General features: G+C 33.9%; 6 protein-coding genes across 6 annotated transcripts; 4 read left to right on the top strand and 2 right to left on the bottom strand.

Moving 5' to 3' along the window:
* The first annotated feature begins 5,460 nt into the window (after positions 1-5,460).
* LOC124358134 (jerky protein homolog-like) lies at positions 5,461-6,063 on the top strand. Its single transcript, XM_046810427.1, has one exon. The coding sequence runs from the start codon at positions 5,461-5,463 to the stop codon at positions 6,061-6,063; it is 603 nt and encodes a 200-aa protein (XP_046666383.1).
* Positions 6,064-7,351: 1,288 nt separating this feature from the next.
* Positions 7,352-43,594, bottom strand: LOC124358133. Its single transcript, XM_046810426.1, has 8 exons — positions 43,374-43,594; positions 16,384-16,591; positions 13,047-13,150; positions 11,747-11,790; positions 11,583-11,589; positions 9,644-9,799; positions 8,842-9,098; positions 7,352-8,619 (listed from the first exon to the last, which is right to left on the bottom strand). Exons 1-8 carry the CDS (start codon positions 43,398-43,400, stop codon positions 7,419-7,421), a joined length of 2,004 nt encoding a protein of 667 aa, XP_046666382.1. The 5' UTR covers positions 43,401-43,594; the 3' UTR covers positions 7,352-7,418.
* A 16,103-nt stretch (positions 43,595-59,697) lies between these two features.
* LOC124358627 (otoferlin) lies at positions 59,698-61,925 on the top strand. Its single transcript, XM_046810928.1, has one exon. The coding sequence runs from the start codon at positions 59,768-59,770 to the stop codon at positions 61,730-61,732; it is 1,965 nt and encodes a 654-aa protein (XP_046666884.1). The 5' UTR covers positions 59,698-59,767; the 3' UTR covers positions 61,733-61,925.
* Positions 61,926-64,674: 2,749 nt separating this feature from the next.
* On the top strand, positions 64,675-90,113 carry LOC124356765 (protein transport protein Sec61 subunit alpha). The gene is made up of 9 exons (XM_046807954.1): positions 64,675-64,871; positions 71,510-71,577; positions 74,343-74,408; positions 75,874-76,084; positions 76,924-77,181; positions 78,650-78,816; positions 79,059-79,199; positions 82,980-83,228; positions 89,084-90,113. Exons 1-9 carry the CDS (start codon positions 64,865-64,867, stop codon positions 89,345-89,347), a joined length of 1,431 nt encoding a protein of 476 aa, XP_046663910.1. The 5' UTR covers positions 64,675-64,864; the 3' UTR covers positions 89,348-90,113.
* Positions 90,114-97,334: 7,221 nt separating this feature from the next.
* Positions 97,335-113,022, top strand: LOC124356764 (N-alpha-acetyltransferase 38-B, NatC auxiliary subunit). Its single transcript, XM_046807952.1, has 3 exons — positions 97,335-97,693; positions 105,603-105,789; positions 112,840-113,022. The coding sequence occupies exons 1-3, from the start codon at positions 97,625-97,627 to the stop codon at positions 112,947-112,949; spliced, it is 366 nt and encodes a 121-aa protein (XP_046663908.1). The 5' UTR covers positions 97,335-97,624; the 3' UTR covers positions 112,950-113,022.
* Positions 113,023-115,393: 2,371 nt separating this feature from the next.
* Positions 115,394-210,650, bottom strand: LOC124358132 (homeobox protein unc-42-like). Its single transcript, XM_046810425.1, has 7 exons — positions 210,533-210,650; positions 209,294-209,668; positions 185,931-186,070; positions 184,694-184,801; positions 127,628-127,804; positions 124,566-124,656; positions 115,394-116,759 (listed from the first exon to the last, which is right to left on the bottom strand). The coding sequence occupies exons 1-7, from the start codon at positions 210,648-210,650 to the stop codon at positions 116,653-116,655; spliced, it is 1,116 nt and encodes a 371-aa protein (XP_046666381.1). The 3' UTR covers positions 115,394-116,652.
* Between the last annotated feature and the right edge of the window lie 54,729 nt (positions 210,651-265,379).

Genomic DNA, 265,379 nt, shown 5'->3' with positions numbered 1-265,379 from the left:
AAATGATTTCTATACTATATTTTGTTTATGATGTAAAACATTACATTGTAATTTGCTATTTTTCAAATTTTTTAAATAGAGTACTGCACATTACATACAAATGTGTATTACAGAGCTATAAAGTAGAAGTTTTCCGGAATAAAGTCTATTAGTATTATTCTTCTGTAATAATCCAACCTTTTTCTATGTTCTCACTACACCCTTATCCTCTAGTTTTGGATTACCAAGAGTCTGCTTTAATTACATGTATTTCTTTCCTCATTATTTATTACAATTACCCTTGGTGAAACAACAATGCCAGAAGCGTACAATATAAAGGACAGAGTAAACAAATGAAGCAACATCTTTAATTTTAATTATTTTATTAAATACATGATTGTACTTTAAATTACACTAAGAAAAATGCCACTTGTATATTTATATATACAAATAGCAACTATTAAAAATTTTTCAAAAATATTCTTTAAAATAGAAAATTATATTTTTGATTATGATTTGTTTTACGTATTCCGTTGTTTATGTAAGGAAAAATATTTGAGATAGTACATAAAATTTATTCTCATTATACAATTCTCTGCTAGACAATGAATACTAGATCATGACGATTCAGTCATTCCATAAATTTTCTGAAATTTTCATCAGTAATAGTTGCATGAGCAATTTGTGTGACAAACAGTTTATGAAAGCGTTGAATATTATTACAATGTTTGCTGAATAAATATAACAGCGTTGTATATTTATTTAATCATTAAAATAATCAACATATAATAACATTTAATATTGAATTCAATGTTATAACACAGTCAGATTGCACACTTAGATATTTTACTTATGGCTAGTTTTGGTTGACTCCAGCACTTCTGTTGGCCACTGGTTTTTTTTTTTATTATCTATATAAATTAATTTGCTATCGAAAGGCATTACCAAGGCCAGACTGTAATACAGGCCGCAGTAGTACTCCCCACCACTTGTTACATTACACTATTCTGCTGGCCGGCCGTCTACTCATGTATTTATCACAGCTGACTGATTATAAGCGTACAAATCATCTATTGTTAGTTGCCAGCTACAAAATTTTTGTCGTATAAAGGTTTACAAAGTGTGTATAAATCCTTGATATCTAATGTTGAAAGAAAAATTAGCTTATTGTAGTAAACAAACTACTCTTGAAAAGCCAAAATGTCCTCTAGAAAAGTATGGCATTTCATTATTTTTGTTTTTCAAAACAAAAAATATAAAGTATTTGTAAATAATAGGCCAAGAGCGCGCTTGTTCCCTTTGAATGAAATGGAGCGGACAGGCGGGTTTTGTGACATCACAGAATCAGAACTCTGGTCTGTAAGTTTTTAGTGTAACATTGACTCTAAGGTTCAAGGGTAGTAATGACTGTTGGAGTTGGTGGGGTTTGTTCCCTAAGTATCAAAGGATCTTGCTAGCTTCAACATAAGGGTGTGTCACCCCCTGCCTGGTTTGACTGGAGAGGCTGGTTCAGAGCTGGCTTTCGAGAGGACATGACTTGAGATTAGTGCCCTAAATTCTTCCTCATGGATCTCGATAGGAAGTGGCCCCCTACCCCCAACCTTATCCATCCAGAATATCCTGTCACTTCTGAAGCAGCGCAACGGTCCTTACAGGTCTAAGTGCAATTACTTATAAGCTTCTTGTCGTAAGAGATCAAACAAAAATTAATTCCATAACCAATCTTGATGAATGTGTAATAAACGATATTATTGATTGACTGTATTTCAGTCTGGTCTTGGCATTTCACAGTAAAACAGTTTAAAATATTGATGGTTGTGTATTTTCAACATAGTAATTAATTTAGTTTATACTATTAAACAAACAATACCACCAACCTTAAAATAATGTATAGTATAAAGATGTTTTCAATTGTTCTTTTCTTATTTTTATTTTATATTCCATAGCATGATATACTTTATATTCTTCTTAACTATATTCAATTTATCGCAATATGAGGAATTGTACCAACAAGAATTTTTAACATAACAAACTGACTATGGCAACATATTTTTTCAGCCAACATTTCCAGAAAGTCATCTCATCTTCTGATTACAAAGAATGCAAACTTAAAACTCATGCTAAAGTTATAAACTGAGACCATTGGACAAATATGCTAATGTTGCACTATGATCAGTCAATGGAAGTACAACAATTGTTCATTAGTTAGTTTTATAAAAAGTACATACAGTACTTCCAATTCCAGACTTTAATACTTTTATCTTCTCAGTAAATCTGACTGACTGAGTAACTTTTAGACTGGCATTTTTTAAACAGTACAATTTTTAAAATTTGTTAAATTCCATGAAATGTTAAAGCTCTTTGGTACTTAATGTTTCAAAACTAAACCTTATAATTTAGTAATCTTTTTTTCCAATAAAAATAATAATTATATTGTTTCAAATAATGTTTATGTATTTTTTTAATCATAATATTGACTATTGACTGAAAATTATTTATTTCTTTGTATAAAACAATAGAATAAGTTATGAATGAAATATAAATTTAAATATAAATATAAAAAATGGGATGAAATGTATTAATTTGTGTGTATTTGTTAACCTAAAAGAACAAATTATAACTTTGTAACATAATTTTATAATTTATTAAACCATAACATTTAAAACTTAACATGTGGCTATCAACTAAACTGACTAACAAGGAAAGTAACAAAGATAAATGTTGTGAAATTAACAAAACATTAATCCTATGATAATATTTGAACATTCTATTTTAATTTGGTTCTCAATATAAAGTACTTTTGCATAGTACTTTTAGAGTTTACCCAACATTTTAAGGAGCAACATACATGTCAGTAAATTGAATGAAAAATATCACTATTTCTGCTACATTCACCTACTAGTCTGCTATGTATGAGTACTCAAAATTATTAAAGGTTTTGATCTTTGTTGGTTTTTGCATGTGTTGGATTTTCATAGGTCGTTATTTAAGTGGGCCTGTTCTGATAAAGTTTCTTTGTAAAGTATTTTTCTTTTCTTTTCTTACAAAAAAATGTATCGGCTATAAGAAGATATGCATTATGCATGCTAAGCATTATTAACTTTGTATGATTGGAAATGTGTAAATATTTTTTTTCTCTTTAGTAAAGGAAGTATCCAATCCTGAAAGAAAGATGTACTTATGTAAAGGTTAAAAATTTTAATTTTAAGTTTTAACCCTACGACCAAGTAGATTATACATTTTAACACTTTCATACCTTTAATTAGCATTTATAGTTAAAATATGCCGTTACATTAATGTCCCAAAATAGATCTATAACGGTTTGCAATGATGTGAGCCACCCTATTTTGGAACCCCTGTATGGATATCACTGCCCTATTTTGGGGATGAAGTAACTACTCATTGGTCACACAACTGTTATTTTCTAGTAGCTTCTAAATGTATCCAGCTACAGCTTAAACTTAGAACATGTGTTTATGGCCATTAATAATCACATCATTAAAATGCAGGCAATAACAATCATAGAAAGCAAATATGCTTATGTCTAAAAAGAAAATACAAATTTAACTTTTTTTCTGCTTCCTTTATTCCAAATTCCTCTCTGCTAATATGACATGATAAACACCTCTTTGTTAATCTTCTTATTATATCATCATATTTTTATTGGTTATCCAAGAAAAAATCTCAAACTTTTTGTACTTCATTGTTGAAATACTCAAAAAGTATCTTTAAAACAAGACATGTCCCATAATACTACAAGCTACAAATACTGCCGTAAAAGTATGAGGTTAACATTGTTCTTTTGGGAAAAATTCAAGGTTGTTTCACTACAGCCAGCTCTTAAGAGCTTCGAGATTTAACATTGTTATTATGGAGGTAAAATCAAGCTGGTCGGCAGTACAATCAGCTCTTAAAATTAAAACATATTTAACGACAAACTGTATTGAGGACAGTGTATTTATAATATTATTAGAAGCCTGTTTGTAACAAAATATTTGTATGTATTTGACCTTTATTGCAGAAATTACATTGTCATTTTGAAAATGATAAATTTAATTCTAGATAGGATTTTTCTCATTGGATATTTTTGGTTACTTAAATTCAGGTCAGTATTCATCTTTAATGACTTGATCCCAGTACCAGAAATGTTCATTTTAACTAGCGTATGTATGACGTATGTAAGTACAGTAGAGTCCCGCCAATCCGAACTAATTGGGACCGAACCTTGTTCGGATTGACGGGAAATTCGGACTAGGCGGATTTTTGTTAAAATAGTACCATTTATCAACTTTCAAGTGCAATTTACGTGGTTTTAAAACAAATTAAATGCATACAATAATCAAATGCAATAAACATTAGTAAGTACGTATTAAACGTAATAATAATATTACAGCTTCCTGTCTTTGTACGGTAACATCGCGTGGTCGAAACTGAGTGCCATTGTTTGTGCGTAATGAATCTAGTAGAAGCCAACCTGTCTGTGGTGGGCGGGGCGAGTTGGTCGGTGACCTTGAAACAGTGTGGCGCGCAAAACTATTAGACTGCCACTACCTCACCCCTATCCCCTCCACCACCCACCCCGGTGACGAGTGGCGAGACGACAGTTTAGTGCAATCTTCCATACGCGCAGCACGTGCTCTTACTGTGTATTCTGTAGTTTGTGGTTTGCAGTTTTGTTTGTTTCTTTGCTCTGCTCTGTGCGTATATCGATATCATTATGGCTAGTAAACACAACTCGTGTACGTTAAAAGAAAAACTCGAAGTTTTCAAAAGACTAGACAATGGTGAAAGTGCTACTCAACTTTCAATTGAATTTGGTGTCGGTTAAAGCGACGATCAGTGACTGGAAAAAAGAAGCGGGCAAAAATCGAACAATTTTGCTCTGTTACAAGTGAAAAACACTCTAGAAAAACGTCAAACTACTACTGTGTCATCGTATGACAAACTCGATGAAGCACTTTACTTGTGGTTTTCTCAAGAGAGACAAAAAAGGCATTCCCATTACCGGCCTCTTCTTATTAAAGAAAAGGCGCTTCTACTAAACATCCTTATGGGAGGCGATCCGTCATTTTCGGCTAGTTGCGGTTTTTTAGATCGGTGGAAAAAAAGGCACACGGTATCAGGCAACTGACTGTAACTGGCGAAAAGATGTCTGCAGACAGCAACGCAGCCGCAGAGTATCTTTCAGGAGTTCAAAGAAATTACATCCTCCTACTCACCCCAGCAAGTGTACAACGCTGATGAAACGGGGCTAAAATTTCAAAGCGTTGCCAACAAAGAGCCTAGCTTCAAGAGAAGAAAAGTCCGCTCCAGGATTTAAAATGGATAAGCAACGACTAACCGTATTAGCATGCAGCAACGCTTCCGCCACCAATAAGATACCTTTGATGGTTATCGGTAAATCCAAAAAACCTCGATGTTTTAAAAAACATGAATATGAACGCTCTGCCGGTTTACTATAAAAACCAAAAGAAAGCTTGGATGGATCGTGCTTTGTTTCAAGAATGGTTTGAGAAGAAACAATTTGTGCCCAACGTGAGAGCCTACAATGAAGAAAATGGACTGCCTGATAGAGCGTTGTTACTCATAGATAACGCTCCGTCCCATCCGGATGACTTAGAGCTGGTTATTGGTGATATAAAAGCCATTTTTCTACCACCGAAACGTTACTTCGATCATACAACCAATGGACCAAGGGAGTTCTACAAAGCGTTGAAGCAAAATTATCGGAAAAAAGCTGCTCCGAAGGCCTGCTTGAGGAAAAATGAAGACCTCACAATTCTCCAAAAGCTTAAGAAAATCACGATCAAAGATGTAATTTTCTGGGTGGCAGAGGCTTGGGAGAACACAAGCGTAGGAGCTCTGCAGAAATCTTGGAAAAATCTTTGGCCTGATCTGCAGTTTGTTGAAGAGGTTGTTCCACCGGTAAATGAATGCGAACTTCTTCCTCTTGTAAAAAAAATACCGGGATGCGAAAATGTAGAGAAGGAGTGTGTTGATGAGTGGACGGCTGTAGATGACAAAGGCTTCGAGGAGTACACAGACGAAAGACATCGTGGCACAGGTGCAAGGAGTCCCAGCTGATGACTCATGTAGCAGTGAGGATGAGGGAGACGCCCAAACTACCGATATTGTTCCACACAGCGCAGCTGCAAGTGCCTTTGACCTCGCTCTACGCTACGTCGAGCAACATGCCGCTGCTACTCCCAATGACGTAATGTTCTTTCGGCGTTGGCGAAACATTGCATCGTCCAGTCGTTTTAGTGTGTTGCGTCAAAAGAAGATCACTGACTTTAGGTCTTAAAGAAAGTGTTGGGTTTTGCAGTGTTTTGTTTTACGTTTTTATCCCTTATTGTGTCCAAGTTAAAGTACAAATTATTTGCTAAGCCTTTGCGTAGGGGTTTGTACATTATAAATACAGTACAGTACAGTACTATGTTTCATTTATTAACAGTATAAATTCCGTACAATGTATGTATCATCTAAAACGTTTCAAATGTAATTTCAGTTTCTATATGTCAGTAAGTAAATGCTTTGAGAAATAAAACTTACGTTTTACTATAATAACTGGTTTTAATTTATTTTCCTGCCTTTTTAGCAATTTTATATTTTCTCCTAGCCGTGTTCGGATTAGGCGGATTTTCGGATTGGCGGGGTTCGGATCGGCGGGACTCTACTGTAGATTAAAAAATCTGTTATTATTAATCAAATTTTTGAATACAACTAAACATTGCGGGGAAAACTTGTATTTTTTGAGTGTGTAATATTTCCTTTTTTTCTGTTACTTTTTATAGTCTGAAATTTAAAAATATGTTATTTTAAATGATTAAAAAGTGTTTTTGTTTTAAGATCAATATGTTACTTAGAATGTTAAGATTTCAAATAGAACCAAAGCTTAATTATTGAAGTAATCTTTTACTTACAGTACATTATAAGAGTTTGGAAGGAAAATATGGATGATACGAGTTCTTGATGCCTCATAGCTTAATTAATTTCTAGATAAATGCTTTTAAATGATGGATGAAACAGGACAGAATGCTGTGATTGAAGTTATATCTAATACTATATGTAAGGTACTGTTAATGATAAGTATCACATCTGGTGCTAATAAGAGTTTCTTTCAAATTCCTACAATCCAAAAAAGGCGAAATACATTTTTAAGAATATCCCCTTCAAAATGTTGTAGAAGGCACATAATATTTCAACCATTTTATTATAACTTTTTATGTGATTTTACCCAACTTTAAACAGATTTTTGTATTAACATTTTTGTATTAACATTTTTTTTGTTATACAAATATCTCATTCTGCATTGTACATATACTTCGCATATTTTATTAAAATTGATCTGTGATATTTCTTTTTCAGTTTCTTTGTAAAAGTTTATTTTCTCTTTTTATATAAAAAATTATTATTAAAAGAATGTTGTGTATATGGACTTATTGATAAACACTCTGTAGCAGTGGTTTTCTCCTCAATTCAACCGGTTTGAAAGAATGCTGGTATACAGAAGCTAGTCTCCAGTGCTCCGGATAGTCCTGTCCCGTTGTTCCAGGCCACAGAGAGAACGGAGGAGCTAATGTTCCGATTGAATAGCTCTTTTTGGCAAAAGGTGCTTTCATTTTTGGTATCTGAAGTTGTTTGGCAGTATGAGGTCTAGACGAAGTACTAGAAACATCTTGACTCCCGTTTAAATTATCGTTACCACTGCCATTTGGCTTTCCAGCCTTGAATGCCATTTTGTAATCCGATTTAGGTCTCTTTGCCTCTTGAAGAGACCCCGGAGGTGATGTTTTCAAATCACATGCCATACATGGCCGAGAGTTCAGTAACCTATTCTTTCCGTTTTTACCATTTGTATGAACACCAGCTGTTGTGAGATTTGGTGAGCTTTGATAGTGTTTTTCTTTTGATAATTTTTGTGAATCTAATTCAGACGACTTAATTGAGTGTTGGCCACTTAGACTTTTTCTTCGGGAATCATGTGAGGCTGCAGAACTTTTTCTGCTTTCTCCTGGAAGAATGTTGGGACTGCTGTTCTCCTTAGCGTTATTGTTTATAATATCCATTACCGCAGAAGGGTTAGACCTTTCTTGGAGTTTTTTCAAACGCTCCTGTAAATGCTTTGCTTTTGTGTCATCCGACCAAGCAGTTTTAGGTCTGGATCTTGCCCTATCAGCACTTTCTCTCGATATCGACTTTATAGTATCAGCGGAAAGCCTCTTCTCCATTTTCTTCTGTTCCAGAGAGGGACGAGGTGACGGTCTAGCATCTTCTGGAGGGATAGGAGAAGGTTGATGTACCATTGCAAATACAGCCGGGGCAGCACTTCCATTGCTTCCGTCAATGTGAGGGGATCGTTTCGGTTCATCTGATGGATTGACAGGCTTGAAGTCCCAGCAGAGTGCGAGCTCTATCTCTGACATGTGCTCTTTACGTTTAGGTTGTGATGTCTTGGGCCGAACTTCATCGTGGGACTCTCGTCGTTGCAGGGCTCCAGCAGTTTTTGGTCGATAGACCTTCAGTTTGCTGCACTGAGTTGGAGCGGGGGCTCCGTAACCTTTGACCCCAACAGCTAGGGCTCTGGGCTCCACATTTAGTCCCATTCCTGGGTGTTTGGCTTGCTTCAGCTGCATTGACCTGAAATCACATAATTATTATTTTCTTCCACTTAAAAAAAAAAATGTTTGCTCAAACCAATAAATTGTTTACACTTAGTTTTAACAAAATATTAATTACTTTTTCAATTTGAAGCTTATTATCGTCTCCTATTCATTGTGGTGAAATAATGATTTCTTCAAAAGTCTTTAAACTATATTCTAATGTGTAAAAACTTCAAACAGGTATCACACTTTACAGTACCTGTACAAAGCATCCTCAATGGTGTCAGGCAACGGTTGATGTTTCTGGTTGTCTAATGCCAAGTTCTTGGCGACCTGAGCGCTACAATACACGCTGGCCAGCGGGGGGCCCTGAGGAGGGTAGTCTAAGTCCACACCAGAGTCTGGTGGAGACGGATCCCGTTTGAACCCATTGCGCTTCTCTTCTAACAATGGAGACTGGACAGTCTTTGTGTACTCGTTAATATCGTCCTGCACATTCTGTGATGTATTGACAACCTGTGAATTCACATCAATATTTTAGTTTGAGCTGTATTAGTAGTGATGTTTGTGTACATATCAACACATACTTTGAAATTTTTACTGTAAAATTTGAGTTGATAGATGTATTTGAAATTTGTAAAATGGGACTCTCTCATACATAACAAAATATTGAAGTGCTGTTTTTCTTCAAACAAAAATGTTACATTTCTGGATTACCACTTGTAGAGTTCAGTGGCATTTTAAACATTAATATGGGCTCAGTGTTAAATATGTGATGAGTCAGTTTGATGGTATCTTTTATTTATTAAAATGGTACAACTCTGCCCCTATTTGAAAAAAATAAAACTGGTAAAAAATACATGAGTTTTATTACAGTTATATTTCAATGAAGATCGATTTACAAAAGTGCTTGTTCCACTTGGGCTTGAAGCTGAGTCTGTCACTTGCCAAGCTAGCATGTCACCTTACTACACTACAGAGCCTACAGTGTCAGCTATAAAGCTAGAAATACATACTATAATTAGTTTATTACCTAGTCCACCATTAATGTTTTGACTCACCTGTGGAGCCCGATCGTAAGCCAGTGTACGAGAGTAATCATTTTCATCGTGTTTGTCGTACAGTTGCCGGTCGTTGATGGGTAGAGGACTCAATTTACGTGGACTCTCTCTGTACTCAATCTGTTTCAAGTTGTGTTCAACTGGCTCCTTGTGAACCTGTTCATCACAATTAAGTGATAAATTCAAATTCAAGTGAGGGATAACAAGTTATGCATTGAACGTTAGGAAGAGTTTTTAAGATACATGCATTGCTATTGCATTTTGGTTTTTCAATGTATTTTTTAACTTCAATGTGAATTTTTGAGTATATATATATCTAAATATATATACAGTAAATACATAAATATTCTGTTGACACCAATTTCAAAGTTGTATCTCAACAGGAAGTCATGGGCAAACAGTTTTTTTTGCCAATGGTGTCAAGACGGAGTAAGCACTAATGATGAGAGTTGAAGCACAAACCGTTCACACACACAAATTTCAAAGTTTATCTCAACAGGAAATAGTGAACGGGCTAACTTCTGTGAATCGGACTTTATTGATGAGCTAGCTCAGATTGCCGATGGTGTTGATTAAAATTTTTATAATGATAATAAAGAGACTTTTTATAAAAACATTTTGATGAAATTTGCTATCAAAACTATTTTACTATCTTAAAATGGCAGATCAAAACATTGGGATTTTTAAACTGCACTTTTTAAAATTTAAAAATAAAATAGTGTAACCAGAAAAGTTTTAATCTCCAATCAACATCCCACATGTATGAACTTAGCATAATGTACCTACTTCCAAATAAATAAATACAGTCTAATTTGGATAATTTTAACAATTAAAATTCTAAATTTTGGATACTTAAAACCTTTCTTCCGGTTCATTGACATTCTTAAATACATAATACAGTCTTGCATAATTTGATTTCTTGGACAATTAAAAATTTAATTGATCTCTTGACTGAATAAATGTCCAAAGTTCCACTGTATTTAAAAAAGAAGTTGGTATCACTAAAAATAGTAAATATTATTAAATAGAAGGGTACATCATGTGGATGCCTCATATGAAACATATTTGAAAAATAAATTATTTAAATGTAAACTATGTAATCATTTTTGAGTTAGAACTAAAATGTAGTTTTAAATACTAAAAATTAAAATTTATTATTATTGCTGTAGATTATAATAAATACATTTTTAAACATAAATCTATGCTACAACATACAACGTATGTGGCCTCAAAAATTTTGGAAGAAGAAACATCTTAGTATAATTATTTTCAATTAATGTTTGATAAATAATTTGGGACTTGGGATTGGCTGTAGAGAACAATTTTCAGTTTTCTCCCAAAAGGACAATGTAAACCCCATTACAGTAAAACTTTTACACTTTTAATTTTGGTTATACAATTATGGTAGGAGATTAATTTTAAAGATTTCATTAAAGTGTGTTGAAACACTTGAGTATTTCTTGTAACAAAATTTATGCTTATTGAGTATTGATTATGAAGTAAAAATCATGTAATATTATTTCTGAATAGGAAATAGCATTTAGAAAACCCAAGATAGCGTTTACACACGCAATGACCATATTTTTTAAAATTATTCATTTCTCATAATCTTATGACCAAAAATAAGGATGGAATAGATTTTAAGTTCTAATGCAGCTAAAATTATGATTGCCACAATAGTATAAACGGCTCAAGTAAAACTCAATTTAGGCGTTCTTTTCATTTCAGTAGATAGTAAAATGCTTTTTTGGTTATGCTCATAAAGAATAAATTTGTTATTTGTTCATAAAGAAGCAAAATGAAAAATTACTACTGTTTTGTTGCTCTCTTCTAATAATAGATAGAGAAAAAGAGACAGCGCAAAAACAATAAAATTTCTGTAATCTTGCTTATTAAAAATTTTAATAAATACAATCTAACATATTAAACTTTCATTTACTTTACAACTGTATTCAATATAAAGAATTTTGTTTATTTAGAAACATATTGGTTCATTTAAAATTGCAGATATAACAGTTGTAACAATGTGATAATTTGTTATAATTCAAAATGACCCAAAGTAAGGATGAAAATCTTCAAATTCCAAGGTATATTGGAGGATGCAAGTCATCAAGTTCTTTATTTGAATTTCCAAAACTTGGTGCACTCTGAAAAATAATAAAATAAATTAAAATTGCATTATATACAAATTTTCATAAATTAAAAAAGATATTCATAGTATTGATAACATATCATCCACATACAACAAAAGCGGAGTGGTTCAGAGTCTAAAAAAAATCAAGAGTTCAAAAAATATACTAAAATGCTTTGCAATAAGAATACAAAAAGCAAACAAATAATTACCAATAGTGATACAGAACACTATCTAGAATGTAATTATGATTAAAAAAAGTATATATCCATATAATATAACGGACATAAATGATTACGGAGAACAATTTTCAAACCTGTGTATTGAGCATTAAATTTTCAATATCATCAACCATAAACAACCATCTTACTGGTTTTATATGGTGGTAAAAAAGTGGTGATATTAAAATAAAATCATATAAAAATTACTGGTTTTATATTCAAAGATTTCAATTATTGCAGCTAAAGCGAAGGAAAAGGTAAGATGACAGAGTTTGTGGGTAAGAAATGAACATGTCATTGACACACATCTTTAATATAAAATATAACATGATTTGTTTAAGGGTGTTCATTCTACGCCAACAGCATTTCGATTGACCATACCAAACGTTTTTGCACGAAAACGGTCCAAACCCACTTACAAATATTTATGTTACCGTTAAGTTATTTATGTTATGCAGCAATAGCAATTAGTCTATATGACAGCTTGTATTAACGCAGTATCTTTCAAAAACAATTATTCTATTGCAGCTATGCAATGACAAATAGTGTTCTACAGTCAAGTATTTGAAACAATATTGTGCCTTATTTACATATTGCGTGCTCACAGTGGTACTGGTTGAAGATTTCATTTGCATATAGCATTTACGGATGTAGATCTAGAAGCAGTAAACTTTGAAAGGAAACATCATGTTCCACTTTTAAGAAATTATTTGTCACTATGCCAGATTATACGAGACACCACTCATGTAGTTGTACAATCACTGTTTTGTTTGATATATAATGTTAAAGAATATGTGCTATCCTTCAATTCTAGATCTGATGTAAATTTTGTAACAAAGTCTTTTTTATATAAATGTTACTTGGGTTTTATTTAGTAGTTAGTGAAATTCTTGAAGTAAAATTGGAGCTTTCAGTAAAAATGATAAAGTTTGTTATAAGCAAATGGAGTTTGCTTCTGATGAGTATTAGAAAATCCATAGTATATATACAGTAGTAAGAGTATAAGATTACAGAAGTAAACGAAAAGGGATGAAAATAAGACTCTACATACTTTAGGCCTTGCCGGAGGAAGTTTAGTTGGTTCTATGATCGGCACATGAGCAGATCGCTTCTCCCATGACGTCAAAGCTCCAGTCGGCCTGGTCAGCTCCGAGGCTGCAACAGTACACATTCACTATTTGTCACTACCATTCTCTTCAGCCATATCTTACCTTTTCAGGGAACAAAGCCTAATGATGATCATGTCCAAGCTTACTAGTAATATGACCTCTTTCATATATTTGTATGGTATTGCATTTTTATCAAACTTGCTGTACAAAAACGATAAGAAATTGTTAAAAACAGTTTTTATCATTACACATTAAAAAATATTGAAACTTTTGTGAACTGTTTCCTTCTTCTTGTAAAAATTTAGCACACAGTTACATACAAAATAGTCTAAGAGCCAGTGAAAAGCTACCTGTATGTATTTCACCAGACATGAGAATTTGTACAGTGAGGCCCCTATACACATGCAAAACATGAAGGCTCCCATACATGAGGTGGGAAGTCACTAAGCACTAAGCTCAAAGTGGTGGACAGGGGGAAGGGGGGCTCGCTCAGGTAAGTCAGGTGTTGATTTTTGGCGAATTTTAAATGCATTTGACCACATCTGCTGTTTTGATATTTGAAAATATATTACTGTATTATTATTAACTGAAAACAACAATGGCAGACCATTATAGGGCATTTAGTATAGTGGCAGAAGTTTTGAAAGTGCTGAAAAAATTAAATTTTGAAATTAACTGACCAGATCTGCCATTGATATATTTGATTTATTAGGGCCTTAAAAACTTATATTCACACAGCAGACGGCTTCATTGCATACACACGTCTGCAGACAACAAAATCTTAATTACTATCTGGTGAGATGTATGCATAGACTGTCTATGGCTATCTTTCTTTTTTCCTCCATGGATTACTATTGTACTCATTCTAGCCTGTAGTATTTATGAGATGATGAAGTAGGCCTATAGTGACAGAAGTGAGAAATAAGATTAAATTAAAAGCTATTTCCACATCTTTAAAAAATAAATTATCACATTTCATAGATAAAATTTGGGTAATACTTGGGGATAATAGGATTCCATATTTGCAATGATGTTTTTCTCACCAAGATAAAATCTGTGTGATGAAAGACAGATATTTTTATATCTAATAAAAGTCAACTTGACATATGGTGTTCCACATAGTTAAATTTTCAGTCCACTGCTGTTTCTAATTTAGTCAATGGTGTTGGATTTTATTACTCTGTTTTAAAATGTACTTCTCTGCATTACAATGAAAGATAGACATTCAGTGAGTAAAAAAGTTGTAACTACCTAATATCTCAACCAAATGATTTTGCAAGAAAACACATATCTTCCTCCAAATATTTTTATTAGGTGCTGCTTACATTGTAAAGCAATCAATGCCTTATTCAACCTAAAAACCAAAGCCAAAGGGGTTAGCTAATATACTCAGTTCTTATCAGAATGATAATCTCTCATTTAATATATTTTGAGGTTATACCTATTTTTTTAAGGTCTTATGGCCTTTGCCACTTTATTTGGATTATTATCTTAGTAATATATTGTTTTATTTGCTATAAAAACAACAGTTTGGTAAAGAAATCTTGAATTGTATTAATCTTCATATGTTCCCAAACTTCAAGATTAAAGGTTGTTGGAACAATTGAAAAAAATAGTAATTGTAATTACTTTTGAACACTTGGGGAACATTAAAATGCATATAAAGAGCTAAGGTTGGTAATAGTATCAATTTAAGAACCAGGTGTAGTGAAACTATTTTGAGTTTTATCCTGTAAGAACAATTTAAATATATTATACACCCTTATTTTTAGTTGCAGAATGTTGGGATATTTCATTTTAAAGAAATGATTAATACACATTAGTAAGCTTTTGAGTTTTACTTGTGAGTTGAATACTTCTTGCATAGTAAAGCAATGAACTAGAAACAGTTTTAAATAATAAAAAGCTAACTTTAAAACAACTTTTCTGAATAACTATTAAAGTATTGAAAATCTAAAATTTATATTAATCATACCTTTAAAATGAGACTATACTTCCATACTTCTATGATTGAAAATATGGCCACAAAAATGTTTGAGGTTTTAACATTGTTCTTATGGACTGAATTTTAGATAACCATTGTACAGCCAACTCATAAAACTTTGACTTTTGACTGATTTTACTGTCATTTTGTTTTCATTGTGTCTGTTAGTGATAGCAATTCTATTTTGAGGTTGTTTCAAATCTTGCCCTTAATTTTTATCTTATACATGTTTAAGGCTAAGAATTAGTGTAACAATACTCACGGTATACCATAATTAAATTTTAATTGTGTAACATGGAAATAAAGTTTTTGAGACAACTTTTAATGTTTTGAAAATCCCATAAATTTGCCCCTATCTCCAAATTTTATTTTTTAATTTGCAATTGTTAAAAACTAGTAACAAAGAAACGTATTATAATGGTACTGTTTATGTTCTTTTATGTTTTATACGGTTCTGAACTCAAATGAAAAATCTTTAAGATTTATTTGAGTAATAAAAGGTTTTTTATTACTCAAAAAAAGTAATATAAAAACTTTACAAAAAACTCATTCCTTTCTAGGAAGTAGCAAAAATGATCTGTGTGCTCTCTAAATAAATAGTTTTGTAAAATTCAGCAATGATACTTGAACAAATGTATAATAATCGGGATTACTATTTTTTAGAACAGAGTCCACTATTACCAAATTTAACTAACCCAAGGAAGTACTCTTTTAAGAGAACTGATATTTCATAAATTTGATCATACTATTGAATTTAATATTACAAGTTAATGAATTTAATGTGGAATATTATTTACCAATGTGCGATGCGGTATTTTCCAGCTGTACATGATGGGCTTCGATTGATATAACATTTGCTAAAAAAAATTGAACTCGTGGATTTCTTACACCCTTTATAGTTTTAATGCATTAAATTAAATCCCATTTAATTAGTCCATTATTTGTTTGTGAAAGTTTTAATCGAGTGTTTTCTTATGCCTGCAATTTTGGGCTTTTGCGCTATGAACTCATTTTTTCACGATTTATTTTGACTTTTAGATGATCCGCTCTCATTATTGGTCATTGGTATTATTTCAATGTAAATTCCCATTCAAACGTCATCATTTAAGTAATTTGTTTTAGTACTCTTTGACATACATATAGCTTGAGAGTTAAGGTCAAATTTAGGCCTCAAGGTAGCATAGCCCCAATCTCAAGGATCGAGGTAGAAATAATTCAACCAAGGCTTATTCAAACGACGTAACTCGTTTGGTGTACCTTCCAACGAGACCAGGGATGTTTGTTCTGTTACGTACCATACTTCCTGGAAATCTTGTTGGGCAGTTGCCAGGTGCCTCTGAAGGATCCCCAAGGGTTCTGCGGAGGACGCTGCACGCCGGGCAGGAGGTGACCGCGATCGTTGGCGATGATCTTGGTAGTTGTCTTGCGGGCCCTGGGGCGCTGCGGCAACCACTTGGGCACCTCCCAGTTGCCCAGACGTGTCGGCCGGAACTCTCTCTCTAGCTTCAACACAAAATAGGGATCCGTTAGAGAGTGGGGAAAGTAAAAAAAGGTTACGATAAATACAAACTGTTTCTGTGTCATCTTAGCATTGTGTGTGACTGATAATGAGGTATTGTAGTAAATGTCAAAAAAGACTCAATATACAGGGTAAATACAAATACTGAAGACCCAATTTTTTTTGTAACGGCTCACACAAGATATACTGAGTTCTGCGCACCTTTATAATGAGAATTCACTGAGTGAACAATTTTAGCTGCTCCAAAATTTTATTGATGCCTAGGTGTAATTAGTTAAATTCTGACACCTCAAACGTAACTTAGGTTACCTGACCCTAAATAAGCGGCAGTTCATCTGATTACTGTTGTACCCCATCTGCTAAGTTCATATGCTGCCTTAGAGGACCTTGGTTTTGATTCGCCTAACAGCCGAGATAGTTTGTCCCACCCTTTGTGACGACCAGGCCACGTTCCCTGACCCACTTTCAAAACGAGCAAACCACTCAACTTGCCACCTGAGTGTGAAATCTCCGCCGTAACCTATTGCATAGACTATGTTGGGCTTACAGCTTCTTTATTCAGTGTCAAACACATCTGCTGTGTCACAATCCATCTAACGACAGATAAAGGCACAACTACGATGTCGAATAAAACTTCATATCGTTTATTGCGGTCACTATGGGAACGGTGGCAATCTATACCACGTGATTAGGAGTTTGTCACATTGCTACCGGCATGGCATAAGGCACCAAACACTTTTCATACTGTTCAACTTGTTGTGTTGGGAGACAGTCGATTCGAACGTGAATGCACCGATCATAATCCGACCGTGTAGTCCACTCATGCATTTAAGTAAAAACGGACTTTCGGGGTGTGAAGTGCTGGCTCTGGCCATCCATTTTACCCTTAGATATTTCACAAACGTTACTTAAGACCTAAACTATAAAAATCTAAGGAAGAACATTACCACAAAATGTTCTAGCGCTGCTAGGATTTGAAGGAAGTGTTCATTATCCGATCAGTCTCTTTTACATCTATATTTGCCAAAAGAGAATACCAAACTTTGTAAAGTTTTAATCCACAGTCAAGTCAAAAATCATCGATCATAAATAAAAATATCAATAATTTATCAGTTTTAACAGTTTTATGTCAGACTACTAACTAAAAACATTTAATATTCATAATGCGTCGTTTCAAAGTTTCAAAATTAACTACTGCCTTATGTGATTGCTCTGGCCGAAAACAATGAAATATTATTGGCTAACTAACTAATTTGAACTCATGGTATATACATTTATATATTTCTGACAGTTCCATTTAGGTTTTTCTTGCATAATTTAAGTTTGAATTCGAGTCATAGAAATCTTAATAATCAGACAGGTAATACAAGTTTTTAAACGCCATTTGATAATAACAACGGTTTTGTTAAAAATTGACTAACTAGAATACTATTTTTTTCTGCACCCAGAAAGATTAGAAAGGATTATGGTCAGAGAGTAAAAACATGAATACAACCAACAACCAATAGCACCAGCTTACAGTAAGAAATTGTTTTAAAGTGAAAGGATTTTTACTTCTAATATTGATTCTTTATTACAGAGATGACTCTTTACTTCTCGGGCCTATGTTCAGTGGGTTGCTTTCTCCGGGTAGAAGGAGCTAGAAGACTAAAAGAGACTTTGAAAGGTTCCAGAATAATTCTGGTTAGTAATTACATATTGGCATAAAATATTTTTCTAGCTTCAACCTATAAAATCTAAAAAGCAATGAAGATGATTTAGCTAGAAGAGGCTATTCTTGTTTTTAACCTCATTCTACCCACACTCACCTATCCCACGAAGCAGAATAAGAGTGGAAGTCAGTCTTTACATAAACAGTGAGATTTGAACCAATGCCAGACATAAACCAGACCAGTCCTTTAGATCTCCACCGTGTTCTTCTGACTCTATTCAACCTTGTAAAATTGCATATTGTTCATTTTGTAACATAAAACAATGGCAATAATGCCCGAAATCCTATTATCCTTTCAAACCGTCCACCGCCAAAAAAAAAAACTAACGAAGAATTGTTGAATTAATTACGTTACTAGTACGTAGCTGTAAGACTTTTTGAAAACTATGACTCGTAACATTTTAACTGCTACAGTCATAACTAGTGATAACGCTAGTGAGTTTGAAATGTTTGAAGTTTTTCATACGTCACCCCCAAAATTATGCAACAAAGCTTATTATTAAACAAAACAAATCCGATGCAAGTCGCCCGCCCCTTGTGCTGTACATACCCTACATGTCCTCTGATCCCGTAATCCCCGGACGGTCCTATGATTTATGCCCGGGTAGCTAGCTAGTGTCGCTCGACAGGTGTCCGGTCCTATTTTTCAAGTGGGATCAGCCGGGGACACTTTCAATCGCTGTTTGCCAACAATTAGCTCTCGCATTTCCATGTATCGGTCGTTACATGAGCCCGCCTCCCCTCGCGCCATCTGCCCGTGCCTCCCCTACCTCCCCTGCCTCCCCTGCCTCCCCAATAACAACTTTACCACCGTAATTGTCGTGTAGAATCGATTTCATCCTGTTTTAGCGAATTGCTTTTTTCCGCGGCTCTCTTCTATTGGGTTAGTTTAAGTGGAATAAGCGGACGCGGCCCCGCTTGTGTGTGAGTGGTTTATCTGGTAATCTCGTCAGTTAGCGTTTTCTATCGCATTGCAATTACGAGTCTATTACACACTATTGACATACTCGTTTTGTGTAGAATAATCCATTGATTCCTCTATTGATCTAGTGCACAGGTACTATTGTTGTTCACCTAAGAATAGAACCATCATATTTTATTCTATCTGTGCATGTTTCAACATGTTTACAAATCAAGCCTATGGTGTAGTGTAGCTGGTACAATGGTAATCGCAAGAGAACCAGATCAAGCAACGTCGAGCGTGGCTGCTGCTTGGATGGGTGACCGCTGAGCGATCCTATCCTTGCAAACAGCCCGCCTGCCCGGCCGTTGGTGGTGGTTCGAAGGTCACCTTTAAGCCGTTGGCCCCCAGGTTAAGTGTAACAGAGGGCTTCTCAGTCCTAACTTCGCTTGGCAAAATAAGACATCTTTACTTACTTGCTTACTTACGCCTGATAGCAAACGTAACTGTAATACGTAGGTGTTAATTTATACTTGTGAACCGTTTATTTGTAACGTATGTTTACGTAACACATTTTATAATGCTTTCTATCATCAAGATCAACTTCTCCAAGTCAAAAATAAAACTCTAAAAACGATGAAAATGTTGTTTATTTTTTTACCATTACTTAACAGTTTGATCTATTATTAGTTTCATTAGACATTTATGAATTACATGCATCTTTGGTAAAAACCTGTTGTTACCCATGCACTTTTACATAATTACATAATATTTTTTCAGTTTGTTGGGACAACCATATAGTACTGGAACTAAGGAATAACAGAATATTTCCGAAATACAAACAACCTGAATTTTTACAAACTACAGGTTAACTAGACATAGCTATGTCCGTTATATTTTCTCAGAACGTGCATTAGTTAAATAATTCTACTCCTACTGTATGCAATACTTTTCTGGTGTCAATTTTGAAAGAGACTTCGGACTAGAAAAGAAAACCAAGGTAATCCAAACTGCGTAATTTTATAACGTTTCAATCAATTCTTTCCTCCAAAAACGTTTCCGAAACTATATGGAACATTATAAACAGTAAAAATGAAGAATTCAAACAGATTCCAGTCAAAATTGGGGACAGACTTCTGCGTGATGCTCCTGAGGTTGATGACGAGTTTAATGTATTTTTTGCGTCAGTTGCTTGTGGGCAAAATCCTCGTCCATCACAGCCGCATGGGGATTTCCATTAGGTTCTGCGCGTAAACAGAGTCTTGTTGTCTCAATGGCTCCTGTAGTTGACGAAGAGCTCGATCAAGTCATTCAACGACTTCAAGTAAAAAAAAAGCTCTGGAATCGAGAGCCACGTGGTTTATAAAAAATTTTCAAGGCATATTATGAAAACTCCTACGCAATAAACTAATTTGCCTTTTAACTCAGGAGTTTTTCCCTCTCTCCTAAAAACCGCAAAAGTGCATCTAATTTTTAAGAAAGAAGATCCTTGTTCAATTAATAACTATCATATTAAAAACTAATCTAACGATTAAACATCACGACACAAAAACGTAATGGTTTAGATTGTTTAGACATTTTATAGCTCCTATTAAATGTGCATGTATACTATTGACACGGAACTGAACAATATTATTTTATCCAGTGTTACAAAATTATAATTATTTTCAAACAGAAGCTTAACTGTACAGCAAATTACATGTATTCACGGATGATAGTCTGTTAAGAAACAATTCTCGTATGAATGGCACCAGAATTGAATCAGCTTAACTTTGGATATCAATATAGCCTAAGTGTACGCTTAGCGGAAGAGTACGAGACAGATGACCAGGCTAGCCTACAACTGGTTGGGCCGGCACGGAATGTTTCATGCAGCCCGGCAGTTCATGTGCTTGCCATTTATTCAATTACTGGCGATACGCTGCGCCGCTGACATCTACTGACAGTCCTGGCAAATCGTTATGTTCCTTTACAACTGCTTGTTTGGCCGTTTGCCGTCCAGAGATTCCAATCACTTGTTCCTCAGTTCGTTATACTACTCCAAATACCTAATAGCCTAATAGCGTTTTTCGACAGCCATAACCGCAACTCCAAATTTTAGTTGTTGAGCTTTATATATTATAGTAATACCTAACTTTCGTCTGGGAATTTTACCAGTGTAAATTATAGCAACTAAACCTATGACTGTCCAAAAATAATACTATACTCATTGTTGTATAACAGTTAAATAACTGTGTAAATTATACAGTGTTCAGTAAAAGTCTTCCAATACATTGGGATTCTGTTCTACACATAAAATAATTTGCAAAAAGGTTCAAATGAAGGTGTGTCATAAAACCTTTAGTTTTCCATCTATTAGTCTGTATGTGTTTTTTTTTTTTTATAAAAACTATATATTTTAAACCAGTTAATATAAAGTTATAAAACTTTACAATTATATTAACCTTTGGTAGAACTTTATGAAAATAAAATATTAATAAAATCATTTTAACCGTTTGAAAACGGCATCTGTTCCAATTGTTTAAGTCAAATAACAAAAAAGCCCGGTATAGTTATAAAAAATGCACAGAATACCAACTATTTATTCATTTTTATACTAACTAATTCCAACGGTAATTTTTCAAAGAAATCCGTCAACGCATAAACGAGTACGGTCACTTTATAGGTATGCTTGCAAAAGTTGGGAGCAACTAAGATTCTGTCTTTTGTTAGGCACCTGATGTTTTAAATAGGTTTTACAAATTTTAAAAGATACTAGTTATTTAGAAATTTGTATGACAATTCCAACGGTACTTTTTTCAACGAAATCTGTCAACGCATAAACGAGTACGGTCACTTTAAAGATACGCTTGCTGATACCTCTCAACTGTGACATGTTTGGTTTTACTAAAGGTTTTAGGAAATACCTTCTTATGAACTGTTTTGCTAATTTTTATGTGTAAAACAAAATCCCAAAGCATTGGAACTCTTTTACTGAACACCTTGTATATTAACTGACGTGTAGTGTGAAGGAAAAGGATTTTCCGGATATTTGCTATCGTTCGGTGAAACAAGAAAGCAGTAACACTACGTTTCGAGATCTGCAATCTGATCTCTTCTTCAGGTAAAGAACTAACCTAATACATAATTACAAACTTGTCGTGTAGTGGTAATAATATTCTCTAAAATATGTGTTATATTACATAATAATTAACAGCGCTTCTTATAATGATAACAATGAGTCAAATCTGGATACGTCTATCTCTCCTCTTTAAGTACCAAACCGTGTAGTTTAGTTTATTCACGCGAGAAATGCCACACTATCCAGGAGCCGAGAGTAAATTTTCACTGCATAAGCACACAACCGGGGGTTTCTTTCATCGATAGAAAAACTTATTGCCAAAAAGGAAATTGATAACCAGCCACGCTAAGTTTGGTGGAGGTCGAAATGAGACCATTCAAAAAGATTAAAAATATAAAACAACAATTTTCCCCTCAGATTTTATTCGTGCTGGCTTCATGCACTAAAACTAATCGTCTGACACATAATAATATGTATATCACCATCGAGCTCTGTATATCCCATAAACAGAGTTGACACCGATCTGACACTTATTCACGTATATGACAGTTGGTTTTAAACGTGTCAAACTAAGAAAAATATCGTCTGAGGAAAAAACTATAATTTCATAGGCTATTTAACCCTTTTAAAACCGTACCATCTTGACCTCCACTAAAACGTGCGGCTGACGATCGATTTATTTCCTAAGAATAACTCATTCATTAAGAGGATTCCTTCGACTTCAAGAAAAACTAGGTTGTGTGCTTATACAATGAAAAATGGCTCTCAGTTCCTGGACGATTATATCGTATTTGGTAAACAAAATATTCAATCTAAGAACAATATTTTAGAAAGTATGCAATTAGTTAACACTATAAGATATTTTAAAGGTACAAACAAGCCCAATTTGTAGATACTTGATACACTTATGGGTTTCAATGCTTAAAAAAGGAAAATTGTGTACTGTCTTGGCTAAGATTTACTCCCGATCCTCATTGATGTCTCGTACTTCTAAACACAATTAGGAGTATTATTTATCGTTGGGCTATAATCGTAGCATAGAAATGTAAATTTTATTATTAAAATACCAAATATTTATCGAAATAGAGAAGTAACATGTAATTTGCTAATAAGAAGACGAATTTAATAACATACGATATTGCCAAGTGAACTGTCATATTCATTTTTATTTTATTTTTTCCTTTTCCCGCGTGAAAAAACCTATTAAGTGGTAATCTATAGTTAGTCGTGTTTAAGAAAATAAAATTCACATTTAAAACATAATCGACACAAAGGCCTAACAAAACTTATATTTCAATATAAGTAGAAGATAATCCGTATACAAAGTGGTAACCAAGGGAACTTGGAGTGCATGCAGTGCATGTTGTGAGTTAAATGAATGTGAATGACTGAATGAGTTTATATAATTAATGCAAAATAAACCAAAACACATTGAAATATCTCGGTTGAAACTTGAAGATTGTTTTTAAGTATTCTTTAATTTCATACTTTTCCAAAACAAGTAGTTAAAAAGTAACTAACAAATTCGAAACAGTTACAATCATCTTGTAACAACTTCAGGTGAAAGATAATAGAGAACTGAATAAAGCCTCTTACAAGGGGATGTCGTCCCGATAGAAAATGGCTGCTAATTCAATTGTACATTTCGTATAAATGGAGATAAATATAAATAACACACATTTCTGTAAGAGGATACATCATTATTATGTTAACATAAAATGTATTAACGTAGATATCGTTCTAGAAGTACGATTAATTCGTTGAATGTATTTCGATAATTCTGAACTGCCATAAAATCTAATGAACAAACCAACACAAATATAGCCTAATAAGGTACCTTTGAAGTTTGCATTAACTTGAGGTGTAAGAAAATATAACTTAGGTACTACTACCTGCTACAGTGCTTTTAATTATTTAACAAGTTATGAGACTTCGTAGTAGTTGCATTCGAAATTTCAAGTCAATAGGTCAACTTCTTACTTAAGACATCATGCGGAAAACAGAAAGGTGGAGAAGGAAGTAGACAAAAGAGGGATTTTGCCAGCCTCTTCAGAGATTGCAAAATATGCAAAATACAAATTCTGTAGCTCGCTTCGTTCTCTAGATATCCTACGGAAAGTTAATCTTCGCCACCGCTCAGCCATATCCCGTGGAGGAACAAGCCCCATAATCACGTGTTGTCTTCTGATATAGAAACGAAGCTTGTGCAAAATGTAAAGTCCATACCTCAATTAGTTTTTGAGATATCTGGACGACTGACAGAGGAGAAATTTACCAGTCTCCTTTGTGATAGGCTTCGCTAACGCTCAGCCAACAACTAAATGTAAAAGATAAGTGGTCAAAGACGATCGTGATATTTCGTTATCACGTGTTGTACCTAATTATGTATAACAGGTATGCATATTTTAAACTTTTGCTACGAAATAGCATGTTGTACATCTCCCATTTCAGTATTCAGAAAAAAAATTGTCAAACTCCTTTGAGATAGGCTTCGCTAACGCTCAGCCAACAACTTAATGAAAAAGTAAATGTTCAAAGAGGATTGTGATATTTCGTTATCACGTGTTGTACCTAATTATGTACATGAGATATGCATATTTTAAACTTTTGCTACGAAATAGCATGTTGTACATCTCCCATTTCAGTATTCAGAAAAAAAATTGTCAAACTCCTTTGAGATAGGCTTCGCTAACGCTCAGCCAACAACTTAATGAAAAAGTAAATGTTCAAAGAGGATTGTGATATTTCGTTATCACGTGTTGTACCTAATTATGTATAAGAGATATGCATATTTTAAACTTTTGCTACGAAATAGCATGTTGTACATCTCTCATTTCAGTATTCAGAAAAAACATTGTCAAACTCCTTTGAGATAGGCTTCGCTAACGCTCAGCCAACAACTTAATGAAAAAGTAAATGATCAAAGAGGATTGTGATATTTCGTTATCACGTGTCGTACCTAATTATGTATGAGAGATATGCATATTTTACATTTTTGCTACGGAATAGCGTGTTGTACATCTCCCCTCTTTCAGTATTTAATTTATGTAAAAACCAAAAGTTCGTGCGATAGGCATTTGTTTTGAAAATATTTCATTTCATTTTCAGATCAGTAGAATTAATCCGGTGTATGGGTACTGATGTATTATATAAATGTCGATACATAGATTTTTTATCGATACATAAACGATTATGTGCCATTGTAAAATCGTCTGAGGGCATATCGATAGATATGATGATTATTATTATAACTTTCGGCGCTGCTCATCATGAATGAGTATGATGAGCCACCGGTGTGGCCGGGGCGGAGTACGCAGTCAGGGGAAGATTTGATTGTGTGCCGAGTCTATGATAGCGGGGCGCGGGCGACAGCGTGTAAAATGTAATCCCTTGTTGATTAATGGCAGCCTCACTCCGCCTCTAATTGTTAATCCTTTGCCGCTAAACTGCCCCCAATTATCCACCCTCCCGTCCGCCCATAACGCACGCGCAGCTTACAACACCCTTGCGTGTTATTATTTGGCTTCAGGGCAGCTGGTGCACCTTCTCACATTTTTGAAGGGTTCTTTACTTTGGAAGAACATTGTAAACACGCCTATTTATCCACATTTCCTTCATGAACGAAACGTGCTTGTAGGCTGAGTTTAAGCGAAATCACTAACTTAAGTTTGGGCCAAAAAGAATTTTGTTATATTTTAAAGTAAGGGTGAATTTTGAATCGGTCCAAAATCATTGTTCAATATTTTATCTTTAGGTTTTGTTATGTATAATGTTTCATAAGCGTCAAGTCCTTCTTGTTTATGGACTTGTTTTAATAATGTTAAATTTTTAAAAGTTTGATTTGTTTCAAATGCATGTTTGGCAATAGCTGATTTTTGAGTTTGTCCGTATTTATAATATCTTTCGTGTTCTTTAAATCTTTTTTAATGGTTCGCTTTGTCTGGCCAATGTAAATCTTATCACAGTCTTCACAGTTAATTTTGTACACCCCACTTTTATTTTCATTTAAAATTTTATCTTTTGGATTTCCAGTTAGATAGTTTATCTTATTCGTTGTGCAAAGTGTTATGTTTATGTCAATATTTTTTTCTGAATACTTTATAATTTTTTTATAAATGTATTTTGCTATTTATATTTATATTTGACGCTTTTATGCTGAAAGTCCTCGTGTATAAAAATAAAATTATTGGAGAATTGTGACTTTTCGTTCATAAATTATTACAAAGTAGTGTATTCCAATAAGAAGAGCTCCTCCTTCAATAACCTCCTTTGTTTCGTGTTCCAAGTTGGCCCGTGAGAAGTCCATGAGAAACACCTTTAAAACACTGTCTAATCATTGATTTTCACTGTAAGGAATGTTTAAAAAAACTTTTATACACGAGAAATTACATTTTGGCTGCTAAAAAACATGGTGGATATTTCCAAATATGCGTTTAAGTTAATCAGTTCTTGGCAATTTATTTTCGTATTCTCCGTTTGCATTGCCAATTTGCGTTGGGAAAACAAAGCCTGATTTTTCTTGAAATCTGTAAAGAAATTACTTCAAAGAAATCAATAATCATAGTAAAATAATTATCTTTTTGCGTGTGATGATTTGGCAGGCGTAATCGATCCTTGTCCTTAATTCATTTAGTTGGGCCATTCTTTATTGACGGCAACTTAACTGGTGTAAATACAGGCATGTTACGAAATGACATTGTTCCAGCGATAAACTTGCAATAAGCTTTTATTTCAAAAGTTCGGTGTTCCATCACATTACAATTTGTTTGTCCAAACGTTCTTAGATCAGACATTTCCGGACAGATAGATAAGTCGACGTTGTGCTGGTACGTTCACCTGACCTTTCAACAATCGATTTTTTTTTCTTTTGGTGGGTTTTTCAAGAGTAAAGTGTATTACACAAATCCCGTAAACCTCACTTCCAGGGTTCCTATTTAAAATCTTTGACTTACCTCAAACTACTCCAAAAGTTTCGTATACAAAAAACTCCTCAGTTGATCGTATATGTAAACATGCAAGTAAAGCACTTCATCTCTATCCATAAGGAATTTAATGGAGGGGGGAGAGAATCATGTATGACGCCCGGTGAATAGATGTTGATGTCCATTTAAAAATTCTGGCCAAATTTGTTTTCAACGTTTGTTCATCTGTACTAAAGAAATACTGTTTTTAATTTTCACCACGTTTAAACCCATGCCCTACATGTTATGTCGATCTATCATATTTTACTACAGAATTCCATTCAAGTAACAAAGAACCAAAAAGAACGTCCAATCTTATAAGGGAGAGCTGAGAGTACTTGCAGTATACGATGAATAACAAACTAAGGTATACGGACACTAAGAACGTAGCAATGAAAGAAGCCGACTTAATATTATCAACGATCATATTGGAGGTCCTAAAAGTTTAAAAGATACGCTTGTCAGGATCTTACTTCCGAACTTTACAGTTGTCATTGTTTAAAGTAAGCAAAAATCGGTGTATGCCAAGTACAAGAACCACGAGAGTCGACACGGGCCTATATTACATTCCGGAGACAATTACACCCATTCGCATACATAGTTTATTGCTGTGTTGAAAATAACTTGTATTCCAGATACAGGAGGGGATATTTGCTTACAAATATGTCCCTGCACATGCAACAAAGGTATTGGCGTGTTCTCAAGCTGTGAACCGAGTACATTCTCACACTATATCCACTTTCTTATCTGTTCTATCATCAGTTATAGTTCGTTCCAGGAGAATATTATAGAACATAAAATAAGTTCTTATCTATAAATGTTTACTTATTCATTTTATTATCAATGCAATCGCAAAAAATACGTTATTGGCTGAGCATTAGCGAAGTCTACCACTCGTGGTGCTTGAAAAAGTTCATTTGTCTGCCTGTCCACGTGATATCTCGAAAGCGAACTGACCTAAAATTTTGCATCATCACAAGATTTATTTATATATTAGCTACAATGAGTTCTATGAAGGAGCCTCTCACCCTATGGCTGAGCGTTAGCGAATACTTTAATATTGGTTTCATGGGTAACCATGATGGTAACAAGGAAATAGTAAAATAAATAAATGGTAAATTTAGTGTTTAAAATCACATGAGATTTTAACAAGTGACATTTTTAATTGTAGAGTATAAAGAAAACATAATAGACTGGAGTCAGTGTTAAATGTCGGTTTCAATATTGGACTTAAGCGTAGGCCTACTCTTGCGTTGTAGTACCCTCGTTAGTTTACCCGAACTTGGATTATTCGAACACAGCTATAGAACCTAACTTACTGAACATACATTTGAATGTACGTATCATCTAGCAAGATATCTCGAGGAAGATTTAAGTTGAACACTTTGAATTTTGTATGAACTTTCTTTTCTACATAGACAAGAATGAGTTCTAGAGTGCTAGAGGATGTAAACATTTATTCTATGTATGATTGTATTGCTGTCTATCTGTCCGCAGGACATCTAGAGAATTAAATGAGCGATACAGATATGAAATTTTGCGTGCAACCCTAGCGAAATCTGATACGCTACACATGGTGTGGCGTACTTTTACCTTGTTGTACTTAAACCTCATTGTTACTGATTAGCACAAAGCAAATAAGAAAACACAGTTCATTTTATTCTAGCTTAACGATGGAATGGTTATGATGAATAACTACATAAATATTACAAATTTACTAGTCCATTTTATTGAATTTATTAATCAATCTAACGTACCTTACTGTTTACTTTACGTTGACTTTAAATACTTTCTTTTACAGTATTAAGAAGTGTTTTAAATGGGATTTATGTATGATAACTAATTAAATTAACTAAACTTTTAGACCAGTTGATGTCAAATTATAGTAGGCTCACAAAATAAAGGCACATACAGTTGTTCCATTTGTACGATTAATTAATCATTGTCATTCATACGATTCACAATTTGTCATTCATATAAGTTTTTAGTCGTATTACTTCTCTTCTTTACTTGATTGAGTCTGTGTTATATTTGCTCAAATCTCGAAGCTTGACTCATATCCGTTATTATAGCTCGGAAGACTCGAAAAATTCCATTTCTGAATGTTTGTCTGTCTGTCTGTCTGTCCGCACGATATTTCGAAAACGAACGGACCTATAGGCTTTGAAGTTTGCATGGAGCTTCATTAGAACATAGACAAGAATGAGTTCTATGATGGTGCATATCCATCCATGAGATTTGGATGAGCGTCATTGCAGCCTATTATTAAGTAGGCTGTCACAAATCTATTGGGGGTATAAAAAATTTATTTTCTGTATGATCCTATTTTTGTCTGTTTTTATGTTCGCAGGACATATCTAGAATTAAATAAGCTTTACATGAAATTGTGTATGCAATCTCAACGAAGACTTTTACGCGACACGAGTTTTTCGTACTCATGCCGTGTTTGTATATGTATTGGAGAACTGTCACTTGTAACTTTAACCGCTCGCACAATTATTGTTCACATGAAAATGAAAAACCGTTCTTCACTCATTTTCTATCCGTTTTTACAATTCAAACCTCTGGATTTGGAATGTTGATTTATAAACTGAAACATATCTGAATCTTTAGTAGAGCCAGTAAGTATCCCTTCAAAGTGCAGACATGCTTTCCAAACAAACTTGATTATGTGACTATACAAATTATAACGTCAGAACCATCAACCCGGCTGTGGCTAGGACGACACGCGCCTACAGTGGTGAGGGGAGGGGGGACACGTGCAAGGCAAGGGTTGACTGTCTCGACAACAATACAAAACTGAAGTACTAAATAATTTGTTCAACGCCCCAAGTCATCTACCAATCTGAATTTGTATGTTAACCTCTGTTAAAAAAAATATTATTGACAATGAATAATTTGAAAGAGTGGAAGATCGAAATCTTACCATTTTTATGTCACAAGCATATTTGACACCTGAATATTAGATAGATTAATTTAGTCCTGAAAGCACAGTGTTCTGGTTTGTAACATTTAGCAATGATATACTCTGTTATCCTTTCAGCCTCAGTAGATGGTTCTTATCACATTGTGTTCGTACTATACTCAAAATTGTAGTGCAATAAACATTTTAAGTAATTTAATTTAATTTATTCTTGATATATTTGCAGTGCTTATCTAATATACGAGTACAGTGTGAGTTAAAAGTATGAATACACTTTGTTTATTTTTTAAGGATAAAGATGGAGGGATGGAACTTGGTTCAACAGAATTAGAAGTGCACTTTTTAGTCACTATTACAGCTTTGCCCATTTCCCCAAAATGATTGGGGGGGGGCTCAAAATTGGTAAGTGTAAAGACCCATTAAATGACATCTAATTTGAAAGGTCTTGATAAAAGAAGAAGAAGAGCGTGAAACTATAAGTGTTAAACAATTCAAAATAGTGGTTAAATTAATGTTTACATTTGATTGTGCTTTATCTATAGATAAATAAAGACCGAATGACATCTTTATGACATGTTGTGTGCTTCATGACATACTGTGATTAAGAAAAATAGACCTAATAATTTATTATGGTTTTATTTTAAAGTTTCAATTTAAATTTCATTTTATGACGCATACAATGCAATTGAAACTATTGTTAATGCAATAAAGAGTATTATTATTATTATTATTATTATAAAACAATGTTTATACCGAACACTTGCTTAAATTGAACAGGCTCTTCTAACCAACATTAGTTTTTGCTTTAATGCAACTTTAGAGACCAAGATATGATTTTTCGCAAATTTAGAGACCATTAGGACGTAGCCCGGAGGGATTTTCGAAATAAGAATAGACTTGTGTGTTACCAGTGACTCTTAGAATGTCCATCTAAAATTTCAATACAACCGCTTCAATAGTTTACGCGTGAAAGCGTAACACTCATAGTTGCATTTATAATATTAGTTAGGATGTAAGTTCTAATCAAAAATGCACGTGGCAATGTTAGTCTATAAAATAAAATCTCCTACACATATATTTTGCGATCAAAATATCAATCAATATGTGTTGTACACATAACTCTAGAGTCGGAGTTTTACCAATTTCAGGGAGTATGATGTGAACTAAAAACCGTCAAAAACAATATATGAATATTTATATTGTCAATATCTTCTTTATTTATTCTAAAGTCAGATGAGTGAATTACATTTTAACATACCCTTTCAGACGGGGGGGGGGGGGGGGGGGTAAACAACTTAGAAATTGGAACTGTCTTTGCTTTGCCGTATAACTTTACTAGGATTGCCATTAGCCTAATTGTAATGTTAGAGGTAAACATTATTTTTTGGTTCACTTGTAATGCATGTTATTGAAAGGAAATTTCAACGTCACTTTTGAAAGAATTGGTTAGAAGATAAATATAAAACACTCTAATTTTCGTTACTCTCTTAATAAAAGTATTCCATCCCACTAGCAACAAGTTTGCAGCTAAGAAATTGTTTCCCTAGCAACAAGTTTGCAGCTAAGAAATTGTTTCCCAATCGATACGATGAGGTCGAGAATCGACCAACCATCGATGCCGTGAGGTGATAATCGACTGGCACATAGTCAATGCCGTGAGATCCAACTGACAAGTAATCGATACCGTGAGGTCGGTCGTCGATACGTTCGGTGCCATGGGCATAAAGCTATTTATTTGATCTGCCATTTGTTTACCTTGTTATTAATTCTACAACCCTGCCGTAGCGTGCACAATCGCTTCATGCCATGACCAGGTTTAACAATGAACATACAAATCGATGGGAGCGGCCATCTCGAATTAAAACAGCCCTTAACGTTTTGTGTTTGCTGTACTATTCCAGCAAGTTCATGTCGGTTGATGAAGCGAAAGTTTTAATCATGCGTGTTTTTGTAACATTTCAACTCAATAGTTTATCTCTTCCGATTTGATGTTCTTTTATTCGACGAATTTACATTCAAAGTTTAGAGTTTCACTCTGCATTGTACAACGTAACTTTCATTTTAGGCCTGACGAAAACTAAACTTAAATGTTATAGTATTTGCATCGAAAGCGTCTGCTCAAAGGCTGCTTCTGGGATTTATGTCCTGAGCAAGCTCTTAAATTTTGTTCTATGAATGAATTGAAAACGGCCTATTATGGCTTGATACACTCATACCTATCTTACGGTTTGTCATTGGTGCAGCTTTTCCAAATACAAATTTGAAAGAGTATTAATTTAGTTACGCAAATCGGCTTAAAACTAATTAACCAGCTCCCTGACAGTATTAAACATCTAAATAATCCCAATCACTTCTAATCTCAATTTGCTAATGCATCGTATAGGATTTTCAAAAAAACTTTGTTTATAGAGTGAAAATTCAAATAATGATATTTATAAATTTTATATACAGAAATTCACATAAAAGTTCGTGCTGCCAACCACTTAGGGCATATTCGGGATGATAGAGAAAGTATAAAATAATTCCAATGCTGAGTTTTTGCAGTTTTGTTGTGCCAATCGTACATTAGTTAGAACTTAGGGACAACTGAATATTGCCGGAATGCATGCAATACCGGAATATTGCCGGTATTTTTCGATGCCGCAGGTTATGTAGGAATGGTGGGAAGGTTTAAATCAATGTGAATGTTGAGTTTAGCTCCATATCACCTTCCACTTAGTGCTGCGTCTGAAACCTGACGTTATCACAGACTTTACTCCTGGAATCTGGAGGTTCCTTCATTGAAACATACTTGTGTGTTTGAAGGTTATTTTTGACGATGGAAGGATTGTGAAGGAAACAGGATTTTTCCGGACATTTGCCATCGTTCAGTGAAACAAGAAAACAGTAACACTACGTTTCGAGATCTGCAATCTGATCTCTTCTTCAGGTAAAGAACTAACCTAATACATAATTACAAACTAGGTTAAAATAAACAAATCTTACTAAAGCGTTGTGGCACGCCTAAGTCAGGAATCACAACCTACATGTTGTTTGTCAACTTCACTAACTCTAAAGACATGCACTTAATACAAAACTATACCAAACACTAATCATTAAAACTAAACTACGGAATACAGGTCACAATACGTCTTCACTCGTCTACTAACCACCTACGACCGACCAGAGGGACTAGCCAATGGTAATCGTGATGGCTGGCTAAAACAAGATGGCGGAAAATACAAGGGAAGGGTGAAGCTCGATTTGTTTTTACTCGAATTAAACTATACTTTTCAGTAATTTAATGAAAAAAAAATGCTTATAACATTATTATAGTACTACACTATTATAGTAATGTATGAATTTAAATTATTTAATCTGGAAGGGATTCTTCACCCAAATCGTAATGTAAAACCATCGCACTTTTGCTTATATTAGGCAGTTTTTGCTATAAAATGTGCACTTCCATTGGAAGTGCAGTCACTAATACATGGGTTTTGCGTCTTGGGAAGTATACCATATGTGCACTGCAAAATGTTAAAGATCCACTCACATCCACTCAGCCAATATCGTTTGTACAGCGAATAAACACCGAAACAGCTTTTTTCGACCACCCTGCGACCCTTTGATAGTCAGTATTTATTTTACTGTTTTTAAAGTACGACCAGTACTGTTTTTAGGAGATCTGAAAAGCAGGAAGCGTACGGATTATTGGTATAGTGATCCTGATTTTTCTATTATTGGATACAGTTCAGTGAAATTAGCCTTTAACAGGTATTGACGAACTAAGTAAGTCATATTGATATTAAACCATTGTAAACCATCAGTCAAAGATCCAAATGGTGCATGTATTCCTACACCCACTACTCGATAACTTCGACAACCCCTACCTTGTAGGTGCGTGTGAGTCAGACAGGAGTTGGACGTGCCTGCCAACAGAGCAATAGGGAGTGCAGACCTCACGCATGACCGTAATGACGAAAGAAACATTTTAAAAGCTTATTTTAACATTTTAAAGTATTTGGATTTTATGATATACGACAATTCCTACCGTCAAATAATGGTAACAATACATTTTTCATCACTCTATGGTAAAGAATTGCTTTACAATACAGATGAGATTTGCGTAAGTCAGCTGATTTTCCCTCCCCCAAACATTATTTTCTCTATGTAAACCATTCTTTCCCTGTATAAACAATTGACCATCACTGTGATTTTGTTATTTGTTTTGCCAGTCCTAGGTTCAAACAGCTGATTTTAACCCCAAATTAATTATATAGTGTTACGTTTTTTTATGGAAGAATAATTACTACTATGAAATGTCAGATAATTTTTTTAAAAATGTTTCGTCTCCTTTTTTGCATCGTGATGAAAAGTAACGTTTATTGCTCGTCTCTAAAGTTGTATTGCAAAGATCAGTAATAAAATTCACTATTTCACTGCTGCATTATTCGTTATTATGTTGAGAAACAAATTAATAATATTATTTGAAGAAAATGTGTACCTTATATTTAATTCAATGGAAATATATATATAATGTAATAATTAAACCACTTGCGCAACTGATTTGAAATATGTTATAGGTGACAACCATTAGCTGTCTTACTGATATAATTAGTGATTTACGTCTTATAAAACAAGTTAATTACTAGTATTATAGTATACTAGCGGGCCCGGCGCGCTTTGCTGCGCATTTCAATAATTTTTTGCAAAAGTTGCCCGCGGCTTCGCACGCAAATCTTAAGAACCGAAGTCCTTATATTACTTAGTAAATTTTTTTTTACTATAATAAATTTTAGATTAAATTAGTTATATCTCCGATGCCACGATTGAGCTTGCTTTGTTGTCTCGATCGAGAGAATATGTACACACGGAGTTTTGAGAACCATACTTCTGTCAAAAAAAACAACTAAGGTTGATTTTATAACATTCTTTATATGTGTAGCCAACGTAAGATAGTAATTATGATATCTGCATTACTCTTCTGATCAAGCATGAGCATGGTTTATATTAAATAAATATTGCAGTTAAAGGTGAATTTTTACGTCAAATTTGAATTGTATTATCTGGATAGTAAAGTCTATGTTTAACAGTGATTGCAAAAACAGTTTAAACAAAATTTGTCGTTTCTCTTAAGCTTACTCTATGCTTTAAAACTATAAGTGTAATATATGTTTACAAAGAACAGCTGATTAAAAATTTGAAAAGACGTTAACATATGTTTGCTGCAATGCATTTCTTATGGGTATTTCTGTAACCAGTGGGGCGGAATCCTGAATCGGGAAAGGGATGGGCATAGCTTATAAACCTTCTCCGTGGAAAAATACATATACGTACAAATCTTCATCATGATCGGTCCAATAGTTCACGATTCCATAAAGGACAAACATACAAACATTCATTTATATATATATATAGATAGATAATCTTATGTTATAAACAATTAAAAAGGGACAACATTTTTATTGTAACAAGACGACCATACATGTATGAGGAGAGTGGTGTGGGTTAGCGACAACCGAGATATGTAAATCTGGTTCAAGAATTTAGATGATTTTTTTGCTTCATATGTTAAATTATAAAAGCGAAAATTTAAGATTATTATGTATGGATGTGTAAGTCATATGGCTATTCTTACAGAAATATAAATTAAAGAAACACTATACATGTTTGTGGTGTAGCTGGAAGTAAATTAAAAGCTACAGATGACAAAAACTACACGTATCAACCATATTCATCCTATTCTGTTATATAAAGAACTAACTAGTTGCCCGAGGAAAATATTGACAAATTAGTGGGCCGTTACACGTATAAGAACAAGAATTTTTTAAATTTAAAAATTTTCCTTATATTTTTTGAACACTTTTATGATGGTGCCAATTAACAGTTTTGAAAACGGATCCATTATATGTAAGTTATGAATCGTAGAACAAATCGAGAAATAATTTTAGAATGTTCAGGTAGCTTACAAAAATGTTTGAATTTTGCATAGTTTTTTGTTTTTTTTTTTTTTTTTACTTTTCGTCATTTTTCGAGAAGTGGCTATACAAAATGTTTAAAAATATAAAATAAAATCGAATGTTAATAGATAAATGATCATATTTACAAATCAATTTTCCGACCAATTACAACTAATAAATTAGTTCTATAAATTTTTTTCATAATTGGTATTTATAAGTCTCGGTGTATAAGCGCAAAACTTTTAATAATTGGGCAATGAGATAAATTTTTGTGATACGGTAAGTGTTATGGTGGGATTTATTTTACAGCAAAAGGTATTCATATGGTTTAATATTTCGTATATAATTCACGTTTGTTGGTACAATAATTTGTAACGTGTTAATACTTGTTTACTTTCATAAACAACGGACAGTATCAAAACGATCGGAACGATATAAATGTCTTTGCATTTACATAATTAATATATTGCAGTTCGACAACTAAAATGTCAAGTACCTTTTTTGAATATCCAAAAATATAAATAATAAATAACTAATTTTGAAATAATAAATTACAAAGTTTGGAAATGTATTATTACTATAGTAGTTCGATTTGTACAAATATAATGTTAAAGTAAAAGTACTCATAGCTTTCAAAAAAAGTATATATAATAACGAAATGTGACACTTCCCCTTTCCGGTGAGGCAGTGATAATTACTGAAATATGACTGTATTGGTGAATTTTTATCACAATAATTATCTAGAAAAGACGAAAAGAGTATTAACAAAACTAAATTATGGACAGCCTTCTCAAAAATAGCAGTCATATTTTACTACCATATTAAGTAAAATACGGTCTAACCTGTACCGTATCCGACAAAATGGGGTTCAAAAATAAACTGTAAGTTTAAAGTTATGAGTTGAATGTTAAGAATTTATAATGTTGTGTTCATATTGATTTCCCATTAAAATTATATTGTTCACTTTGTAAGAGAGTAACTGGATATTGAAATTTTAATGTATTTCAATTAGGTATAACAATGTTATGTATGTTATAAATAGTGTATAGAGCTGAGTTTAGTTTTCTAGATTGGTTTATTATGTTCTTTAGTGTGTAAGTAGTTGTTATTCATCTTGTTTATACAAGGGTGTATAATATCTCGAGGTTGAGTGGAAGAGAGTTAAATTTGAGGCCCTAACGCCGCCTCAAAATTAAGTCTTTTTCCATTTTATTTCAAATATACGACAATTATATAGGTCACCAAATTCAGCTACTTAAGAAAATTTATAGCGAGAATGGAAAGAAAAATCCCGGATTTAAAGAGGCTCATGAGTTTAAAGACAAAGTCTTGAGAAGTTATTAAAAGTTTGGCTATCGGACGTGGTCTAGAGATTTGAGAATGCTCTAAAATGATGATGCAGAGGGAAAGCAGAGTGAGGCTGTAATTTAGGCATTAAAGAAAAATAGAATACACTGGACTATGTAGAGCTAATACCACATAAATCCATCACATCAGAGAAATTTTAACTCGGTTAGATACTGACTCCTAGCATATGGAGTCCTGAAGTATCTATACCAAGTGATTCCAACAAGAAGATTTGATCCAGAATTAATATACTGGGAAGAAGGATTAAGAATGTGCTTGGAACCAATTGAAGGGAGATTCTTAGGTTCTACAAATCCTGCAACTAGGGTATTCTTCATGATAGAGAACAAGCGCTACCGCCGCCATCCCTAGCGTTCTTGAATAGAGCAGTTTGCAGGCACGTTTCAATATTGTATTCTTATATATGCATACAAATATATAGCTACTGAGTACATATGAAGGGTCGAATTTTCCGTAGTAATAATTTGCATTTTTCTACAGTACAGCAACATTTTTGTACAGTACTACACAGTACAGTGAAGCTTATATGGTTTTATGAAAGAAGCGTGATTGATAATCATTTCGTGATGTTTTGTTTGATGATGTTCACGCCAGTGGGCGCTGATGCGTGAATCACGCACTTGCAGAAACTGCGATGTCAGTGTTAACTCAAGGTTGATCTTCTCGATAGACACAGCTGATAGGGAAGAACCTGACTGTGTGAGATTGAGTCAAACTTACTTGGCATCATAAAAACGCCATAAAGAATTATTTTGTACCAGTTCAACACAAATTACAAAGCAGTCTAAATGTATTTAACATAGTTTTGGAATTTACAAGCACCTCGTAATATAACGTATAAGCTACTAAAAACTTTTTTGTTGTGAGAAATGAAAAAATTAAATGAAAAATGTCTTTATTAGAGGCGAAGTTAGGACTATAAAGTCCTCTCTACCACTTAACCCCAATAAGCTGAATTACATGTAGAATAAAACTGGTGTTTTATTTCCATTATTTATATGGCTAAATGTACATGTTCAGGTAATTAGTAAACTCAAAGTAAATTTGAGTTAAAAGTTTTAAATAGGCCAGTGAACAAGAATATCAAAGAAGGTATTGGACCTTCTACAATGACAGACTAATATATTGCTTAATCAATATGAAATAATCAACACAACTGAATTACATCTTTCAACCCTAATGCGGTCCATCAGTCATTTAAGAACACGTACAATATCATAATACTCGTAATACCATTAACAGCGATGCAGCAAAAGCACAAGACAACTTCCTAGAATTGAAGAATGTAAATAAGAAATCTATACAATCAGTAAGGAACTGATTGTTTCGGAATAGACGACTGGATCATCGGGCGATCGTTACGTCTCCTTGGTTTGAAACTCCCCTTTTTACCCTCCTCAATCCGTGTTGAAGTACAGAAGAACTCGTACAGAAGCAATATCTGTACTGCAGTCCAAGAGGGCAATTGGACAGACTGAGTTACAAGAATAGACCCTACTTCTCGAAAGCTATGACAACTTTGAAGTGATTCTCCATTAGATCTTTCATAGGATGCAATGAAACTTGAAGTGATTCCACCTCACCCACTTACAGGACCTTGTGAGATTTAATGTTCCAAAGACCACATTTTGCAGGTGACTGTAAACAGGGTCAAACTACTAGTCTGCCGTTATAGAGTAGTGTTTGATACAATTTAATAAAATTTTAAACAGTGGACGATATGAAGTTTATTTCCATTTTGACTCTTCCTTAAGGGATTTTTTATCTTGGTAAACAAGACCAGGCAAACCGAATATATCTGTCAATTTCAATCCTCCGGAAATGCTTTCCTTGTCTCCATTTGCGAAATTTGAGCACTCCACCAATTCTCCGACGTTCTTTGAAATCATGGCCAGCTCTTTTCACGAACACAATATGGCAACAGATGAGTGTGAACTATTTGAAGTTGAAGAAGTTCAAACTGTTTGTCTCTAGCCTATTCATAATCCACGAAGAGCAATTGCCAAGTTTAAAATTATCGAATGCAAAATTAAGACGTAATTAGTCGAGTTAGTATTCAGTAAAGTCAATAACAAAAGTAGGCCTTAATTCGTTTTGTTTTGTAACACTAATCTTTGTCACGAAGACAGCATCAAATTAAGCGTTCAAGCAAGTCTTTAAAATGTCTCAGGATACTTAGCTATTAATCAATCTTTCGAAGAACTTTGACCACTACTTCCTCTTTTGGTTTCTAGCCAATTTATATATTTCGAATGTTCACTCGAATCCATTTATACAATCTTAGCTAAAAGCTATTCGAATTCACTACTATAGGAATATAGGGGAAAGTGAGGCCTTCTCAAGTACTTGACACTTCATTGCTTATGCATTTCTCTATGCATACATTATGAATTCGCACATACCACTTGTGACGGCTACAATTACTCTATGTGAGGTCTAGAAGCTCATTATGAGACTTCTTGAAGACTTTGGGGTTCAGAATGGATACAGAATGGTTTGAACTGGTTCACCAAAAGAAGGTGAACTGGAGCTAAATTCAACATTCAGATTGAATAACTTCTACCATAACTACGTTATGTGTGAAATAGTTATCTAACAGAAAACATTTATTACAATCAAACATTTTCACTATAGCTAAAAATAATTATTTCCCAACTTTTTTGGCCAAAGTCTAAGGAAACTAGTTCACATCCATTCCTTATGTGATTCTGTACATGATGGATATAATGTAATGGACATAATTATATAACGAGAGTGAAAAATAAAAATACAAATTCAACAAGTTTGAGACTGACTATTCAATTGCTGCCATACGCAGAATTTGGTCTATTCATTGAAATAAAATAGCAAATCCTTATTTTAAATAATAACCGCTATATATCTTGTAAAAAAAACTCATAATACCTACACTAATTTCCAAAAATAGTATTCCCCTTCCCCATTAAAACCTTTCCCTATTACCTACAAGTATTAAAACACAAAAGAGTTTAAAAACCTCTCTAACTTTAGGCATCAACAGAATTTTTTATACATTGAAAATATAGCTAAGAAATATTTTGTAAATTGACGTTAAGAAGAATAACATAGTTGACCAATGAGAGATAATATGCTCAGCTTTAATTCCTTGACCTGTCGTATGTTTTTGACTGTGTGGAATTGTGGTAGTCACAATCACTCCGCCTAAAGAATACCTCTCTCTATTCTTTACTTAATCTAAAGATTAAGACAAAAGGTGTGGAAATTTCGAAATCGTATATTAAAACTTAAAACCATTCTTCAAGCTGTTTTGTAACTCATTCATGTCCTAAGGTTGAATTTAGAGTTTTCCATGACAATCTCGTTCGAAATAAATCTAATGAGGACGTGACTATGATCTGGAAATTACATAATTCATCCATAAATATATCGTTGAAATAAACTGTGTGGCATATGAAGAAATTAGTCAAAAGATTGTAAAACTCGCTATCGAATACATAACCCAAGAAGGGGTTTTCGTAGATCGTGTTCTGTTAAAAGGATTTTCACATCTGAGGTAGATGTGTCTCTTTATTACATCTCAGAATGATTCTTTATGAGTTGTACGAACTATTTTTATTGCATTAACTAAAAATCTATTCTTATTTCATCTCATCACATGCATGGCATTCAGACAATAACAAGTCAATTAGGTGCCTTGATTTTAAACAGCCAATCAATGGAATGTGCAACAAAATGTCGTAAAGTTTTTGCCCTGCCTTCCTCTTTGTTTGTCTGATCTAGAACACCTACAGGACAATTTTTATTTGCAACGGAACCTATCCAAATAAATATAAAACCCGACTGGAACAACTTCCAAATTCAACATCGCAGACTAAATTATCTCAGCACTTGTCGCAACTGCTTGTTTCGAACTAATCAATATGTTGCTTGAAAGTATTAAAAATTCCAATAAGCAAAATCAATCCAAAATGGATGGATTTGGATCTGAAGTCAGCGATATTGTTTTTTGTGTAAATATATAAAATGTTCAGTCTGCCTTTGTGAATATATCAACCTAGGGTTACCGATTTATCAGAATAATTATGATAACGACACAATGTTATTTTAGTTAAACCTAGTTAAAAAAATATATAGTTACTATCATTACTGAAATTTGTATCAACATTCCACTTTTGAAATGCCTAAAATAGAATGTATTGAAATCTCAATAAGTAGTTAACTTTAAGAAGATTACCGTAAATTCGACCTAATTGCACTCAAAATATTTTAGCCATCAATATACAGCCCAAAGATGATCTAGTAACACTTGTTATTTTCATTCGTAACTTTCATTTATCGAAAAGTTTTTGACGATCTCAAGTTTTTATTGGATGCTATCTCTGCTTGAGTAACTATTTTGTAGGTTAAAGTTTGAACTTAATTGATGAAGAACACAAACAACCTAGTTACCTGATTACCTATATACACACCATATATATATATATATATATATATATCAAAATAGGGCTTCGTATTTATCAAAATAATGAGGATAACGATACAATATTACTTTGGTTCAACCTCGTTTTAAAAGTAATAATTACTAGCATTACTGAAATTTTTATCAAGATTTCACTTTTATACTTTGAATGCTGAAAGGTACTTTAAATATCACGTGTTAAAATCTCAACAAGGAATGTACTTTAAGGAATTTACCGTAAATTCAAACTAACTGTACTAAAGATATGTTAATCAGCCCAGGGATGATCTAGTAACACTTGTTACATCTATAATGTTGATTTGTCGCAAAGTTTTGACGATCTCAAGTTTTTATTGAATGCTACCTCCACTTGAGTAACTATTTTGTAGGTTAAAGTTTGAACTTAACTGATGCAGAACACAAACAACCTAGTTACCTGGTGTATATATATATATCAAAATATGTTAGCCATCAATTATCCCAAGGATGATGTAATAACACTTGTTACATGTTTAACTTTCATTCATCGAAAAGTTAAAGTTTTGACGATCCCAAGTATTTATTGAATGCTACCTCCACTTGAGTAACTATTTTGTAGGTTAAAGTTTGAACTTAACTGATGAGGAACACAAACAACAGTTACCTGGTGTATATATATCAAAATATGTTAGCCATCAATTAGCCTAAGGATGATCTAATAACACTTGTTACATGTTTAACTTTCATTCATCGAAAAGTTAAAGTTTTGACGATCCCAAGTATTTATTGAATACTACCTCCACTTGAGTAACTATTTTGTAGGTTAAAGTTTGAACTTAATTGATGAGGAACACAAACAACAGTTACCTGGTGTATATATATCAAAATATGCTAGCCATCAATTAGCCTAAGGATGATCTAATAACACTTGTTACATGTTTAACTTTCATTCATCGAAAAGTTAAAGTTTTGACGATCCCAAGTATTTATTGAATACTACCTCCACTTGAGTAACTATTTTGTAGGTTAAAGTTTGAACTTAACTGATGCAGAACACAAACAACAGTTACCTGGTGTATATATATCAAAATATGTTAGCCATCAATTAGCCTAAGGATGATCTAATAACACTTGTTACATGTTTAACTTTCATTCATCGAAAAGTTAAAGTTTTGACGATCCCAAGTATTTATTGAATACTACCTCCACTTGAGTAACTATTTTGTAGGTTAAAGTTTGAACTTAACTGATGCAGAACACAAACAACAGTTACCTGGTATATATATGTATTTCAAAATATGCTAGCCATCAATTAGCCTAAGGATGATTTAATAACACTTGTTACATGTTTAACTTTCATTCATCGAAAAGTTAAAGTTTTGACGATCCCAAGTATTTGATTGATTACTACCTCCAACTTGAGTAACTATTTTGTAGGTTAAAGTTTGAACTTAACTGATGCAGAACACAAACAAGCTAAGTTACCTGGTTCGCGCTGAAGTTGCGAGACATGCTGTTCCGGGGCGGTCCCAAGCTAGAAGCTCGCCTGAAGCTCGTGACACGCTAATCTTAACACTTTCAGCGGTATGTTTGGCAACGGTCCGATTCATCACTTTCTGCCCGCCACGGCCGTATAGTGATCGCGCCGTTTTTGATCGATACAGCTGTGGATCGCCTTGTGTTCTTTAAGATTCTCCTAACAATGCAGTCACCCCGGCAACGGCGCGGTGATGTTTTTGTCAATGCCTCCTAGACCCCATCGCATGCCGCGGAGGATTCCACATTTTAAATCCACCATTCTCCGATAACTTCTTGAATAAATTTAGTAAAACGGGAACGTACCGTCGTTGGATAGTTTAACAATATCATCGATAAACTGGAGACGTTACGGGTTTACTCTTCGTTTTGTTTATATCGGCCACAAACATTGTTGCTTGTTTGTATACAACGTTCTGCTCATTCAGCTGGGATTCTTGACGTTTAAAAATAGCGCTCATCGCTGTACACTTCTATTTTTATGTTGGTGTCTTACAATTTTGCAAATGGGTGTTTCACTTTCATTGCTGTTTATAGCATTTAAGGCGTAGTTTAACACTAAACAAATTTCACTTTTTGTTTAATATAGAAGTTTCGTCATAGAATATTTTAAGAAAAATTTAGCTGATGCAATAAATCAAAAAGGTGCTTTTCACCGTCTTTTACCATATATATTAGTAAAAAATTCACGATTTTCAAACCATAAGATGTAGATTTTACATGACATGAACTTAAATGTGAACAAAAAGTTTAAATTGTTTAAGACTTCGTAAAAACGTTTGAAGATAATAAAAGATACAGACTCCTTAAACAAAACCAGTAAATATATGAAAAACCCCGTTTTTTCCAGATAATGGTGGGCTTTATATTTTGTTGTCCTTAGTGATTAAAATGTTCCATAAGATTTCTTGAACCTGGTGACTAAACACCATCTTTAAAGAGCGGAGTTAAACTGGATTACACAAAGCTTTGTTATGTACACAAAAATGTTTTCCTCACTGAAAAACAAAACCTAAAAATAATAAATCTTTTTTTAATTGATATTTTAGCTGTCCAATAATCGAATCCCTACCTGACAGACGTATTAATGTAAATTATTCTAAATTAGTTCCATATTAGGCTGGGTTCATGATTTCAAGACGTAAAAACTTTGCCAGATTTGCGTGGTAGATCACGTTTAAGGGGACAGGGTAAGCAAAAAATTTTTTTTCCGAAAATCATTTTAATGTTTTTTCTTGTTCTCTGAAGTATTCTGAACATTTTGATATATAATACAATATATATATATATATATGTAAGTCATGTTTATTTACGATATTTGTGGACATTGCACGCACCGATTTCGCCAGCAATCGTGGTGCAAGTACCAAAAGGCAGTTGCGAACCAACAACATTTTTCCCATAAAAAGGCACTACCTGCAGTAGTTATGAAGGAGATTAAACCTATTTTTAATGACCTAGCCAAAGCAGATCTACTAAAAAATGTGTTCATGGGAAAACCCAAAATCCAAATGAGAGCGTGAACAATGTTATTTGGAACCGCATTCCCAAAACTGTCTTTGTAGCTAATAAAACATTGCATTTTGGCATTTATGATGCAATTTCATGTTTTAATGATGGTTACATTGCCAAATGTGAAATTATGAAAAAAATGTAACATGAAAATAGGCCTAAACACAATTGAAGCTATGAAAAGGTTGGATAAAGACCGAGTATACTTTGCGCAAAAACAAATGTTAGAGATCACAAAGAAGAATAGACAAATGAGAAGACATAAAAAATGAAGATGTGGAAGAGGATCCTGATGACCCCAGCTATGGTTATGGGATGCATTAAAAGTAAGTTTTACGTTAAATTCATGTATTTACCATTAAAAATACCGTCTTTCTTGGCGTTTTTGCGATTTCCGAAACTTACATTTTTTAAATACATTTGCACACTTTTCTCAGCATTGGAGAGGTTTAAAGCTCTGAAATTTTTATCACATATAAAACTAAGTTAGTTGTATGGTTTAACGAGAGATTTTATCAATATTCATTCTAGAAAAAAAGATAACAAATAAAATATTACGCTAAAAAACAAAGTTTTTGTTGTAGTTTATAAAAAAATTAAAAAAAAATAATTTAAAAAAATATTTTTTCAATTCCTCCTGTTAAACATTGTACAATAGTATAATTATTATTGTGAAAAATTTCATTGGAATATCTGTTATGGTTATTGAGAAATGTGTGCAAATGTTTGGTCAATTGAACATTGTTTAGATAGGCCCTACCCTGTCCCCTTAAAGCATACTTTAATTGAATCAGTATATCGATCCACACGTCCAGTTTTGTCATAATAACAATCTGCTGGTAGAATGGCGGTTTATTATGATATTATAATTGAGTGGCAGCCAAACCACGCCCCCGGGGTGTATCGATCCTGGAGGATTGTGATTGGAGGAGAAGAGGTGTGGGATGTGGCTGGACCCCTCAGCATCCCTTCCTAGTCTCTGTCTCTGCACATCCCCTGCACGGCCAGAACATCCCTGGCAGTGTTGCTGCAATCTATACAAGGTATGTACAGTATATTGTCCTAACACAATCTATCATATCGCATTACTTCTATATATACATCAGTGTTAAGTAAAATTTGATTTTAATTTCACTTTCTGAAAATTAAGGAACACTAATTTATTTATTTATTTCACGGTAAACCCATTACATACAAAGATTACACAAATTGGTAGAAAAAGCTGTATATGTGATAATATCATTAGAATTATGCTGTCAGATTCTGAGTAAATTATTCAGATTTACAGTAAGTGTAAGTGAGTTTATTTATTTATTTAAACTGACATTTATTTTCATAAGTCATGGATCCTAATCAATCCTAATCCACACATTTTTACATCCATACAGTTGTGTAGTAGTGAATCTTTGCTGTAAAGGAGATTTGTAGTTAGCGCCACCGTACAAGCCGTGCAAGCGTGGGTTGTGTTGTAATCTATGCGAATCTTCTAATAATCATCTTATTTTAATTATTAATTAAATAAAACTTTTCTGTTCTTTTATTATTGTTAAAATTTACTCAAAATAACATGTTTAATAATTATGTAATATATTCTTAATGTTTCTCTCATTTGCTGCTATATAACGCACAACCACTGATGTTAACATTGGAAACAGATTTCAGTATTAGATCAAATATATTCGGTTGTTACACAATCAAAGGTAACATTTTTTTCTGTTTTGCGAAATAGCCGGCTCTTGACTATATCCATGCAGCCTCAATCTATTCTGTTTATTTACAATTTATTAGACGATGTTACAATATGTTTTTTCTTTCTTTGTCGCATTACAACTACACATAGAGTATAAAAGAAAGAGTAAGGTACAGTATAAAGTAGAGCCGGGCAATATTTTCACTGACCGATTCACTGGCTGACTCATTAATTGGCCCGGAAATGTTAAATTACTTCCCGACAATGTAGAAACTAAAAGATTATAATAAAAGAATCTAGGAATAGAATTACTAACAAAATATAAAATTATATATTAACATCAATTGCAGTTTTTATTCTAAAACCTTCAGAGTGGAGGAGTAAAATCACAAAATCGCCTTATAAAACACATTAAATTACGTTACATAAAACTCAAGGGAACTAACTGTAGTAACTTTGAGTTACCTCATGAGAACAATATTAAAATTATGTTTCCTTCAAAGGTACAGTTAACACACAACCAGACTTTTTCGTTCTTCTTAAAAGGGATAAACTTTTGGAATATAAAAGTATTGAAAAAACTCAAAATGTTTAGGATACGTATAAATTATAAACTTAAATTAAGGCATCTGCCATAATCCAAAGACTAAAATTTAGAGCATAGCAGTATTTGGAAGTCACACACTGTTCTTATGGGGTTGAAACAAGATGGCCGCCAGAACAAGCGGCTCTTAAGCTGTGGAGTTTTGGGGGGGAGGGGTAGGAGGGATTGTACCTTTTAAAAATAAAGTTGACAAAATTGTGATATACTGTGGCGAGCTCCAATCTTCTCAGAACTAGAAATGAAGTGCCAGCAATTCGTAGATAGCGCTACTATTCTAACTCCTTTTAGAAGAGCTGTAATCTATTTGAATGTCTAGTAAGTATTTTTTTTTACGCAGTAAATTTCAAATGTTGAATATTTTTTATTATTTTAGTAATGTAATAAATACAACATGACTAATATTTTCCTTTGCAGTATTTCTCCTATATACAGTATTTCGAATTATTATTTTTTTCATTTGCTGCTAAACAGTGCACAACCGCAACTTTTCAACTGTAACAGATTTTATACGGAACATTAGATGTGGTAGAATCTCTTAGGCATGTGAATCACATGTGCGCTTTTACTTTTCACTTGTAACGGGCTTGTTATCTCATCCCACCTGCCCCTAATATCCGGTCTGAAGATGACCAAAACCTACGCTGTCGGTGAGCAGACTTGGCTTTAAACCCAAACGTCGCAGAGAAACTGTTTACTGGACAAAATACAGTAGATCTGTGGTTTGTTGTAGTTGAAACTTTATTATGGGAAACCATTATGAGAAGAACAAACAAATACTACAGCTGACTTTAAATGTAAACATGTTATTCACAGCAGTTTCTGCAGCTGATCTTTGGAAGATTAGTGTCTTCTGTATAGACGATCCCGTTGTTATGAAATTACTTCAACAATTGACTTTAGAAGCTGAAAAACAATTAACAAGAAACAATCAATATTCTGACAACAGACGTTATGAAGTACAGCTACCACGCCTGGACGATCATCTTCCTTTATCCCGTAATTGTGACATAAAAGAAACAATCAACATTCTGACAACAGACGTTATGAAGTACAGCTACCACGCCTGGACGATCATCTTCCTTTATCCCGTAATTGTGACATAGGCTAACATAAAGAAGACTGGAGGTGACATATGAAAGTGGAAATGTACTAGTTAAGTGACTGCATACAATAGACGTATTTCAGGACGGTTAGATGAAGATGATTGAAAATGTGATAAGAGAAAATTGTGATATATCTATATTACGTATACTTCATACACCAGTCATTAAAGAAAATAGCAACAGTAAGATAGACGTGTTAGATTTTGGTGTTATCAAATGATTACCTTCTCTCAATCAGCGTAATGGTAATGCACAAATTTCAATGAGATAATTCCTGATGGTTTACTAAGATTTCACTTTGACTGTATCGGGTTTTTTTATCAGACATTAAACAATTCTATGTAAATCTCATAGTGTGGGGAAAACAGTAATTTTCGACATTTCCTATGGAACGATGAAAATGCTAAGATGATAATTGTTCGACATGCACGTATAGTGTTTGCAGTTTCCAATAGTCAATTTCTGAAGAGAAAAACATCTAAGAATTCCAGTATCAACATCATTTTGATACAGTGATGTAATTATATAAATCGGGTTCAAAATACTACTTCTGCAATTCAGAAACTGACCAGTGTCTTTAGTGAAAATTTGCAACACTTTATGTTGATGTTATGTGGCAAAATCTGTCCTGCCAGATGTACTTCAAACCTTCGGGAGTGGAAAAAATCAAATCTAAATTTGAGTAGCTCTACGTGTACCGCTGTATTAGAACTCAGGTGGGGTAAGAAACATGATGTGCCCAAAGTTCCAGATCGGAGTTTTGATTCAATCTTAACTAAAAGAAATCCATCTGCTATTTAGAACGTGTAATGCAGCACTACTCAAGATTCTCACGCAACCGAAATTAAAATCAAATGTATATTATGTATTTTTTAAACAGATTGCTCACCAAACTTTAGTCTTTCTTTTGCTTAATAATTTTAATATTTAAAATTCAAGCTCCAAGCTTTAACATTTCATACTTACGTGAAATATCATTTAAAAAATTAAATTATATTGGCATTTCTTTGAGTTTTATTAGATATTTAAATTATATTTGAAATTCTATCCAAACATAATGCAACGATATGTTGGTATACATTCTTCTCATGTAGCTATTTATGAGACATGAAATGTTGAGCTCTTGCTCTATATCTCTTTAATTTTCCTAATGATTTCAGGAATGTAAGGACAATTCTTCAAAGTCGTCATATAACGTCCAAGAAAAAATTAAAAAAACTCCAACTTAGAAAAGACATATTAATTTACAAAATGAATTCCTGATTTCTGTCAAGTTTAGTACCTAAATGTATATTATTTACATAATGTATCTGCAAGAGCTGTCCTCACTGTTGCGTTTCAACCCCCCCCCCCTCAATCTACATCACGCGCCCAACACTGTTGCCAGTTTTACGGCATTACTGATCCGTCTCAACATCAGGGAACAGCAGGTGGTCAGCAGCGATTTGGCAACATCGCCTCAAATATCATCAGTCTATTTTTGAGCGGGCTGTTCTAGCCACCAATATTAATATATATTAATATTTTAAGATTCTGAAAGTTCTAATCAAGTTCAGTTACAGGCACGAAAATAATTGTTAGTGCTTGCTCTTTTTCATATCAAGCCCTTTGTACAATGCCACTTACAATCTCTTTTGCAAAATTAGGCTTAAGTATCTAGAAAAAAACTGTATAGACTGAAATTGTGTTCTTAACTGTCCTGTATACTATCATTGTAGCGGCGCCTCTTTCAAAACACAAAAAACCTATTTGCAATGCGAACTTCTGGGTTCTGACGATATTAGATGCATGAGTTTGTTGAACAGCCGTCAATTAGCACACTTCATGATGTTGGTGTCGTGTAGGTGACAGTGGCATGTTGTTTAGCTGTTGGTACCTTCCGGAAATAAGGTGAATGGTTGGGACGGTTTTAGTATATGGAAAACGCTAAAAAATATCTTTACGAAGATTTTGAAAATTATTATGATTATTTTATCCTGTACTCGACTTCGTGGATTTCATGACTTCGCATCAGGATACCTTTTGATAATGTGTTGGCTTCCCGGTTACTCAACTTGTTAACTCGTATGCAAAAGTGGATTTGACAGTCACCCCTCTTACTTGTTTGTTTCTTTTAAAGAAAATGTCACAACTAGCTGTCTTTCGGTCCCCGTCTCTTTGTCGCTGTCCCAATAGTTACCCTTTCAAATATATCGAGTCGAAGCGATGGACGAAGGAAATTCAAATATTACATTAATTAATCTGTATATACTGTCAGAGGTGACAAGCAAGGTTCAACCGGAATAACGAGTTCTTAAGTTCTTTGTTTGAAGTTTGTTTTTGGCGATGGAAGTATTGTGAAAGAAACAAGGATTTTCCAGATATAGCCATCAGTACAAAACAAATCAGTAACACTACCTTTCGATATCTGCAATCTGATCTCTTCTTCAGGTGAATAACTAACCTAACACATAATTACAAACTCGGTTAAAATAAACAAATCAAATCAGAGCATTGTGATCCCTGACACGCGTAGGTCAGGGATCACAACCACCAAGTTGAGTGTTAACTTCACTAACTTTAAAACACGCATTTAATAAAAACAATAACACACAACATTAATTATTAAAACTGAACTACAGAATACAGGTCACAATTTATTAAGGTTGCTCTTGTAGTGACAGACAAGCTGTTGGTTTTCATATTCTAAAATTATCTTCAGAAAATAAATATATCTTCCAGACACCTAGAGTGATGGCTCTTTTAAAATACCAAAAAAATCTAAAAAAATATGTTAATCCTTCTCAATTTGTTAAAAAATAAAAAATCGTGGAAAAATAATTTAACGATTGTCAATTCCGCCAAAAGCCCTGTTGCGGTACGTGAAACGTCATCTCGTCTAGTCAAAATTTAGCAGTGACATAACTAAAAAAAATGAGACTTTTAAGCAACGTAATACTTATTTTTTTTTAAAAAGTTATACACAGGCCAAACCTCTAATCATGGGTATTATAGAATGACAGGTCACAGTAATGTTTATGGAGATTATAATACACTCGCTGTACACTTCAAAGAATACAATCTAAAGAAAATTAAAAATTTGTATAAATTAAAAGTTATTAATAATGTAACATTCCACATCAATGAAAATGTCAGCTTCAATTTGAAAAAGAGTGAACATGCCCGCCAACTTGTATTAAAATCAAAATTTTCTTTCTGTTTGAAACTTTGATAATTTATTAAAATCGTGTTTAACAGTTTTTATTTTTTACTGCTTGGAAAATCGAAAAAAAAAACATCAGGTGTTAATTACTTGCTACCGCAATGAGAGTTTTGTTTCGCTGTTCAATTAATATTTATATAATATTGTAAATATTTATTCACATTTTTGTTTTGTCTGAAAATGTATACTAAGATGTACGAAAATTTCTAAACGTTTGACCATATTTGGAGTTTAAGTTAAAGGGACCAGGTTTCTTCTTTAGTAATAACAACGTAGGCAATGCAAAGTGTTATAGAACATACTCAGTTACTATGTGTGAGCAATTTCAACTTTAATGAGTCTACCCAAGGTGAGATTTAAATTTTCTATATATTTTTAAAATTATAATAGACCTACTTAAAACTGGTTTGTTTATTTAAAACTGCAGAAGATTAGTTCATTGTGTACATCGGCTGATTACGGTATGATATCTCTTTTTGTTTTTATACTCATGTTTTTAGGCTGTATCATTGATTCTTAACCTCTCACGATGCTGTGTCAGCTGTGTCACCACTGTTGAATGTGAAAACGAAATTATTTATTATCTCTCTTGAAGGCAATTTTCACTGAGAAAAAGCTTCACTAGTACCTTATCTCACTTCCTGTGACACCTTCATTGTGATACCTATCACTTCAATATGTGTTAACTGAAGCCACTTTCTAGACAAGAATGACACATTCGATGTTGGTGGAGCAAACCGTGAATGATAGATAGCTGAGTGGTTAGTGTCTTTTACCTGATTACCTGAGGGCCGCGAGTTCGAATTCTGTTTGGTCAAAGGATTTCGCACGTTGACGAACTGTAATCATTTGAGCCTAATGCGTGTTATATATGGTTCTAGTCTAGAGTTCCACATCAACCCCTTTTAATAGCTGTACTCCAAAGATAGATGTCGATAGTCAAAGAATCTTGCATAGATTCAAATGAGAGAACTTCGAATTTAGTGGCTTGCCTCTTTTTATGACGACCTGTTACCTATCTGTTTGCTTTGCGGTATGGAGATATTTAACAATTCAACGTCTAACGTCCTTTTGAAGCTCTGAAGGAAGAATAAAACGTGAACTGATAAAATTAAACTTTCATCTAATATTGTAATACCCATCTCTACTCCCATCTTTGTATTTCTGTATGGCCTTGTACTGTATTATTCATAAAAATGGCATTTCAAAATGTCATAAATGTCTACAAGTAGTTAAATTGACGTAGTTAAGTTCATGTATGGATAAGGGTACTTTTGGTATTATCCGGAGCTCACTATTTTCGTACCGGGGACCTAAAAAATTACATTATTAGAAAGAAGAGTTTTGAATTACTGTGAAAATAAGATGTCATTATGACGATCGGTTCTTGTTTCCTGCCTCCAGAAAGGAAGCGATGTCGGCGAGAAGTAGGCCACTCTGTCACTATCTGTTACTTGTTATTACGCGATATAAGTGGGTTTAGATTAGGTCATCATAAATACGTAACTAGTAATACCAAAATTAAAGGTAACCTTTACGAGCGCTTACGTGATCTCGAGGAATGTTTTTTTTCTTTTTTTTTTGTCGATCTGGCACGTACTGAGGTACTCGCATTTCTGGCGAAAAAAAGAAAAGCATCCCTCGAGACCGTACCTAAATTCAAGCTCAGATCACGTAAGCGTTCGTTAAATAGCCTTATTTAGCGTAATAACAAGTAGCAGATAGGAACAGAGTGGCCTTCTCGCCGACATCAAATCAAATCAAATCAGCTTTATTGCAGCGACAATATTACAATGTATAGCAAACGTCACAAATTTTAATCTAAAATTTCTTACATTCATGCCACAAAATTCTCATTCACACATACAATTTTACACTTATGCACCGTTCATCCTTCGCCAATATATCCCACTTTAAACAGCAGAATCAGTCGTGTAATTGGGCGGTCTCCCAGTTAAATGCTAAAAACTCCCCTGCATTATAAAATGCTCGTGACACCAAGAGGTGTTTAAGGCGCCTTTTGAACGCCTTGGGTGTTAGGAATGTTTTTATTGAATTTGGCAGTCTGTTAATAAAATTAACACCTGCCTGTGAGGGCAGGTGTTCTGTTCTGGGCTTGCAGTTCGTAGTAATTCTCTACCTCGTGTCTAATGCGTATGTATGTCCCGGCCTCTGGTTAAGGCACACTTATACATACAAAACAAAGTGGTTTCTAAAATGTACAGACATGGGAGAGTTAACAACTGCAATTCCTTAAAAGCTTGCCTGCACGACTCTCTGAATTTTATTTTTGCAATTATTCGAATAGCTTTTTTTTGGAGTTTGAATGCTCTCTGAAACTGAGAGCTTGCGCACGCTCCCCACAGGACCACTCCGTAAGACAAATGGGGGTAAATTAAGCCATAATACGCCGTTATCAGTACCTGACTTGGGCAGTATTTTGCTAAGGATCTCAAGACATAAATGCCTGAGGAAATTTTTGCGCAAACATGATTGATGTGTTCATTCCAAGTCAACCCTCGATCAAGATGTATTCCTAGGAATTTTGAAGAGAGGACTTCTTCCAGTGTGGAATCAGCTAACAACATCATCGCTTTACTTTTGGGAGGCAAAAAACAAGAACCTATCGTCATAATAACATTAGTTTTCATAGTAAGTTAAATAGTCTCTTAGTTTAAATAATTCAGTCTTTTAGCTCCCCAGTAAGAAAAACTCTTCTGAAAATAGTGGCATCTAAATAATAACAAAGTAACGAATTAAGTTTTAAAGAAACGTTTTAGCAACTTTTGGTGCAGTCCAGAAATACATTTCTTATAATTGTGGCCTCCAAAGTACCGGATTAAGTTTTAAGGAAACATTCTTAGCAAACTTTAGTGCAGTCCAGAAAAACACTTCTACAAATAGTGGTGTCCGGATAGTATCAAAGTACCGGATTAAGATCTAAAGAAAATGTTTAGCACATTTTAATGCAGTCCAGAAAACTCATCTAAAACAGTGGCCTCCGGATAAAACCAAAGTACCTGATTAGGTTTTAGAGAAACATTTTTAGCAAATTTTGGTACATTCCAGAAAACGCCACGATCATCGGAATTGGACAGTTTTTATTTTGTTTACGACAAAGAAATCTTAACAACCGCAGTCAAGTCCCAAGGGTCGTCTAAACGCCACCGGGCAAACCGCACAAACCACCCCCACATAAAACATTGCTGAGCGGTATTTATCAAATATGTACCCAAACTGTCGCTATCTCCATATTTCGATTGCTTGCAGGGGACACACCACTCCCATATTTATCGCTTCGGTATAACATATCGATTTAAATTCTGCCCTGACATGACCCAGCGGTTCTTAAAAATTTTATGGGAGCAGTATGATGCTGTGCATGGTTATTCTTATTAGGTTTATTTTAATTAGATTTATGATTGATACTATAACGTATTTCCTGTGTTGTTTGATGTTTTAGAAATGTATTCATTTTAACTTCAATTTTTATTTTAAATTTGGACGAGTTTTCATCGGAAACACTTCAAGAGAAATCAACGAATTTCGATCACTAAAAACTGTACCTATAGATCGAACAATACTCTTTGCTTGCAAAAGTTGGTATATTTTTGCTCCAAAAAGAATAGGCTATTAGTCTTAAATGAACAATTTTGAAATCTCACTTTTGTATGATGACGTTACCATCTTAGAATGCCTGTCTTTTCTTGAAAATGATTCTATAATTTTACCTCCACAACCAAAAGTAAATTAAATCTAATTTGCACCCCTTTATGGTGACCTACCGTTTTTTTTTTTTTTTTCAGGGCAATCGTAATTCCTTAATTCATTTGAAAAAAAAAAACTATTTAATGATGTTTCATTCGTTTTTAAAATAGGAGAGTAACATAGACAAATGTGTTGGTCATACTACAACTACAACTTTTTATTGAAAGAAATGTTAGTGTCCCTAAGTTCTATCGAAGAAAACAGCTACTTTTATTATTACAGCTGTTACAATGTTAATTAGCTCTTTATCAACGTTAGCATGGTGGTGTAATTGATTTAGATTCAGGTTTTGTAATATTTATTGCATTTAACTATTTTCTACTTCTACGAGCTATAATAATTCCACACACTGAATACGCCTGTAGATGGATAGTGACGCCAGGATTTACGATTAAATAAGCTTCTACTCGTTTATTCATCTTCCCATAGGCTCTGGCATCCTAGTACGCAGATATTTTAGTCTTTTCAGATTGTGAAGTTAATTACACGACATAGATGGGGGGGGGGTAATTCGAGGAATAATCCGTGTCATACACAATGCAATGATCAAGACCAAACTATGGAGCACTTGATTTTTGACTGACTTCCTTGTACTAGTTGTGCAAGGACGTAGCCAGCGAGGGAGTCCAAGGGGTCCGGACTCCCTCCCCCCAATGTCCAATTTTTCAATTACTTTTTTAGTAAACGATTATTATTATTTAAGGAATTCAGTATTACTGACATGTACTGCTGAAGGATCGTTCTCAACAAAGAAACGGGTCAAGAACTTTTTAAGGAACGAAATGGGCCCTTACGGGAAAATATCAGTTTTCTGGACCGACCCCCCAATTTTTTCCTCACTACGCTCTTGTACTTAGGGAACTTTTTATTGTATTTGGCACTTGGTACAAAGATGGTAGATTTCCTTAGGACGGCACGGTAAGTACTCGTCACCGGTTTGCAGTGCTGTTGAACTTTCTAACTGCTAGATTTCGATGTCACACTGTCAGGGTACGCAATATCCTCGAGTCCTGAGTTGACCGCCCGTAAACATTCATTGATTGATTAACATATATAAAGTTATTTTCATTTACTTTATAATTAACGACCCAGCATATAAAATAATGTATTTTCAGTTTGAATAGTGAAATAAGAAATAACATTTATTAAAGTGTGAAGCGCGAAATAAATACACAGGTCTTGTCCATTTTACAAATATCTACATTACTTTCAAGGACCAATCATAAGGTGCAATAATCCCATAATAAAATTTTAATTAATTTTGACTGGTTTTGGTATTTTCTTACGATTTCTTGTGATCGCTATTACTAAATTAAGACTTGTTATTTAATGAACAAATTGCAACTTTAATTTCACTAGTATAATGAGAAGTCAACTAAAACCCTTTTTTTAAATGTTTTTATTGCCATACACGTATTTCGGTATTTAACCATCATCAATGTACATTGGCCTCTAAATAATTTTTTTAATCTCATTTCAGCCTTAGCGTCAGCTATGCCTGCTTCGAAGTGCACTGGTGTTTATATCAAAGAGTACATGATTGGACCTCCCCGGGATTTGAACCCTTTATCTCTCGGTTAGAGAGCCGAGAAATAATAAACAACTAAATATATAAATGTGGGCCATTTAAACAGATATTAATTTTATATGACACAGTTGTAATTTTGATTAGTAATCTGTATTTAATATTTTAATTTTTTTTTAAATTGGGTTTGTTTTATTTTTCAAATTGCTTGCTATTTCAAATGTTATGAGGATCTTTATTATGATTTAGATATATATGTAATTCTCCTTTTGTGTGTAACTTTACTCATTTCCTTTCGATATCCAAAATGTCCCTGTTCTTTTCAACATGTGTGTAGTTATGGTCAGTTTCTAATAAGTACACAGCGAAATTTGATTTTATTATAGACATTTTATTTCTTTCCAAAGTTTGTATTTATGCCAGTTTGTCCAATATGTTTAATTTCATTATATTTCAATTGTTTGATCAGTTTGTTGATCAGTGTAGACTAGATATGTTGATGTTACTGCAGTTTGCAATAGTAGGCGGCGTGGGTACGCGTGGCGGCGTTGACGACGTCGGTAGCATGCACACGCCGCGACCACGACACGCGCCTCGCCCCCACAATCAGTCAAGCGCTGACGGCGACTTGGTGACAAATCTATAGCTTCTCGCCTCCCACACGTCCTTCCTGGTAGGCATATTCGATTAGCATTCCCCGGCAATGGTCATCATCACCAATCATCATCTAGTGATTTTGTGCTCACGGTGATCAATCATCAGAAATAATTTGTACATTCGTCCTGGCCTTATAAATGGTTTAATACATATTTATCAATTTTTTTCAGATTGAGACAATTATTTTTAAAATTCATGTTAACAAAGTGCAAATCGCACATTTTACATAACGGCTAATTTTAAGATCCTCAGTGAATAAAAAACTGTCAGTGATAAACGCAATTCCCTCAGACATTTCTTCTGGATTTTACGAGCACCAAGAAGTTGGCCCAAAATCCTTTTTTTTGGGGGGGGGGGATTCAAGACGACTGATATTTTTCCATAGTGGACAGAAAGTGAGACAAGTGCAGAAAACCGGTCATTCTCCATTTTTTTCCTTAAAGAATTCTTGACCCGTTTAATCTAGAGAACGACCTATCAGCATTACATGTCAGTAATACTGAATTATTTAATGATAATAAACGTTTGCTAAAAGAAATGTTATAAAATTAAAAATCTAGGGATTTTGGACCCTTGGACCTCCTCGCTGGCTACGACCTTGATGAGTACTATGTGTCGTACTGTCAAATATTAATTAGTTTTTGTAAATTTAAATTCTTCTAGCTGGAGTTAATAATTTGTTTAGCTCTTGTTTTCTTCTATTAGAGTGTGGTTTCATGAGCAAGCTTCCAAATGCTATCATGTTATCGTTTTCTGGTCATAACTGTAGATTTGTTACGAATAACAATTTTACGAAAGTATTACTAAAATAATTTATTGAATGAAATGAGTATTAAAATTGATAAATTTAAGATTTTGTAACATAACTTTTAATACAAATATGATTGCACCGTAACTGTAACAATTTGTGACAATTATCAATTTAACATGTGCGTGTTCCTCCCCATAATTCAGACCTAAGCACGCACGCTTTCTCACAACTTAATGGAAAAGTTTTCTTGCGGTCCTGTATTATTATTATGAGACACCACCTCGCCTTCTTCGACCGTAACTTTTCGGCAATCGCAAAAAAATATGATGCATAATTTAATTTTGTAATTGATTTAGTACTGGGCACAGAGTAGAAGAGAGAGGTCTACAAAACGTGAAAAATTATCGATGACTTCACAGGACACACGCAATATGGTTTTATATAACTCTGTATAATTTATTAAGAAGTTCAATAAAGAAGTATTACAATGCACAAATATTACTTATGTGAGGCAATGGATTTGCACATCGAGACCTTGGAATAGTGCCGTTTGGAGCAACCGCAACATTACTTAATCATACAACATATTAAATTTTAGAACATCTCTCTTATCTCCTAGTTCCGTACTAAAGTTTCCATAATTGTGTGTTAATATCTTAAATCAATATTAAAAACAATTGAGTGACTGAAAAGAGTTTAAAACATCTCAGTAATTGTTGTAATATATATAATATATATATATATATATATATATATATATATATATATATATATATATATATATACGGCGCTGCAAAATATAAAAGTAGTCAAAGCTCCTGCACATTGTGAACCGCAATTTCGAGACAATTACGTATATTAAATAGCCAAACAATATTTGAAGGCGCTAAGTTTTTATGTATATTTGTCTTAAAAATAAATTTCTTGTTGAACCTAAAGCTTGAATGTTATACCACTTTATAATCAAGTACATGTAAGTGTACAATGGCTATAAACATATACTTTTGACAGATTTTCTTGATCTTGACAACTAGGTAAACTGTACATCGGCGTTGGAAATATAATTCACTTCAACCAGAAATGCTCATCTGCTAGCAAAGCTTCCGAAAAGCGTGCCAAACCATGGAAAACAGCTAGTAATATTATATTTTTCTCTCTAAAATAACAATAACCTACATAACTGTCAATTTTGAAAAGTGCATGCAAAGTTTTCCTGATTAAAGTGATATGAACTCAGTAATTTAGGCAATTTTCTATCACATTTCACAGGCATTGTTAATCGAGCCTACAGCTTCACTGGTATATTTGAAAAACAACTCAAAATAATGCAAAAACCTCTTCACACTTTGGATATTTGGGGGGGGGGTGGGGGGGGGGGGGGGTGGGGGGGGGGGGGGGTGGGGGGGGGGGGGGGTGGGGGGGGGGGGGGGTGGGGGGGGGGGGGGGTGGGGGGGGGTGGGATGATCTGACAGCCCATCGTAAGTCTCTTGTAGATCGTGCAGAAGCTAGGCGATCACTATCTCGAGATTCAATGCCTGATCTGATCCCACTAATAGAGATTGATGAGTATAGTCGTGCCTCTAGTTTAATAAGCCAACAAAAAAGATTTATGAAATCACCTGTTGCATTTTTTAGATCGTTAAAATCATGGTTAATTTATCTAAAATCATTTTTATATACTGTTGAAAAGAAAGTCGAAAAAATACTAGATGACGATAAAAACGACGAAGATCATGATTGGTGGTATAAGTATTTTTCAGGAATCTTGGCAAAATATACAAATAAACTGGAGGATCAAAAAGAATATGGTGGGTTTAACGATGTACTTAGAACGTTTATTATCACGCGGAAAACTGCCGAATTTGAAAGAGAAGTAGCTAAATTAAAAGTGCTTATTAGTTTATACCGGTGGCCAGTTCAAGACAATGTGGTTACACCACGAGGGGAAGATCCAACAATGGGAGTGCTGAAACAAAATGAGTTAAGTGACAGAGTAAAGCTGTTGGTTCGTGTTTACTGTGTAAAAGCTTTTGATCTGCACCCCGCAGACCCTAATGGTAAAGCAGATCCATACATTGAAGTTGCAACTCCCTCAAATGTAGTCTCGGATAAACTTAACTACGTACCCAATCAACTAAATCCTGTATTTGGGAGATGCCTTGAAATTGCCGCAACGTTTCCTGTGGACACCATGCTGGCAATACGTGTAATGGATTGGGACAGACTCACCAAACATGATTTGATTGGTGAAACTATCATAGACTTGGAGAATCGTTTCTACAGCAAACACAGAGGCACGTGTGGTTTAGCATCAAAATATTCTACATCAGGCTGCAATAGTTGGAGAGATGTGGAAAAACCTACTGAAATACTTGAAAGGCTGTGCAACACCTATAATCTACCATTACCTCAGTACTATAGTAAAAGTGTACTCGTCGCCTGCAAGGAGTTCGTAATAACCGATGTATCTGAGAATGCAGAGGAAACGAAGGAAAGGTTGGCATTGAAGGCACTACACCATTGGCACGAACTGCCAGTGATAGGTAAACATTTAGTTACTGAACACGTTGAAACTCGATCTTTGTTCAAGAGAGAAAAACCAGGACTAGAGCAAGGGAAACTGGAGCTGTGGGTGGACTTGTTCGACTTATCAATGGGCCAAATACCTCTTCCAATAAACATCACTCCTCGTAAACCACAATCATACGAACTTAGAGTAGTCATTTTGAATACATCTCAAGTACCATTGGTTGACGATTCTTACTTCGTCGGCAGAAAAAGCACTGACATATTTGTTAAAGGGTGGCTGTGGGATTCCAACGATGTTCAAATGACGGATGTCCATTATAACTCAATAAATGGGGAAGGCAATTTCAACTGGAGATTTATATTTCAGTTTCAATATTATAGATCTGAAAAAGTGATGATGTTTTACAAGAAACGTGTTTGGGATCTGGCAACAACAGAGGTAAAGGTGCCTCCGCTGCTGCATCTACAGGTGTGGGACAGAGACAGGTTATCGTCAGACGATTTTATAGGGGACATGGTAATTGAACTGAATAAAATGCCACGTGGGGCAAGATCGGTAAAAACGTGTAAATTGCGCACGCCCCTTACTCCTTTTCAGGGTGTAGATTTGTTTAAAGTTAAACGCATGAGAGGATGGTGGCCCTTCATAAGAGAAAAAACAGATAAAACCCCAACATATGGCGGGTTTCTCGAAGCCGAATTTCATTTAATGACAGACGAAGAGGCTCTTGCAAGACCTGCAGGAATGGGAAGATCAGAGCCAATGGCATTACCGCCTCCTATGAGGCCGGAGTTCAGGACTAAATTTTGGCTTGCTCCTTTTCGTATACTTACTCATCTAATATGTAAAGTTCACAGAAAGAAATTTATATTTGGTCTTCTGATCTGTGCATCCACTCTTTTTGTATTGGTTGGTGTATATTCCATTCCGATGTTTGTAATGAAAAAACTCTTGGGTGCAAAATAGCAGATCTACTGGCACCAACGACAAATTCCAATCTTATGAATTTCTCTTAGTATATGGGCCATATCTATTAAATAAGTAATATACAGTATTATTATTACTTAATGTATCATTAGTAGATAGTTGAATTGTTTTGTATTATATTACCTGTTCTTATTTTGATGGTACAAAAATGTTAAATTATTTACTAATAAATATTTATACACTAATACAGTTCATCTCAATACGTTCCAGAATTTATTGCAATTCTATCTCTTCCACATGGACAGTTCGCAATAGAGTAAATATAAAAACCAGATAGGCAGCTATAATTTTCTTGAGAACTCTGCAGGGTGATTGGCAGGTGGTGATACAAATATACTACGTTATTATACATGTCATTTAGAATGTAGCAGAGTTTTTCTATTTTTTTCGAACTATTTTTAAAATGAGGAATTTTTAAAGAATTTGCATTATTAGTGACATGTCATTAATAAACGTAGATTTTTCCAAATTACTTTAACTGCAATATTCATAACTGCTGTAAAGCTTAAAGCGTTATGAATTTCGATCCGAATAAACTAATAATTACATTCACGTTTATTAAACTGGTAATTATCTAGAGTGTGATTTTACACAGACTAGATTCGTGAACAGGAACCATAGACAAAATAAAAGCATTATACAGATAGTCATGAAGCACCCTGAAGATGAAAACTTTCTGTCATGTGACTCTAGTGCACCTAAAGGCCAGAAAGCAGGTTGAATTTGGCGGGATATGAGATAACTACTACATAGAGTAAGAGAGTTTATCTAAGCTAGTTGTATTGTTAATTTAAAGTGAGCTGCAATTGGATAGTGTTGTCGAATAATGAATTTTTCAGGTACTTGGGTTCCTGACTGAATCATACATCACAATTAGATTTCTCCACCAATACGATGTTCTCAGGGATCTTCAGGAGCCAGTTACTTTCTCGGTGATACATTTCCTCTTCAACTCCTCCAGTGCACTTTTATATGTAGGAAGAATACATTTAGCAATGCCTTCCTATATCTGTTCACCACTTCCTCTGGCTGTACTCGCCCATTAACGCTGTTAGCTGCACCTCATACATTTATACTGTATGATTTCCAGGTTTAAATATGCGTTGAGTCCTATTACTGCCTTCTCAACTAGTATATCGATTATCTAAAACCTATAGTTCCATTTCTCTTTCACATCAGTGTAAACACAACAACTTGACCACAAACATATGGTACTTGACTATTGTCCAAAGTAAGCAGACGCACCGAAGTTTCATCTTGTATCGACTGTCTACCTAGACCACGATAAAGGATTCGGAACGCAATTGCGTTGTACTGAGCTTCAGAAACCAAAAGTAGTATGTGGACACCATTCACGAGACCCTAATCAGTCCACTTATAGATGCATTCATAACCCTCATTCTTTACTTCATCCATGATAAACTCATTCACTTCTTCTTCATCTTGCCGCAATCATACTGCTCTGCCTCATCTCCTCATATTTCTTTTTGTTAAAATAAACTTGTTCAAAATAATGCTTTTTGTTTCAGTAGCCACAGGTATGGGCAAATGTCTTGCTCTCCCGTTTCCATAACCTGTTCCATAAAATAAAAAAAATATAGAATATTTAATGTTATTTGCTTAACGAGGCCACGGCATTACCTTGTTTCTTATTTGTATGTGCCCAAGCTTCTTTGGGACTAAAAAACTTTTCAAGTGTAAGTCCGCTTTTCGAAAGTAACTGCGACTTATTTTTTATTCAAAACAACAAACACAAACGTGTGTCTAAGAATATTGCTAGAGCAAATTTATTGAATGATATTCTTTAACAAATAGTTGGTTACTCCATGCACGTTTGTCTCAAATATTCAAGATAAGTTCCTTGTTCACCAGTTAGTTTGCTGATAATTTCATGAACTCATGCTTGAATTTTTGATTGAGTGTCTTTTCAGTCACGTTTCACTTTTTCGGAGAGCCCCTTCATATTTATCCCACATCTGACACCTAAAAATATTTTTAACTCTAAAACGTATACGGAAAATATCAAAGAACATTTTATTCAAGAAACCTTCAATTTCTGCTATCTAGTCAAGAAATACAATACAATTACCAATAATTACTCGTATAATAACTCTGTTCACACAGTCACAAATTATCAAATTAATAATTGTTTAAGTTATTAAACAATATTTAAAAATAACTTAGGAGCACCCATTTTAACACAAGCACTTCTTTTCTGAACATGAAAAAGCTAACCCCGTTATTTTGAACAATATTGCTTCATAGGAAAGCTTGCGGTTATCGCAACTATAAAACCATTATCTATTTGTTTGTAACTTTATTGGTGGTACTTGTAGGGGAAGGAGTAATTGGCTTTTTAGATTTACTTTAATTTGTAGGCAGCTAAAAATGTGTAATCGTTATATATTAAATTATTACGAAGGACAATAATATAATTTTTCGAAATCATACAGAAGTATTTATATAGATAGCAGATTATGCTTGACATGATGTCCAAATTCAGTACGTAGTGTACATATATAAAACACAATTATTCTTCTTTGTAAAAATCCGTTAGTTACTCATCTTCCCTGTAATATTAATCAATAAATACATCAATCCCTAAATGTATACACTTTTTTAGCTCAAGATGTTAAGCTAATTTTTTAAAGAGATTTAACGAAATTACTTCAGAATCATACACTTTTAAACAAACTTGCCACGTAAAGTAATACAGGGATGCATAAGTTATGCCTATAAAATAGTTATGTTATAAAATAGATAACACGATTAAGACGAATTTTTGTAGAGATGAATAATTTTTTATATATGTGTATTGTAGAGTGTAGGTTGGCCACTATAAATCCACAGTGTTTCAAAGCGGATGTAGTGTACTGCATTGGCTCTGTGATGGCAGATACGTCATCAACGTTTGTCTGCGGGTTTACTGTTGTTGCTACGTGTAAGGAAATAGAGATAGTAAGCTTTCAAAAGAAGTCTCCTTTACGTTGTAGTGTTCGTCGTGTCATGTAACGTCGGTAGGCCGAGGACTGTTTGACAGGAGACATTTCAAGAAATATCGTTATTGAGAGGATCTAGTTCATCAAACTTGGAAGATTAAAACCTGCAAAAATGGGAAGTAAGTTGCCTACACCAATTAATTAATGCCTACAAATAGAAAAATCTTAATACTTTGGACTTTCAGGCTCAACTGAATGTTCAGAGTGATAGTTTGTATGACTTCAATATGTTTTAAATTACTTAGGGAAACATATTTTTACTATTGGTAATGGTTATCAAATAGGACATAGTTTCAATAAAACTAATTTTTAATTTTTGACAAAAAAATTAACACTATTATTTGACACTAGACTTAGGGTCATATGGGCCAGGCAAGTTACTCAGGAATGCAAGTACTGAAGTAGTATGTGTTCCATAAAATAAGTGTAGGCTTAGGTTTAGCTGACTGTTGAGTAATTCTATGATTTTTACCCTACTTTAAACCACTTTGAATAATGTGGCTGCAGTATAATAAGTGGCCACAACTGCAATTGAATCATGATTATTTATTTTAAATATTGATACTATCGAATACAACATTGACCTATAGATATTCATAATTAATTATTGCAAGCTTTTTTTATTTGATTAGCCTATATACTGAGTAGGCTAGTGACGTCATTGCCAGCTGTTATTTCGTTTATATAGAGAGAAGGTTAGTAATAACGAGAAGAACAATAGCGATGAATATGCAGATGTTGGCTCAAAATGTATTTTTAAACATTGAACAATGTTTTACATACAAATATCGTATATACACTGACTTCTGCAAAATTCCAAACTATAGAATCTAATTGGAGAACTACAAAGAAATCCTTAAAAACTGGTCTCAGAAATGACTGCATTGATGATCATCTTGCAGAATATAACCTATGTATCGGCAAGTAATGATTAGCCAATTGATGGTAATCCATTCGAGCCTTTTTAAAATGCTATCACACATATGTCTACTCTGTGAAGTAATTGAAAGTACTACAAGACTCAAGAGTATTTTATATACAGTTTAGTTATTTTATACAATTTTAAATAAATACATTTCTATTAAATATAAAAGTATATATATTCTATAGTACATTTAAAAACCTAAAACAATTCAGTTTGTCATAATCGTTCAAATTTAATCCAAAGTAAAATCATGTTTGGAAATACATTTAAAGTGAAATTATGTGTTTGGTTATTGACTAATGGCGGTAAGAACAATGACATATGTGTGTTTCTTGTTTCACAAGGAATTACGTTTGGGTCATTCCATGTCAAATCAACCAATGGTCTGGACCTTGACCTCTCAGATTTTATAACTTTGTGTATATAACTTGTACCTACCAAGACTAGTTAAAATGTAAAATTTTACTTTTTTCTGCCTTTTGGTTTTCAAGTGACAAGCTTCTAAAAATCTACAAAAACAGTTTTTGGCTATGTCTAATATTTTATAAGTAGCCTAATGTAGCTAAGTAAAGTGCTCAAATTTTTGCATTCTTTTCTATTTGAAAATAACCTTTTAATTTGATATATCACGTGACTATGTTTCATACATTTTGAAATTTGTTGAAAGTGGTTTTTGAAAAACCCAAAAAACGTTGTAGTTGATTTTTTTGAAAAAATATGTTATTTACACCATTAGTAACTGAAAATATTTCAGAATGAGATGAAAATGGGTTGTTATTAAAAAAATATTATGTTACCGGAGTACATTGTGGTTTGGTGTGAGCTGCCATTGCCATGTACATTAGGTAAGGTACTGTGTTCCATAATGAGTGAGGTATGAAATAATTATCTCCCTTAACCAGATAATTTTTTTTATATAATTTGGTTGATACCTTTAAATTTGCAAATTTAGTTACATTCTTAACAATTTTTAGATTAACTTTTAGGGGAAATGGGTCAATCCATTTCAAATCACCCAATAAAAAATAAATTTGTTGCTCAACATTTTTTAATTTGCCTAATTTTTTTATTATGAGTTCCCTATGGGTAGACAATCACAAAACACTATTTGAAAAAATTTTACAAGCCATAGTTTTTTCCTGGCGGGCCATTTTTTTAAATGGCGGATTTTGCAGATTTTAGTAAAATACGCGGTTTGCAAAAAGTTTAATTGCCAAGCTATTTTTTTTAAAGATATCAGAATAATCCAAAAAACCAGTGTATTCAGCATAAAATGAACTTCAATTTGACATTTATAATAATGTTTCTTTTGTGCAAGAAAGTCAGTCAAACTTGTTCTGCAAAAATCTCGGAAGAAAATCATCAATTGTTACTTTTTTAAGACCATAAAAGTTTAAGGAGAAAAAAGAGGACTCACTACTAATATTTTATTTCTTTGTTGAAAACTAATATAAACTACCTACTGAAAAAGTTTTAGCCCTGAGAATGCTCTCCTTTATTTTCTAGAGCTTTTCAAAAATGGCCGAAAGCCTAATAATGTCAATTTTCTAGGGTTAATTAACTAAAAAGGGACTGAATGAAAATAAATTAAAATTTTACAAAATGTTCTTTATGCACATAGGAATATCTCATAAAAAAAATTATGACTGAGAGTTAAACTACATTTAGAGATATACAGCATTGAATTTCAGTTAAAAGCGCTACCCTTTTTCTCGCTTGTGCTGTTACCAAGTTAGCAAACAAGGGCTTGTTTTTAAATCATTATGTTAACAATAAACTTATATTTAATGCTCAAAACATTATATTCCTTATTTAAACCTACTTAGGATTTATAATAAAAATTATTTAAAACCAGAAAAATAATGGTATAAATAAACAATACTCATAACCACAAAATAGCACTTGCGCACTTTAGGAAAAAATAATTTGCTTAGATCTATTTATACTGTCAAAAATGTATATGCATTTAAATTTATGTTCTAAAATATAATATTGTCAAATACATTTTATAAAATACATGATGTAAAAAAATATGTGTTAGTACCTGAGGAATATTTTAAAATAGTAACTCATAATCTTAGACAGTGAGAACAATAGGTAAGGAATCATAATTCTTCAACTTAACTTACCGATACAATTTTTGTACTACACTTGCATACAGTATCCACATGATATTGTTCTTCTGTGCATTTAGATTTAAAACATTGGTTTCAATTACTTGTTGGCTGCAATATTTTCATCAGCGAATTAAATAAAGATGATATTCCATTACATAGTTTCTCATTTATGTTATAATGTGTCCTACCAGACACAGTCGTTAGTTCCGTGGAGTCACCTTTCGCACTATTTTCTTAGCAGGCACCCAGGCAGTGTCATTTTTGGAAAGCTGGAAGGCAGTTTTTGGTCCAGAAGGGAGAAAGAAATGTCATCATAGATACAAGCAACATAGTCATTACTCGTAAAAGATGATACATTTGTGAAAAGTATCGATGTTTGATGATCATCAAAGTTTGAGCCTGCAGAAGTAACAAAACATCTTATTTGGTTGCCACTTATGGGGATGTATCTGTGATAGCTTCTTGTTTCTTTCACTGGTAAACAGCATTCCAATCTTTGGTAAGTTTTGTTTCCATTTGCTTGATTTTCGGCTGAAGGAACAAAAATATACTGAACTCCAGTAATATTTTCTCAACAATATTTGAACATATCTTGTGGAGTCAGGATATGTTCAGTGTAAGGTCTTTTAAGTGAAGCTCGTGTAACTTCTCGTTTCGTGGTTCCCCCAATACCATCGCAAGAATTCTTCCCGTGTGATGAGGCAAAGAAATTCCATTTCTGCTTTTAAACTGAAATCATTTTTGTGTAGGCTGACATTAATGAAGTTTTTTCTTATTTTTGTACTGGCTGCTTTGCTCCATCGCTAAAGTAAATTACCATTTCAAAAATTAGGGTTTATCTTCTTTATTTCACTAATTAGGTGATGTTGAAATGTGTACACAGTCGTGGTATTGTGATCAAGATGGTCACTAATTTTTCTGGTTTTAAATAATTTTTTATTGTAAATCCTAAGTAGGTTTAAATAAGGAATATAATGTTTTGAGCATTAAATATAAGTTTATTGTTAACATAATGATTTAAACAAGCCCTTGTTTGCTAACTTGGTACCGCTCAAGCGAGAAAAAGGGTAGCGCTTTTAACTGAAATTCAATGCTGTATATCTCTAAATGTAGTTAACTCTCAGTCATAATTTTTTTTATGAGATATTCCTATGTGCATAAAGAACATTTTGTTAAAAATTTTAATTTATTTTCATTCAGTCCCTTTTTAGTTATTAACCCTAGAAAATTGACATTATTAGGCTTTCGGCCATTTTTGAAAAGCTCTAGAAAATAAAGGAGAGCATTCTCGGGGCTAAAACTTTTTCAGTAGGTAGTTATATTAGTTTTCAACAAAGAAATAAAAATATTAGTAGTGAGTCTCTCTTTCTTTTTTAAACTTTTATGGTCTTAAAAAAGTAACAATTGATGATTTTCTTCCGAGATTTTGCAGAAACAAGTTTGACTGACTTTCTTGCACAAAAGAAACATTATTATAATGTCAAATTGAAGTTCATTTTATGCTGAAACACACTGGTTTTTTGGATTATTCTGATATCTTTAAAAAAATAGCTTGGCAATTAAACTTTTCGCGAACCGCGTATTTTACTAAAATCTGCAAAACCGCCATTTACAAAATGGCCGCCAGGAAAAAACTATGGCTTGTAAAATTTTTTCAAATAGTGTTTTGTGATTGTCTACCCATAGGGAACTCATAATAAAAAAATTAGGCAGATTAAAATGTTGAGCAACATGACCTGGGTGATTTGAAATGGATTGACCCAAAATATAAAATTATTAATTTGGATTTGCAGTAAATATTCGAATAATTAATTAGTAAGAAATAAAACAAAAATTGTTTAAGTTTAAACAATGCACACATAACAACTTTACACAACTATTGGACACACATGAACATCGTCAAACTAAACAATTTATTTTGTGTATTAAACATAATTAATTTTGTCTGCTAAATATAAATGGTCACTCTACAACTCTGTTGTTCATTACAACCTCGTTGCTCAAATAACAGCTGAAGGATTTCGAGTCTGCTGCTTTGGATTGTTTCCCGGTTAAGCTTACTGTTGAACGAAATGGTACAGGCGGCAACGAAATTAATGAATTCGTTGTTCGTTGTCATCTCATTGCTAAAATAACAGGGAGCTTCTCGCAAGATGTTGCGGGTACAACTGTCTCTAGTCTGGTGCTAGTCAGCAACACCGTTGTTTATCCTGTTACGTTGAATAACACCCATCTCTAATAAGTTTTGGGAGTGCTCTCTACTATGTGATACTAGTTATTGTGTGTGGTTTGTAATTGATTATATTTATGAAATAAACATAATACAGTATATGGATGTGCTCTTTAGGTTTGTCAATATCCAGTGGTATAAAAATAAGTGATATATGTAAAAGAAGATTTCTGAAATAAACAAGATAGATGAAGATGTTTTATCGTGTAGTAGTAAAAGTCACACACACAACTAAAAAATTGACAAAATAAAAATAAGTTCAGAAAAGAATTTACTACAAATATAAAGCCAAGAGAACAAGCTGTTTATGATCAGGAGAATCAGAAATTATTCAATAGCTACAGAGAAAGATTTGCAAACACAACCAAAAGAATTTAAAAATTGACAATTTTGTCTGTTTTACCAATAAACTGGAGTATAAAAAAAAATAGAAGTCGAGTTTGGAGTAAGTAATTACATGGACCGTGCTGTAAAAATAGTTACAGAAAAGGGCATACTTTCAACCCCCAATTTTAGACCTTGAAGAACTTGGAAAGAAAATTTTGTAGAATTGGTGAAAGATTTTTATATTTCTTAGCAGATGACTTTAGCAGAATTATGCCAGATAAAAAAAGATTATGTTTCCTTTAGGAATAAATATGGAAAGGTCTAAATACAAAAAGCGATTAACTTTAGCAAATTTAATAGAAATATATAAATTATTTAAGGAAAAATTCTCCATAGGCCGAATTAGTTTTTCAAAAGTTTTGTGAGCTTAGGTAAAAGATCTGTATCCTAATTGAAAAAAAGTTGAACTCATACTGTGTGCATGTGATTATTGCACCAGAACATCAAGTTAATGATGACTGGAGCAAAAATGCAAACTTTAGTCCTGGAAAAAAACCTCTTTGAAATCTTACAACTTCTGTCTGGCCAAGATAATGTGTACAGTAATCCACCTCAGCACTGTTATATGAATGTGTGTAAAAAATGCTCTGGTGGTTCTGATTTGGAAGAGTTGCTGTATCAAAAATTTAACAGTGAAATAATAGATGAAGTTACTTTCAAAAAGTGAGTGACTCATCTCAATTGTAGATATGTGTTCAATGGAAACAGTAGTAAAAAGCACCGATGATTTTATTGATGAATTTTTAGAATCAATTTTAAAGCTTAAAACACATACATTTATAACTAATCAGCAAAAAGAATACTACAATTAAATAAAGGTCAGAAATGAAATAAATGCACCTGGTCCGATATGGAACTCTGCATTTATCATTATTTTTGATCAGATTTTTGAATAAGAATATTTAGATTCTCTCTCAGCCTTGTTTAGCCAGTCACTAGGGTAATTAATATTTGTATAAAAATGTGCACTATTGCTCAGTTTGTATCCTCAAATGTATATCATTCCATAGTTTTCACTAGTTTTTGTTTTTTCTACAAAATAGCCAGTTTTCTTATCCTACAGGTTATTAATGTAAACTTGTTCGTTTTCTGTTTCAGTTAAATTCTTAGAAGTTATAAAACCTTTCTGCAGTATACTGCCTGAGATAGCGAAACCTGAAAGAAAGGTATGTTTATTAGTATTCTATTTGTTATTTTTTAAGAATTTGAAACTTACACAACCATGAAATACATTAGCAAGCACATATTTTATATGCAATAGGTATGTGGATTTTTAGAAGGCCTAAATTAAATTTTGACCTAAGGAATCAATATATTTCCTTTTAATTCTTCTATAAGTATACACTCTCTAGCTATAGTATGATGTTAATGTACATTATGTATTTTTATAGTACAATTACAAAAAAAATCACAACTCTAAACTAGATAAATTTAGACGTCACAACTTTTGTAAAATATATAATCTTTAAATATTTTTCTATTTAGTTTGCAAACCATAATAGAAAGTATATATTCCTGAAGTGAGCATACAGTTTAGTGTACAATGTGTAGTTAGTTTGTATTGAATTTTTTTTGTTCATAAAAAGTTAGGTAAGTACATAATTATAAAATAGAATTTGAAGATATAATTGTTTTTATATGTTATGTAATTTTAGAAGCATGATAAAATTGTTTTACTTTGAAGGTAAATAATACTAGTTAATTTTGTATTCTTCTTTTGAGTAAAACTATGTATAACATGTTATATATTTAGCATTTCTTGTGGTTGAAATAAGCCTTAAGTATAAAAAATTGTATTGGTTGTTCTAAAGCATTGTACTATTGCAGGAAGTTTTGTATCCCACAGAGCTAAACTATTCAGGAATGACAATTTTAAAGTTTTTATTTACTGAGCTTAGAAAATGTTGAATGTAAGTGCTTCTTTGTTTGATGTTTGTTTTAGAGGATAGAAGGATTGTGAAGGAAACAGGATTTTTCCAGACATTTGCTATCGTTGAGAGGCACACTAAAAATTAGTGTTACTGATTTTTTGTATTTATTTTAGGTTTAATAATATGTTTACTGATTTGCCTTCAAATTCTATTGACAAAGTATTGTTACCTAATTTCATGTATCACTAAAAGACTGTGCCATTGTTTAATTTTCAATTTTTGAGTTTAACATTTAAGTTAACAAGTTTTGCATTTAAATTGTTTTTATTAAATCATTTGATAAAGACTAAATCATCTATCATATATCTACTGTTGCTTTCACAGTTATGTTAAATTTATTCATCGTAGCAAATTTGTAAGTGACATTTTTATTTATATTTCTTCAAAGTTTTAATGACAGTATATAAGAATGTATAAAATAAAAAGTCAAAAATAAATATAATTTATACTGCACCAAAATAAATTTGTACAATACAGTACAGCGTCCAGAATGCAAACTAATTGTGACCGGGAGAGGGGAATCTGATTTCCATTTTATTCTGATTTTGGAACATAACCTAAAATACGTAATTATACTCAAAATAGTAGGATGAATAAAAATAAACACTATGTATTAGTTATTGAATGTTACTGAAGAATATTACGGACTGTGGACTATAACTACAACTACACTAATGAACAAGTACAACTGAACTCACTAGTGATAGTGACACAACGTACACAGACAGGGTTAAAAATACAACCGCCAGTGAGAAGGGGAATCAATGGTTCAAAACAACACTCCCTAGGTCATTCATTGTCCTGTCACAGCACCGTGCTAAAATACAGTTCACAAGTAAAAAAAAACGGGTGTTCGGGTTTTTGGTGTTTCGAATATTTTACAGTTTATTTAAATGCAAAACTTTTTAGCTTATGTTAAATTTAAAAATTGAAAAGTATGGTACATAAAAACTTTTGTAGGTGGTACATAAAATTAGTTAATAATACTTTCTCAATAGAATTTGAAGGAAAATAGGTACTTTGGTATTGTATGGAGGCCATTCTGTCCCTTTCTATAACTTGTTATTACACAATGTAAGTATGTTTAGATTACATTCTCATGAATATGTTAGTAGTAGTTCCAAAGTTAAAGTTAACTTTAACAAGTGCTCACGTGATCTGATCTGAATTTGGGTACCATTTTGATTATTTTTTTATTTTTTCGCAAGAAGTACAGGCCACCTAAGTCCCACACTGACAGCCAGGGTCATTTCTGATCGGTATTTTCTAATCTGATGTGAGTAAAGTACTGATCGAAAATGCCCCCAGCCACCCCGCACTTTTGGCAAAAGAAGAAAATCATTCCTTGAGGTAGTACATAGAGTCAAGCTCAGATCATATGACTGCTTGTAATGGTAAATTCTAACTTTTTATATTTATAATACATACGTACATATTTACCTATATATATATATCACGTAATACCAAAGTACCAAAAAATTAGTAGACAAACAGTGTAACATTACAGTTTCTATTATTTTTTTGTAGAATCTGAGAAGAATCTGATAAATACAGGATCAGAGACGACAATAAATTTTCATATTTGCTAAATTTACAAATATAAAAGTACTGTGGTGATGTGTTTCATGGTAGTTTCATTTATCATTTTAAATTTTCTTTTATAAATAGGCTAAACTTTTGTATGAATTGCATCCTTATCCTGAAATCCCTCTCCCCCATTTTTGTCCCATAAATCAATGTTAATTCTTAACCATAAACTTTTCTCTCCTGTGTTTTATCATCAAGTTTTGATACGTTCTTTATTATAAAGATAAGATTTTGGTTTAACATTAAGATTTGTTATAGAACAAATACTAAGGGGGTCACCATTAACTGTCCTACTTAGTAGTGTGTTTGGGATATAGACCTATCTGATACTCTATAGCAGAGATCTTCTCTCACAATGAGGGAAAGGTATTGTGACATTATAATAAACTGATTGTTCTATGTTATTTTTACAGATCCAGTTCAGAGAAAAAGTACTATGGACTGCCATCACCCTTTTCATATTTTTGGTTTGTTGTCAAGTAAGTTTCAAGCAGTGCCTTGTCTAAGTTACGATTTTCTGTGATTCAAACAAACTTAATTGCAACTCCTTACAATGAGTAATTTAATATGATTTAGCCAATTGGAACTGCGTTAGTAAAGTCTTTTCTGAAGTTAAATGACAAGTGATCAGATACATATTGATACTCTAAAAAAATGACTGCTTATCATTATTCTATAAGGGTCATTCAGTAGATAACAATACAACTCACTATACCTCATAAACTGATTTGATTTTAAAATACTTTTAGTGTTTCAAGTTGATATCTTTGTATTTTGCTTCAAGTTGACATCCTTGTACTTCGATTCTAATCACTTGTTCAAAAATAGTTAACAATGGTGACTTCACTAGAGCATTGAAACAGATTAGATTTTAAAGTTCTAAATGTGAAAACCATGAAAGAATTTTGAAAGTGTTTGAATCATTTTAATGTTTACAGTATACCAGTTTAAACATAGCCATTAAAGTTTCAGTGATGAACAAGGAAGTTGATAACTGAAAGTTACATTTTTTTTTCTTCCCTCAATTGTGGTGTTAATTCAGGAGAAAAACATATTATTGTTAGAACTGGTAGCTGGTGAAGTACATGCGAGTGTTGGAACTGTACGTAATACTTATACAGAATAACCTAAAGTACATAAAAACTTGTTTGAGATGGATTCCAAGACAACTTACAGACACCACAAATATATCAGGATTCAAGTCAGTCAGCAGTTAAAAGAGTTGACACTGAATCTAAACTGGAATTAAACACAGAGCTGGAATCTCGGCAGAAAGAGTAGTGCTTATTAGTTAATCCATAAAAAAAAAAAAAAAAAAAAAAAAAAAAAAAAAAAAAAAAAAAAAAAAAAAAAAAAAAAAAAAAAAAACACTCCAAGGCCCAACCTTTTGCATGTAATGTCATACTCAATGTATTCTGGGGTTTGTAGATGCTTTTTTATTGTGACAATCTCGGAAATCAGTGAATTATCAAAAGCTAGACAGTTACAGTTGTTTGCTTACAATCAAAATCATGTCTGCCATTAGAATGAAACATTGTGGACTCAGATATGATTTGGTTTATAATGCATGCACACATTCACCATAAGTAACAAAGGGATTACTTCATAAACTGAGGTGGGAGATCCTTCTACATTTCCCTGCAGCATCTATCCGATTTGACTTCCATATGTTTGGAAAACATTTTCAATCTAATGAAGTAATACTTCATGTACAAAAGGGGCTTTTCAATATCAACCCGGAAACGTTTTTGTCATGTATAAAAGTTATAATAACAATAGGACAAGCGTGAAAAGCTGCTAGAACTAAGTTAAAAAGTACCCAAAGATTTGCATCCATTAAATAAACAATTTTAGCGATAGCGATTGATTACATTACTAATTAAGCGACCCTTTTGTATATGTAATACTAATCAGATTATAATCATTAATTGTTGGGATTTTTAGATTCCTCTATTTGGAATCATGAGCTCAGACTCGGCGGATCCCTTTTATTGGATTCGTGTGATCTTGGCGTCCAACAGAGGAACGTTAATGGAGCTAGGTATCTCTCCCATCGTCACGTCAGGTCTCATCATGCAGCTACTTGCTGGAGCCAAGATTATTGAGGTCGGAGACACGCCTAAAGACAGAGCTTTGTTCAACGGTGCTCAAAAATGTAAGTGAATCATGATGTAATGTGTCAATATTAGACAGATGTAGTTTGAAAATGTTTACATAGCATTTATCGTTTTTCTTGTTGCTCTCTCTTTCTCTCTATTACGAAGTATTATGCTGTAACTTTGTCTAATTATCTAAATAAATATGTCCTCCATAGCACCACAAATGGTAACTTTCCTTTTTTTTTTAAATAAAATGATAGCTTTGGCCTATTCACATAAAAACTTAAAATTTTGTCTATCTCTTTAAAGTTATTTACAAAACACTGGGAATTTTGAGTGCATATATTATGAGAACTTTTAAATATTATAGTTTTCAAATGTTATCGTATAGCTGTTCTTGGTTTAAAATTAATAGTTAAATATAATACTATTAAAACACATAAAAAACTACATTTATTGTTACCTTATCACTTAATGTTGTTCTCTAATATGTAGCAAAATAATTTTTTTTAATGTATAGAAACAAACTACTTCGTTCAACTTTTAATATTAATATATCTTTATAGATTGTATATCTGTAATTTATCGTAGTGGTTGCAAATTTCACTCCAACTAAAATCTACAACCTACAAAATACATTTTCTTTCATGTGTAAATTTAGTTATAAATAGAATAGTTATTAAACCTTCTTCTTCTTCTATGGAACGGCCTATTGCCATGCACTTAAGCCTCAAGGACCTTTTGCACACCCCGGAAGCATACCATGAGGCTTACCTTACACCTCCTTTAAATTAGACTGCACGAATGGATTCCATTAATGTTTTAGGAAAGTAGAGTAATAGTTAATGTTTCTTTTAAAATAATTAAATTTAATACTTAATGTATTGTTTTGCAGTGTTCGGCATGGTGATTACGGTAGGTCAGGCTATCGTTTACGTGATGACAGGCATGTACGGAGACCCGTCAGAGATAGGTGCTGGCGTCTGTTTGCTCATCATCATCCAGCTGTTCGTAGCGGGTCTCATTGTACTACTGTTGGATGAACTGCTACAGAAGGGTTACGGTCTCGGCTCTGGTATCTCACTCTTCATTGCTACTAATATCTGTGAGACCATCGTCTGGAAGGCTTTCAGTCCTGCCACTGTCAATACAGGTCTGTTCGACCGTAACTTGTTATTTTACTTGGTCAGATCATTCATAATTCTATGGGGCGAGTTAAAGTAGAATTTAGTGCCTAGACTTAGCAATAACTTTTTGTGAAATGAATTAACAGAACCTAATTCTAAGTAGCAGTAAGTTATTCACTCCTAAACAGTAAATAAAACTGAATTGTCTTTACACGTTCATTATATATTATTTATGCTAATTATTATAAAGTTGTTTTAATTTGGTCTTTCTGATTACATGTTTAATAGCAAAATTATTTTTAAACTAACAACTGTTGTTTTATTCCAAAAAAATAGTACAAATTATTTTTATTTTTAATTTATTGAAAATGTTATACAAACTTTTAAAATTGGTCAAGTGTAGTTGTTTTTACTATTGCGCACGAAACTCAGATTTTGTAGCTCTCGTACACAATTTTTATTGATACCGACACACACACAAATGTAATAATTCATCTTACCATTTCACCTTTGAAGTATTATAATGTAAAAACAAAATATTATACAAAGAATATACCCCATCATTTCAAAAATGTGTTTTGCTCATATTTTACAGGCTAGCCTTTAAACCTTACTACAGAATAAAATAGTTTCAAATAAAAAATGAAATAGTAAGCTATTTGTGAAATTGGAATTAGAAACATGTTGTAATACCAAAATGCAGCAGGCTGTAATTTTAGGCATATCACAGTGTAAGGAGCACTTGGCAATTAATTACAATTATTTTAAAAAATCAGTATTTTTCTCTTATAGTACATGCCTGTACATTGTCATGATTCATCAGTACTGGAGGAAGAAAATTGTTGGCAAATAATCTGCTGGTATACATTTAAAAACAACTGTTAATTAGTAACATGACAAGTTTGAATTCTTGCTGAGGTCTTGAGTGTACATCTGGTCCACTCTTTGACTGCACAAGTAACGGTCATTAGTCTAAACTAATGGATTAAAATTAATTTACTCTAAGATTTAATCGTCTATTTGAAGGGAGACTGCAGAAACTCTTGTGATCCATTTTCATTTGTGATCACAGTTTGTTCAGAGTCACACAGTATGGTTCACGCTTGAGATTGATAGTTGTTATGTAAAAGGTCAATGTGAACTTCAAAGTAAAATTTAAAATAAATGTTGCCCTGTTTCATTTTTTTTTCCTGTTTCCTGGTAAACCTGGGTTTAACTGAAATTTTTAGTAGTACCTAAACCGACTAGGATCAGGACACCAGTCAGTGTCAGGATATTTGTATCATGGTGATAATCAAATGCTATACACAGTTACTGATTACTATACTACAAGTACACTTACTGGTACTACAGTTCTTAAAATACTTGCCAGCTACTTTCTGCTTTCTGTGTCCATATTATTATATTAGTTAGCATACTTTTACCAAAATATTGGTACCATTCTTACAGCTTTACAACCATACATAATGTATATGTGCTGGTAAACTGTTACAGGTAGGGGAACAGAGTTTGAGGGAGCCGTTATTGCGCTGTTCCACCTTCTAGCCACCAGACAGGACAAGGTCAGAGCTCTCCGGGAAGCCTTTTATCGCCAGAACCTCCCCAATTTGATGAATCTCCTTGCCACCGTTCTTGTCTTTGCGATAGTCATTTACTTCCAGGTATATTGTGTGCATTAGTAACAAGGTTCTTGAAGTGTTTTCACATTTTAATTGTTTCCATTTAAATTTTCATTACACAGTGTAAAAATTATACATTTTAATCTTAAATTTACTTAAGTTTTTAAATGTGCTGATATTTTGGTATTATTTCTTTTTCACTCCAAAAATATAATCATGTAAAGTTTGTTTGGTTACAATTAGAATCTAGTAATAGAGAGGCTAATGTCTTGGTTTCATTGTAGGGATTCCGAGTAGACTTGCCCATCAAGTCAGCCCGTTACCGAGGGCAGTACAGCAGCTACCCCATCAAACTGTTCTACACCTCCAATATACCCATCATCCTGCAGTCTGCTCTGGTCTCCAACTTGTATGTTATCTCACAGGTAATCAACAGCAACTTTTGATGTTAAAGTGTATTGTTTGCTTGTAGATTTTCAATTTTAGTGTGCGTAAGAGACACATTAGATTGGGTTCTTAAGGAAAAGGTAAAATGTATTTTTATTCAGGCAAAAATATTACTGAGGGGATACACGAGGAGTACAACTGAGAAATAATCAACAATTACTATGAAATAATGTTATTTTTAGGAGTACTGCCTCCTTTTAGGGATTTTATTGTACAGTGCTGCTTGCAACTATGTAAAAATAAATTAATGACATGAAATTTCATTTAGTTATTTCTTTAATTTTTCTAAAAAAATTCTGTATTTTTCTAAACTTAATTTAAAATATTAAACAATGGGGTGTATTAAAAACGAAACTTTAAAACAGGTTCTATTAGCGAAAAAATATTCTAAACATATTTAAATAGAAGTATGAAAACATGTTTACGTGCTCAGAACTACTATCTAAATTTTTATCAAATAGTTTAATACGTTTTGTATCTTGTCATTGTGAGTTAAAGCAGGTGGAAAATTGAATAAAAATTAAATGGAAGTAATCAGCTTTTGCTTCGAAACAAGCCAAACCGTTAAAGTGTGTGGATTCTAGGAGTGGATTCTAGTACTGGATTGTGCTACTATGACCCTTATAAACTTGGTGTATGTAACAATTTTAACAATCTAAATTTAAATTTAAGATTGAATAATTGTAAAACATTTATTTTGTGAAATGACTTAATTGACGACATTCTCAGTAGACTTCAGACATTGAGTTGTGATTCCACTCTACATTACATTAAAGATAATGTCCAGTAGGGTAGGTGCTATGTACAATTTTGCAATGGTACAATTTTTATTAGTTTTACTTTTCTTAATACTATAAAAAAATCAAATTATATTGAGTTAATGTGGAAACACAAATCACTAAGTAAATAGAAGTGTTAATTAGAAAGTTTTAAAATATTTTCTTATACTCAACTGAGATTTTAACTTTTAAATGTAACACAAAATGTGATTTGCTTATTTGAAAATGTTTTTATTGAACTTCTTGTCTGAGATTTACTGTTTAGTATTTTTTGTTTTTGTTGAGTGTTATACAAACATATTTGTAGATTATTGGGATTAATAGATTTACTTGTGGTTAAAGTTGAATGAGAGTACCTAAGATTGACACTTGTGAAACGCCAAACTTCATAGACTGCACATGTGAAGTCAAGTCACCTTTTAATTTTGTTACTGATACTGTGAGTCACATGATTGTATCTACCAACTGATTGTTGTCGTTCAGTAGGTATGAAACCCAAGTCAGAGAAGCAGTTAATCATCCACCACTTTTTAATTTTTCAATTTGTACAGATGAAGTATACTATCAAAGCCTTTGTACTATAAATCCATAGATACTCCAATAGTACTTCCCATCGACCAACTTTATAATAGATTACTAAAAATGAGACCAGTAGTAATTTGCCTACCTTCCAGTTCTAAAGCCATATTGAATATTATGAAGTTAATGTATTTTACAAGTATGAAATTAATTGTACATATGCTCATGTATCTTAGACAAAAATAAGGCTATTGGTTGATAATTATTAACGATTACGAATATGGTGTTTGTGAATTAGTATTTTATTTGAAATTTTAATTGGTTTGGAATAATACAAATAAATTATGAATTGACTAAGATTTCTCAATTCTTTTTTGACCTTTTTTATTACTATGATTGGCACTTGGCTTCATATCCGATTGCATTTGTCTTTTTTTTAGGAATAGTTAATTTTCCACATTATTTTCAACTTGAACCATAATTTTATCATTATATTGATATCACTATTACTGGCTTACTAGTCTTAATTGACCAATACTCCTGGCTTGTGCACTAGGTGCGATATCTATCATAGTATTAAAGAATCTTTATTAGTCATCATAACATCATTAAAATGCATTGACATCGTCACCAAAGCTTCAATAGAATATTAGCTCACAATATATTAAATTAAATGCTAATTCAAGTGAAAACCTGACTGGCCGAGATGAAATAATAGTATTTTATGTTTAACTAAGCATGGACAATCAACAATAAATACAGATTCTACAGAAAATAAATTAATAAAATTGGAATAAATTGGTAAAAGATTCAATAATAAATAAGTAAATAGTACAATAACAGACAATTAAAACAGTTAAACATTTATGTAGGCACATTAATACAGATAGGTTTAAAATTAAAAAGAAACATCTATCACAGATAGTGCCAGGTATTCATCTATACTATAAAAAGGTCTAGTTAACAGCCATCTATACATCACTGATTTGGATTTACTAAGCCCATTTACTATGAGTGGTAAGAGGTAGTTTTTTAAACAAACGGATACTGATAAAAGAATACATAGATTGTGATTTGCTTAATCTGTAGTAGGGCTGATCTAAATATAAGCTGCCTCTAGTAGGATATTGATGATGTCATTTCTAAGAAAAAAGTCAAGAAAAAACAGAGAAAAAGCAAGATTCTATTTTACTTTAATCAGACATGAATAAATATAAAGGTTGATAACCGTAAGAATACCTTCCTCCGCAAAAATTTATTTACATGTAGTTAAGGAGGAGACACTATCCAAAATTCTAACAGCCTTTTTCTGTAATATTAATACTTTTGAATATCATGACTGTTACCCCATAGGGTGATTCCATACAATATGGTACTATGAAAAAATCCATAATTTATGCAGATCTAAGATAATCTTTGGGAACAAGTTTATTTAGTTGGCACAGGAATAAAATTACTCTTGACAGCGTACAACAGATACTTTGAACATGGGGTTGCCAATTCAACTTAGAATCTACATTTATACCCAATAGTCTTACACAGGCCTGTAAATTTAAATTATACTTTGTTTACGTAAGATTTTTACAAAGATAAAATAAAATATTTTGTAATTTATTATCATTTAGTAACAGACCATTATATGAAAACCAGTGGTTAGCTTGGTGGAGGATATGAGTCCCCTCTACAAACAAACGTGGAGTCATCTGCGAAAATTACTGAACCACAATCCACATTGGTAGGCAAATCATTTATAAGAACTAAGAATAAGAATGGGCCCAGGACCGATTCCTCTGGTACACTATCTTTAACTAAAGCTAACTCCGAGAGTGTGTTGTTGAAGTACACCTCTGAGTGCGATCAGTCAGGTAAGTTCGAAAGAAGTTTAGCTCAACACTTATTTAATGTCCTCTTATAATTTCTTTCATTAAATTTTCGTGTTGGTTTCATAATAGTATTGAGAGTAAACTGGTTCCATTGAGACTCATAAGACTAAGGAAGTTATTGAGTATAAACTGACATCATCAACAACCCTATCTCATATACTCCTTGGCTGTACCATCTACCAAGTCTGTTAAGATTTTGAAATTATTTGAAGTTCGACATTCAGACAGATTGAAGTAACAAATGTGATTATAATTTCTACAATGTGGAGAAACACATCTATACGGACTGACTAATTCATAAAATCCACTTTTTTATATTCTATTTTTGTAGCAAGATGTTTTTACCTCAGGTTACAGGTTATTTCCTTCATAATCTAACCAAATCATTCCGGCCTTTGAAACTCTGGCATAAAAAAGTAAACTTCATTTTAAATATATAATAGTCAAACTCAATTACTTAAAATAAGTCCTATCTATTTAAAAGGCAATGTTTTCTTTTGTCTCAAAGATTTTTACACATAATTATATACAATTGTGAATATCAGATGATATTTAATATTTTTCTTTCTATTTGCAGATGCTGGCGGTAAAGTTCCATGGGAACGTGTTTGTGAATTTGCTGGGCGTGTGGGCGGATGTCGGTGGTGGCGGTCCAGCCAGAGCCTACCCAGTGGGCGGACTGTGCTACTACCTCTCACCTCCTGAAAACTTGGGCCATATTCTGGAGGACCCAGTCCACGCAGTGCTGTACATTGTGTTCATGCTGGGATCCTGTGCTTTCTTCTCCAAGACATGGATTGATGTCTCCGGCTCCTCTGCTAAGGATGTAAGTTACATTTCATATTTTTACAAGATTTTACTGTGAAAACAAAGATATTAATTTTACCTATAGGTTATTGACAAATCATAAAATAAGTACAAGTAATAAAATATTCTAATACATCATATTCTCAAGGATTGATAAATTCTTTTCTATATGAATAATTAGCTCATTTATCATATCTCTTACCGCCCGGTTTTCTATTGAGGCCTCTCTGGTCCATCTGTCGAAATGTCCTGAGAAATTCTAGTAATTGTAATAGATCCTCTTCGTCCATCGATGTTCCTGCCATTACAACATATCACTATCACTCAACTATCTACGAATAAACATCGGAAAACGCGTTGTAAAATATTAATGTAACCATTCCCGAATACGTGTATGATACAAAGCATGTGGCTTCCAAGTTAGTTTGAGTAATGTCCACAAGAATGCACCATCAATTGGACAGCTATCTCTAGACATTTCTAACATAATAGAACACCAATACCAATACATTAGCTGATACAACAAAAATAAAACAGCTGGTAATATGAAAACGAGTATAATCGGGCGTGGCGGTTGTTCACAAAACTATAGTTGCACGATATATATTGGGCGTGGTGGTTAAAGTTCTGCCAGCCTTGAAACGAGCGTACCACTCAAAAATCTGTGTTCTGCTCAGTGAATGTTCTTCAAAAGCTTCTTGAAGCATTTCAAAAGTTTCTGTTGATGATTTCTTAAGTTTAAAGCAAAACTTGTAGCAAGTCCGTTGCTTAAATTTATCAGCCATTATTTTGTGATTGCTACATAATGATAACACACAACAGCAAAGCATAACTTGTAGATATAACCTAACCACTCACGACAACGAAACTCGGCACAATGACTCAGTGGCTATTGTGGCCGAGGCTACTCGCACACCAGCTTGTATCAGAATCAGAATCAGAATCATTTTTATTGCCATTTTTCTTTACAGAATTGACAAAGTCAGTCATAAAAACAATACATATTACAATAATGTACAGTTTAAAAAACAAAAAACAACACAGTAAAATATACTGGCCTACAAAAGTATGGACATTTCATATGATGGGATATAACGCTAAGCATTAATAGCTACCTCTGAATTCAGAAACTCGTTTACAGAGTAGAAGGCCTGAGTGATGAGCCATTTGGAAATTTTTGATTTAAAAGTTTGCAAATCCAACACCCTCAACATTTCGTGGAAGCTTGTTAAAGAGCTTGATTTGCAAATATTTATGACTCTTGCTGTATTTGGTTAATTCTCATTGTAGGCAAAACTAAGTCATTAGCATGTCGTGTGTGATAAATTATGTATATTGTTAAAACTTGTAAAATCTTCTAAGTTTTCTCGTACATAATTAAATTTTGAAAAATAAAAAATGCATGGAAGAGTCATTATATTATTGTTAATAAAATATGATTTACAGCTATCCCTATAACCTAGACAAAACATAATTCTTATAGCTCTTTTCTGCCACAGGAAAACTCTTTCTGCACCTACACTATTACCCCCATAAAATGTTTAGCATACAACAAATGAGAATGAAAAAAACTAAAGTAAGCAATTTTAAGTAACTTATTACTAACACAGCTCTTTAGTTTACGTAGTAAAAAAACAAACTCTTGACAACTTTGAAATTACATTTTTTTGTATGCTCATGCCAGATAAGCTTAGAATCTAAAGTTATCCCTAAGAGCTTCACCGGTTTCAATATAGAGTCTTGCATTTCAATACTTCTTAGAGAGAATAGTATGTTTTCAGTTTTATTTATCATTCATTTTTAAGAGATTAGACTCAAACCACATAGAAGCTGTATTGATTACTCTATTAGTGTTACTAAGAACATCATGTACACAGTTGCCCTTTACTATTATAGATGTATCATCCGCGTACAATATACGGTATTACAGTTCAAATTGATTGGTAAGTCATTGACATACAAAAATAAATAAGAGGGGCCAAGGACAGAGCCCTGAGGGACCCCAGCAAGGACTTCTTTTACAGACGAATCTTGACCACCAACACTGACCATATGTAGTCTACCACACAAATAAGTTCTGAAGAACTGTAAGGTATCATTACATATTCCATAATACTGCAATTTATTTAATAAAATATCATGAGAGAGATACTGTCGAAAGCCTTGCTGAGGTCCAACAGGGTCTGATTTTTAACACAAGTCTCTAATATTTAGAAAAAACCGAAACAATCGTTATTGTTCTATAATTATCTACACAGGATCTATCGCCCTTTTTTAAACAAGGGGATACTTTTTTGAAAGTTTTAAACAATTTGGAAAAACGTGAGGAAGACAAACTAAGATTAATTACATAAGTCAAGGGCTTGATTATAAGAGGAGCAAATGAATTTCACTATTTTATTGGATAAGCCATATATATCCTCACACTTAGATGGCTTTAAAGATTTAACTATGGCACATATTTGTTTTCTCGTCTATTTCTTTAAAAATAAAACTGACCTGTGAACTTTTAGCATTAGCAAGGTAAACACTGTGTCTTAAACTATTATTATTGTTGGTCTGATACTTACTAAGTATTTCCTTACCAATATTAATGTAGTGGTCGTTAAATTTATCTGGAGCTATCTGTGGCAGATATATCATCAGTACTAAAATGATTTCCTGCTTCCAATTTTATAACCTTCCAGGCAGCTAAGCACTTATTATTTGGCTTCATTGATAAATGTATCATTACACCTTATTTTGGCTTCTTTAATTCTTTCTCTGTACATTTTCTTTTGCAAGTTATAGCAGTTCCTTAAAGCTACATTGTCCCTATAAGCTGGTATTTTCAACATATCCCCCAAGGTATTAACAATATTTCTCATGTTATGGAGAGACTCATCAAACCATTTGGAGTTACCAGTTTTTCTTTTATTTTGTAAATTAACAGACTTTTGAATCATTGGACAAAAGTAATTGTATAAACACATAAGATTATTTTATAAAGTATTCAAAAGCAGCATTAGTGTCTGTAATTTCAAACAGACTATACCAATCAAACTGAGATAATTGTTCAGCAAATGAGTTTACATTATTTTCCTTTACTCTTCGAAAGGAGATCTGTTTCACCATAGGGGTTACAGATGGGACACAGAAATTAAACAGAATCATCTCATGGTCCGAAATCTGGTAATTCCACAGACAGCACCTAAAACAGTTTTTTATCTAGATTTGTAACAATATTATCAATAATATTATTATACCTAGTTGGAGTGTCATTGACATGATATAAATTAAAAGATTTAAGTAAGTTAATGAGCATAACTGTATTAAACATCATTAACTTTTGAAAAATCTATATTAAAATCTGCTCCCAGAACAATCTTACTCTTGGGTTTCCTATTACAAATAAAATGTAGTAAATATTCAAGATAAGTAAAAAAATATGTTACTATTACTATCTGGTGTTCTATACAAGGAGATAAATATTACATTAAAAGTATTTACATATATACAAGCAGCTTCCAGAAGTCTGGGGCAGGTTAGATGTGAGACGTCAATTATTTCAAATTTAATATAATCTTTAATTAAAATAGAGGCCCCTCCATAGGGCTCGCTTCTACAATACGCTGAAGCTAATTGGAAACCACTGGGCACATATAACTTTTACTTCATCCTCAAGGAGCCAATGTTCATTAATTTAGAACAAACATCACAAGTGGCTTCATCCAAGACCACTGCTAATTCGTTTACTTTATTTCTTATGGATTGAACATTAAGATGTAGCACATTCACCCACATATCCTTACCAGACCTCTGGAAACCAAGATCTAAATCACCTCTACAAAATTTTAACACTATTTGAATAGAGGCTCGTCTCTATGGTGGTGCAGCCAGATCTGATAGTGGACAGTTTTCCAAAGAGGCCCGCTCTTCCATTACCCCATCTATGAGAAGCTCAGAATCGAAGTGAAGGCTGTAGCACACGTATCACCATCAGCGTTGGAGTTAGTCATATCCTGTGGTGCTCTCTCACCAGTGTTGTTAGAACATGCTTCCTGTGATGAAGGCAACTGTGAAACAGTCCCCCGGATGCCGACTGTACCATAGATCTTAGACACTTCTATCTCCTTGTCTCCTCCAGTGCCTCACAAATTAGTTTAGCAAGCCAGTACTTGCCTCTTGCATTTAAGTGCATGCCGTGGCGAGTATGTAAATATCTATCTGCTCCACTAGCCCTAACCAGAGAAACATTAGGAAACTCTTGACTAATAGTTTCTAGGTTTTTATTGAATTTTCTAATCTCTTTATTAACACATGACCAATTTTTTAAGTCATGCCTAGTGGGCAAATCTACTAAAAACTATTCTAAAACCGCTGTAATTTGTCCAATGTTTCACTAATTGCATCGATTGCCCTTTGAGCTTCATTGCGGAAAACGTCATTAGATCCACATGCAATGGCAAGCACATCATTAGGACCCAGTTCTTCACCATCAATGTTATCAAAATTCAAAATCTGCTCAGCCAAACCACCAGGCCTAACAAAACCAACAGCATCCAACGATTTAGAGTGTTTATTTAGGTGAAATGTTAAATCACGGCATGGCTGTCAGCACATAATAGCAGTTTTTTGTTTTGTTTGGCTACTTCTTCTTGTATTAATGTGGCATCTTTCCCCTTTTTGAGCAGACGAGTCTTTTCTATGGGTTTTTCTCCAGGTGTGAGTCTGTGAACCTACGTTTGAAGTATTGACAGTGTTAGGTATGATGATACAATCACTTACATCAGACTTGTCACCTTCGAAATCACTTTGGAGCACTTCAAAGGAATTTTTGAAGTGAAATCTGGACTTGACAATGCCTGAATTGCTTTAAAATGCTCGCTGTTTGCCTCCGACCAGAGATTGTGTAAACTTCCTGCCATTCAGTATCAACAGAAGGTGGTTTTTTGATTGTTATTATAGGTAAGAGGGGGAAAGCAATTAAAGCAGGCAAATTTTTTCGGACTTGAAGATTCTGCTGTTTTTGTTGACTTGAACTTTTTTCTTGTAGGGTTTTAATTATACTCTCTAGGGTGCGTATTGTGTCAAGCATTTTTGTGTGTTTCTTCCTTATAGATCACACAACGTCTACAATTCCCAGACTGAAAACAGCCCTCCTTTAAATTGCCCCTGGCCTCCTCTTCAGCATATATAATAAAGTTTTTCATTTGCTTCTTTTTCGCTTTTTAGTTTCTGCTCCAAAGATTTTATTTCATTTAATAGTTGCTTTTCTCTCTCATGAAACAGATTTTTCATTGATTCAATGTTCTCTTCATAATCTTTTAACTTGTCTTCAAGTTCTAGTACATAAATAGAAGTCATGTCCAAAACAATGGCAAGTACAGTCCGGGAACTTCATGATACTCTCGTATTAGTTATTGTAGTTGTACTTGATAAAGAATTATGGTAATGTCACAACAGCAAGTTCAATGATAAATGAAAAAACTCACTCCACTTAAAATCAGTAAAAACATTCGGGATATTTCAAATAGTAAATTTTAAGAAAATAGATGGTCTATACTGGCATATACTGTAGAGAGAGAATATGTGAAAAATCTTGGTCTCAAGAAGGAAGTAATCTCCCCAAAGATACTATAGGCATAGTTAAGAGAAAATAGTCAATCTTCAAAGGCCAATTTTCAAATTTTTCAAATTCAAAATGTCTCATGTCTTTTATATACTTAGGATATAGTATTCAACTCCCAGAGTACATTTTAACATTATTCAGTATGAGAGGAATATTTGAAGTATTGATAGCTCTTCAGTCCTCAGTAGTTTTGAACTGATATACTTTGTTGCTATTTTCCTAACCTCAAAAGTGAAGCGTGTAACAAAGTTTAATTTTTCCAGGTTGCCAAGCAGTTGAAAGAACAACAAATGGTGATGCGGGGTCACAGAGATAACTCCATGATTCATGAATTGAACCGTTATATTCCTACGGCTGCTGCCTTTGGAGGTCTATGCATCGGTGCTTTGTCTGTTCTCGCCGACTTCATGGGAGCAATCGGTTCCGGCACTGGAATCTTGCTGGCAGTCACAATCATCTATCAATACTTTGAAATATTTGTTAAAGAACAGAGTGAAATGGGAGGCATGAGTACGCTTCTATTCTAAGTTGTTTTAAAAACTGTAGGTTTTTTTTATCGTTACTTTAATTTATTTATGTTGGTTAGTGATGGAAAAAGACATTACTTGTCACATTGACAAAGCGCTTAATGAAATCAATTATGTAATTTTGTACTCAAAATGACACTGGTTTAAGTAGTGTCCTGAAAAAATACCTCATATTTTCAATGGAATGGCCATTGCTTACAATAATGTGGACAAAGTCATAAACAAAGGGGTTTTATGTGAATTTACAATTCCGATAGAATCACAAAGTAACGAAAACAAAATCTTTCTATGACTGAATATTGTACTGAAAACTTTGTAAAATAAAAATGCTAAGGTTTTCTAATTAGTTTTTGTTGGGTGTTTGTTAAACATAATAAAATGTGTATATACAACTTGTAAAACTCATATACAATATTATTTCTGAGCTTTTAATTTATTGATGATTGTTGACTAATGTAAGGTTTCAATTTGTATGTAGTAAATGTTTTTTTCTAGTAAATACAATTGTACTACTAAGGTTTAACATGCCAATACTATGTATTGGTAACTATTATAAACAGAAAACATTAAAGAGTTCTAATATATTGCAGCAAAACAAGAGTACTATTGTTCACCAGGAGAGCCTGTGTACATGTGGAGTGAATGTTGTCATTGTGTTGAGGGTGCCTCATCGCGTTCACAATCATCCTTTTCATTCCTCATTGCAACAATTGTATATTAATTTTGTACTGTATAAAAGACACAATAAAATGTGTCCAGAAACAAATTGATATGTGTTTTGATTTTCGCTGGAAACCTTCTTGTATTAATCTTGTCTGAAAATGTTATAATAATGTAAATGTAACATTAGCAAAACAATACCTATTGATCTTTTCATACTTCAAATTATAATTAGTGGTGCAGTAGTTGCTTAAATTGGTTCTTAGAATCAGATTCCGGTTCATAAAATCATTCATTCAATTGGTTCCAAGTTTTTTAAATAGGTTTTAATAAAAAGAACCGGAAGGAATGAAATGAGTGTCAGTATTAGTCTGGGTTTAAATTGGTATTGAGAGCTAATCATTAAGTTATGTTCTGTTCTTGCAAAGTTTGGCAATACTCAATTGATCCGAAATTGCTACTTGATAATTTAGTAGCAATGATGTGAATATGAGAATTAAGCAAAGGATTTGGCATGTCAGCACAGTTGGAACGTACCAGGTGGCACATATGTCAGTTCCCCATAAATTGGGATATTTTGTTTCAAAAGGTTGGTAACAATATTAAGTTGGCAACAACAAAGAGTAAGTTTGTCGCCTGTTCCAGTGGCTAGTGTAAAGTGACGCTCTTTGCATCTGTTATTTATTCGTGTGTGTTTTTAAAATGTTTACAACCCAATAACGAGTTTACATTCCTCAGTTGTGGTGGAAATATTAAAAAATAAAACTAATAATATTGAAGAATTTAGTGGTAAATATGCAGGTGTCGTGATACCCACTCGACAGTACATGCGGAAGTTAAATAAGAAATTTGAAAACAAGAAGTGTTTTAAATGCCCAGAAGTGTGGTCGTCCATGATCAACGAAGAAAACCTGCAGACAGTTGCTCAAGCTTTTGTAGGCAGTCCCAGTAAATCGACTTAAGGCATCTGCTGAACTAGAAATATCAAGAAGTGTGCCAAGAATGTTAAAGCAATTACAATTTAAGGGCACCCCAAACGCCAAATAATTTTTTTATACATTTTCTGATTATTATTGATTATTATTCTCTAGAAATTCCTCTTACCAGTGATATATAACACTTCATATATATAAAGCTCTAAATTAGATAGAAAATTATTTGAATGTATGCTTGCAACGTAATTTTTAGCAGATATTTGCAACAACAATTTGTGTTTAGCATCATTTTACTTTTTATAGTGCTACTAGTTGTTTTTTTCAGTTGCTACGTTTTGTTAGGTTGGCAGTCATGAGTATAGGTTGACATCTGGAGTATTCAAGAAGTCTGTTGTTGTGATTGGTTATGTGATTGTGTTTATTGTATTACAAGGATAAATAATTCTTTTGAGAATATAATAACTAGTAGTGTTGTGTTTGGGTTGTGATTTACCTAATTATTATTTTGAAGTGTGTTCAAATGGGTAATAAAAAGAAAATAGGAAGTAAACGGAAGTTGTCTATAAAGAAGTTAAATGTTGTAAAGCAAAGTAAACAAACTGAATTGGATGATAGGCCTAATATTGACTGTAGACAACCATAAAGTTCGAAAGTGAGGGCAAAGAATATGACCACGACAAGCACTTTCACCTTCCTGAAATCATAATGTCAGAAGTAAAGCCAATATTTAAAGATCTCTCTAACCCTGAATTGTTTAAAAAAATGCTTAGCTGGTAAAACACAAAACCCAAACTTGAAGGGTATAAAGGCCTTGAATAATCTTATTTGGACCCGTGTGCCTAAAAGGACCTTCATAGGCCTACCAACATTAAAATTTGGTTCCCAAGATGCTGTATTGTCTTTCAATGATGGCTATTCAAGCAAATGTAAAGTAATTGAGCACCTAGGGCTACAATTATGCAAGTACTTCATTGAGGCTATGCATCGCCTAGACAAATACTGAATTCGTAAAAGTGAAAAAGCTGCAGAAGAATTGGGAAAAAAGATCAGACAGAGCAGGACCTTGCTTAAAAGGAGACTTGAGGACAAGTACCATGATGCAGAAGACCCAGACAACCCAGCATATGCTGCTGGAGGGCACTAAATGTGAGTAAATAGCAAAAATATGATTTTATTTTAGTTTTTGTTGATTTTCCGAAAGTTGCATTTTTAATATTTTGAAGACACATAAGTAAAAAAGTATTAAAGGTAGACCAATGAAACTTTCAGGACATCTTTATATGGGCTTAAGCTAGTTCCCTGTGAGAGCATATTTGAATTGAGTCACTAACTTTTGAGATATTGATTTTTTTATTAAATACAACTTGTAAAAATAAAGTATAATTAAAAAAAATTAAAATAATATTATTATTGGTTGTATTCAAAAATCCTCTCACCACGACCTAGCAAAAGGTGGCCTCTAAGTACTGTAAAAGTTTCATCTCGATATCTCTTTTAGTCTTTGAGTAATGTGTCCCACAGTTAACATTATGTTTAAATGGCGTTCGGGCTCCCCTTAAGCCATGCCGTCAATCTTTAATCCATGCCCTTCACGAGGATGATAGGCAATTGGAATTCTGTGAGACAATAATTCTGCGCTCAGAAGCTGATCCAAATTTCTTGCAATCAATTTTGTGGTGTGATGAGGCATGTTTCAAATTAAATGGACACGTTAATTGGCATAACTGTGTGTACTGGTCAGATGTATATTCTCATAACGCAATCCAAGCAGAACTTAATGTGCCTGGAGTTATGGTATGAGGAGGTATTTCAAGTACTGCACTGATTGGTCCTTACTTCCTTCAAGGAAATGTTAACTCAGAAAGTTACGGTGGTTGCTAGAAGTAATAGATGCCGAGCTCAGAAACAGTCCTGTTTTCAATATTCATTTGCTCATCTGATAAGATGGTGCCCCAACACATTTTGGTATCCAAGTTCCAAGATTTTTTAAATAACACATTTAATGATTGGATTGGTCACCGTGGTACAATTGATTGGCCTGCACGCTCACCAGACCTGACTCCATGTGATTTTACACTGTGGGGTATTATAAATGAGAGGGTGTACGCTTCAAAACCGCAAAATCTTGACAAACTCAAAAACCTAATTAGAAATTCATTTGAACTTGTTAATAACTATAAACTTTTATTACTAAAAATTTGTGATTCTGTTCTCAGTCATATGAAGTGTATACAGAATCAAGGTGGACATTTCAAACAACTGCTATAACACTATATGGTAATATGTCAGTAATTTCATATAATGAGTTTGTTTTCTTGTCTACAAGTGTTTTATTCAATTAACCTATAACGCCTTTAAATTTCTCTTCTGGGGAAACTTGACACATACGCCACCCTGTATGTTGTGAATAAAACCTAGAAGCAAAGCAGAGTTTTATTGTTCCAAGAGCTTATTATGTTATATAATTTCAGTTAACTGTAAAATGCCATATATTTTTCTTTTGACCTTCACAGCAATTTATTTATTTGATTGTACCATTCTTTACAAAATAGAACTATTTAAAATAAATCTAAAATATTGCATAGTAACATCAGGTTTCAGCAGGAATGTTAAATATTACTGAATTGTCATTTTCAAAAACTTGGTCAAAAGCAAAATTGACATGTTTTTGCAGTCACATTAATGATCAATTTTACACCCTCGCAAACATTCACTTTGGTTAACCTGTTGAGGAGTACCTAAAAGTGGCTCTTAAAGAGGGGACTGACGGTTATAGCCGTTGATCCCAAAATAGTTATGATGGTTTTAAAAAAATCAACAAAAATTGATTTCCCAACGATGTCTTCAATTAAAAATACCCAACTCAACAGTCCACAATGTTACTTGTAAAGCATTGAGACAGAGAAATCGAATACCGCTTTTATATCTGCAAAGCAATAAATAGGGCTCATATCAAAATGTATCAAGCTAGAAAAAAATGCTCATTTTTGTCTTCAATTTTAAATCTTTAGTTACCTTAAATCGTTTTTAAGTAACGGCTGTTCAACATCCCGGCACTTTTTTTGGAGATTCTGTACTGTTGCACGCTTTTAGGAATGAGGAAGTCATGTTTGCATTGTTAAAACAAAAAACGAATATTTTTTATTTATTTAGTCAAAATGCATTATGTGTTTCTAGAGGAAACGCGCAACTGACGAGAGACATATCTCGAAACGCTAAACGTATTATGAGCTGTTGTCCCATTTGGGACTTTCACCGCCATCGCTACGGGATCGCCGTCTCATGGAGAACTTGCTCCCTACACGAAGTGAGGTTAAATGCAGTTCGCGCTTACACTCTACTTACCGAGTGAAATGACATTTCGGACTCGTAACACAATGTGTCCGGCGGAGCAAGCAGCTCGAGCACCAATGCGTATGCCACATGGGGAGGATTAACTCATGTCTGTTCGTGCTCAATATTACTTGTTTCACTACAACAGGTTCTTACACTGAATCCAAAATTGAGAATTTCGCGCTATCTTTTGGCTTTGTGCAGTGTGACTTTCATTTGACCTCAACAGGGTCTAAAAACTCAGCCTCAACAACCAAGTGGTCATTAAGGCAGAGGGTAACCAATCTTTGCTATGCATCATGGCTTGCTGGTGAAAACTAGTTTAAGCAAAACAGTAGACACTTCTAACGTAGTGAAGCTGCTTCGGCGTTGTTTCGTCTCTTCAGTCACAGATAGGCAACAGATTTCAGTTGTCACTGTGTTACAGCGTACTAAGATGAAGATCGAGAGTTCACTCTTCGAGTACCCATACTAGCCAGTGTAGGAGATTAAACTCAACTACTAAAACTTTCCAGGTTAAGAAGAACTTGATAGACTACAACATGTCTATCTCTTTATGATTACCAAAGCCACTACACTCGTCAAGAAAATGCGAATAAAAGGTACTTAAATCCTGACCTAAATATTAGAATGTAATAAAGAATGTACGATTTGTACGCAAAACAATGTAGTACTAATGAAAATAAGTAACCAGTCATATAAAAATGCCACTACAATGTGTTTCAAAGAAGTTCAGCCTTCACTTCAAGCGTCCCTTAAAGGATACATGTAAAGATAATGACAAATATCAATCATTGTGCAATGCAGAAAATGGAGGTGAAAGAAAGGAAAACCTGACAAAAATAAAGAAAACCATCTCACTCAAGCTGAAAATGTTCGGAAAGAGCTTCATGTCGACAAAAGAAGTGTGTCTGACGATACTTATACATGGTCTTCAAAAAGCATTTCCATTTCTTAAGTTGTCAACATCAATAACCTATTGTCTATGTGTACAATTTTGGAGTCCACTGATGCATTAAATTACTCATTAGATCACGTGTTCACCTATGACGAAACCAAAGGAGGAAGAGGAGCAGAAGACGTTTCTAGCTGCCTCAAAGAGCAAGCGGAAACCTATAAGCATGTTCTGGTACTTTCAGACAGTTATGGTGGTCAAAACCGACATAAAGATATCATTAGCCGTGTTAAGGCTTGCGCAGGAGCCAAAATCTTTTTTTATACTGTTAATTTAAGATATATGATAACTGACCATTCCTTTCTTCTTAATGGTACCGATTTCAGCATGATCAAAAAAGCTAGCAAGAAAAGCACAACTTCCAGCAGACTGTATAGAAACAATAAAAGTTGCAAAACGCAGCAGTCACGGTTAAGATACATCTTATGAAGAGAAACGAATTTTTATTACGAAGACATTAGGGGAGGTTTTAAATAACAAGAAGAAAGCTAACGATGGGGAAGCCGTCACATGGCTAAATTCGATTCTGAATATCAAACATGAAAAAAGAAGGGAATACAAGAAAAATGGCAGGCCCAATAAAGGCTTTAACCTTTTGGAATGAGTCCTACTCTTCTTCGTCCTACATAGAGACCTGTCACACTTGCTAAGAAAAACGACATGCCGTCAGCTCTAATACATACCTACCCAACAGGATCTAACCGTTCTGATACCAATAAAGAAAGTGATAGCAATGATGAAATTGACTTCGAAGACTGAAAAAGTGGACTGAAACATTGAAAGTTCCATACTGGAATTTAAGTCTTAATAATTGAATGTACTCACATTAATGTAAAATCGTGTTTTAAAACTAGTTATAATTTTTTTTATAACAACAAAACACGAAATAAAAAATGTTACAAATATTTTCTTATCATAATTTCTATTAAGCATTAGGCAAACACAGGTCACAACACTTAGTGCAACATTATATGAAATCTGAATTTCGGAGCAATAATGAACCAAAAAAGTGACTTGCAACATGCCCATATAAAAAAAATAACAGTTGAATGTTTGTTCAAAAATATGAATTTTAACTATGAAGTAGTTTTTCTCAAACCTTCAGAAGTGAACTTGATTAATTGTTGCAATCAATCCTCCATTTGTATAAACGCATCGGTAACTATTATGTGAGTTAACCGATCGAGTCATGTGATCTAATGTATTCGGACTCTCAGGTCTCATGTTCTGTTGGTACTGGTTATGCCTTGAAGTTATGAAACAACTGGACAATACCGCACGATGCTTTTTGGTCAGTTGAAGACACGTCACCGACAGACTATTTCTTCAATTGACTATTGCTGGCGTTTTCAATCGCATTATTGATTTTATTTCCTGTTGGATAAAACCTTAATCTTATGCAGAGTAATGAGAAAAAAACTAAAAAGAAAAAAAGAAAATAATATATAATCAAATTAAAGAAAAATCCAAGAAATATAATTATCATGGATATTTGTGAGTGATACTAAATATAATTAACGCTATATTTTCTCAAGTAAAATTATGATGAGAATATATTTGTGGGATGAAACATGTTTTCTTGATGTTAGGACAAATAGGAGAGTAAGGTTCCAACTTTAAACCATAACAAAACAAAACGTATAGATATAACTCATCTCAATATGAAAATTACAACAGCGTAAATAATGCAATTTATTAGTACTAATCTGTATACTTTGGGACAATAATAATTTATCGCTTGTATATAAACCTATTCGTTGGGTAATAAAATTGATACTATTTTAACTCTATAATATGCAAGTCACAGATATCTTCATGTTTAAATACAAAGTCATCCCTAAAAAAAACTCCAATATAAAACATTTTAAATACATTGCTACAATTTTGGAAGGAAATCGCTATGTATTCAACTTGCTGATGAGTCAAGTTGTATTAGGTTACTGATATTAATAATTCACTAATGCCCACATTATAACAATATTGAACTACACACTTTTGACAATTCTTTTTATTTTTACAAGAGTAGAGGAAGGGAAATTTTCCAATCTGAGAAGAGAAATGTAATGGAAGTAACCCGCAAGGTTGTAGTCCTGCGTAGCAGACTTATTTTGACATCAACATCAATAGGTAACAGTCTATATCAAATCAGCCATAAAAGCAGTGTTTTTAATGTTTCTTTTGTTAGGTTATTGTATTGTTCTACATTCAATTTTATTCTTTGTTTTGTTTTTCATCGGGCTATCTATATTAATTGAGTGATTGATCGTTTTTGCAAGGACAAAGACTTAATTTTAATTTATGTGATTAATTAAAAAATACTAATATATATTGACCCTCAATAAATTTTACAATCTTGTTTATGGCTAACAAAAATTCAGACATTTAGCCTACAGAATGCACACAAAATCAACGGAAAGTGCAAAAGAAAATGGACATTTAAGTTCATACAAATCTAAAAATGAGGTAAGTCTATAATATTATAGCCTATGAACATAATATCCATCTACATTCAAACTTGCAAGCCAGGTTTGATTTAAATATTATTTAGTTGGTCTCTGCTCTAGGTTTATTATCATACTATGAACAAATTTGATGAGATGACAATATTTTACCACTCTGATTAAAAAATCCTTGTTGGATTTTAAGAGATAGGCTATTTTTTATTTTGTTAGAAAATTGGGTATAATATTTACTTAGTCACATTACCTAAAATGATCTGAGGTATCAGTCGGGTTAATGGCTGATCTGGCAAAATACGAGTTTCATGTTATTAACCTATTGCTATTGTCTATAAGGTTATAGGGTATTAAAATGAAGTAATGAATTTTAGAACATTAAAAGTGGAACTAGGCTAATTTTCTTGCAACAATAGGAAGTTATGGCTAGGTGAATTCACAATAATTCTGCTTTTTTTTTAAGTTGACTTTCCCATAAAGCAGTAATGGCCAGAGGCATTCGTGATTAGACCATTTAGAATTTTGGTAATTGTGAAAGTATCGGCCTTAGCGGCAAAATACGAGTTTTGTGTCATTGACTTGTTAGAATCGTCCTACAGAACAAAACAATATAAGGTTTTATGGGGTGCAAATGTAAAATAACAAAGTTGTAGAACATAAAAAATGGAACCACTGTGGACGCGCGGAGCAATATTTCCATGTTGTACAGCTACGGCGGGGGTCATGTGACCTTTTGTGACCGTGATTCAACCTTGTGATGACGTCATCGGATGCGGCCCCATCTTTGTAAACGTAAATGAAAAATAATACTGAAATGAGCAGAATTTTGACCCAAATGAACAATGTTTTTCTTAATTTCGAGCTACAAATTAATTAGTTGTTATCGGTTTGAGACGAGTGCCTCCGGCCATCAGTGTGGGGCCGCAGTCAAAAGAAAAACATCCCTCGAGATAGTACCTATCAGTAAAATATCTGATCAGAAATATAAATTGAATTGTGATACAAAGGTAATTATGTACGGTGTAAAAAACTTAACTTAATAAATCATGAAAACCCCTAATATAAATATATAAATGGACATTAATAGAAAACACTTACCATTAGTGTGTTCCTCAGAATGTGCAGAACGCCAAACTCCAACGAAATATAGCGTTGTCTCACTGGTTTCAAATGCAACAACTTGGTCACGAAACCAAAATATGTCTCTATGTCTGAGCACGTTCTTTCAAAAAAGGAACCTGCCCGGGCCGATTAAAAAAATTACAATATTCAAAACCTTTTACGAATTTTTCTGTCACAACGATTTGCTAGGTCGGCCTTTAACGTTATAATTGCCAGAATTTTATTTTTCCTGATAGTTACTACCTCGAGGGATGTTTTTTGTTTGTCGCTGATGGTGCTGCCCCATGCTGATGGCCAGAGCACTTGTGTCAGGTTGATATGACATTTTATTCTCAGAAGGTCTAATTTAACAAAAACATCGGTACTTTGGGATTATACCGACCACACCCAGACATGAATCGTTATTTCACATTTCGTTTCTACTGATTACTAGATTAGCGTAGAACAATATTTCGTCAATATAAAACAGGAATTGTCTTATCGCAAACACCTCCCCATCCTCAGACAGAGGTCAAAGTCGAGCGTCTAGTAGATAACGTGATTGCAGAGTCTCGCCGCCCGTTCAGCTGGTGCATCGCTTTGTTGTACTTCCGTGTTTTACCTCTACATTTCTCCAAACACAAAAATTCAACAAAAACAAACATTTACCAAACTAAACTTTTTATTAAAAAAACACTCAAAACTTGTTTTTATTCTTGATCACATTCCGCCACCCAAAATGCGAGTGCCTCCGGCCATCAGCGCGGGCTTCGGCAGCACCTTTGGTGCTGCCCCGCGCTGATGTCGACGAAAGAAAAACATCCCTCGAGATAGTACCTATCAGTAAAATATCAAATTCTAGAGGGGCTAATCAGAAATATAAATTGAATTGTAATGGAAAGGCAATGATGTACCGTGCAAATCACGTGATGCCGCGCGGCCTGCCGTAATCAGGATTCTCGAGAAAGATAAGATAACAGCGACAACAATACCGATCACAATACCTGGAAATGCTTGTAAGTTTGTAATTTTGTAATTGAAGAGTTGTTTTTTCGTTCTATCATGTTTGTTTCTATAAATTTCTATTTTTGTGTTCTTCATACTGGTGTGGTCGGTATAATCCCAAAGTACCAAAACATCTTGATATGGGTTAAATTCCCCTGATTTAAAAATTGTTATTTTATGTATCGAAAGATGGCGTAATGGCTGATGTCAGCAGCAATCAATAGGAGGTTGACATCTTAGCAAGACCACGTGATGCCTGTTTGACAATGAAATATTACTCCTTGCGAGAAAAGTAGTTTTCACTTTTAATGTTCTATAACTTCGTTATTTCTCACTTTCATCCATTGAAATCTTATATTGTTTTTCAGGAGGATGATAGCAATAGGTTAAAAATGCAAAATTCGTAGTTTGCTGGATCAGTCATTAACATCACAAATACCGTGTTTTATTTTAGGTTAGGTCCTATATCTCAAATTAGTCCATCAATCTTAAGGGACCCAGAGGAATTATGGTTCATGGTAAGATAGGATAACAACTAAGGAGAGGTAAGTGTAAGAAGAGGGGATAACAGGATTCTCAACATTTGTGTGAGAATTTGAGAAGAAAAATTATGTTTACTAACTATTGGAATACAGTTTATGAGCTTTAGGCCCTTTTTTCTGTTTTTTGTCATTTTGGCTACAGTTATGGCTGCAGTATGATAAGCGCCCAACACTTAAATGATTGATTATACAAGGCACGTCCATAAAGTAAGTGTACTCAATTTATGTAGGGTTAAAAAATGTATTAAAACAAAAAATACTTGGTTACACTTGTACATATGTCAGTTATTTTTCGACATAGTTACCATCCCTCTCGATGCAAGTAGTGAGCTGCGAGAACAATTGTTTGATGACTGCCTCAAAGAAATCTCCCACCAGCTCTTTTGCCCACTTCTCCACCTCCCCCTTCACCTCCTCGTCCGTTGAAAACTTGTTTCCACTCGTGTGCACTTTCAGGGAAGTGAAGAGATGGAAATTTGAAGGGGCCAGGTCAGGGAAATATGGGGAGTGGTTCAAAACGTCCCATCCAAAAGAGTCCAGAAGTTGCTTCATGGCGTTGGCCGTGTGAGGTCTGGCATTGTCGTGCAACAGGCAGACTTACCTTTGTCAGCATGCCCCTTCTTTTATTCTGAATCGCCCTTTTCAATTTTGTTAGCGTCTCACAGTACCTTGCCGCATTGATGGTCTCCCCGTGAGGCAGATATTCAATCAAAATTATGCCTTTATGGTTTCAAAACACTAGGTAATTACGCAGTATTGAGTTGCTCTGTTGATATGTAGCTGGATAAAAGAACTGTACTGTCAGCGTAAATAACAGGATAGCTGTAGTGATCAATGTGGTGAAACAGGTCTGATATAAATAAAATAAATAGTACTGCGCCCATTATAGAGCCTTGGGGCACTCCTCATTTTATAGGTAAATGGAGCCGATGTTCCAGTTTTTATTTAACCATTGCATAGTTACTGCTATTTGTTTTCGTTCATTTGTACTAAGATAGTAAGATAAAACCAGATTAGGAAAAGAGGACAAGACACAATAATTGGAGTAGAGCCTGAGGATTAAGACTATCTAAATTGTTTATCTCTCCTTACGTTAAAGGGTGGACAGCTCTCATAGACCAGAATAAGGAGGATATAAGACTGATATTAGGAATGTTGACAGGACATGGCCCTCTAAGGAAGCACCTTATGAAGGTAAGCCTTAGCCAGAGTAACGAATGTAGACTCTATGGAGAGGAGGAGGAATCAGCGGAGCACATTTGGTTAGAATTATCCTGCCATCGTAGAAACTCGGAAAAGATACCTGGGAGCATATCTACTCAGCCCCAAGGACATAAGAGAACAGGAGTCCTTAAATCTGATTGGTTTTTGCAAAAGCCTCGGACTTTAAGGGCACAAAATTAAAGTAAGGGAGGCGCAAAGGTCCTTTTAGGACTAAGCGCGGGGACAAACTGTCCTTTTCCCTCAGGAAGGAAAAAAAAAACCAGAGCTTGTCTAGCGAAAAAATATCCACAAAATTCATTTGATGTAGGATTCATACATTCCTTGTAGTGTTATACCAATTTGCAACTCCCAGTTGAGCTTGTTACAAACAATAGATATTGATATACAGGGTGATTCAAAACTAAACGGCAATCTCTCGAGAGCTTATTCTATAGCTAAAAACAAGTAAAAAAGTTCATATAACCATATGCCCGGAAACGCTTCGTTAGCGAGTTACGCCTAGCGAAAGATTTCGCCCGGATTTCAGAACCCTTGGTGAAGTCAGGCCGTATAAAAATGGTAAAGGTAGTTACAAAGATACAAATACGATTGTTTTTTATGTTTTTATATGTGACAAATTTATTAAAATTCGTCCCAGAGCTGTAAATGCAATACTTTCAGAGATATCTTACGTAAAACACAAGAATTGGTGCAAAGAAATAACACATTTTTGTGTTTAACGTAAGATTACTTCCATAAATGTTAAATAAGGTCATTTTTTTCTTAAACAGATTTGTAGAACTTTTAATTCTGAAAAGATACATGTGAATTACTTAGGAAAACAATTAATAATAGGTATTGAAATTTAGCTTTATTTAAAAATAAAACAGACGCACAAAAATGCATATTCTTATCTGCATAAAATATTAACTAATGTTTAGATTGTGAGTAACAGCTGATCATTTATTCAACACTTTTTATCGTCATATTTTCTTTGCAAAGGTTGGCAATATCAGCTGATCAACAATTAAGTTCATGAAGTAATATTTGAATAACCTTTATGGAGGTTTTTGTATTGTGGCGTGTGAAGATTGTATTTTGTGAGATCCTGTGATTATTTGGAAATATTTTATACAAGTGTATAAAATATTTTATTAAATATTTATTTTTAAAATATTTTATTAAATATTTTTATAAAAGTGTATGTAATTATCTTAGTAAATAATGGCAGATAATGTAAATGGTACGTATTCGTTTGAAGAGTATACGGACATGATACTGATTTACGGCAAAGTTAACAAGAATGGTTTAGCTGCAGTTCAGGAATATCGTGATACTTTTACACATCGAAGAACACCTGATCGCAAAACATTTGAAGCTGTGGAGTGACGACTTAGAGAAACTGGTAGCTTTAAACCGAAGCGAATAGATACTGGTCGTCAACGTAGCGCAAGGAACTATAATAATGAACAAGCAATAATAAATGCTGTAGAATTATCACCAACCACAAGCACCAGACGATTATCACGTCAGTTAAATATTTGCTAGTCAAGCGTATGGCGGACACTTCATGAAGCACAGTTGTACCAATTCCATATAACACGTGTTCAAGACTTATTACCGCAAGATCTTAATAAACGGAAGATGTTCTGCCGCTGGTTAAGAAGAAATTGTTTACGACATCAGTATTTTCTTCGGCGTATTCTCGTTACTGATGAATCCTGTTTTACTAGAAATGGAATTGTAAATTTTCGTAATACCCATACTTGGGCGTACGACAACCCACATGAAACTGCGACGAGGCATTTTCAACATACATTTTCAGTCAATTTATGGCTTGGTGTTCTGGGTGATAATTTGATTGGTCCATTTTTCCTCCCTAATCGACTTAATGGAGTAGCGTACTTAAATTTTTTAAGAACAAACCTGCCTACCCTCTTGGAAGATATTCCTGTTCAAAACAGAATAAATGCATGGTTTATGCACGACGGAGCACCTCCACATTTTTCTAATGATGTGAAAAACTATTTCAATGATACATACGGTAGCCAATGGATTGGTCGAAATGGACCAGTAAAATGGCCACCACGTTCTCCTGACCTCACGCCAGCAGACTTTTTCTTATGGGGTTGGATGAAGTCAATTGTTTATTCAAAACGGATTAACACCATAAAGGAGTTACGTAATCGCATTACAGAGGCGGCAGAAACTATCAAGAATGCTCCAAACGTTATGAAACGCGCTAGAAAAGAGTGGATTCGTCGTGCGAAAACGTGCATTGCTAACAACGGAGGACACTTTGAGCAACTATAATAGGTGATTATTACAGTTTTATAAAGGTAAATACATTTTATGTTAATGTTCAGTCTAGAATAAATGATCAGCTGTTACTCACAACCTAAACATTAGTTAATATTTTATGCAGATAAGAATATGCATTTTTGTGCGTCTGTTTTATTTTTAAATAAAGCTAAATTTCAATACCTATTATTAATTTTTTTCCTAAGTAATTCACATGAATCTTTTCAGAATTAAATGTTCTACAAATCTGTTTAAGAAAAAAATTACCTTTACTTAACATTTATGGAAGTAATCTTACGTTAAACACAAAAATGTGTTATTTCTTTGCACCATTTCTTGTGTTTTACGTAAGATATCTCTGAAAGTATTGCATTTACAGCTCTGGGACGAATTTTAATAAATTTGTCAGATATAAAAACATAAAAAACAATCGTATTTGTATCTTTGTAACTACCTTTACCATTTTTATACGGCCTGACTTCACCAAGGGTTCTGAAATCCGGGCGAAATCTTTCGCTAGGCGTAACTCGCTAACGAAGCGTTTCCGGGCATATGGTTATATGAACTTTTTTACTTGTTTTTAGCTATAGAATAAGCTCCCGAGAGATTGCCGTTTAGTTTTGAATCACCCTGTATAATTGAAAATCTTTATATTTGTTCATGAAAAATGTTGTGGTTAGATGTTGAAAAATATTATTTAGAAACACTTAATAATAATATATCTTATCAATTGAATTCTTATACAAGATGTGGTTTTTTAAGTAAGTACGGTTTTGAAATTCTGCTACTGCAGCGCTGTTGGTGTCCCGCACTTGCACATTGTGTACCTTCATCTGTTAGCAAGCCATAGACACAATTACGGCAATAATCAGTCGTTTTTATATCTGTTAATGCATATTTCAAATGCCCTTATCAATTGAGAATCACACAGACTGTGAAGTACTTACTATTATTTGTTTTCATGGTGCTAAAGGTCTGAAAGCAATTGAAATTCCTCAACAAAAGTGTCAAGTGTATGAACAAACATGAGTGATGGAAGGGCATTCAAATGGGTAAGAACTTTGAAAGATGGCCAGAACAAAAATTCATGATGAGAAATGCAGTGGACAACCCTCAATGATCACCTATGAATTGAAGTAGAATGTTAATGATAAAGTAAAAATTGACATGATATTTCACAATTTCTTCATTGTAGAAGAATTTCCTCAATTTTCAAGAAGTGTTTTCTATGAAATTTTTATTGTGAAACACATTTTGCCGTTCATACAGTGTCTGTTCACATGCAGCAAAAAGAACTCAAGATCTCATAACAGAATTTTGCTAGTAACAATTTGATAATCCCTGTAATAATTTAGCACCCATTTTTTACCAGTTGTTTTTTTCATTAGAAGAATCACTTTTAAGGTCAGCACCGCATTGACGACAATAGCGTCAAAATGATCGCGTTCAGTTGCTGTTAAACCAGGTAACAATCTTCTATGATGGCAGTATACAAAAGGTTGTTTTTAAATATGATAAGTGTCTTAACATTGATGGCAGTAATGTAGACAAGTAGATAAAAGTGTGGGCTCTCATATCAAAATAAAATAGTAACAAAATGTTTACTTGATTTTTGTATATATTAAAATGGTACTTACTTAAAAAACATATATTCTAATCATCTGTTTTTATAACAAAGTCTAACTAGTTTTCTATGTAAAACTTAACATGATGAAGAAAAATGACAATAATATGGTGAAATAAAATAGAGTGTTTCTGTTACAGAGTGAGTATGCTCCTGTTAGAGATCCACAGCAGATAGCCGCCAGCAAGTCAAAGTTGCAAAGCTGGATCAACAAACACATGAAGATAGAGATGACCGATGGTCGCGTCCTCATTGGAATGTTCCTCTGTACAGATAGAGATGGCAACGTCATACTGGGCTCCTGCAGTGAATATCTAAATCCTGAAGGTATTTTGTTCTAGTTTGTGTATGAAAATCTGTAATGTCTCTTTCAGACCTTGGTAGCGCTAAGGTATTTGCTCAAGCAAATTAATAAAATGAATTAGGCTATGTATATAAGTAAACTGCAGTGAATAGATGGAATTGTTGTAAGTTAATACGTTCAGGACAATAGCTATTTTCACGACTTTTTTTTTGCCGTCAAATTTTTCAATAATAATGACAGAAAACCGTAATCGTTTTTTTACGTTATATGTCTAAGTATGAAAGTATGTCTACTTAGGCATACAAAGTATGAAAAAAATTATGAAGAAAGGTGTGTAGGCTTCTCAATTTCGCACAATAAACATTGTTTCAATATGTAAATTAATTTATGTTAAAAATAAAAAATTGTGTGTCCGACGGGGTACACGATAGTCTTAGGTATTTATTTAAGCACGGGATCAAATGTAACAAACCACCTAGACATACAAACAATAAAATCGCAATAAAGAAATGCATAGCAATGTGTACCTTAACAGGCGCACAACGTGCTTTATGAAATCCCGGTGTGAAGCTGATTGGGTACATGAAGGCAGTTGTGAAAGATCGTGTGCCCAATGAGTTACGTTGTCGTTAACCTCTTTTCTCCAGCATTGGCTGGGATGTTGCTCGAACAACTGAACTCTTCAACTCAATGACACTTAAAATCTTCTCTCTATCAGTGTCTGAAGAAACAAAAACATTTTCATCGGGTTTTTCTTCTAAAAACTTTACAAGCAGGACAAGGGCATAGTATTGAGGTGATGTTGTCTCTGCCTTAGTCTCAAAAAAGTGTAAGGATTCTTTTTTTGTGTAATTATTAGGATTCTGTGTACATGAAAAAGAATGAACTCTCAGTTTTTGATTCAATGTATCGAACCTAATCTCATTAATAAAAATATGGTATTAAATAAAAAAAATTACAATAAAAAAATTAAACTCTTTCAACAAAAATGAACTGGCTCTCAAACAAAACTGATTGACTAACCCATTTTCTAAGTCACTGCACACTTGATATCTTAATAGTTATAGAACATGGTCTAAGTCAGGAAAATCTAAAAAACATAAACATTGAAGGATATTGATTAATAGGAGGCTGTTCAAGGAAGAACCATGTGAAAGGAGGTGTAGCTTGATATATATAGCAAGGTCTTGAAAAATATGCAAAACTCATAAGCAAAAGTGGATCTGAACTGGTCTGCAAAACTGCTCTTTTAAATAAAACTAAAAAAAGTACGGTAGTGCGTGTACTAGGAGTCTACAGACCACCAGGCTCAAATCTCGATGATGCCATGGACATACTAGCAGGTGAGTTGAAGAAAGTCTACTGCAAACAAGCAGAAAGTAATGGTGGGTGATATAAACGTAGACAACCTGAAAGAAACCGACTAAAAGAAATTAGAAGGATTTTTAACATCATTTGACATTACAAGGCTGGTCCTACATGCAACAAAAATCACTGAAACATCACTTTAATTGATTCTATTTGCACAAACATGAACACTCAACTTGTACAGACATAAGTAATTCCCACTGGTCTTTCTGATCACACAGGACAATTGGCTTTTTTCAACACTCTAACAAAGAGTACAGTTAATGCAAAAAATGAGAAACTTTAGCCACAGATAATTAAACCACTTAAAATCCAACCTAGCAGAACAAAATTGGAACTCAGTTAACCCATTGCGGATCAACGACGTGAGGGTGACGCGGAGCGAGGCGTGGACCAAAAGCACAATGACGTGACCCTCACGCGGATGACGTGGTACGGATGACTCATTTGTTTTGAACGCTTATCGCTGTTATAAGCCTCGGAGATATTTATAGTCAGTTTTCCTGGACTGGCTTCCTATCTTATCTCTGATACTCGTCCACAAATACTCCCCTCGTTATCGGTCAATAACGTTATTATTTGCGACAAATTGTTTGTCTGAGGCGTACAGTCGTGGCGTTCTATTTTCCTTTGCCTCGTGTGCGTGTACGTAAATAAAATGGGTGACAATTTACGATCATCTGAATTAGATAGACTATTATTAGAAAGTGGAAGTGATGAAAGTGATATCGATAGTGTTATTGAGGATGGAGACGGTTCTATCACGCGTATTTGTCCACGTTTTCATAATTACGCGGATACTAATGTTGACAGTGACGAGCGGGCTAGTGACCATGATTCAGATGTTCAGACTATTTCAGACATTGTTCCTGGGACACCACCGGATGTGGAAACTCTATTTCAACATCATTTCAATATCAATAAAAACGCTCAAAGTAGTGCTTCCGAGGATATTTATGAATATACTTGAATATACTTCTAGTATAATATACTTGTCTAATATGATCTGTATAATGTTTATATAACATAAATAACAACATAAACAAACAAAACATGTATAATTAGCGAGCGCGCTAAGCAGGCAGGTAGGCGTGCAAACACTGCGAGTGCTGCGTTGCAATACGGATTAATTCGTACTCTTAGGCCCGCGCGCGCGCGCCGTTTTCACGATCCGCAATGGGTTAATAAAACTGCAGACACTAATTTAACCTACAATACCTTCTTTCTACAATATTGTACAATCACTCTTATATTCAGAGAATATTGTTGCCCTCTAACAACAACAAGAAAAAACCAGCCCAAAAAGCCCCAACCATGGGACAGAGAATGCACAAGACTTAAAAGACCTGTACCTCCAGGCACTAGAGAGAAAACAATACTTAGGTTGAGAGGAAGACAGGATAGAAACAGCAGTCAGGAAAAAAGATTATGACCAGAAACTGAAAACACTGTGAAGAGAACGTGTAGCAGCTCACATTGACAGAGTAGAAAATAAGTCCAAAGCTCTGACAAGTAATAAATAATGAGAAAAAGACTAGCCACAACCCAGATAACCAGATACACCTACAAGTTAATGGAAATACAATTCAAGAACCAATGGAAGTAGCAAACTGCTTTAACAACTTCTTCACTACAGTGGCACAAAGAATACTATGAAACAGTCAAACATACACATGAATTTAAAACAGACTAACATTGATAGAATTTCCTTTCAACATGTAACCCAATTAAATGTAGAGAAGATCATAGATACTCTTAAATTGAAAACATCATCTAGTGTAGATGAAATAGCAAAACATCAAATCCTGCAATAAGTAATTATCTACCCACCATACCGATATCATAAACAAGTCATTTTAACAAAGAATTTTCCTGGTTCATTTTAAAATTTTAAGAATATATCCAAAATATAAAAGTGGACCAGCAATCAACATTGGCTGTTACCAACCTATCTCTCTGATTTCAACTTTCTCCAAAATTATTGAAAAGATTGTGTGCTTCATCATCTAAAACATTACAACTTCTATCAAGCCGACATGTATTTCTAAAAGGCAGATCAACAGTTGCGGCTTTAATACAACTTAATGAACACATTATTGATCAGTTACAAGAGGACTGCTGAGTAGCCAGCAAGTACCTTGAATTTAGCAAAGCTTTTAACTGTCTCAACCACAGTTACTTATTCCAAAAGCTGAGGAGGAGTATTATTGCATTATCATTATGTCCAACTTCCATCACGACTGCAATCTTCCTAATAGCTCTTAAACCACTTGAGGAGGCACTGATACCCAAATGTTCAAGTGTTTGTAAGACAAGGTTGTGACCCACACAGTCCAAAGGCCTTGCTGATAATGCTAGTTAAAAGTTTTCCCAATTCTAGTTGTTAACATATGAATTCTGCCAGTTCATCAAGTGAGCGTGAAGTGGATTTTTTGGAACAATCTTCTAATGAGGATAGTCATTACAGTCAGTACATTAGTTATTATTTTTCTTAGTAATTACATTTGTAACTAAGAATGAAAGATAAATATAGATAAAACTACTAATACATATATTCATACAGATATACATACAACCAGGTAGGTGCTATAGATTCAAGGCTGCATTATAATTTGCACACATATTTCTTTTCATTTATGTAAATTCGTTTTGCCTATGCTGAAGTGTGGTTGCCTCCCAAAATACAGTAGAAGAGGACCTGAGATTGAGATTGAATGTTGTAAACTCAGAAACCAAAAGTACAGGAGAAGAGGACCCAAGATTGAATGTTGTTATCTCAGGAACCCGAAAATACAGAAGAAGAGGACCCAAGATTGAATGTTGTAAACTCAGAAACCAAAAATACAGGAAAAGAGGACCCAAGATTGAATGTTGTCATCTCAGAAACCGAAAATACAGAAGAAGAGGACCCAAGATTGAATGTTGTCATCTCAGAAAACGAAAATACAGAAGACGAGGATAGGGAAAGGAGCCAAGATTGCATTTTGGAAGCTCAATATTCAGTATATTCTCATAAACATACTAAGGTACACGATAGGTACAAGTTAGTAACAAAACACAAGTCTTTACAGAAATCTTTGATAGTATGAAAGGCACGGAAACAATCGTATCGCAATCACGGCACATCCTTGTTGTGTCCATCTGCACACGCTCATCTCCATGCTGGGCAGTAAGTCTCAGGAAAGCATCTCAGCTAAAAATTCATCTAAAAGTCATTCCCGCCATTTTACACACTCGGTAATTACACAAACACCTGCACGTTTATTTACTCATGGTAAACACAACAAATCGTTTACAAACCATAAGGTGAACTGGTAATGTAAAAGTGAGGTTACAACATATATCCAGAATACAAATAGAAATAGAATCAGCAAATTACTTGCAACAACTGATTAAATACCGTCATATGGCAGTAAATTTGGTCTGAAAGAAATAAATAAAAGAGCAACTGCGATCTAGTGGGAATGACAAAAACTACTTGAAAGTTTTCTTATTTATTCCACTAGATCGCATACGTATTCAGGCGAGAGATTATTCATAACAAAAAATTATTGTGAAACTGTTTAGCAACGTAGCTCTTCCGCCTATCAGGATTACTGTGGGCAATATATAAGGTGCTCCTAAATTTATTTCGGGATTACTAGTCAAAGGGTTAATTATCACAAAGACCGTGAAAGAATTGATAGGGTAGTTAGAATAGACACACCCAGAACTAAAACTGTATGATAGGGGCAAGCTGCGGCCGTTTAGGTGGTAACAGTTTAGGAATAGAAAAGGTGAATGAAACCAAAAGTTTGAGAAAATTGTGTGTAGTTTTAGTATTATTTCAGAATAGTTACACTACATAATTTTGTCTTATATCATAACTTTTAACCATTTAATTATTTATTTACTTTTAGGGGGATACAACTCCCCTGGTGGGTAGTGATTTACTAAAAGTAAATGGTGTTAATGTTAACCTTGTAAAGTTTGTATACTTTCAATAGGTGATATTTTCCAATATTAAGTTACCATTCTTGGAACTGAGAAGACTACACAAGTTTTGTTAATAACTGCAATATGATTTAACTGCTGTCTTAGCCATAGTGTAAAATCACTAATCCCAGATTATGGTACATGTGGAGCCATCCAAAACCACAATAATATATTTGGAATTAAGGCTGTAAAAGTTTAAGGGAGATTTATGCTTTGCAATGTTTTGCTCTGGAAATCATCTTTGTTCTCAATGTTGAAAATGCCTAGAAAGATATGTGAATATTATAGGAGTTTTTTCCCAACTGCCTTTGCAGTTATAAAGAAGTCTTATGTGCTTTTCACCACCAAGGATGAGTTTCAGAGTGAGTATTTTTGACAAAACTGAGGGATAACACCTGTTTCTGGACGTAAAGTAAAAGATGTGTGGTAATAGGGTTTTTGAATAATTATTACAATTTACTGGTCTGTCTAAATCAGTTGTTAATATAACTCTTATCTTACAAGTTTCAATTATAACGAATGGAAACCATACACTGTTGTAGGATCACAGGATAGATGTTTAAGATGGGGTCTTCTCGCATGGATAAGTGTAGAATATGGAATATTTCTGAAATTTGTGTTGTGGCCTTTGATAGGGAAAGGTATTGCTACTTTAAGGGTACTATACAAAACTATGTACGAGGATTGAGATTTTCGCCAAAGAATGTTTGCCTTATTGTGATTTTACAGCACAATACACAATGCCTATTTTTGGCTCTCGTATTGGAAACCACAAACAAACGTTTTAGGAAGCGTGGTTGTTACATAATATATGAGTCAATATTTCTTTAAATGTGTATCTCTGACCTTAGAATGGTTAACGTGCCAGGGTTATTTATGACACCTTGTTATACGATGATCGTTTTTTTTTCTTCAACCACTGATCTCACGCCATGATGGCCAGACACATGGTAGGCCCGCAGTGTGTGGAGTAGTCGATTATGTATCTTTCCCGCTACAACATTTCTCACTGTTGAGTTCAAGTTGTCAGTTTGTGCTGAGTTGCAGTCGCATAAATACAGTATAGCCGCCTCTATTGATTCTTTCGCCAAATGTAAATTGAGGACTTTTATTCGTCTCTTGCAAGCAGAAGGGAATAGTGCAGCAGAAAGCCATTGGAGAATATGCCTTGTTTATGGAGAAAACATTGTGAGTGATTGTGTTGTGCGTGAGTCGCATCAAAATTTTTAAGATAGCCGAATGTCAAATTCCAGAAATGTCAAATCTGAAGCCATTTGGTGATTTTTGTGAGTGTCAGTTAACATTTTTGGTTTTCTACACCACTCACATACAACATTATAGCTCAAAGGGCGGCCATGTTTATGTGACTGCAGCTCTAGCGCAAATTAGCTACTTGAACTCGGCAGTGACAAATGTTGTTGCGAGGAAGGTGGGCGATCGACTACTGTGCATACTACAGACCTGCCACGTTGTCTAGCTGTCATGGTCTAAGATTGGAGGTTAATAAAGCAATCCTTGTAATATTGCATTGTGATAATAGTGAAGTTAATAATGATAATAGTAACAGCTTGTATGAAGTACATTACATTATTTTTAATTTACAACGTTTACACTGTAGTTAGCAAGTACAAATACTTTCTAACATTAAGATTGCTGTATATATATTTTTATAAATAAATTTTTATTTAAGAAGGGAAGAGACATGTGTAACTGGTGTGTTGATGTTGCAGTTTGTGGGTTCTCCGATGAGCCGAGGCTGCTGGGGTTGGTTATGGTACCAGGGCGCCACATTGTCACAATACACTTTGACTACCAAACACAGGAGAAAGATGTTACATGAATACCATGTATTTATTGTTTCTGTTTGTAAAGCAAGGGAATCGGAGTAATACACGAGTTCTGTACATTAAAAACACATTTAATTTATGTACCTTCTCCTCCTATTTACAAGACATCAAATAATACAGTATGTTTACATATTTGATACAGAATTCTGCAACAGGTATTTCTTATAAACTAATAAAAAAGCTGTTGATTATCTAGTTATGGATTAGTCGGTAATAAAATCAAACTAACTTTTTATTTTTGTACAAAAATTAATTCTGTAAACTCTTTTAAACAGATCTGGTCATTACTAAAAAAAACATTATTTTGATAAAGTGTTGTCATTATTTTTATTTCTTTTATGAACATTAAAAGTAGGCTCTATGTGCAAGTTTAAATAAATTTAAAAATATTGATGGATAAAACAAATTGTAAACAGGAATGTTTTGGACGTTCGCAATCTTAAATTAAACAAAATAAATGAAACACTATTAGTGGTAAGACACAAATCCTATGTTACAGTGATTTTGGTACACATAACAATGAAAATATCCATAACATAACTGTTATTCATCCATATTCAGTTTCATGTCAAGAGAAACGACTTGTATGTCAATAGTTTTTATCCTGGTCGATTTTATGTTAAACTTTGGCAAGATTTTAGTTCTGCAGGATAAGTAAACAAATCTACTTAATTTTATTGTTATAAAATAGTAATCTACATAATAACATTTTTCTCTTAAAAATAAATTTTAGTGTACTCTGTTTTTAAATAATTCGTGATTGAAGTTTATAACATAGTAAGATATTTACGTATTACTTCAAATTAGATTTAAAACAATTTTTATTGTTTTTCTAGTAACAATATCAATTGCAATTAACAAAATATAGTTCCTTTAGTAGGAAGTATATTTTGTTATTTTGAAGTTCATGTAATGTACTTAGGTTATTGAAATGTCCTATGTAATTTCATAGTTTACTGGAATAATGGAATTACTTAATATTATTTGATATTTTGCTACTTTGTTTTGAAATTCTAAGACAAATTCTGTTAGGTATCTGATTAATTTCTCTTTATAATTAAAAGCAATCAAAATTATTTACGAGGAACTAACCTAAACTCTCTCACACTGAGTACGTACACGAAAACTCAGTCATTCCGGAACACATAGAGTCAAATACAGAGTTTATAAAAAGTTAACAAACATTTTCTGAGTTACAATCATTTGCAATTTGTTTTATAGTTGACGTTCACTTAAGTACTAAAAAATCTGTTAAAAGCTTATATATTTTGTACCTTTTACTTGCACAGCATATTTGTTGTAAGCAATATTCATCCTTTTATTTATTTTTCCAGTTTAAAATCCATATAAAAAAGATCAAGAAATTTTAATTTTAGTATTTCTAAAGTAAGCTAATGTTTCACTATATCTAGTGGACAATTTTATTCAAAGCTGTAATAATATCCTTAAATGTATTTGATGTAAGATTAACATTAAAAACATTGTATCTCATTTTTTCTAAACTTATAAATACAATTATATTTATAAATAGTAAAAATACTAAATAATTAGTAAAAATTCATCACTAATATTATTTAGTCATTTGCACTTATTACTTCACAAAAATTCATTGGTTGTACTATTTTTCAAATTAAAATATAAATATTTAAATATGTGTAAGACATCTCAGTAGTATTTTCAGCAACAACATGTATACACATTTATTAACGCTAATGTTTGATATGAAATGTAATATTCAACCTCTGTGTATACTTGTGTATTACTATTACAATCTAAAATATGCATTGAAGTGATACTAAGACAGGTACACATTTTCTAAGTTACAAAAATATTAAAATTGTAACGTTATGTTTTGAACATTGACAATTAATGTTCATTGCAGGATTATTACGTATGTATAATACATAATGACACAAATTGCAAACGAGTGGATTCAGATCGGAACGATACATAGATGACATACATACATTACGAAGATAGACGTATCACACAATCATTTACTGTATATACAAGTATTTCTAACAAACCTAACCCTTGCTTGCTTCGATACATGGAACTTTGGTTACAGAGCATTTCAACTTCTTTGGTGTATTATAAATATACAATTATATAGCAACTTAATAGAAATAAAAGAATTTTAAAATTCTTTATACTTAAGTTGAAAACATCAACACAAACCAATCAGAATAAACAAGAGTTTTTTTACAGTGCTGTCCAAAAGATCCTTGGATGCCTACTAATTTTTGAATGGTTAAACTTATAAAAACTGATTAAAGAGGTTTGGAAACACAATCCAGTTGGAAGAAGACCTCGAGGTAGACGCAAGAATCGCTGGAAGGACCAGGTGGAGAAGGACTTGCGGAAATTGAGAGCGGGTCAGGGGGATTGTGAAGACAGGGAGAGATACAGGCAGCTGGTTGGCGAGGCCAAATACCACCTAGGGTATCCATGGCCATGGGAGTAAGTAAGAGTAAACTTATAAAACTGTAATGCTACATTTCAAATTGTAGAAAATTATACCTGTATGTTGCAAGTTTCATCTTCTCAAAACAATGACCAATTAGTAGTTGTGGAAAATCTTGAATAAAACCACAGAAGTTACTTATTGTTTTTAAGATTTTTATAAAGAAAGTGAAGTTTTCTTGAACCTGACTAAAAAAGGGAATATCTGAAGTATTTCTAAATTTAGGATATCTGTACCTAAGACGTCATCCTATTTTGTTTACATAGTTAAAATAAAATTAGACTCAACAAATAATTTTGATATTGACAAAAAATACTGTACTGTGGGATAATGGGGATTTCCAAAAATAATACTTTACATTATGTCTAAAGTGTTCTAATGGTAATTATAAATTTATACAACTTTCGTGTAAACAACCGTACATTGTTCTGATTATCATAAGTTCATTTTAATGAACCATATTTCAAAGTCAGCACAATAATCTTCAAATGAGTTGTAAATTTTGTCCTACATGTTCAAATTATATTTTTCTTCTTTTATCGCCTAGTTTTATTAAGACCCTTGTCATTATTTGTTAAATGTGTATCTACATTAAAGATTAATCTCTTGGGATATCTCCCAGTGTAGATAAAGAGTAGTTTTTTATATTCAATGTTGAGTTGTAGGCTCTCACATTTATAAGTTAAACCATTAAATATTACCAATCTATTCCATGATTTTTGGACAGCTCTGCATATAAAAGAAAAATAAGTTAAAAGCTCATTATTGAAAACCATTCATCTCTAAACAGTTCATGAATTGTAATTTAAGATATTTTCGATGAAATTCTATTTCCTCAATGAAGTCTTGAGAAAATCTAGTTACAACAAAATGTGTCAAATTACTTTTACAGTTTTTTCGTATGGCTCATGGGAAAATTAAAAACCAAATAGAATGGAGTAATGGGCTGGTATTCAAAGTGTTCAATAAGGATTTTTCAACGAAAGTCTGACTCTTGATTGAGTTGAATCGGGTTTCCACGACATTAAAAAGTTCATTGTACAACTTATCACAACCTCAATATCAGAACTGAAGAGATGATTGAGCATGTATGTACATGATGAGCATAACAAATGTAGTACAGTACACCAGTAAACTGAACGTTAGATGAAATCTTGAAGTTGAATCTGGTCGAGCAAGGAGGTAGGCATCTGTTGGAGCAGGCGCAATGTACAGTCAGAGTTGAGTCGTCATTATGTCTGGTACTGCAGCATAGGCGCAGCCAGGTTCGGGTGGTGGCTGGTGTTCATCCGCAGAGCCGACAGACTCTTGTTGTACCACTCGTCCTCGGCTGTCATCCCTGCCATCACAAAGAGTGTGAAAATTTGATTGGGAGATGAAATAGAGCAAGGAGACGAGGGAAGAAAATGTATCTTTGTTCTTAACACATTAATTTAGATTATTATAATTTTACGTACATAGAGATGATGCACTATTCCAAATAGCACAAACAGGTGTCCTCTAGCAGTTGAGTTTACTCTCTTACACTGGCTGAAAATGTACTCGAAGATCGACAGCTTGCTCTCTCTTCGAGTACTTTCTCAGCCAGTATAGGAGACTAAACTCAACTACTAAAACTTTCCTGGCTAAGAAGATCTTGATAGACATTACAACATGTTCTATTTCCTTGTAAACCTCACGGATCATCCGTCCGTGACTTCAATGTCTTGCGCTTCTTCGCGCAACTGATGAGAGACAGATATCTTGAAATGCTACAAGTATTATGAGCTCACGTCCCATCTGGGACCTTCACCAGCATCGGTATGGTATTGTCTTCTCATGGAGAAGGTGCCCCCCCACGAAGTGAGGTTGAATGCAGGTTGTGCTTTTACCCTACTGACTGAGTGAAGTGACATAAGATTTTGGATTTACATAACATAATAGGTCCAGCCGTGCAAACAGCTCGAGTACCAAAACGTATGGTGACTGAGGATCACCTCCTGTCTGGTGGTGCTCAATATTACTTGTTTCACTACAAAAGGTTCTTTCACTAAATCTAAAATTGAGAGCTTAGTGCTATCTTTTGGCTTTGTACAGTGCGAGTTTCTTTGGGCCTTCTCAAGTAGACCAAACTCAGGCATCACAACCAAGTGGTTGCTTAGCCAGAGGGTAACACCCCTTTGCTATGCACTATGGCTTGCTGGTGAAAACCAGTTTGAGCAAAGTAGTAGACACTCTGAACATAGTGAAGCTGTTTCGTCTCTTCTGACACAGATAGACAACAAATTTCAGTTTTCACTGTGTTACAGCGTATTCAGATGAAGATCGAGAGCTTCCTCTCTCTTTGAGTACATTCTCAACCAGTGTAGGAAACTAAACTCAACTACTAAAACATTCCTGGCTAAGAAGATCTCCATAGATATTACATGTTCTATCTCTTTGCAAGATGTCCTCTACTTTTTATGTCCTATTTATAAGTATGTATTTACTCAGCCTATTTTTCATACAAATTTTAGCTGTATTTGATGGCTAAAGAAGCTAAACATCATCTTAATAGCAAAAGACAGGTAGTATGTTGTGCATTTACTATTTAGATAAAGTGTTAAAAATTTTACATTCTTTCTAATAATCTTTCTCGTTTATTGTTATTATGTGCTTCTAATAGTAAATGTACACAATGTTTGACCATTGCCATTTCAGCTTTGCTTCCTTACAGCAGTGGAGAATCAAGGAACTGTAATTGTTTTCTGATTCCTTTTTTTTGTGAACAGTCTTTTAATCACTCTCCAAGATAAAAGTTTTACAAGTACTGTATAAGTTAGCAACAAGTTCTATAAATGGCTGAAAGTAAAATGATGAAATGCACAATAATTTGATTCTTTCTTTAAAGGTAAATACAAGACAATTTTATTACCCTAGTGATTTAGAGTCCTTTGTTGCTTTTTTATAGTAAATTACTTTTATGTCAATTGTATTGACAAAGAACTCTAAATATGCACTTAATAAAAACAAGATTATAGATCTCGGAACGTAATGTTACAGATTTTTCGTATCACTGAACAATGTACTTTTGTTGACTATTTTTATAAAAGAGTAAAACTTTTATCCTCCAAAGGAAATTTCATCTCAAAATGGAGTTTTAATGATTTTAATTATGATAGAAAAGTATTGGAAACAATGCAGTTGTTTCTAACATTTCAGTCCATTTTTTCCTTACATTACAGGCTAGCACAAGAATCAAGCTTGAAACATTTCACTGATACAGATAAAATTCAATAACATACTTTCCTTTTTTATATTATTTTATTTTATTTCAATAAAAGTTGAAATAAAATACTATATTTCAACTTTTATTTTTTAGTAACTCACGTTAATATCTGAATTATAACAGGATTTCAGACATTTTCCATCGTTATATGTAACATCTAGGCGTTGTCAGCTATATTCCAAGCAGCTTTCGGGTATGTTTAAACTTTATTCTTTCCCTTTTTTTTCTCCTTTCTGTTTTTTTATTTTTGTATGTATTAATAACCCCCCACCTGACGAAGAAGATAGATTTCAATCCTCGAAATGTTGTGTTATACATTTTGTAATGTATAACGATGGCAAATATCCTGAATTCTGTTATCCTTTCAAACGTTTCATTGTCAATAACAAACTTTATAGAAAGAAAATGAATTATGTCATGTCAGTGGTGTATGAAGAAAAGTATTTCAAGGGGGCTGACCGTGATTTAGGAGATATAAAATACCTTCCGAAAATAGGAGCTCAGGAATCTTTTGGAAGGTTAGGACCTCATAATTGGTTCTAGCTTAAAACGAACGGCTAGGTGAAATCTTAATGTTTGTCTTTCAAAATTGTTTGGGGGAGGAAATGTCTTTGAGTCCCCCTTATATACGCCTGTTTGTCATGAAAGAATGTCTACATATCCATTGTCTCAATCTGGCACTTAGATTTCCCATTGCTTGTACTTGTAATATCTTAGTTACAAAATCACAAATTGTATGTTGAATTCTCTGCTTCAATTTGTCATGGTCAGATGTGTTAATAAATTCTCGCACAGACTTCATAATTTCGAACGATTACAGGTAAAGCATTTAAAACTTTGTACATCATACCTGCACATGTAAATCTACTTTATGAAGTAACCACCATTTTTTTTTTTTTCGTGTCAGGGGGATGGCCTGCAAGGAGTCAGAAGGAAATCTTAAATGAGAGCATAGGTCGAGTATTACATCAAATTAAAGGTCTTTATTAGTAGAGTTCAATGCTGCAAATCGGATTTCAAAATATTAACTCTTTAAACATTACGCTGTATTAAAGTTTGTAAATTTTACAATGTAGGTCCTGTTCAAGATGGTTTGTTTTTGTCTTGGCCTCAAGTTGTGAAAGATAAACTTAATAAATAGTTTTAAGGTAGTTAGTTACTCTTCACATCTAATGGAGAATGGTCTACAAGTTCGATAGTTTTATTTCTTTAACTGTAATCACTTGGGAATTATCAAGCCCATGCAGGACTTTATAATGAGTAGATACAGTAACTTTAGAAGTACAAGAAGTAACTTTAGAAGTACAAGTACATATAGTGCATTAGCCACCTTTGTGTGCTAACCACTTGTATTTAATCACCTTTTCACAATTTGTTTTCTATTGAAGGATGTGACATCACATGGCAGTCAATTTTAGCTGTAGTGAATTGTTCAAAAAACATAGTGATTCATGTTAATATTAGTCTGCACACTGTATTATTTTAGTAACCAGGTGACTCAATGTCTGATTAATACGAGTATCATTTCACAACACTACTGTGCCCTTCGATAGTGAACTGTTGTATATCAATACTACTCCAAGCTCCAAGTTTACCTGATTTCTTCTACAATTCTATTCATATGAAGTTCTCTAACACCTGAGCCTACACCACATAATTGTTGAACCTATACAACATTTATTTGAAGAATGGAAAATAGTCAATATAAAATTTGTGATATTCTAGGATGTTGCTACAAATGATAAATACACCTTAATTCAGATGAAAGAAAGTGTGCGTACCAGGGATACTTGTTGGAGATACCTAATTTGGATAACTATTTCTGTAATTAATTATTGGAAATAAAGGTTATTTCTTAGATTTAATTTGCGTTATTTTGTTGTTCAAAAATTTTATGAATGAGATAAAAAAGAAAGTTTTCTTTTTTCTCTTTCGGAAAACTAAGCAGTTCTGAATGTAGTTGCATTCCCAAACCAACCAGTTGTGTGTTGTGTTTCCAGTTGAGGCCAGTTGGCAGTTGCCTTAGTTCCCAGTTGCAAGTATTTTGTTTTCAGTGCTTTTAATAAAATTTCGTGTTAAATAAGTTTGTCCGAGCAGTGTATTATCACTTCTGAGGTGGCACACTGATCTCTGAAAATCAGCTGTTTCTATACCAGGACAAACAAGAATTAAATACATGTACCACCGTTTTGAGTAGTTAAATACAAAGGAAAATTATTTCAATAATGTAATTCTTAGGCTGTTTCTTCTAAAGGAAACCATTAAATGTTATTGGCTGAGCGTTATCGAAGACAATCACTCGTAGAGCTGGAAACAGTTAATTACTGTGTGTCTGTCTGTCCACACGATATCTTAAAAACGAACTGATCCATAGACTTGAAATTGTGCATGAAACTTCATTTCTATATGAGGAACACTGAGTTCAATTATGGTGCATGTCACTCTATGGGAATTGGCTGAGCATTAGCGAATATTTGTAAAAATATTCGCTAATGCTCAGATATTTTGTAAAAATATCTGCTAATAATGTAAATTATTAGCAGAATAAATTAATTTGTAAACAAACTTAGTGTACTCTAAGATTTTAACACGTGATATATAACACAGCCTAATTATCCTAACACATCCAACATCATTTTATGGCAGTTTTTATTATGGCGGTCTGTAGACTTTTATCATTTAAACATTGATGTGAAATCCAATTTAATGAGCAAAAATGTGAATCTATCATGTGGCAAGATATTTCGAGAAAGGTTTTTTATCTGTGGAATTAGGGCGAGCACCATTGAAACCTATCACTTAGTAGACACACAATATATCTTTCGTTTGCCAGGAGATTGTCTGGTGTTATTTCTGTCAATAATAAAGTGAATAAAGACTTGAACTTTTACATTGAACTTCAGCAAAGCCTGTCACATGACACATGGTGTGGCATTCTCCTTCCTTGTATGTACCATAGTAATAAATTTTACAAATTTTCAATGTAATTTTAAAAACATGTGACTTAAATAATGATTTTTGAATCATAATTTTTTAAGAGTAGCTGGATTATTGACTAGTGTGGGTAGAATGTTGATTCATAAGGACATAAGTCAACATTTACATTTAAGTTAATACGAATTCTTTCAATTCAGGTGTAAATGTTGAAACAAGAGTCCCATAGATATTGATTCTCTTTGGGTCACTCTTTTAGAATTAATAAAAGACTAATCAGAATTGCCTATTGATGGCAATGCCAGTACTTTATCTGACTCTTTTGCGCTGTTTTATTGTAGAAAAATACTTATGAAAAACATGTCTGACAGTTTAGTAACTTGTAGCAATGTGGCTCAACAAGTAAAATGAAAGTTAATGTAAAAACACATTTATTTTGGCTTTAAAAATTATAATCTATAATTGAATTTAAAGGATCATAACAATGATAAATTGTAATGATGAAGATATTCGTTTTTTTGACCAGAAACAAAACAGGTGTTAAAAATCTAGGTGTCATATGAATGAGAAACTGGCCAGGCAGAAACATTAAAAAATGCATTATATAGTTAATTATTAATGAACACTCTTTTTCTTTTTAAAATAAATTTTCTATTGAAAAATATTCAAAAGTTGATCCAGATTATTTTTAAATCTAATGTATAAACCTAACAGAAGTACAAACTTACTTTTCATTAACAATGTAAAAATCAAAACAAGAGAACACTTTCTACTGTTTTGCCAATTTATAATATTGGCAATTAATTATTATTTTTTATTAAAGCGCATTTAGAATATTTTGTATTAGAAACAGTAAATTAGGCACCAATGGGTCTTCTGTACTTTATAGAAACAGCCAAGAATTGTTAAAGGGATGCAATATTTGGCCTTTAACAGATTGAACAACTGAGTCCATAGCTTTTTAATCAACAGTCAATTCAATTAAACCAATGTGCCAATTTGAAACAGTTTAGTTCAACTATGAAAATATTAAATATTCTCTTTCTTTGATGTATTATTCACAGTGTTGGCGCTGGTTGTGTGAAATTTATAATGTACCATAATTTTGCAAGATTAATGAGGAGGAAGGGAGATAGTAAAATGCAATACAATGTTATTATGGCAATAAAGAAATTTTGACTTTGACTTTGAATAGTATTTTGGACTAACCTCAAAAATTAGGTTTGTTTTGTTTTCCTTTGTAAATTGTGGTTGGAGTAATAGTTATTCTTAGATTTAAGTAAGTAAAAAAAGACGTGAAAAGGAATGTCCTTTTATTTGAAAGAAAACAAAAGTTAATAATTTATCCGAAAGATTGCAGTATTTATAGAGGAAGCACATAGATAACTTTTAAAGAGAAAACCCTGAGACAGGACAAGTTGGATACTTTATCTATTACCGGTTTCCCCCTCCACTATCTCTCCCCCCCACCCACCGACTGAAGTGGAACGAGGAGGTGATGCTGTATCGACGGAAAACACAAGAGGGAATTTTATTTTATACTTTTTCAAAACGATCTGACGTCCTCGTCTCGGTATTTTCCACACGTGGAAAAACAATGCATACGAAATGTTTCCCTCCCCCCGCCAGCCACACTAGTAACTTTTGTTAGAAGGCAATTTTCTTGAGTCATATGTTGACGCCGCCATCTTAACTCATTTCCGGAGTTTGATTGGATGTTTGCGTCTTAAGACGCTGCCGGAAACAGTCCTTATTTCCGCTCCAGGCGCCCGGGCTGCTTCTAGAACCGTTTTGAAAACAGCGCCTTTTATCCCCAGCCCTCCGACCTAATCGCAAGCTTGGTTAACTCTTGAGCTTCGCCGCTTTGGTTTATAGCGTGGAAATAATTTCGTGTTGATGACGTTAGTTTCATTCTGAAATTTTACTTGCGATATGGTCGTAAATCTTTATTCTCTGCTTACTATTATTATATAGTATTATATAGTATACTATAATATTATAGTTAGTAAGTATAAATAATTTTGCATCGTTTAGTTGAACATAATTCTTGTTTTAAAAGAATTTAAAGAATTTCACATTTCTATTGCAGAGTGAATTTCTAAATTTAATTATTTGCACTAAAATTATACGTAGGGGAATTTGAAATGCCAGAGTGCCTCCATAATATACAATTGATGTAGAAAAGTAAATTTTTGCTTGTTTGAACAGACATATTGCAGAACTGACCATCGTTGTCATTATCGAGAAAATAAATAAAGACAAAAGTTTTATCAGCTATGAAAAAATTATAAACAATTTTACGAATTTTTCTATAGTCGAGTTTCAAATTATTGCAATTAATATTTTCGAAAATATTTTTAACAAATCATATCGAATCTGTATGTTTGTCTGTATGTCCTTTATAGACTTAGAAACTATTTGACCGATCATTATGAAAATTTGTACGTATATGTATTTTTCCACGAAGAAGGTTTATGCTATGCCTATTGATGTAACTCACCACCAGGCGGCGCTGAAAAATGTAAAAGTTATCAAAGCGCCTGCACACTATAAACTGCAATTACGAGACAGTTCCGTATATTAAATAGCCAAACTTTATTTGAAGGCGCTAAATTTTGATTTATATTTGTCTAATAAATTTCTGGTTGAACTTAAAGATTGAGCGTTAGACCACGTGAAGTACATGTACGTGTACAAGGGCTATAAACATACACTTTTGACAGATTTTCTTGATCGTGGCAACAAGGTAAACTCTACATCGGCATTAGAAATATAGGCTGATTCACTTGAACCAAAAGTGCTCATACACGGGCAATCTTACGAAAAGCATGCGAAATCGCGGTAAACAGCTAGTATTATATGTGTAGAACTTGATCGTTTCTCACTACTTTAGCTCTGCTTTAGTCCATAACCCTAACGTCTAGAGATAAGTTGTGAAGAAGTTGTCTAGAAGTAGATACTGACCCATGGTGTCCTGACGCATTCCGGACATGTTGGCTGCCCCATGACTCATGGCGAAGGGTTGCGTCATACTGGGGTACGAGCTGGAACCCATCTGAAAGTCATAAACAACACAGTTGGTTACTACTGGTTGAATACATGATGGCCGATCTGAAAACTATATGAACGTTTTGCTGCTGACTACAGCTCGGTAAATATACTTTTATGATATATGCCACAACTTATTGTTTATAACTTATTTGAAAGCTTACAGATTATGGTTTTATCAAAACTTACTGGGTATTTTCACTTGATAAGTTGTAAATTGTACACGTCAAGGCCTGAACAGCACAGCGTTTTGGTAACAGCATTGGAATAAAAGTATCTATTCCTAGTATACATGGACTGATAAATACGAGTATTATCATAAATACAAATTTAATAGTAAATGTTCAAACCCATAATTACCATACAACAGTGAAGTATTTAGGGGGGACTATAGGAGCTCTAGTCGGGGGGGGGGGACAAAATTTTGGGGGCGGCAAAGGTTTTAATAAACATGAAAACAATTTCAATTGAGAATATTTGAAAACTAATGGCCTTTATGTTAAGGCTGGTGAACTGCACTGTTCTAAACAAAATTAGGAAATTAGACTGTTAACTGTAGTCTGTACTGTATAGGGTGGCAGAAGTAGTATAGTTTCCGTTGATACGCGGATACACCATCACTACCTCACGACGACTTCCCTTGATTCCCAAAAATAAAATTCTGTCTCTTCTGTAGAGGACAAGTATATGACAATGCCTCCAACATGTCTGGAGCCTATACTGGTCTACAAGCTGGAATTCGAGAGACAACACCGACAGCGTAATGCTCGTTGCAATGCTAACTGAATCTAATCGGCGAGCATTCAACTAGTAGTTGCAGAAAAAGTCATTTTTCATGCTGTTAAACAATCTGTATAGTTTTTTTCTCTGCCGCAACTAAAGGTACGAAAGGCTCAGTAGTTGCCTTAACAAGAAAAACAACTTAAACCTAAAATGCATACCAAACAAACGCAGGTTGGTCAGCGAGAGATGACGCTTGCAAGGTTGAATGAAAATTTGAAGGAAGAAATAAAAGCACTCAAAATTATTTCCAATGACGAAACAGGAAAGGAAATACACGAATTGAAGCCGGTAGCTACCTTTGGTAAAGGTTGGAAACTACATTTTTGTCAATTCTGTGGGGAGATCTACTGAACATATTTAATATTCCTAGTAAAAAGCTGCAATCATCTGAAACCGACTTCTCAACAGTAGTACTAACGTATGGATCATTATCAGAGTATATTAGTAGCATAAGAAAAGAGTTCGATATTTATGAAAATGGAGCTCTGCTAAAGTCGTATATATGAAGATGAAGTCAAAAAGGAGGTCACGAAAGCTCCAACCTGATGAGACTGGAGAAGGTGAAATAAAACTTCTTTACAAGAGAGCACTTTAAAATAAACACTTTTTATGTAATATTAGACACCCTGTATTTCAGTGGTACAAAAATACATTTTTGCATTTCAAGAATATTACACTATTTACAGTTTTGTTTGGCTCAAACTTGTTATTGCATGTTGTAACAAGTAAGTCTAGCTTTAATTAATGTGCAAAGTGTCTAGAAATATTCTTAACAGCATATAAACAGAAACGACGGAATGTCGAAGGACCTGACAGAACGTAACGATAGAGGTATCGCACAGATAGCCAGACTGTCCTTTTACTTTTTACCCGTATAATCAATAAAACTGACGAATCTACATATCCAGTTTCAAGTGTCAAGGACCTTTATACGAATCAAGAGTTATTGCACAGACGAACGGAAAAAACAATCAACACGATTGTAAACATATCCTACAAGGTCTTTAGTAAGTGGTTGTCTCAAATCAGACCTCAAGTATACAGTGCACTCTATTACAGCATTCTTTCCACAATCGTTATTTGAGTGGACAACGAATATCGGTGACAAGATACGAAAATAAAATGTATACATCTAGTTAGTACCATTCTTTATCGATCTGTCTGCCAGAAACTCTTATTACGGCACGTTCTGCTAATTTTAAACACTCCACGATTGCCGTTCCATTAGTAAGAGTTATCAATTATGTTGTCTACTCATCGAACTATACTAAATAAAATCCATTACTTAATTACGGGATAACTTTGTAACGTATGCGAATAAATGTTGCGTTTAGCTGTAGAGGACATCTTCCTCTTAGGTCATAGTCTGGAATCTGACGTTACATACTCGACTCCTGGAATTTGGAGTAATGTTCGTCTGAAGAGATCCATAAACGAAGAAGCTCAAAACGAACTCTTTACATCGTTTCGAAATAAGAGACACCCAGACTAAAAAATACACTGTAATCCAGGTTAAGTGGCATTCTCATTGTCTCATCAGGCTACAACTGTGCAATGAGAATGCCTCTTCACCTGGATTACACTGTATTTTTTAGTCTCGGTGTCTCTGATGTCGAAACCATTAGTTCGTTTCGAGCTCCTTTGTCGCCGACATTTATTTGGATCTTTTTAGACCAACATGACTCTAGATTTCAGGAGTCGAGTCTGTGACTGATGTGAGTTTGATTTTGAAATTTTTCGTCACATTAATTAGCAATTGATAAGTCCTGATAAGAATAGAACACACACAACAATGTATATTAAGCAACAGAACGTTTCTTACCCGATAGGTGAAAATGAACCCAATCGACGAATAAATTGTTCATATGTCGCTTTCAATGATTCTTTAGCTTGTATAAAATTACAAGGAATTGAATCATTCATGCAATGCAGAAAGTTATTTTTCTTATGTAAAAAACAATTTAATTTGCGTGCATTGCTAGCCAAACTCAAACTTTAGACTTGTAAAACATGCGCAATTTGGAAAGAAGTGATTTATATTTTAGCAGGTAGATGAACTGAGTCTCCAGAAACATTTATGGCTGTGTACCACTATAAGTTTAGTACTGCTATGAGTATACTCTTACTGTTGGAGTGTTGGTACATCATATTAAGAAATAGTCTAAAATATATACTATGCTGGAGGTACAACTTACCTGGGGGTACCTATTCATGGTGTTGGGGTGAGGGTAAGGTTGGTAACCCCGACTGGCCGTAGGGTAAATGTTCCTCATCATGGCGCCGTTGCATGTTGGTAACACTGAAGGAGCCAGGGCTTTCTGCAACTGTTTCTCCTGTTTTCTGTATTTCGCTCGTCTATTCTGGAACCAAACCTGCAAACACACAGTTCTTAGTTGAGTTTCTGCATCCTTAAGTGGTGGAATTGAGTTAGCTGCGATCTTCATTGGAGAGGAGTTATTTAATTTTATTAATAAACATTTTAAACTCTGTTTTTGTACTGCCATTTTGAATAATTAGAGATAAACATTTAAAATATAATATATATTTGTTTAATGAGATAGCTACATTTTGCTATTTCAGAATTTGGAGGTTTTAGTCTCTTTATTATTTTTTAAGTTTGAACATAAAATTTTTGAAAATATAATTAGAAATGCCCCTACCACGTACTCCGTGAAAGAATGTCTAAGAAAATAGATTAGACAAATATTTTGCACTCTTCCATATTGTAGCAGAAAACACAATAAGTTTTTTAAAAACGTTTTAACACACCCTGTGAATACTGTTTAATATAATTAATTTGTATTGATGTTGAAATGTTCAGGATCATCAGGCCGTTAAAATGATTCGTATAATACAATTGATGTTTACATTTAAATATTTCTCAAAACCACCTCAATCCTCCAAATTAGGCTCTTTTGGTCCACTTTTAAAAATTGAAAGTATTTTATTGGTTTCTCAGGAGTAAATTTGGTAAGTATGGAGAAAGAAAATTGAAGTTGCTTGGTATGAACACTATACATACTGTACTTACGGTCTGCCTTACCTCGTGTAAACAAATTTAAACCATTCGTTCTCAAATAATATATCCAGGATAATGTTGTACTGTAATTTGTATGATTATCTACTTAGATTTATGGTATTACTTTGATTTTTAAGAAACGTTTAATCGGGAAAATCTATTTTCACAATTACAGTACAAATGTAATCAAGGAAACATGATATTTCCGGACATTTGCCATCGTTCAGTGATACAAAAAATCAGTAACACTACGTTTTGAGATCTGCTATCTGATCTCTTCTTCAGATTTTAATACAAGTTGGTGAGCAGCTTCACTCTCTTTCAAATTGAATCTGACATTTTCATTGATATGGAATGCTACATTATTAATACCCTTTAAATTATACACATTTTGAATTATTTTTAGGATGTATAGTGCTTTGGAATGTACTGCGAGTGGTCTATAATATCTATGAACAATACTAAAACGGTGACCTGTCATTCTATTACCCTTGATAGAGGTTAGGTCTATATATAATTTATTTAGAAAATTAAATATTACGTTGCTTGAGAGTCTCTTTAATTGGATACGTTGTATTAGTTATGTCACTGCTAAATTTTAACTAGATGAGATGACGTTTCACGTACCGCAACAGGGGTTTGGCGGAATTCACAATCGTAAATGTTTTTCCACGATTTTTGGTTTTTTTAACACATTGGTTTGGATTAAAATATTTTTCCGATTTGTTGGTATTTAAAAAGTTACCACTTGGTGTTGTTTGGTGTTGGTGTCTTTGAAAAATATATGTAGTTTCAAAAGATAATTTTAGAATATGAAAAGCAATTGCTTGTCCGTCACTACGAGAGCGACTTTAATAAATTGTGACCTGTATTCTGTAGTTCAGTTTTAATAATTAATGGTGTGTGTTTTCTTATTAAGTGCATGTTTTAAATTTAGTGAAGTTGACACACAACATGGTGGTTATAGCCTAATTCCTGACTTATGCGTGTCACAACGCTCTTGTATGATTTGTTTATTTTAACCTAATTTGTAATAATTATATGTTAGTTAAGTTATGTACCTGAAGAAGAGATCAGATTACAGACCTCGAAACGTACAGTTACTGACGATCACTGAACGATGGCAAATGTCCGGAAAAATCCTTCATCCTTCACAATCCATCGTCAAAAAAAACTTCAAACAAAGGACAAATGTAATAATCGTATAGCTTGATTTTGTAAGGTCAACATAAAGACATTTCAACTAAAAATATTAACTTTTTAATAAAAGTAAAAAGCTTTTGTGAGTTGAAATGCGTGTTTCCAACTTTCTCATCACCGGGGTTCACGGGCCCACCTCCCAAGACGCGGCTCACTAATGCCTCAATTAAGACGCGTTGGCGAGAGAGATTGGCTAATGGATAATGGACATTCCTGCCCACGCTAAAACCTTTCCTCGACTGCCTACTTCCCGGTCGCTTCTTTTGTGTAAGGGAGAAACGTCAATAAACGTTCTCAGCTCAGACATATATAGTCTCGTACAGTTCAGCTGGTAGTCCGCTCAGTTTCAGCGTACAGTTTAATAAAAGCTCATCGCTTGGTTGACATTTAAATTAATAAAAATGATGCTGGCACTTTCTAATAAGAAGTAAATTTTAATGATATAAAACATTGTGTTGTCATCTGAAAACAGTGAAAAAACGTATTTTTTCCTATCAAGAATATAAAGCTTAAATAAATATTTTCTTTGTACAATAATTATTATGACATCTTTATTAGCTTTACTTTAGTCTTTAAACGTGTATTTAGTACTGCAAGGAATGAGTGCGGAGATAAATTTAACATAGTAGATGCACAAACCGAAATAATCGGTACAATTAATAGTACTGTAAATAAGAAATCAGCGCCTGCTTTTCCGTGGCCGCAAACTCAATAAGTATTCGTTTTGCATCTTGTCTTTAGTAGGCGTCGAGTCCCTTTAACAAGATTTGTTTGCTAAGTATTTTTTCTTCAGTTCCTTTCTATAGTATTATAGTAGTGCATATGTAAAGGTGTGGACGCTGCTGTTATCGCACTCAATATTTGTATTTACCATTCATATTATTACAACACAAACTGTGTAATGTTCCATTAAAACGCGGAATGACTTAACATCAATCCAGACATTAAATTTCTACATTTCCAAGTGAGCCAAACTTGTAGGTTTTTGGATCTTTTTTGAATTGAATTATACTGTACGTAGAATATTGTGAAAAAAATATTTTACTGTAAGAAACAATGAAAAGGTTTGAGGTTGAAATTAACACTATAAGCTACGCCTATGAACCAGTTAGGAAATACTTAGCTGTAATAACAATAATAATGATTTTGATGTGCCTACTGGTGTTTTGTACTCTGTAGTGACAGTAAATACAAAACTTTCCTTTTACAATATAGGATGCAAGGAGCCTACCCATTTGATTTAAATAGATAGTAAACTACATCTTTCAATTGTAGCTTATATTATCTAGTTATATTTTACCAAGTCTTAGTAGAGTCATTCCTCGTGTCACAATTGTTTCAGTGCATATAAGTTGACTAGGGGGGTAAAAATTGTATAGTTGAAGTTTATTGTATTTTTAAATGGAATATTATATTTTCAGCGCCTTTTTATATAATACCATAGTTGCCTCAAGGCTTTTTTCGACCCTTCTGTTCGTTGGATCTTTTACTAAAGAGAAGTATCAGAGGTTCAAATTCATTCCCGTAGTAAATAACGTTGACACCTTCGTTCCTATGTGTATGTGTTTTTTTTAACACACAATGTTCTGACTTTTTTCCAGTTTTTATCCATCGTAGCTAATTTTATACCTTAATTTGTTATTACCGAAATTGTACTTCCGGGTTTGTCCACAAGTGAATATAACGGGCTTTGTTCCAATGCCATTCACTGAAATCCTTACGGATACAATAGTAATAGTTTGATTTTTTCCGGAAGGCTCATCTTTGGCACCCTTATAAATAAGTGAGGGTTATTTTAATAAGTCACAGAGTCTCAGTTTCTCTTTATGACAGAAAGAGAATATATTTTACTGATTAGATACAAATAAATATATGTTGATATAAAACACACCCTTTTCGGGTACGTAATACGGCCGGCGGTTATCTCCAAATGACATAACTTATTTCAAAGATACTGAACAAAATTTTGCTGTTTAGTATTTTAGTTTTTTTTTAGTTATTTAACACATTTTTGTTTAGTGCTATTAGTCAACAGCAGTAATTTATTTCTTTAATTTGGTTGAGGCTAAACGTGTAGCTTTTCAATTGTACCTTTAAAGACGTATTACAAGATGATATTAGGACATTTCCATTAGTACCTCCAACCATATACATTTACAGGATTTGAACAGTTACAACACCGTATTACCATAATTTAAAATTTTTCTTTTATAAAATATTCAGGTGATAAAATACAAACGTTTGGTACTAGACTATACAAGTTACATCATTGTAGGTATCGATTGGTTGAATACCTTAAGTTGATTATAAGAGCTTACTCAAGGAATTAACTTCAATGCTAGGAGCCAAACAGGCAAAGAGGTTCAATTAAAGAATTACCAATTAACATTATTATTTCAGCTGATTTAAAAACATTGTAAATTACTTATTACCATCCGAGCAATCCTTTGATGCTATCCGGGATCTGAAAGTAAACCGAGATCAGACGAAAATGAAACGTTCAACAAATTCAGTTACAACGGCGTAAAACTCGGAACCAACTGTTGAGCTTTTTATGGGCATAAAGGTGACGAGAAAAACTCTGGAAAAAGTTTTCGTGAAGAGAGGTGCCGTGTCAAAGGTGATGGCGGAGTAGCGACTAACGTCAAAGCTGCCAAGTAGTAACTAAGTGTTTGTATGTAAATGGGCGCCATTTTAATCGTGTTGCGGCAGTTCCGTTCTGCTCATTAGGGTCAAAGGCGGGTGTTGCATATCATTAGCATTAGAGTTGCGGGGCGGCGCTGTTAGACATTCCTTGTGTACAATTAGCACTACGCGACATGACGCGACATGACGAGACTTGTCCTTGCACGTAGTCACACCTAGCTCTGCACAAACACTTACTTGTCTAAGTAGAGGTGAGTCTAATTGTAATAGACATTTATTGGCTTGTTTTGGTTTTGTTTACGGTAAGTTAAAGATTAAAAATAAGAATTCAATAAATTAATTGGTTTGCCAAATTTTATTGTGCTGGGTGATCATGTATCTAATTACTTATATGCGATTAAATTAATCAATAATAGTCTCTTTATTGAATTTTTAGGTCCAGTTCACTTTCATTTTATTGCAGCGTCTGGTATCTGACGCTGTCTCAGACTTGACTCCTGGAATATGTAGTCATGTACGTCTGAAGAGATCCTAAAGAAAATCAACGACAATTATAGGCTGCAATAAAAGGAAGGTGAACTGGAGCTAAATTTAAAATTCAATTGAATCAGTCCTTCCTACCATAGCTACAGGCTAAGTTATGTATAGAAAACTCGGTTGCTCCACCGTGCTTTGAGATCGTGTCTATCACATCGTAGTGCACTCAATTGCGCACCTCACGAGACAATGAGACTACCACGACCACTTCAACTATTTATAGGTGTCTCTGATGTCGAAACTATGCAAATTTTTCGTTTTGAGCTTCTTCGTCGTCGACTTCATTCAGACAAACATGACTTCAGATTTCAGGAGTCAAGTCTGAGACAGCGTCAGATACTAGGCGCTGCAATAAAAGGAAGGTTGAACTGGAGCTCAACTCAAAATTCAATTGAATCAATCCTTCCTACCATAGCTATGTTTTGTGTAGTCTCTTTATTGTTATAGCCAAACCATAGAAAATATAGAATGTAGAGGGCTTACTGGGACACTGCGCACAGCGCCATCCGACGACCAAATATAGTAACTACCAATGGCACATCACTAGCGAACTCTGTTGACTGTCCTAATTACTAACCTCAGTGAACGTCTGGATTTGGACTATCTTTGGTTTTAACTTAAAATATTCCTTCCGGCTCAGTCGGAAAATAGGTAGTGGCTTACCTCTAAATGTCAAAATGAAGATGCGTTATTAGATTAGATGTTTGGTTTGCATAATAACTTTAAATGTTGACATGTTAATATAATCGTAACACTTTCAAACATTCAAAAACTCCATAATCTTGAAATCTTACGAGACAAAAATAGTTAAACGCAAATAAATTTCTTTGCTAAAACGTAGACTTGATTTAGTTCCAATTAATCCAAAATTATTTTAGTTCCAATTAATCCAAAATTATATTTATGTAAACATATTCACTTATAACGGTTTAATTGTATAACTTTAAACGGCCACCGTCCTTAAACTTTAAGAGTTACCGAGATAAGTAAGAATAAAAATTAACGCTGCTTTAAATTGCTTAACAATAAAAAAACTATCGATTTTGATTTATTTTATAGACATACTTGATATAAAACATGTTGTCCAAATGCAAATGACCGCATCTTGAAACGTTTTATTGGTTAAGACTGGCTAACGAACCTAACCAAGCTGTGTGTTAAGGCTGTATATATGTACCTCGTTTTAGTCTGATTATATTAAGAACTACGGTACAGTTATCGTTTTTAACAGATCATTCCCGCAATTATGCGTCTTTCTTAAAAGTTTGTATGTCCGACTATCTGGAAATCTTACAAGGTATAAAAAGCACGTTGGAACAAACATTATTGTAAATGACCTGAGGATTCTAAAACATTGTTTCATTTCGTGCTATAGTGCATAATAACTTATATATAATAATTCCTTTTCCAAACCTTGAAAAAGCTACCACCTTGAAACCTCAAGAGGTATAGAAAAATGAAAGAATACAAATCTTTTGTAATGACCTAATATATTACAAATATGTATAGTTTTGCGTCTATATAGGGAATTAGTTTAAATCTTTGCTTGAATTCTAATGGCCTCTAACTTTAACAGTTTTTTTGTTAAGACTGGCTAACGATCTCATCAAAGCTATATGCAATGACTACCTTTGTACAGAGTTTAGTCTGGGTATTTAATTACGACAGTTATCGTGTTGACAAGCGCGCGTTATATTCTATAAGCCCACATGTGAACGCGCGCGCGCACGCATACGTACATACATTTTTTGGATTATGGCACTTTTGGGCTCTGGAGATTATGATGGGAGAAAATGCAAAATCTTCTGGAAATACCATTATGAATAGTTGATTGCAATAGGCAGATGTCTATGACATATACCTAAACATATTTTATACGAATGTAATGTAAGAATTTTTGATAATAGTGGAACTCTGTTGGGAAATTCATATGCTAGGTAAAATCGAAGCAATAATTAGAAGACTAAAAGCAATGAAAGTATTATATTTAGATAATCAAAATGGCAGACACTAACTAGTTTACACAAATACATCCTACAATATAAATATATTCCACAATATTCTAGCATGCCTTTAGCTTTGCTCACTAAAGATTAAAGACTGATAGTAAATACCTAATATGCTTTTAAGTGAATCCACATTATTGAATTTGTTCTATACCGAATAAAAAAAGTTTTCCTTTTCAGACTGTTTTGCATTATGGATAATTTCAGATCGACCGACTTTTCAATCTAAGGGTTTACAATTCCGCTCAGGAGCGGCTCTGTCAAAGAGTTGAAGCTGAAACTTTGCCGCAAAGCGCGATTGAAGTAAATAGTTAAATTGAAGTAGGGTTGTTTTCAGCCTGTGTTAAATGTTTTGTAACGGTTCTGTGATGGAGGGGGGGATGAGGAGGGGCTAATGTATCCATTAGTGGCACTCTGTTTTAATTGGCACTTTAAAGCGCTGCTACTAAGGCTGAGACGCGCACTTTAATGTTGCAGTTGACAATCACTGGTTGGCGGGAAAATGACAGTAGTCCCCCCCAAAGGTTTTAATTTTAATATTCTCTATGAACTATTTTAGAACCAGTTCATTGGCTACTAGTACGAAGCATAATACATAGCATTATTTAAATTCAGATTGTAATCAGTTGTGATTATCTTGAATTAAATTCAACAAAAGTAAATGTACATACGTTTAAAAGTAGTGATAAGAAGGTTATGGACTTATTTTTAGTTTAAATTCTTAGCAATGTGCAATTAACGTAAATTAACACTTCTTTCTCATATCTTCTGTTTGGGAACTACATATTACGGATCACTGATAAATGTTTCACATAAATACATTTGTTTATACAGTACGCAGATATTTTCCTGCCCTCGCTGATGTGCTGCAGGTCAATGCAATTTATCTTCACTATAGTAAAGCCTCCGATATAATGGACCACAACATTCTCGTCGCCACGTTAAAGTCGTATAGTGCGGTAGACCCTCTCTTGTCATGGTTGGGAAGCTACCTTTCTGGGAGACGGTCAACTGTAAGATTCGCGAACAACTGTTCTTATCCTTTTGAAGTCATCTCAGGGGTCCCCCAGGGCTCTATTTTGGGCCCTTACTTGTTTAACTTATTTATGAACGACATTAGCGAGGTGGTTGAAAGTGAGTTTCTGTTCTTTGCTGATGACATAAAGTTGTTTTAAAAGCTGTTTTTTGTGGGAGAGAGCATTATTCGAAAGCACTGTCTTGGTAAAAATTGTTTGGTGCTTTACTAATTAATGGAATGAAGATTAAAGTCTCAAAATGCATGAACATATCCTTTCGTCGCAGTGATTACTACTTCCAAACTAACTATTCCATAGACGGAATTTGCATACGGCGTTGTTATACGGTGAAGGGTCTAGGGGTTCTCTTAAATGTTACCTTTTCTATGGATCGCCACATCGGTGCTGTATGCAGTAGCAAGCCGACTCTTGGGTTTCTTGTGGTGTGGTGCTATTGGAGGTCTGTCTGTCCACTCCATAGCCTTTCTCAGAAGAGATTAAAAGAAGATTTTTGAGACTTGTTGAAACCAAGATGGGTTTTCGGTACCTAGGCGTCCTTGTCAACGATAATGAAGTTGCTTAATCTCATTCCTTTGGAACAACGGTTTGATCTGGCCGATTTCCTCTTTCTCCATCAACTTCTCTATGGATTCATAGACTGTCCAGGTCTACTGGCCAATATTGACTTAAGGATTCTACCAGATATACTGAACTATTTGCTTACAACCACCACAGGACAAATTGCCTGAAGACTGGACCCATCGCTAGAGTACATAGGTACTATCCAGTAGTGTTTCAGATGAAGCGGACTTTTTCCAGGATAAACTACAGTATAAATATTTAAGACGAAGGTTATGGCTTGCCTCCTTATATAACAGTCACGTATGTTGGCCATACAATGCCTCTATGTGGCCTACCTGTTGGCCTTGTTAATCTTTGTCCATTGAATTTAGATGCCTCTGTAGTATTGATTGTATATTACTGTTATTAGGCTATGTATTTCCTTGTTAGTGTTATATGTAAAATTTTTGCTATGGCTTTAATTGTTACGAGCATTGTATCTAGTCATGTACTGTTGTAAACTACTTTTTATATGCGTATTGCCATTACCGTTGGAATTAAAATAAAATATGTCTACACCGACTATGTTTAGATTCCATGATGAGTTTGGCTAAAAATTAAAGTTTTTATTGCATGGACATATGAATTTAATTGATATGAATCGAATGAAATGACAATTATGCTCCTGTCACTAGAAAAGTGTTCCTATCAATAATTTCATTTGTGTTTATTTGAGTTTGACAGTTCTGATCAAAGGTTAAGCAAAAAAAAGAGAAAAAACATTTGATCTTACACAAGAGGCCAGATGATCTCTAGCTGAGCCGAGTATTGAATTAAAATGACACAGTTTTAAAGGATACTAAAAAATAAATTTCTAAGTTAGAGGAATCTGAGGAATCATTAAAAGTAAGAATCTATAATATAGTTACAAAAATTATAAAACATCTTATCCGATCTTTTTCATTGGCATTTATTAACCACTAGTGCTAATTCTGTGTAGCTAAAGGGTAGCTCTTATCAAGAGCTGATCCAGAGCGAATTTGGAGCAGTATATAGAAGTAGAATAACTAGCACTCAACACAATATAAATAACGGAACAATAATTTTAAAACCACTGGTATTAAATTTTCTCATAAAAGATGTTACTGAAATCCATGGAATTGTTTAGATGCGTCGATCTTGACAAACAGATTACCTTGGGAGTGCCGATGGCCGAGCGGTCTAAGTCGTTGGACTTTGGGTCTGAGTTAGAGATAGCGCAGGTTCAAATCCTGTATGTGACCGTTGCACTTTTTATCAGTACAATCAACCACGTACTGTATCGACTCTCCCCATTATTCTGTATTTGATAAGATCCTCGAACAGGCCAGTTGCCCATGAGGACGGACAAAATAAAGCTTAAAAAACCTTGAATAATACCATTAGTGCAGTTTGGCCACACAAGAACAGAGTTTGTTGGAGCATTTTGTAGCTCATCATGAAAGGAATTCTTATCAGATTCACTCAGTTTCCATGCCGGTGATGCGAGACAAAACGAGATACGAAGTGGAGTTCGAACCAAGAGAGATCAATACAGATTTTACGTGTACAGTAAAGGATAAAATAATCTCTTCTCTGGAAATAAAAACTTATCAAACACGAAATCGCAAGAAACATACCTGAATTTTAAATAATCTTTCAAAATGTCACTATTTAAATCAGTTTCTTTTACATTTCTGAGCTGTTCTGTCTCTTACTCCCTTTCCAATCTACTTTGCGGAAAAGAACATTTCCACACTTTGTGTCAGTATGTTTATGGTAAGCCCCATCTTAGGTCTAATAAGTACCTATATATCAACCAATACAGATTTACAGTTTTAAATTTTTAAACCGTGCTTTTTCTTCGATAAAAGAATATTTGTTTGTCATAATTTCTAATTGATAAGTCGATTAATTATTATCAATTGATCCAAAGTTTCCCCGAATCTCATCATATACACACATGTAAGGTTTAAATGAATAAAACTATATAGGATTACAATATAATAAGTTTATTAATATTATTACCTTAATTTAAACAATCTATTGTGGCAAAAAACATTAAAATTTCAAATATCAAATACCTTAAGGGCATATTTTTTTACATTCCCAGTACAGTATAAACCAAAATAAATAAAGCAGCGAGGAAAATGTTAGGCTGCGAGCTCGCGGAGTTCACGAAATAAAGTTTGGAAGAGTGCAAAGCTTAATTGATTGCGCGAGTGTTGTCGAACACCGGTCCGTTTCCAATTATCAGTTTTTAACGAGACGACTATGATAACATCGCGTGGGGTGGGGATGGAGCCTCGGGCGACGGGGCTGATGGGGAGGGTGGAAGCAAAAATGGCGACGTGCAGCTAGGGGAGCGCGCGGGGCGCCATTGTTTGAGACAACTTTACTCCGACGGATATATCCGTCATGTGTGTGATTTTCATTTGGTTTAGTTCAGCACCAGGAATAATATTGGTTTTAATATGGCTGGTATTACCAATGATTATCTTTTGTCATCCAAACATTTTTTGAGTTTTTTTCGTGTTAATTTCCAGAAGTTTTAATCTATCTACGATTATATTTTACTTTTTTATCTTTGTGAAACCTACAACTTTTAATTTTCACACATACTTTGAATTATCGTAAAGCTATATTTAACGATATTTACCGAGGTCGTTCACAAGAACGTTTCAATTGTGCCGGAAGTGTTCAATATAAAGCTTATTGAAGAGAATCGCTCCAAGTTGGGGGACTGTACCGCGCACACGTTATGGGGGTGACTGTAGTACTTCCCCTCACCCCCTCTCTCCCCTTAGCCAACGATACATGCTCCGCACAAGTTGCACGTCTTGGTTAAAATCTCTTCACCTAAAACATTACTCCAACATCTGGAGTGGAGTGTTCATAAATTATGCAACCACTTCGATCCACATGTCATGTTGAAGCTACTACTAAAATTATGCAGCAGTGAAGTAGACCGAATCTTACCTTCTTCCTTATTTACAACTTTGGTTGCCAGTTATGGAGAGGTATTAAAAAATGGACAGAGAGGTTGTGAGAATTCTGCATGGATTTGTTGTTAGCTAAGACCAATTTATCATCAAAAGTTTCACTTCAAAACAACAAAATTACAGGTATTTTAAATCCACCGGGATTTTGTAAATTCTATTTCATACATCTTGGTTATTAAAACGTTATGCAATACAAAACTAAATGTGACTTGAACATTGAGTAAGAGGTTTATTATGACATTCGTAACACATTGGGCTAGTTTTATATCTTCAGTATTTCCATCAAAGCTTAATTAGACTAAAATATATTACTGTATCGATTAATTACGAAGACCATTGTTTATGTGGCGTTTATAAATATAAGGTCTGGAAGTCACGTTACATTTGGTCACGTATGATTTGCCGTACACTCCACTGAATTTACGTTCTGCATTGGCCAATGATGAAAATAACCCAAAGAATACAGCAAAGAGTAAACAAACCATCAAAATTTTCAATAAATCTGTACAAGTACTGTCATATGGGCGAAAAATATTCAAGAAATCTGTTAAGAGTATCAAAGTAAGAAAATAATCTAATGAAACATAATATGTTCCAAAACGCTTCGTTTATGCCTGTTCCTATGTGTTTTGTAACATACTTGCTCAATAAAAAAATATAAATTTTCTTTATGCTCTACATGGTGACATTTCAAAATCTTAGATGTCGAATATCACGAAAATTACATTACAACAAATATTTACTTAGTTATAAAAAATCCAGTTTAATGATTCTTTTATGAACCGTTTATGAAATATCCCGTAATATAAGTTTTCTTTATTTCAGTAGCTGGACACTGTGTTAAAGTAGACTAAATGTGTCTTACATACTAACTGGTAATCAATAAGAGATGGCATGGCTAAACCAGCTAGTGTTATTCCCAGGACTTCCTAATGGGCTTTGGTTAGACAAAACGAAATCTAATAAATACTATGTTAATCTTGGTTGTTGATGTTTGTTGATTCTTTTAATAACTTTTTTTATGCTTTCGTGTCTTAAGTTCTCAAAACTAGCTAGTGAATGTTTTATCTGCCTTACAATAAATGTAACTTAAACTGTGGTGGTTTTACAAAATATTCAAACTTTAATTGGCCACCAAATTTGATAGAGTAACATTAGAGTCCTCTATTTGGCGCCATTTTCCTTCTCTTTTATAGTACCTATATCATGAGGTGTCACTTGCTAGGGGTTCCTATTTAACAAGTGGGACTTATTCCAAAAATACCCCATTTTGGGAGGGGGGAGTAAAAGATTTTCATACATATAAAAACTCCTTAGTTGATCATGTAAACATCCCCCAAGTAAATTACTCAATCTCTATTCATAACCAAGTTAATTGGGAGGGGGTACTTTTAAGACACACGTTATATTTCAAACTTTAAATTTAGTACAACTGTTATAATTACATGTTTACCACAACACAGTACATGATGTTTATTACGGCGCAAGTTGTTAATTAATATATGTACCACCATGCGTACCTCTCTAGAATATACAAACATAGTTTTTGTTTATGTATTGCATAATCACAATACGATGGTATATGCTGTGGATAAATGTATTCACAGTTGTGGAAAACCACTTACCAGCAACATGAGTACCAATTTGAACTCTTATTCTTAGCAAAATTACGTTATTATTTTATACAATATGTCAGTGTCAATACAGCATTGAGCCGATGAAATAAAGCACTTGAGAAAACACATCGCATTTTCATAAATTTGGTATCATTTGTTTTGTAATGAAACTACTGTTAAAGTAAAGTTGTAATTTTTACCCATTATCTTTATGATGTATGAAAATTTAAATATTTTTAACCTGCTAGCATTTTTAAAGGGTATTGCAAGACTGCAAACTAACCTGGTGGTGCGTGACTTGGAGTCCAGTTTTCTGTGATCAAATCTGTGATGAATACACCAATATTTTCTAAAAGAATGCAGAACTTACAGATAGAGACAGCTAGAAAACAAAACGTTTTCGGACATGAGTTCAGTTAAGTTATTTTTTATTTTGAGGATATGTAGGCCTACCAATTTAGGAAATAGATGTAGCCCGTTATGAAACGCCTACACTTTAGGCGTCACTGTTGAGACATTGTTGAAATTGTCTAAGGATATTTTATAGATCCGCTTAATTGGCTCGTATATAAGGCTAAAACATTCCAGTTAACATACCACCTCGGTATACAGCTGATCGAAGTATAAACTAAAGTCAAGTCAGAATTAACGCATTATAGTAGGCTTTACAGGCGGCCATCTTGTTTTTATTGGTGTAATAATAGTCAATGTACGCGTTCGTACATGTGTTATATCAATGTATCATAAAACACTTTTACGCCTTCATTTTTGGTCTTAAAATATAGGAATTATCCCATTTTTAAGATATTATAGTTTTAATGTGAATTTAAATGTTGTTCATTATTTTTATTGGTTATCACAAATGTTTGTCGGATTATCAAATAGTATACACTAAAAAGGAGTTGCGGTGTTCTAGGGTAATATTAAAAAAATGAAACATTTTCCATAAAATTCAAGATCAGAAATAAGTGTGTAAAATTGTTTTAGATGTAACAATTTGTTCTCATCGGGTAAATACTCAGTGTCGTTTCATTACAGCCTGTACTTAATACAATACCTGTGTTTTGATAAATAATGTTTTCTTAAATTTTAAATTCTCAGTCACAGACATTCACTATATTTTCCTAAAGGTAAGAATATAAAATATTTTTCTCTTTTTCCGGTGCATTTTAGGAATTTTTAGTTTGCGTAGACGTATCTTATAATGACATAAAAGGAAAATGGTTGAAGATGGAGGATATATGGATATTTTACAGTATGTATATCAAAACACTAGAGAGAGTAACAAAAATGTAATAACTACTTTATAAAGATTCATTAAACATATTGTTTCCTTAAGCGCTCAAATCATTAAAAGCTATTTCAATTCCTGCAGGAATATTTCATGTGAAGACTGTAAAAAAGTCACATACAAAACCGCAATAAATCCATACAGTATTCATCAACGCAAGGGTTAAGGTAGATTTTTAATTTTTGTGTACCTTCAAAGAATTTATCTTAAAGGTGTGTTAAACTAAAATTTAAAAATCCAAAAAACCCTCGATTATATAACCTTAGTGCAGTTAAGATGACGGATTGTGATTACAGAACCACATCCTAGAATAATCAGATGGTTATCTGTTGACTCCTCAACCCATGTTGCATTCCCTAACTAGACGACCACCTTTCGACCACATGCTAACTCTTAATGGGGTAGGCAGACGGACTGTTTCATTACATTAAATTGGTTATTCAGTGACTATTTCATATTATTCATCCAGAGGAATCTGCTTAGAAAATAATCGGTCAAGTACAACAAAACATAAAAAATAATTTGTTTTTACAGATATTCCTATAGGGAAATCTACATCCAAAATGAAAAAAATCCTATAATCTGAAATATTTATATTTATATATCTGTTTCTGCGCAAGAAAATATTACAATCTAAGGACGTATTTGCAAAGGCATGAAGAATTCAGAAACAAGCAGAACGAGGTTTTTGTAGTGTTACTTGAGGTATATTCAAGATCATTAGTGTCCATAACTCAGATTTCTCCTGAAAGGCGTAGTAGTAAAGCTAAGCGGTTTTATATTTAGTAAAGATTGACAAAATTACGGAAGGCTACTGAGAACGGCACAGATTTGAAAAAGAGAAACAGACAGAAAAAGAGGAATCAACATTGATAAGTGCCGTGAATTCTAGAATAAAGAACTGACTGTAATGAATTGATCTAGAGTTTGCCCACGTAACGAGAATGTTAAAATTCGTCCAATTTTACCCCATCATATTTAATAATAACTTTATGAGAAATGTATAATTTTTTTATAGAGTATGCTTTTTGAGTATTTAAACTGTAAAGTTCGCAAAAGTTTTCGTTTTTTTCTTAATAACCTTTAGTTAAAGTTTCGAAGTATCGAAAACACTAAAAGGTGCTCGGATTTGTCTAAACTGTGCCGACTCTTAGCAAATGACGTCATGGTTTAATAATAACACCTTACTTAACACTGAAAATACAACTCTTTACGATAAGATTGTAAAAGAGATAACTGAAAGTACTTTATTTATACAATAAGTATTTTAAAGTTGCTCTCCTGTGTAAGGTATCCTAACAAATCTTATAAGGCTTAGTAAACACTATCAAAATTGTAAAAACCGTTTAGAATGTAACGTTTAGTATGTGGTAATTTAACAGTGCAATTACCACACTGTATTGGGTTGTTGCGATTATCCAAACATTAGGTTTCCGTATCTTCAAACATAAAAATTGATATTCCTCCATAATTATAAAGAAAATAATGTTGTAACCTGTATTACATATTCTAAAATAGGCAAAGTAAACTAAATGTACATGTTCTTATAACCCACAAATAAAAGAAACATATACTCTAAATGTAAAACTTTTTGTTGTTAAAAAGCTTTTTAGCATATAAAATTCAAAGCAAGTAAAGAAAGTGAAAATTAACGAGAATTTAGTAGTTGTCATTACAAAAAAATTTTAAATGCGTACTGATTACTTGATTACTATGGATATAAATTTAAGAGTGCTTTTTTAATGACACAGATTTACTTTATTGCACATTAGCCTATTGAATATGTCATAAAAATAATTAGTTTCTGGTTCATTAATGTAGGTACTAAAAAATAGAAAATATTCAAATAATAGTAATGCAAATTAGCCCGTTAGGGCAATGGTCCAAGGTACCCTTAAATGAAAGTCGCAGAATATGCAAGTAAATGCAATCTAATTTTTGGACTACAACATTTTAGGTTACATTTTGTAAAAGTAAGATACATTAATAACAGATTTAAACAATTATAAAGTTTAATCAGTCTAAAAAAAAACAATTTTACCTATATTTTAAATTATTATGACAAGTGACGTTGATAAGTAGAACATTGTTGAACATTCTTTGGAGGATAATGTGTAAAAAATTAAATACGTTAATTGATATGGTTAATCTAATTAATGTAATTATTAAGGAGCCAACGGGTCCTTCTTAAAATCGTGATGTTGTCTTTCTGACTGTCTGTCTGTCGGTATGTACGATAATTCTTGATAGAAAGATCCTTGAGATTTGAAACTTGTTACATAGTTAGAAACGTTTGTTACTATGTTCCAAGGAAGAAATCTATTGATTTTGGGGTCGAAGGTCAAATGTCACGTTCTGCCGGGTACTTTGATACTCAGTTGTATTGAATTATTCAATCAAAATTAAACAGTTCGTAACATCGCTCAAATACAAAATTACCAAAAGATGTCACTTTTCTAGTCGTATTATATGTTATATACTATATGTACGTTCAAGACGAAGGGTGAATCCGATTAAGAGTATAAAGATAAGTAATGTAAAAGTTTTAACTTGTAAATCAAAGACAAATTGATTTATTTTGTGACTAGCAGTTACCCACGGTTTCGCTCGCAATTTAGTAGACTTTGCAAGTGTATGCGCATTACTACGCCAATCTTGAGTTTGCCTTGCTGCAACGATTAAGAAAATCTGTAAAGAACATATATATTTGTGGCCATTGAAATTTAGTTAGGTCCTAGTATTTTTTTTTTCACAGTTGATTTTGCCTTGTTTCCCAGTCAAGAAAATAAATATAGATACACAGCTCTGAGAAGCCTACTTCTGTCAAAAGACAACTAATATGGGGATTATAACAGCCTTTAAATGTATAGTAAAAGTAAGCTTGTAACTTTGTCTGTTATATGTAATACTTAATATGTGCTAAGAATGTACAGTTAAAAGTATATGTTTATTAAAACTTTTAATTTTATTATCTGGATATTTTCTTACTCTTAGTAGTGGCAGAAAAGTATGAAATAAGAAATATTGTTACGTACTATCAAGCTTACTTTATATTTTCACACAATAAATGAAACAACAATTTTAAATAGTGGTTACATTAATTAAGCATATGGTATTGCTGTCATAAAAAATGTTTACACAGAACATTTGATGACATTTAACAGGATATTTTAATTAATATTTCACAACTTTGGAGACCAAAATGGGATTTTCTCGGCTTTAGAGACCAGTATAGCGGAGCCCGAAGAGATTTTCGTGATAATAATAGGCCTATATTCATACCGGGGACTCTAAGAATGTGCATATAAAATTTCAGTACAAACAGTTGACTAGTTTACGCGTAAAAACAAAAGAAACAAAAAAGCCACTTTCGCATCTGTAATATTATTAGGATTACAGATTTGTGCTTTAACCTGGTTTGTTTACGATCAAATATTAACTCTTTTTATAATTATAATAAATTGCGAAACAATTGGACATTTTACATAACTGTTGTTGGTTGGGTCAGGATTATTCTCCTCTACAATTTCCTGAATTCCTGAATGGGACATTCAATGGGTTTACAGGTTTCATAGCGAATTCACTTCCCTTATTCATTGGATCCCGCGATTGTACAATTAGACGCTAGCTATGGTTCAATATTATCTGGTTGTACAATTAGACGCTAGCTATGGTTCAATATTAGACAATTAGACGCTAGCAATATGGTTCAATATTATGTGGTTGTACAATTAGACGCTAGCTATGGTTCAATATTATGTGGTTGTACAATTAGACGCTAGCTTTGGTTCAATATTATGTGGTTATACAATTAGTACAATTAGACGCTAGCTATCGTTCAATATTATGTGGTTATACAATTAGTACAATTAGACGCTAGCTATGGTTCAATATTATGTGGTTATACAATTAGACGCTAGCTATGGTTCAATATTATGTGGTTATACAATTAGTACAATTAGACGCTAGCTATGGTTCAATATTATGTGGTTGTACAATTAGACGCTAGCTATGGTTCAATATTATGTGGACCCCTTACTCCTGGATCAAAAAGTGATACCCGATTAGTAACGTCAACCACAAACTAAGTATTAGAAATAAAATTACTGGAGCAACATTAAAATGTAGTTTGTTTATTTTTTTAATTTAGACATATACGTATAATTATTTGTAAACAATAAATTCCATTTATATTACTTGATAAAAGAAAAATCACAAATATCCAAAAAATTTGTTTATCAAAAAAACTTTATCAAAAGATAAAGTTTGAGATGAAAACAAAAGTGGAATTTAAACACAATTAACTATTAAAGATTGTGATAAGATTCACATTGGCCAGACAAAAAGAACCATTAAAAAGGAGTTAAAGAACACGAAAGATATAATATCGCAAAATACGGACAAACTCAAAAATCAGCTACTGCCAAACATGCATTAGGCACAAACACACCTTTATAAACTTCACATTATTAAAACAAGTCCATGGACAAGAAGAAGTCGACGCTTTCAAAACATTATACATAAAAAAAGATAAAATATTAAAAAATGATTTTGGACCGATTCAAAATTCATCCTTCCTTTAAAATGTAACTAAATTCTTTTTGATCTAAAATTTTATACAAATATATGTGTTTATTTTATTTTACTTTTAATTAAACAAATCTGTTATTAAGATTTATTCAGCCGATAATTGTTTTAAAATGTAAAATATTTATACTATTTCAAATTGTTAATTCACACCTGACGATGGCATCTTTGATGTCGAAAGGTCTTGTGTGAAAAAATAAAATTATTAGATAATAGTGACTTTTATTTTATCAAGTAATATAAATAGTTTTTCCAATAAGAAGATCTCCTCCTTCAATAAATTTCAGATTTATGTCGATAACAATGAAAAATAATTAATAATAAATAAAGAATTTTTTGCCACTTTTCAAAGAAACTAAATTTGAACATTCATAAGTCGGAAACTTGTGACTCGATTAAGGAAAAGACACTACGAAAGCTCTTTAACCCTCAATTTATTTCAGTACGATTGAGCCATTAATTAACACAAACATTCCAATCCAATCCAAGCCTGCTGCATCTATTGTGCGGATTGGATTGCGCACAATAGATGCAGTTGTGCCATACTCACACCTCGGTAAGCGGTTAGCTAGGCAGGCACACATGCGCGGCTCCCCTGCCACTTGCCGCTGCCCCACAATATATTGACCAGAAACTTGCTCCCCCTTCCCCCCCCGCTAAACTTCACCTGCAGTTTTCCTGTTTACGTCTCCCATTGTAGGACTAAACTAGGTTTATCCTGCTTATATGCAACAGTTTCTGAGAGATAAGGGAACTTGAACGTTGATCTTAGCGAAAACCGTATATTATTTTTCGTATCAAATGCAATACGAGTATTTGCTGTCGGTCTTTCCAAGCTTGTGCTTGCCAATAATTGCACTTGCAACCAATGCCGTCTAGATTCTGCTTCTAGCATTAGATGAAGAAGTAGACTATTACATAATACATGATAGCAGTTTTCACGCAGAATTATTACGTATGGGAATAAGATATCGGAGTGAGCAAAATTTGTATTTGAAATTTGCTGAGACTGTTTGTATTAAAGCCTAATTGGGTCCTAAATGTCTGGACGTTTTATGGATTAAACAGGATTTAACTTACTAGAAACAGTTGGTAAGGTTGTGCCAAGATCTGTAGATCTAGAGTTCGATTCCTATTAAAAGTTCGAGTATTTAAAAAATAAACCTATGTAATATTATGAGTAACCTTTGAGACATGTAAAGAAATGTTTTGGTGAAAACGAAACTTAATTTTACAATGGCAAACGAAAAAAATTGAATTGTTATACTGTACTTATTACCTCATATTAAGTGCAGTTGTGAGAATACAAATTGTGTGTTTTATATTTAATTTTACAACAGATTCAGAATTATTTATGTATGCCGCATGATAATTTTCACAAAGTATTCTCCTTGAGACCAAAGCCTGAATTTTGAAAATTCCAAAATGATAGACTATATCTTAAACCAATCAAATACTAACATAAGGCATGTTACAGTCATTTTTTTTTTGTCTTTGCAAAGTGAAACAACTTTTGTATTTGAACTTGTTTTGGCTCCAGTAGTGTAAGATTATTATAAAAACTTGCTTTCACCATTAATGGATTTTAATTTTATAATCAAATATTTAAATAAATAAAACAAATTAATAATTCAAAATCAATATAAAAAGTATTGAAAATGAATATTACACTTTAATATGGTTAATTGTATTATTATACAATAAAACTGGTTGTTTGGTTTTATAGAATACCCCTATGAGATAATTATCTGATTTATGAATTATGAATAGTAGTGATCTGCTTCAAAAGTACAATTACATTTCCTGAAAGGGACGTTTGGACTAATCAGCAAGAAATGTTACCATCAATACATCGCGGTAAAACTCATTAGAAAACGAAAGACTTTTCACATCAGTATCAGTAAGTGCAAATTAAGTTCCCAATGTTAAAAAAAATTATGGTTGCCTGTAAAGTCGGTTTTACGGGCGAAGATTTTACGTGACAACGTCTTTTTCTCGGTAGAATATTTATTGATATGAATATTATTAAATTGCACAATAGGAACAAGGAATTGAATGAAAATAAGAATTGCACAAATTTTAACTATAGAAATATATTTTGTTTACTAAAACATTGTACATAATTTGAAATTAATTAAAATTTGTTATTGTAAATGGTAAAGTTGAATAAAACATTTACTAAAATTGGAATTTGAAATTCTTGCTAAACACAGTTAAATTCTAACTCCGCGCGTGGTGATTGGTCGGTTTAGTTCGTTTGTTTGGTCGCACTGTTATGACAGGTTAGAGGTTATAATTTGTTATTTTAAATGTTTGGCTAGCAATACGCGCTGTTTCTTCTCAATCGACTGAATTACGATTGATTGCAGAGTGATTTAAACTAATAATTTACTTAACACTATCAACATTTGTCAATAGTATGACATAACCTATAAACTCAGTTTCTCAACTTTTGTGTCAATCTAACAATTAATCAATCAATCATAGTTTACGATAATGAAATATCAGTGTACAATTATTTACCTTTATTGTTGTAGTTGTTGTAAATGACGAATCTAAGCACTCCACATTTTCACGAATAAACATAGTTATCTGCTTTATCCCGTGCGGCGGACCCACAGTTATCTGCTTTATCCCGTGCGGATCCCGTGCGGCGGACCCACTGGACGGGCATCGTAACGTTACCGGGCGTTACACTTTTTCATGAGTGACTCCGAGCCGCAACCTAATTTAAGACGTTGTCACGTCAAAAATAGAAATTTATGATGGATCGGATATTTATAATATGTCAAAAGCATCTGTTTAGTATAGTCAATGCCCTTTCACGCTGTATAAATCTATGTATTGACGAATGATTTATAGTGTTTTATTTATTAGTTTTTAATCACAGTTAACTATCAAAAGGTTTACTACTATATAAAAATGATCAAGAAATGAATCTAAGAGTTACCATCCAATTTTGGTCATACCAATAGTTTTTAATAATGAGAAACCTATCACGTTTTTTGACAGAATAATTATTTGAGCTCTACCAAATTTGGATTTAGAAAGGTTACATACTGACAATTGGTGGTCAATTTTCAAAATGAAAGGTTGAAAGATAATGTATAGTCCAAACTTTTATTATCTCAGTCGCATGCCCAGTTAGAACGATACATTTACTGGTTGGACGTTAATAACAGAAATGTTACACTATCATAGTAATTGTAAATAAATCGTATAAAACGTAATGTTAAAATGCGCACTACTTTTAAACCAGCTCTCAAAATTCACAAAAGAAATTGTCAAATACAGAAATACATTTTTTTTTAATAATATGAAATGAAATTTGAATTCCTAATTGCGGGGAAGGTTGAAACTTACCAATGATCCTTTAGAATCTGTCTTGATGGTCTGACACGCCGGCAGCAGTGAACCAGACAAATCTAGTGGAAGAGCTTGTTAATATTTCGCATTCAGACTTTAATTAATCGTTTGCTATTTTAAAAGATCTAATTAGAAAAAAACGGTAGTATCACGAATAAAATTAATTCTCTAATACGAACATCCATATTGCTACTCGCTTAATTATAAATCACTCTATAAAAATAAAAATAAAAGAGGAATGCGATAATTAAACGTTTAAGTAGACTCGCGCAATATTTGATAAAATGAACAAGTTTAAATGGAAGCAATTACTGTATTCATTGATAAAGGGTGCCCGAGCGAATGTTTTTAAAATATTGATGTAGAATGAAATCGGGATAATGTTCTCGCTGAGAGAAACAGGCAACCCCCTCCCCCTCCACCATCAAATGTACCCCATAACTCGATTAGCCAATCCCATCATAGCTCGCTCCCCCCCCCCCTTATCCTCCCTCCTTGATTAGACTTTGTATCGAAAAATACAACACAGTCTGCTCGCCACAGGCTCTCTTTTTGTCGGACTTTGCGCGCAGAATTGTGTACCGGCACATCAAACCGTGCAAAACTACATCAAACGTTTTATTACGTGCAAACAAAGGGTTTTACTCACCTACGCGGTATTCCCGCGTCGAGGTACAAACCGCACCGTAATCTGTTTTATAAGTCTACAGAGGGTTTCGCTCCACTGCACAAATAGACCACGGACTAAAAAATGTTTTGGTTTTGTTTTTGTTTTATTAACCCACCCCGCTCTATATAGCTTGTATTTCATTTGCCGCTGCAACAGCCGGGGTGAACTTTAGTGTCCGCATTTTTCAACTTTCAAAATGTAAGGGAAAAATACGTATCAAGTTTTGTTTTTATTTAATGATACTCCCATCTGGAACATCCTCTAGCATTGGTATACATACTGTCCAATCTATAATGTTACCGAGTTTTTGGGAGATCGCCCAATCAGGAGATTGATTTCGGCGACGAAAGTCGAAAATTGGCAGATGGATGAAAGTTGCTTGAATGTTGAATTGAATGTTGTGATCCTGATGTGGTGAGAATGTACACAATTTTAGCTCTGAATGTTTAGTTTGATATACATGCAAATCATATCTCTGCAATAAACATTAATTGATTGATTGTTCTTTGACAGTGTTCCTGATAGAAACCAATGGAATTTGCAAGATACATGAGTACAATAACAAAATCTGCACAGTAATCATCAAAGATAAAAATTAAGATTAGACTATTTGTTTCTAAATTTCATCACAAAATCTATAACACACCTGCAGAAAATAAACACACAACAAGGCTATACAACAGACTGTATGTCAGAGGTAAAACAAGCAGTTCTGAAAAATGTTGTTTTGAAAAAGAATAAAGTACAATCCATCGTCAGATATGAAAAACGATTAATATCCCTTACCAACTCGAGTAATGTAATAAATAGGGAGACCTCTGATAGTATCTCTATTTATAGCCTATACCCTGGTAGTGGCTTTTTGGCACTGTAAACGCTATTTTACCAGTTTGTATTTTTTACACCGTAGACATTGGCTTAAAATTATATGACACCCTCATTCCCGGAAAACGTTCTCTTTTTTATAACGAATTTATTCGTATTTGAAGGCATTTCACTTGAACGAATCTTCATTAAAGAAGTTTGAAATGTGGTTTAAAGATAAAATAACTTAGAAAAGTATTTTAATACATTTAACTGCTTAATAAAAGATACTTAAAGTTTTATTAAACAATTTTTTTATTTTAAAAAGTTCATAACTGTAAAACAGCTGCACTTAATTTAATATTTAAATATGATAAAAAAATTACAAAATAGGATGGACTTTGCGTAAACAAGAAAGCGTTTCAATATGTATGATATTTGTAGAATTTAGTAAAATAAAAATAACAGTACTCTAAGGTTTAAAACTAATAAAAAAAAAATAAAACAGCTTTTTGAATCATAACAATTAAAACATTATACATGAGTAAATCAATTTACATTATTTCAAGCCTAAGGTAAAGCGAGGAGAGATTGCGCACAATTCAAAATATCTAAATAAAACGAAAATTTTTAGTTGAATATACAATTTTTTTAGTGTTATATTTACATTGTATGGTTGTCTATTCTCTGTAATTTTTCCAGAATTTATATTATGTTAATAACGAAATAATAAAAAAAATCGTAAAATGTGTTTTTTTTGCGCAATCTCTCCTCGTAGGGTAGGTGAGTTTGCGCACATGGGTAGGAGAGATTGTTTATGGGAATAACTACTGCAATTCACACTTTAAACATATTTAATTAATGTAAACTAATGAAACCTTCAAACTTGATGTAAGAAATTGAAAAATTAAACATTTTAACTTGGGCACATTTTAAAAACATTATTACATAATAGAGCATTAAAATCATTTTTTTTGACGTTTTTCCACGGCGTCCACAGTCAATGCACTTTCCTTCATAAATTGTACAGCTCTCGTGCATCCATCTTCCACAGACCATGCACTTGATCCAGTCAGATGTCGAAGTAGTCTCCTGATATAGTTTCAAGACACTCTGTACACTCATCATCTTCATTATTATCGCTGACATGATCGGAAAGAAGTTCAATGTCTGCGTCATCTTCCTCAGATGTAGAAGATTGCTCAAACATCAACCGTTTCTTTGTTTTAAGTCCTTTTTTTTTGTATCTTGCAAGATTTTGGTTGTTCTTTCCATGCAGGTTTTCTTATTTTCATCTGGTCGCTTTTTCTTGTTTGATGCTAACTCTTTTTTTTATCTTGATTTTGGTTATGTTATTTGGATCTGTAACATTCATGGCACTTTTGCTTCCTTTTTTGATTTTGAAGGCTCCAAACTTTTAGGAATCGGTGAAAGTTTTTGTAAAACTTTTGTTGGAGTTTCTACAGATGCGGCTGAACATTGTCTTGAGGTTGATGGTTGACAGATTGGAGGGATTAAATGATTTGATTGAGATGATTGGATTGAAATAGGTGGTTCAGTGTTTTTCAGATACTGGATTATTAACTGATGTCAAGGTTGGTTGGAGTGTTGTGGGATCAGGAACAATCTGGTTTACAATCTTGGTCACAATGTAAAAGATATGCATTCTAACATTCTTTTGTGTAGGTGCAAACCCTACAGATTGAAGTTTTATTATGTGCAAAGCCAATTTTTTTCTCGGCTTTCCAATCCTAGTTGGCCATCTGGACCCAAATTCCGTTTTGCAAAATCATTCTTCTTCATTCGATGTCTTAATGTAGACTCTGGTATTTTAAACCTCTTGCTTGCTGCTCTTATTGATAATGATCCATTCTTTATTGCTGATACAGCTGATGATAGATCATCTTCTGTCCAGGATCCTTTGTTTGTTTTCCCTCTTGTACACGTTAGGCATGTTAGCCTGTAAAAAATAAATAAATAATAGTCATCTTGGTAAATAATATGTTTTAATTTTTTTTTTAAGTTGTTTTATTAATGGTAATATGCAATTCATATTAATAAAATAAATAAAGATTCATAATATACATTTAATGAATTTCTAACGAATATGTAGATTCACAAATAGTTAATATTAATTATGAAATCCATGCGCAATGTCTCCTACCATTACATTAAATGGAATAAATGCGCAATCTCTCCTCAACATGAAATGCGCGTACTGTCCTAAATCGGTAGGAGAGATTGCGCAGGCTTAAACTAAGATGGCCGAAGCGAGATTTGACCAACCACTATCTGTAAACAGTTTGCCTATGTCATTACCTCTCTAGAAAAAAATGGTAAATACCGAATAATGTATCGTAGCATCGTACTGATTAAATTTCATGCATCCTGCAGACAAAAATTCAGCCACTTACCTTTGAAATGAAAGTTGTAGGTTTAATATATATCACTAATAAACAGACTTAGCGTCTTGAACTTTTGACAGAACACTCAACTAATGAAGCGGATCGAGGCACTGAGGGACGCTGCGCGCGCACCCAACTCCAACCAGCTGGAACAAAGAGGGCGCAATCTCTCCTACCGCGCAATCTCTCCTCGCTTTACCTTATATAAATTTTATAGAGAACAACACTCAAGTCAAACGACACTATATAATCCTTATTCGATTACACAAAGTAAAGAATTAAGATAATTTCTGAACTTTACTTTTAAAAATATTATCACGCATATTTTAAATGTATTTTACCGAGTTCAATGTTTGACCCAAAATAGACATGTATTTGAGGTCTAAACATATACAGGACTCGACAAATATAGGACTCGAAATTTCAAGCTCAAAGGATTACCATAGAATCAGCATATTAAAGGATCCGATTATTCGGAAAATAATCAAAACTCTGAGAAACAGGAGTAAAATAAAATAAGTAGGAATATTACGGGCGTAAATAAAAAGAAGAAATTATTAAAACATTATTATCCCCTAGTTCGAATACCTAGAGGAGTATAGGGTAAAAATGGTTGTGGACAAAGAGAATCGAAGATTCTATTAGGACAGGGAAGAGGTTAGGATATAACAAGATAAAAGGAGCCAAGAGACTGAAGACCAAAACAAACTATTCTTTTAAAGTTTGGGAGTTGACAAAATAGAAAATAGTTCCAAACATTGCAAAATACAAACTTCAATTGCAAAGATTCAGTTCAGGTAAAAACCTGGATGATTTAGCGTTTATAAAACGTGTGACCGAGAATGGATTCTGAGTCTCACAGGGTCAGGGAGCTCCATATATTGGAATATAGACTTTATATTTAAAATGTATAGTTATCAAAACGCAAGTTGAAAAGTAATGAAATGTTAAAAGCCGGCTGTACTGAAAATACCTTCAGTTTTGCCCATAATGAAGATGTTTTAATTTTAAGATATAACCAATATGCACTCAAATGATTTTTTGGTTTTCTCGTAAACTGTATACTTTTTGAATATTAAAACAACGAAATACAAATTTTCTGAATAACCAATAAAAATAACCGAAAATAGAAAAACATTTTAATGTGTCTCTGGTCAATATTTAAAAATAGATACCTTACATAATTCTACAACCAAAAATCATGTCATAAAAGTGTTTAAAGTTTAACATTGTTCACATTCTTTACAACATGTTTTAATTTTATAGTTATATATACATAACGTGTACACTTTACAAACGAATACATGTATTTATTATATATTTTAAAATGAGGCACCTTCCATAATTATACATCTGAAAATATTATCGTAAATGTGATTTAAATTAAATATTATTTTTAGGGGGCTAAAAAGGAAATAGCTACCAGTATAGCCAACTCTTCAAGGAACCAGTTAGCTAAACTAGAAAGCTACAAAATTATAACAAAGAGAAGTTTAACATTGTTCATATGGGGTTAGAGAGGAAATGACTACCAGTAAATCCAAATCTTAAGAAACCAGTTAGCTAAACTATACAACTATAACCTAGATGTGGTGAGGCTTATTCTCGGTGGACCCCTTATGTCGAGATCTCGGTAGTTACCAATATAGAAGTCGGTTGTGTGAATGTAGTGAAAATCTAGAGATCAAGGCTACTGGGTTTTAGAGTTTAGTGCCTGGAATAATGAAGAATTCTTCCTACTAAAGGCTATATACAGAAACCCGAAATCTCTATTCTGAATCCTTGGGCAGATTGGCTAAACCAGAATTTGCCAAAGGACAAGAGAAACAGTAATTATTACAAGAATTATGCGAGTGAATCACAATATTGTGCAAGGAATATAATGGAAAGATATTCCTTGCACAAAGACTTTCATCTGGGGCATTAAATGGTGAGTGAAGAAACTGGAATATCCGGAGTGTTCTTTTGCTTCCATGATAGATCCGAGATGTTTAGGAGCCATTGCAGAGGCGCTTGGATTCGTAACCGGGGAGGGGGGGGATGCAATCCTGAGTTCCAAAGTTAATAGGACCACTGATTCGATATGATCATATGGGCCTTAAAATGTTTAATTGTAATTCAGTGATTTGCTTAGTTCGAGTATGCAGTTATGAATATATCATTATGAGGTAAAAGCTTGACATACCAATTAGAATAATGCCTTAAGTTCTCAAACCAAATGAAATGAAGAGACACAATATAAAGTTTAATAACAATAAAATTCCAATAGATATTGATTAAAAAAAAACCAATACATCCCAATAAACAGGTCTGTATTTTTCAGTCAGAAGAGGTGGGAAGGGGGTGCAGCAAGCTATGATGGGATTGGGTAATCGAGTTATGGGGTACATTTGACGTTGGGGGGGGGGGGGGTGAGCTCCCAGTCTCTCTGTATTACCACGACTTTAATCTACGTCAATATTTAAAAACATTCGTTTATTCGCCAAACTTTTTTATTGTTTATTCACTGACTTCATTTTGCTGTTTTGGAAACAATGTCGATTGGTGCAGGATTGGTGTCTTTGTTGTACTAATTGGTCACAATTGGTGTTGGCACTGGCTTTAAATCAAATCGTGCAAAATGTCCTGACCAAAAGGTCGAATGTATTAATTTTATAACTTCGTTACGGAAAACCGTTTTCTTCGACACGATAAGACGATTGATGTAGGAAACACATTATAAATTTGCGTTATAGTTTAATTTGTAAAATTATTTATAAATAAAGTTGTACTTTCAAAAAACAGGGATTTTTCGCCCACATCAGAAATGTATATGTACAGCGACAACCAATAACAGTCTAAGGCTATTAGAATTGTACACGTTATTAAACCAAGCGTATTAGTACAACTGTATTAGCCTTAGACTTTCATTGGTTGTCGTAATATAAAAGAGGATGTTTGTATATTTGAAATTGATAGACTTGGAAATTATTTGACCAATCATTATGAAAATTTGTATGTACATTTATTTTTCCACGGAGAAGGTTTATATGATATGCCCATTGACGTGACTCACCACCAGCCGGCGCTGCAAAAATTTACAAAGCGCCTGCACATTATAAACTGCAATTACTAAACAGTTACGTGAATTAAATAGCCAGACACTATTTGAAGGCGCTAAGTTCTGATGTACATTTGTCTTTAAAATTTCTGGATAAAGTTAAAACTTAAGTATTGGACCATACTTTATAATAAAGTACGCGTAGAATGGCTATAAAATACACTTTTGAAAAATGTTCTTGGTCGTAGCAACAAGGCAAACTCTACATCGGCGTTCGAAGTATAATTCACTTGAACGAGAAGTGCTCATACACGGGCAAAGCTTACAAAAACGTGGGAAGCCGCGGGAAACATATATTCATAATATATTGGTATGTTACTATTGCTGAATTAATTTCTTTGATATGTAAGGCAAATTGTAAAAAAAATAAGATTACGCCAGGGCAAACAAACTATATGAAACATTTTACATGGTAATTATGATATGTACTTGTCTGTAGAAACGAGGAGTTTATTATTTAATTTAAAACTTTTAATACTTTTAGTAATCTAAAAGTATAATTATAAAGACTTGAAATCAATTACGACTTCCAACCAACTTTGATATGCCTTGTTAAGTCAAGGTGTACTTATAAATAAGGTTATTTTCATATTGTAGAAGCGTCCAATAGCTTGAATATTAACAAGTACTAAACAATGGAAAATAAATTTAAGTATCAATAAAGGTCCCGTATAAAATGGCCTAGGGTCGTATAACTTAACTATTTCGACCTTTTAGGACTCTGAAACTTTATAGAGAGCCCTTTGTCGCCATACAGAACGCAGATTGGCTATAATTGGCCATTTCTATTTTCAAAGAAGAGTACTAGCGAGTGGTTGGCGGAGGTACAAACACAATTTGGCACCACTCATAGAGAACCGGCTAATGATATGGACTGTCCATTATGGGATACATTGCCAACGAAATTACTCCAATTTGGGGCGAATTGATTTGTAATTGGCAGAGAGACTGCGATCGCCCGCGCGGCGTCCCATTCCATCTGAGTAATACACAATACAATAGCGGGGTGGCAGCAGGTGTATTGGGCAGCAATACTTCTCGCCGTGCACATTACATAGATTGCATTGATTTTCCCTGTGCTTATTAAGGTATTAAAAGACAAACTCTGGAATACAGGCAAACAAATGGTAAATATACCAAGTTTGAGGCTATCAAATTTACCGTGTTTGGATCTGCGTAACCACACGATGACGCAAAAAAATAAATAAAATAATCTTCTATTATTAAATTATCTTGAGTTTTATTCCATAAGAACAATGTTACGCTTCTCTAGTTTATAGTTTTATGGTGTACTGGTAGCCATATCCTTGTTAACGCCATATATAAATTTAAACGATTTTAATAATAATTAGTGTTTCTCTTGTTCTGTGGTTTAGCCAATCTCTAGTGGCTGGAACTCCAGAAATCCCCAAGAATATTGGTCTCCAGGATTCAGAGTAGAGATTTCGGATTCCTGTATATTCGTTTAGTAGGAAGAATTCTTCATTATTCCCAGCTCTAAATTATAAAACTCAGTAGTCTTGACCTCTAGATATCCACTACATTTACACAACCGATTTCTATACTAGCAACTACCGAAATCTCGACATAAGGGGTCCACGGAGAATAAGTTTCACGATATCTAGGTTATAGTTTTCTAGTTTAGCTAACTGGTTCCTTAAAAGTTAGCTGTATTGTTGGCTATATTCCTTTGAACCCCATATGAACAATGTTAAACTTCTGTAGTGTTATCGTTTTCTAGTTTAGCTAACTGGTTCTTTAAAAGGTTAGCTGTATTGTTGGCTATATTCCTTTGAACCCCATATGAACAATGCTAAACTTCTGTAGATTACTTATTTCTCATTTAGCTAACTGGTTCCTTAACTAACACGTTTCGTTCACCACGTGTTAAGGAATTAAAGGCCGTAGTATTAGTTATGTATTTTACCTGTTAATGCGCATTACTTCTTGGAAGGCTGTTGTAGTATATTATGCAATAAATAATTAACTGCTTGGCAAGCAGATAATAAAGAGCGAGCATATTAAATGTATGGTATTGTTCTTGATTAATAAATCTTATTGGTAAAGCATATTTTATTGGTAAGTCTTGTGATAGGCAAATAGACAAATAGATCACTTGTTATATTTTATTTAAACATTAATATTTTGACTCTGATGATGTCGATGAAGAAGTAATAATAGGATTATTTTACTTTTTCACATGGTAGGCCTCAGATCATATAGTCAGTCAAAAAATCTTCAATTTAAAAGTATTACTATACATTTTAAAACTTCTAATTGGTTTGTTATTTCAATACTATAAAAATAAATTAAATAGATAATGTATATGATTGTATTCCATAAATATGTTTTTTTATGTAAATTCTTTTGACAAAAAACATACAACTGATTCTATTTTATTGGTAGTTACAAAAATTTCAAGTTAATATTATAAAACGTTTAACTAAACTTAAAATAACACAAAAGAGGTTAATATAAAAACAGTTTAACGTCTAGTTCTTGGAATTACATTCTAAATAAGAAAATAATTTGTAATGCTGAAAACGTGAATTGTGACACATTTTCCTTGTTTACAATAAATTTTACAATTCTAAATTTTTCGTTATATTAATAAAATGAAAATAAATTAAATGTATAATATTTTAAAGGATTCTATTCTACAAAAATATTTTTTGAAATTTAAATTCTTTAGGAAAAAATTATAAAAATAATTTTATTTATGGATACTACTGTTAATTGAGTTATATTGTATACATTAAACAAATTATCTTTAAAAAAACTTTTATATTACAAAGTAACAAGTAAGATATAAAACATGTGATTGCACAACAAAGTATATTAAATTCTATAAAATAAGAGACATTTGCTATTGTAGGATTATAAATATAATATTTCTATATTTTAAGTATTATAGAAACATGTATATCAAAGACTTTTTTTTTTTTTTTTTTCATATTGTGGATTTCAATTTTCATTGGGATGGTTAAGTTGGGTTATAAGTTTTTAATGTTGTTTATATTAGTAAAAAGAGAGTTCTTCTTTTTTCCTGGGTGAGATTAAGTGAGTTAGTTTAGATTAGATTAGACGATGTTATATTTGGAAAGTTGCTTGCTGTACAACGTTAGGTTGTGTAACAGTTGTGTCTCCAGGTTGTGAAATTTACGTAAGTCAAAACATTTTGTGATTTTGTTCTTCGGGAGACAGCCATTTTATAACCTAAAAAGTTAAGATATATCAGATTATATTAGATTCTAATATAATTGTTAGTAAAATTACAATCAATGAACGATTATTTTTGGAGTAAGCGACATTCTCCCTTGTCTATACTGAGTTATATAATTTACTGATTAATAAATTGATTAATAAATCTTATTGGTAAAGCATATGTTATTGGTAAGTCTTGTGATAGGCAAATAGACAAATAGATCACTTGTAATATTTTATTTAAACATTAATATTTTGACTCTGATGATGTCGATGAAGAAGTAATAATAGGATTATTTTACTTTTTCACATGGTAGGCCTCAGATCATATAGTCAGTCAAAAAATCTTCAATTTAAAAGTATTACTATACATTTTAAAACTTCTAAATGGTTTGTTATTTCAATACTATAAAAATAAATTAAATAGATAATGTATATGATTGTATTCCATAAATATGTTTTTTTTATGTAAATTCTTTTGACAAAAAACATACAACTCATTCTATTGTATTGGTAGTTACAAAAATTTCAAGTTAATATTATAAAACGTTTAACTAAACTTAAAATAACACAAAAGAGGTTAATATAAAAACAGGTTTAACGTCTATTTCTTGGAATTACATTCTAAATAAGAAAATAATTTGTAATGCTGAAAACGTGAATTGTGACACATTTTCTTTGTTTACAATAAATTTTACAATTCTAAATTTTTCGTTATATTAATAAAATGAAAATAAATTAAATGTATAATATTGTAAAGGATTCTATTCTACAAATATTTTTTGAATGTAAATTCTTTAGGAAAAAATTATAAAAATAATTTTATTTATGGATACTACTGTTAATTGAGTTATATTGTATACATTAAACAAATTATCTTTAAAAAAACTTTTATATTACAAAGTAACAAGTAAGATATAAAACATGTGATTGCACAACAAAGTATATTAAATTCTATAAAATAAGAGACATTTGCTATTGTAGGATTATAAATATAATATTTCTATATTTGAAGTATTATAGAAACATGTATATCAAAGACTTTTTTTTTCATATTTGTGGATTTCAATTTTCATTGGGATGGTTAAGTTGGGTTATAAGTTTTTAATGTTGTTTATATTAGTAAAAAGAGAGTTCTTCTTTTTTCCTGGGTGAGATTAAGTGAGTTAGTTTAGATTAGATTAGACGATGTTATATTTGGAAAGTTGCTTGCTGTACAACGTTAGGTTGTGTAACAGTTGTGTCTCCAGGTTGTGAAATTTACGTAAGTCAAAACATTTTGTGATTTTGTTCTTCGGGAGACAGCCATTTTATAACCTAAAAAGTTAGGATATATCAGATTATATTAGATTCTAATTTAATTGTTAGTAAAATTACAATCAATGAACGATGTTTTTTGGAGTAAGCGACATTCTCCCTTGTCTATACTGGGTTATATAATTTACTGGGCTTATTGGTTTCTTAAAAAAATTCAAAGTTGAAAGTTTGTCTTAGTTACTTGAAAAAGATAACATACAATCAGCCGTAAAAATAGAAAATTTGTCCAACGTACAGAGCTGTAACTGTATTAAATATTTCTTAGAGGAACAGGGAAATTCAAGGAACGAGTGAACACTTACTTCGATATCCTTAAACTATCTTTCAACAACTTTGAGGTCGAAGGTTTATTTGCATGGATATATTGTATGCACTGTTACAATTATATCATGAGTCTATTTTATTGTATTATTTGTGCCGTCAACTTAATCAAATACACGTTGACGTTCGTAACACAAATAATAAATTAAAATAGAGACAAGATTTAAAGCGAAACCTATAGATGACAACCTACTAACGTCGAATGAATCAACTAAACCTCGCATATAAACTGGAAATCAACAATGTTTGCGGAATGGTTTGATAGGTGAATGCCTACGCTTAGAGTTTTTTTTCTTTTCTTTTTTTTTAATGTCCAAGGCTGCGTAGATCACCAGGTAATTATTTGAAAATTAGATGAAATGTGGCATACGAGGTAAAAATATTACTCTTGCAGCTTGAGTCGTACCTCAGCAACCATGATCAACAAGCTTATTTAAAAAGCGTGTCAACAAAATACGCCCTCGCAGGGCAGTATACGTAAAATAAGATGCCCCGCAGGGATCAGCGCAGTGTTGTAAATGACCTTAGGTAACCTATATCATCTGGTCAAATAATTCAACACGCGGTCGATAATACCATGGGTTTCCAGGACAAATACAAACAGTTTTTGGAATTGATTGCTTTAAAAATTCTAATTCATGCCTTCAATTTTTATCAACTGTGAATGTGTCATCTTTTATTGTTGTAGTACATAATTAATGATCGTTTGTTTTTATTTTACTATAAATTGTTATTCATACTGTTTTTTGTGTTTCTTTTTTACTTAGCTTAACGGTTTATCGCAGTATAGCTTAACTGCATCTTGGACTGTTTGTCTCACTTAGATTTAGACTATATTGCGTCGTTCAGTTATAAATAGCGCCAATACTGATGTTTATATTATGGTTGAGTCATGTCAAGTTTGTATTTTAAGCTTATTTTGTAAGTGGGTAACTGCTGAAATGAATGAATAAATAAATCTACAAACAAATTACTTAAATTAAAACTTCATCTACTTTTTATATAACCTATGTACAGATTCAGGTGTCTGTAGCTTTAATAGTTGTGACTAATTAAAAAATAAAATATGGCAGTTAGCTGCTAAACGGCACATTTCTCGAACTATGTTTGTATGACATTTTTGTTTAGTTAGACAGACAGACTATAACTAAAATTATAAAAATTTAGAGAAAATAAAAAACAACTACTATGAAAAACCTTGTTTCAAATTTATTACAATTGGGTTAAAAATTACATGCAAAGGTAGTCATTTTAAATATAAGGTTTCACATTTTTATTGTGACACAGCGAAAAATCTCACAAGTGTTAAAAGAGTAAGAAATCATTTTTAATCTAATTTTCTCATTGTCAAAAGTTAAAGGGTTCTTTATTAACAATGTTCGTGCATCAAACGCCCTTAATATACTTATTTTATCCTAATTATAAACAATTTAAGAAAACAGATGCCAGAATTATAATTAAATCAAAAGGGAAAAATCCAATAGCCCTATGGCTTTTAGGACGAGTTCATAAGACTAGGAGAAGAAGATTAAGAGTGAAGTATATAACACAGGAGCCGGCCATTAGGAAAGCTTTCTATAAGACAAGACGGCTGCGGCAGTGATGGTGGCAGCGTGGAGAGGGAGTTTTGTGTGTTTGTTGTGAGGTAGATAGGGGATGGAGTGGGAGGGGTTATTTAGGGCAGCTTAGCTTTGTGGTAAGAGCTCGCACTCGAAATTGGATTTGCGCTACGTACATACTCGTACGTCTCCTGCCAAAGAAATACTAAAGTACATTTCCGCGCGGGAAACCCCCGGCGGAAATTTAATTCAATCTTGTTTTAAACTCGAGTTCCGGTTAACAAAAACAAAGAGTAATTCAAAGAGTTGTTTTCCGGGTCTCCATCGTAAGTGATAACGTGGCCTTTGTCTCCGCCATCGAAGCTTTTTAATCCCCATAAATATTTTCTGAATGTTCCATAGCGGGTCGGATGGAAAAGACGGACGAGGGAGGGGCAGAATCGAGTTAACAAGCTGCTAATGAATACATCGCTTGTTAAAAGCGGCGGTTACCCCGTGCCACGTGTGTGCTCAGCGCAGCGCAGGATCAGGAGGTGCGAAGTGGCGCACCTCCTGGCGGTAGGAGGTCCTGGCTTCTCCTCTCCATGTTTGCAGTAAATATATTACACGCACGGCCTTGGTCTTGGTGAAGCAGTCTTCACTCACAACAATCAATAAACAGCCTCTTTGATCATTGTTCAATGCGAGGCCTATTGTCTCAAGACGATTTCATTGTTTCCTCAGCGAATTAAATCAGCCATATTCCTACATATTGACCATAACAAGGATATTTACCTTTACATTGTTACATAACGAGTACTACATAACTGATACATATTTATTGGGACGCAATTTTCTCTAAGTGTGAAATTTGTAATTTTGAAGTACGTTTTAATATATATTTAGTCCAGGGATTTCAATTACTGGTGAAAACAAAGTACGAAATTCACTGCAAGATTTTTATTCAAAAGGCTGCATGATTATTAATATAATACTATCTCTTAAAGAAGTTGAGACTGTATGTTTCATCATCAAGAAGAATTTTAAAATACTAAGTTTTATTTAATAAATCCTAACTAATAAAGAACAGGATTGCGTCTTTTGACTTGCCATGACAGTAACAGAATAATACCACTTAAAAATAAAACATTGAAATTCCAAAATGGAACTAAGCTCCCTGGTTACATTGTATAGAGAAATAAGTGAAAGGACCAGTTTGTAAAGTTAAAACGTTATGCGAAAAACACAGAGAAAACAAATTAAAATCAAGTTAATTGTACAAATATTATTGTATTTTTTAAATCTAACGTAAATACGTTCAGAAACTGAATTAGTTTCCAAATATCAGTGCCCTTACTTTCTGTAGAGAAAGAAATATTCGTTTCGGAAAATTAAATTGTATAATACACCTGTATTTGAAGTTTTTGGCAAAATGGCACAGCAAGGCGAAAGCGCTAATAAAAGCCTATTGTTATGTAAGAATTGTTAAAAAGGCTCTAAAAGAAAAAAATGCATAATCTGTTATTCCGTTTTATTACAATAATCCGAAGACAACCCTACTTGGGCTAATGCATGATTGTGGTTGTTACACATCGTTGGGTCCATTCCTTTAATGAATATTTTTGAGTTTACGGATTCTTTAATACATCTCATGGTTCAGTTTGGGATTCCCATAACAATTGACGGGCGCCAAGAACGTTTGTTGTCCAGGAATGGCTTGCCCGATAACGTAAATGTTCTAATACCTTTGGATCTGTGCTCATAAAAATATGGTAACCCGGAAGGTGAAGCAGGGATAGAGCTTTCCTCAATGACGTCAGCGTTATTTGGAGACATTTCACAGTCCAGATAACGCCAAGAGCCCTGATAAGGTTTTTGGAAATTTTTCTATGATTCAGGATCACTTGAGAGATAGTCATTACAATTAAAAACTGGTAGTTAAAGAAGGTCGAGTTGTTATCCTACTCAATAAGGACTATCAGTAGGGCTTTCATCTAAAACCATCTTGGATTAATGAGATTCACAAAGGTATTTCACCAAGTAAAGCTTCTCGATGACCTAGTATTAACAAATACGTACAGTTAGAAAGCATAAAGGAAGATTGTTGTTAATCATGAAGATTTACGACACGTAAAAGATGTATTTTTTAAAAGGACTCAGTTACTCCCTTGAGCCTTATTACTACACTAATCTTATTCAAGATTTTGAAAAATGGCCCCATGTAAAGAGTAATTCAGACTGAGCCAGTTTGTAAAAAAGGTATATTTTCCAAATTCGATCTTTTGTTATGTCGAGCTTTTACATTTCAGGTACTTAAAGTTCCTTTACTGTAAGATTTATTTCACAGAAAATTTGTAATAATTAATAAAAATCAAAACTATTAACCTCGATACTGTTAAAATAAATTACTGCCATGTTGTTTATCAGGGTGATACAGTCTCATCATTCTTCTCCAACGACATAATTTTTAAGTATAATTCTTGAACTATTTAAGTTTTCTTGAATATCACAACATAATTTATTAACTTAAACACATCAAGTTATACAACATTGTACTCCTAGTTGAAACTTTCTTAAGTTCTCTAGCTTCAATCTTTTCTTTTAGAAGGAACTAATTTTCAACAAACGGTTACTTTTGTATCAAGAATAAATAATTTGTCTTACATGCAGTAAAAATAAATTACCATAACAGCTCAAATATTGCATACTTACATACAGACAGTATACAACTATACTACTTGTATACACATAAGTAGTATAGATCTAATTGAACTGTTTCTAAGTACTATAATGAGGTATTGTACATCAAAAGAAAGATTAAAATCCGCAATAAAAATTCGTAAAAGTAAAACACTAAATAAATAGTTTCGTCACTTTGATTGTCTGTACTTTAAATTTATTTCTTGACACAACCATTCCTTTAGAATTAAAGCAGGTGAAATGGTCGGGGAGGTCCTGCAGGACAGTGTCTCCCTCGGGATCTCTTTCTCTCTACCTCTGTCTAACGTTAACTACATTTTTGCTCAATCTCGAAGGAGACTCTCGTAGTTACATAAGTTTCAGTTTGGATTACATGGGTGATCTAATACACCAGTGTTAACGAGCAATGTATTAACAAAATTAAAGATAACACAGTGTTGTTAAATTCTCTCCTCAACTTAACGGAATTAACCATATATTTCGGCTAAGTTGACTGAATTAACTACGTTTTTCAGTGCAATAAACTAGGTTACAAGTTATACAGTCAATAACTGTATAAATATGTAGTAAAAGTATTCATTCCTAGTCAAACACTAGGTATTAATAATGAATTATTTAATAAGGTTAATATATAAAAAATTTAAGGTCCACTGTAATAAATTCCAAATACATTCTCTTCTTTGGTAAACACTGGAGTTTAATTTAAATCGTACATTTATTGTAATTGCCTAGAATAATAATAAATAAGAGATGTGAAGAAAAAGAAAACTTAATTTACAAGACGTCAAGAATGCTGGTTTAATATTCCAATATATTCTATGATTAATTCGTTATTCTAAGAATAGAAGCTTCAAAAAGATTAAATTTGAAGGGCTTTTCTTAATCTTGTCTTATAGGTTCGTATATTATACCTAGTACAGTAAGTATTCGTGGCATTGCTCGAGTGAGATCTGCAATTCAAAGTACTACTTTACCACAATTATTAGCCCCTAATCATTAGTTTGATCTTGCCCCTTATGTTTTATAGAAAGAATAGAAGTGGTCATGGAAACAATTATTTTACCCTTAAATTATATGTATGTCATATGCTGATAAATAACATTGCATTGATATTTCTGCAATCCCAAATACATTATTGTCACTGCCTTAATTGAAACATCTAGATTTTATAATTTACAACATTTAGTTAAGAAATATAATATTATCAAATAATTTACTTATATATTAAACTATAAATGTAGTGTATTCCTTCTAAAAGAATATACCTACAAAGACAGAGCTAATTGTTATGAAGCTCTTAAGTTGTAACTTGACAATATTAAAGTTATTATGGTTGTTCTCGTAATTTTTGAACTTTTAAATACATGGTCCATAGGTCTAAGGGACATATGTCCATAGACTATTGTTATATCTTCAACAATATAAGAATCCGTTGCCGGGATATTGCTCCATCAATGTGTATGACGATTCTTCACCAATCGGCTACATATACCATTATCTTTTTGAGTGACCAAATATATTTAAATCTTTCATCAGTTCTGAACATAATTTTAAATCCTATGATCAAATGTGTTATGAGGTTTTGATTTTCGTCCATCCGGTTTTTATTTAATGAGGTATTTATAAAAGTTTATTATCAGAATTGAAATTTTATAAATCAAAATTTTAGTATTTTCATGAGACAGATACGCAACATGTACCATACATTTTATTAGTGGGGGAATCGTCTGGAGCATCTCAGGAAACAACTTCATGGTATACATTACTCAAATTGCTACAAATAAACAACTCAATTGCTATAAATTACTAAGTAACAAATAATGTCTTTGCCTTGTATGTAAACGACTTAAGCTCTTGTGTCCCTGAAGCTCGCGTCACTCAATATGCTGACGAAACCTCGGTCGTTGTTCGGGCAGTCTCTTCAATAGCGTTAAATCTTCAGTTAAACGCTGCAATCGAAAAAAATCAACTCTTGGTTCATTCGCAACAATTTATTCCTCAATGTTGACAAAACATCCATTCTTCACTTTCGATCTCAGACAGTTTCTAAGGGTTTTGTTGCTTTAGACGAGGTTGACATCATTGAGGTTGATTCAGTATGTTTCTTGGGCATTCATCTGGATGCTGGTTTTTCTTGGCGTCAGCATGTAGAGGCCCTTTGCTCCAAGCTCAACTCTGTATTGTTTTCCTTAAGGTGTCTTTCCAATTTCCTGAAAATTAGTGCACTGAAAATGGTATATGATGGTTACTTTTCCTCTGTGATGTCATATGGTATAATGTCATGGGGAACTGCTTCATCTTCTCTGTTACAAAGAGTATTCAAATTGCAAAAGAGGGCTATTCGTTTAGTGTTTGGGTTGAGGGGCCTGAAGAGCTGTAGGCAAGTGTTCCACCAAGAACGTATACTAACCCCCCCCTCCATTTTTATTTATTACGTTTCAATTTACACTTTTAAACACATTACCGATTTTCCTACCCACAATCATATATATATATATATATATATATCCCACCAGAAATAAAAATAGTTTAACAGTACCCCACCATAGTAATAATATGTTCCGCAAATCAATAGAATATTTAGGACCTACAATTTATAATAGATTGCCAGATTATTTAAAAGCCAGCACTTCACTTGCATCTTTCAAAAACAAGCTAAAAGACTTTCTTGTAAAAAACTGTTTTTACTCACTCTCTGAATTTTTGTGCCCCACGCAACCTTACAAGTAAAAATATCAGTAGTCCTATTTTTGAATATATTTCTTAATTTGTAGTTTTACCAGATATAACAATAACTTTAACAAGAATATTTTTAGTATTTACTTATTTATACATATTGACCATTCTCGATACATGTTATTGTCAATGAGATTAATAAATGATTTTGATTTGAATGGGAAATTACGTAGCACATGCTGTTCAACAGCCCATCCTCGGGGAGGAATTGCTTCGCTATTTTTGTTAACTCAACATACATATCGGTTTTCTCGATCTATAAGTCGGCTTGAGCAGTTTTGTGCATTGATAAAGTATGTTTCCGGGGTTCCATTTATGAAAACATGACTTTTTGAAACTTATGGGCATAGTCAGAGGAGCTTTTTACAGTGTTACAAATGTTATTCACACTGAAGAGATTTTGGAAACTGTAAGAGATACAGACAATATTAAAGGGAAAAGGTTGTGCATAACAAGACCAACAAATAAATATGATACAGTTGATTCTTGATTGCGTTGTTTAAATTAAAAATTATGATACAATTTTAAACTAACATGCTATTATTCTAATCAAGTACAAAAATGTCAGTAACAGCCATTTTTAGACTGACCTTGTCTGATAATTTCTATATTTTACTAAACAGCTGATTCCAATACTGTGTGCAGTGAAATAACAGTCAGGTCTACCAACTATCCAAATAGTAGAATAAAAATTTACTTTACACATCTATAGAAAATGGGTTTGTATGAATCATTTGATGAAAACCACGAGGAAAGTATAGCATATCCCGTATTTTTAAAATCAATAAACAAATATGCTATCTTTTAATTAAGTAAAAAATGTGTTATTGTATTTCAAAAACGAACTCGAACCCTATATCTCCTGCTTGCTGGTCTTGAAAATTTTTTATTATAACATTTAAAAACTAAAAGAAATTTCATGCGGATTTCACGTAGAAAACCTTTAAATATATGTACTAATAAGAGAGCTGCGACAGTTTCAAATTTTTGATCAAAATTACTTTTTGAGCGTAGCGAGTCAACGATGTAACCAATAATTAACTTGACCACATTAATTTGTTGGTCTTTGTTATTACGCACAACTTTGTCCATTTAATCTTTGCTGTGTCTAATACAGTTTCCGAGATCCCTTCTGTGTGAATAAAATCTGGAACACACTGTACAGGAGAAGGAGGCCAATATTCCATGTAGGCGAGAAAAACAAGTATTATATTCCTATTATATTCCCTATCTGTGTTGATTTTGTCGGAGTCGTCTGTTAAGATTGCTTCATTAAGGAGTCCCGCAAGCGCAAGGGAGTTGGATTTTCATATTCTTGATACTCAATATAATAAACAAATTAATTGATCAGTAGGATTCGTAGTAATATTGAATGTAAGCTCAGGTCACTATTATTAAATCTTAGCAGGATTTTTGTGTTGAACTTTTAATAACCAATATTAATTTGAAAATACGGTGTGTAAATAAACTAGAACAATAGGACAGTGAGAACCAAAATAACATGGTTTCACCGCGGAAAGTCCAATCCTCCGAATCATGGGTAACAATTTAATTTTCTCATGAGACCGCATATACGTTTTAGCTGTCACCCTTTCAAATTTATATTTGATCTAAATCTGTTTTTAATACTTCAATTTGGAACAGGATTATGGACTTCCAATGTTCAAACATTTAAATGCTGCTGTGTTTGGTTGGCCAACATTATACTTCTATTCATTTATGATTTTGTCTCAGTATGATATTTAAAGTTATAGCAACTTGACATAAATGACTACGCCAAATACAATGTTATCAACTTTATAATTAGTATAAATGTATACAGGGTGTAAATTAAGTCCTGATACGCCTGGATATATTGCACAGAATGAGGTATCGGTGTACAATCTTCATCTACATCTCACCAGACCTATTTAAAATTTTTTTTTTTAATTTTTGAAGGATAAAATTATTTACCTTCCTTTGAAAGGGGGGGGGAAGGGGGTCACTTTAAATTGTCAAATTGGGACCCCTATCTTGTGACATGTCATTTTAAAGGTAAATCCGTTTGGCAACTTAACATATATGAGTACATTGAAGATGTTCTTCTTCAAACATCCCGCGGAATGGTCTTTCAAAGACATATGGTGCCAAATACATTATAGTAAACTTTATAATTAATTAGTATATATTTATATTTAATATGTTTTACATATATATTTTACATTATTTGTGGTTGCGAGACTGCTATTACTGAGTTTTACGCAGGAGAGACAGAGCACATAGACAGAAATCAAATAAATGAAAAGTAAAAATATAAGAGATACCGTTCCGGAGACGGATTTTTCAGATGTGTAGCTAAGAAAATCGAGTTAGAGGAGATGTAAGGAATAGAAGCGTGGGCGAAAGAAACCCTTTTTAGAGAGAACAAAAACTACGGATGAAAAAATTAATCGAACACTTGCAATAATCCGATCAGCCGGCAGAGGCGATACGTTAAATTCCTCTTGTCTGGGACTTGTTAAATTCAAGGCGGAGCAAGAGACTGTTCTCCAATTCTTGTTTCGTAGCCTACCCTCTCTCCGGCAGGGGGTGGGGGAGGGGGACGACAGTTGGCACGACGACGAAACATAATTGAGTTTCTCCCCGACTGTAGGGAGCGCTATAGTCGTGCAGCCCGACTCGGAGACATCATCTAAGTTAGCCCTAATCTGGCTCGCCTCGGCTTGGCTCACTCATCATCCCTGATTGTTGGCACTATCTGGCACAAACTTCTCGACAACTGGTATTATGTACGGGATGTTCAATCATCCCCAAAGCGTCACGGGAAGGAACTTCAGAAAATGTCTCTTTCCAAGGTGTTCATAACAAGTATGGATAGCGTTGAACTTTATACAGTTTATCCACCGGTATGTTTTTCCTCTATAGTTTTTTGTTTCCTGAATATAGAAATGTCTTTAATCAAAAATTTTTATATTTGGAAGGAACTTCAGAAAATGTCTCTTTCCAAGTTGCTTATAAAAAGTATGGATAGCGTTGAATGCAACGATGAACTTTATATAGTTTATCCAATGGTATGTTTTCCTCTATAGTTGTTTATTTCCTGGATATAGAATAAAATAGAAAATTATTTAATTAACATTTTTTACATTAGGAAGGAACTTCAGAAAATGTCTCTTTCCAAGGTCTTCATAACAAGTAGTATGGATAGCGTTAAATAAACTTTATACATATGTTATCTGCTGGTATTTTTTCCCTATAGTTTTTTTTTCATGAATATAGAATAGGATAGACAATTTTTTAATTAACATTTTGACATTCGGAAGGAACTTCAGAAAATGTCTCTTTCCAAGGTGTTCATAACAAGTATGGATAGTGTTTAATGTAACGATGAATTGTGTATAGTTTATCCACCGGTATGTTTTTCCTCTATAGTTTTTTCCTAACTATAGAATAGAACAATCATTTCTTTATTTACAATTGTTTACAATGTGCAAAAAGGCGAAGTTAGGCCATCATGGTCACTTAACCATATAATTAAAATTAATATATTGAAAATACAAAGCAATTAAGTAAAGAAAGGAACACAACATATTTTCAAGGAACAAAATTCATAAGCTTAAGTTACTATGTCAATAAACCTAAATTCCTTCACAGTTATATAAATTATTGTCATTAAGCAGAAGCCTTTTTCATAGAGTAAACCATTCATTCTCACAATCTTCTGTTTCCCTTACCGTCCTAGCAATGCCCGAGCCCTAGGGCGTACCAGCCGCGGTCATCCGCACCGTGAAATACCCTTTTAATGACGTCACAAACCGGGGGTGGCTCGATATTGAGGTGATTTGAACATGAAGGGAATTCTACAGTCGGCAAGCTGATAATGTAAATGACTTATCGTACGTAATAGTTCCATGGTAGGGCTTGACTGAGGGCACTGATCTTGACCCACTTGCACTACTTTGTGCTACAAGCTCAAAATCATCAGAGAAATATTTTGGAAATTTGATGTTTATAAAAGAATGAGTCAAAGAATATATAAATCCCTGACCAGCTAGCCTTAAAATATTTAATCAGATATTTGACGTCAATGTGTACGTGTTGATCAATGATAAATCTCTAGATATTTTATAAGCTTTTAACACCTTCACTGAGAATCGAGACAGTGTACAGACTTTGGGACAGCTATGATGGTATCAACGTGTGTCCGCCGCAGTTAATGTTTTTGAACACAGGAAGCTGCCTATAGATGATTTCTACGACACGGAAATGATTTAGGTTCTAACAAAAACAAAGGTCGCCAATACACGAGACTGTAAGCCTGTTCCCGGTTCATTTCTAATCGAACATTGAACACAATCGTGTTACCATACTATGCATCCATATTGCAAGTGAGCTGGCATGTATCAATTCGACAGCATAACGTAAATTACCACTAGTTCAGGGTACGAGTACTTAGTAGGTCAAAATGTCTTCTGCGAGCCTGATTTTAAAATATTTAACAACAACTACGAGTTCTGATCCCATATGTTTTATGGGTTATGTAGGAAAAAATCTAAAGTTATAATGATTTTCTCATAAACCAACTGTATGAACAGTAATCATTCTAAAATACTAATATGTGTTCACAGCAAGAAATATATGGGCTTAAAATTTGTCCAGAAAGGTATCGATGTTACCGTGTACAAGATTGTTCACACATAGGTTGTAAAGTAATTTATTCGTGACCTTAACCAGTACCTGTGATTCATGAAAGGAGTATATTTATATCTCCGATCTAAACTGGTAGAGGTGGGATAAATACGATGAGATTCCCTAGATCATCTTAACGAAACTATGTCCTTTTGACATGTTTTACAGTTAGTAAAAGCCTTCGTCAACCGATGAGCATGAATTATCAATTGCTGATTGACTTAAAAATGCGTACAATATGACATCTCCCGTACTTGCGAAATCAAAATCAATTTATTTTCCGTCTTGTTAAAATTGTAAACTGACACCAATGTGTTCTTTTATTTAATTACTACAAGTTCTGACGGATTCATTTTGGTCGATTGCGTGCTGTTCTCTTGGTGACCCCTTGAAATAAGCTGTTGAATCGAAGAGAGTAAGCACGAGTTCAATGGTTACATGAGAAATACACAAGCAAAACTGTAAGAGGTAGGTCTGAAGTATGACCATAGGGAAATACCTCCTGTAACTCTGATGACGAAGTATTGTTGTTGGCCGGCAACCGCACATTGTCTTAATTGCGCTGGGATTAAGTAGAAGAGAGGGCTTAGTAGTATTATTAATCTAACAACTGTAGCGACTCCTTGGCAATGGCACAGTGTAGCGGGTACAACGATTATCGCAAGATAACCGAATCAAGTAACGTCGAGCGTGGCTGCTGCTTGAGTGGGTGACAGCTGAGCGATCCTGTCCTTGCAAGCAGCCCGCCTGGCCGGCCATTGGTGATGGTTTGGAAGTCACCTTTAAGCCGTTGGTCTACAGGTTGTGTTAGAGAGGACTTCTTAGCCCTAACTTCGCCTGGTATAACAAGACAACTTTACTCCTTAGAAGCGTGGTTTCTTTCGTTTTAGGTAACTTTTAAGGAGGCAATGATTCCAAGATATTCTTTCGTCAGCTCCTGGGCCTAATAGTATTGCCCCTGAGAAGTTCAAAGCGATTAATATATATATTCTAACTCATTTATTTATTCTTTATTGGTTCTAGACAAGTTCCAGAATAAACCTTTGGATTTGTTAGTAATACGATCTTAATTGCTAAACAATCTGTCTCCCAATTTCAGATCGTTGTTGTTACACTTAAGCAATAAAAGTATGTCAGTGACCATCAGGCATCCCCATAATCTTTAGGAGGCAAGCATAAAGGATTTGCGCCAGCGTTTTTTTTTGACAACAAAGTGGACTGAGGGCATCATAGTCTGAAATGGTATGTTATTGGAAACGCGATTGATAGTAACACGTTATTTTTAACACTACTCCTTGGATTATACTCGTATTTTACAAGGTGAGTCACTTCATCGTTGCTAGCGTTTTGGCAGGATTAGTAGTGCCTCATAGGGTTCTAGAGCCCGCGTTGGAAAACTGGTCATAGATTTGCTGCTACTTCCACGCCAATGTTGTTTTCAGTACCAGGTTTCGAAATGTTCCTTGGAGATTTAAATTTTGTCAATTCTTCTGATTAAGCTGATGATAGTCACTTGACTGCTGAATCGATGTGGTGTTTTCGTAGGTCTATGGATTGAATGAAACCAAAAATTAGAAGATAGCTCCAAAATACATCTTAATAGAAAGTCTATTTCCTCCTAAATTGCCTGCCTCTCGATGATAAAATTGAGATCTTTGATCGACGCGGTTATGGTTTGATTCTATGCTGGCCTCTACTGCTAAAAGATTTGGTTACGGCCCTTTACGACTCTACCAAGTATGCGTAAGCTTCCTTTTTTGCTTACAGTATTCCTGGTTGATGTTTGACCGGTTGCAAAGTTTCTTGAAGCACGTTCCGAATGCTTTGAGAAGTGGTTTGATTGGATTTCGGAATCATCTAATTAAAAGGATCTAGGAGCAGAGTAGGAGCATACTTGTATTTCAGTGGAGCTCTTGAGGAGGGATTTGAAATTATAGATAGTCCAAATGTAACTGTCATATAATCGCGTGTGGATGTGGACTATGCTTTGTTAGGAATCTTGGGTTAATTTCGTCAATTCCGTCCCTATATGTCTCATACGCTACGGGTTTGTTTCATACTGATTGGACATACCGGTATGGTCTGCAAGCTAGACGTCAGTCTTTGTCATTGATACTCAGGTGATATATAAAGTTTATGTTAGAGTGGTTAAGTGTGAGTTTGGGCATAATATCAGGCAAATCATGTTTAAGGGTGCTCCGAGGAATAAGTGGATTAAACCGATCATCAGAACATATTTTTAAGGAGAGGCCGATCCCCTCTTAAGCCTTATTCTGCCCGTCCTCATGAACCACTGGTCTGTGCGAGGATCCTATCAAACAGAATAAGGGGGAGAGTTGATACAGTACAATGTTGATGGTACTGAACAAGTTCTACGGTAACAGACATGATCCTGCAGGTCCTGCGCGGGCTCTGATAATCCACTCACATTTCCTGATAACTGTGGGAGGCAACTTTTATCATCGATCAGAGCTATTGGTTAGGAAAAGAAGTTCTTGAGTGTAGTGTATTTAGTGTGAGAAGTACTAAGTTGGTAGGTATCCATAGTGATATTTAATGTCTGCACCAGTGATGTTGGCAGTATGTATTGTCAGGCGAAGTAACATACGATGTGGTTCTAAAAAGAATAAAGAATGCTCATAGGCTGCTCTCCTGTGACGTCACATCACGCCACTACCCTACAACCAACGGTCCAAGCTGGCCAGCCAGCAGTCCACCCGGAGTCCACCACCAGACACCGTCATGTAACCTCCGCGTCCCGTCCGTTCCTTTACGAGCGGTCCTAGAGCAATGTTACTCTAAATGTGTAGTTTTTAGTTTATTCTTCCCGACCCATAGAGAGTACAGTGTCGACCCGCATACATTACAGTGGCGACGAGGAAAACAACTGCAACAGTGGAACGTCGCTTACAGTGGCGACGAGGAAAACAACTGCAACAGTGGAACGTCGCTTACAGTAATGAACACGTGCAAATAACAACGAATGTGCAGGGACATTCGGGACATTGAAACAGTGAATTACAGTGATTTAGTGCGGAAGGGCAACAAGCGTAATGAACACGTGCAAATAACAACGAATGTGCAGGGACATTCGGGACATTGAAACAGTGAATTACAGTGATATAGTGCGGAAGGGCAACTATCGTAATGAACACGTGCAAATAACCGCGAATGTGCAAGGACATTCCGGACATTCCAACGGTCGGGAGTAGTAAGGTACGCCGATCGATATAAACTATTCTTGGTGTAAGCAGCGCACAAGCTGATTTTAATCGTTGCAATTAATGCCGTTAGACGATTATTTTTACCGGGGACATTTTAAACAGTTTATTACGGAGTGTACAAGAAAACAAAATGGCAACTATCGGTCTATGGGTTATTTTGATAGTGCGGAAGAATCGTGGCAGTCTTATATAGAGAGATTTGAGTTTTTTTATTGATTGTAATGATATCGATAATTCAAAGAAACTAAGCACTTTGTTGACAGTTATGGGTGTAAGGACCTATACGTTACTGAAAGACTTAATTACACCAGACAAACCGTCTGACAAGTCGTACAAGGAAATTGTGGACACTATAGCGAATCATCTGCATCCCAAGCCTTCTTTTATCACGGAAAGATTTAAATTTAGTAGGCGGAATCAATTGGATCATGAAACGGTTAGCGATTATATTGTGCATTTAAAACAGTTATCTAAGTATTGTGAATTTGGTGATAAATTGCCAGACTACTTAAGGGACAGATTAGTCGCGGGTCTGCGAGACCAACAGATACAGAAAAAGACTTCTCGGGGAGGAGAACCTCACTTATGAAAAAGCCGTGCAACTAGCTACTGCAATGGAATTTGCTGAGAAGGGGGCGGCCCAGATGACAACTGCAGGAGGACGTATTCACCGGATGCAGAGCAGCGGTGGGTCGATACCGAAAAGGACACAGGCGGCGAGCATCGCAGCGAGACGGTCATCGGACGGCGGGAATGGCGCTGGGAGACATCACTTGCTATTGTTGCGGCAAGCGAGGATCACACACAGCATCGCAATGTCGGTTTCGTGAGTACACGTGTAATCATTGTAAAAAGAAGGGACACCTTGAAAGAGTTTGTAGATCGAAAAATTATGTTAACAAACCTAATGAGAACAAACCAAATGTTTTTAACAAATAGGTCTAAGGAGCCTTCAGCTAAAGGGAAACAGTTTTACAGCAATAAAAAGCAATATGTTTATAAAGGTAGGCAGCACTATGTAGAGGAAAGTAAAGAATCAGCAGAGTCCGGTTCAGATAATCACTGGAAACATAAAGACAATGACGATGTGTATGACATTTCCAATCTATTTACGGTTAAAGAAATAGAAACTAAGATTAATAAAATTGAGCCAATAACGGTACAGTTATTAGTGGAAAGTAAGGAAATTGTATTTTGAAGTCGATAGTGGAGCTTGTGTTTCAGTTATGTCAGAAAAAGATTGTAAGACTAAGTTAGGAAATATAAACATGTATCCAACTAGCTTAGTATTAAGTTCATATACACATGAAAAGATCAGGCCTTTAGGTAAGGTTATGGTCAATGTACAACATAAAGGTAAAGAGAAACAATTAGCTTTTATACATCGTAGCTAATGGGGCTAATCCCTTGTTAGGGCGTGAGTGGATGCAAGCATTAGATTTAACAGTTAGAGTGCCTAGTAATGTGTAAAACAATGTACAGTCAGCTGATCGCACGAGCATGGTGGGGGTTGTGCCAACTGCAGGCGGCAGCGCGGCAGACGCATGCACGCCTGTCAGTGGAAGCCACAACACACCTGTAGAGGTAAACAAACAAACATCTGTCAATCCGTCTGTTGTCAACAACAACAAACAAGTAGAATTACTGTACAATGAGTTTCCAAATGTATTTACGGATAAGTTGGGATGTTTTCAAGGGTGCACCAGTTAAATTTAAAGTTAAAAGAAAATGTAGTACCAAAATACTTTAAACCTAGGACGTTACCTTTTACACTTAAAGAAAAAGTAGAAGCCGAGCTGACTAGACTAGAACAAGAGAACGTTATTTCACCAGTAGATACCAGTGAATGGGGGACTCCCATTGTACCAATTATTAAGGCTAATGGGAAAATAAGAATTTGTGGGGATTATAAAATAACTGTAAATCCTTTCTTGGAGGTAGAACCGACACCCGTTACCGAAAATTGAAGAAATATTTGCCAGCCTACAAAACGGAGAAAAATTCTCTAAAATAGATTTATCTTCAGCTTATCAGCAGCTTAAACTAGATGTAGATAGTCAAACGTATTGTACAATTAGCACACACAAAGGATTGTATGCTTACAATCGCCTATGTTTTGGTATCAGTTCAGCACCGGGAATATTCCAGAGAATAATAGAACAAACATTACAAGGTATCCCGGGGGTAACTGTATTTTTAGATGACATTCTAGTAACAGGTAAAAACAATGAGGAACACATGCATAGACTTAGACTAGTGTGTCAAAGACTTGAAGACAATGGGTTCACAGTGAGCAAGAACAAATGTAAATTTTTCTGTGACAGTTTTAGAATATTTAGGTTTTGTTATCAGTAAACAAGGGTTGCATACCGCACCTAGTAAGGTTGAAGCAATTGTCAAGGCACCTGAACCTCAAAATGTGACACAGCTTAAAGCCTTCCTTGGTCTTGTTTAATTACTATTCACGTTTCATTCCTAGGATATCCACTATTTTAACCCCAATGTATCAGTTGTTAAGAAAGGATACCGATTTTGTATTTAATTTAGCATGTAAGAAGGGCACTACAAGAGATTAAGCAAAAGTTAATCTCTGCTGAAGTTTTAGCGCATTATGATCCTGCATTACCACTAGTGGTAGCCAGTGATGCTAGTCCATATGGCATTGCATCAGTTTTGAGTCAGATTCAATACGACGGTACAGAAAGACCTATATCATTCGCAAGTAGAGTGTTAAATAGCGCTGAGAAAAACTATTCACAAATAGATAAGGAAGCATTAAGCATTGTATTTGGTGTTAAGAAATTTAGTCAATATTTATATGGTACACAGTTTTTGTTAAAGACTGATCATAAGCCTTTAGTGGCTATTTTTGGACCAAAGAAAGGGTTACCTGCTTTCGCAGCCAGTAGGTTACAACGATACGCTTTGTTTTTAAGTGGTTTCCAATATGAGATTGTGTATGTTAAGTCCCAAAACCATGGCAATGCCGATGGTTTATCTAGATTACCTGTAAATAGTGAGATTAAAGATGAAATCTCGGATGATGACCTTAATATTAATGTCATAGGTACCTATTTGCAGTGTTTAGCTGAAAATGACATACCATTAAGCTATGTAGACATAAAAAGAGAATCAATGGTAGATAGTGAAATCAAAAAGGTAATATCCTATGTAGAATTAGGTTGGCCTATTGTAACTGAACCAGATCTAAAGCCATTTGAAATTAGACAGTCGGAATTAACCTTGGAGCAAGGAATCCTAATGTGGGGGTACAGGGTGGTAATACCTAAAAGGTTCAGAATAAACATTCTGAACGAATTGCATACTTCACACATAGGTATTGTTCGCATGAAGGCATTAGCCCGTGCATATGTATGGTGGCCTAATATCGACCGGGACATAGAACAACTAGCTAACAGCTGTGCAAGCCTGTTTGGAGGAACGAGCAAAACCGCCCAAGGCTTTTCCTGCATCATTGGAATGTTCCGGAACGAGTTTGGTCTCGAATTCATATTGATTTTTTTTGGACCTTTTCAGTCCAAGTTATTTTTGGTGGTAAAAAGATGCGTACTCTAAGTGGCCAAGGTGTTGCCCGTTGCTTCAACGGCAGCTGTTCACACACGATTGTGAAATTGAGGGAATATTTTAGTAGGTATGGTAATTTGTAGACCACATAGTGTCCGACAACGGACCACCTTTTACCAGTCAAGAGTTTAAAGAATTTTTTGATGTCAAATGGTATCAAACACACGTTTTCACCACCATACCACCCCAGAAACCAATGGTTTGGCAGAACGGTCAGTCAGAACTATTAAAAATAAATTGAAAACAGCTCTTCTTAATTCCAAGGATTTAGAATTAGCTTTGAGTAACTTCCTGTTCACTTATAGAAATACAGTGCATTCTACTACCAATCTATCGCCAGCTCAATTAATGTTGGGCAGATCGCTAAAGTCTAGGTTAGATTTAATTCGCCCAAATGTTAAAGCAATAATGTCAGATAATCAAGAAAAACAACGATTGTACTATAGGGGTAGTAAAACTAGACAGTTAGCTATTGGACAACCAAATCATAGCCAGAGATTACAGAGGTAGAAATAAGTGGATACCAGGTGTGGTAGTTTCACGATTAGGACCAGTCACGTATTTAGTTGAACTGAATACGGGCATGAGGTGGAAACGACATATCGACCAGTTGGTAGGTTTACAGTGTAGTCCGGAAATGTCTGAGTTGACAACAATGCCTAGACTCCCAGACGCAAGCGTGGCAACAGAGCACACGCAGGAAACGATCGATATACAGTCGCGGGACAGAGCGAGCGCAAGGTCGCCAGTACTTTTAGCAACGACCTTGCCCCCCTCTCCGCAAAACCATAACAATAACAGAAACGCTCAGGGGCAAAGCCCCAGCCCACGTACAAATGTAAACAATAACAGTTCCAGCGTTTCACCCCAAACAAATGACACCTGTTAGACGATACCCCCTAAGGGATCGTAAACCTTTAGTCAAAATGGACTTGTAAATACAACCCAATTGTGACTTGTATATAATTAATATTGTTTAAGCATTATTATTATCGATTTGTTAATTGGTGTTCATTCCAATGTTGTTATTAATTGCTATATTCTGATTTATTGGTTTTGATTGAAGTGTTTGTGATTTTGTGTTTTAAATGATTATATTGAGTTTGTATTTTGTTCTCTATATATCTATACTTACAAAAATAAAAGAGTATAATGTCAATTTTCTTATTCATTGTAATTGATTTTAAAATTGGAGAATTGTAAAACAAATTGTAATTGATAAATTTCTAAAAATTTGTAGGGGACTTATGTATTTTAAGGGGGGAGGATTGTAGTGTATTTAGTGTGAGAAGTACTAAGTTGGTAGGTATCCATAGTGATATTTAATGTCTGCACCAGTGATGTTGGCAGGTATGTATTGTCAGGCGATGTAACATACGATGTGGTCTAAAAAGAATAAAGAATGCTCATAGGCTGCTCTCCTGTGACGTCACATCACGCCACTACCCTACAACCAACGGTCCAAGCTGGCCAGCCAGCAGTCCACCCGGAGTCCACCACCAGACACCGTCATGTAACCTCCGCGTCCCGTCCGTTCCTTTACGAGCGGTCCTAGAGCAATGTTACTCTAAATGTGTAGTTTAGTTATTCTTCCCGACCCATAGAGAGTACAGTGTCGACCCCGCAAACATTACCATTGAGGATATTATCCAACACACTTTTTATAACTTTTTCCACTCACGTCAAAAGCCAGTGTTGTTTGAAATACAAATTCAGCACCTACATACTTCTCATAGAATAGATTATATTTTTTGGCTAATGCAATTCACTTGCCAATACGCTATAAAATTTAAATAAAGACCATTGCTTATAGACTAGATGCCTAAGAACCTGGCTGATCTCGTACAGGACACCGAAATCACAATGAGAGCAAAAAATTGAAGGGAAGTAAACGTAAACTTTTGTGCTGACCAGTCTGTTTATAATCCACGATGGTGTTAGCGTGAGAATGTCTTTGTGCAGTTTATTAGAAAAAAACGAAGACTAACGGATTCTTTATGGGATCCCTGGGTGGGATCTCTTCAGAAACTTCCGATTTTGTGCAAATTACCTTTACGTGATGTAAGGCAAGGAAGACTCCACGAGAGAATTTTCCTAGTCCTCTTCTAAAGTAATCGTCCATCTAAAGACCATCCACACTCTTGTATTTCTGTCAATTCGAACTGCGTGAATATTTCAATATCACGTGTATTAAATAAAACATCATATCGATGGTATATCCAACAAACAACCTCACTGAATGAGGATTCTACGTAGAGAATAGTCACTCTGGCCGTTTCCGTAATAGTGCAAATTGAAACTGGAATAGACAGAATCAGCTCTGTGATTACTGATCGTCAGTCACACGATGAGTCGTGTCGTAAACGATTGTGTCCTGTGGTCCTTTTCAGGGGGAATATTCGATTAGTCAGGATGCCCCTCGTTTGTTAAAGATGTTGAAGCCTGCTCTGTGACAGGAGACCTGGCGATCTTATTACATTTACCGATGGTTAATTGTACTATAGTTTTTAATATATAAACTCACATAACATACTTTGGTCATTTTGGGTATCAAAGTTCACGTGTTTAATACAATATATTTATTAAATATATTCTGAATTATCTAAAAAAACAAGAAAGATATTTAAGACAAATATGTAAGATTCTTATACTGCTGGTTCGTAATCTTAACAATACTTACCACTCGAAATTGAATTATTAGTTCAACTAAGTGTGGGCTAAATATGTTTTTTGTTGAAGATGCAGCTTTTGTGTAACCGAAGACTATTTTAAAGAGGCACACCATCTGTCTACAGTTTAGACTTTTTAGAAACTAAGCTTGTAATCTTCTATGCTGTGTAGTGAGGTATGACTTCCTCCCCAATTAAGTACTTTTTTTTGTGGTGTTGAATAAAATACTCTCGGCGGACTTTGAGCACGTTATCCGGTATGCTGCTTCCGTTGGTAACAATGTATTATACTACCAGTGGTGGCATTTTTAGATCCCATAATTATTAGATGCATCTAAGTATCCGTTCACAAGTGAACTTTTTTTAGGGATCTTTAGAACAATTTCAGAATCATAATTTTAAAATGTAATCTTCGCTGTTATACATTTTCAAAACCACGTAGGATACTAACCGGCTTGGGATTCAGGTAGAGTTCAGAGACAGCTTCAGAGTCCATCACACTTCGTGGAGAGGTGGTCTGTGGCTGTGTGCAGATATCGCAAAGCACAGATAGAGACTTCAGAAACAGAGACATCAATCACGTGTCTTCTCCCTATTCCGTCAAAATAATCCCCGTTTCCTGCCAGGTTCCGGTTTCGTTCTTCGATTGTGTAAATTGTATTCTTGAATGATAAATTAAATACTAGAATACTAGAAATACCCTAGTTTAGATACTAACAGTTCATAGTTTAAACTCCTGTCAATGGTATACAATGTTTGACTTTAATTTTATTTACTAATAAGTTATTACAACTACCTTATTATTCCGTACTATAGTATAATAGGAAATTCTAAAAAACAGATCTCAAAATGCATCAGTGGAAAAGCGAAACCCTACATTTTAGAATTGGCTATTATGTATCTTAGAAATTTATAAGTGTTATGCTTTAATACTAAAAAATGAAGTTTAAGTACTAATAAATAATACTAAAACTTGGTTGAAAAACCAAATAAACAAACAGATCTCATGTTATTTACATTTTTTCAGTAAACTAAACTTTAATTGTTTTGTGTAATTACTTATTTTAATTAAAATCATAAAACTTTAATTTATTTTGCCTCAGTCGCTTCGTATTCAATGTATATATTTTTTATATGTGTAACATAATGATTGGAAGGCATCAGAAGTAAACTGGCGTAATCCTTTACGGTGTTCGAGAATGTTACTTAACTTTCTATCCTGTACTTTCATAGAGCTAATTCTAAAAATCGATCTTGGAATTCAGTCTAAACTTCTGAAGGATTTTCCAAGCACATGTAGTTCAATCTAATGCTACTTTTAATTAAGTAACGAAAGATCAAATTGAAATTATTAAAGTTGTACGATTAAAACATCACCCTCTTACAGTAGATTATAATGTTAGAATGAGCTCCAAAACGTTTCTAAGCAGAACACAGTACGGATACGAAAATTACCTGTATTCGTGCTTCGTTTAGCTTGGTGGTCCTGGCGAGCTCCTCGCGACAGTAGATGTCCGGGTAGTGCGACTTGGCGAACGCTGCTTCCAGTTCTGCCAACTGCTCCTGTACAGGTACATCCGTCCTCCGTCAGACACCTTTTCAACACTTGGATACAAACATTTTACAGAATACAGCCCTATGTGTTATTATATTCTTTAAATAACATACAGTTTCTATTAGCTGAGATTAATAATAACACAGGAATTCGTCTTTTTATTAATTAGAGTCTTGTTTGCCGAAAGCTTATCTTACTAAAATAAGAAGGTATATGTTTTTAAGAAGGCGAAGACGATTCTTTAAACTGATATCTAATTTCTATTGTGAAGGAAACATGATTTTTCCGGACATTTGCGATTGTTCCGTGATATAAGAAGTCATAACTTTTCGAGATTTGCGATCTGATCTCATCTTCATGTAAATAATTAACCTAACAAACTGCTTAAAATAACTGGTTCTTGTATTGCGGAACAATGGAAAATGTCCGAAAAAATTCTATTTCCTTCACAATCCTTCTATCGTAAAAACAAACTTCAAACAAATAATTAATTTGTATTGTATAATGCCTATTCTGAGTAGATAATTTTAGTCCTTAAACATTCTTGTAACGTGAAAAACACACTTTTTAAGAATAATGCTAAGAAATACATTGTTGTACATGATTAGCCTACTCTTATTATTTCTCTGGTTTGTATGCCGTTCAATGGTAGTTGGCATTTTTGTCTTGCGTTGCTTGTTATAAGTAAGTAAAATGTCTAGTTTAGACATTTAAGTTAGTTTATTTAGTATAAATAAGGCATTAATCAAATTTTAATTGAGGAGATAAAGATAATAACAGGATGAGACACCAACGCTGACATGAAATTACTTCATTATTCAATTACATCTTTCACATGTTTTGATTAATTTCAAATCCTAGCACCACAAAGAGCAATCTGCATTTTATTTATGTATATATTCTTTATTTCTTCAGTTAGACAACGATATCAAAGACAAAGTCTGTTTCAATAATTACAGAGGAAGTGCAGTTAGCTACAAATTCCTTCAGATTGAGGATATTCAGTTTTTAGAATTTCACGCGCTTTAGCGCTACATCTGTGTTCAAATGCTCAATCCCAGAGTGATATAGGATAACATACCCTAAACTGAGATGAGTTCTGGGCTAAGACATAACTGTGTAAGAAGGTAGTCTGACCTGTGTGAAGGTAGTGCGGTGTCGGCGACGGGCTGGGGTGGGGCAGGAAGCGGTGGTGGGGGTGTGTTGGACACTGGGGGACGGACCACCCCCGACCACCAGCGGCTCGTTTTTCAGTTTCTTAAAAGCTCCTTCCGCACCTGAAAAACTTCATAATTAGCCTTTCCGCAGAGCAAAGAGAATAACAAGGTGGCCGTTACACAAAGTGAACAGCGTTAAAGAAATCCACACTCGGTCTGCCATGCGGTTCCTGTAGTGTTTTTTACTTTCAAAGGCTGAAGCTACTTATGTTTAACGGTTCGTTTTTCCATAAGTCCACTTAAAGTAAAATGTCAAAGTCAGTAATTTGTAAGTGAACAACTGTCACGATTACTGTTGTATAACAAGTGGTATGCTGTATTTTAATTAGTTCATGTTTAAAATACATACGTGATGACAACTGTAAAAAATATTCTAAATAAAAAATTAAGCAAGTTTTTACAAGATGATTAAAACATAATAAGAGGCTAACAACAGCATGTGCCCTTTAGTAGGAGTTGAATGAGCAGAAACTTAATTTTTGTATAACTAATATATGTTACATATAAATTTACGAATTTAATTTTAAATTAAGTGTGTTATTGTTCCTTACACGACATAATATAGTGGTAAATTTATTAATATTATTTTTAACTTGGTCTCACTGAAAATTTGATATTGTTTTAATCGTGTTGTTTAATGAGAACAAAAACACCTGGAAAGAAAGAGAATACATTTACTGCCTCTAGTTTCATACGTAAAATGCATCCAAGACGCATGAATACATTTAGTCACTTGATTGGTTGATTCATTCTCCACGAACACAGGTCACTTGTTGATGATCTGAAGAAGCTCCAGCGCGGAATCGTTTATCACTTTAATTTAGGACAGGTTCATATGATGATTGGCATAAATGTCACGCCCGAATCAAAAATCAATCCTTAGGTAGATAAGCTGAGGATATCCTGAGTAATGAGGATACTATGAGGAGACCCAGCATCATATGAATGGAGCGCCTGCATTTTGAATGATGCAATCCCAGCTAAACACAGCTGTATCTATATTGAGGTTCGAGCGCCGTGCGTCGCGTCGTATGCGTGAGTCAAGTTTAAATGGTAGTCGCACTAGTTATTAGAAATGCCGTGTTTTAAATTAAATGAATTTGATTTTTTTATGGAAAATGAATTTTTTTATTTTAACAGGCTTATCTGAATAATTATAAAAATGATTAAAATAACGCTTCCTATAAATTAAAAGTATGAGTTTAGATAAACCAGGCACAACATAAAATAAACTAAAACATTTTTACATATAATTTAATATGCTTCTTTAAGTTTATAGTAACTTTAGATTTTAAACTTTTTAAAAATTTAAATGTTCTTATAATAAACTGGTTAATGATGAATAATTAGGACATTATATAAATGTAATAGTTCATTACAAAAGCTTTAAATCAAATCTTTTAACATAATTACATATTTCAAAATAGTTATAGTATTCGTGCAAAAGACAAGTTCGCTATGAATATGTTATTTATTCTAATATATAGCTATCATATGTATAAAATATATAAACCCAATTCCGGTGCTTTATGAATAGAGCGCTTGTAAAAGACAAGTGAAATATTTTCCTCGTTTTTGAAATATTTATAAATATTCATAATGTTATTTTTAAAATAATGGATTTCCTACAATAAGTCTAACAAAAAAATAAGATTAAAAGAAAATTATCAGTAACAATTGGTTATTACAAATTAGAAGTAGATGTTATAGTTTCTTCAGTGTTTATCTATATTATATAGCAGTAATTTGTGTCAATGGTGCATGTATATTAAGCTACCTACTCGCCAAATCCATGCATTTGGCTGTATTAGATTTTATAGTTATTTAAAAATGTACTATGGCATTCTAATGATTCAGTTTTATAATAATTAATTCTTTAAATGTGCTCTTAAACTATATTGCATTTGTTAAGGCGGAAATGTTATATTCTTTCTTCACTATGGCCACCCTACATCAAAAGTTTCAGTCAGAGTACTTTAACTACAGACAGATTGTTGCTTTTAATCTGGCTTGCAGTATTTTAACCTTTATAAAGCATACCGCTTTAAATGTAACGACGCTAACCCTTTGTAATGATTACATCAGCAATAAAAACTTAAATATTACAGAAAATTACTGACATCACTATTTTTGTTATAGTTTCAATGTAAATTCAAATGAAGGCCTTAATTAAATTAATTACTATTTCAAAGGAAAAATGTGTGGATGTGTTAGATTCACAACGCAATGAAATTATCCCCTACATTGTAGTACCGATTGTTGTGACTTTTGTGTGAAATAGCAGAGTAATTAATGTTTAGTGAGGGGAATAATCAGATCAGGTTGTGGCTGGCGCGGGATAATACACGCGATATTGAAATATGCAAATGCCTTTTGTCGACTAATGTAAGTGCATTACAGTGGAAATTATACTTAGGAATTCAAAAACAGAAGACACCAGCATACATTTATCATTTGAGTTGAAGTTTTAATGCAGTCGTTATTGCATTAGTACACACTTCGACTCATCTGTCAATTAAGGCCTTAACATTATTATTTTCAATTAACCTGTGGATAAACAATTTAAAGTAACTAGAAACTCTTCACGATAATGAAATGTTATTGAGACATAACTGCTTTTATTCACTTTTAATTAGATTTTCTTCGAAAATCACAAAAATTTAAAGAAAAGGCAAAATAAATAGACGCACATTAGTTACGGAGAAGACTGAATGTTGTAATTAAAATAATATTTAGTAGATTTCATTGTTAGAGTTCAATTTTTTCTCACTTTATTAATTTGGTATCAAAGGAATTTTGAATGATGCACAACACGATCTATGGTTACATTTAAGATGTTCTCACCCTTATAGTTTAAAAAAATTGTGAAATTTAATACTTTTTTTAAATTATTCAACTTTAATATTCCTCTTATCACGTTTATAATCACTTACAAAACTTTTAAGATGAACCAAGAATGACAGATTTGACTTATCATGCCTCTCACCCTCTCCGCTCGAAGCTATAGACCAGAAACATTCATAAAAAGCATAGTACATCCATTATTAATTTGAAAATTCAAGATATCACAACAAAGAAACTGACAGAGACAGTAAGCCCTGTGAAACAAAAGTAAATTTAATGTGTTTTGTGAAATTGAACCAATAAAAGAAACACAAGCTTTTTGTGATGAAAGGTCAGATGTTATTAGACAGTTGCCTAGTGCTCAGAGAAGAGATACTACGGGTTTGAACATAGCATATGTAATAATTTGATAGCACCATATGATCACAAAACATTAATAATTTATATATAACAAGCTGTTTCTCGCGGCTCCGCACGCTTTTCGTAAGCTTTGCCCGTGTATGAGCATTTCTGGGCCAAGTGAGTTATATTTCCAACGCAGATGTAGAGTTTGTCTTGTTGCCACGATCAAAGATATCTGTGTATGTTTGTAGTCATTGTACACATACATGTACTTTATTATAAAGTGGTCCAACACTCAAACTTTAGGTTCATCATAACTTAGCGCCGTCAAATAGTGTTTGGCTATATAATACACGTAACTGTCTCGTAATTGCAGCTTATAGTGTTCAGGCGCTTTGAAAACTTTTATCTTATGCAGTGCCGCCTGGTGGTGAGTTACATCAATGGGCGTAGCATATAAACCTTTTCCGTGGAAAAATATATATAAATACAAATTTTCATAGTGATCAGTCAAGTACTTTACGATTCCATAAAGGACAAACACACAAACATTCATTTATATATATATATATATATATATATATATATATATATATATTATAGATATTATATATTACATAATATATATATATATATATATATATATATATATATATTATATATAGATTAGGTGGCTGCAAAGAGTATCGCTGTCCATCTTTTTGCAAAGTTATTGGCCCGTAATAACAAGGGAATATTGTATAAATTTCAAAGCTCTTTTTAATATTTATAATCACATTTCAAGTAAAAAATAATTACAATTTATTTTCTCAGTGATACCTGAATATATATATATATATATAACTGTAATGAAGAATCAAATTGACAAACAAATTAAGTTCATAAATAGCTTTGAATCATTTAAGAAAATTTTTTATTAAAAGTTACGAGACAAAATCAGCTATCATAATTTCATCTTGAATATAGATAAAATGCCTACAAAGCAAAAATGCCTCAGGCCCATGGGTCATGAACAAAGCAATGCCACAAGGAACTATGGCAATTTTTATAAAACAGCTGTTTATTGGCTGAGCGTCAGCAAAGCCCATCACTGAGGGGATGTAAAAATGTCATTCCTGTCCGTCTGTCCGCATGATATCTCAAAAACGAACTGACTGACAGACAAGACATTTTGTACTAGACTGGAATTTTGATCCTTTAAACACTGCCATGAAACCCAACTTATTGAAAAAATGTGAATTTAATGTAGCAAGATATCTTGAGAAACATTTTATCTGTAGGCATTAAAAATGAACCTTCTTCTACATAGACAAACATGAGTTTTATGATGGTGCATCTCCAAACATGGAATTTGGCGCCATTGAAGCCTATCACTCAGTAGGTTGAAATAATTTATCTTTTGTCTCCCGAAGGATGAAAATATTCCTTTTTTACAACCATCTGTCTGTTCCTCTCCAGGAGATTTCAAGAATAAATTGACCATAGACATGAAGTTTTGCATGCAACCTCAGCGAAGCCTGTTGCGCAATTCTTAGTGTGGTGTACTGTTATGTATCCACCTCAGACTCTCTGATAGTTATTTTACTGTCTAATGAGGATAGATCAACATCCCTCCTTCCCGTTTTTCAAATTCACATGATTTTCTAATTAAAGGCCGATCCTATTTTAAGCCTTATTCTAACCGTCATCACTGGCCACTGGCCTGTGCAAGGATCTTATCAAACAGAATAAGGGATAGTTGATACAATACAAGGTCGATGTCACTGATAAAAAGTGTTACGGTTCCAGACAGGATTTGAAACCTGCGTTATTCTAACTCAGATACAAGTTATTACATTATTTCATCCACTAAGCAGACTATTTCTAGAACATATAAATGAAACGAACATTTATTGAAAACAACTATTTTTAAATCCAAACAAAACGTTATAAAATAACAATTATACCATGTAAAACGTACCTTGCAATACGGATTTAATTTATATATGCGTTATTAATAATATTTGAAAAACATGCCCAAAACAACGGGTCAGTTTTTAACCTGCAAACTGGCAAAAAACGAAGTTTTTTTTACTAACGATGTAAGGTTTGAAAATATAACAGAATTTAGGAGAGTCATTGTTATATGTTACAAAAAGTATACCACAACGTTTCGAGGGTTGGAATGTATCCTCTTCGTCAGGTGGGGGAGGTATTAATGCATACACTGTACTTACTGTTGTTTATTTTTATTTATTTAAGAACTTGACTACTTAGAAAGAACAGCTTGGAGAAATTACAATGGCTAGAAGCTTAAGACATTGATATACGTGGAAGTATTTTTTTTTTTTTTTTTTTTTTTTTTCAGTAAAGACAGAACCTAAAGAAATATTGCTAGGTTTACTAGCTAGAATTTCAAATAATTGGACGTTCAGTACATTTACTGCACCTGTAAATGATGGCTTTAACGAAATTATACTATTGAAATACATTCTTGGCCAGAGGCAAAATAATAATCTATGCAACTACAAACTTGAAAGGTAAAGTGTAAATTTGTTAAAATTTTAAAATATGTTAAGCACTTGATTTTTCTGTTAAATCGTTGTTTTATTAATAGGGTAGAGTTAAAAAATAACCACACAAAAATTTGTATTAACTGAGAAAAAATAAGAATTAATCGAGTAAAAATGTACCATATAACAGTATGTAATTCATACGCTGGTACTCTAATTCAATTTAAGTTTATGGTAGAGACATAACCAAGGTGAATCATTTTCGTATTGTATTTTCAGAATGTTAAAGCATTCTGCAATGCTTTATCGTTATTACTGGTTACCTCTTCTTTAATTAATCTTAAAAAATAAATAATTTTGTAATGTAGACCTAACATATCTTTATTTGTGATGAATCTTTTATTGAAATGTTTAATGTGCCGACGATAACAATAGAGGAACCAGAATGACGTGATAATCGTCCTCTCGGAGCGCTCCCTCTTGTTAGATGAGGCGACTGCATAATTAATTCTTCCCGAGGGACGTGAGGGGAGCGTCGGGACGCAGGAGACGGGTGGGGGAGGGGGCGCTCGCCAGGAGGCTGAGGACGTCGCGGTGCGGCGCCCCCGGCATTCCGTACATCTGCCCCGACACAAGTCTCGTGACGTCATTTTAACAAATCTTGGTGCATCTAAATCGATTGTAAAAATTTCACCGAAATGCAAATTTATAAATTAAGACTGACATTCCAGTTAAAGACGTTAAAAGTAACAATTTGTTTTAGAAGGATTTTAATACTCATAGAGACTTTAACGAAATGAAGGAAACAGAATTTTTCCGGACATTTGCCATCGTTCAGTGAAAGAAAAAATCAGTAACACTACGTTTCGAGATCTGCAATCTGATCTCTTCTTCAGTCGTAGGTGCTTGCTTGACGAATGCAGACCTATTGTGACCTGTATTCTGTAGGTCAGTTTTAATAATAATTAATGTTGTGTTTAGTTTTGTATTAAGTGCATGTTTTAGAGTTAGTGAAATTGACACGCAACATGGCGGTTGTAATTCCTGACTTAGGCGTGTCACAACGCTCTGGTATGATTTGTTTATTTTAGCCTAGTTTCTAATTATGTGATAGGTAAGTTATTTACCTGTAGAAGAGATCAGATTGCAGATGTCGAAACGTAGTGTAACTGTTATTTTGTTTCACTGAACGATGGCAAATGTCCGGAAAAATCCTGTTTCCTTCACAATCCTTCCATCGTCAAAAATAAACATCAAACAAAGAATTTAACGGAATGCATTAAAAATCAATATTTGCATATACATGGAATAATACTAATGTTTTACAAATTTATTTAATTAGCCATATTTAATCTTTTGAACACAATAATAGAATTACTCAGCTGGAACGTTTTAATTAAACTTTATAAAGGTTATTTTCAAGAGTAAATAATGAAATACGGTAAATCCACAATTTGAAGAGCTTCCCCCGGGGCTTATTGCAAACTCCCAATTTGTGGATACCGAGTCGGTAAACTCCAAGCGGTCGCTTGCTGGGTGCTCAAAGACTACAATGGGCTGGTATTTAAAAGGGGTCGAGAGCAGGTGACTTGTCCGGAGGGGTCAAAATTAGCCCACAATGCCACCCCCTCCAGGACACTCCATTATAGCGGCATAATGCTCCCTTGTACGGATTATATCTCTCATGAAATAACATTTAGCCTCTTCCCCCCCCCCCCCCGTCACTGTGATAATGATGTGTTTGTTGATGTGTGTGTGTGTGTGTGTGTGTGTGTGTGTGTGTGTGTGTGTGTCGTGTGCTGCGGGGACAAATTGATATTGTGGAGCCCTCGCCCAGGCCTCTGACTGACAGGTGTCATGTTTAGAGCGAGTGCAGATGTCCTAGCAGCAGATGGCATTTGATCCTCACTACAAGGCCAACGGGGACTGGACTTTAAATCCGCCGCTGGAAAATCAGGAAAGGATTTGAATCTGTTTTTGGTGCAAACGAACAGGAAATGATTGCCTAGGTGAAAATCAAGCTGTATACTCGAGTCTCAATTTTGTTGTGACAATATATGCCGGAACATAATAATGAATATGATACTTTATACAGCATAAATCGCAACATTTAAAAAGTAATATACGTGCTATATTTTATTAAGTAATATGATATATTTATATAATAAAATGTATTTAACTTTCAAAGATGAAATAAATCCCACACGCTAATCTGTATTTATTGAGTTATTTGTTGTTAAACTCACTTGTCATTTCCATATTAATGTTTTAACAATCTATAAGATAGTGAGTTCAACTAATAAAGTAAGTTAAAAGTGAAAAACACCCGTGAGTTACTGACATGATAATGACAATTGAGAAAAAAATCACAGAAGCGATTAACCAACTTTCTATAAGATTGTTGAATTTAAATACTTAGTTTTAGTTTCCTTATTTTCTGCTAAATTCCTTATAATCTGGCCTTAGAACAGAATAATTTGTGAGGCCCATGAAGAGATTCAGTATTATATTTTATACTATATAATAGTGTACTTAATACTAGTTTAAGATATGAATATTACAAACATTGTTTTGTTAAACTTTGTGAACGATGAAAACACTTATTGTTACTATTTTTTAAATCTAACTTGAAGAATTTGAGAGTGGAAAGAGAACAAAAAGAATGTAAATCACATATAATATTAAGTATTGTGTTATTTACGACAGGGGAACAGTTAATGGGGCGATGCCTTCTGACTAGGAGCTTTGCAATTCTCGGAATAGGGAGAAACCCAAAATCAATGACATAGCCTCATTTATTGTTTTTTATTGCTATAATGAAATGTATAAAGTGCGAGATATAGTACTCACATCTATCTGACTACAGGTCACAATGGTATACTTTGCTTGTGACACGCTGGTATAGGACTTCTAAGGACACACCCCGCCTTGCTTCTAGTACCGCAGTATGTGTCCAAAGCCAACCCTCTCATTCTCTGCTTCAGAATCCTTTGATGATGGCACTTAGTGTCAGCCCCCGAGACGGATACGACGGTCACCCTCGTCTTTTATGGTTATACGCTTCCTCTGGATGTCACGCTGACATGGAGGTGAACTTCCATGAATCCATTTACCGAACGGTATTGAAAGCAAGTATTCTTTCTCTCTCAATATCATATTGAGGCATCGAATTTTGTGGTTAAAACAGTTGCAACCAAGAAAATCTAACGACACTCTCCGCCAAACTGTTCATGAGTTATTTGATGCATTGGGAATGGTTTGATTGGAATTACAATATTTACTAAAAGAAGAAAATTAGAGGCAAATTTTGGCATAGCTTATTACTGAGTTCTAGTAAAAATGGAAATATTTAAAGTGAAAATGACGTAAAAAATTGAGTTGCTCTTGTAATTTCATATGAATTTGAGATGGGCGAATGTGAATCTATTCTAACAAAATTAATTTTTAAACTGCTATGAGTTTGTTTACTAGCAAAACTCGATTCCTAAAAGGAACAAAGTTTTTGGGATTTTTATTTTTTTCATCTTTTTATAATTGTTTATATATATATAAAACACACAATTTCGAAATTAACTTGTATTCGCTTACTGGTATACTTTGCTCAGAGAACTGTTGCCCCTGAAGAATCACAAACCCTTACTGACCCTAGCGCGTGCCACAGCGTGCTCTCAGCCCTAATACTCGGGTCGTCCAGTTAATCACTGTTTTCCAAACGTGCAATGACCTAAATAACAAATGGGATGAATATAGTATTTATGTAATAGTAAATCTATATTTTGAATATATTAGGCCATATTAAAATCATTTGGTTACCTTTACACATCATACTTCTGTTGGGTTTATAATTTAAACTTTGCTTCATTTTTATAGATATATATCATCAGTAAAAGATTTCACTATATTAAAAGCTAGTTTTTGTACTACACCATGGTACATGTTGATGATATTTTTACCACGTTTTTTATTGTTTGAATATTCAACATTAATGATGAGTTTTTATTGTTACAACATTTACTCTTCATTGTAGATGTACATATGTGGCTTACGTTTCATTTTTAGATTTTATGACATTTTTTTGTAGTTTTCATGACAATTTATGTTTTTAATAACGTTGGAAATATAATTTGGAAATGTTCTAACGCAAAAATATGACACAATTTGTCCGATTTATACCTTTATAATGTCAGATTAATAAAAGTTTATACACGTTTACCTTAGTAACACATCTTAAGTATGGTCTTACTTTCAAAATGTTAACACGTCCCTGTACTATTGTTTTAGAGGTTTATATGGAGATTAAACTATTTTAATGAAATTCTTGTTACACTAAAACGGCAACAAATTCAGACATTCGATATTTACCAAATGCCCGTATATTTATTTATATTACTATTCGATCACAGAGTTTAGTTTAGGTTAAAGTTTCCTTTTAAATCCTTGCTTTGTTGAAATGGCATTACAATTATATATTTCATCGCTACGCTGAAATGGCCACCAAGGACGTACCCAGCAAAAGAGTCCAAGGGGTCCGGATTCCACCTAAATTTTCAATTTTTCAATTACTTTTCTAGTTAACTATTCTTATTATTTAAATAATTCAGTATTACAGACATGTACTGCTGAAAGATCGTTTTCCACAAACAAACGGGTCAAGAACTTTTTAGGGAACGAAATGAGGCCTTACTCTCTATCTACTACGGGAAAATATCAATTGTCTGGACCCCACCCCCAAATTTTTCTGGCTACGTTCTTGATGGCCACACACCTAGAGATTTAGCCATTCCAAATTTTAACAAATTCTCGTATAGTTAAATTACTAATAGTTCACAGGTTTAAACTGATGTCAACATTCGTATTGCAATCTCTGGTACGCCGAAACGACAACACGCCTAGATATTGTGTTATGAACGTGATAGATCTGGTGGGCAGAGAGGGGATGATAGTTTGTGTGTGGTGGGACGGAGGGCGGATATAGGTGGTGGACCGGACCGGAAACCAGTATACGCACACATACACACATCCACGTACCGACTGCGGTCTGTAATCCACTATTCGATAATCCGGCATGGACACGAAATACCTTCCGAGGCTAGCCAGGTCTGTTGGGACGGCCGAAAATAACTTTGTCCATGCTCGGTTAAGAACATTTTGTAGACGTTTCTTTTTAATGAATGCTGTTTTATGACACTATTTTTAATACAAGATAAATTAAGAAATATATAAATTTACCATTTAAATTATTTTTGTTGCTTTGGAGGGACTTGGTATTACACAACATTTTGCAAACGCTTTCACGTTTGTTGTATGAGGCAACTTCTCAAGGAAAGAAACTGGTCTATTTATTAACGTTAGTATAAGTTAATATTCATTAAATCATATTAATAAATATTTCTGACAAATCATAATAAACGCTCAAAAGAATTCCTTCACTTGCGTGGGATACTTATAATTATATAACCGCCAATATCAAACCATAAATAAACTCTCAAAGCGACTTTTGCAGCCTGACATTAATTCAAAGCCGGATCCTATGATAGTGATAATTACATTCAAATAACTTCAGATCCTGTATGTCCTACTAGATTTACAATTAATTGTTAAATTCCGGCCTATGTGTCATCTAGAGGGATGGGTTATGTGCTAATTATTAATCCTCTTTAATTTTTTTCGTCATTGCTTTTGACCAGTATTGTTTTTGAAATCATCTCACCGAGTGTTAAACAAATCACAACTTTTCAAGGGAGGGCCGCACTGACTAAGACATCGGACTTAAGATCTGAGACACAGATTCAAATCACGGATATGACCGTTGGATTTTGTATCAGTACTGTTAACCTTGTATGGACCGACTCTTTTGCTTGTCATTCGCACAGGTTACAGTGGTCCATGAGGTCGGGCAGAATAAAACTAAAACGGGAATCGGCCTCCCATTAAAAATCTAATTCCTAATTTACTGTTTTAGTTTGTATTGTATTGCTTTTGACCAGTATTGTTTTTGAAATCATCTCACCGAGTGTTAAACAAATTACACGTTTACGTGCTTGATAATCCCAAATTATGAGAAAGAGACTTGATCATATCACTAGTTGTTCATTATTTTCTTTTCTAAAAACCTAAACTTAAATATAATGTATTTTGTAATGAATAGATCCCAATGTTTATTGGCTGAGCTTTAGCGAAGCCTGTCACTCGAGAGGCTGTAAAATTGTTATTTCTGTCTGTCTGTCCGTACGATGTCTCGAAAATGAAATGACCTACAGACTTGAAACTTTGTGTACAGCTTCATTTCGATGATGGTGGATGTAACTCAATCGGATTTAGCTGAGCGTTATCGAATACTTTGACATTTGTCTTATCATGGGTAACAATGATGGCATCTTGAAAATCGCAGAATAAATAAATTTGTGAACAAACTGGGCACAGACATTTGGGATTTACACATGTAACATTTGTATTGATAGATTAAAACGAAAAACTAATACAATAGAAGCCAATGCTAGAGGTTTGTGACAAGATTTTACCTTGCATTGTATCCCTCCCTATATCACCGGATTTGTTCTTAATCAAACATTAGTATGAAACCTAACTTAATGAAAAGAAATATGGCAAGATATCTCTAAAAATATTTCATCCGTATACTTTAAATCTGGCATAACACTCCACTTATAAATACAGGGTGTCCCGTAACTCTCTGGACAAAGGTATACCACGTTATTGCTCAGGTCAAGACAAACATATTTCACCATATGAATATCGGTCTCTGATGCTTAGTTCCCCATCTGTCTGTCTGTATGTGTTTTTGTATTAAAACATTAATATATCAAAATCCAATAAACTAAATTATACCAAATTTGGCTCAAATGTTTATAACAAGGCCAGTCACTTAAAAAATATAACGAAGTTATCTTTAGTATTTTCAAAATGGCGGCCAATAAAACCATTAAACTTTGAATATCTTCCAAAACTAGCAGTTTTTCTCAAGAACTACAAGAATAACAGTTTTAGAGGATATTATCACAAATCTAATGACACCAAAGATATTTAAATTGAATAATAAATAATTGATTTAGAGCAGATTTAGGCCTACTGTAACAAGATATGGCCCACATATAATCACCGACTATAACCGAGAGTTACCGTTTATTCAGTTTTTGAATTGTTGGATATTCGCTGATAACCTCAATGCGGCCATGTCTTGTCACAGTAAATTTGCTCTAAATAAGTGATTTATTATTCGATTTAAATAATATTGATATCATAATATTTGTCACGTGACACGTGGTCTGGCGTACTGGACGTTTTTTTTCTTTCATAGCGATCTATATACGTAAAAAATGGAGAAGTTAACACATGAATTGAAGTAAAGGTTTATGTAGGCCTATTAAATATATAATTATAAATATGCAAATTGCATGATTGAAGTAATTATAGAGGCATACAAAAGAGATTTGATTTCCGGATAAGACAATTTTACGTTTTAATAAACCTACAACTTGCCACGCGTGAAACCTGCGAGACGTGTCGCCATCCGCCAACCCTTTACAAAACTTTAGGCAACTGTTTACTTTACAACCGACTTTGAGATGCAGATGCGCGGACTGGTATGGTAATGCACTGCATAAGAAGTGGGCTAATGGTCGCTATGAGAGGTATAATGAGGTGGTAAGAATGAGACGCGCCACGCCGCTCATCTCATAATTAGGTTGCCTATTCAAATGAGATACGGCGCCACGTCAACTAATGATATTTCCATCCGTAATCCGAGGAGGTAATGCAATCGCAGACCATTGAGAGACTTCATTCACCCACACACACCGTCTCCTCTGCGTAGTACTACGTTCATTCACGGTGACCTACTTGAGGAAGTTGGGGTATACCGTAGGGTTTGGAATGTTCCAGTTTTTAAGAGTTGTTTGAGTAAGGATTTCAGGATCCAGGTTTTAGGGAAGAACATGCGAAGGATCCAATTTATTTATAATATGTTCAGTAAGTTGTATTAAGGTGATGGTTGCTCTTAGTTTGTCTGGGGAGCTGTCGGACAAGCAGTTGGTAACAAAGTTTATTACTGGTGTCCAGAATTTTGCGAGCATGCTCTTTACATAATGGAAAACAGTCTATAGTACAATGTACCATGGAAAACAGTTTACAGTATAATTCTCCATGGAAAACAGTTTACAGTATAATAATTCTCCATGGAAAACAATGTACAGTATAATTCTTCATGGAAAACAGTCTACAATAAAATATTCTATAGAAAACAGTGTACAGTATAATATTCCATGGAAAAAGTGTACAGTATAATGGTACATGGAAAACAGTACACATTATAATGTACCATAGAAATAAGTTTACAGTAGAATGTACCATGCAAACAGTTTACTGTATAATGCTCCATGCATGGAAAACAGTGTACAGTATAATGTACCATGAAAAACATTGTACAGTATAATGCTCCATGGAAAACAGTGTGGAGCAGGGGCTCTCGACTTATCAGGCTTTGTGCCTTCCTCAGTATACTGGAATTTGGTCACGTCTCCACTTTAATATCATCACCTTTTGTGGTCAACACAAATAGTAACATTTATATTTATATTTGTATTTTAGGGTATATTTTAGATTTGCACGCTTTAAAATTTAAAATGTGATAATTTTTCCATAAAACGTTTTATGTTGTCTTACATACATTTTTGACTAGTCTTTGACTACACTTATTTCCGCCATTAAGTTTTTTTTTAATAAAACAATGAAGCACAGAACAACCATTAATTTCGGTTATAAAAAGTGAAAACGTTAGTTAATAACGCTATTATATGGGTTGCTTTGTAAATTGGTGAGAAGGTCAGCTTTGTTTGTCCTTTATCAGTTTTTAAATATCTGGATTTAGCAGCGAGAAATGACATAGCAGATCACTTCTGACGACCGATCTTGCTCTATTTTTGATTGCAGATAAGCATATGCAGAAAATCCAGACTCACAGAGGTGTGTGGATGAAAAGTGTACGAACAAGTTTGCAGCTTCCATAGCGTCTTGTGGGTAAACAGGAAGATAGCTCAACCAAAAATTATTAACACACGTATTTTGGAAATCCGCCTTTACGTGAGTATTAGATGTTATGCCGATTGCCTGGTCCCGAATGTGATCAGGAAGTACACCCACATTGATTTTAAGTTGATCTCATGCCAATTTAAAGTACCAGCTCACTGTCCTAACATTTGAAAAATACTGACCAACTTAATTTTTAACTTATACCAAATGCTGTGATACGAGGTCTTTAAATTTATTGATCTCCATCTCCATTCAAAAACTTCCAGTACAATAGTCTCAAACGGCTAGGCCGCGTGGTACCATTACTTACAACATTGCAAAGAACGCACTTATTAAAATAATAACCGATTTGTTAATGCATAATTACAAATACAGATATGCATATGGAGCATATCTACACCTAGATATGCTTTTTTATGTATTAAATTTCTGTTATATTTTTGTATTACAATCAATGTTAGTCTGAGTGTTTGGTGAGTCTGTACAATCGTTTTGACTGCAGGCCAACGAGGACATGTTGTGCGAGCAAGTGTGCGGGTGCGTGATTGGTGTGTGTGTGTGTGTGTGTGTGTGTGTGTGTGTGTGTGTGTGTGTGTGTGTTTTAGTGTGTGTGTGCGTGGGTGTGCAGGTGTGGTCCAAATCTCTCTCTACTTATATCGGCTAATTTTTAATTAAGTCTTTCTGATTGCTCTTTTTTATGTAAGTCACAAGTTTTGATAAATTACATTTTTAAGTCTTCAAATTGTATTTTCTAAATAAGTATATTCCTTTCAAATTTTAGATTATTTATTAACTGGATTTACTCATGTATTCCATGCTCTGGCCTTGTATGGTTTATTTTAGAGGTTAAATCTTCATTTTTCATTTGTTAATGAAAATGTTTTTATTAATGACAATTCATTTCCTTATTTTAATTTAGGTTTTTTTTGTGTTATTGGTAGTGCAGACTGAGGAACTCGTTTCCCCACACACAGGCTGATGCCCATGTGGGGATAATTTCCTATAATATTTTTGTTATGTATTATATTTGACTCTGTACATAAATTTTGGAAATAAATAAATCAATCAATCAATCAATGAAAATGAATCCGTATTTAATATAATAATAACTATATCATATTTTCTTTTGCAGTGATATGACCATTACTACAAAAACACACAACTTGTCTGTCCCACTTTTTATATTTACCGATCCAACAAACTGCAGTACACTACACTAATAAACTGTGCAAGTTTCAAGAATGTCACAATAAACAAATTGACACTTTAGCATTATGAGAATCGCTTTCAAGCCGTGTTCCCCAACCCTTTCCTACTTATTCTAATACACTGAAGCCTCCCTTGAAAAACCTCTACGCCTTCCTCAAGGGGGCGCGGCTCCCAAGTTGAGAACCACTGGTTTTACAGTATATATAATGTGCCATGGTACACAGTCAACAGTATGAAGTACCATGGAAAACAGTCTACAGTAAAATGTACCATAGACAATATCCTACAGTGTAATGTACCATAAAAACTGTCTACAGTATAATGTACCATAGAAAATATAATACATCAACATGTTCCATTCTATTTATGCTCGTTGTTTTTCTAATAAATTGTAACTCTTATTAAATTGTTACAGCAAAAATTACAACATTCTGTTTATATTTTTCCAATTGCATTTCTTGTCTGTTAATATAAACTGATAAAAAAAGATAGTAATTTCCAAATTGGTTATGTAAAAATTGTAATGTTAAGTTAAAAAAATAATAAAAAAAGATAAAACTATTATAAAAGAAGAAATATTTTGTACCTCGTTTGTTGGAATCTAATGGGAAGATGCAATTTTTTGTTCTTACACGACCAAATTTAAGTGAATTTTCATATAATCTGCGCTTACTATAGATACAGTAAAACGGCATTTCGAATTTTTTTATTCGATATTAACTAAAAAGACATCAAAAATTGGTGTTTTTGAGTTATTTCTAAGTTGTCGAGTTATCGCTTGTAGGATTCAGGACCCATGCGACTCTAACAATAGCGGACTTAAAAGACTTTTTGATATAAGCTAAACTGCATTTTGGATAGTTTAGAGTTGTTATTAAATAATTTTTTAAGGCCTTGTTTAAAATGAAGAGAGCCTTGTTGTGCTATTGAGAGAGTAAACTTAATTTTCATTCCGGATACGTTGATTATGTTAACATTCACAACATATATCTTCACTGTAGGAAGCAGGTAAGGCTGTGATGTCTGCTAACATAACATTTTAAGAACTGTATAGGTTAAAAACTACCAGAAACCGACTATAATATTAAAAAATGTTTTTAAACGCTTAAAAATAAAATACAAAACTAAAAAAAAGCGTTAAATATAACCCTTCGCTTTAGTTATCAAAGGTTTGCAGAGTCTATATAGATGTTTTTGACATAATGCTGTAAAACTGTTGAAATTGTTGGTTAATATAAGTTGAACTTAAATAGAAATAAATTTGTGTGTCCATGGAACTATACTGAGCTTTGACCAAGTAAACATCTAAATGTAGCTGAACAAACCATATGATATCTTTAAATAGTTTTGTAAGAATAATACTAGTATAAAATTTAAATATAACAATAGCAAGGCTGTATATGTGGAATGTCGCAAGGGCAATGTTCATGTATAATCAGAACGCTCTCTAAAGATGTTTATTGACTAATGCGCTATAGGTTTTAAAATATCTCTTCTGGAGCAGGAAAATCCTTTTAATTGTTCTAGAATAATAAAGTCATAGGTTTAGATTCCAAAAGGCCAAAATAATCCATCTTGGTCGTATCTCTCACTGAAAATTGCATTACTACATTATGTAGTTACGTTTTCATAATGAGTGTTTAGTTTTCATTAAGTGCAAGTTTTAGAGTTAGTGTGCATGGAATAGACACAACATGGCTATTGCGGTTCCTGACTTACGCGTGTCACTACGTTCCGGTATGTTTTGTTTATTTTAACCTAGATTGTAGTTAAGTATTAGGTTAGTCATTCATCTGAAGAAGAGATCAGATTGTAGATCTCTAAACGTAGTCTTGCTGATTGTATTGCACCATGGAACGATGGTAACTGATCGGGTAAATCCTGTTTCCTTCACAAACATTTATAGGCATTAAACAATTAAACTATTTAACTCAATATGTCGTTAATACCTTACTTATTAGCTATTTCAGAATGGCTTTCTTTGCTGAACTGTAATCAAAATTAATTAATCTGTTAACTGTCTCTTAAATAAAAATTTTGTAATTGATGTTGAACTATACCGCAAAGACCTATGTAACCTATGCGGTGACTGCAATAATAAGAAAGTACGCAAAGAGTAAAAACTAATTTCTAAAACCTTTGATAATTAGTGATTATCACAACGATAAAAACGCAATATAAGCCAACATTTTTATTAAGGTATTAAGCCTTAAGTAACAGTATATATTTATTTTTTAAATTTCCCTAAATTCAACAAAAAGTTACATTTTCCGATGATTGTTATTTTATTAAAAATAAAATAACAACATTTCAATTATTATTTTAATATTTTATTTAAAATAAAATAACAAATTGCAGTTTTAAAAAAAATTATTAATTCAAATTTGAAATTGTTTTTATGGAAAGATACAAGATTTCCATGGCAGCATCACATTTTAAAGTTTTGAAGTAAGAAGTGGAACGCGGTTAATGTTAAGACTGCAGTGTTAATCTATTCACCACAACACTCTCCACTGCACTGTTAAACTCGGGAGTTTTTAACAGTAAAGTCCTAGATTCTATGAACTAAGTCCTGAATTGTTAATTCCAGGGTTTGCGGCGCAATCTCGCATGACTTACGGATTACTTAGATTTACGCCTTCCTTAGATTTTAGTCCTCGATTTCCCAATCAAGCCTTTTCGCTTGCTCATCTTAATTTTCCTGATATACAAACATGTAGACATTCTCGTAATATTTTGCCGAATAGCTGTATTAGTATAGATGATAAATATATAAAAAATAACAATTGCTAGTGCAGATCTATATTTAATAAAAGAAAGAATTCTTTCATAAACTAATAATTCCTACGAAATGTAACCTGCGTTAACACAAATTAAAAATTATATTAGGTCCAAAAATATTGAAACTAAGAGGAGGTGCAATTTATCTCTCAGATTTGTTTGTCAATAAATCATATCGCTTTTAAAAGTAATCATTACCTTTGTTATTTTATTTTATTACTTTGCGAACAGTAAGCAAATATTACATATCTAAATAATATAACCTCTCACTCTTTTGGAAAACCACATTTTTATCGCGCAGAATTAGGACGCGATTTTACTAGCGCTATAACCAATATTAACCAATATAACCAAATATAACCAATATTAATTACTAAATGTATATTTTTTATAATATATGTTTACAACCACAGACACGTTTGTTCATCTTATTAATTTTATTATTTTGAAGAAAATAATTTAGAAAATCTGTTTTGTTAATAAATACTATTTTTTACATTTATGTTTAAAATATAAGTTTATAAATTCATAGATTAATCGAGTTACTTACATATTTTTATCAGCAATTTAATATTTTTGTTTCAATAATGAAGTGTTAGAAAAGAAAAACTGACTCAAGACAAATTTTAATTATGTTTGTTTTTCAATATAATTGATCTATGTTCAACAACGCTTCCAGTTTATGGTACTTGGTATTGTTATTTATAAAAATGTATTTTAATTTAAGTAATAACGTATTTTTATCTCGAAAATTACCTTTTTTAAGACAATATTGCTACTGTCTAAGTTTTATTTGTATGTAAATTGGAAATTGCTCTAGCGATGACAACAGATGTTTTCATCTTATGATCTTAAAATTGGCAAAACAGATTTTGGGAATGTGGGCTGTTTTTATGAGCCGTATTCCTACCAAAATTTTCAAAATTTGATTGTCAAAAATCACTGTTCAAAATTTTCAATTCATTTGCGATTACCGAATAAAGGTTTACTTATATATTTATCTGCAATAACTACATTTTTAATTTAAAAATCATTGAATAAAACTTCAAAAAAAATCTAATAACAATATAAATGTATATATTTATTGTTATTTATTGTTATTATATAAAATTAAACTATGTGTAGAATAGAATGTCTTTGAAAACCTGATATAATAAGGTCGGAATATATTAAAAGCGTAAATACTAAGTTTTGGTTGTGATATATTTAAATGTTCAATGGTTTATTAAAATATCTTTCTATATGTAACAAAATTAATACTTTGAAATCTATACTTAATTAATGAATGAAATTAAATCACGTCATGTGTTGGTTCTATACGGGTTCTTACTTTAATTTTGAAATAAAACACCTAAACACGGGATTTATATAAGTTGCAGATGTTAACTTGGCTTCTCTTTAAATAGCCGAACACTCTATTTTTCAGTTTACAATACACATAGTTTTAAAATTATTACGAGATGAGAGCATTGTTACACTGTTATTATATATATATTAGTATTATTATTATTTATTTATTTGGCAGTTATTAGTATTGCCAATGGCTCGGTGTAGCGGGTACAACAGTTATCGCAAGATAACGCAATCAAGCAATGAGTGTGGCTGCTGCTTGGATGGGTGACCGCTGAGCGATCCTGTCCTTGCAAGCAGTCCGCCTACCTGGCAGAAACCTTTGAAAATTGAGGTCTGTGTTGGAATAAATTATTTATGTTAGTATTTGGCCCCAAACACTCGCTAAGTAAATTTGTAAATAAATAACCATATATGATTTTTCGGACATTTACCATAGCTCAGTGATACAAAAAACTCACTAACACTACGTTTCGAGATCTCCAAACTAATCTCTTCTTCAGGTAAATAACTAACCTAACACATAATTACAAACTAGGTTAAAATCATCATATCAGAGCGTTGTGACACGCATAAGTCAGGAATCACAACCACCATGTTGTGTGTCAACTTCACTAACTGTAAAACATGTACTTTACTAGTCACAACACTAATTATAAAAACTGAACTACAAAATACAGGTCACAATAAGTCTGCATTTGCCGACCAATCACCTACAGGACTAGGTTACGAGAAAGCATGCCGTTACTGACTCTGACCTTGTTAACAATGAGAAAACTTCAAAACTTTTCAAGGGAGGGCCGCACTGCCTAAGACGTCGGACTTAGGATCTGAGACACAGATTCAAATAACTTATGTGACGGTTGGACTTTTCATCGGTACTATTAACCTTGTATGGACCGACTCTTCGCCTTGTCATTCGCACAGCCCACAGTGGTCCATGAGGTCGGGCAGAATAAAACTAATAGGGGAATCGGCCTCCCATTAAAAAACTAATTCATAAGTTACTATTTTAGTTTGTATTGTGTTTTGGGGATTTTAATGTATCGAATTAGTTTCTTATTCGATTTCGATTTAATGTATTTTTTATCCATAGCGTCTAACGGAGACCAGTTATTACAATTAGGTAAATTTGATACCTTTAAGTGATTTTTAAAATAATTTTTAACGTACGCTTTCAAAAAGCATCGCACACTACAAGAGCACATGATGCTTCTTAAGATACTAATTAGAAATTATGTAAACAGTGGAACGCACGCGATGACTTACATCTGTATGGTTATCGTCTGTTTGTTGTAAAGGAAGCCAAACATATAGATTTTTAGCGTTTTAACAAACATCATATAGATAATTACATATGAGTGTTCTTTATTTATGTCGAATATATTGTCTAGTGGAGTATTAACTAAATTTTATTCTTTATAAATCTAAGTACAATTCTAAACAAATGGATTTTTTCGTATAAAACCTGTTGTAGTTCTAATAAACCACAACATGATTAAACACTGAGTTCTCTTTGAATTAAAAAGATTTTTAAGTTGTGTCAATAAGCAAATAGCAATACGTATATGTTTGTTATTTGTCATGTTTGCCGATTCTGCACGCTGTTGCACAAACTAATTTGCTCTGCAGCCTAGTTCAATTACGCGTGGTCTCAAGATTTTTGTGTAAGAAGACAGAAATTAAAGTTGCCAAGCTTAAGTTATATTATATGAGTTTATATGCAAAATAAACTCATTGTTGTGTTTATGTCTGACCGTCTTGTCAAGCTACGAAATAAAAAACCCATGTTCTCAAATATGTATCGGTTGTCGAATGAGAAATGTATATTTTGTTACGATAAAGTTAGGAACCTTGAGATTTTCATGGGACCTAAGAATATTATATTAAAATTATTTTTCTAATGAACATTTTAAAGTAAAAACTACAATTTTGAACGTGCAATATTCTTTACGTCCCATCATAACGCAATGTATTCTCATAAAGGTTTTATTCCGTAGTATCTTGATATGAGCGAAAGACGCACTATTTTTCTTACAATTTCCAATTAAACAGTCATTTAAATTGTTGAAATAACCCATGTTTTTATTATTTTTGCGCGTTTTGGTTGTATAATATCCAGTATAAATATTGTCTTGAAGAAAAGAATGTTTTTTTTTTAAGTAATAATATGTTGTTATACTTTGGAGCTTGAAAGTATTCATCGAGAAAACCACGTTATGCATAAAAGGAGGCATTATTAACGTGAAAAACTGTCAGTAAATAAGCAACGAATCAAGCTAAAAGTAACAGATGTAATCAAATGGTCTTAACCCAAAATTGAATGACCTATCTGATTGTCTTTCGCACTTTGGCTGTTCATGAATGGTATTTGCTAACAATCCTTCAATGTCACAGAAAAGAATAACTCAACTATTTCCAGTCACTCAATTAATCTATCCATGGCTCGCCTACGGTACATAATATGTCTCTATTGTTGGTTATTAGTAAGAGTGAGCAAATAAATTAATACGTTACTGATAACCCTGCAACAATTGAAAGTAAACGTTTTCATAAATTCTCTAGTAAACACGAATTGTAATTATTGCACGCATTAAAAAATCTGCTCATGTTAATTTTATTATTTAACAACAAATGGAATTTCAGAAATCGGGGAAGATAGGAGTTTGATTCAAAGTTGTATTATTCATCTTAAATTTTAATAGTATGTAAGAAACATTTTTTGCTGCTATGAAAAATGTGATTTCTAGATCTAGAATAATTTTTATCTTTCATCACACTTTAATACAGTTTTTCATCTATACACGTCGACAGTTATTTGCAGGTTATTACTTATTTACTGTAACCTACTTATTTCTTGTTACGTAATTATTAACATTCAATTTTGATTATTGGAGTCTACGAAGTTACGTTCTTTTTTACTATTTGTTATTTTTGTTATAACTACACTTTATTTACTGTTTTATTTACTACTTTTAAATTTCTCTTGGAGTCTATAAAGTGGCCTGAAAACTATGAATGGGACTTCGATTAAGGTTAAGGAACTCTTTCCAAATTGTCGTTTTCTACTAGTTAGGTATGCAGAACTTCTGCTGGATATTTTATCCTCTGGCTATTAATAATTGTATGTTGATTTTACTCACTCGTGCATTCAACATTCCTTACGCAAACTATCCTATAAAACATTTGCTGGTGCACTAAGAATCTCTCTAGCTCTTACCTGAGTGGTCTGCCAGTTGCCGGGAGGGAGGTGTGTGCTGCTGACTCTCCAGGCCGCCGGGGAGGGCGTACAAGGCGGCAAAGTCCGGAGTCTCTGTCTTAGCGGGTTTCTTGTCGTGGTGGTGATGGTGGAAGTGTGAGTGGTCGTCCACCAGACCCAGCAGTCCCAGGTTGGGCCGTAGTTCGTCCATCAGCTTGCCCCCGTGCGGCCCTTGATGGTGGAAGTTCAGCTGCCGGGAGAAGATGGCAGGGAAGATGTTGAACTGCTGCTCGCTGCCGCCTCCGCTACTCGTGGTCACCGAGACCGAGTGGGAAGTGGCGGGCTCCCCCGGGCCGCCCCCGGCACAACTACTCACCTTGAAATCCAACTTGGCGTCTTCGGTGGTCGAGGAACTTGCTCAAGAACTACGTCCACGGGACTGCCTCGACCGCGGAGAGTTTCGTACGAAAACTACCCTCTGTCAGGTTCTTCCCTTTTATACTAGAAGCTTTACTAGTTTCGTAATGAAAGACGTTAGTCACAATACGTGTACAACAAGACAAATACTGCGCACAACAAAAAGTTCACTTACTGTATCTTCGATATCATAAATCAGGCCTTTGTTATCCTGTCAATCATGCCAAAATTGTCTAAAAATACACTGATATGGCTCACTTCCAAAATTGTAAAGTCCTATTTAATTTCGGCGTAAGCATCAAAAAGTCTACACTAGGGTTCGTTCAGTTTTACGTCACAGTTGAATTTCCAAAATTGCACACAGCACTTAAGTTCTACGAAATAGATATTTAGCAGTAGTACGAACCAGGTCCTGTAGAAATGCACATCAGATATTCCAGTGGCGACACCAATAATGAGAGAACTGTGTTGATTGTTTTACACGACACCGCCACACTAGAGATCGCGAAGCACCGAGCCACAAGTCCGGGCAAATTGGAGACGATCCTTGAAAAACAGTCTTGTTAGATTTACGTTTGAATCAATAAAAAGTGACGATTATTAAATTGTAGTATTGGCGTGAAGTGTTAGGTAACCGGAGTTAATAAAATAAGCGAAATGAGTTTAGCTGTAGCCTAGACGAAACTGGTACTTAGTTAATGTGTCAGGCACCAGCAAACGAAAAGTGACTAACGAAGTTACTCCGAGAATTGAGCCCTCTAAACAAGCCCTTCGCGGGGTGGGCGGAAAAAACCAATCCTCTGAGCCTCGGATCACTTTTCATTTGCACCAATCATAAGCGACCGCGCTGGCGGGATGGGGAGCGAGACGGGCCGCCATTGGCTCGCGCAGGGGTGGTTGCCACGGCAACGCGCGCCACCCCCGCCAACATGGCGCCGTCAGCTCTGTAGCCAGCAGTCATGTGTCTTCTGTTTTCTTTTTAAGGGTTGGTTTCATTCATTTTACTTTCTTGTCAAATTGTTTGCTTTTATTTACCCTAGATTGCAATTTGACCTGCACACGTGACCCCAGATTTGTTAAGTGAATGTTTAATTATCCCGTGGCTCCTCTCTTTAATGTTGCTTTTTTCAGGTGCGCTTGACCAAGTGAAGACGTTCTAGGCTGTGAGATTCGTGCTCAGTGCAGCACCTCCAGGCCAGCGCTCCGATAAGTACATCTCTTGTGTTCTTCTAATTACTATTCTACATATAAGTATATATAAGTACATAGTTATAAGGAATACCATACCTGAACATCTAGTTCTATCAACATCGCATATGTTCCGTTGTTCTCATTTTAGCAACATAACTTATAAATAATCTATATTTGTATGAATAGTATAAAGCTGTGTTTTACTTTAAAAAGGTATTTGGTAATTAATAAGCGATTGAATTTTACGTGACCATTTTTTGACTACAGGTGTAAATTAACAGTCACAGACAATTATATAGGCATTATTAGTTCAGCATATCAGCACTACCTTTAACATCCTTCTTCAAAGAAATGTGTGGCTGTAAACATACCGTGATAGCCAAATAAAAATATGGAATTTTTACCTAAATTTACTTTATTTACATATTAAATCATACATATTCAAACGAATTGTTTGGTATAATATTTATGATTCCTATAACGCTGCTCCTAAACATTTAAATATATAAGAATAAAACTAAAACTTAAACTGTAAGTGGCTGTATACTAACTCTAAATTAATGATTATAAATTTGAATTCTCACTACAAAGTTCTTATATCGTATGAATGCCACTTGTAAATAATGTGTTTTAATGAGCCTATAACCAATTTTATAGGATTAGGCCTAATAATGCTTCTTAAAATTATTAAATATTAATTCAACTTTGCACAGTTGAAATATTTTGTCAAAAGTCGTTGGCAATTATATTTAAAGAAAATAGTGATTTATTATTCCTTTGTTTGTTGTTTTTAACAAAGGTGAGCCCTGTGTATAGCCTATAGACTATTTAGGCTACGCTCTAACTCGTAGTATGTCGTAACAACTAGCAACTAGAAGCATATTTTAAAAAGTATTGGTTTTATTACATTATAACAAAATTAAAGAAGACCGTCAACGTATTATGCATTAATTAATTTATGACTAAATATTTTATAATTGATCACTTAGTGTCAGATATAGTATATATTCTATAAGTTTAAACGCAATAAATGTGATGTGAACTTACGAAATATCGTAAATCTTTATTAGCAGTGTATTGAGCATAATAATTAATTTAAAAAATAGGATATTCTGTTATTTTAGTTGTTTTTATAATGTTTTTAAATTTACGTCCTTAACGTTCAAATATAAACCATTTGCCGTGATTTGCTATCCAGGGAGAGATTACTTGCACGCATTTTTAATTTCCTATTTTAGAGTAACAATAAAACACAATAAATTTGTTATCACACTTGATTTAATTTCATTAAAGTATCATAGTGATTAATTTTAATAATTTATCATATAAATATACAGCAGTGCAATTATCAATATCATAACATAAATTAACCTTTTAATAATTATGTAATTAATAATGTAATCAGACTATTTTTCTATGTTTGTGTATGTGATTGTTTTATTATGTTTTAAAGTACATTAACGAAATTGTTAAAACGTTGCTTAAAATATTACTATTATTACCGGTTGAAACCAGATGAAATGTCCTGCAAAATGATAATTTAATGAAACATATTTACTGCAGTACAATATTACATATGGCTTGATTAGGATGGATCACGTGTTGTTGGTGAGATAACCATAAACTCTTGAATTGACTTCTGTAGTTTTACAATTTGTTCAATATTTATTAAATAAACGGCCTTAATATGTTATATTGATTGATTTAATCAATTTTCAATTACAGTGTTGAGATATTTTGTTTTGCTGAAAAACTAATAGAATGTTATGCCTATAATGTATTAATAACTAATTAGCGGATAAAATCAATAAATTAAACTAATTATGATTGAATCGCAAATAAAGCTGTGAATGAACTGTATTAACTGAAAGTATTAAATTGTTAAAAGCTTTAAAATACGACATTTCTAGCACTTTACCTCAAATATCCCAGATATTATTATTAAAAATAAATTTTAAATGCATCAATCGTTTATTTATTTTGTCATATCAAATTAAGTGCTTATAGGACTGTTTTCAGTAAATAAATTATAACTACATTTAAAATTTCTGAATATTTTGTATATACGGTAAAACAATAAATATTAATATTTTACAATGAATACATTGGGAAAGACATTTGTGAAAACCGAAATATCCATGATGTCGCTTTTTTAAATAAGTACCCGTTGAAATAAAAGTTAATACTTACTAATTACAATCATTTATACTGTATTTATTTGAATATTTTAATAATTTGAGAACATAGCTGATGTTACTTCTCAAAATATAGGAATAATGAGGAAATTTGTGACTGTACTACCCTTCAGATATTATTTTAATGGATAAAGGAAGACCGATTGCCAATAAATTTTAAAAATAGGTTGAATAAAATAGGAGATAAAAGAATTAGAATTAAAATTTGATGTTTCGTCCAATCTTATTTACTATTTTTGGATATGATCATCCAACAAGTTCAAACTAAATGTAAAACGTCCTAACCTTTGAAAAATATCTTACAGTTACTTGTTTTAAGAAACAAACTAAACTCCCATTCTGGCAATATAATCACATTACTTAAAAACAAAATGTCTTTACACAAAATCTCTCCTCTATTGATTTTCAGTCTGATGAGATGCAAGTATTTAATCTCTCAGGAAATGGAAGTACAGTTAAATGTCCTCAGACCTTCAGATGAAGAACGGAAAATATACCTAATAAACAGTAAACCTTTGGCTATATAACTTTAACAAATCTATTAGTAAATTTCGATATTTTAAAAGGTAGATTACATTTTGGTTGTTCAATTGTTTTTGTCGAAGTTATCGGGCATTGCTTCTTTTATTTATGCATGACTTACTCTGAAAATTCTGTATCCTGTTTGGCTAGGTTCTTCACATATTAAAGGACTATATATTATGTCCTGAGAAAGGTGGGTCAGAAGGATCGTATGTCCTTACCGTTACACAGTACACACACACACACACACACACACACACACACACACACACACACACACACACACACACACACACACACACACACACACACACACACACACACACACACACACACACACACACACACACACACACACACACACACACACACACACACACACACACACACACACACACACACACACACACACACACACACACACACACACACACACACACACACACACACACACACACACACACACACACACACACACACACACACACACACACACACACACACACACACACACACACACACACACACACACACACACACACACACACACACACACACACACACACACACACACACACACACACACACACACACACACACACACACACACACACACACACACACACACACACACACACACACACACACACACACACACACACACACACACACACACACACACACACACACACACACACACACACACACACACACACACACACACACACACACACCACACACACACACACACACACACACACACACACACACACACACACACACACACACACACACACACACACACACACACACACACACACACACACACACACACACACACACACACACACACACACACACACACACACACACACACACACACACACACACACACACACACACACACACAACTGGCAGTTCCTACCCGACTGACATAAGCTATTTACCTGGGATCATGGCGTAAAAATTTAGTTTTTATTTTTTATTATATTTAATTTATTATGTAGTATAAAAATAAAGGAAACAAGTCTAAACACAGAGCGAATATCACGTTAGCAGTGGTAGAAAGATTATTTTAAGAAGCAGTGAAAAATGTAATATTTACATGTCATCTGTAAACACCACAGACGCTATATTACTTGGCCGAGTTTTCCAATACAAAACTCTCTCTTCCAAAATAAAAAACCTAAGGCATTATTACCATTATTTAGGAAAATTAAACCCAAAGAAACAGAGCCCCCCACGATTAAAACCTTTTCCCCAGCGATTATCACGGAATGTGTATTTTTATCTTAAAATAACGTAAAATAGTAATGTTATAAACTGATCCTAAGATTAAGTTCTGATTAAAACAAATATGACGAAAATATCCAAGCTCCGAGATGAAAGCAAATAACTAATGAGGATTCATTAAGCTATGAACAGTCTTATGCATATTTTTAGCCATAGACATTATTTGTACGGACATATGCCAATCTAGTATCAGATACTGAAAACGTCTGTAGCCTTGGGGTAATGCCATTTATTACCAATTATTAGTTTCTGGGTGATTTGTAAGTAAGTATACGTTACAAAACTTATTTAATAATAAATCCATCACCTTTGAAGCCAGTATAGTTTTTATGTTTACTAATTACATTTCAGAGTCGAAGAATCCATCTTCAGGTACTGTACGTTAAGGTAAATAAATAATTGAACAAAATTAACTTGTGTTATAACTACCTTGATGGCTAAATTTTATATGTGATCAATTTATGTTGTATAAGTCTATCAAATAATAATTCTTTTGTTACACGAATATTCGTTATCTAATAATATATTAGGATTAATTTAGGCACTTTTTAAAATATCAAAACGTTCTAAAGTTGACAATACGTGACTTTTTTGCATGTGTGAACCATATCAAGATTGCTTACGATGACTGTTTATGAATGGCTGATGTTATTAAATGATCATAAAATTTTGAATTTCATGTTTTCTTCATTGCTTGTCGTATGTGTTCATTATATCTAATTTTGAAGGATATACCGGTTTTGATATATCAAATTAAGAGATTTATTTAAATAAAAACCTAAAAATAATTACATCAACATGTTCATATAACCTTCCGATTTCACATATGAAAATTATGTAATGCTTTTGAGGACTCATGCCATGCTGCTTGTGCAACAACTGAGTTACTCCGTGAACGGTTCCATGATCGCGTCTTTTCTCGGAATTCCGACCATCAATAGCATCCATGATCGTGTGACTTATTTATTTATTTATTTATTCTTCTTCCAACGGAATTACACCACTTGTACATGTAATAAGTTAAAAAGAGTATAAGTTATTAATACCACTAATATAATGTATACATATATAATTAAATAACAAACAGTGTTAAAATAAGTAATAAAAAAAACAGCGAACTAATAATAAATATAAGTTAACAAATAATCAACAAAAAGGTAAAAAAACAAAAACAATAATATATGGTTAAATATAAAAACGAAGCAACAGTAATAACTGTGTGGTGTATGATAAGAACTAAATAACAACTAAGTGATAACAAAATTAGACACATGCAAAAGTAACAATATATAACTAGCAACATGCAAGAAAAGATAAATAATCAAGAACATGCGTAAACATAAATAATAATCAACAACATCTTAAATAACTTGACATCTTGTAACGTTCATCTTTGGAGTTATCTGGTCATTGATGTATGCCAATAAACCACGAAACATCAGGGACTTGAAGGAGGACATTCGACGGGTTGTCGGCGAAGTGGAAGTAGAAACTTGATGTGCAGTCATAGTGAAGTCATGGACAGAGTTGTTGCGTGCCAGCGCAGTAGTGAAGACACATGCTTGACATCATATTGTATATGTGAAATTGGAAAGTTATATAAACAAATTAATGTATTTGTTTTCATTATATTTTAAAATAAATCTCCTAATTTCAAAACCGGCGCTCTTTAGAATCACCCTATAGTATTTTACTTTCCCATACTAAACTTACTAAAATTTTACATAATTATTATATCTCATTCTGGCTTATATCTTAACCCAGGATTAACACTGACATTTTTTACCAAAATGACCCAGTGTAAATGACACTAAAAACGAAATGCTATAAAGAATACATAAGTAGCTAGTTTGAAACAAGAAAAGGAAAATAAGTGAATAAACTAATAACTAGCTAAAATATTTTCATTTCAATGTTTGTAGTTATTAAGTGATAAAATGCGTAACAAAAGAACTTTTAGCAATTGCAAGAATGACTGCAAATAACGTCGAGCGTGACTGCTGCTTGTATGGGTGACCGCTGACCGATCCTGTCCTTGCAAGCGATCCCCCTGTCCGGCCGTTGGTGGGGTTCGGAAGTCACCTTTGCCGTTGGTCTCCCAGTTGTGTTGGAGAGAGCTTCCTAGCCCTAACTTCATTTGGTAAATAAGACCAGGTGAAGTCTGTGAAGTCTTTGGTTTTACTTTTGACTTTTTCGAAGAAAAGTTTGCTTACTTTGCTTTTACAAATAATACACTTCCACTGTTAACTAGAATGAATATCAATAAATAAATATGGAATATATTAACTTAAATAATAATAAAAATCTTAATTTATTGGACTTATTATTTTTATAATTATTTATCATTACATTATAGATTTGCCATACCTCCATTCTATGGTCAAACTTTGTAAACGAATGTGAGCTTCATCGAATGTATTTAAACCGCATAAAAAATCATTATTAGGCTTTATCTTATTCAAGTGATTAAATGTTGATCAGGTCTATTTAGCAAGGACCTAGCCAGCGAGGGGATTCAAGGGGTTCGGACTCGCCGCCCACCCCAAATTTTCTAATTTTCAAGTTCTCTACTACTCTTTTAATAAACTATTCTTATTATTTAAATAATTCAGTATTACTGAAATGTACTGATGAAAAGTCGTACTCAAGAAAAGATACGAGTCAAGAACTTTTTAAGAAACAAAATGGGGCCTTACTTTTGTTTTCCTAGTTACATTGATGCTATTTAGAGATCTTTACTGTAGGTAAAAATTGTTCAATTTTATACAATTCTTTTTTCAGCGTAGAAAAGACCAACTACAACTGTTGTAGCTTGCAGTACAATCTGTACAGTATGATCTGTACGTTGTTTGAAGTTTATTTTTGACGATAGAAGGATTTTGAAGGAAACAGGGTTTTTTCCATCGAATTTGAATTTACCATCGTTTAGTGAAACAAAAAATCAGTAACACTGTACAGTATGTACGTAACTTTTAAGTAACACTGTACTTAATCTGTACAGTATAATTTGTAAAGTGTAATATGTACAGTATAATCTGTAAAGTGTAATCCGTATAGTGTAATATGTACAGATTATAATGTACAGTATATTCTGTAAAGTGCAATCTGTACAGTATAATCTTTACAATATAATCTTTACAGTATAATCTGTAAAGTGTAATCTGTACAATATAATCTGTAAAGTGTAATCTGTACAGTATAATCTTTACAATATAATATGTACATTATAATCTGTATAGTGTAATCTGTACAGTATCATCTGTAAAGTGTAATCTGTACCGTGTAATCTGTAAAGCTTAATCTTTACAATATAATCTGTACAGTATCATCTGTAAAGTGTAATCTGTACCGTGTAATCTGTAAAGTGTAATCTTTACAATATAATCTGTACAGTGTAATCTGTATAGTGTAATCTGTACAGTATCATCTGTAAAATGTAATCTGTACCGTGTAATCTTTACAATATAATCTGTAAAGTGTAATCGGTATAGTATAATCTGTACAGCATAATCTGTAAAGTGTAATCTGTACAGTATAATGCGCCGTGTCCTGCGCCGAGCAAGCCGGGCTGAGAACGGAGCTGCAGTCTCTGTAATGCTGTTTATGTTCCACAACAAATGGGAGCAAATCTAATAACCCTCTCGCAGAAAACATTGGCTCTAAAGGATGTCATCTTGCAGCCGTGGTACATACACCGCATACTGATGTCTCGGCTCGGCTTGGCAGTTGCTTTGTCTCCATCTGTCCGCTCGACACGATGCGACTCAGACATTGCGGTGAATGTACAATTTGTAATGTCACAAAGCTGATTGTAAAGTAACACCACTCGGTTTGATAATGGCGCTAATGCGATTTATCCTTCTCTCTTTAAATCTGTGATCGCAAATGACTGTTCCATTCATGAACGTAGTTAAACATCACATAACCTGTTTTATAATATAACTTATGTTAGTTCCCTTTACAGTTATATTACTGTTTGTTATGTACTGTTCCAGTTGAATAAATTGTTATAAGATACTAGCTGTTTCCCGGGGCTTCCCAAGCTTTTCGTAAGCTTTGCCCAGGTATGAGCACTTCTGGTTCAAGTGGATTATACTTCCAACGCCAATGTTGGTTTTGCCTTGTTGCTTCGATCCATGATCAAGAAAACAGTCAAAAGTGTATATTTTTAGCCATTGTATACGTACATGAACTTTATTATAAAGTGTTTAACACTCAAACTATGAGTTTTAAAAACATTTAAAAGAAATTTATTTTAAAAACAAATATACATCATAACTTGGCGCCTTCAAATAATGTTTAACTATTTAATACACATAACTGTTTTGTATTTGCAGTTTTTAATGTGAAGGGCCTTTGAAAAGTTTTATCTTTTGCAACGCCACCTGGTGGAAGTTACATCAATGGGTATAGCATATAAACCTTCTCCGTGGAAAAGTACATGTACATACAAATTTTCATCATGATCGGTCAAATAGTTTCTGAGTCTATAAAGGACATACAGACAAACATTGAGTTGAACCAAAAGCCAATAGAAGAAATGGCTGAAACCTGTACATTCAGAGGTTCGCAATCTCCTTGTCCGTAAAGAGTGGCAGCGATTCAATTTTGGCTTGTGAGCATATTGGCATATTGAAAGAGGACTTTCATCCCCACCAAAATTATGCAGGATTTGAGAATTTAAGGATACCATGACCGATAGTTGCATAGGCACAGAGATTAGCTAAGACAGTAAATTTACCATTGATATATTCGTAATGTTTGAGATTCATGTTAACAGTACAATATCGAATTATATGATAGCTAAAGGAAGTAGATGTCCTTGTCCACACAAGGGTGCTAATTTGTGGCTCAGAACTGACTCTGAAATCTATCAGAGCTTCCATGTGTTAGTGTATTTGCAGAAGCGAGACTAAAATCAATAGATTTATCTCCAAAACTTTAAAGTAAAAAATGTGATTTCAAAGCTGCAACAGCATATAAACTTAAGAATACATGTATAAAAGAGTTTTAATGGCCTTCTGTTATTAGGTAATCCATGTTGCTAAGTTTACACTCATATAGCCAGGAGTTAATAACATCGATATATTAAGTGCACGTGCATTATGTAATTACTCTAGTTTTATACAAGTGGGTTATGTCTAGCATGGTCTATAAAAAAGGTGTGAAAAGATGTGGTATAATAAGTAGCTTATCTATTATTTTATATCCTTTCATTTACAATAAGTTGCTATGAAAATATAACTGACCTATATGAGAGCTTGTAAATCAAAGGAGAGGTAAAATTTGATCAAAAGTACAATTGAATGGACGTCAAGAGATCTTCAGTAAGTCAGAGAGAGCAGAGAGAGATCACGAAAGTAAAGAAAGGAAGCAGTTGATCGTGAAGATCAAATCAAAGAATGGAGCACTTCGCTGCAGCTTTCACACCAGTCCGATTTAATCAAAATCAAATTAATTGTGCTAAAGTTAAAAAAAAACTGTTTAGAAGTAAAGATTAAATTGTTGGCAGTCTTAATAAATGGAATTTTGCATGGTTTGAAAGTCAGTTAGACTATTATAATTAATTAAACTGAAATTTAAAAACTTCAGTCAAATTGAAAATAATTAAAAGAGGTATGTATTTAACTCGTAATTAATATAAAACTAGATTTATTCAAACCTTATAAAGCACTAGCAGTTACCCACGACTTCACTCGCAATTCTTACTGAAAAAACAGGGACACAAGGCGTACTCTTTTCAAATGACATTCTAAACACTCTGATACCAGTGATAGGAGTCACTGGAAAATATCCAATCTCCTGTTACATTTTAGATTTGTTTAAAAAGCAGGGTTTTGAAACCGTGAACTCGTATAGTGAAACAGTTTTTTATGAGTACCTGTGAACAACTCGAATCTTTCTGCAACATATTATGCAACAATTATATCGAACTGTTACAAAGATTTCAGTAACAGTTGAACTACTTTAGGCAATTGTAGAGGAATTCTAAAGTACAAGTCCTCAGTTTTTTAGCTGACGCACTTATAATGCAATAAATGGTTGGCTCTATGTATTTTTGAAATGAAGTAGGCATTATTTTGGGTTCATATTATCACAGTGTTCATGATTAAGAGCTTCAGATGTTAAGAGAAATTGCGAATGGTTTTTAATTTAGGCTACGATTATGTGCTCATCTGATTCGCGTGATTTATATTTTCGTCACCATGTTTGAGTTTACTTTTTGTTTTAGTTTTTTTTTTAACGTAGGGGGAATGCGGACTCCCTTGCGGACTACCCACTAAACCCCCTACGGGCCACGGAGGGCCCAAGCCGGAACCCTTTCGGATGACACCTTGCATGGTCCGTGTGTCTTATGTCCCATCCAGGACAAAACTACTTGTTTCGGAAGCTAGGGGTCAGCCAGGCATCCGTCTTCACGCTTCTGATGAAGAATCGCATGTACATGAGTGGTGACTGCATTCCATGCGTCCTCACTCTGCAGCATCGGCTCCACAATGTCTGCCGAAACATCGCCAACTGTGGTGGCGAGCGTTCGCCTGGCCCCGGTGAAACGCCCACAAGCGAAGAAGGTGTGATGAACATCATAATCTTCCTCCGGGCAGTAAGCACACCGAGGCGACCTGACTTTTCCCATCCTGTAGAGGTACTTCCTAAAGTAACCGTGCCTGTCAGAAACTGACACAGGTCGAAATCTATCTCCCTGTGGCCACGATCTACCCAGGGTTGAAGCTCTCGAATGATATGGAAGGTCCAGCGACCGTCCGATCATTCCGTCCACCTCCGCTGCCAAACCTGTAGAGTCTCCACCCTGGCAGCAGCCAAGGCATCCTCTCTACCCCGCTCGGCAGCCTCCCGAAAGGCAGTCTGTCTCTCGATGGCCAGCAGATCAATAGCAATCACCCCAGCCACGACCACCACGGCCGAACCGGAAACGGCGCGATAGGCGCAGGCGACCCTAAGTGCTGCTCTTCTCTGTACCGATAACAGCCTTTGACTGTATCGCCTTATCCTCATGACACGCGCCCAAACCTCTGCGCCATACAGAAGGGTTGAGTTTACAGTAGACATGAGGAGGCGTCTCTTACCTGACCTAGAGTTTAATATTTTTTACCGATCAAGAAAAAAAAATATATATATATATATATACATATCTATTTATGTCTGAGAAGTCTATTTCGATCATAAAGCGTCTATTTTCGGCCATTGTAGTTTACTTTCGGTCTAAGGTATATCCGGTGTTATAGTTTAGTTTGCTTTGTTGCTCCGATCGAGTAAATACATACATACGCAGTTCTTTAAACCCTACTTCTCTAAAAAATACAACTAAGGGATTTATATCTGTATTAGACTACTGACCAAGTACTGCATACTTAATGTTTGCTAAATTTTACGGTTAATATTATATATTTACTAAAATTTCAAAACTGTTATCTGGAGAAAAGGTTGAATTAATAGGAAGTATTGCTGCTTTCAAGCTTACTCTATGGTTTGGAGACTATACACGGAGACACAAATAAAATTAGAATTTAATTCATTAATCATATGACAGTTCTATTGAAACGATGCAAAAGTTTCGTTTTGAGCTTCTTCGTCGTCGACTTTCATTGGGTCTTTTCAGATGAACATGACTCCAGATTCCAGGAGTCAAGTCTGAGACAGCGTTAGTTACCAGACGCTGCAATAAATGGAAAGTGAACTGGAGCTAAACTCAAAATTCAATTGGATCAACCCTTCCTACCATAGCTACACTATGTGTATGACAGTTCCGTCATAATACAATGTGTACATGCAGCAGAATATTGCCATTAACAGAATCTTTTAATTAATTAATAACACGTGATAGCACCAATGCATTTCTAACAGGAATTTTTATAACGTAAAAAAATAGCAGAATAAAGAAATTTGTAATAAAACTCATTAAAGATTAAAAAATGTGACACATTAACACATGTAGCTTAAATATCCTAAAACACAATATATAATTGTATAATGACATGGTATGCAGACTTATTTAAATACTGATATGAAACCCGATTTAATTATGTATGATTTCTTTCGGTTTATCTGCATGTAGACATCTCGAAAGTGAAATGAGTTAAAGATTTGAAATTTTGCATTCAACCTGAGTGACTCTGTGGTGTGGCGTTTTCCTTCCTGCCTTATATAAAAGTAAAGATTATGAATGATTACTATATACTTAAGTGCAACAAAATATGATTATTAGAGCGCATTCATTTGGCAGACGAGTTATTAATCAGGAGCGTATTATTAAGAGGGGTGCACATCTAGAGGGGACGAACAAGTAAAATAATTATATACACAATGTTTATACCTTAACACATTGTAACTAAATATTTGTGAGTTACTGCATTCTGCTGCAAGTTTCTATTTGGATTTATTATAACACAGAACAAAGATTAGTAACTATTGCACAGCAATAAAACGTCATGAATATTGAATGGACTGAATTGATTCAATTTCATCAATCATCATTTGTTGAATTACTATTGTGAAGTGTAATTCAACTGTAAAGATTCATTTTCACTGTAACTTTTCACGCAATCAAATCAGACAACGGGGTGAGCATTTGTCTTTCACGAGCTCTATATGTCTCATAACAATGTTTCTCTTGCATTAGTTACTGTGAAATTGGCATGGTAATTCTGGAACGGCCATTATTATGAAACTAGTGAAATTACTTTAATCAGTAAGTTATGTCATGGAAGAATAATATCAATTCAATAATAGAGAAGAATAAATGCGTTCTGACATTTCTTAACAAGTCTGGTATGCTGAAGTATCCACTGGAATGTAAATCTTTCGCACATCCTCAAAACACATTAAATTTTACTGTTACCTTAAGTGCCAAAATTAAGTATTTCTATGTATTTACTTTGACAATAAATTATTGCAACTGATGCACAGCCCTCCGTAACTAAAATGTAGGAGAGAGGCTAATTGTGGCACTAGACAAAGTTAAAGTTGTATATAATTTTAAAGGTTTTGATAACATAAAGTTATTAATAAGAAAATTGAAATTTATAGCCTAAAACTATTTAACTACTTAACTATTTTTACATGCTGCACTGCACTATGCTCCGGATAACTCTATGAGAAGATGCACCTGGTGAACCACTCTTAAAACACAGGCGACACACTAATAAACAGTAGTTTAACTGTCAAAACAAGTGTCACACTCTTAAGTAAATTGACCAAACAGGTGACACACTCGTAATGTAATTAGCAAACAGTGGACACACTCATAATTTAATTGTCCACATATGTGACACTCGTAATTTAATTGTCAAACAGGTGACACACTCGTAATGTAATTAGCAAACAGTGGAACACTCGTAATTTAATTGTCCACATATGTGACACTCGTAATTTAATTGTCAAACAGGTGACACACTCGTAATGTAATTAGCAAACAGTGGAACACTCGTAATTTAATTGTCCACATATGTGACACTCGTAATTTAATTGTCAAACAGGTGACACACTCGTAATGTAATTAGCAAACAGTAGAACACTCGTAATTTAATTGTCCACATATGTGACACTCGTAATTTAATTGTCAAACAGGTGACACACTCGTAATGTAATTAGCAAACAGTGGAACACTCGTAATTTAACTGTCCACATATGTGACACTCGTAATTTAATTGTCAAACAGGTGGCACACTCGTAATGTAATTAGCAAACAGTGGAACAGTCGTAATTTAATTGTCCACATATGTGACACTCGTAATTAGTTGTCAAACAGGTGACACACTCGTAATTTAATTGTCAAACAGGTGACGCACTCGTAAATTAATTTTCCAAACAGGTGAAACACTCTTAATGTAATTATCAATACAAGTGACACACTCGTAAGTAAACTGTCCAAACAGATGACACACTCGTAATGTATTTGGAAAACAGGTGACACACTAAGTAAACTGTCAAATAAGTGGCACATTCTTAAGTTAATTGGCAAACAGGTGACACACCTAATTCTTTTCGTTTGCCAAAACAGCTAACAAGTTGTTCGTTATTACTAACCTGTTAGAACTTATTGACTTATAGTTACTGTAAAACTAAGAGCAGTATAACGAATATTGGGAGAGATAACACCAATTAACTGAAAAGTAGAAACAAATTCCACATAAATTAAAAGAAATCACTGCAATGCACCTTAAAATTACAAGGGAAACACAATAAACAATATTATGAAATATTATAATAATTATATTGTGTACATATGAGCGATATAAGAAAATAATGACTTTAGCAATATGATTTGTGATGCAGGAAACTATAAATAAATATATTACTGTATTTAATAAATACAAACACATTCTTATCCGTACTTCCCCAAATCCTTTTGATTTCTATTACAAAATTAAGAAACTGAAGTTTCAATTTGTGCTACAAATGTTATATGATGTATGTAAATACATGAATGTATATTTTAGCGTAACTAAACCTATTGTCACCCCAGTACACATTGTACGGTAGTACCTGTTCATTCATGTCATAGTTGATTACTGAGTGCAGCACGAATGTTAATGCAATGTGAAGAGGTGTACAGACCGTGTATTGTACTGTACATGTGCGACATGTGCAGAACGGGCCCGTCAGTGTAAGATTACAATGGGACCTACCAAAGCCGATCATTAGGCTGAGGTTTATTTAGATGCGACACTCCCCCTCCCCCCCACACAATGTGACAAATTGAGGGGCAGGTGATGACAGATGGCCCTCTCCATTGTCCCCCCTCCCCCCCACAAATGTGCGACCAAATTGAAAATCTGCTCCGGGGTCAACAGCGCTTCCCGAGTGCTAAATGATTGCCCACTGCAAGTCCGTCAGCCCGCTTCTCAGTTTAATTTCGAGCTTTATCTACGTTATTTTTACATACAATGTTTGAATTTATTTATTTTCCAAATTTGAATCATAGTTTACACCGAAAATGTTTTTAACTTCTTATTTTCCTAATATTTTTTGGAAATGTACACATGCTGTTGTATTCTTGTTTGAAGTTTATTTTTGACGATTGAAGGATTGTGAAGAAAACAGGATTTTCCGGACATTTGCCATCGTTTAGTGAAACAAAAAGTCAGTAACACTACGTTTCGAGATTGCAGATACACACACCGGAGCGTTGTAATTAAAAAAGTGCAATGAATTTTAGAATAATGTGTTTTTTAATATATATATATATATATATATATATATATATATATATATATATATAAACAGTAAATTTCACTACACGTGTTTTCATACTTCAATTTTTTTACATCCACGTTACACTCACATGGCCGTGCCTAGGGTAGGTGGTGCCCGAGGCAAGCGTGACCTCACCTCCCTCCCTCTTCAACATTAATACAAATATTATAAATCCCTATTAAAAGTGTACCGGGCGCACTCACACTGTAATCCAGGCTGACCCATCGAACTTCAAAACGTTAGGCCTGTGGAGTTGGATTATTTATTCAACGATAATGATAAATACGATTGCTTAATCATTTGCATAACGATTTATATAATAACATTAACATTTCTACATTTAAACATATACTAACAACACAATGTTTATTAAGGAACATAAATGCTGTACAATTCTGTAGCATAATAATAATTTTTACATTTAGTCATACAATAACAACATGATGTTTATTAAGGAGCATATGTGTGTTGCAATTCTCTAGTATCATATTAATTTCTACATTTAGCCATAGAATAACAACACAATGTTTATTAAGAAGCATATTTGTGTTGCAATTCTCTATTATAATAATACAAGTAATATTAGACTGTGCTCCATTTAAGTTTTGTGTTGCAGTTCTGTAGTATAATCAAAATTTATACATTTACCCGTACAATAACAACACAACGTTTATTAAGGAGCATACTTGTGCTGCAGTTCTGTAGTATAATAATAATTTATACATTTAGCCGTACAATAACAACACAACGTTTATTAAGGAGCATACTTGTGCTGCAGTTCTGTAGTATAATAATAATTTATACATTTAGCCGTACAATAACAACACAACGTTTATTAAGGAGCATACTTGTGCTGCAGTTCTGTAGTATAATAATAATTTATACATTTAGCCGTACAATAACAACACAGTGTTTATTTTTGCATACTTGTGTTGCAATTCATTAGTATATGAAAAATGTTACATTTAGCCATACAATAACAACAAAATTTGTATTAAGGAACATAAATTTGTTGTTATTATTTAGTGTAATAATACAAGTAATATTAGACTATGGCTGTGTTATTATCACGCTGCCTAAAACCGAGGTGGCTCCTCCCTCAGCATACAACTGCAGCGCCCGGGGCAGCTTGCTCTGGTCGCCCCTCAGCATCTTTCGGCGCTGTCTTCACAAGTTCGATTTTAACATCCATCCGTGTGTGTAACTAATGCGAGTGCTACATCACAGATGATCAGACATTTACACTGAAGAGTATTCTAAATAAAATATGACACAAATAATTCTCTGCATCTACTCATAATTGGAATAAAATGCCATAGTTTTCTGTTAGCTAAATACAAAATTGGTGACCTCTCCGGGACTCCTCACTCAGATTTACCATGTAAAGGAGATTTCATACTTACTTGTACCACGAATTTTCTTTTTTCCTATCCTTTGCCTTCTGATTGTCCCCAATGTACTGTCGAATTTTTAAACAAAATTGAAAAAACAGTCAGTTTATCTTCTTCATTTCTCTTTGTATGGTAGTCTTGATTATTTGACCTTCCCTTGTTCGGTAGTCAGTTATTATTCTAACGTGAAAGAGTTGAAAAATGAAATGAGGAGTAATTTTTACCCAACAAAATCTACACGGTTTACTGCAATTGTTGTTCTATCTTCGGTACATCTTACTTGTTCAAACTGTTGCCCTATTATTACTATTGCGAATTAAAAACATCTCCACTCACTTCTTAATTTTCCTACGTTTCCTTTCCAACAGATAACCATTTATCATATAAACTTTAATAATTGCATATACTCTTTGCATGATTGGTCTATCTTAGATCGGGCAGTTATATTTAGTTTGCGTGTACACAACGTTCTTTTGTGTGTCACAACTCATCAGACATACGGCAGAAACGTGGTAGTTTATAGTTTTCCAGCTCAGAACTACCGATCTAATTTGACAGAATTTATTAACATACAGCAAAACAATGTTTTGCGGTTTTTCTATTATTTTACTAAAGAAAAACTCACAATTATCCAATAATTTGTGTATTTTATCACGAGGCCTTTCGACATCGAAGATGCCATCATCAGGTGTGAATAAACAATTGAAAATAAATATCAGCTGAATCAAACTTAATACAAAATGTATATGGTTAAAAGTAAAATAAAATAAAATAAATATTAGTATATATATATATATATATATATTATTTGTTGTTTTATATATATATATTTTACTTATATATATATATATATTTATATATATATATATATATAAAAGTTTTGGTCAAAAAAAGAATTTAGTTATATTTTAAAGGAATGGTGAATTTTGAATCGGTCCAAAATCATTGTTTAATATTTTTTCTCTTTATGTTTTTGTTATGTATAATGTTTCATATGCGTCGAGTTCTTCTTGTTTATGGACTTGTTTTAATAATGTAAAGTTTTTAAAGGTGTGGTTTGTTTCAAATGCATGTTTGGCAATAGGACTGATTTTTCAGTTTGTCCATATTTATAATATCTTTCGTGTTCTTTGAATCTTTTTTAATGGTTCTTTTTGTCTGGCCTATATACATTTTATCACAATCTTCACAGTTAATTTTGTAAAATGCCACTTTTATTTTCATCTAAAATTTTATCTTTTGGATTTCCAATTAGGTTATTTATCTTATATGGTGTGCAAAATGTTATGTTCATGTCAAGATGTTTTTCTAAATACTTTTGCGGGTTTATGAAAATATAAGAATTAGTGAATAGTTATTTTAATGAATGTCAAAAATTCTATGAAAGTTCTATTTTACATGCTATGGCATGCACCTTACAATTTCTTTTCGTCACATTTAAATTTGAATGTTTTTTTAATCTATTTAAACTAAAAAATCTCGTATGGGTTTATCGATTCTCCAGGTTTTGAGCATTAAGAGAATTATAAATGAATTTCTCAAACAAAGGGCAATAATCAAATACTAACATTTTCGAAATATTTTCCTCCAATCTTCCCCCTTTTTGTATTAAAGCACTAATACAAGACAGGTCAGAATGGTAGTTTTGTGGAAATTTAGCGAAAATTTGTTACAATGCTGCTTTTATACCACGCACGATCACGATTACACACAATATAAAATTCGACTACGAGTACTATATTATTTAGTAGTGTATAAAATTATATATTTGGATTTTACTGTTACACATCCAGTACAGTGACTACAACTAATAATTGAACATTTTTCAAGTAAGAAATATATATATATATATATATATATATATATATATACTAAAACATTGTGAAATTTTTGCAAAACTACCCACGCGCTTTTATACATGCTGCGCTCCAAGATGAAACTGATATGGTGAATGTTATGGCTGTGTAGCCATGACTAAGTCCTTTCTAAATTTCTCGCTTTTGCACTACAAATTGAATAAATATCCCCTAAAAGCATGAGGGAGGTGGCCGTGACGCATCCTCCTGCCGAAATGGGATTTAAATTTGAGAGTCAAGGGAGGTATGATTGACAAGGGCCCCCGTGGACTCCACATGTCCCCTCTAATTCTTACATGGTCTAATAGAGTTAGCGGGGCTCTCGGCCCAATCAGGGGGATGATTCGATGTCTGGAGGGCGGGATGCGCGAGGGAGTGTTTCCTTCCGGCGGTGTAGCGTAGGGCAAGGCGCTGCACTGGACCTATTGTTCTTTCCACCATTTTGTCTGGAATGATTGTCTAACAGACAACAGTAAAATACTCAGGCACCTCTGTAATAAAATCTCAACGTTGAACTTTTAGTCGGAGGCTCGTTTGCTTTAAACTCAAAATGTCTTTTTATATTTACAAGATTTAGGTGTGTTCCAGGTTTTTTTTTTTTTTTTTTTTTTTTTTTTTTAATTCATATGTAGCTCTTTAAGGCACGTTATCTGAGAATAGAAAAGATCGTACCGTTCTATAAGGAATTAAATACTTTGGAAGTAGGAAAATTTAAGCACTTTTGTTGCAAAACCCAATTAAATAAAAACTTACGTGCCAAATGTAACAATTTTACATGTGATAATGTCAAAGTAAATTATTTATTTTTTGTTAAATTATATTAAAAACATTTCAGTTTCTTTTTCATAATTTTCCATTTAATTAATGTAATAAAAAACAGTTTATATTTCATATACATACTTTAAAATTACTACTCTTCGTGGAATAAAAAATGTCCTTATTTTTCGATATGGTATTAAGATACCTTTAAGAAGGGCTGAGAACAAAATCTTCCCTAAAAAAGAATTGCAACGGAACGCCGATTGCACCTCTAAGACCTTTCTAGTTAAGTACTATAAAGACACGAATGTTCTTCAATGCAGTTTGTGAGGACCACTAAACAAATTTTTTTGAAATTGTAGTAATATCAAGTTTGTATCTCGTTGTGAAAACTAATTAGCTAACAACAGCTACACAAAATAGATAGGTGAAGGATTTAAACTGAAGGTTAACTGGTTTATGGTCTTACGTCCGTGTAGGACTTTGTGTAGCTCCAGACAGCTCTAATTGGCCTTATCAAGATCAGATTAAGTACATACTAGGTTACTTACTATCTATAGTCTTTTAGACTAAGAAAAACTATTTTTTCGTCTTTATTATAGTATATTTATAGTCTCGGTACAACTATATTTAGCAAAATGTCATACACATTATCAATTTGTTCTACCCAGTTATACATAAATATTTAGCAGTACCTAAATGCAATCTGAGCATCAAATTAAAAAAATATTAGTTTTTATCTCAAAGCTAATTTTTTAATTGCTTTCACATTACAACAAAGTATTTTATTCCACCACTTAAAAAAGTCCCTTTTTTAAAATAACCCATTTCATTTTAGTGCAATTGTTATTTTACACATTTAAAAGTTTATTGACGCGTTGATCAATAAAAATCCAACATTTAATTAATTCTTCTGGTGAGAATATATTATCTGATCGCTGCCGGTTTATCAGCCTCTTAATCCTTAACCTCTCAATCAGTAGCAGTAGTCAAATACTAAGTGTATTCTCATGTTTGGAAATCGAATGATTTCAGAGTTTTACACTGAAGGATGTCTACAGGATGTAACTTTGCTATTACGATACATTACATATAAGAATAAATCCGTATTTGATAATTAATTATCATTGATATTAATAAAACTTATCTTCGGTTACAAAAAAGAATACATTTTGGGAAATTAAGGCACGCAGGAGGAACATTTTTTAGGATGACGCATTTTCGAGCGTAATGTGAATTTATAAATGTAAACCTCATTAGAGAAAGGTTTAAAGCCAGATTTTTGAACAGTTTAGCAAAAAATTTCTTCTTAAAAAAAAAAGATATTTTGTGACATTACGGTACGCAGGGGGGGTTTATTTTGGGGAGAGGATAAAACTTTTACAACATGATTACGTGTTTTTGTGAGTGGTGTGAAGTTATAAATATAAACCTCATTAGAGAAAGTTATTCAAATAAAAATAGCTTTTTGATTAGTTTATTTCAAAATCATAATATTGACTGACCTAGATATGTAATATATGAATTCATTTAAACACTTATTCACAGCTACCAGTTTACTTGCAGATTCTCCACGTAAGGCATGTCGATACTGGACAAGTGTTTATGCTCGTGTATGCAGACAGAGGAGGAGATCTGTATACCGCCGACATCAAGAGCGAATGGATGAACACGTACTGGGCGGAAGTAATGTCCTCCCAGGTCGTCGCTAGGGCGCCCGCCCAGGAGGTCGCCGCGGGGATCTGCCCCTCGCAGAGTCGTCGTCAGGACAGCATCTGCGCGACATAGGCATCGATGACTCCTTTATCGATGGGAAAACTCAATTGGTCATGCCTTTCCAGATGGATTGTTTATTTTGACATTTTATATTGTTTAATTTCCTTCAATTATGAATGAGACTACCTACTTTAATTAATTGTCTACAGCGTTGAGTCTGTCAGAAATAAAGACGAGGTATGTAAATAAAGTAATGAGAATGTTTTACCTGTATTTACAATATATCTATTAATGAACTCTATCCTCTTCAAAGTAACTTCCTTGAACACCACACACCGCTTTATTCAACTTCCCCACAACTGGCAGCAGTGCTGGAAGTCAGAAACAGAAATGTCCTTTAGCTTGTCAGACACATTTTGTTTGATGTTTTCTATTGTTCCAAAATGAAGTCCTTTGAGGTGGCCTTTTAACTTAGGGAACAGGAAAAGGGCACTAGGACTTAAGTCAGGAGAAAGGGGTGGTTGAGGGACAACAAGAATGTTTTTTTCTGGTCGAAAAACAATAATTGAGAGTGCAGTGTCTGCCATGAGGCAGCATCCAGTTGTCTCACGAGCATGACTCTTTTCCGCAGCCTTTCAAGGATTTCACGATTAACCTATTGATTTACAGTTTGCCCTGCAGATAAAAACTCATTATTCAATGCCATTGGAATCAAATAAAGATATCCTCATGATTTTTACTTAGTATTTGCTCATTTTTGCCTTCTTCGGACGAGGTGAATTGAAAGTGCGCCATTCTTTACTGTGGCGTTTTGTTTCTGGGTCGGAGGAAAAAGTCCGATATTCGTCATCTGTGATCTTGTGTTTTAGGAAATCAACATCTCTTTTAATTCGTCCAAAAAGATCTCGACAAACTTCAATTCTGTTGCCGTTCCCATTTTTGCAACCCTCATAACAAAATTGGTTTACTAGAAGTTTGTTTACAATTTACATGCCGATAATAGACTAATTAAATGAATACTCAATGTGTATCATCTGTATAGATAAACATATGACTATTTCACAGTTTTGATAGTTTGGTAGGAAAACAATCAATATCATTAATTTATTTACGACCTCATACACATGACGAGTTTGGAGTACCGTATGTACAAAACATTTACAGCTCGTTTCATTAAGGTTGGTTTTATAACAGTGTTTAAGTAAGTAATATTTACAATGCATTAGGTGTTTTATATTCTTTACTGGTGCCATCAAGAGTAACAGATATATATTAACTTTATATTTGCTATCTTTATTACTCTAATGATCAAGCACTGTACAATTAATAAATTTGGATTATAAAAAATAAATACTAACAATTTTCAGAATTTCAAAATATTCCAGATGACTTTTCTAATTTTTCACTTCTTATAAACCTAACTTGGACTTCAACGAGTACTTTAAAAAAAAAGCTGATTGGTCCAGCCGTTTTCGAGATTAGCGCTTAGTAACTTATTTTCCGATTCATTTTTATTTATAAGAAGATAATAAAAACGAGTTCAAGTTACCGCATGACTTATTAATCACAATCTTCCAGACCTTGTATTTTATTACAGTGTCTTTGAGTATAATTACTTACTACCAAATAAAATATTATTTTTCTCATTTATATTATTGAGTAAAAACTTGCAATACAGATAAGTGTGTACTTATTCCATTAGGTACTTGTCATTTGTGTCTTACCGCTCTCAAGGTAACTACAAAGGTAATTACCGATCTCCTGAGAAGTAAGTATGTGTTAGGTCTTATCGCTGTCTTAAAATTCAAAAAATTCCACGTTACTTAAAGAATTGTGAATTTTTAATAGTATCCACAGTAGGATAAGAATACTCTCACGCTCCCCCATCAGTCCAGCGCTCTACATTTAAAATCTAAATGTTTATATTCTTCTCTAACTCGATATTATCACCACTAGTAATACACCCACCACTAGTAAATTGAAAGTTGCGTCATAATAGTTAAAGGTTTCTTAAAATATATGTTTTTGTTAAATAACGTCTCATGCATAATAATACACGAGACATTTTCATATACGTTTTCATATGAGAACAGTGTGAACTAGCTCTAGAGACACAACATACAAGACAAACACAATAATGTGCTATAGACACAATACAATATACAGGGTGAGTCTGACCAGCCGTGCAGTATTTACAGCTGTCTTAATAACTGACTTCCACACTTTTTCTATCTCTTTTCTCCATAATTTGGCCATAATTTGGATTTATTATACGAGAGGCCAAATTATGGAGAAAAGAGATAGAAAAAGTGTGGAAGTCAGTTATTAAGACAGCTGTAAATACTGCACGGGTGGTCAGACTCACAGTGTATACATGTTGAAAGCAGTTGTCTTTTAAAAGTAGAAGAAGATTGTACATTTATGTCTTAAAAAGCTTATTTGTGTAATGCCCTCTTTCCCTGTCTTTAACTAAAATAAGAAACAGTCAGTCCTTATAATTTATTCATAAATTTCTTGCAATTCCATGAACGATTCTTTTGTCCTTTTTGTAACCAATACAACCAAATGAAAACTTTAGGTTTTCTTTATTCCTTACTTAAAGAGATGTGCGTTTGCATCTTATACTTTGTAAAATTACATAAGCAGAAACCAAAATTAGCCTCTAGTATAAAATTGACACAAACATTGGTATCATATTATGTACTGAAGTATAACACTAGAAACTCCCCTTAGCTCTTCAGGAAGAGTCGGCAGTAAATCCCGGCCCGTAACTTACTGGATAGTTTTATTTATACAAAACAGACGCTGGTATGAACTGGTCCTGGAGATCTCAGTGAGGATGTATTATTGTGAGGAGAAGATTCGAAATCTTAGTCATTTAACTCTTTGAGAGAAATCCGAGTTGAAAAAATCCGCAAAACCAAGAAGAGTGTTAATATGTTAAACCAGACACCATCTGTTTTCATCAATGACTGGAGTGTTTAACCGCTCCTTTGATATTTTGAAAGGTGTTAGATCCTTAATATGGTATCAGATAGTTTTTGCCTTATTAGGCACATCAAGAAATTCATCATAGAGAATAAATTACAAATAAATAAATCAATGTACAAGTTATGTAGCTCAAATTAGTTCAAAATGATGTTCATATATTTGTATGAACTTCGGTTTGATGGTTTAGAATGTACTTTATTTAGAGTCTCCGACACAATGATCGTAACAAGCAATGAAAATACTTGGTTATAATTTAAAAGTAACTGTGTTTACTAAAAAGACGATATAGTCGAATAAAAGCTAATTGGAAAATTGTTATTATGGTCTCCAGTCCTAAACTCTACCTTTCAAGGACTGAGAGAACCTTACCACTACCAGTAAGTACTATGTACTTAACACACTCGCACTTTAATATAGGTATTTACATTCTAATGCTAGTTCCAGTCACATATGTGTTTCAATAAGCAAACTAACATAATGATCGGAAGGCTAAATACCTGTCAAACGGTTTTTTAACATTTCTTAAATTTGCATAAGTGGCAATAGCCTGATTTAATGTTTTGATAAACTGTAGATATATGGGAGAAGGAAAGACCATTCGTAATCTTGGTAGAGGGTACAATCGCTATTGCCATCCTTATTCTTTTGTATAAAGCACATACAACTGTAGATAAATGGAAGGAGGAAGAACCATGCCTAATCTTGGCAGAGGATATAACCGCTACTGTTAACCTTCTTCACTTGTATAAAGCACATACCACTGTAGATAAATAGAAGGAGGAAGAACCATGCCTAATCTTGGCAGAGGATATAACCGCTACTGTTAACCTTCTTCATTTGTATAAAGCACATACCACTGTAGATAAATAGAAGGAGGAAGAACCATGCCTAATCTTGGCAGAGGATATAACCGCTACTGTTAACCTTCTTCATTTGTATAAAGCACATAACACTGTAGATAAATGGAAGAAGGAAGAACTATGCCTAATCTTGGAAGAGGATATATTATTCTTTGTATATCAGGTACCCAATATGGCAGCCGGCCTGCAATGACCGCTTCAAGCAATGGATACTAAACTACAAGTGGCTACTACAAGTAAGTGATTGCCCTAACGCTAAAGGCAAGAGCGAGATGTGGCGCGGCGCGGTGGCGAGTGTGATGGGGTTAGTCGGTCAGCCAGCCCGGGCAAGACGTTATTGGATAAGGAAGGGATGTGAGCAGGAAATTACGGTTCGCTATATCCTTTGGTCACCGCAACCTCCGGGTCAGACCTACACGTCTTTGGTCGGTGTCATGGGCGCTCCAGGCACATATTTAACTGCGCATGTCTAACTATAACACTATACTTGTAACCGAATTATTTAATAAAATTCAATACATAAAATTATTTATGACAGACTCTATAACGTTTCAATGAAATTCGTAATTATCTTGAAAATGATTTACCCGTCCTTATACAAGAAGAGTCTAAAACACTCTCATGGATAAAATGATCGTGGCCTGTACAGCACGCTTAAGATGTTCATTTCACTCTCTTTGCCTAGTTAAAATAACTATTATTCACGTTTTACGGTTAATGTGTGTCAAGGTGAAAAATGTATTATTTGTGAAAAGTTTGGATTGTGTTTTCGTAACCTCTCACGGAAATTAGCGTGGCTGAATTTCTTTCTTGCAGAACATTCCACTTATGATTTCCCGAAAAATATACCTTCGTTTTCTGAAAAGTTTTTCTTACCCTAAAAGCAACTACATATTTTCTTCTTCTCAGGTTTTGTATTACATTTTTTTTTTATTTATTGAATGTAGCAAAAGTTTTTCTTTTCACGTATACATTTGCTCCAGAGTTTGCATTTTGCATCCTGGAGTTATATTCTAAACACTATTTCCCTGCATTAACGACAGAGGCTGAAATTTAACTCAAGCGGTCGGAGGAGGTTAACGAATAAATAAATAACGTCTTTATTCAGCAAGCGTTGTTTAAATTTACAGACTTTGATTTACAAGACAACTCTTGTCATAGCATACAGGTAATTAATCATCATTCAAATCTAAAACTAAATAAAATTATGCAAAAGTCTTTTTGACATGGTTTTCAAACGAACGGTAACTAAGGCTCTTGAAAGAAGGCGACGAAGCATCGTATATTTCCAGTTTAAAGTATCTAAAAGCTTTCTTGCCAATTCCTAGACGGACACCACTAGTAGGCCGTCCAGTACTGCGAGTGTTTATTTCATACCTGAAAATAAGCTTTTGCCTGAGATATTCAGGCTTGCCTGTCTGAATAACTTTGTAAATAAATTGAACAGTTTGCAAGTCACATCAATCTTTAATCGATAACACATTACAACTAAACCTAAATTCACTGATGTGATCAAATTTTTTGTGGTTGTAGACAAATCTCAGAGCTCTGTTTTGCAATCTTTTTGCATTACATTGTTCAGAGTATGAACAGATTCTAATACAGCCAGAATTGGGTAAAGTAAGTATAGACTCAAGAAGACTTGAGATTGCGGAGTATTGTTAATGCCATAAATCCAATTTTCATAGAGAACGCATGACTGTTCTCTTACTTCGATCAGGTATAGCCCACATATGATTTGGATGGATATTTCACCGAAGCAATCACTCAGGCCATGGTAGCACTCGAGATATGGGATTCATAGTATCATCTTCTTCCAGTTGCTTTTGAATAGGTCTACTCTCTTGGCGCACCCAACATGAGACATAATCCACACGTCTTCTGCAAAATAAGAGAACATCGAACACAGTCCAGTGTAAAGGTATCCTTACTGTACTGTCCATTGTTTTTTTACTGGTGGGTAGAGTTATCAGTGGTGGGTTATAGACGTTTTGAGTCAATTAGGAAACAATTTCTTCAATGTTGACATTAGGCGGAGAGGACGGGGCAGACTTAGTACATCGTGGTTGTTCTACTAGTCCAGTTAAATGGTTGTTGAAAAGGGCTTAAAGTGCAAAGTTCCGGTTAATATTTATAGTTTTCGATTAAAGATTTATGGAATTTCTTTTAAACTCTTCAAAATAGAGAATAGTTTTACTTTTTCTGGAGAGATTTTGATGGCTTTTCAAATCTCTTTTCCTGAAAATCTCTTCTTTGTAAAACCATTGTTAATACCTTACACAGCAGGAATTTTATAATCTTTATTTTTAGTCTTAATCTTTATATACTTCTATTTGGGATCAAATGCTTGTTTTAAAAGTTGTGCTCCAAAAACTAGTAAACATTATGTGTTTCGGTGTTTATTTTTGCTGACATAGTTTTTGTTGGAAAACATCAGCTTTATGTTCAGCACCCCAAAACATACACGAGCAAAAATCAACAAATTAAAAACAGTAAAACCAGAATTTTCTATTATACTCTACAACAAAACAATCAGGTAGCAATGGAATAGTGAGATCCTTTCTGTCCATTGCAGAATATCTTAGGAACGTGAACCTTCCCACATCACGTACCAATCCACTAATTGAATACGTAATGTATGAACAATATATGCCTGAAATTAGAATAATAAGAATAAGAATTGAAATAAGATTTTTTTATTTGAGGTGTCTTTACGCGTTACATAACGGTAATACTAGAATGTACAGGCATAAATTGTAGAAATGTTTACGTTCTGTATTTTAATAAAAAACCCTCTTATGGCAGTAATGCCTATTTTACAAATACTGTACAAAAGCAAACAACAAAAAATCACGGTTTGTTGGTATATTTTAAAAGAATTTTTGTATTCCGTGTTCACCAATCCAAAAAAAACGAAAACAAAGAAAAATAATAAGAACACAACTATTACGCCAGAAATTACCACTTCAACACACAATTTGACTGGGGTATGCAGTTCCAACCAGACACATAGGCCAAGATTGCGTTACTATCTTAATTCCTTAGGTTGTGGTTATAGAGTCCAAAAGTATGAGTCCAAAAATGTAATTGAAAAGATAATCTAAGGAATGTACAAATACGAGACAACATCAGTATTCATGGTAATTATTTTGTGGGAGGTAAAACGGTTTCCAGCATATTATAATGAAGAGATGGCGCATTTCTTCCAGTGACAGCATGACTACTTATGGATATATGGTAGACAAGACGTGTAATCCTAATGAGGATCCTGCTGGAGGTATCAAACTTGTTACTAAGGTAACAAGGTTCCAGGCCTGGTATAATAGCGAGATAGTGCAATTCTATCGATGACAGCTTGGCTACTTATGGATATCTGGTAGACAAGTGTAGTCCTAATGAGGATCCTGCTGGAGGTATCAAGCTTGTTACTAAGGTAACAAGGTTCCAGGCCTGGTATAATAGCGAGATAGTGCAATTCTATCGATGACAGCTTGGCTACTTATGGATATCTGGTAGACAAGTGTAATCCTAATGAGAATCCTGCTGGAGGTATCAGGCTTGTTACTAAGGTAACAAGGTTCCAGGCCTGGTATAATAGCGAGATAGTGCAATTCTATCGATGACAGCTTGGCTACTTATAGATATCTAGTAGACAAGTGTAATCCTAATGAGGATCCTGCTGGAGGTATCAAGCTTATTACTAAGGTAACAAGGTTCCACGCCTGGTATAATAGCGAGATAGTGCAATTCTCCTAGTTACAGCTTGGCTACTTATAGATATCTGGTAGACAAGTGTAATCCTAATGAGGATCCTGCTGAAAGTATCAAGCTTGTTACTAAGGTAACAAGGTTCCAGGCCTGGTATAATAGCGAGATAGTGCAATTCTTCCAGTGACAGCATGGCTACTTATGGATATCTGGTAGACAAGTGTAATCCTAATGAGGATCCTGCTGGAGGTATCAAGCTTGTTACTAAGGTAACAAGGTTCCAGGCCTGGTATAATAGCGAGATAGTGCAATTCTATCGATGACAGCTTGGCTACTTATGGATATCTGGTAGACAAGTGTAATCCTAATGAGAATCCTGCTGGAGGTATCAGGCTTGTTACTAAGGTAACAAGGTTCCAGGCCTGGTATAATAGCGAGATAGTGCAATTCTATCGATGACAGCTTGGCTACTTATAGATATCTGGTAGACAAGTGTAATCCTAATGAGGATCCTGCTGCAGGTATCAAGCTTGTTACTAAGGTAACAAGGTTCCACGCCTGGTATAATAGCGAGATAGTGCAATTCTCCCAGTGACAGCATGGCTACTTATGGATATCTGGTAGACAAGTGTAATCCTAATGAGAATCCTGCTGGAGGTATCAAGCTTGTTACTAAGGTAACAAGGTTCCAGGCCTGGTATAATAGCGATATAGTGCAATTCTCCCAGTGACAGCATGGCTACTTATGGATATCTGGTAGACAAGTTTAATCCTTAATGAGGATCCTGCTGGAGGTATCAAGCTTGTTACTAAGGTAACAAGGTTCCAGGCCTGGTATAATAGCGAGATAGTGCAATTCTTCCAGTGACAGCATGGCTACTTATGGATATCTGGTAGACAAGTGTAATCCTAATGAGGATCCTGCTGGAGGTATCAAGCTTGTTACTAAGGTAACAAGGTTCCAGGCCTGGTATAATAGCGAGATAGTGCAATTCTATCGTGACAGCTTGGCTACTTATGGATATCTGGTAGACAAGTGTAATCCTAATGAGGATCCTGCTGGAGGTATCAAGCTTGTTACTAAGGTAACAAGGTTCCACGGCCTGGTATAATAGCGAGATAGTGCAATTCTCCGGTGACAGCTTGGCTACTTATGGATATCTGGTAGACAAGTGTAATCCTAATGAGGATCCTGCTGGAGGTATCAAGCTTGTTACTAAGGTAACAAGGTTCCAGGCCTGGTATAATAGCGAGATAGTGCAATTCTATCGATGACAGCTTGGCTACTTATGGATATCTGGTAGACAAGTGTAATCCTAATGACGATCCTGCTGGAGGTATCAGGCTTGTTACTAAGGTAACAAGGTTCCAGGCCTGGTATAATAGCGAGATAGTGCAATTCTATCGATGACAGCTTGGCTACTTATGGATATCTGGTAGACAAGTGTAATCCTAATGAGGATCCTGCTGGAGGTATCAAGCTTGTTACTAAGGTAACAAGGTTCCAGGCATGGTATAATAGCGAGATAGTGCAATTCTTCCAGTGACAGCATGGCTACTTATGGATATCTGGTAGACAAGTGTAATCCTAATGAGGATCCTGCTGGAGGTATCAAGCTTGTTACTAAGGTAACAAGGTTCCAGGCCTGGTATAATAGCGAGATAGTGCAATTCTTCCAGTGACAGCATGGCTACTTATGGATATCTGGTAGACAAGTGTAATCCTAATGAGGATCCTGCTGGAGGTATCAAGCTTGTTACTAAGGTAACAAGGTTCCAGGCCTGGTATAATAGCGAGATAGTGCAATTCTCCCAGTGACAGCATGGCTACTTATGGATATCTGGTAGACAAGTGTAATCCTAATGAGGATCCTGCTGGAGGTATCAAGCTTGTTACTAAGGTAACAAGGTTCCAGGCCTGGTATAATAGCGAGATAGTGCAATTCTCCCAGTGACAGCATGGCTACTTATGGATATCTGGTAGACAAGTGTAATCCTAATGAGGATCCTGCTGGAGGTATCAAGCTTGTTACTAAGGTAACAAGGTTCCACGCCTGGTATAATAGCGAGATAGTGCAATTCTCCGGTGACAGCTTGGCTACTTATGGATATCTGGTAGACAAGTGTAATCCTAATGAGAATCCTGCTGGAGGTATCAAGCTTGTTACTAAGGTAACAAGGTTCCAGGCCTGGTATAATAGCGAGATAGTGCAATTCTCCGGTGACAGCTTGGCTACTTATGGATATCTGGTAGACAAGTGTAATCCTAATGAGGATCCTGCTGGAGGTATCAAGCTTGTTACTAAGGTAACAAGGTTCCAGGCCTGGTATAATAGCGAGATAGTGCAATTCTATCGATGACAGCTTGGCTACTTATGGATATCTGGTAGACAAGTGTAATCCTAATGACGATCCTGCTGGAGGTATCAGGCTTGTTACTAAGGTAACAAGGTTCCAGGCCTGGTATAATAGCGATATAGTGCAATTCTCCCAGTGACAGCATGGCTACTTATGGATATCTGGTAGACAAGTGTAATCTTAATGAGGATCCTGCTGGAGGTATCAAGCTTGTTACTAAGGTAACAAGGTTCCACGCCTGGTATAATAGCGAGATAGTGCAATTCTATCGATGACAGCTTGGCCACTTATGGATAGCTGGTAGACAAGTGTAATCCTAATGAGGATCCCGCTGGAGGTATCAGGCTTGTTACTAAGGTAGCAAGGTCTACGAACTATCCGAATAGTAGAATAAACAATCCATTCACGCAACCATACATAAACGGGGATTTATTCATTATTTTATGAAAACCATGAGGTTATAACACAAATGGTATTTTTGAAATCACTAAGTAATATAATTTCTTTTGACTGAGTGAAAAATAGACATTTTAAAAAAATCTACTCAAACCCTACATCTACTCTTTGCTGATATTGAAAAATGTGTAGTTGTAAATATTTAAAGACTAGAAGAAAAAATAAGAAATTTCATTAAGGTTTCATAAAAAAATATTAATACAGGTACTAATAAGAGAGCAGTGACAGTGTGTAAGTTTTGACAAAAAACAGTTTTTAAGTGCAGCGAGTGAACGATGCAACCAATAATCTACTTGACCACATCAATTTCTTGGCCTTCTCATTGCGCACAACTTTGTCCATTTTATCTGTACTGCATCTTTTATAGACTCCCAGTTCCCTTGAATATAGATTAAATTTGGAATACACTGTATACAAAAATTTACTTACAAACAATAACTTCCAGTTTTTATGCCACTTCGGTGGGAACAAAACGTAAAAGCATCGTTTTTTGGCACTTTTCAATAAACCTGCAACTTTGGAAATTCAAAACTCGGAAACTTTTAAGACCAAAATTGAATACAAAATAAGTACAATTTTACTGTTTATGAGTATGAAATGTTAGAATTACATAAAAAAGGTTGTTATTAAATAACAATCCAAACTGTGATTTTTTTATTGGGAGGTTAGACCACTCTGCAACTGATTAGCAATATCACACTCATCGTTGTGTCTTTTCTGGCGATATCGGGCTTATCAGCAGGGGTCAAACAGTTGAGCCTTGACCAAAACATATCACATGTACCTCAGCTATTAAACCAGAATCAAAAAACGGGATACGGTGTTGAAAAAGAGATTTCATGTGGTGTATCCTAATCCTAAAAGGTTTGTAATAAATCATTGGTTTGATCAGTTTTAATGAATTTATTTATAAAAGATATGCGTGATAGTTTGGAACAGTGGTATAACTGTGCACGAGCGCTACGCTTGACGTGATGTTGACAGGTTTTATTTACTTAAAGCCATAATAATAATTGAGGACACATCAATATTACATTTGTAATTAATGAGGATTATGGAGGGAATACTGAGAGCCAATCACGCACGTTTGTAAATTATTTTATAATTACAGCAAAGTAATGTAACACCGTATTTTGATGATATTAACCAAGACATGTGATCCATTATTTAATGCTTTCAGCAGCCCTTTTCTCGTCAGTTGATATAAAATTAAGAATATAGCGTGTAGCTCTTGTTTGTTGGATGTTTTCCTGGAAAGTAGCTTAACACAGGTTTGAATTGTGGTAGAACCGCAGATTAAAGTTACCTTATTCTTCTTCTTGTCCACATAAAATTTATGTTTTAACGGGGATATTGCATTACGTACATTACTTATTCAAAGATAAAGAATTCACCATGAAGGTTTTTTCCAGATCTTTATGTGTTAATCACGAATACACATTTTTGGATCACGATCTCTCGTGTTATTTCCTTATCACGATTACCTCACCCCAGAATATATTTTAGGTGAGGCACAAGGATAGCACGTGTTTTACTCTCTTTGTTTTTTCCCTAATGGATTAAACAAGAAGCACTAAATCATCAATTCAAAATCTGGTATACCAGATCATAATTATTTTGACTCATTATCTTGTCTTATCTCACGTACTACTCATAATTAAGACAATAGGTACCTTTACCTTTCTGTACTTATTTCCTATGCCTGTAAACAATGCCTGTTTGATATAAACAGTAACTTAGAATGCATTACACGAATTTAATCAATTCAAACCCGTTTAAATTTGTTCAAGAATAGAAATTGATATGTAATTGTATAGAATATTAGGAAATTGTATAGAAAAAAATAGAAAAAATAGATAAAAATAAATAAATAAAAAATAGAAAATTGTATAGAAAATTGTATACGTTTTATTTTACTATGTTAATTTAAAGTATAAGATACCTTCATTCTAAAAACAGAGTAAGAAACAAACTCACGTACATTCTAGGGAAATTTGGAAATATGTAACGTGTTTCCCAACCAAACTCGGCCTAAAGATAAACTTGAGTTTGAGAAATACAAGTTATTTATAAAATTATATATATATATACACACATTAAATTTGTATAAATGGCAATAGCCTTATTTAATTTCAATAAACATTGAATCGCAAGAAGTACTTGCTCCGCCGGGACTCGAACCCGGATCTCTCACTTGCCGGGTGACTGTGCTACCATTACACCACAGAGCCCTCGCTTTTTACGATTCAATTATTTTGTATTTGGCTGTTTCTTTCACAATATGTGTTTAAATAACCAAACTATTTAAATAACTGTTTAAATAAGGGACCTATCGTTCACATTATATATAATCTAACTGTCATCGCTTTAATACTACACCAATAACCGAAGTTTACAGAAATTGTCTTAGTGGAGTTTGGAACCACGCTTTACAGTTCGAAAGAACAGATTAACTCAAACTAGTAAAGTTACTCTAAGATAAACCGGACCGAAATCAAACTTCGCGATCCGTATCTGACCGGTTGATAAATTTAACAGAATTTATGTTATGAACCCAAACAAGTTAAGGGAAGAGATGCGGAGATGGGTCGGGATGATGCGGGTGAGGGAAAGGGGGTGCTGGTGTAAAATGGTTAAAGAGATGAGGGATAACTGGACGGGAATCAATAAACAGCTTGGTATCCATGGCAACCAGGGGCAGTCACAGTCACATGGCGGTGTAGATGGATATGCACAACTGCATTGCGATTGTTGCCATCATAAATATACTGTTCGCCATTGTACTGGCATGGTACAACGTGGGGGAGGGGGGGTAGAGATACTTAAGTTTGAAATACAATTCTTTTTATAAAAGTAATCGTTCCAAGTCTAACGTTCCAATACTAGTTATTACGTGGAAAATACTTAAATCTCTATCTAAACAATCTTACCAAGAATCTTTGGCTTATCGCAGAGTTTGTTGTTGTACTTACTAAATATATCTATGACTTACTTATCTTTAATCTTCCGCCATTTTGATTTGTGGAACAGATGAATTGATTAAAAGCAAATGATAGTTTTCGTAATGTATTTAAATGGTTTGATATAATCTGTTTAAGGATTGGTAACAACCAATTAACAACTATTAGACAATAGTATTATATATTTAAACAGTATAATGAGGAAGGTACTCTAAAGAACATTGATAAACCGTAATAGTTTACAAAATTAATTTCCCATCAAGGTCGTATTAAAGTCTCTACATACAAACGTGTGTTCATAGGTTTTATGTTTTCACATTAATTAACTTTAATTATGGTTATACTAGTGTGATTGAACAAAATGAAAAGATACTGTGTTTTATTATTATTATTATTTCATTTATTTTTATCTAAAACATATTGTTGACAATTTAGGTAAAGATATGAAAAATGTCTAATGAAACCGCGCTGAGAACACGGTTGATTCTATCATCTACTCTCGCTACTGATGCAAAAATTCAGTAGATGATTAAAAAAAAACCATACGATTGACAGTAGAGAACTCAGAACCTATTCGGTTGGTTGTTATATTTCAGGGAGTATTAAGGATGTGAGGAAAGGAAATATGGAAAACATTACACCTCTCAAACTTCCCGCGTAAATGTACTCTTGATACAACTGATTTTACCTGTCTCTCCAGCCAGATTCTGTGTAATTCGAGAGCCGTTGTCTCGTACTGACTGTTGCAACGGGCTGTGAAGTTTACTTGAAGAGATCCTTTAGGATCCAAAAATGTGTCCATTTTAATCTAAACCACGGGACCTCTACCGTTGCCTACCCTAGTTGCCTAATCTATTATACAAGGTGTCCCGTAACTCTCTGTACAAAGGTTACAAAGGTTACTGAGCAACGTTATTGCTCAGGCCAAGACACACATATTTCACCATATGAACATCAGTCTCTGATGCTTAGTTTCCCATTTGTCTGTTTTTAATAAAACAGTTAATATCTTAAAAACGAATAAATTTAATAATACCCAATTTGGCCCAAATTTTTATGATTAGTTAAGGCCAGTTACTGAAAAGATTATCATGGAATTATCTTTAGTATTTTCAAAATAGCGGCCATTTAAACTTTTAATATCTTAAGAATCTGCAACTCTTCTCAAGAACTACAAGAATGGCAGTTTTTAGAAGATTTTAATAAAAATCTAATGACACCAAAATTATTTAAATATAATAATAAACAGCTGATTTAGAGCAGATTTACTGTGATAAGACATAGCCCACGTTGAGTTTCTCGGTGAATAGCCAACAATACAAAAACTGAATGTATCTGTGGGCCATGTCTTGTCACAGTAAATTTATCAGGAAAATACCAGTCTGTATGCGTTTTTTTATTAAAATATTAATATATTAAATTAAATACTAACAAATTGTTATCACATGTTTATGGTAACGAGGACAATACGACAATAAATATTATAATACTTTAATACTTTCTTTAATACCATCATTTTCAAAACCAAGTATTTCATAATACTTTAATACTTTCAAGTTGGTGGGCATTAAAACTTTTTAACTTTAAATGTCTTAAAAACCAGCAATTTTACTAAAGAGTTACAAGAAAACATTTTAATTAGGATTTTGCCACAAATCTAATGACACAAAATTTACTTTAATCGAATAATACTTAACTGAATTAGAGCAGATGTACAAGATATGCCCACATTGAGATTAAAAACAATACAAAATGAAATAAACGACCGCTGCAGAATATCTTATAGCGGCGAGTGCCACTATAGATTTGAATTTGGCGCGCGTAATCTATCAATAGCCGCGAACACGATGGCCAGCTGTGCCGACCTCTTGCTAAAACAATGGGAGCCTCCTATTATCCGGAATTCTTCTGGACAGGTTCTGGTAGGATGATTCCTGCTAGGTTAGCAGCAGAGAGCGGAGGTTGGTCGGAGTCGTTGTGCGGCTATCGGGTAGAGTGGACGGGTAGAAGTGCATGTACGTTGTCTAGGCTTAAGTATAATAGTTAGGGAACTTTCGGAACCGTATCTAAATTATTACTTTATCTTTCCTCGTCAAAGCTGGTTGGGTTTGGATAGGGGAAATCTAGTGGCGGATCCACGGTTAATAATTAGTCCTCTGGAAAGGTGCCATCTTCCGGTCGCGACGACACGAGGTTGCACCCCTCTCAGATCTGTGATCTACATAGCAGTCCACCGTCATCTTGTCGTGCCATATCGTTCTTACTCGAACGCTATGGTGCGTACCTCGGCGTCAAGATAAGCATCAACCTTCCCCGTGATGATAAAGAGTGATTATGGGTTAAAATTCAAGGTCATATCTACACGATTGTCTCGTAACATGCTCTTGTGCATGTAAAGTTATGATACATTCCTATCTAATATTATGTAGTGTACTAAGCTTAAAAAAACACTCACACACATATCGATCACGTTTGCTCAAAATTAGCCTCAGGCATTTATTTTATGAGGTCTCTAGCCAAATACTGCCCACGTCAAGCTCTGATAACGGCGTATTATGGCTTGATTTATCCTCACTTACGGATTGGTATTGTGGGGTGCCTGTGCAAGTTATCAATTTTCAAGAGTGTTTAAATTACAGAAGCAAGGGATCCGCACCATTGCAAAATTGAAGTTTAGAGAGTCATGCAAATCAACTTTCAAAAGGTTGCAATTGTTGACTCTGCCTAGCCTCTACATTTTGGAAACAACTTTGTATTGTATGTCTAAATGTGCCTTGACTACGGGCCGAGACATTCATTCGTACGGAACTAGAGGCAGTGACAACTACCGAACGGGGAGAAACAGGACGGTGGTTTATGAACGCCTGCCTTACAGGCAGGGCTTTATTTTATTAATAGATTGCCAAATGAATTAAGAAATACCTCTAAGCTCAAGGCGTTAAAATTCGTTTGAAAAGCTGTTTAGCTTCAAATGCATTTTATAATGTAAAAGAGCTTCTCGAATATGACTGGGAGACCACACAATAACAAGACTGACTCTCGAACGAAGTGGGAATTATTGGTGATGAATGAATGTGGAATAAGTGGCCAAATTTATGTCTGAATGAGAGCTCGATGTGGTATGTATGTCCAAATTTTAACATATTTTGACGTTTACTATACAAATGTATTTTGTCTCCGCAGTAAATAATTGACTATTGACTAAGTTTTTGTGTTTTTTGGGGGTTTCTGTGGGTGCTAAAAAGATAATCAGGCTCTGGAAATATTGAGGGCAAAGAATTAAAAAAAAAAAAAAAAAAATACTTAAGTAACACAATGTAAAATTATTTTGCTCCATTTATACTCAAAAAAACTTACCAATTATTTATTTTCTCAAGATGAAAATATAAAAAATCCAATGCCCTTTGCCCACCTAACAATAATAATTAGATTCAACTGGACCGTGAAAAGGATAACGCACCTTTGGCCTTTATATTTAGCAACATGATTTAAACAATATTAATTGAGAAATCCCCGTGTATGAAAGAGGTTTCAAATATGTAACCAAGATAGGTAAGGCTGTTTTGCTCGAAGTTTCTGAACGAAGTAAAGGTTGCCATATTAGAAATTCTGTTCAACATTTTTGAACAGGTTTTATAAATTATTTTAAAGAAGAGGATGCTACTTACTCCACAGAGTAAGGAGTTAGTCGGTAGAGCACGATGTCGGCGGTATTCTAATATTGTTTAAATTCATGAAATAATAAAATATGAATGAAATTTTACTTTTTTGTAAGGTACACTCTATGACTTGTTAATCAGTGTTGCTTTATTAAAGTAAATAAATTAACATGCTCATTATGTGCTATTAACGATGATTTAAACTATATTGGAACTAAACCACGCTAAATGCACATTAACCTTTTAAGCTCACTAATATTCTCTATTGTAAGCAATTAACTTGGTTGTAAATTAATGATAGACTATTCATATGACCAATTCCGAAATTCATTTTGCGAACTATACTGATGCATAATTTGGTTTTCAACTGCGCGCGCAGATGTGGAGATATAGCCAATCCTGAATGGTAATTATACGGGCATAAAATTGTCCTATGTGTGTTATAATTGTGCTATCTCAGTCCTGCTAATACTGGCGCTGATTGATGTGCAACCAATTGTCAGTAATGTGTGTTGTGTCCACTTTCACAGACTGAAATAGAGTACCAATACAATAATACTACTTGGTCGTGCTGTAAATAGACTACTTAATTTCCTCAGTAAATAGAGTACCGTTCTCGGTAAATAAAAAGTAAATAATTAAATGTTGGTTTATTTCCAATCTCATATTAGTGCCGGGTACAACTAAACTGATTCTTTAATAAGAATCAATTGTAAGACTACAACATTTGAAGGTAACACAAATTTATTTTTAGCTTTCTGCCATAGGATCCTATTAAACAGAAAGTAGCAGATTAGGTACAGTACAAGGACATCGATTCTGATTTGCTTAGTTCTTTCGTACTTCGGGCACAGACAGGATTTAAACCTGCGCTATCCCTAACTAAAATCCAAAATTCGACGCCTCTAGGACTATCAAAAACTAAGATCTAAAATTGTTTTAAAGCACTGTACAACCAAGTAGCAAACGAAATAGATTGTACAATAAAACTTAAACCATATAAGTGGCTTCTTTTTACGATTTAATAGATATTTTTAATCCGAAAGACACTTTATTCCATTATTTTGGTCGGAATTATGAGAACACAGTAGTTTTTAGAAACACGAACCCATCATGAAAGCTGCTACAATTGTGTCCTGCCGTGTACGACGACTTTTGACGTCTGACCTCCACATCAACCTCTGTTTTAGATAATAACGGATACTTAAGTACAGAAATAATTAATTTGTGAACTACTGTATGTCTCATAAAGCTCCAAGTACATTGACGTCTCATCCTCATAATATTATTCTTGTTGTTACAGTAAAAAAGCTAAAATTAGGTATAGTTGTCGAACCGCGTACTTAGATAATAGTGTGAGTACAACACATATTAATACTGTAAACCTTTGGTTGTGGATGTGTTACTATTGTACCCTCGGCAGCTGCTACTATAACGTCCTGCCGGGTACAACGATTTTTAACGTCTGGCCTCCACAACAATCTTTACTTTCGATAACAACGGTTTCCAGAAATAATTAATTTGTAAATTACTGTATGTCTCTCTATGTCCGTTAAAATATTTTCCTCTTAATATTCTTCTTCTTTTGATAACACTGCTCTATTACTGCACTATTAACTATAGCTGGCGAATTGCGTACGTAGTTAATAGAGTGAGTACAACACACATTTATAGGCCTACTGTAAACCTTTGGTTATGAATGTTTTACTATTGTACCCTCGGCAGCTGCTACTACGAGAACGTCCTGCCGGGTAAAACGAATTTTAATGTCTGACCTCCACAACAATCTCTACTTTAGATAAAAACTACATCCAGAAATAATTAATTTGTTGTCTATTGCGTGCCTCTTATAAATCTCCATGTCCGTTGAAGTATTTACCTCGTAATATTATTCCTGTTGCTATAATAAAACACTGGGATATAGTATTGGATGTTAGGACAAATAAAACGGAATAATTTGTAAACTTTAGCTTAATTATCACTATTATAAATAAATCATTGATATTTGGCTGGAAAGCCATGGTGTGATTTCGAGTGTGTTTATTGTATCAAAATTCAATAAAACTATTCAAGGAGATCTTTTTGAAAATTAAACTAGTTCTCTGGCGGTTAAAAGAGTTGTGTTATGAACATTGTTTAGGATTAAGCTTGAGAAAATACTTTACTTAGGCGTTGTTCTTTTAGGATTTTGAATTTGAATTTTTGAATTGATTTTGAATCTGTGTACGCTTACCTTCTCGCAATAGTTCAGTTAGCAAATTACATTGAAAATTACAAGTCATCTTGAGTTATCCATTTTTATTTATTTTTACGTATAAAATTATTGATGATGTTACAACTTTCACACAATTCAGCACAATATCGAAATTACATTTTCGTTATAGCACAAAAAAATCAGTTGAATCAGACAATTTTAAAATAAAGTAATAACTTCAATTCCTTTAATTGATATTTATATGATTTTGTTTATCAGTCCCCAAGGGATGATTTCGATGTTGAAATGTCCACATTGGTACTTTTACCCGACTTTATTCATGAAATTCTGTTTTGAATAACAAATTCGGAAATGGTAATGATAAAATGACCGGCTGTAGGTAAATGACAGGCGGGCTGCTGTCCACGGACAGATAACGTGATATAAATGATCTGGGGGTCGTAGATATCAATAGTCTGCTTGCATATGCAGATATGGTGATGACACATGCTACCCGAGGCGCTGAGGACGTGGGGTTGCGACTCATCTCTCTTGTAACCCTGCCTACTCTCATTACTGTAATAATATGTGTGTAAAACCATATAGACATCGCCTGTAAGTGTTTTTTTGCAATGGTAATAAATCCTTTCACTAAATAATATATTTATTTCAACGCTTTCAAGTCCCAAGATATGCCCAGTGTTTTGATGTTTTGTCTGTGAACACATTCATTTATGTTAAATTTCAGCAGGCCATGCTAAATACAGAAACTTGTAAAGTTGCCATTCCAGCTCTACTTAGAACTGACAAATACTTAGTTTTAACGGGTGTTAAAACTATATAGAAAACTATGACAAAGGAAAGATTGTACTTAACGAATTTTTTAAAATGTTTCCATTCTGTGTACTGTATTTCTTTTTCATAAATACACAGGTAGGCCTATAGATAACATTTCTTCCTAACTAAGATAAAAAACTTTATTATCTCTTTTTTATTTTTTCGTACCTTAAATGACACATGCTTTACGTATTGCTATTGACTACCTACAATAACAATGGATACCTAAATATCAATAGGAAACGGAATTACTTTGTTTTAAATTTTTTTATTCAAATAATCTTAGTGTGCTATAATGAAACTTTAATTTCCAATTTGTGCTGAATTGCGTGAAAGTTTTAGCATAATAAATCTTTTATAAGTAAATACAAATAAAAATGGATAACTGAAGATGACTATTGTAATTTTCCAAACAATTACAGATCATTTAAACTAAATGTTTACATTGATAATTAAACGTTCAAAATATATTTTATTTTTACGTGTTGCTGAATAAACTAGTAGATTCACGATGGGGAGGGATACAGTTAAAAATAAATGAAGTTTTATAATTAAACAATGAATGGCTCCGAAGTTCTAGCGTCAAAAAATGTTGGTCTCATCGTGTCAAGCTTGTTTATTGGTAGCCTGTTAAATAGTGTAGTAATAGTTTTTATTTATGAATCTTAGTGTAATGTGAACAGTCTTTTGCTAAAGGACTATTTTACTCAAATTTTAACTCTTTTATGTGTCACTACACACTTTTAGTGATGTATCTATGTTGTATCTTGAATTTTAAGTACCAATAAGTTCATATTTTAATGTGTGTGTTTTGTAAGAATGTGTGAATGTATGTATGTATATATGTATGTGCATACACTATTATGACGTTAGTTGTTTTAAAATTGTTATATGACTTGTTGTTTAGTTTTGTTAAGTATATTGTTATTTTATACCAATATTTATTAATTTCATAATAATAGAATTTCATATCTATGCTTTGGTCGGTAATACTTTTAGTATAATTTACGAAGAGGTCTAAGGGAAAGATTGGCTATTTGGGTTAGGGGCTCTTAAAATCCAATGTTATCTGCAATTTTTGTGAAAAATAAGGATGCATTAATTCGTTTAGGGCTCTCTTTTTTTAAGTGTTTTTATATTTATTTCAAATTGAATATTTTCATTGTCGTAGCTGTGTTACTAATAAAGATATGTATGTATATAATGATATCCTCCAAACAGGTTAAATCTTTATTTATCTTTTATATATTACATAAATGTCTAGGTTTCTACGTGTGAGTGTAAAACAATGATTAAGTTTTGTAAGATAAAAAATAATGGTAAAAGTTATATAATTATTCAAGTTTGTAAACTATTATAGTTAATGTTACAAGCATACAGTATTTAATTTGACAATATAATGTTATTAATATATTACGAGAAATAAAGTTTTTTCTTTCTTGTGTTTGTCATTGTCTGATATCACCATTTCAACATTCTTACACCATCCCATGTTTATCACTCGGTGGATATTTTATCTATCTGACGTCAAACATTGTTCTTTACTTAGCCTGGAGGAACAACGATGCAACAGCAACTGTACAGAGAACGTGCGGGACGCAAGAGGAAAGACTACTACCGATAATTAGGGGGCGCTTTTTACGCACATCTCGGCACGTTTTGAGTGGACAAAACGTTTACAAACAGCACGCAGGCCACGTGCGTCACAATGGGCTCTAATACACAATACTGATGCAAAGTCAATTCGGCGGCACGCGCGCGGCGCCCGACCAAGGTGCAATCGTCAAGGTCAATATTGTGACAGCGCGTGCTGCGGTACGGAGTCTCCCCTCGCGCCACTCAAAAAACGCTCAATTATATACCCCTAGTTAAGCGCTCTATTTGTTGTGACGCCTGGTCCGCCCCCGCGTCTCGCAGTGAAAAGCGCTCTGACGACCGGAAATGAACGTTTTATTTTTGTGTCCACTATTGAAAAGTACTACGACTGTTGATACTTCAATAACTCTCCGACCACCCCGAAGAATTATATAGTATGTTCCATTATTTCATTCACACTGAAGGGATCTTAAAAACTATAAGAGATACAGCAAGGATTAAATAGACAAAGTTGTGCGTATTCAACAAATAAAAGTGGTCAAGTTAATTATTGGTTGCGTCGTTCATTTGTTGCGCTCAAAAATCTTCAAATTACCACAGCTTTACTATTAGGCATAGTACCTATAATGAAACGTTTTGTACATAAAAGAAAATAGGTAGTCGTTTATTATATTCCTTTTCATTTATAGTAAACTAAGTTGCTTTAAACATTTATTTGGGTAATTTGATTATTTTTATGATTTTTATTTTTGACAAGATTATAAAATATTATATATTTTGAACATGCTATTGTGCTAATTAGTCACAAAAATGTCAGTGACATTAATTTTTAGATTGGCCTTGTCATATAAGTTTTGTGTTCACTAAACAGCCGATTCCAACACTATGTGCAGTGAAATATCAGTCACGTTTAACAACCATCCGATTGGTATTATGAAAATTCCCTTCAAACAACCGTACAAAAAAGGGAGTTTATGAATTATTTGGCGAAAGCACAAGGAAAGTATAACAGATATGGTATTTTTAAAATCAGTAAAAATCTATTTTTTTATTAAGTAAAAAATGGGTCGTTGCATTAAAAAGATTTTATTTGAACCTTGCGCCGCCTGATATTTGGTCTTGAAAAAAGTTTCATTATAATATTCAAAACCTAGAAATAATTTCATTAAGATTTAATGTGAATAACGTTCCATAGCTGGTACTAATAAGAGAGCTATGACAGTTTAAAAATTGTAATCAAAAACCGCAACCAATAATTCAACTTAACCACCTTTATTTATTGGTCTTGTTATTACGCATAACTTTATCCATTTAATCTTTGCTGTATCTCTTATAGTTGACTAGATCCTTTAGTCTGCATACACTTTTGAACACACTGTACACTAACCCTCATATGGTAGTTTAAAGCCATAATCATATAATGTTAAACCTGCTTGTACAAAACTACGAATCGAAGTTATTCAAATACAAGCAATTAAATCGTAAATAATTTAATATTTTACCCGCTTTCAGTATGAATAAGAGTGACATCAACAAACCAATTAGGTCAGATAGATTTCAGCTAGAGATTTTCGTCTATCAACGTTTAGTTGAATTGTGATCTGTTCAACTAAACAGATGATTTATGAATTCAGGACACCTGCATATTTCTATCAGTACATAGAACCAATATAAAATAGAACCAACTATTACTTTATCAGTTTAAACCATACTGTAATTAATGCATGAATTCGTTTAGGGTTAACTTTTTTAAGTTTTAGTATATTTATTTCAAATTTTATATTTGCATTGTGGTGGCTCTGTAATTAAGGACTACAACTATAAGGATATGTATGTATATAACGATCCTCAAAACAGGCTAAGCTTGGGAGCTTATTTATTGGGAATATGGATTCTGTTTGATTCTTTAGGTTTCCTTTTTAGTTTTTTTTTTTTTTCAGTATTTTAAACAAAATCGGCCTACTTTTAACTAACGATTGGCTGAATGGTTGATCCGTTAATTTTATGGATGAAGCTTCGATTAGTCCCCTTTTAAAGAATCGGATAATCGATGTACGTCAGCTTCATCTCAGTATAAACAATTATCTTCGGACCAACATCGATAAGCTATTATTTAGTTATCTGTAACCCTTTCTCGTGTTTTATTTAGTCTTTATATTGCAACGTTTAATGGTCTTTTTGTCTTACAAAGTGTTTCCTATCACAATAAAATTTCATTCCACACAGTTTGTTTTTTTTTTGCTTCACGCCTTACATTAGCGGACAAACATAATTCAGCTGAAATTGGGCCGCTTTGTTTGCAAAAATTTAAAAGCGAGTTTTGGTTGCCAGGAATTAAGATTTCAAATGCGAGTAAATCACTGCAGAGTCACAGTATGGGTTTAAGAAGAGTAATTGGAATTAACCAATGAAGTAAAAGACCTCGTTCTCTGATTTACCACCATGCTGTCTCTGCATTGACGATCCCATTTATTATTGGCACTTTATTGAGTTTTGGTTGCCAGGAATTAAGATTTCAAATGCGAGTAAATCACTGCAGAGTCACAGTATGGGTTTAAGAAGAGTAATTGGAATTAACCAATGAAGTAAAAGACCTCGTTCTCTGATTTACCACCATGTTGTCTCTGCATTGACGATCCCATTTATTATTGGCAATTTATTGAGTTTTGGTTGCCAGGAATTAAGATTTCAAATGCGAGTAAATCACTGCAGAGTCACAGTATGGGTTTAAGACAGTAGCGTAGCCAGAAATTTCGTTCGGGGGGGGTCGGGGGTCCGAAACTGGAAGATCCGAGGGACGTTTTGTGTGTTATTTGCCAATGAGTTCACTGGTAAAAGGTAAATACCAAAAATTATGGAGCTTTAGTAACTAGGCCTTATAGAAAGTGGAAAGATGTAATAGGCAAATTCAACTCTCACAGCAACTCTAGTACCACAAATTTTCTTGTATAGCTACAGAAACTTTACGAAGTTCGATTCTGGCCGAGTATAAGGCTCCAAAGTGACGTTGGATTCACTGGATAAGAAAGAAAAAGAACAAAACAGAGCTTCACTCAAGCATATAATTGACACAACTATATTCTGTGGAAAAAATGAAATATCCCTTCGGGGACATTGGGCCACTGACGGCCGAAACCCTTTAGAAAAGGAGGGCAATTTTCGAGCGTTGCTCCGGGTACAGATCAAACTAACGGTCGGAAAATGTACCGGAAAAACTCTACTGATTAGAAGTTCGGCTACTTTGGATTTCACTGATTGAGGTATTTATGAATGAGTTATAATGACGATTTTTTGTATCATTACACTGTAGACGAGTATATAATTATCGGAAAAAAATCCAAAAAAATCACTTTTGGTCGGAAATAAAATACACCTGAAAACTCTAATGATTATAACTTCAACTACTTCGGACTTTGGTTATAGAGGTAAACGTGGTTTTTTGATTGAGTTAGGACGACGATTTTGTTATCATTAAACTGTACTCGACTACCTATATAATTTATCGACAAAAAATCACTTCCGGTCGGTAAATACCGAAGAAAAAGCTCTCTACAGATTCAAGTTTTTGACGATTTTGGATTTCACTGGTTCAGTGGTTGAGGTAAAAGTGGGTATTTATAATTTTGTTAGGACATTGATTTTAGGTATTAATTCAACGCCGACGAATTAAATATATAATTATCGAGAAAAAAAAAACAAAAATAATCACTTCCGATCGGAATATACTAAGGAAAATGTAGGCAAAGACAAATAACCTCAGTCAGTGAAATCCAAAGTAGTCGGAACTTCTTATCAGTAGAGCTTTTAAAGTGTATTTTCCGACCGAAATTGATCTTTTATATTTTTTTTCGATAATTATATACACGTCTACAGTTTAATGACACTAAGATAAACGTCTTGACTTAATTCTAAGCAGCCATTTTACGTCCCCAAGACGAATTTGAACGAAGTGGTCGCTAATTTTAAACTGTCCAAGTCCAAGTCGGGTCGCTAGGATGGCCTCTGGGCGCTCCTCCTGGTCTGTGGGTAGTATCTGAGCAGTTGAGCTCAATGACTTGCCTGTCAACTGTACAATTTGCTCCTGCAGCAGTCTTATCAGTTGGTCGGTGTGCCACTGAGGGCCACAGCTTCATTGAAGAGCCGGGTGAGGGCGGTCAACTGCGCAGCTATTTCAAGACGGCTTGTAGGCTGCGCTGGGCGGGGGCGGCTGGTTCTGATGCTGCATCAGCTGCTGGCGCCTCCGTTTTGATGCGGCAGAGTGGCTGGTTGTATGTGGCCAGTCTAGTTTCTGCCTGGGAGTCGCCCTGGGGCCTCTGTGTGACCGGAAGGTCAGCCACAGATGCCGGCGGGCGCGAGGAAGTCGGTTGGCTGGGTTCTGGGGTTTCCTCCGGCGCTTCTTCTTCTGCGGCATGTGGTCCTCAGCTTCATTCTCCGATACGAAGTCCGATGGTGACTCATCTCGCGCTGGTCGCTTGGGCGGTTGGGCCATTGATCGCCTCGCCGCTGGTTTGGTAGGCCGGGACTTGCGGCCTAATTGGACAGCTGCCGCTCTGGCCTCCTTGTAGGCTGGACACCCACGATAGTTGGCGTTGTGATCGCCGCCACAATTGCAGCAGTGACCCTTCTCCGTCGAGACTTTGGGGCAGTTCATCTTCAGATGATTTCCCCACCAGCGGACACATTTTCTCGGCCTCCCGCAGTTGCCGGAGCCGTGACCAAAACCTTGGCACCGGTAGCACTGCGGCGGGCCGACCGGCTTCTTGTAGACAGTGACTGAGACCCTGACATGGAGCAGGCTTGTCACGTTGTAGATTTGGCAAGGCCCGCTTTAGTGTCAGGATTCTCTCGCTCACTGTCCCTGGTCAGCGTGATCAGCCAGCTCTGGTAGGTCCCCTGGCTGTCCGAAGTCGTGCAACCTCGTCGACGGCGAAGCCCTTGTCAGTTAAGACATCGAAGAGCTCCACATCATCGGTGTCGGGCAGTCCGCTGATCACAACCTTACGCGATCTTTCACGCCCAAGGTTGTGAGTTGTAGAAGGGCAGCTTCTTGGAACATAGGTAGACCGCTGAACTGCCCTGAAGTCCTCCACGGTGGTCACTTTCAAGCGATAGTGAGCACCGTGGAATGTTGTCGTCAGGCCGTCCCGCGCCAACTCCTCCAACTTTTTGGCGTGGGTAGGCCAGTCCGGAACACTGTCCAGGAATAGCAAGGGTATCCTGGGCGTAGAAACCGAAGCCGTAGGTTGGTCAGATGTCACAGTAGAAGTGGTGACGTTGTGGCTTTTAAAGCCCCTTTGCTGGAGCAGCGACCCTTCTTAGGCGCCGAGCTGGCAGGTGGAGAGCTAGGCCTCTTAGCTGGCTTCCCGGCGCTTTCCAATGGCACGCTGTGCCATCTTCTTGAAGATGTCACTCATGTTGTTCCAGTAGTTGGTTTACACAACGAGCGCTGGAGATCGAATGTTCGCCGTGTTACAATTTAGGTTGCTTTGCGACGTCACGTGACCGCGCTCTATAGCAATACCGTGATTACACTTACACTATCCGAAAGGGCCGAGCCCAAAAGTATCGTTTGATACTTTATGATTTAAACGAAAAGGACAATTATATTTCTAACAACGGTCACTTTAATCAATTAAATCAATCAATTTAATGTTTGTAGACAAGAGTAAATGATAACTCTCCTTTTTTTCTCCTGCTCCATGCTTTATTTTTTAATACGTCTTAAAATTTCGGGGGGGGTCCGGACCCCCTGGACCCCCCCCCCTTCGCTACGCCAACTGGTTTAAGAAGAGTAATTGGAATTAACCAATGAAGTAAAAGACCTCGTTCTCTGATTTTATCACCATGTTGTCTCTGCCATTGTTGTCATCCCATTTATTATTGGCACTGGTCAGTTGTCAGTGGTTGGTCATTGCGTTTAAGGCTATTATGACAGATTATTCAGTTCACTTTACGTGACGCATGTGTGTTTCCTGACTATGAGTCATAACTGTATGGAACTATTAATTTATTTCAACTACGATTGATATGTTTTAGGTTAGTTAACCTCCTGAGCACATTGTAAATCCCGAAACGTATTTTTACTGACTTTTTAAAAACGATGGCGAATGTTTGAAAAATAACAGTTAACTTTAGTTATTCTAGTTGGGAAGCAATAGACACGGATGTGGACGAGTTGAAAATACAACCCTGACTCGGACTTGCAAGCTAACTCGGTTCTTGCCGGCTGTTGAGCCAGTGATATAAGGACGCTTCCTGAGAGCTAAACGTCTTACACTGCGACGTGGCTGTTCTTTTATTGCTCCTGAAGATCGTCGATGGCCATCTGCTTTGCCCCGAGTCATATTCAAAGTTCCAGCCTTCGCCAGATCCCGCGAGTTTTGAGTCGCAAACATCATCTCACCAACTTTGACTCCAACAGTCCCTAGGAAAGATTTATTTGACTGGGAAATCGTGTATCATCCAAGTTTGACCTCTTCTGCGACAGTGTCCCGCTAGTCCAAAGACGTGCTCATGACATTCTAGCTGCTTAAGAACTTCAGCTCTTGTTACCTTATGAAAACGCCCTCTTTATTACTTTCACGGGTCATTATTGATATATATATATATATATATATATATATATATATATATATATATACAATTATATATATATATACAATTATATATATATATACAATTATATATATATATACAATTATATATATATATACAATTATATATATATATATAATTGTATTATAGTTTAGTATCTTTAATTGTTAAATTTGTAACATTATTTTTTCAAAAATTGTTTACTTAATATTGTTGTTCTTGTTGATATCTATTATTTATTTAATTCAATGTACTTTGTACCAGCTCCTAACTTATAATATACTTTACTGTATACAGTTCTCGTTTCTTTGCTTGTTACATTTATTCAAAGGATTTCTTTTCATAAATATTATCACATATAAGTCCTTTGTGACTTTTTACATTTCATAACTTTCTAAAAAGCTACTTAAACTGTTGTCGTTATATTTATTTTGTTCTTGGTACTGAGTAGGATAAGCTTTAATTAATGCTCACCATCTTGATTGTATTGTCTCCGTTAATAATTGGCTTCTGTCATTGGAACGATGATAAATAAATAAACCGCTCAGCGAACTCTGAAGAACTCTGGACTGGGCCACACTTTCTCCACAATTACTTCGTAAACAGTGTCCTGCCACAACGAGCAAATTTCCAATGTTGCTTTAACAAGCGTACAAAACTGTAAATAAGACAGGAAAGGGTAAAATGCTGATAATTTAATACATACATGCTAGCTGTCAACGCACAAAGCACCACTTTTCAATACATTATGTCTAATAATTGTATTATAGAGCATTTAAAACAGTTTTATGTCGTAATTAAGTATTGAACATTACGCAAACACAGTCATACAATAGAAGAGATTAACAATTAAACACTCTTGAACATTTTGAGTGCGTCAACAGGTACGAGTTTATAAATGTTGTAATGATATATATAGTAAAAACAGATAAAAACAAATTAAATGTCCTGTGTCCCTTAAAATTAAGGAGAAAATTTCTGCGCTTACTCATAAACAATTTTACGCTGAGTAACCACTCAAAGCGGTAAAAATGTGACAAAGGAAGCATCGACAAAAGAAGTTGGTCGAATTTCGCAAAAAAACACTAAACTGACAGATGGGAGCACAGCGAGAGGAGGACATGTCGAGTATGGGGAGTGGAGAGGGGTAATTATCGAGGGGGAGGGGGGAGGGTAAGGCCGCAGCGTCAAAGCTCTCAAAGGTTGTTTGTAAGAATGAATTAATATTTCAATGAAAACTCTTTAAAGATAAAACCCATTGATAAAACTGACACACGCCGGCCCCAGAGACTAATTGGAAGTGAAAGGTACTTTGACCACTTTGGCCTGCTCCGCAGCGGCCGTTCTCATCGCTTCGGCTGGCCTGTCGTCAAATTGTTTTATTTTATTAAAACACCGATACAATTATATTACATACATTGTATAAAAGGTACGATAAGGTTAACACTTTGACGGAACTAATTAAATTGTTTTACCCCGGTATAACATGTTGCCTGAAATATATTTAAATTTCCACAACGATGAACTTAGTAAAATATTAGTGCTTTGAAGAAATACACCATACAAATCAATTTTATTTGTTAAATATATAAGTAATAAAGTAATTATTAAATTACATTTGGCGAATTGTTAAATAACTATTAACATTAAAAAAATGCAACACCGCACGCTGTATAAATGACGTCATAACACTGACAAATATCTTTGGTTGTATCGATGATCCATTCCTGATGGAAGCTAAAAATGGTGTGAATATTCTTCGTTTGAATAACTTTTGATAATTACTGAGTGTAAATATTTTGGAGATAGAAAACCGTCTCAAGAAGGAGACTTCCAGATTCGCAATTGCCTATGAGCGAGGGCTTCCATCTAAAGTGCGGTATTGTATCCAGTTGGCGGTGATAAGTCCTTGTCTGACTGTAATAAATTATAAATCGATGATGACGTATTTTCCACGAAGGGTAGGGTACGATAAGCGGACCCGGTTTTTTTTTATATCGAAATTGGCAAACGATATTACTTAATCATAACCATCGATAACATCAATCGATACTGATTCATTATTTTGAACTATTAACTTAAATTATCTATATCAACAGCTGTAAACACTCTAAAATAATACACGTAGGATAATATTTCAATTTTACATAAGTAATTCTGATTATTAAAAATAGCAGTCAATTTTAGAAAACTACATGACGTTGCTTTTTCGTGGCTTCAACATGTTGGTTGGACTCGTACCGAAAAACCCATTATGTGAAATTTGTGGGAAAGAAACAACTGTAACTGTGAGAGGAGTAAATATGGTCGTCTTCAGTTTTCCTAATTTTGGATATAATAATTTGTTTGATCAATGTAAATATTAAATTCATATTTTAATTTAAAACATATGATTGTTATTGAGGGCTATAGGAATTTGTATATCTATTGACAGTCTAGGTTTTGAGATGCGAATATTAGGTATCGATAATTACATTCTTCGATATAAAAAACCGGGTCCGCTTATCGTACCCTACCCTTCACGAATCATGGAAGGAATATGAAATGAATTTCTAAAACTAGCTCTACGTGACTCTGACCTTAAAAGGTCAAATATTTAAGGCGATAGAACTAAATACTGATATGACCAGCAAATACTTATGAAGAACTATATAGCCATCATATTACACACACACCTTAGGACAGGATGTGGATGGTAAAGAGTAAACAGTAACATTACCTATATAGCCAAATTTATTTTATCTTGCTAACAGCTTAAGTATAAACAAAATGAGTATTTAAGAAAGGAGTTATGTGTGAGGAGCGCTAGTAACGATGGTACTGACCCTTGTCTAATTCACTCGACATCTACACTTGGGAGAAATGACTCTGTTGGCAATTTTATTCCAACTACTGAAGTTCTCTTGGATGTCTCTGTGAGTTCTCGTCGTGATTTCCTAAAATTGTCAAGATACCACGTCTAAACTCGGTACTCACTAAAAACTGAGACAAGCAAACCCACGCCAAATATTGGTGCTCGACGAGAAGGCGATATAATTGACCTCAGCACTGTATTTCTAAGATAGATTCTCCCTAATTACCAAAAGACTGTGAGGCAAACCTTCAAACCCAATAACGGGGTTGAATAAAAGGATAAAAATTATGGTTTTAGCCTCATTCTCCTCTTTAGAAATGACGTCATCCAGTCCAGGTGAACGGAAAATATGAGTTTTGCTGCTATTATCATCACAAATCACTGAATCCCAGAATAAGGACAAACTACGCATCTTGAGGAACGGATAAATTTGTTAGGGTAGTAAGCGATGGCTGGCAAAAAGTCAATATACTGATCTCCTGGTACAGTTATAAGAGAATGTTCCACCGTAATTCAGCAGCTAGTACGCATCCCTGGTGTATAACCACTCGACTTGTACATACATACATCTTATTTGAGGGGTTAAAAATAGGATGAACAACCTTCGACCGACGCGAAACAGTTCTACCGGTGGATCATCACTGGCAGAAAATCATCGATGACGTCAAGAGGTAATAAACAGTTAGAAAATTAATTTGAATGTTGACCTGCTAAAGTGGATGAAAATGGAAGGAGAATGTTCACCTAACCAAGTCTGCCGCACCGATGACAAAAAGGCAGGTATTCCATTTCAGAATTGAACTGTTCATGATGATTTGGCAAGTTCGTAAACTTTGAGTGCCCTTACGAGTACACGGATCCAACCGTCAAACCAAGCCCAGACTATAATACAATTGTTGAAAGTAATACATGAATAAAACATGTCACTCTCTGACGTTTTAGCTTATGTAGGCTACGTACTGTACTAATTTCACAATTTTATCTTTAGAATTTTTTATATATGAGCGAAATTACAAAATTCCCTGAATTTCGTGCTTGAAATTCTTGTAATTTCACATGGACCGATGAAAACGTTTTTCTATTTTTATTGAAACTATGACGTCACAAGACCTGACCGACCTCTCTGCAGCATTCAGTGGGAATAAGCTTGCGCTCAGTCTCAACATTGTAAACATTTTATAGCTTTTATTTTGCAGTTGAAGATCATTAAATTTAATACTTGCTAGAGAACATTTTGCCTTTTTAAGAGTAGTTTGTTTATTAAAATAGGTTTATATTTATCTTATAAATAGGTTATATTATATATTTTACCATTAGATTTCACTAAACGGACATACATACTTTATAAACCTTTATACAACAAAAGAGTTTGTAGCAGACACCTATTAACAGATGATTCACACGCTTATTATCAATCAGCTGTGATAAACGTGAGGAGTACACGGCCAACCGGACGGATAGTGTGACGTAACGATTGTTGGGGGGGGTTCAGCACTCCGGCCTGTATTATAGCCTGGCATTGGTTAAACACGCTTTCTTATACAGCAGATGTGAGAAAGAAAGTATCGAGTTCTCGACAGTAAATAGTCAGCTCTCACCTGACTCAACTGTAAGTTTTCGATCGGTATGCATTCTGGGGTGCTGAAATCAAAGACGTTACAAATAACTTAATTTGGCATCACTGCTGTTTCCCAAGTCTGCGATAGAGATCGCAACTGGTGTCATCTTAAGACAATATCAGCACAGCCATGGAGACTTAGGAGTCTTAAACACAGAACTAGTACACACTCCCTTGTAGTAATGGGGAAAGGGACTTCACCCCCCCCCCCTTGTAGTAATGGGGTTTATTGGTTATGGAAAGTCTCGCTTACCAATGTTCCGCGTGGACCGCTGACGTCATATTCCCATCGATAAGTACCCAGAATTTGATAACTACTCTTCTTATTGCTTGGTAAGAGGCAAGCAATCTGTGCACAACCTCACTTCCATGCGTTCCACGAGTATACTGACTCCTTCATTTGAAAAATAAAAACTAAACTCTGATTTAAACTTCTTCGTTATCTGTCTCTGAATCTTTAGATTGTAAGGTCATCGGTATCTTTAATGTCTTTTAAATGCAAGACTCCGGATACAAACAACTAAATTTCGTCTCAAATTTCAGATCTTCTAGTTCAAGATCCATTCTATTCGTATTTCAAAAGTTCCTTCATATTTAAATCATATCTTATTAATTAGTTCGTTTTTTTAATATTATACATTACCTTATACCAATTTCAAATGCAATTTATGAATGAAATGGTGCTTTTGTAATCCTACCAATAGCGATTGGATAAATAAATAGTTTTTAATTAATTGCACTTGCTTGAAATTAATGTGTTTATCAAATATTGGTTTTAATCTGTATATTAATGTCATCAATAGTTTTTAATTTCCAGTTGTCATTGCGGAATTTGTTTGATCTTCTTCTGCTCTTAAAAAAAGAA

The sequence above is a fragment of the Homalodisca vitripennis genome, chromosome 3 (genome assembly GCF_021130785.1).
Source record: "Homalodisca vitripennis isolate AUS2020 chromosome 3, UT_GWSS_2.1, whole genome shotgun sequence".
Classification (NCBI taxonomy): domain Eukaryota; kingdom Metazoa; phylum Arthropoda; class Insecta; order Hemiptera; family Cicadellidae; genus Homalodisca; species Homalodisca vitripennis.
Note: the sequence above shows the minus strand (reverse complement) of the source record. Positions and strands in the feature narration are given on the sequence as shown.

Coding starts and splice junctions, on each gene's coding strand:
- LOC124358134 (XM_046810427.1), top strand. CDS start 5,461: ATGGATCGTGCTTTGTTTCAAGAATGGTTTGAGAAGAAACAATTTGTG.
- LOC124358133 (XM_046810426.1), bottom strand. CDS start 43,400: ATGTCTCGCAACTTCAGCGCGAACCAG. Junction 16,592..43,373: donor GCAACTTCAGCGCGAACCAG/GTAACTTAGCTT, acceptor TTTGTGTTGAAG/CTAGAGAGAGAGTTCCGGCC. Junction 8,620..8,841: donor ATTGAGGATGCTTTGTACAG/GTACTGTAAAGT, acceptor ATGTGATTTCAG/GTCAATGCAGCTGAAGCAAG.
- LOC124358627 (XM_046810928.1), top strand. CDS start 59,768: ATGCCTGATCTGATCCCACTAATAGAGATTGATGAGTATAGTCGTGCC.
- LOC124356765 (XM_046807954.1), top strand. Junction 78,817..79,058: donor CGATAGTCATTTACTTCCAG/GTATATTGTGTG, acceptor GTTTCATTGTAG/GGATTCCGAGTAGACTTGCC. Junction 79,200..82,979: donor ACTTGTATGTTATCTCACAG/GTAATCAACAGC, acceptor TTCTATTTGCAG/ATGCTGGCGGTAAAGTTCCA.
- LOC124356764 (XM_046807952.1), top strand. CDS start 97,625: ATGCACACAAAATCAACGGAAAGTGCAAAAGAAAATGGACATTTAAGT. Junction 97,694..105,602: donor CATACAAATCTAAAAATGAG/GTAAGTCTATAA, acceptor TTTCTGTTACAG/AGTGAGTATGCTCCTGTTAG. Junction 105,790..112,839: donor TGAATATCTAAATCCTGAAG/GTATTTTGTTCT, acceptor TTGATGTTGCAG/TTTGTGGGTTCTCCGATGAG.
- LOC124358132 (XM_046810425.1), bottom strand. CDS start 210,650: ATGACTGCTGGCTACAGAGCTGACGGCGCCATGTTGGCGGGGGTGGCG. Junction 127,805..184,693: donor TAAACGAAGCACGAATACAG/GTAATTTTCGTA, acceptor GTGTGTTTGCAG/GTTTGGTTCCAGAATAGACG. Junction 124,657..127,627: donor CCATGAATAGGTACCCCCAG/GTAAGTTGTACC, acceptor TATGACTTTCAG/ATGGGTTCCAGCTCGTACCC.